The sequence below is a fragment of the Malus domestica genome, chromosome 10 (genome assembly GCF_042453785.1).
Source record: "Malus domestica chromosome 10, GDT2T_hap1".
Classification (NCBI taxonomy): Eukaryota; Viridiplantae; Streptophyta; class Magnoliopsida; order Rosales; family Rosaceae; genus Malus; species Malus domestica.
The window spans coordinates 38,637,721-38,896,437 of NC_091670.1; the positions used below are offsets into that span (position 1 = coordinate 38,637,721).

The following is a 258,717-nucleotide window of genomic DNA, read 5'->3' on the forward strand; positions in this document are numbered from 1 at the left end:
AAAGTATTTGATGTAATATCTGCTAGACATATCTCAACAGGTTGCGTGGACAACATTCGACAAATTCTTCAATATTACTTATCAAATCTTCGACGAAATGTCCCAATGAATAAACTAAAATCATTTGTGCACACTTCACATTCTATTTCTACCTAAAAAAACCTAGGCCTTTAACACTGGCGTCATCCAAAATTCATCTAGTAGCCTAGTCATTAGCCACAGTGTAAAAATGGTGGTGTGCCTAATCATTTTGTCTGAAGACTGCCCTTGGTCTAATGTCTTTCTATTAAAAGCACTGTTTGTTTTGACCATTATTACATGCGAAAATAATTTTCTACTACTCGATGCATAATTTCTTTTTGGAAAGCTATTAATTTTTTATGTTGATTTTCATCATAAATTACTGAAATTATCATGAGAATTACCTAAAACCTGCAAACTTTGCATATACACGTCAAATTAATTAGTTAGAGTAATTTAGCACTCAAACATGTTCTTCGTTTTTGCATATTAACGGATACCTGATTTTTACTTTACAAAATTTCTCAAATTTTTTCCGAGTCATTATTGTAAATGAAAATTTGCTATAGATGGTTATGCAACATTAAGACCTGCTCATAATCAGGCTTAAGTTTTAGAAATTATTTCCATTCTTTTATTCGTAAATTTTATTTTGATATGTATTGTTTTAAGATTTGACGTGAATCGTATTTGTAATGTTTTATTTTCCAACTTTTCTTTGGTTCAATTGTGTTGATGAGAAACTACTGAAATTTATGCATGCTTGTATTGTTATTTTTACAGGGCATGGTGAATCAAGGGTTGAACCAGCCACACGAGAACAAGAATTGTACAAGGAAAGTGTGAACAAACTCCCAAGCTTCTCATGTATTAGGGGTTATGCTGCAAAAGTCTAATGACCCCAAAAGGCCGCCTTTAGGGCTTCATGATTTGGGCATTTAGAAAACGTTTATAGACTAAGTTTTAGTGGTCAGTTGGTCCACATATTTTCGTGAATTGAGCTATTTAATTGGTTGTGAGGTTACCCGCTTCACCAAAAAGTACTGCTGATTGATCACCGAGCTTGGTATATATTACTATTACTAGGACGAAAATTACAACTATAAATTTGTAGCGTCGATGGTCATTAGACTCAAAGACAGCACCACGTCTTGCGAAAGGGAGATGGCTGGATGTTGGGCTTTGGTAATACTCAAAGAAATGTGAGAAGCACTTATCCCCTTAAGGGTGACAGCATGTTTTGGGCTCTATGTAAAAATGATGGGTTGGAAGGCTTGTCGAGGATAAAACATTGATTGGCCCAACCTGGGCTTTTGTATCTGAGGTTGTTAACTTGTAGGAAGAAGTGGTGTTGATTTGGCCATAAAACTTGTAGGAAGAAGTTTTCAATTCTTTTTTAATTTTTTTTTCTCTTTAACAATTCAGTCAAACTATTGAATAATAAGAAGTAATTAAGAATGCTAAGGCCATAAAACTAACTTGGGTGGTATATTAATTATGGCAGGTACGGTACCAGATGAGATTGGTGATCTTCAAAATTTACAGATGTTAGGACTCGATATTAATAATCTCAATGGTCCCATCCCACGCAAAATCTTCAATATGTCCATGTTGAGACAAATTGCACTTGTTGATAATCAACTCTCAGGAAGTCTTCCAACAGACATAGGCATTGGAGTTCCAAACCTAGAATTCATGTTTGTTGGAATGAATAATCTCAGTGGACTAATCCCCAGCTTTATCTCCAATGGCTCTAAGCTCACGAAGCTAGATATGTCTTCAAACTCATTTTCTGGGTTTATTCCTAACAATTTATGTGCCTTAACAAACCTTGAGTACCTTAGCTTACTCAAAAACAATTTAACGATTGATACTTCTGTTGTGCTAGGATAGCACCAAACCCGTTGGAACCAACTCAATCTTACCCACAGGAAATTTATCAAATGAAAATGCAAGAACAAAATATAAAAGAACACCAAGATTTTAACGAGGTTCCTCAACAGTCAGTGTAACTGGAGTACGTCCTCGGAGCAGTAGGAGCTCACCCAATAATCCACTATCAACCAAATGGGAGTTTACAAAATGTTGGCAATCTCACAACCCAAAAGCCCAATACACCCAATAGCTCTCACACACCAAAGAAACAAATAGAGGAAGAAATATAATGAATATTTTCTTCTCTATACATATAGCTCAAAGCTATTACAACAACACCTATTTTGGTGGATGATTACTAACCAAATGAAGCAGCAGCTTCTTCTTCCTTTTGGGCTCTCTGCAGAAAAAAACTCTAACTTCTCTCTGCAGCTCTCTCCACTCTTCAGCTCTCTTTCCTTTCTTCTCTTAACCACACAAGCAGCAATTGCTGCTAAATAAATTCTTCAAGTCACCCCGTGACTTCCCACATGGCCAAAGAAAAAATAATTCTCAAACATCATCATTTGTAATCATCACAAAGTAAGAAACAACATCATGATGTCTCCCCTTTTTTTCTTTTTATTTGTTTAATACAAAAGGTGATGGCCACTTGGCCAAAATTCAACAATCTCCACCTTGGCCAAGTTCCGAAAACGCTATGATAAGCCAACCAACACAATTGACCCAAAAAATCACTCCCAAATACTAGCAAGAGAACAATTCATGCCGAGCTAAATACTCCAAAACTCCTACTGCTCAACGCCTTCTTTATATAGGCATAATGTGAGCCAAGTTCAAACAGTGAACAAACTTGGCTACACCAACAACCTTAGTCAACATATCAGCAGGGTTGTCTTTAGTTGGAATCTTCTGGAGAATGATTTCCCCTTCACCAACAATTTCACGAACAAAGTGATAACGCACATCTATGTGCTTGGTCCTCGCATGATGAACCTGATACTTAGCCAAATAAATGGCACTCTGACTATCACAATGTACCTCCACCTGTTTCTGATCAACCCCCAAATCTCTAATCAGCCCATGTATCCAAATGGCCTCCTTTATAGCTTCAGCAACTGCCATATATTCAGCCTCTGTAGTAGACAAGGCAACAGACGACTGCAAAATGGACCTCCAACAAACTGGTCCTTTAGCCATAGTAAACACATAGCCTGTAGTAGACTTCCTTCCATCCAGATCACCTGCATAATCTGAATCAACATAACCAACTGCAAAATGACCAATACCAGAGTCATCTCTCTCAAAGCATAAACCAACATCTCGAGTACCATGGAGATACCTCAATATCCACTTAACTGCTTGCCAATGCTCTTTACCTGGATTATGCATATATCGACTCACCATGCCAACTGCATGAGCAATATCCGGTCTAGAGCATACCATTGCATACATCAAACTACCAACCAAATTTGCATATGGTATATTTTTCATTTGCAGCTTCTCTTTATCAGTTTTAGGACATTGTAGAGAACTCAATTTAAAATGAGGAGCCAAAGGGGTACTAACCGGTTTGGTTGAATCATGAACTCCAAACTTCCGAATCAACTTCTCAAGGTATTGTTTTTGATTCAAACTGACGAAACCCTTTGCTCTATCTCTAGTGATCTCCATGCCAAGGATCTTCTTCGCTTCACCAAGATCCTTCATCTCAAACTCATTCTTCATTTGCTTCTTCAATTTCTCAATCTCTTCGACATTCTTTGAGGCAATCAACATATCATCAACATATATCAATAAATAAATGAAAGACCCATCTTGCAACTTCTTGAAGTACACACAATGATCATATTGACTTCTAGAATAATTTTGGCCTCTCATAAATTTATCAAACCTCAAATACCATTGCCTTGGAGATTGCTTCAAGCCATAAAGTGATTTCTTCAATTTGCAAAACAAATTCTCCTTCCCTTTCACTATATACCCATCCGGTTGACACATATAAATCTCTTCATTCAAATCACCATGTAGGAAAGCCGTCTTCACATCAAGTTGCACAAGCTCAAGATCATATTGTGCAACAAGAGCTAACATAATACGAATTGAGGAGTGCTTCACAACCGGAGAAAAGATTTCATTGTAGTCAATGCCCTCCTTTTGTGCATACCCTTTAGCAACTAATCTTGCTTTAAATCTCACATTGCTTTTCTCATCAGCATCTTCCTTCTTGGCATACACCCATTTGCAACCGATAGCTTTCTTGCCCTTAGGCAATTTAGCTAACTCCCACGTCTTGTTCTTCAAGAGAGAATTCATCTCATCACCCATGGCATTGCACCACCTCTTCTTCTCCTCACTCTCAATGGCTTCCTCGAAATTAGATGGAATATCATCAGTGATAATAGGAAGAGCAAAAGAAACATAGTCACTATACCGAGCTGGCTTGGTAATTTGTCTCTTTCCTCTGTTTTTGGCAATAGACTCTTGAGGTGAAACTTGCTCTTCAACTTGAATAGAATCTTCAAGTTCAACTTCTTCAACATCCTCATGGTCTCCCACTTCTTCACTTGTAGTGGCTTCGACATCAGCGGAAATAGGATTTGAAGTACCAGAGGCAACTTTCTCAAGCTCCACCTGTTGGACATCTTTCACATTCTTCTCAGAGACTTTGTACATACTTTCTTCGTCAAATGTCACATCTCTACTAATTACCAGTTTCTTCATCTCTGGACACCACAACCTGTAACCTTTGACACCACTACTAAAACCAAGAAAGATAGCCTTTTTGGCTCTAGGATCAAGTTTATTTTCAGTTACATGAAAATAAGCAGGTGAACCAAAAATACGGATATAGTCATAATCAGAAGAAGGTTTTCCAGTCCATACCTCAATTGGTGTCTTACCCTGAACAGCAGCTGAGGGTAACCGGTTGATGATGTGACATGCATAATTAACTGCCTCTGCCCAAAATGACTTGCTTAAACCCGACTGAGACAACATACATCTAACCTTCTCAAGCAAGGTTCGATTCAATCTTTCTGCAACTCCATTTTGTTGTGGAGTTCCCCGAACACTGAAATGTCTCACAATTCCTTCCTCTTTGCAAACTTTAAAGAAAGGATCGGATGTGTATTCACCACCATTATCCGATCTCAAAATCTTAATCTTTCTCCCAGTCTGGTTCTCAACCATTTTCTTCCATCCCAAGAAAATGCTTAACACCTCACTCTTGTGCTTCATAGTGTAAACCCAAGACCTTCTTGAATAATCATCAACAAAGGTCACGAACCAATGTCTACCACTCAAAGAGGGAGTCTTTGTAGGACCCCAAACATCCGAATGCACATAATCAAGAATGCCCTTCGTCTGATGTACAGCAGTACCAAACTTCACTCTAGTTTGCTTCCCCAAGACACAATGCTCGCAGAAATCAAGCTTACAAGTCGTGGCACCTTTTAGAAGACCTTTTTTCACAAGCCCTTGTAGAGCTTTCTCACCGGCATGGCCTAATCTCATATGCCACAGTCTAGTAGTATCTGAATCAGATGTGCCCATATTTTCAGAAACTACAGATGCTTCACCTGTCACAGTGCTTCCCTGCAATAAATACAAATGGCCACATCTAGGAGCTTTCATCACAACAAGTGCACCATAAGTAACTTTTAATGTCTGCCCATCTGAATGAAACCTGAAACCCTTGGATTCCAAAGTACCCAAAGAAATAAGATTTTTCTTCAAATTCGGTACATACCGAACACCTGTCAACTCTTTAACCATGCCATCATGCAACTTCAAACGAACTGTACCAATCCCTTTTGTTGTGCAAGGATTGTCATCTCCCATGAACACAACGCCACCATCAAACTCTTTCAAGCTTGAAAACCAATCCTTGTGAGGAGTCATATGATGAGTACAACCCGTATCCAACACCCACTTAGTAGCACAATCAAATGATGAGGAAGTGGTTAAAGCAAAATCAGAAAAATCTGTTTCAACCTCAGCAACATTAGCTTCAGAACTTTCTTTGCCTTTGGTCTTCAATTTAGGACAATCTTTCTTCCAATGGCCCTTATTACGACAAAAGGCACATTCATCCCTTTCCAAAGGTTTTCTACCTTTAGAGTTTCCTCTAGGTCGAGACTGTGATTTTTTCCTACTAGAAGATGATCTTCTCTCCGATGATCTACCTCTAACAAATAAAGCTTCAGAGGCACTATCATGATTTTTATCTCTATGCCTCATTTCATAATTCATCAAGGCATTTGACACATCTTCAAATTTCACAGTTTCTTTACCATGCATAATAGTGGTAACAAAATGCTCATAAGAGTCCGGCAAGGAATTCAACAATATTAAGGCCTTATCTTCATCCTTAATATCCTCATCTAAATTTAACAAGTCGGCAATCAATTTATTAAAAGCATCAAGGTGTCTAATCATTTTTGTACCTTCTTTGTATTGGAAGCGGTAGAGCTTTTTCTTCAAGTGTAGCCGGTTCTCTGCACTCTTTGTCATATACTTGTCTTCCAATTTTTGCCACAACACACTTGCTACCGTCTCCCGCATCACAAAATACTTCTGAGTTTTTGCAAGGCACAACCGAATTGAAGAGCAAGCCCACAAATTTAATTTCTCCCATTCCGGCTTCGACATAGCTTCCGGCTTCTCTCCCAAAGCGGCAAGTAGATCTTGTTGAGCCAACACATCTTTGACCTCACATTGCCACATCCCGAAGTTGTTTGTGCCATCAAACTTTTCCACTTCGAACTTTGCATTTTGCACCGTAGTTCTTGCAAACCCGGAGCTGCTTCCAAAAGGATTTTCATCTTGCCCGTCTGACATCTTTGGCAACTAGACAGTACCCAAGAGCAACTAGTGCTCTGATACCAATTGTTGTGCTAGGATAGCACCAAACCCGTTGGAACCAACTCAATCTTACCCACAGGAAATTTATCAAATGAAAATGCAAGAACAAAATATAAAAGAACACCAAGATTTTAACGAGGTTCCTCAACAGTCAGTGTAACTGGAGTACGTCCTCGGAGCAGTAGGAGCTCACCCAATAATCCACTATCAACCAAATGGGAGTTTACAAAATGTTGGCAATCTCACAACCCAAAAGCCCAATACACCCAATAGCTCTCACACACCAAAGAAACAAATAGAGGAAGAAATATAATGAATATTTTATTCTCTATACATATAGCTCAAAGCTATTACAACAACACCTATTTTGGTGGATGATTACTAACCAAATGAAGCAGCAGCTTCTTCTTCCTTTTGGGCTCTCTGCAGAAAAAAACTCTAACTTCTCTCTGCAGCTCTCTCCACTCTTCAGCTCTCTTTCCTTTCTTCTCTTAACCACACAAGCAGCAATTGCTGCTAAATAAATTCTTCAAGTCACCCCGTGACTTCCCACATGGCCAAAGAAAAAATAATTCTCAAACATCATCATTTGTCATCATCACAAAGTAAGAAACAACATCATGATGTCTCCCCTTTTTTTTCTTTTTATTTGTTTAATACAAAAGGTGATGGCCACTTGGCCAAAATTCAACAACTTCAACCCTAGAAGTAAACATCCTTTCTTGTTTGGGTAATCTTCGAAATCTTTGGGGACTCTACTTGTCTGACAATCCATTAAATGCCACTTTTCCTGCTTCCTTTGGAAATTTGTCTACGTCGCTTGAATATCTTCAATTAGGCTTTTGCAGTTTGAGGGGTAGCATAACTTCAGTAGCTTGATATCCTTAAGGATGGGATCCAATCTATTGAGTGGGTCAATTCCAACTTCTGTGGGAAGACTAAGTGACGCAACACGAAGCAATGAAAGGGTTACCAGCGTAATCCCTTGTAGAACAAAGTTACTGGAGTCCACCAGTTGATAGAAATCCCAAGGATAATTTGATTAATTGATTGAAAGATGTCTAAATTAGGGCTGGGCACGGGCCGGGCCGGACCTAATTTTCAAGGAACCGGAGGTTAAAAGAAACGGGCCGGGCCGAGCCGGGTACATCATATTTCATTACAGGAATCGGACCGAACCCGGCCCGTTTGAAACGGGCCGGTCCGGGCCGGGTCCACCGGTCCTTGGTTTTTTTTTTTTTTTTTTTGCGAAACCGCTACGGAAAAGACTCCAGAACCACCGCCATGCTGCCTTCGTCGTCGCACCACAGCTTCTCCACCGAGCCCCGCGCCGGCACCGCCACGTTTCTCACCATGGCCAACATCCTCACAAGCAACACCTCCATGCTTTCCGACTCTGGTGGCACCTGCTCCGTCTCGGACTGCATCCCTCTCTGCTCTCGGACTACCTAATGGAAGAGAACAAAACAAAACACACCATTTTAATATTCAATACCCAATTTTTCAAATGGCAAACAGATCTAAAGCAACTAAATTCCCCAATCAAATTATAAAAACCCCATTTTTCTCTACCTTCACCACAATCAGATTCCAATCTCATCATCTCCAAATTTGCCACCTTTCCCAGATTTCACTATCCCTTTTCCACAAATATTAACACACACAGGAAATAACTCACAAAAAAACAGCCAAATTCCCAAAAACCAATCTCTCTAACTTCGGGTGATTAACAAAAAAAACTGAAAAATTAAATCCCATCAAGCAAACTCAATCAATCTCTCAGGAGCTCTCTCAATTGATCCTCGATGAAAGCCTTACCTCCTCGGTGTTGAGAAGATGACGCTCTCACATGTCCAGTCCTCGGAGCGAAAATGCAGAGAAAATTAGCAAAACCCAGCTGGGATTAAGAACATAAAGAAGAAAAAGAAGCAAAAGAAGAAGAAAGTTCGGGGAGAGAGAGATTGTGGGAGATAGAGCGGCTGAGACAAAGTGAATTCTGGAAAGTTGGACTTGGTAGAAACTAGGGCAGAAACCAACGGTTGAGATTGGATGATAGGTTATCATTCAATCTCGGCCGTTCATTATAATTAGAAACGGGCCGGTCCGGGTACCCGTTTTTCTAAGCATCTAGACTCGGCCCGCCCCGTAAATGAAAAGGGCCCGGCCAGGCCCGCCCCGTTTGTTCTCTAAAATATTAGGAACCAGCCCGTACCCGCCCCGAACCGTGATTACCCGCCCCGACCCGCGGTTCCTATACCCGTTTGCCCACCCCTAGTCTAAATGATTACAAAGCCATGGCTTAAATAAGCCTTTTACAACCTCTTGGAAAACTCAAAAGACTTAGGAAATTAAAATGAAAATAACTGACATATAATAAAGCCCTTGAAACCCCAAAAGACTCCATTTATTAGTAGGCTGCTGTCTTCATGACTTTCTGCAAAAGATGGCTCAAGCCACTTTTGTGGGAGAATTAAACACATCTTCTACGACCGCACCAGAAATGAAAGTAGCGTTCATTCAACAAGAAAGGTTCAAAACATCAACTTTCGAGATATGACCGTAGCAAATAATCTATTAACACGTGAATTACCAATTCTCCAATCACTTTTCTTTATTGCTCGCCGCTTCCTTCTTTTAGTTTTGTTGCACGTGAAATAATCGGATTTCTGTCCTACATCACTAAGGAATCTCCAGGGTCTCAATTTGTATGATAACAAGTTGCAAGGATACATCCCAGATGAACTTTGTCAACTGGACAACCTAGTTGAATTGAATATCAGTGGTAATCAACTCTCTGGTTCCGTACCTTCCTGCCTAGGTAATCTAACTGCAAGACGTAGAAAGATATCATTAGAGTCCAATTTGTTAACTTCCACAATACCACCTACCTTATGGAAGCTTTCATATATATTGATCCTAGACTTGTCATCCAATTCACTCGTTGGTCCTCTCTCAGAAGATGTTGGAAAACTGAAAGTTGTGACAGAAGTGAATTTATCAAATAACCATTTATATGGTGCTATACCAAGCAGTATGAGTGGACTCCAGGATTTGGTTAGTCTCTCCTTGGAAAATAATAATTTAGAACGTCATATCCCCAGTTCATTTGGAAACTTGCTAAGCCTGGAACTCTTGGATCTATCCAAAAACAATCTTTCCGGAGTAGTTCCAAAGTCTCTTGAAGCACTCATTCATCTCAAGTATCTGAATTTGCCTTTCAACACACTCCAAGGTGAAATTCGTACAGGTGGACCTTTTCAAAACCTCTCAATCATTTGTCCCGAATGGTGCACTCTGTGGTGAATCCTGACTCCGTGTTCCACCATGCAAAAATAGTACAGCGTCTCAACCACATTCAAGGAAAGCTAGAATATCCACCCTGAAATATATAATTCCAGGGATCACATCAGCAATACTCCTATTGGCCTTTATATCGTTGATACTACGGAGGAAAAGGGGGAATGCTCTGGTTGCAACAAATACTGCGTTGGTACCTTTACTTCTCTGCAGAAGAGTTTCATACCTAGAACTTCTAAGGGCGACAAATGGATTTAGTGCAAACAACTTACTTGGTACAGGGGGTTTTAGCACAGTATATAGAGGGACACTTTCAGATGGGATAGATGTTGCAGTAAAGGTCTTCAATTTACAAGTAGAAGGGGGTTTCAAGAGTTTTGACAAGGAATGTGAAATGCTAAGCAATACACGTCAACGAAATCTTCTCAAAATCATTAGTTTTTGCTCCCAAATTGATTTCAAAGCCGTGGTACTGGAACACATGCCTAACGGGAGCTTAGAGAAGTGGTTGTACTCTTCAACATGTTCTTCGAATGTCCTTGAGAGGTTGAATATAATGATACATGTTGCATCGGCATTGGAATACCTTCACCATGGCTATCAATTACCTATTGTTCATTGTGATTTGAAGCCAAGCAACATACTCCTAGATGATGACATGGTTGCACGTGTTACTGATTTTGGAATCACAAAACTTTTGGGAGGAGGAGATTCTGTGACTCAGACGTTGACCCTGGCCACAATTGGGTATATGGCTCCGGGTGATCTGGCTAACCACATAATTCATCCTTCAATTTTATATTTGTTGCATGTATGTGTATGATGAAGTTTAACTTGTAATTTTTCTTCCAGAGTACGGAGTGGAAGGAATTGTTTCGACAAGAGGGGATGTGTACAGTTTTGGTATTGTAATGATGGAAACATTCACGAAAAGGAAGCCGACGGATGAAATGTTTGCTGGGGAAATTAATTTAAAGGAATGGATTGCAAATTCATTACTAGAAGATGGAATAATAGAAGTTCTGGATGCCACTTTACTTGGTATAGAGGATGATGATGATAAATTTGTGGTCAAGAGAGATTGTTTGTCATCCCTTATGAGATTGGCCTTAGCGTGTTCTGCGGAGTCACCGCAAGAGAGGATAAACATGCAAGATGTTGTTGTCACCCTCAAAAAAAATCAAGATAAAGCTTTTGAAGGCTGTTGCATGAGGTAGTTTGCAGTGTTGCATACTGTTGGATGTGTCTATTATTATGTATTAGGATTAACTTGTTTTACATTACTATCATCATTAAATTACTGACCGTTACTAATTTTGTTGCGTAGGAGGACAGGGAAGCCAGACTTTTCAACAGATTGAAGTAAATAGCAGCTGTGTCTATGTATCTATCTTTTTTTTTTCTTTTTTTTTTATTGAGGCTGCTAGTATGGTTTTGATGGACTCATGTATCTCAGGTTTGAAACTCGCAATCTCTAAATTATTATAATAGTTTTGAACGTTCAAAACTATTATAATAGTTCTTAATTAAATTTAAAAAAAAAAGTGTGAATTTACTCTTAATTATACTTTATTTTTTCCTAAATTTTTTTGTAAGAGTGGTTCATTATTCACCCTTTTTTTTTTTGGACAGTCACACAATTTTTTTTTTAAAATTTTAGTGACCATTGTATCCCATTGTTAAAGTTACTAAACCACCCAACTAAATTTTAGGGATAATTCAAATGGTTAGGTTTTGGTTATTATAATAGTTCTTAATTATAATAGGTCTTCTCTTAATAATAATAAATTTAAAAAAAAAGTGTGAATTTACTTCTTAATTATACTTTATTTTTTCCTAAATTTTTTTGTAAGAGTGGTTCATTATTCACCCATTTTTTTTTTGGACAGTCACACAATTTTTTTTTTTTAAATTTTAGTGACCATTGTATCCCATTGTTAAAGTTACTAAACCACCAACTAAATTTTAGGGATAATTCAAATGGTTAGGTTTTGGATTAGGGTGCTGCAGCCTTCACCCAACTCTCTCTAGTGGGTGCACAACCACCCATATCCTGTATCCACTCTCTCTTCTCACCTTTTTAAAACCTCATCGAACTAATGGTGCACTATTACATTTAACTATTAGCACGACGAAAACAAGTTGGTCGCGCAATGTGTATTTTCGTCGCACAAACGTTTGCGCGATGGAAACTTCGTCACGTAGAATCCGTCATGCAAAGATCGTGGAGAAAGATTTTGCGCAACGAATAATAGCATTGGTTGCAAAGAGGATGATGCGACGGTTTGGCCTTCGTCGCACAAAATGTTAGGATACATACATGGGATGACTAATATTCGTCTCTAAAAATTTTACGTGACGATAAGTTATTCTTGCGCGATGAAATCTGGTTAGTTGCTAGAATTATGTGAGACGAAGATATTCGTCGCGCAAAAAGAAAAAAAAATTTAATTTATTTTTTTGTTCTGTTTTTAATTTTGTAATAAAATTAAACTGCAATTAAAAAATGTAATGAAGAGAAAAATAATTTATTTAAAATAAATATAAAATGTATGTACAAGGAAATTGTTTAAAAAGTAAGGGAATAAAAAACTAGGAATTGGTTTTTTTTTTTTTTTTTTTTTTTTTTTGGTAAACAACTAAGAATTGGTTTTTGTTCATAGGGAAAGTTAGGGGTTTGGTTCTCAAGAGCTTCGAGTTCTCTGCTTACAGTTTACTCCAATTTATCTCAAAGGCCTCACACGCGTCGCCTATGCTAGTTTTGGCAGTGGTCATTTTTTCACCAATTTTTAGAACAATTATTTTGTCACTATTAGATAATAATTACTGTTCTACTTTTGGATGCAAATTCTCCAAGCAGAACCATCGGGCATTGCCATGGGATGGGCAGCAAAGAAGAACCGTCGTACAGGTGAAGAATTATTTAAAATCTCAGTTATATTTATCATATAATCCTGCAATTCATGTGGCCGACTCTGTTGTTACATTATTATGATCTGTCTTGTATTGCTAATGGATTGATTACATATGTGTGTGTGGCTGGGACTAAAGGTAGAACACATATTAAGCACGAAAGAAACTTTATACGAAATTTTACAGAGACGAGATTAGACCTGGCAAACGGGTTGTGTTTGTCGTGTTCGTGTCATTTTTGTGTAACACCTATTATCTTAACGGGTCGTGTCGTGTCACACCCGTTATCTTAACGGATCCTGAACAGGTCGGGTCACTTTATCCAACAGGTAAAATGACCTGACTCGTTATGACCCGTTAAGAAAAATATTTTTTTTCTTCTTAAATTTGCACATACCACACATTGCCACATAAATATTACTTCAAAATATTAAAACACATTTATCGTTTAAGTATTACATCTACACTCGAAAATAAGAGCTTAATAAACAAACATCCATACACTACTAGTCTATTACAAAATATTGAATGTGCAAGGATATGCAAAATGAAAGAGTTTTTGTTTTCAAGATTGTGAAGCCTTTCTCAAAAGTTTAAACCTTGCCAATGGAACTCAAAGCTTGCATGTTATTCATTTTACAAAATCCTCAATTTTCATCGATCATCATGACTAGTGTAAATATTTTAAATTGAAGTTCGAATTCATTCATTGTATTCATATAGGATCAAGGAGTGTAGCTGTAAAAAATCATCAAAATCGGAGTTCAAATAACCGTTAAATCGTGATTTTTCGTTGATAACCGTCGAAAAGTTTTGTCCCGTTACTTGATCTCTGAATGTTTGTTTTTTGCAATTTTTGGCGTATGCGATCTTGAAGCATATACAAACATGTTTGACGGTTGGATCGTTGAAATTAGTTTTGTAGAATGCGTATCCCATAAAAACGATGGATTTACTAGCACTTAGAGTTTATTTATAATTTTATTAAGTATAACATAAGATTTTGTGGTATCCACTAGTGTAAACATTTTAAATTGAAAATCGAATTCATTCATTGTATTCATATAGGGTCAAGGAGTGTAGCTGTAAAAAATCATCAAAATCAGAATTAAAATAACCGTTAAATCGTGATTTTTTCGTTTATAACCGTCGAAAAGTTTTGACCCGTTACTTGATCTCTGAATGTTTTTTTTTCAATTTTTGGCGTATGCGATCTCGAAGTATATACAAACATATTTGACGGTTGGATCATTGAAACTAGTTTCGTAGAATGCGTATCCCATCAAAACAATAGATTCACTAACACTTGAGAGTTTATTCATACTTTCATTAAGTATAATATAAGATTTTGTGGTATCCACTTGTGTAAATATTTTAAATTGAAGATCGAATTCATTTATTGTATTCATATAGGGTCAATTAGTGTAGCTGTAAAAAATCATCAAAATCGGAGTTAAAATAACCGTTAAATTATGATTTTTCGTTGATAACCGTCGAAAAGTTTTGTCCCATTATTTGATCTATGAATGTTTGTTTTTTGCTGATGCGATCTCGAAGCATATACAAATAAGTTTGACAGTTGGATCGTTGAAATTAGTTTCGTAGAATTCGTATCCCATCAAGTTCAATGGTATATATATTTATTAAGTAGATTTAAATTTATTTATTTTGTACGTATAACACTTAAGAAATTGAATGATATGTATATTTAGGCCGATCCAATGGCCACCAATTTTTAATATTTAATTTAATATATATATATATATATATATATATATATAATTATTATAGTTATAGGGGTATAAAATTGTTAAATTAATATATATAATTATTATAGTATTTTTTTAGGGTTATAAAATTATAAAATTAATATTTTGCTTATTGTGTATCGTGTTATCCACGTGTATACCCGAACCAACCCGTTATCTTAACATGTGCTTATCGGGTTACCCGATAACGACCTGATTCGTTATCGTGTCGACCCGAACACCTGTTAATTTCGTATCGTGTCTGTGAACACGGAAAATTCCTGAAACGAAAGAGACAAGAACAACGTGCACAAACAAATATTTGTATTTGATGATTTTGGGTTACAATCTCTCTCTATTTTGATCCTCTGATTCGATCTCCGTAAGGTGTGTATTTGTGGATGTGTGATTGATCCAAAGGGCCGTTGGGCTTGATCTAAGGATGAACGTTCTTCAAGGGCCGTGGACTTGATCTTGAAGGTGGATTTGAGCAGATCTTCAAAGGGGCTTTTGGGCTTGATCTTTGAAGAATAGTGACGAACGGATCTCCAAGGGCTTTTGGGCTTGATCTTGAAGAACAGTGATGAACGGATCTTCAAAGGTTTTTGGGCTTGATCTTGAAGAACGGTTGGATGTGTGGATTTGTCGACGTTGTTGATCCAAAGGGCCGTTGGGGCTTGATCTTGGATGAACGGATGATGAACGATGGTGCTTTCTTCAAGGGCCGTCGGGGCTTGATCTTGAATTGGTGGATGGTTGATCCAAGGGCCGTCGGGGCTTGATCTTGGAAGAACGATGAACGAAGAACACTTTCTTCAAGGGCCGTCGGGGCTTGATCTTGGAAGAACGATGAACGAAGAACGAAGAAGGCTTTCTTGATTCTTCGGGAACCTGGATGCTTGAGAGCTTCGGAGTTTCAGAGCTTCAGAGCTTCAAGGTGTAATATGAATTGGTCCCCAAATGAATGAAATGGGCTTGTATTTATAGAATTTTCCAAGACCTAATTTTGAATATAATATCCCAGATGAAATAAGTCGTTTCTGCCAGGTGTTGACACGTGTCCTATTTGATGACTTTTCCAACTTATTTCAATTTTCGTTGAGCCACACGCTTCGTGTAAAATTTATGTAATACATGAGCGTTGACACTTTGATTTATCGGTCAACATTTATTTACCGAAATTTTGATGTCTACAAATGCCCTCACTTCAAGGCGCGTCATATACATGTGATTGTCACGTGTAGGAGATGCGTTTTGGAGTCCCTTACTGTAGATGTCGATCCAAGGGCTTGAGATTTCTTCAAGGGCCGTTGAGGCTTGTTCTTGAACTTTTGTTTGAAATTTCTTCAAGGGCCGTCGAGACTTGATCTTGAAGGTTGAAATTGGGCCACAAGGAGCTTCATGTGGTAGATGATTTTTGGTTTTGGTAGTGGATGAATCGGCACGTATTTTGTTGCGCTTGTTGACTTTCCACAGCTTTGATCTTGAACTGGGTTGGAGGATTTTCTGGATTCCTCCAATTGTTGATTTTCCACAGCTTATTCTTGAACTAGGTTTTGATTCAAGGGTGGTAGACACTTGATCTTGAATCAGACTTGTGATTTCTTCCAGGGCCGTCGAGGCTTGATTTCGAATTTGGCTGAAAGCTTCTTCAAGGGCCGTTGAGGCTTGATTCTTGAAGGTTGACTCGAACACATGACAAGCAGGCACGAGGTGAAGGTGACGACTTGTTGCTCTGTTCAATCTTTCTAATTCACACCTGAGCAGTTTGGTCAACGGTATGATCTTCAAGATTGATGGGCTCTTCTTCCAGTTGGTGACTTGATCTTTAAGGATTTGATTCAAGGGTGGTGAATCGGCACGTGCAGCCCACAACGCCTAGTAAGTCGACCCAAGAATTTGAGGGTCAAAACAAGTTCACCGTCCTCAGGCAGATGCGACATCTTCTCGAGTTCTTCATCTCAGACTCTTTCTGCTGAGTTGACTGTGCATGCTGCATTCTTCTCTGCTTGTTTCTTCAGGCAGATGTGGCAGCTTCTCGAGTTCCTCAGTTCGGACTCCTTCTGCTGAGTTGACCGTGCCGACAGCATTCTTCTCTGCTTGTTCCTTCTGCACCTTGTCTCCACATGCTGCAAGGTATCATTTTCACTTGCCTTATCTGTTCTTCAGGCAGATGTGGCAGCTTCTTTGAAAGTACAGCAGCAGTGGAAGACGAGTACTCGAGAGCAGTGCTAGGTAGGCAATCAGGGAAGGGTTCCAAGCAGTCGGTTCTTTACCCGAGTTTGAGTGGAAGTTCCGGCATATTGTTTTCTTTATCCTTGTCTTTGTAGGTAAGAACAAGGACAAAGGAAAGGACAGGGAGAACGCATGATATGAGATACTCTTGCTTTCTACCCTGGTGATATGAGATACTTTTGCTTTGGAGCTATTGGCTTGCAGAGGTACCCTAAGGAATAAGGAACACTGAATGACTCGAGAGGTTTCGTTGGGAAAGCATTTTTTTTTTTAAGATGAAGAAATGCTCTGTATGTCTGCCTTGCTATGGAAGGTGAAGGTGGACAGTTATAGGAGGTCCCTTAATACCTGTAGAGGTACTATTCTTTCACTCGTGTCGGCAACTAACGCGTGATTGAACAGTAAACTTTACGTGCTTTCTCCTTCACCGAAAATCTTCGACAAATTGCCCGTGATTTGCGCAAAGTTGAGTGTGCATATGACAGGTGATGACGCGGCTGAAAAAGACTGGCGCCTCTTCGATATCTGGGATTGGCGCTTCGACAAATTACCCGTGATTTCTGCAAAGCTGAGTTTGCGTGTGACGGATGCCGACGCGTCTGGAAAAGCAAGATGCTTCTCCGATTTCTGAGCTTGCCTCTTCGATTTTTGAATGGCCTCTTCGAATTCTGAGCTCGCCTCTTCGATCTCTGAAATCCCGTCGAGTGCTGATTTTTTATAGAGGCATGCAGTTCGTTTCAAAGCACACTTGAATTTTCGCTTGTGAAAACTCCCCCTCTTGTACTTCTAAGATCTTGATTTGTCCGATCTCTTCTTCCTTCAACACTTTGAAAATGTCTGGACCCTCCGACCGTCGTTTTGATTTGAACCTTGGTGAAGAGGTAGTCCCGTCTTCTCCAGATAACATATGGCGCCCATCCTTCATATCCCCTACTGGTCCTCTTACTGTTGGGGATTCGGTGATGAAGAATGATATGACCGCTGCGGTGGTGGCCCGGAGCCTTGTCACTCCCAAAGATAACAGACTACTTTCCAGGCGGTCTGATGAGTTGGCTGTTAAGGAGTCCCTGGCTCTTAGTGTGCAGTGTGCGGGTTCTGTGTCCAACATGGCCCAACGCCTATTTGCTCGAACCCGTCAAGTTGAATCGTTGGCGGCTGAAGTGATGAGTCTCAAACAGGAGATCAGAGGGCTCAAGCATGAGAATAAACAGTTGCACAAGCTCGCACACAACTATGCCACAAACATGAAGAGGAAAATTGACCAGATGCAGGAATCTGATGGTCAGATTTTACTTGATCATCGGAGGTTTGTGGGTTTGTTCCAACAACATTTGCCTTCGTCTTCTGGGGCTGTACCGCGTAGTGAAGCTCCGAATGATCAACCTTTGGCTCCTCTTCTTCCTGGAGTTCCGCCGAGTACTGAGACACCACCTGAGCAATAAAGACTTCCTCCCGTTTGTTTGCACATTTGTAAATTTTTTTTTTTTTTTTTTGGTATGTAGAATGCAATTTTATGTAAAAATTCCCAGAAAAATAAATAAAATGGACTTTATTTCTCTCAATGCAATTTTTTTTTTTGCTATATATATATTATGTACATATACTCTTTTGTTTTTTTTTTCTCTTTTTCTTTTGGCCAGACGCACCAAAGATCCCTTTTTTTTTATTTTTTATTTTTATATATTTTGCCTTTAATTATCTTTTTCTTTTGGTGCTGGATGCACCAAGTTCCATCATCATTTTTTTTCTTTTTTTTTTCTTTTTGCACATGGTGCCCATGCATTACCAGAAACTTTTGATCTGCCATGGGGCTGTTCCCCATCTTTGATCCACTATCCCATTTTCTATTATTATTTTTTTTGTATAAATTTCGATGATGGGCTGGGGAATTTGCAGGGAGCGGAGCAAGGACGAAGGCGGACGGAGAAGATGGTGCTTCGAGCTTTACGACCGGCTAGTCGTTTGACGGCGGTCGTTTTGAAGTTCGAGGGAGGCCAGGCGCTGCGGTGGAAGGAGTCGATGCCGAGAGCGCAGCCCAACTTGCTCCGGGTGTGCGCACCATGTGCAGCAGGTGGGGTTTGGTGGAGATTCAGACGACGCGGCGACAGAGTTGGCACCACCTTCCAGCATCTCGAATGTGGAGCTCTAATGGTGAAGAGGGGTTGGGCTGGATGTCGCAGAGACAGCGGAGATTGATCCTTGGAGAGCCTGAGCTTCTTCCTGCACGTCTTGCCATCCTCTTCGTCGCTGATGCCACGAGAGCCGTCTCTCTCGAGGTCGAGATCCTTGCCGTTGGCGTCTCTCTCGCTCCGCCTGCTGCTACTCTCGACACGGTGCTGTTGGGGGAGGATGATCAGCTAGGGAGAAGAAGCTGGGTTGCTGCTTCCATTGCTGGGCAGCTGAGGAAGAGAAGTGGAGATTCAGACAGTGTGATGTGTTCCCCAAATTAAAGATCCGGTACGGCGCCGCTCCCTGCTTCTTCCAGAACAACTTGAGTGCATGCTCTCCTTGAGCTTTCCTAGCATGCCCAGCAATCAAAGCATTCCAGGACACCTCATTCTTGATGTCCAAGGCGTCAAAGACCAACTGGGATTCATCCATATGACCACACCTAGCATACATGTCCACAAGAGCAGTGCCCACATAGACATTTGGAATCAAGACCGTACTTAAAGCAATAAGTGTGAAGCTGCCTGCCATGGTTGTTATCAGAGACAGCGCCAGAAGCTTTCAACAACCTAGACAAGGTGAACTGGTTGGGTTCCAGCCCCTGGCGGAGCATCTCAGGAAACAAAACAAGGGCATCCTGAGGTCGATCGTGTTGAGAATAGCCAGAAATCAAGGCAGTCCAAGTGACCAAATCCTTGTGAGGCATTTGATTGAACAGGTTGCGAGCATTGGTCTCGGATCTGAGATGAGGAGGATAAGGATGAGGGCAGGTTCTCGAGCATCTCGACATGGGTCGTCGGTGCAATTGCAGAGGCGGAAGAAGGTTACCGCAGGGCGTTGAGCTGCTGCGGCTGTTGTTCTCACGGCGGAGAAGAAGAAGGTGGGCAGGAGTTTGGCGAAGCGCTGCTACGGGAGTGGAATCGATGATGGCATTGGGCCGTCCCGTGGCGTGTGGTGAGCTGCAAGTCGAAGGCACGGCTGTCCGACTGAGGAGGAAGGAGGAAAGTAGTGGAGCCCCGATGGAGTGACTCGAGTGGGAGTGATCGGGAACCCAGAAGAGGATTCCAGATCCTTGGGAAAATGGAAATCGACCCGGAAAATGCTCCACGAACCGTTGTCAATGTCAAAGAGCGTGAAATACCAAGCAGTAAACAGAAAGCCTGCACTGGAGCTGTGAGGAAAATAGTGAATAGGCTTCCGCTTGACTGACGAGAGGAACAGGATGACAGTCTAGAACAATACTGTATCTCAAAGGCCTGATATTCATAAAAGCTGTGTCAGCTTTCAAAAATCTAACTATTTCCTGAATCACCAGCTTCCATTCTTTAAAATGAGTTTCCTGGAAGGTCCTCTTGCACTTCATCAACCAAGACTCTGAGCTGATTGAGCAGCTGCTGCACCATCTCTCGCCGATTCAAGAGCAAGCACACCATTAAAAACCTCGAAACAAACCGGAGCTGCTTGTTGACCAAGCTCAGGTCCTGAAACATGCCCTCCTTGAAGTACTCTCTGCTGAGAATCGCCTCGTAGAATATGTACGCCTCGGAGAGGTAGCTTGCCTCGCTGGTCCTCATGTACTGCCCCAAGTAGAGCTGCGCAATTCGCGAAGCGATCTCGCCAATCTCCGATCGCCGGAGACCGGACTCCACAAGTTTCTGGCGATTTTCTTGCTGAAATTTCCATAGCTGCGTGTACACCTTGAAGACCTTGTAGAAATACGCGTCGTACTCGTGCCTGTTGCAGTGGTAATAGGGGAGCTCTCTGATTTTGGAGAATTTCTTGTCGGCTTTGTGGAGGAGAGAACAATAGATTTCGCTAACTGTGATGTTAGGGTTTTGCTGTGCTTGCATTGTCGTTTTGAGGCTACGGGCTCTGCGTTTGGGCTGTGTGCCAGTTTGGGCTTAGTGTTGCTTTGGAGAGATCTGGGTTTGGTTGAAGAGGTACGGTGAAGCCATGGGCAAGGGAGATGACGGATTGGGCTTGGAGGCTGACACTTGGGCCTGGATGGCCTACTTTTGAGAGGCTTGCTGCTGATGGATATACATATATATATATATATATATATATATTTGTATGTATATGTATGTAAAAGAAATCTTTTTTTTTTCTAAATACGTAATAACATATGTATTCAATTTTTTTTTTTTTTTTTTTTGAAGAAACTGTAGTTTAATTTTGTACAAAGAAAATTGCAAATTTTCTTAACAAAATAAATTTGTAATGAAATTGACCTTCTTTAATAAAACATTTATTCTTTTGATTTTGATGTGACTGAACTCGAAATTTTGAATATTCAAGCTGCCTACGTACCCCTCCAAAGAAGAGATCAAGTCGTAACGTAGTTCAAATACATACATATTTTTTGGTATTTTCTTTTTTGTGCCGTTTGCAGTTTTAACTCATGCAGGCAAGGAGTGTTGGTGTCGTTTGCAGTTTCAGCTCGTGCAGACAAGGAGCATTTGGTGCCGTGTTGCAGTTTCAGCTCGTGCAGACAAGGAGCGTTGGTGTTGCCTTTTATGCTCGTGCAGACTAGGAGCGTTGTGCCATGCAGTTTAGGCTCGTGTAGGCAAGGAGCCTCGTGTCCTACAGTTTAGGCTCGTGCGGACAAGGAGCTTTGTGTCTTGCAGTTTAGGCTCTTACAGACAAGGAGCGTTGTGTCATGCAGTTTAGGCTCGTGCAGGCGAGGAGCTTTGGTTCGTGCAGTTTAGGCTCGTGCAAACAAGGAGCATGAATTTGTTGCCTTTCACGGGTAGTAGCGCTTCAAGAATCTGCCGTTGATAGGGCCGATCTTCAAGCCGTCTTCCGCCATGATTAAGTAGGCACCATTGGTGTAGACTTCTTGTACTACGTATGGTCCATCCCATTTTGACGTGAACTTGCTCTTTGTCTTGTGAGTTGTGATGATAGGCCTACGCAATGAAATGACGAGATCTCCCATTTGAAAAGATCGAGGGAGAACTTTCTTGTTGAAGGCTTTAGAAAGTCGAGCTTGATAACACTCCAGGTGTTGCTGGGCTTCGAGTCTTTTCTCATCCAGTGCCTCCAGTTCTTGAAGACGCAACTTTGCATTCTCTTCGTCAGTCAAGCCTTCTTGTATAGCCATCCTTAGCGAGGAGATTTGACTTTCGAGTGGTAGGACAGCTTCTACGCCATATACAAGAGAATAAGGTGTGGCTTGGGTAGGCGTTCTATATGTTGTCCTGTATGCCCATAGGGCTTCGCTTATTCTTTCATGCCAGTCTTTCTTTGTTCTACCGATTACCTTCTTCAGGAGGTTGCACAATGTCTTGTTGAACGCTTCTGCAAGACCGTTGGCCGGAGCATGATACATGGAGGATTTGCGCTGCTTGAACTTGTATTTCTCGCAGAGCTCGTCCATGAGTCGGTTTGAGAACTGCTTTCCGTTGTCGGTGACGATGTAGCGAGGCACCCCATATCGATGGATGATATGTCCCTTGATGAAACAGACGACAGTTTCCTTCTTGACTTCCTTCAGGGGTATGGCCTCAGCCCACTTAGAGAAGTAATCTGTTGCAGCCAGGATGTAAGCCTCTCCCGTAGATGACTTTGGCGCAATTGGTCCTACGACATCCAATCCCCATGCATCGAACGGCCATGAAGTAGCTGTGGGGTGTAATGGTTCAGGCGGTTGATGTATGAAGTTGGCGTGAAATTGGCAGGCTTGGCACCTTTTGGCGTATTCTAGGCAGTCTTTTACCATGCTTGGCCAGTAATAACCCATTCTTTTGAGCTGGAAATGAAGCTTTGGTCCAGACTGGTGCGCTCCACATATTCCTGAGTGTGCTTCTTCCATGGCTTGATTGGCTTCTTCCTCGCCTAGGCATCTCAGAAGTACCCCTTCAAACGATCGCCGGTAGAGTGTTCCTTTGTAATAGAGGAAGCGGTGTGCTCATCGACGTATTTCAGAGCGGTGTTTCGGATCATCTGGAAGCATTCCGTGCTCCAAGTAGTTGATCAGAGGCTGTCTCCATTCTTCAACGTTGACCGGAAGTATTGAAATAACGTTTGTATCACTTAATACCATTTCGGTGACAAGCGGGATTACCCATCTTTGGCAGACTGGCACGTTTGTAGCTTCGTCTTCTCCTAATGTCATGCTCGAGGCTAGGTTGGCGAGAGCGTCTGCCATTTGATTCTCTTTTCTTGGCACGTGTTCTAATGTTACGGCCTCAAACCTTTGTAGCAACTGCGTTGCCAGCCGGAAGTATGGGACAAGGTCATCTTTCCTCACCTCATATTCAGTCAGGAGTTGATTGATTATGAGCTTGGAGTCGCCGTATATCTCGAGGGCTGCGATTTCCATGTTGATTGCCATTTGGAGCCCGAGGATCAGTGCTTGGTACTCAGCGACATTGTTGGAGCATAATTCGCTTAGCTGGAATGAATAAGGTAGTACTTGCCTTTGTGGCGACATGAATACTACTCCTGCCCCTGCTCCGTCTGCTCGTGCAGATCTGTCGAAGAACATCGTCCATGTCGGGAATATGTCGATGCAGAACACCTATTCGTCGGGCAGGTCGTCTGAGATTTTCCAATCGGCCGGGATTGGATGGTCGGCAAGGAAGTCTGCTAGCGCTTGTCCTTTCACGACTTTAGCTGGGACGTAGATGATCTCGTATTGATTGAGAAGTAATGCCCATTTAGCTAGTCGCCCTGTCAAAACTGGCTTAGACATGACGTATTTGACCGGGTCAGCTTTAGCAACCAAGTGGATGGTGTAAGCATGCATGTAATGTCTGAGCTTCTGGATGGCAAACATCAAAGCCAGGCACATTTTTTCTATTGGGGAGTAGTTCAATTCAGCGCCGGTAAGCGTTCGACTGAGGTAGTAGAGCGCTCCTTCTTTCTGGGCCTCGTTTTCCTGTGCCAAGAGTGCTCCAACTGAACTTTCCTGAGCAGCAATGTACAATATGAGCGGTTTCCCTGGTACAGGTGCCCCCAGGACAGGTGGACTTGATAAATACTTCTTTATGCTTTCAAAAGCATTGTTGCATGCTTTGTCCCATACGAACGGAACATCTTTCTTCATGAGTCGACTGAACGGTTGACAACGCCCTGCAAGGTTGGAGATGAAGCGTCTGATGAAGGCTAGCCGACCTTGTAGACTTTTCAACTCGTGCAGGTTTCTTGGCTCGGGCATGCTTTGAATGGCCTTGATCTTTGATTGGTCTACTTCAATGCCCCGATGCTTGACAATGAAGCCAAGGAACTTTCCAGATGTGACGCCAAATGCACATTTTAACGGGTTCATCTTGAGGTTGTATTTTCGCAACCTTTCGAACACTACTCGCAAATCCTTCAAGTGATTTGATCTTTTCTTTGTCTTGACCACCACATCGTCCACATAACATTCTACGTTCTTGTGTAGCATGTCATTGAAGATCTTCTGCATCGCGCATTGATATGTAGCTCCAGCATTCTTTAGACCAAAGGGCATCACCTTGTAGCAGTAGATACCTTTTGGAGTGCGGAAGGCTGTTAGTTCCTCATCTTCAAGAGCCATACGAATTTGATTGTATCCAGAAGAGCCGTCCATGAATGATAGTGCCTCATGGCCAGTGGTTGCGTCCACCATGATTTCAATGATTGGCAAGGGGAAGTCATCCTTTGGGCAAGCATTATTGAGGTCTCGGAAGTCCACGCAAACACGTATTTGTCCGGATTTCTTAAGGACTATGACGATGTTGGAGATCCACTTGGGGTATTGCACCTCTCGAATGAAGCCTGCTTCGATCAACTTGTCAATCTCGGCCTCGATTTGTGGGATGAGCTCGGATCGATAGCGTCTTTGAGTTTGCTTTACTGGTCGCGTTCCAGGCTTGACTGCAAGATGATGCACAGCAATGATAGGGTCGAGGCCGGGTATTTCCTTGTAGGTCCAAGCAAAGACGTCCTTGAACTCTAATAGCAGCTGGTAATACTTCTCTATCTCGCCTGCACTTAGTAATGCACTCACGAAGATAGGCTTCGGTTCCTCACTTGTGCCTAAGTTGAGTTCTTTGAGATCGTCAACCGTGGCTTGCCCCCAATCTTCGAGTTGTGATGGTGCTGCAATGACATCTTCTTCGAGGCTTTCATCTTCTTCACCTTCTTGGATTGTGATGTGGAAGACGTCTTGGGCTTCTTCTTCGGTGTTAACCTCTCGAGCTAGTTGGCGTGAAGATTGTCCAGTGTGAATGATGGTGCGCCTTTTCACTTTCAGCGATCCAACTGTGTTAACCTCTAAAATTGCGTGGCGCTTCATTCTTGAAGGAATGGAACTTCGAACGTCATCCTTTTCTGCTAGGCGATCGATCTCTTCTACTTCTGGTGTCGTCTTTCTCATTTTGGAAGGCTCTTTGGCTTCTCCAAGTCTTTCCATAACTGACTGTCGTGGAGGAAAGCTAGTCGTATTGCTTTGCTTTTTAGGTTTTGATAACCTTTTGAAAACAGAGCCTCGAGATACTGACGTGTTAAGCCATTTGAAGACGGAAGTTTTGTTTTGACCGCCAATGAGTTTAGGTGCCGAAACTCTGGGCTTTGAACGATTCATTCTATCGAATACTGATGTCCGGGGGGCAGGTTGAGGCTCCTCTTTATTTTGTATAATGCTTACGCTGATGTGTTGAGCGCTAGCATTTTTTGCCTTGCTGGAGATCTTCACCGGTGCATTTGGTGTGAAGCCAAGCCCAGCTTTGTTGTTGCTAACCCCGTAACCATGCTTCTCCAATTTCTTCTGAGTTTTAGTGAGATCACGTTCGTTGTCTTTGACGGTGTTCAAATCATTCTTTCCCAAATTTGCAGAGGAAGTGAAGTTATACCCAGCTTTCGACATAAGTTTGTAGGCGTTTGGATCAAAACCTTCTTCGGTCATTTTGGTTGGGAGAAAGCTTGGTTCTACCCCCTTTGGCAGGCCTTTTATGAAGCCCTGTGATGGTTTTGCAACCTTAGTGTCGCCTAGCTAGGTCAGAGGCAAAACTGCATTCGTTTGGAGCAACTTTACATTATCTATGTGCCGCTGTGCATCGGCTTTGCTCGCTGCAGTTTCGAACGGGGATTGACCATTCTTTCTTCTCGACGTCGGGATGTACCGGAAGACGGGTACGCTTGGTCCATTTGAGGTCGTCCTGCTTCCTCTGGTTGTTGCAGGTTTAGAAAGCTCATCGTCGTTTTTGCTTGAAGATGGCATAGCTTCTTCTTCTTGCTTCTTGGGCATAGCTTGCCACTCCTGTTTTTTAGGCGCTGCTTTGCTCATGGATTTAATCTCTTTTGGAAGAGTTTCGGGCACCGTGTCTTCATTCATGTAGAACTTGGCGTCTGCGAAATGTGATTCAGCTTCGGTGAATGGCTTGGTGTCGCCATAGATCACCTTCACTCGTTCTTGGTAAAATTTTAAACATTGGTGAAGGGTGGACGGTACCACTCCGTTCGCATGGATCCAAGGCCTTCCTAAGAGCAGACCGTAGGAAGTTCTCGCATCAATCATGTGGAACATCACGCTTGACTTGAGTTCACCAATGGTCATCTCCACTCGGATCATGCCCATCGCTCTTTGTCCTCCCTGGTTAAAACCTTGGATTAGTAGACGGCTCAGGGATAGTTCATCCACCTTGATGCCGATTGCGGTCATTGTTGACTTTGGCATGATATTTATGGCTGACCCGCCGTCCACAAGCATGCGGCTGACTTTATGCTCCCTTACGTACCCAGAGACGAAGAGAGGTCGGTTGTGAGGCTTGGATCCTAGCAACAAGTCTTCGTCGGCGAAGTGGATTGTGTCCTCGGTGGCACAGCATGTGGCACACTCGTGTGGCCGAGGCCTCAAGCCTTCGTTCTTGCTTTCTTGCACTTCGTGGTCGTTTGGACTCGCTAAAACCGTTGCCAATGCCCTTCGTATCTTCTTTGGCAGTTGTAGCGCTTCCTCGATGCTAAAGTGTATTGGCAGACCTTCTTCAGGTGTCGGAGTATTTTCTCCCTCAGCGGCGACAATTTTTTCCTTTGAGGGTTCTTCCATTTTTACTTCGACCACGTGACATGCGGTGATAGTGCAATGTTGGAAAAAGTCCTCCGGGAAGTACTCGTGCAATGAGACGGGAATGCGTGGCTTTTGCTCCGCAGGTTCCCCAGCATATATTGGCTTAGCAGCTCTTATGTTTCTCTTAGGCTTCCTATTGCCGCGACGGCGGTGCTTTCTCCCTTGTTCCCCCTTTTGCTTTATAGCTTGCGGTTTTGGTTTCCTCGTCCTCTTATAGGTCACCAATGTCCATCCTTTGTCATCGTCAGTAGGTGCGTCCTGGTTGCTTGCCCCCAGTGACGGTGGTGCAGAATGTGCAGTGTGGTTTGAGTATTGCCGAGCATGGTCAGGCATTTCTTGAAGAAACACGGGATCAAAGGATCCGAACACGACCGTAGTGGTGTGCGTCGCAGCTGTGTCTTCTAGGTCGAGCTCAATCCGTCCTTGTTGTGCCAACTTCATGATGAGTTCTTTTAGGATGAAACACTTGCCCACATGATGACCCACGATACGATGGTACTTGCAGTACTTGGGATCATTGATGCGATTCATTTCTTCAGGGCGTTTGCATTCGGGTAACTCAATCACCTTCTTCTCCAGTAGGTCGTCCAGCATTGCGTCCATGTCGGAGTCCGGAAAAGGGTATACCTTCTGCTCCAATTCCCTCAAGGTGTTTTTGTACCTATCTTGGGTGTGGGAAGGCTCACCTTTTTTTATCTCCCTTGCTTTATTGAAAGAGATTTTGACGGGCGCGGACGAGGTCTTGATAGGGGTGGTATTGGTGGTAAAAGCTTCCTTGGCGGGCTTTTTCCCATGATTGTCTGCTCTTGAAGTGAACACCTTATCCCTTTTGAAATCGGTGATTGGCTCCTTCTTTCCATGGTGGGCGAGGCTCAACTCCATGTCGTGGGCACGGGTGGCTAATTCTTCAAAAGTTCGTGGTTTGATACCTTGAAGGATGTATTGTAAACCCCATTGCATGCCCTGGATGCACATCTCGATTGAAGAAATCTCGGAGAGTCTGTCCTTACAGTCGAGGCTTAGATTACGCCATCGGTTGATGTAGTCCATGACTGGCTCGTCCTTCCACTGCTTTGTGCTTGTTAGCTCTAGCATGCTCACAGTGCGGCGGGTGCTGTAGAAGCGATTGAGGAATTCCCGATCCAGTTGCTCCCAACTGTTGATGGACTCAGGCTCCAGATCCGTGTACCACTCAAAGGCGTTTCCTTTCAGCGAGCGCATAAACTGTTTGGCAAGGTAATCCCCTTCGGTTCCTGCGTTGTTGCAAGTTTCAACGAAGTGGGCGACGTGCTGTTTCGGGTTTCCCTTTCCATCAAATTGCATGAACTTTGGTGGTTGATAACCCCTCGGCATCCTTAAGGCGTCGATCTTCTTTGAATACGGCTTTGAATACAACCCGGATGTATATGAGCTCCCTTCGTACTGTGCCTTGATGGTGTTGGTGATCATCTCTTGCAGCTGCTGGATAGAAAGGGATCCCATGAGTGCCGCTGCTTGGTCTGGTTTCGGCTTCCCATCGATTTTCTTTACCGGGGGTTCCTCGTCTCCGCCAGCTCCTTCCTTTAGCGGATCATCCTCTGGGTCGGGTTTCTCACTGTCCTGCGCCTCTAGTCGGTTGACTAATGCTGCGATTTGCAAGTCTTTTTCTTCCGCAGTTCGAGTTAGTCTTGCGATTGCTTCATTCATTTGAGCAAGCTGTTCCTCGACTGAAGTTGCTCCAGCGGTCATGACTTGCATGGCTGAACTGCCGCTTGAATCGTCATCGGAGAGCATGGATTCAGAGTATTCCCTCGGTCTTTCCCCCCTTGGTGCCCTTAGTGAGGCTAAAGTGATCACAGGCTCATGCCTAGGGTACTCTCGTTCCCCTGGCAGAGTTGATGCAGAGGTGAAAGAGGTGGCAGAAGTAGCTTTTGCTTTGCTTCGAGTTGTGACACCCAACGTGACACCACTTGCGACGAGGGCGCCTTTGTTCTTTGCGCCGGTTATGGGAACAGCTTGAGCCTTCCTTGACGTCATTGATTTTGGAAGTGTGCTTATATTCCTTGAACGGAGGAAGAGATGAGAGGTAGAGATGTCCCACCGGGCGTGCCAATTTGTGAACACGGAAAATTCCTGAAACGAAAGAGACAAGAACAACGTGCACAAACAAATATTTGTATTTGATGATTTTGGGTTACAATCTCTCTCTATTTTGATCCTCTAATTCGATCTCCATAAGGTGTGTATTTGTGGATGTGTGATTGATCCAAAGGGTCGTTGGGCTTGATCTAAGGATGAACGTTCTTCAAGGGCCGTGGACTTGATCTTGAAGGTGGATTTGAGCGGATCTTCAAAGGGGCTTTTGGGCTTGATCTTTGAAGAACAGTGACGAACGGATCTCCAAGGGCTTTTGGGCTTGATCTTGAAGAACAGTGATGAACGGATCTTCAAAGGTTTTTGGGCTTGATCTTGAAGAACGGTTGGATGTGTGGATTTGTCGACGTTGTTGATCCAAAGGGCCGTTGGGGCTTGATCTTTGATGAACGGAAGATGAACGATGGTGCTTTCTTCAAGGGCCGTCGGGGCTTGATCTTGAATTGGTGGATGGTTGATCCAAGGGCCGTCGGGGCTTGATCTTGGAAGAACGATGAACGAAGAACACTTTCTTCAAGGGCCGTCGGGGCTTGATCTTGGAAGAACGATGAACGAAGAACGAAGAAGGCTTTCTTGATTCTTCGGGAACCTGGATGCTTGAGAGCTTCGGAGTTTCAGAGCTTCAGAGCTTCAAGGTGTAATATGAATTGGTCCCCAAATGAATGAAATGGGCTTGTATTTATAGAATTTTCCAAGACCTAATTTTGAATATAATATCCCAGATGAAATAAGTCGTTTCTGCCAGGTGTTGACACGTGTCCTATTTGATGACTTTTCCAACTCATTTCAATTTTCGTTGAGCCACACGCTACGTGTAAAATTTATGTAATACATGAGCGTTGACACTTTGATTTATCGGTCAACATTTATTTACCGAAATTTCGATGTCTACAGTGTCGTGTCGAGTTATCGGGTTATCAGGTCTTGTTAGAAATTACCAGGCCTAGATGAGATTACTCGAGTTGTCTTTTTCAAGCAGAAGAATTCATGAAGGAAGAAGTTAGTTTTCCTTTTCTTAAGCTAAATAGGAGCTTAATGTTCATATGAAAGGATGCCACACAAGGTTCTCAAGTTAACTAATTAATATGGGTGTGTGTTGCAAGAGATTAGACAAATTAAGGGCATACAGATATGACTCATAACTCCCTAAATTTGTATTATAACATCAATCATGATTCATAACCACAGATTAGTACTCAACTAACAAAAGAGCCCACGCGTTGCTGCGGGTCTATAATTTTGTTTAGACATATTAACAACAATGTTTACATCTCTATTTACATATATATGTACATCCATATTTACAATCCTATTTACACAAATATACTATTTAGAACTTCCGATTCTCTTCATTGAACCTTCAGAGTTTTTTTCCCCTTACTTAGAAATTGGAATAAAACTGTAATTATTGAGGTGATTTTTAGTAATTGCTAAAAAATTGGATACTTTCTTCAGTTAGTTTTCAAATACATTTAATAATAAATGTCAAAAACAAATATATGATGATCTACAAATTAAGTATGCCATGAAGAGAAAAATAATAATTACAACTTACACATGTTAAAGCAAACATACGAGGAGAAAGTAGACTTTTCAAATTGCTAATCTCACATTTTCCTCTAAGCTAACCACAATAAACTCTTCTACCACAATTCTTACCCTGCACGTATGAATGAAGGTTAGAATTCACATTGATAGGGATTTTTACCACCTGCAAAAGTAGGGATAAAAACATTTAAAAATACTTGCAAGAGAACAAGGTAGTTGTAGTATAAACGGCTCAAGCAAGATCGTTTTCCGCAAGTATTGAATGAATAATTTGTATTTAAACTAATTCTTAATTAACTATTTGAAAACAAAGTATGGAAAAATGTGATTTTATGACTTAAAATATTAAAAACGAATTTTAAATTAAAACAATTAAATAAATTGACAAAGTAAAGAAAACACAAGAAACGTTTTGAAAATAAATTTGAGCACTAGGGTTCCGCCGTCACCTGAACAATCCTACGTAGTTCTTCCAATTACTTATGAATTACCCATGCATATTTGAAGGTTAGGTTTTCCTAAAGTATGCCCTACTTGGAACCTCCAATATAGAACATATATCTCACATGCATATTTGAAGGTTAGGTTTTCCTATTTGAACTAGAATTCGGAGTTCTCAGAAAATCAGACTTTTGACCGACCAAATCAACTCCAATTTGGTCCCAAAGGTCTCTTTTGAAAGCTAAAGACGTCCTCTACAAATCCTCCGAAGGAATCTTCTCAAAATATCTTGACCTCCAAAATGCCCAAAACGTCCAGAAACGTCAATTTGGGAAAACTGCATGCTGAGCCTTTATTTCATTACCACGGTCAAACGGCTAAGTAGAAAAATCTAAAACTTTGATACAATCATCTTGAAAGACTCACAAACATCCTCCAATAAGGTGTTGTTGGGTGATTCGCACTCAACTGATGTTGTTGGTACTGGAGAGGTGGAGCTGGGGTTCACCTCTGGAAAAACCATGATACTGAAAGATGTGATGCACGCTCCAGTGATAAGGAAGAATTTGGTCTCGGGCTTTCTTCTCAATAAGGCTGGATTTACTCAAACCATTGGAGTAGATACGTATACTCTTACTAAAAATGGGATTTTTGTGGGAAAGGGATATGCTAGTGATGGAATGTTTAAATTGAATGTTGATAAAATGTCATAATTTAGTCACTTGATGATAATTTTTATGAGAATAAATTTCCTTTTAATTTTTGAAATAGTGGGGGTTCTAATTCTTCTACAAATTATGAACCTACAATCAGATACCCCTTTATGGAAGAAACCGATTCCACAGTTTTGATTCATTGTGATAGCACATCGGCAATAGCTAAAGTGCTTATGGGAAAATGTGACAAATACGTCGTAAGCACAGCACTATAAGAGATTACCTCTCTAATTGAGCTGTAAGAATGAATCATATACGGTCTGAAGAAAACTTGATTGATCCTCTGATGAAAGGACTAGCGTGAGAAAAGGTTTGGAAAACCTTGAAAGGGATGAGACTAAAGCCCTTAGAAAATTGAGTCATTTGTGATAGCAACCCAACCTATAGACTGGAGAACCCAAGAAATAGGTTCAAAGGTTAATAACAAGTCACAAGTGATATGAGTGAATTCTTGCTAATTTTAATTTGGAATATTATTCCATGTCCATCCCTAAGAAGCATGACATCCTGAAGCGGTTTTAGGTTGAGATTTTTTTTCTCTTAGTAAGGTCTATACTCTATGTTAAGTGGGATATCTAGCTACAGGAATATCTTTGATAGTCTTACCTATGTGAATGTGGAAGTGAGACCGCTTTCCATGAAATCTTGGGCAAGTTTCTAGAGCGTTCACTATACTGGGATACAAGCACATGTCCATAGTGTGCTGGCTTTTTGAACTTCACCTTCATAAAGTTATGTGTGTGGTGTTGTCAGAGATAGAGTTCAAAACTATGAGTTACTCTAGTATAATCTGGATCACTAACACTATGTACAGGTTCAAGTTGAGAGACACTTTTACATAGCTTTATGATATGTTGCTTGATATATAGTTTTAAACAAAAACAAGTGGGGGATTGTTGAAGTAAATATGTTTTTATTTAAATATTTAAATATATTTATGTTTTGTTTTATTACCAATATTATATATATAACGTTTTGTTTATTATCATTATTTCTATGCATAATAACCAATTGATTTTCGCATTTCAATGAGATAAGGAGTTTACAACTTTTTAAGTTGAAACATGACATTGACATTTCAATTAGATAAGAAGTTATCTCTTTTTAAGTTTGAAAGGCGCCATTACTTCTCTGAATAGAGAAGAAAATTCTGACATGATACACAACAAAACCGTTTTATTTGACTTACGTTTTGATTTTGTCCTGCTTTCATTTCTCTCAAACCTTCAAAGTCTCTTTATTCTAAATGTATATATAGCAGTCCCTGGAATCATTGGAAGATACGAAAAATATATATATTTTCTGTTACATAGTTTTGGTAAGCAACATTTTGAGAGGGTGTGAGTTCGAAGGTTCTTCCACTGTGCAAAGAAGAACTTTATCAGAAGAAGAATGTTCTGAACTGTTTTATCCTGGGAACGATGTGGTGTTTGTGAACTGCTTGCACATTTAGGCAGAGTCGCGAAACGTCTTAAAGAGAGCGACTTAGTCCGTGACTCATCCCAAGAATTATTCACCACTCAAGGCTTCTATATCTTTCGGGTAACTTCGTTCCTTTTTATTTCAGTTTACAACAAATGTTTACATCTCTATTTACATATATATGTACATCCATATTTACAATCCTATTTACACAAATATACTATTTAGAACTTCCGACTCTCTTCGTTGAAACTTCAGAGTTTTTTTTCCCCTTACTTAGAAATTGGAATAAAACTGTAATTATTGAGGTGATTTTTAGTAATTGCTAAAAAATTGGATATTTTCTTCAGTTAGTTTTCAAATACATTTAATAAGAAATGTCAAAAACAAATATATGCTGATCTACAAATTTAAGTATGCTATGAAGAGAAAAATAATAATTACAACTTACACATGTTAAAGCAAACATACGAGGAGAAAGTAGACTTTTCAAATTGCTAATCTCACATTTTCCTCTAAGCTAATCATAATAAACTCTTCTACCACAATTCTTACCCTGCACGTATGAATGAAGGTTAGAATTCACATTGATAGGGATTTTTATCACCTGCAAAAGTAGGGATAAAAACATTTAAAAATACTTGCAAGAGAACAAGGTAGTTGTAGTATAAACGGCTCAAGCAAGATCGTTTTTCACAGGGATTGAATGAATAATTTGTATTTAAACTAATTCTTAATTAACTATTTGAAAACAAAGTTTGGAAAAAGTTGATTTTATGACTTAAAATATTAAAAACGAATTTTAAATTAAAACGATTATATAAATTGACAAAGTAAAGAAAACACAAGAAAACGTTTTGAAAATAAATTTGAGCACTAGGGTTCCGCCGTCACCTTAATAATCTTACGTAGTTCTTCTAATTACTTATGAATTACCCATGCATATTTGAAGGTTAGGTTTTCCTAAAGTATGCCCTACTACATATATCTCACATGCATATTTGAAGGTTAGGTTTTCCTATTTGAACTAGAATTCGGAGTTCTCAGAAAATCAAACTTTTGACAGACCAAATCAACTCCGATTTGGTCCCAAAAGGTCTCTTTTGAAAGCTGAAGATATCCCCTACAAATACTCAGAAGGAATCTTCTCAAAATATGCCATCTTGACCTCTAAAATACCTAAAACGTCCAGAAACATCAATTTGGGAAAGCTGCTCGCTGGGCCTTTATTTCATCGCCACGGTCAAACGGCTAAGTAGAAAAATCTGAAACTTTGATACAATCATCTTGAAAGACTCACGAACATCCTCCAATTGGAATCACTCCAAAATTCATCCGTTTGATCACTTTTTGCTCTATAAGAAGTCGAATGTCCTACATTGAAATATATAATAAAGTATTAAAATTCTACCAAAATAATCAATAAATTGATTCTAAGATTAATGTAAAATATATGGTATAATATGAACTCATCACACATCTTATAGTAAACAGAAATATACTTTTATTCTGCTAAATTGTGAACTGAGAGAAACAAATGCATAGATGTAGGAAAAAATTTGTAAGATCTTAAAAAATGTTAAAAAAATAGGTAATTAACCTTTTATATATGCTTTATTATACTTTGTACCTCATATTTTCAATACAAATTTAACTTTTGGCCGCAAATCTTTCATTGGCAACCATTTTTTTTTCCAAAAAGTTGTACTGCGGTAAGGTATTTCAAAATATCTTGCAATTTGACAATTAGCTTTGTAAGATTTCTTTAGAATGTTAAAAAAAATGTTGGTAAACACATTGTCAATAAATGAGTCTTTGGCAGGGATATGTAAATTATTACATGTGAGAATGTTTTTCTTTATTTTCTTCTTGTTTCCGTATGGTGCCAGAATCATTCTTTTTTTTTATTCTTTTCTTTTTTCCACACCAGAAACCTTTCCTCCAATTTTTTTTCTTTTCTTTTTCCATCAACAGATTTCAATTCTTTTTTTCTTTTCTTTTTCCACATTTCAACAACTTCATCTTTTTTCCTTCTTTTCTTCTTGTTTCCGTCTCTTGCCTTCAACAAAAGGCAACCTCTTCTGCTTTTCTCTTGCTCCGAAGTCAAATGAATGGAATCCCATCATTGAATTTTCTGCCACCGAAAGCAATAAATTATTTTCTTTTTGGCAGTCTTAACTCTTAATCAACTCATTCAAGTTTTAAGAAAGGAAAACAAAAAACTAAATAACTTCGAAATTTTCGTCACTTCTGTCTTCTTGGTTTTCAGAAATTGTTTTCTGCAGACTGCAATATCACATTTTTTACATCGCCGGCGGCCTGCACAAAATGGCGAGAACTCGTTTCCTCTTGTCCTTAACATTGTTGCTGGTCCAGAACTGCTGTGTGTATATGCCTAAGTTAACAATAGGCGCAGTAGCAGCTCAAACCAACATCAGCACAGATGAATCAGCTCTTCGTGCTCTCAAAGCCCATATCACTAGTGACCCTGAAAACATCTTGACGACCAACTGGTCTACCTCCGATTCCAATATTTGCAACTGGGTTGGCGTTACTTGTGGTGTACGCAACCTTAGAGTCACAGCCTTGAATCTTTCTTACATGGGTCTCACAGGCACCATTCCTCCTCACCTGGGCAATCTCTCATTTCTTGTTCAGCTGGAATTCAGAAACAACAGTTTTGGTGGTACGTTGCCCTCGGAATTGTCTCATCTTCGCAGGTTGAAGTTGATTAGTTTCAGCTTCAGCAACTTTGCAGGAACCATTCCATCATGGTTCGGGTCCTTATCTGAACTTCAAACCTTCGATTTGTATGGTAATCAATTTTCAGGTTCCATACCAAATGATATATTCAACTTATCTGCACTGCAAGTACTTGATCTAAGAAACAACCAGCTATCCGGTACGTACAAACTTGCCAATTACCAAACTGGTGATCATTACTTAACTTTTAACACCATGTTATTAAAGAAACTTAGATTCTCTGTAAAGGATTGTTTTTCATTGATTGATTAATTATGACAGTACAAAGATATATATATATATATATATATATATATATATAGCCACAGTCTCATTACACTAGCGCCATTAACTTCTACAACTAATTACACAATTACCACAACTAATTGTTTATTGTTATAACAAACTAGTGATTGATTTAGATGATTTAGCATCTGTCTTAATACACCCCCTCAAGCTGAGCTTGGGATCAACTGATGAACCAAGAGGAAGCTTGGATTTGAGATAGCTTTTAGAAAAAGATTTGGTGTGAATATCAACCGACTGATCTTGATTGCAAACAAATTGAACTTTGATGAGATAAGCCAGGACCAACTCTCGGATATAATAATAGTTGATTTCAACTTGTTTGGTTCTGGCATGAAACACCGGATTTGAAGCAAGTGAGATGGCTGAAATGTTGTCACACCATAGGTTAGGAACCTGAGAGAGTGGGAAACCAATGTCACGAAAGATTTTGCATATCCAAGTTAGTTCAGCAGCTGTGTGTGCTAGAGAACGGTATTCAGCTTTAGTAGATGACCTTGCAATAGTGGATTGTTTCTTGGTACTCCAACTGATAAGGTTGGATCCCAGAAAGACACAATAACCACTAGTGGAGCGACGGTTAAAGGTACATCCAGCTCAGTCAGCGTCCGAGAAGGCTGTGAGAGTAGTAGCACCCTTTTTGAACTAAAATCCTTCAGATACAATGCCTTTGAGATATCGAAGAACCCTTTTTGCAGCTTGCATGTGTTGTTCTCGAGGAGCATGCATAAACTGACAGATTTGATTAACTGCAAAGGAAAGATTTGGGCGTGTCCATGTCAAATACTGTAAACCACCAACAATGGACCTATACTCAGTTAGATTGGACAAAAGAGGGCATGTGTGGTCAGGTTTCTTAGAGCCAAGTGGAGTATAACAAGGCTTAGCACCATCCATATTGGTTTTCCTAATAAGATCCAGTAAATACTTAGTTTGATGTAGGAAGATGCCTGCAGAAGATCGTTAAACCTCTAATCCCAAAAAGTAGTGCAATGGACCCAAATCTTTGACCGGAAAAATATCACTAAGCTTTTGGATGAACATAATGCATAAAGAAGAATTAGGGTCAGTGACTAATATGTCATTAACATAGACTAGTACCATGATTAGAGAAGGACCTTTGAAAACAAACAATGAGGCATTTGAGGAAGATTGCACAAATCCAAATTGAAGGAGAGCTTGAAAAAGTTTTTCAAACCAAGCTTAAGGTGCATGTTTGAAGCCATAGAGGGATTTCCTTAATTTGCAAACATGATTTAGCATACTGGGATCAGTGAAACCTGAGGGTTGTTGCATATACACATCTTCTTTTAAATCCCCATGAAGAAACACATTACTTATGCCTAATTGATTAAAAAACCAATTAAACTGCACTGCAAGTGATAAAAGAACTCTAATTATGACTGGTTTAGCAACATGACTGAAAGTCTCTTGAAAATTAATGCCTTATTGCTGGTGATATCCCTTTGCAACTAATTCAACAGTACCAATAGGTTTTTTCTTTATTCTAAAAACCCACTTGCAGCCAACAACATTGTGGGAGGAAGATGGAGGAACTAAGGTCCAAGTACCTGTTGATTGCAAGGCATTGAATCCATCTTGCATGACAGATCTCCAGTGAGCATGTTTAGATGCTTACATGTATGTAGTTGGGACAAAATCAATATCTAATAGAAGTGGATGCTTGGTAGCTACATATACTTTAGGCTTATGGATACCAGCTTTGGAACGAGTGATCATGGGATGAGTATTACCAGGAGGCAGTGTTATAGATGTGTCACTTGAAGGAAGTGGTGCATAAGTTGTAGAACCTGAGTGTGGTACAGAACCTGAATGTGGTGCAGAATTTGTAGAATCATGATCTTGAGTATTCCCAATGAGAGAACTTGAAGAGGTAGAATCAGAATTTAATCTTAAAATTGGAACAGAGAACTGAAGATCCATAGGGGTTGGAACTTATTCTGGAAGTGAAACAGTGCCATTAGGAAGAGATTAAAAATGAATGTATTTCATCAAATTGTACTAGTTTGGAAATATAGATTCTGCTAATTATTGGGTCAAGACATCTATAACCCTTGTGTTGTAAACTAAACCCCAAAAACACACAGCTTTTGCTTTTTGCATCCAACTTGGAATGAACATAGGATTTGAGCCATGGGAAACAACTGCATCCAAAGGCTTTTAGTCTAAAATAATTTGGTGGCTTGTGAAAAAGCAATTCCCAGGGAGACTGAGATATTCCAGAGATTGGCATCATATTAATAAGATACATAGCAGTGGAGAAAGCCTCCACCAATAGAGATGTGGAGCATTAGAGGTAACAAGTAAGGTTATGGCAGTCTCCACAAGGTGTCTGTGCTTTCTTTCAGTACAACCATTCTGTTTAGGAGTGTGGGGACAACTTAATTGATGAAGAATGCCATGATTATGAATAAAATGATTGAACATAGTACCAATGAATTCACCCGTACCAATGAATTCACCCCCTGAATATGAACGCACAATCTTGATTTTATTGCCAAGTAAATTTTCTACATAATGTTTGAATAGACATCAGACTTTCCCTTTAATGGAAATAGCCAACTATATCTACTATAATCATCAACTAGCAACAAGTAGTATTTGAAACCACTAGGTGAAGTAATGGAGGCAGGACCTCAAAGATCACAGTGAAGCAATTGTAAGCTGTGAATGGTTGTAGAGTTAGTAGATCCAAAGGGTAGCTTGTGATTTTTAGTTAGAGCACAGTCTGAACAGAAAAAATCAACAGTAGTCTTGCCTTGCATTGCAAGTTTATTGCTGGAAATAACCTTTCGAAAGAGAGAAGAAGATGGATGACCCAATCTTCACAGGAGCTTTGACACTTATTAGAGCTGATGGTGATGAAGTAATGTGATGACTGGATCTTTGAAGTGGATACAACCCATCTTTAACTTGTCCCGACAAAAGCATCTTCCACGAAACACGATCCTTTACAGTGGATCCATCAGGGTCAAGTGTCAAAACACAATTATTGTCTTTGAGAAATTGGTAAGCAGACAGTAAATTGTGTTTCATATCAGGGACATGCAATACATTGCTCAAATTAAAGGAAGTATGAGATGTATTTAAAGAAGAGGAACCAAAATTATGAATAGATAGACCTTTACCATCTCCTACTTAAACTTTGTCTTCACCAGAGTAGGGAGAGGAAACGGAGAGATTGGCAATGTCATTTGTGATATATGATGTAGCTCCAGAGTTCAATAGCCAAGATGGAGAGGGTTTGGATGAGGAATGAGCACACAAAGCAGCGGGTTTGGCTAGTGGTACCCTTCCAAAGATCTCAGGATTCATCATGTCAAAAGTCAATGGCTTCGTGGCTAGTAGAACCACATATTTGACATGTGTTCTTGCTATCAGATGAAGAGCCTTGATAAGTAAAATGATTCTGACCTCCACGATTATGTCCAGTGAAATTGTCACGATTGGTATTGTAATTGTGATTCCCTATGTTAGAATTGCGATTATGTCTTCCTCGATTAGAATGATAATGAAAGAAAGACTGAAGAGGCTGATTGTATGCAGCAAAGAACAGTGGAGAAGGCGTCGGCAGCAACGGTGCTTGAGACTGGAAAAAAAAAGGCCTGAAATGGCTCAGTGGCAAAGGAAGAAACTGTTTGCTTGCAATGAGCTATGGAAATTTCTTTGTTGAGCAACAGACCATGCAATTTATCAAGAGAAGTTAAGGACAACCAAAGCATGATGGAGTCAATGAATGACTCGAATTCATCAGGGAGACCATGAAGTGTTGCTGCAATTAGGTCACGATTGGACATAGCTGCACCAACAATGGTGAGAGAATCCAAAATTTCCTTGATTCGTTGGAGATATTTTGAGGTCGATTGAGAGCCTTTAAGAATTGACTGAAGACGAGAACGAAGCTGGTGGATATGAGTATCAGAAACTCCATCAAAATGTTGTTCAAGTTTCTGCCATAGCTATCAAGATGTTGATACACCGACCATGAAGGGAATTAAGTATTCAGAGAGCGTCGAATTCAGCCAGATCAAAAGATTTTGATCTTTTTCAAACCACTACTCAAAAGCTAGATTCAGAGATTGATCAGGGAGAAGTGGAGCCGAACATGGCTCGGTGCCATCAATAAGGCCAAGAAGTTTGTATTGGTGCAGGATCGGGGCAAATAACGCATGCCATGGTAGATAATTGGTGCGCTTGAGTTTGATTGGCACCATGCTACCGATTTTGGATCGTAAGAGACATATACGAAATATGAGGTTGAGAATTTCCAGAGGAATTAGGGTATGGTAATGGTGGTGAGTTAATCGAAGATGATGATTCAGAGGGGAGGCCATGACATACAGAGGCAAGATTTGAGATAAAGGAGAAGCAATCACGAATCGAAGACAAAAAGCGATGGAGAAAAGGAAAAATCGATCAAGAAATCAAGTCGGTGAGCAGAAGAGGATCAACGCCGTGAGCCAGATGGCAAGATACCATAAAGAAACTTAGATTCTCTGTAAAGGATTGTTTTTCATTGATTGAATAATTATGACAATTCAAAGAGATATATATATATATATATATATATATATATATATATATATATATATATATATATATATTACACTAGTGCCCTTAATTTCTACAACTAATTACACAATTACCACAACCAACTGTTTACTGTTATAACAAACTAGTGACTGGTTTAGATGATTTAGCATCTGTCTTAATAGTTATCTTTCTGGTCTTTTAATTTTATACAATTCCAAAATTTTGATAGGTAGCATACCAAAAGAAGTCGAGAAGTTAACAATGCTGAAGGAGATAGTACTTGGACAAAACAATTTCAAAGGTATGATTCAAGCCGCTGAACTTGTTGCACTGAATATTTATCTTAATTACTCTATTGGTTCCTAACTACGGGGATGCACATATTTTATTTAATTAACAGGTATCATACCAAGAGAAATCGGGAACCTAACTATGCTCAAGACGGTATACCTTGACAATAACATGTTCGAAGGTAGGACAAACTCGGGTTTATCCTTCCTCTACGTTAACAAAATCCCTATCAGAATGGCCAGATGATGATTTTAACACATATTTTGTTGATTTTTCAGAAATCCCAAACTTGATTGGCAGTAAAGATCAAGTGGAGAAGTTGTATGTGCAAGTTAATGCCCTAAAGGGGCCTCTTCCGTTGTCTGTCTTCAACATGTCGTCTTTGAAAATTTTGGCTCTATCAGTTAACAAAATGACTGGTGGTATTCCAGACAATTTATGTCAACATCTTCCAAGTATTCAGATCTTGAGTTTGGCTGGCAACAATTTTGATGGTCCACTTCCATCCAAATTATGGCAATGCAAAGAGCTTCTTACGCTCTTATTAAGCAACAATCACTTGACAGGTACCGCCAACTCATCCCAACTCTACTTATATATTACCTTGTATTTGAGAAGAGGTTCAGAACTCTCTTCAATTTCTTTTGGTTCTAGTTTGGCTTCAGCCTTAGCCTCGGTTGTTGCCAATAACATGAGTAGAGAGCGATCCTTGTTTTTTGACTCACTTTTATCATAAATCGATCCCTTCTTATTGGCTCGAGAATTGCTTTTGACACTCCAAATATTTCATTTTGCACTCAAAACTTCCTATAATTACAACAACAACAACAACAAAGCCTTTTCCCACTAAGTGGGGTCGGCTATATGAATCCTAGAACGCCATTGCGCTCGGTTTTGTGTCATGCCCTCCGTTAGATCCAAGTACTCTAAGTCTTTTCTTAGAGTCTCTTCCAAAGTTTTCCTAGGTCTTCCTCTACCCCTTCGGCCCTGAACCTCTGTCCCGTAGTCACATCTTCGAACCGGATCGTCAGTCGGCCTTCTTTACACATGTCCAAATCACCAGAGCCGATTTTCTTTCATCTTTCCTACAATTTCGGCTACTCCTACTTTACCTCGGATATCCTCATTCCCAATCTTATCCTTTCTCGTGTGCCCACACATCCCACGAAGCATCCTCATCTCCGCTACACCCATTTTGTGTACGTGTTGATGCTTCACCACCCAACATTCTCTGCCATACAACATCGCTGGCCTTATTGCCGTCCTATAAAATTTTCCCTTGAGCTTCAGTGGCCTACGACGGTCACACAACACGCCGGATGCACTCTTTCCATCCAGCTCGTATTCTATGGTTGAGATCTCCATCTAATTCTCCGTTCTCTTGCAATATAGATCCTAGGTAACGAAAACGGTCGCTTTTTGTGATCTTCGCTAGATTGCTCCGGTCATTAGTATGGATAAGTATATAAATGGATAGAGATAGGAAAGCAAACACAAGATGTACGTGGTTCACCCAGATTGGCTACGTCCACGGAATAGAAGAGTTCTCATTAATTGTGAAGGGTTTACACAAGTACATAGGTTCAAGCTCTCCTTTAGTGAGTACGAGTGAATGATTTAGTACAAATGACATTAGGAAATATTGTGGGAGAATGATCTCGTAATCACGAAACTTCTAAGTATCGGAGTGTGGTGTCGTCTTGACTTGCCTTATCTGTCTCATAGGTAGATGTGGCATCTTCTCTGGAAGTACTCTTCCTCCATCCAGGGGTGGTATCTTTAACTGGTGGAGATGCACAAGGTAATGTATCAATTTCACTTGAAGCTTACTTGTAGTTTCAGGCTTGGTCAAGCGCGATACAAACCATGTAGTAGGAGTCCCCCAAGTCGCCGAGCTAGGGGGTCTGCTGAAAGAGGTGACAGACAAGGTAAGCAATCAGAGCTCCGACTGATTGTTCACCTTCTCCCCATCTTGCAGCAGCATGAAGGATAAAGAGAAGAAAAATGAGAAGAGATGATATGAGATACTTTTGCTTTTGAAGAAGTAACTTTCCACAGGCTTATTCTTGAACTGAGCTGGAGGGTTTTCTGGTTTCCTCCAGAGTATAAGGCCGACTGAAGAATTTGAGGGTCAAAACAAGTCCATCAAATCTAGAGTACGTTCCACCCTGCTGATATGGGATACTTTTGCTTTTGACAGAGTAATGGATGTATCGGCACGTGTGCTGTTACGCTTGTCTCCACATGCTTCCTTGTATCCTTCGCACTTGCCCTATCTGTTCCTCAAGCAGATGCGGAATCTTCCCTGGAAACATAAGATGATGAAGATGAGTACTCGAGAGCAATGCCAGGTAAGTAATCAGGTAAGGGGTTCCAGGCAGTCAGTTCCTGGCTGGAAGCTTGATTCCAAGTGCTGACTGATTGCTCTCTTTCTCCTTGTCTTGCAGGTAAAAACAAGGCCAAAAGAAAAAACAGGGAAAAAGCATGATATGGGATACTCTTGCTTTTAACCCTGATGATATGAGATATTCTTGCTCTAGTATAGCTTGTTTGCAGAGGTATTATCGGGGGGAAAGAAAGCTGAATATTTCGAAAGGCTTTGTTGGGAGTGCCCTCTCAGATATGATGAAGGGTTGAGCATTTTTACAGGTCTGCCTGTCCGTTGGGGATGGAGGTCGACATATATAGGAGTCTCCCTAACAACAAGTAGTAATGCTATTCATTTACCCTGCTTGGTCATAGCACGGTAGTGGGAGCTGCCAGTTTCACATGTTTTAACTCTGTCAGAGCACTTTGAAAAAGTGGTCTGTGGTATCTGGCTCTCGAGATTCGGAGAACGATGCCTCTTCGATTTTTGAGAAAGCAATCATGCTGGGGGTCTGACTCTCGAGATTCGGAGAGCAGTGTCTCTTCGATTTTTGAGGAAGTAATCATGTTGGGAGTCTGGCTCTCGAGATTCGGAAGGCGGTGCCTCTTCGATTTTGGAGCAAGCAATCTTGTTGGGAGTGTTGTCTCAAATGTGAGTAAAGGTTGGACATGTTTGCTTGTCTACCTTGCCACGAAGCACAAAGGTTGACACACAGGGACTTTCCAATTATCCAGCAATGGTACTGTTCCTTTACCCTCTCTTCGATTTTGAGAAAGTAGTCATGTTGGGAGTCTGGCTCTCGAGATTCGGAGGACGGTGCCTCTTCGATTTTGGAGCAAGCAATCTTGTTGGGACTGTTTTCTCGAATGTGAGTAAAGGTTTGGCATGTTTGCTAGTCTACCTTGCCACGAAGCACAGAGGTTGACACACAGGGACTTTCCAATTATCCAGCAGTGGTACTGTTCCTTTACCCTTGTGGGTAATAATATGGTAGCTAGACCTTCAAAATTTATGTGTCTAAACTTTGTTAGTGCTGTTTCTTTGCTATTCTTTTACCTTTCTTGGTCAGAGCGATGTAGTGGGAGCTGCAAGCTTCACGTGCTCAACTTTGGCAGAGAACTTTGGCAAAGTGATATGTGGTACCCATGAGTTATTGTTGCGTGTGGGAAGTGGGTGATTGAACAGTAAGATTCATGTGCTTTCTACTTCACCAGAAGTCTTCGACAAAATGCCTATAATTTCTGCAAAGCTGAGTGTGCGTGTGACAGGTGCTGACAAGGCTAGAAAAGTAGGTGCCTCTTCGATTTCTGAGATCGGCCCTCGTGGTCTCTGAGCAGCCCAGCTTTTGAGAAAGCGAGCGCCTCTTCGATTGATTCGGAGAACGGTGCTTCACCGATTTTTGAGAAAGCAATCATGCTGGGGGTCTGGCTCTCGAGATTCGGGGAGCAGTGTCTCTTCGATTTTTGAGAAAGTAATCATGTTGGGATAGTGGCTCTCGAGATTCGGAGGGCGGTGCCTCTTCGATTTTGGAGCAAGCAATCTTGTTGGGAGTGTTTTCTCGAATGTGAGTAAAGGTTGGGCATGTTTGCTAGTCTACCTTGCCACGAAGCACAGAGGTTGACACACAGGGACTTTCCAATTATCCAGCAATGGTACTGTTCCTTTACCCTCTCTTCGATTTTTAAGAAAGTAGTCATGTTGGGACTCTGGCTCTTTAGATTCGGAGGACGGTGCCTCTTCGATTTTGGAGCAAGCAATCTTATTGGGAGTGTTTTCTCGAATGTGAGTAAAGGTTGGGCATGTTTGCTAGTCTACCTTGCCACGAAGCACAGAGGTTGACATACATGGACTTTCCAATTATCCAGCAGTGGTACTGTTCCTTTACCCTTGTGGGTAATAATATGGTAGCTAGACTTCAAAATTTATGGGTCTAAACTTTGTTAGTGCTGTTTCTTTGCTATTCTTTTACCCTTCTTGGTCAGAGCGATGTAGTGGGAGCTGCAAGCTTCACGTGCTCAACTTTGGCAGAGAACTTTGGCAAAGTTATCTGTGGTACCCATGAGCTATTGTTGCGTGTGGGAAGTGGGTGATTGAACAGTAAGATTCATGTGTTTTCTACTTCCCCAGAAGTCTTTGACAGAATGCCCATAATTTCTGCAAAGCTGAGTGTGTGTGTGACAGGTGCTGACAAGGCTGGAAAAGTAGGTGCCTCTTCGATTTCTGAGATCGGCCCTCGTGGTCTCTAGGGAGCCCAGCTTTTGAGAAAGCGAGCGCCTCTTCGATTTCTGAGATCGGCCTTCGTGGTCTTTGAGCAGCCCAACTTTTGAGAAAGCAAACGGCTCTTCGATTTCTGAGATCAACCATCGTGATCTCTAAGCAGCCCAACTTTTGAGAAAGCAAACGCCTCTTCGATTTCTGAGCAGGCGCCTCTTTGATTTCTGAAGCTCCGTCGAGTGCAGATTTTTATAGAGGCTGGCATTAAGTTCCAAAGCACACTTGAATCTCCACCAGTAGAAGCTTCATTCTTGCACTTCTAAGATCTTGATTTGTCCGACCTCTTCTCTCTTCAACACCTTTGAAAATGTCTGGCCCCTCCGACCGTCGTTTTGACTTGAACCTTGTTGAAGAGGCAGCCCCGCCTTCTCCAGACAACATATGGCGCCCATCCTTCGTCTCCCCAACTGGTCCTCTTACCGTTGGGGATTCCGTGATGAAGAATGATATGACCGCTGCGGTGGTGGCCAGGAACCTTCTCACTCCCAAAGATAACAGACTACTTTCCAAACGGTCTGATGAGTTAGCTGTTAAGGATTCGCTGGCTCTCAGTGTTCAGTGTGCAGGTTCTGTGTCTAATATGGCCCAACGCCTATTTGCTCGAACCCGCCAAGTTGAATCATTGGCGGCTGAAGTGATGAGTCTCAAACAGGAGATTAGAGGGCTCAAGCATGAGAATAAACAGTTGCACCGGCTCGCACATGACTATGCTACAAACATGAAGAGGAAGCTTGACCAGATGAAGGAAACTGATGGTCAGGTTTTACTTGATCATCAGAGATTTGTGGGTTTGTTCCAAAGGCATTTATTGCCTTCGTCTTCTGGGGCTGTACCGCGTAATGAAGCTCCAAATGATCAACCTCTGATGCCTCCTCCTTCTAGGGTTCTGTCCAGTACTGAGGCTCCAAATGATCCCCCTCCGGTGCCTTCTCTTTCTGGGGCTCTACCGACTGCTGAGACTTCTCCTAAGCAACCTTTGTGAAGGCTCCCTCTTGTGTGTTTATTTTGACTCATGTATATGTACATATTTGTAGCTTATCGGGGATATCAATAAATAAGCTTTCCTTCATTTCAACGTATTGTGTTAAATACACCAAAGCCTTCTTCGCTAAGTTCTTTGAATTTTCTTTTGTTGAAGCTTGTATGTTGAAGCTTTCTGAGTGGAGCATGTAGGTTGGGGTAGTGTTCCCTTAATTTCCCGAGTGAGGAAAACTTCTTGGTTGGAGACTTGGAAAATCCAAGTCACTGAGTGGGATCGGCTATATGAATCTTAGAACGCCATTGTGCTCGATCCTGTGTCATGTCCTTCGTTAGATCCAAGTACTCTAAGTCTTTTCTTAGAGTATCTTCCAAAGTTTTCCTAGGTCTTCCTCTACCCCTTCGGCCCTGAACCTCTGTCCCATAGTCGCATCTTCTAATCGGAGCGTCAGTAGGCCTTCTTTGCACATGTCCAAACCACCGTAACCGATTTTCTCTCATCTTTCCTTCAATTTCGGCTACTCCTACTTTACCCCGGATATCCTCATTCCTAATCTTATCCTTTCTCGTGTGCCCACACATCCAACGAAGCATCCTCATCTCCGCTACACCCATTTTGTGTACGTGTTGATGTTTCACCGCCCAACATTCTGCGCCATACAGCATCGCCGGCCTTATTGCCGTCCTATAAAATTTTCCCTTGAGCTTCAGTGGCATACGGCGGTCACACAACACGCCGGATGCACTCTTCCACTTCATCCATCCAGCTTGTATTCTATGGTTGAGATCTCCATCTAATTCTCCGTTCTTTTGCAAGATAGATCCTAGGTAACGAAAACGGTCGCTATTTGGTATTTCTTGATCTCCGATCCTCACCCCTAACTCGTTTTGGCCTCCATTTGCACTGAACTTGCACTCCATATATTCTGTCTTTGATCGGCTTAGGCGAAGACCTTTAGATTCCAACACTTCTCTCCAAAGGTTAAGCTTTGCATTTACCCCTTTTGATCATGATTATTTCTTAATTTAAATATGGGGTGATAGATAAATGAATCGTTCAAAATATTAACATGGTATAATTAACAGATAAAACTAACTACATAATTTTGAAGTCTCACCAATCTTTTGTTAAAAAAAGAAATTGCTGACATAACTTGAGGAGAATATTGTAAAGCATTCTATATATTGAAGTCAATATGTTCAACAATAAGGAACCGTTTTATAATCGTTCGCTTTTTGTTTTTGTTTTTGTTTTTTTATTTGTTGATAGAGAAAAATATGAGGGAGATGACAAATGAAGGGTGGTGGGAGAGTGGAGATATAATAAAAAACGGATAAATGAAAAGAAAATCTTGAATAGTCTTGTGCACCTCTAATACCATCTACTCTTCTTTATCTCTCATTTCTCACATGTATATATATATATTTCCCTATTTCTAGACTCAACACAAATAAAAATAAAACAAAAAACAAAATGATTATCAAATGGACCATAATCTAAAGAATAAATTGATGTCTAAGTTAGAAAATTAAAAGATATTCTCACAGCAACTAAATAATACAAACCAAATGTTTTGCTTAGCTTACTGGCGTATCCCTCCATCTTCTTTGCAACCCATTTCCTCAAAAAGTTTTCCTTTTTGAATATTTATTTTCTCTTTAAAGATTCTGTGAAACTATTGAATAATATGATGTATTTAAGAATGCTAAGGCTATTAAACTAACTTGGACGGTAATATTAATTATGGCAGGTACGATACCAGATGAGATTGGTGATCTTCAAAATTTACAAATTTTACAACTCGATTTTAATAATCTTAATGGTCCTATCCCACGCAAAATCTTCAATATGTCCATGTTGAGACGAATTTCACTTGTTGATAATCAACTCTCAGGAAGTCTTCCAACAGACATAGCCATTGGAGTTCCAAACCTAGAATTCATGTTTGTTGGAATGAATAATCTCAGTGGACTAATCCCCAACTTTATCTCCAATGGCTCTAAGCTCACGAGGCTAGACATGTCTTCAAACTCATTTTCTGGGTTTATTCCTAACAATTTATGTGCCTTAACAAACCTTGAGTACCTTAGCTTACACACAAACAATTTAACGATTGATACTTCAACCCTAGAAGTAAACATCCTTTCTTGTTTGGGTAATCTTCGAAATCTTTGGGGACTCTACTTGTCTAACAATCCATTAAATGCCACTCTTCCTGCTTCCCTTGGAAATTTCTCTACGTCGCTTGACTATCTTCATTTAGGATTTTGCAATTTGAGGGGTAGCTTTCCCAATGATATTGGAAACTTCAGTGGCTTGATATCCTTAAGGATGGGATCCAATCAATTGAGTTGGTCAATTCCAACTTCTGTGGGAAGACTAAGGAATCTCCAGGGTCTCAGTTTGCATGATAACAAGTTGCAAGGATACATCCCAGATGAACTTTGCCAACTGGACAACCTAGTTGAATTGAATATCAGTGGTAATCAACTCTCTGGTTCCGTACCTTCCTGCCTAGGTAATCTAACTGCAAAACTTAGAAAGATATCATTAGAGTCCAATTTGTTAACTTCCACAATACCATCTACCTTATGGAAGCTTACATATATATTGATCCTAGACTTGTCATCCAATTCACTCGTTGGTCCTCTCTCAGAAGATGTTGGAAAACTGAAAGTTGTGACAGAAGTGAATTTATCAAATAACCATTTATATGGTGCTATACCAAGCAGTATGAGTGGACTCCAGGATTTGGTTAGTCTCTCCTTGGAATATAATAATTTAGAAGGTCAAATCCCCAGTTCATTTGGAAACTTGCTAAGCCTGGAACTCTTGGATCTATCCAAAAACAATCTTTCCGGAGTAATTCCAAAGTCTCTTGAAGCACTCATTCATCTCAAGTATCTGAATTTGTCTTTCAACACACTCCAAGGTGAAATTCCTGCAGGTGGACCTTTTCAAAACCTCTCAGCTCAATCATTTGTCCCGAATGGTGCACTCTGTGGTGAATCCCGACTCCGTGTTCCACCCTGCAAAAATAGTACAGCCTCTCAACCACATTCAAGGAAAGCTAGTATATCCACCCTGAAATATATAATTCCAGGGATCATATCAGCAATACTCCTATTGGCCTTTATATCGATGTTGATACTACGGAGGAAAAGGGGGAATGCTATAGTTGCAACAAATACTGCGTTGGTACCTCTACTTCTCTGCAGAAGAGTTTCATACCTAGAACTTCTAAGGGGGACAAATGGATTTAGTGCAAACAACTTACTTGGTACAGGGGGTTTTAGCACAGTATATAGAGGGACACTTTCAGATGGGATAGATGTTGCAGTAAAGGTCTTCAATTTACAAGTAGAAGGAGTTTTGACAAGGAATGTGAAATGCTAAGCAATACACGTCATCGAAATCTTCTCAAAATCATTAGTTGCTGCTCCCAAATTGATTTCAAAGCCGTGGTACTGGAATACATGCCTAACGGGAGCTTAGAGAAGTGGTTGTACTCTTCAACATGTTCTTTGAATGTCCTTGAGAGGTTGAATAAAATGATACATGTTGCATCGGCATTGGAATACCTTCACCATGGCTATCAATTACCTATTGTTCATTGTGATTTGAAGCCAAGCAACATACTCCTAAATGATGACATGGTTGCACGTGTAGCTGATTTTGGGATCGCAAAACTTTTGGGAGGAGGAGATTCTGTGACTCAGACGTTGACCCTAGCCACAATTGGGTATATGGCTCCAGGTGATCTTGCTAAATACATAATTTATCTTTCAATTTTATATTTGTATGTGTATGATGAAGTTTAGAGGTCGCACTTGGTGCGATGGCAAGTGCCTTCGCCCATGAGCGGTAGGTCTCGGGTTCGAGACTTGGGAGCAGCCTCTCCATAAATGGGGGTAAGGCTAGCCGACATTCACCTCTCCCAGACCCTGCGTAAAGCGGGAGCCTTGTGCATTGGGTACGATCTTTTTTTTTTTTATGTGTATGATGAAGTTTAATTTGTAATTTTGCTTCCAGAGTACGGAGTGGAAGGAATTGTTTCGACAAGAGGGGATGTGTACAGTTTTGGTATTGTAATGATGGAAACATTCACGAAAAGGAAGCCAACGGATGAAATGTTTGCTGGGGAAATTAATTTAAAGGAATGGATTGCAAATTCATTACCAGAAGATGGAATAACAGAAGTTCTGGATGTCACTTTACTTGGTATAGAGGATGATGGTGATATATTTGTGGTCAAGAGAGATTGTTTGTCATCCCTTATGAGATTGGCCTTGGCGTGTTCTGCGGAGTCACCGCAAGAGAGGATAAACATACAAGATGTTGTTGTCACCCTCAATAAAATCAAGATAAAGCTTTTGAAGGCTGTTGCATGAGGTAGTCTGCAGTGTTGTATACTGTTGGAGGTGTCTATTCTTATGTATTAAGATTCACTTGTTTTACATTACTATCATCATTAAATTACTGAGTGTTACTTATGTTGTTGTGTAGGAGGACAGGGAAGCCAAACTTTTCAACAGATTGAAGTAAATGCAGCTGTGTCTATGTATGATCTATCTTTCTTTTTCTTTTTTTTTATTGAGGCTGCTAGTATGGTTTTGATGGACCCATGTGTCTCAAGTTCGAAACTCGTCATCTCTAAATTATTATAATAGTTTCTAACATTCCTCTCTTTCCTTAATAATAATTTTTTTTTAAAGTGTGCAAAAAGAGTTCACTTCTTAAGTATACTTTACTTTTTCTTAAATTTTATCTTTTTTTTATTAAGGCTGCTAGTATTGTTTTGATGGACCGATGCGTCTCAGGTTCGAAACTCGCCATCTTTAAATTAGTATAATAGTTTCGAATATTTGTCTCTTCCCTTAATAATAATAAATTTAAAAAAAAGTATGCAAAAAGAATTTACTTCTTAATTATACTTTATTTTTTCCAATTTTTTTTTGTAAGAGTGGTTCATTATTCACCCTTTTTTTTTTTTATCTTTGGACAGTCACACAATATATATATATATATATATATATATATATATATATATATATATATATATATTTAGTGACCATTGTATCCCATTGTTAAAGTTACTAAACCACCCAACTAAATTTTAGGGATAATTCAAATGGTTAGGTTTCGGATTAGGGTGCTGCAGCCTCCACCCAACTCTCTCTCTAGTGGGTGCACAACCACCCATACCCTGTATCCGCTCTCTCTTCTCACTTTTTAAAATCCTCACCGAACTAATGGTGACTGATCCTCCTCCCACCTTCAAATTAGTGGATATTCGAACAACCATTTTCTAGCCACCTTGAGTGGTGCTGGAGCTTACAATAAAAGAAGAAAAGCCATTGTTTCTCTAATTTCTCTGTGCAACGGGTCTCCATAGCTTTCGCCATATCAATTTTGACAGTACAGATGAGAGTGATGGGCTCTGGAATGGATGGGGACTAAGATTTGTTGTTTTTGGAGAAGAATGAGGAATGGTGGGGAAGAAGAAGAAGAAGAAGAAGAAAGGGTTTGCAGGGGGGTGAGTTGGATTCACGATTGAGATGGTTGTGCCAATTATTTTTCTCTATTTTTGAGCAGAGATAGTTTAGGAATATTATAAATAAAGGTGTCTAGTGAACCATGCAAATTTAATTGTGGATGTTAAAAAAAAGTAATACTAGAGAGACTAAATTTTTAAACCAAATTTGAAAATCAAATAATGTGTCACCAATAGAAAATAAGCACGTTAATCAACTTAAGTTATAATCCAATCATCAACAACCACATTATTTGGTTTGCAAATTTTGATTTAAAAATTTGTTTTACCTAGCATAAAACGTGCTCATTCTTATTGGACACATCATTTAGTTTGTAAATTTGTCTATAAGTTTAGTTAGTCCCCTTAGCATTACCCAAAAAAAATAATGTGTGCAAAGGACCACTCTAATCATAATCAGTAGCTTAATTTTGTATAAGTAACTGATTTGAGGCTGTATACAGTATTCATCCAATCATAAATAAGCCCAAATCAGCAAATTACATTCTAGTAGAGGATCATATTCCTAACTGTATTTTGAGCTTTGTTGGTTGAAATGAAAGGACCCCGCCAACATCCTACATAATATTTATAATTCACATGTATGCAAAATATGTATATAACTACAAAATTCTTGGCCTTCAAGTTTGGTTTGTTAAATATGGTGTTGCTGAGTTTTCATTTTTCGCTTGCATTTCACTCTTGCTTATGTGTTCCACTTTCAACTACTTCTTAGCTTCACTTGGAATTCATAACTTCAACGGTGCTCCGACCATATATTTTTCTCACCCCTTGATGTCAGAATGTGCCACCAAACCTGTATTTTCGTTACATGGTCTAATTGGTTGGTGGATCGATTTTGGAGAACAAAAATATCATAGATTTAGAGGGTGGCGGTGCTAATGCAAGTTTATACAGTTGTTTCCTGTGTGGGTTGCTACAAGTGTTTTTCCCTCTTGGTTTTATTTGCCAAAACTTCTTGTCCGTTTCGGAAACTAGAGATGGTGAAGAAAATTATGTACTTCTTATGTTGAAGCATTGCTGAAAGATCAGTCCAATGGGTAAACAAGGGTCTCCAAGAAGTCCACGCCCCGAGCCGCAGGTTGACGATGACTTATCGTCGGGGACTAAGGACTATGATCCTTCTAATGTTGGGAGGAGAATGCCAGGAGGAGATAACCATTTGAATTCCAAAATGTTGTTCCTTCATGGTCTGAAAAATGACCATCTTCATGTTGTGAAAAGTGATTCTGTAAAATATGGTACTTGTAAAGGGAGCTTCGCGGGGAAAAAGCATTTGTGGCTTCGAAAAGATGTGCGATCAATCGTCATTGTGTTTGCGTTGATGGGTTTCCTTCTTCTGCTTGATTCTTTTCTAGTGTCCATTTTCGATTCAATGGTTCTTCAGAATAGTTCAACTTATGTAAGCAATCCACCGGGGTTTAAGGTAAAGATCTTACATAATTCTTGCCATAATTTTTTAAGTCATCCCTTATTATTGTTCATAACGTCTGTAATATATACTCAATTATTTTCCAAAGGAGAACAGGGTCCCCTACGTTATGAAAGACAAATCACCAGTACACATGTATGACCGGCTTCTAAAGTTGGCGAAAGGTGCCATTGAAGAGGTTTTCTTCATAACTTGCGATATTTTGACTCGGATAAGCTTGTTAAATTTTCTTACTGAACATTTCTTTTTACTCACGTAAATCTTTTGCTTTAGAAAGAGTTAAAGCCAGAGTCGTCGACTTTATGGGAAGAACCATATAAGCAGGCTGCTGCATGGAAACCTTGTGCAGACAGGAAAGTTTTGACGAGCCTAGGTATTTTTTATTTATTTATTGCAAGTTCGTTTTCTATGATAAAAACCCTTTTCCTGTTAGTCATTTAGTTTGTGATCTACCCTCTCAGGGAAATACAAGAAAAGTAATGGCTACATAATAGTCAGTGCAAATGGCGGTCTCAATCAACAACGAGTTGCTGTAAGTCTTCCATGCGTGTATAAAATTAACAAGATGGTTGTTCATTAATTAGATGAGTGCTTCAGTTGAACTTATCGGTACGTATTCTTCTTATGATGATTACAGATTTGCAATGCTGTTGCTGTGGCATCTCTTCTTAATGCTACTCTTGTTCTTCCAAGATTTCTTTACAGCAATGTATGGAACGATCCGAGGTTTGAGATAATTATCTGATCATCTTTAAATATGATTAAAAACTTATATTGGATGGTGCAATTTAAAATGATTATTGATGCATAGATTTGTTGATTTGTTTGGAGTACTGAGTTCGGTTTGTTCCTTGTCACTGCAGTCAATTCGGTGATATTTACCAAGAAAATTATTTTATAGATGTACTGAAGGATGAAGTTAACATTATCAAAGAACTTCCTCCTCGTTTGAAATCACTAGACCTTGAAGCAATTGGTAGCCTTGTACGTCGTTCTCCTATATGATTACATTCATTTCCAAAACGATCTGGTAACCAATTTCCTATTTCTCTTTGCAGATTACTGATGCAGATCTTGTGAAGGAGGCAAAACCAGTTGATTATATCAGAACTGTACTTCCTCTTCTCTTGAGAAATCAAGTTGTTCACTTCCTCGGATATGGAAATCGACTAGGCTTTGATCCGTTGCCTTCTGAACTTCAGGTTATACTTGACTACTTGTAAATAGACATTTTATAGGAGGACATCGTTGGCTAATGATAATATATTTTCCAATCTGTTGCAGAGATTAAGATGCAAATGTAACTTTCATGCTTTGAAATTTTTGCCTGAAATCCAACAAGTCGGTTCTCTGTTGGTTAGAAGGATAAGAAAATATGATGCTGCTTTGAGTGCGTTGGACAAACAATTGCTTGGAAATTTCATGCAAAAAGCTCCCTCTAGAGTACATGGTTCTGCAAGAGGCCCATCTAAATATCTCGCTCTACACTTGAGATTTGAGATTGACATGGTGGCCTACTCCCTGTGTGAATTCGGAGGTGGAGAAAGTGAGCGAAAGGAACTCCAAGCCTACAGGGAAATCCATTTTCCGCTGCTCATTAAGCGCGTGAAGAACTCAAAGTATTTCTCTTCTATTGCCTTTTTGATCAACTTTTCTAATTTTGTTTGACGGACAATTTTTTGTTTAACCAATGTTTTTTCTGTGTGCTGCCGAAACTTGCAGCGCAGTTTCTCCAAGAAAGTTGAGAAAGTTGGGGAGGTGCCCATTGACACCAGAAGAAGCAGGACTAGTTCTTGCTGGTTTAGGTTTCAAGCATGGAACCTACATTTATCTAGCTGGTTCTCAAATATACGGTGGAAGCTCCCGGATGAATTCCTTCACCAGCCTCTACCCTAACTTGGTCACCAAGGAAACTCTCCTCACGCCGAGCGAACTTGCACCTTTTCAAAATTTCTCTTCTAAGGTAAATGAGTTACTTTCACTAGTAAATTGTAATAAACCCTTCATATTATAACAATGTGATCTCGGGTGCAGTTAGCAGCATTAGACTTCATTGCCTGTGCAACCGCCGATGTGTTTGCTATGACTGACTCTGGGAGCCAACTATCCTCCCTAGTGTCTGGATTTCGGACCTACTACGGTGCTGGCCGTGCTCCTACTTTGCGGCCAAACAAGAAGAGGCTAGCAGCAATTTTGTCTGAGAATAGTATAGGGTGGAACAGCTTTGAAGACAGAGTAAAAAAGATGATTGACGAAGGTCAAAAGGTGCATGTGAGGAGGTCCGGTCGAAGCATCTATCGGCAGCCAAGATGCCCGGAGTGCATGTGCAAATCTCGCTAACTGCGATCGATCTAACAACCCCTTTCGATGTTTATCAGTCATTGATAACTGTATTTTTTTGTTGTCATATATAACATTTTATATTTAATCTTCTTCCCGGCGATGGTATATGAAGTGTGGCAGCTGCATGCATTAGTTCTAAGGGTTCTCCTTCAAATAAATAACATGCTTCTGCAAACATTAACCATATGTTGTCATAGCTGCAAGTTAAACTAACGACTTTCAAAAATTACACCGAGAAAGGATGAAAAAAACTGGACTAATTAAACTTACTGGATTAAACCCATATAATCCGAGTCAAAATATAATACGAAAATATACAAAACTGGACTAATTATACTTACTGGATTAAACCCGTATAATCCGAGTCAAAATATAATACGAAAACATAGGGCAGAGAAGCACTGTCATCATTTCCCTGCATTTCAGAGAACATGTATGTTCTGATCCCTATCTGGAAATGATGTTTTTCCTCTAAACATCTTTTTGGGCCATGGACTGATCACTGTGCTACTTTAAGATGGAGGGAAGAACCGGTTAAGGTTGAAAGGGAGAGTGTAAAACTCCTCGTTGCGGCTGTCCCCTTTGAATTGCCGAAATTTGACCCACCACGGCATTCCTCTGTCTCTTGCACTGTCCTTGTACTCAAGTGTGTTATCCAGGAAAACGGCAACAATCAATGCCACAGTTGGAGATGAGGAGAAGATGGTATTCAGAAAATCGTTGAACTGCACATCAAAGAAATAGAATGTTAGCTAGCCACCCTTAAATATGGCTCAAAACTGAATAACGATTTTGAATTATTCTTCTCTTTTTTACATGGTATATCATAATTTTTCATCGTATAAGAAAGACTCTTGAGGTTAAAGAAGGGTAACTCACCCATCCGGCATTGGTATGAGCAGGACCATGGAAAGCCTTCAAAGTGTAACCCCTGAAGTACTCGGGAACAGACAAACCCAAGAAGAAAGCTACACCAACAATAAAGAGGTTCCTCGTCGAGTTCATGTTTGTGAATTGCAAAAAGGATAACCCCACCGAAGCTGAGAGCACATAATAGATTGGCAATTAGATGCAGATAAACGGTTGAGATGAGTTGCTCAATAAAATCTATAAAATAATGTGAAAGTAAAATTGGATCCTTACCAACAAGACCAAACAATACACAATATGCAGCAGCAAATAAGGTGAAGGGTATTGAAGCGAACAGAGCACCAAATTTACCTGCAAGACTATGATTTGAGTTAAAAAGTGGAAGACGGATTGGAAGTGTGGGATTAGGCAACAAAAAAATCATATGTTTGTCCAGAACTAACCTAACATGGAGAAGAATATCATAAAACCGGCTGAGATTTGAATGACCCTACGGCTTCCAACACGAGTGCTCCCAAGAAGCCCCACATTTTCTCTGTATTGTTTCTGAAAAAATTAGTCCTGTTCCACGAAGTATTCAAGAGCAAGCCTCGTAAATACTTACATAGAGACTGTTGAGCCTGACAACGTCCCAAAGAGTCCATTTAGTAGGATTCCTATTCCCTGCCAGCCAATTCCACGGCTGAGAACATGAGCTGGAGGTATTGTGGCACTTGCTAGACGCGATGCAGCCTTGTATGCTCCAGTTGACTGTCAAAGTAAGTATTAGTTTACGTTCACTTATCTCATCTATTCTTGAGTGGTATAGTCCGTATGGGTTATACCTCGATCAATGAAACAAGAACGGCAGCCATCATTCCAAAAGCATGACCAACATCAAAGGTTGGGGCACCCCATTGAAGAGGATAAGGTATTTTTATCCTGTTTAGAAGGAGTTGTAAATATCCGCAAATTGAATGTGCCCTTATGACAATGTCATATTTCAATGCACAAGAAATTTGAACAATGAAGGTAAAACAAGGACGCTTTTAAAAGTTGAGCTACGCTGGTGCCGTTATTTTTAGTTTTTCAAGTGCACTTTACAGAATCATTTGGGTGGGGGTGAATATATCTTAACCATTTCTTTTCAAGTTAACGCAGACTGCAACCAATTAAAAGCTAGTTTTGGTACCAACCATGGAGCAGAAGAAATGAGGTTGGCCCTATCAGTTCGGCAATTGACTTGGGTTATGTCTGGCCGGTGTTTGTATGCACCACTGGCGGTCAAGAGGTGTGCATATGCCCATATCACTGTGATTGATATAAGAAGAGCAAATCGTTCTAGTACTGGTAGCTGTCTTGCATGGAAGTTCTTTAGGTACTGTTTACACGACAGGAACACAAATAAGAAGATTGCATGAATTTCAACCGGCATACTATAATTATTTTACACAAAGATACTTTCCTAACATCTGCCCTTCCTTTCTCCGTAAACACTAAACATAGCATATCATATGTTATTACATAAGGAAAGGAACATTAGTAATACCTGAGAGAAAGCTACAAAAAGGATAAGCATGGGAATGCCAATTTCCACACACTTTCCAACCTGAAAGGCATTAAGTGAAGTCAGGGTACTGGAATAAGTGAAACGGAAAGAGAATTGCTTTCATCTTTCAAAACTTGAGAAAATTAATAATTGAGAATAATGGCAATGGTAGTTTTTACTATACCAGGGGGAAGCCTCTATCAAACAGACCAAAACCCACCAAGGAAATAACTGGAACCATTCCGAGCGGGCTGAAGAACCTATATGGAGAAATGTAGATTCCCTCATTAAATATGAAATAAAGAAGATTATCCAAACTTGCTTGTTGATTCAGTGATAAAATTTGTACCTGGAACAAATGGCCCAAATTTGACTATATCCCAGAATAATTTGTATGCTTGAAGCTACTATCAGAGCCCCTTGGACTGCTCTCATGGTGTCAAGGAATCTCTAGAGATGCATGAAATGCCATTAGTTTTTTTTTTTTTTCCAAAGGTTTCATAGACCACCAGATTAGTAGTAAGGTAGATTGTTAAAGTGGTTTTGAGAAATTTTCTTCTATAATATCATGAAGGAATTCAAACTAAGTAATTAGCATCTAAATGAAATTTGGGCAAGGATTTACATAGTAACTATAAGAAATTCATAAGTAATCATCTATGCAGAAGCTCTCTCGCAGTCACGATGATTCAAATCTAAAACATTTTATTCTGCATTCGTGCAGGTGAAAGAATAGATTCAGCTTGGTTTCTGTCAAGTGCCAACAAAAGAACACATTTCAAGTTGCAAAAAAACAAATTAAATGCATAAAATGAGATAAAAATTGAACTTACCGCATGATTGTCCTCAACCTTCATCAAGCGTGAATCATGAATTATGGATATTATCGGGACCATGAATGCGTAAGACCCTCCAATCACGGTTGGCAATCGGGTTCCAAACAATGTTTGTAGAAGTGTGTTGATTCCTTGAATAAAAAGGAGAGTTTGCACTACTCTCACTTTGTCACCCTGGTCAATTAAGTCAAATAAGGAGCACATTCATCACCCATATCAGTCCATATAAAGTACACAAACATTAAAAAAAAAAATCAATCTTGACCATTTTTGCTATGTGAAATTGACAATTAATTATTTCTTAAGAAATTAGCAAGATTTAAAAATACACAAAATCTACTTGAATTTAATCTCCAATTAAAACAAAGGCCACAAAGATATAAGAACTGAATGAAGTGGTGTAGAAATCAACTCACATCATCACCACCCATGAAAGGAACAAGGAATGTGGGGATCATCACAGCAGTTCCCAAGGCCAAAATGTAGTGCTGGAACCCCAAAGCAATTGCTTCCGCTGTTTTCAAAACAAAAAATGAGAACCAAAGTTGGGAAAATTTTAAAACCCAACAAAAAAGTCGAGACTTGGGTTTGAGAAACGATGAAAAATAAACATACCCCAAGAGGGATTTGAGTCAATGCAGTACTCTAAGCCTTGGAGTTGGTCCATTGCTGGATGGCTTATCTCTTCTGGTTTTGGAGCTTCCATGGCTTCTGCCCAATTCAAGACCCTTAATTTGCCTCTAAACCCAAAAGGGTTTTCACCAAATGAATCAAAGAACACTGATTTGAGAGAGAAATCCTCTCTGGGTTTTGTTCAATGAATGCAGAAATGGATTTCACTTGTACCAATTTAGAGAGAGAGAGATATTAGAGTAAATACAATGAAAAAAGCACAGAGCTAGTGGATTCAATGAATGCAGAAATGGATTTCACTTGTACCAATTTAGAGAGAGAGAGAGATTAGAGTCAATACAATGAAAAAAGCACAGAGCTAGTGGATGATGGAGGCTAGAGAGAGAGAGAGAGAGAGGAGAGAGAGCGTTCACTGCTGAGGTGTGAGATTTGGAAAGCAGTGAAGAGGAGAAATTGTGCACTTGGCGCCCACTAGCGAGTTTGCTTTGGCCTTTTGAGTTCATATTTCTCCTCTCTGAGTTTGGTAGGTTTTTAACAAGTTTCCGTTAAAGTTTTCATATTCCGAGATTGCCCTTTAAGGAACTTCCAAAACTGGATGTTACCGTTGCCTGCCACACTGCTCCAACTTCCCACTACAATTCACAACCTAATTTATTAATTGCTCTGAATTCTAAATTACCTAAAAAGAGTCCGAATCCTTGTCGGATTCTCTTTGCGAAGATTTCCAGGATCTGTAAATTGTATTCGTTGATCGTACATCGTGCGGTCAGAAATTATTTTAAATATTTTTATTTAAAAATATACATAAACAGTATTTGACAAAAATTGACTGTAAAATATACGATGGACGAACACGATTCACGAATCTCAAGGATCCTCACCAAAAAGATCATAAGAGAATCCTGTTGGACATAAAAAGGTGAAGAATTAAATTATTTTAATAAATGAAATTTCTTAATCCTATCCTTGCAAATCTAATTTTTATCCTTAAAAGGAGAAAAAGTGTAGATAAGCTCAGAAGTTATGAACTCAATCTTAAGGGGAATGGTGTCATAAATTAATCTACTAGTGCGAAACTGATAACTTTTTCTTTTGAGTGCATACTATGGACTATATAAGTTACAGTATGACTTTTTGAGTTCGGTCAATCGTCTATATATAATGTTTAACTCAATTATTAAGAGTTGTCAATTCGTACATGTATTTCTCAATTTGTACATGAGTACATGTACAAGTACCCTTAGTGTTTCTCTAGTTAATTCCTTATCAATGTTGTCAATTTTATTTTTTAGGTAAGTTATAACATATTTTCCTCACACTCATTTTGTGTATATATATGGTGTATAATGTGTGATGCTTAATAGTAAGTGTAAGGCACATGACTCATCGGATTATCACGCATATGGTTATAGAAAATTTTCTATATGTATAGGATTGCATGTTCTTAGAATATTTAACCAAGCATGTAACCAAAATTGTTTTTTAATTATATCTACATCTCTCATTACGTATGTTATAAGTCTGTGATGAGATATACAAACACAACAATTATATTTAAGTCTCGTGTAGTGAAGGCCTTGGAAATATTTAAAGAAGTAAAGTTTTCAATAGATTGTAGAATCTAATTAAATAAGAAATCGTTGTTGACATATTATTATTCCAAACAATAGGGGAAATAAGTGCCACATATCTAGGGAAATAAGTGCTACACATATCTATGTAATAATAAAAGTTCACATGAATATTCTTGTTAACTGTAAACAAATCCTTTAAAAGCATTTTTGTTTTGTTTATTCCTTTTGGGGTGCGTTTAGAAAAAGTCGGATACAAAACTTTTGTACGTGAAGATGCGGTTGGCAGCAGATAACGCTTTACCTTAATAGCAAAAAATAATTATATTTAAGGAAAACTAATGAAAATAACTTGAAAATTTTGAGTTTTAATGATAAGGACAAAATAAAGGATGAAGTGAATAATACCAGGATTGACTTTTTAGTGTAAAAATGTGATTTTTCGTTAAAGTGAACAGTACCGGATGCTTTTCGTTAAAATTCTCTTATATTTATACACTTTGATATGAATTTAATCGCCACCAATTCATCTCTTCTTAATAACTAACAACTAAAAAGAAAGATGCAGTTGGCCAGTTTTTAGTGTTAAAAAAGAAGAAGTAATCTGACTAGACCTCAACGTGCGAAGAGCAGTACTCATCCTACTATTCGAATCTCCAACGTCTATATTTCACCACGCCAAGTAACAAGAAAGACAAGCAGCTTGGAAATAGGAGCCCCCATTTGATTAATCTGCCATCTCTCTCTCTCGATCTCGTGTTGATAATACAGTGTGTGCATGATGCACGTACGACATATCCTGTACGATTTGCTCGAGTTTTCCCTTTTATCCTGCTGTAGCGCACTGCAAGGTTTCATTGTTTTTACCAATCTCTACCCACCTCTCCAGACAAAAACCCTACCAACCATTAATGAACTTTCAGAAGGAAAGGGAAAGGACCCTATAAAATACATGAAAATATAATACATACTTTCACGGTATCACCTCCTCACGTGTGAAGTTGAGCAAAATTAGTCACCAAAAAATATTTGATAAACAAGAGAAAAGTTCAACTCTTTATAAGATTTCTGATGTGGGACATTCTTCACTTTTCACAATGTTATAAGAATAATCACTTGAATCCTATAACGTATAAATTAATGACAATTATCTACATACGTGAACGATTGTCATAAGCAATAGCATGCATCTCTAAAAAATTAGCATGGACTGTACAACAAAACACTGAGTTTTCTCATAAGTTTTACACTTTATGGTACTTATGTACGTCATGGATAACTGCAAGCACAAGCACCGTTTTTCCGTTTCTGGTCAATAATATAAAAACCTTATGGTTTAGGACAAGGATTGCGTGCCCTCTCATGCCCTCCTGTTTGTGTGGTCATGGTTAAGTCACGTCAACATTTTATATTACTATTCATTTTTGTTTTATTATCTCTACAAAAAAAACAATATAAAATGTTGACGTAGCTTAACCGTGACCACACAAAACAAGAGGACACGGGAACAAGGACGGCAGACAATCCTTGTCCTATGGTTTAAGGTGAAGATTGTAGAACATATTTTCTTGGGAAACTAGCAGCAATTAAAAAACTTATTTTGAAATTTTGTTGTAGAAATGATCAGTCGTCATTATATCGTATCGTGGATATGAAATCAACATATGGCGGTTACTAGCAAATAGTGATTTTTACAAAAGAAAACTAAAGAAAAGTCTAAAAAAAAATTTAGTTTTAATGAAGAATGACAAATAAAGGTGTAGTAAATAGTACAAAGAAAAGATAAAAATATGGTTTCTCGTTAAAGGTGAACAATACCATAAGTGTTTCATTAAAATTCTCTTTTTACAATCCAAATGTCAAAATAATTGCTCTAAAATTTGCATACACCACGTGTTCTAGTAACCTAGCAATAAGATGAGGAATTTTTTATTATAACCAGAATACAAATAGTACACCACGTATTTTATATAAATGATAAAAAATTATATTTTTTAAATTATTAACTTTTTGGCACGCATATTCTATAATTTACACAATGTAGTGTATTACCTCATGTTAAAGCCATTTGCCCCGAAAGCAAAACGGAGAGCAAAAGCTTTATGTTTAATCATCACTTTCGAGGAATTATCTAAAGGGTATATAATTATATTACCTTCGTCATGGATGTACTAACTCTTTTATATATATATATATATAGAGGAAATATGAATCCAGAATATGACATAAATCATGTAAATATATATAAAAAGTGAAAACTAGAACCTACCCCAAGCCCATCCCACTACTACTGCTGCAGGATAAAGTCCAGGCGGTGACCGAAAAGAAAAACAGAATTTCCATTAAGATATTCTTCCTCTCCATGCGATTGGCCTCATAGCTGGACGCCTGGACATATATATCCATTCAAGTTGTATATCACCAGAAAGCTAACTTTAATCTACTTTAATTTTCTTTTGGGGATCATAAGGTTCAATCCATCAACTTATTAGTCTTATTGCATGCACTGCGCTTCATGTTAGATGTTACATTTATTTATAAAGATAGATACTCTTCACTCTTCAGATTAAACATGCATGCTTCTACATAACGTCCATGCATATGATTCCAATGCATTAACTACGTACATGCGTCTTTCACTTTAATGCACGAGGACAAACGCATTGACAAATTCAGGATTCTACTATTGAGTGATCCCAATATAAAGCTCTTATGAAAATAATACTAAAAATTTAAACGGTAAACTATGAGCGTTTCATTCATAATTTTTGTACAAACAACATTATAAGTTTCAAAGACTAAAACTATCTACGACGAGGTTTCATACACTGAAAACATATCATGATAGTTTCGTTGTTAATACAAGAAAAACAATGCAAAACCTACAGCTTCCGGTCTGCTGCTAAACTATTCTCCTCCACCAAATGCACAAACTTGGGTGGTCCTCGGAAGTCTCACACAACCACCAGGCTTTCAGATGGCCTGAAGTCCCTTAATGCATCAGCCACTGCGTGCACAGTTCTTTTTTTTTTTTTTTGAACACTTTTATGCATGAATAGTTTAGATTCGTAGTTTGGTGGTATAATTGGTACGTGTTAAGTGTTGCTAAATTGTTTAAAAGCATGCAGAGGAACCCTACATAATGATCATTTATCTCAAAAAAAGAATAGTTATCCTGGTCAAAGCAAACAAAAGCATCCTTTGCACAAGGAGAGTTAAGGCCGTGCAATCATGGATGATTATGTGGGATGTAGAACAAATTAAAAACGAGTGGAAGAATGGATGATTTTGTCGAAGGGTCCACGTACAGGTTACTTTTGACGATGACCAACTTTCTTAGTGGTGGAGGAAACTAACGAATGGAACTACAACTTATATACAAGGAAAAGAAAACGACTGTAGAATAATAAGAGTGAGATGCCAATTACAAGAAATTAAATGATGTCAATTATTAGAAACCACAAAGTGATGAGTTTAAGCATAAGGAGAGATACTTTTTTGCAACTAATACATAATTTTAATAAATGATTGTCACGTATTTAAAAAGTATATCATTCATTCAATAAATACTTACCGAATGATGTTTTTTTTTATTACAGGAGAGTTTATATCGAGTGTGAAAGAGATGAGGTGAGGTAGGGTCGTCAATCCTCATCCCCGACTTCTTTACATTCTCTTGCAGATCAGGGACTCCTTTCGGCCGGAACATGGAATGTACATGTAATGGTGACATTAACCTTATTATATATATAGATAAAAAGGTGATTTATGCATTCAAGAAAAGACAATCCAAATGGATCGCTTTACTAATAGCCAGTCTTTTCTTGATCTTTATAAAATGACCTAATATTGGTTACTTTATTTGGGAAGAGGAACCTTTCCGGATTCATTTTGTGAGATTATAGAGATTCTTACATTCTAGCCATTCATTGTATATCGCGCAGTAAGTTTTCGTCAGGTATTATTTGTGTTTAATTTCAAATAAAAAAAATGTCAAATGATTTATGATCTCACGGTACACGATAAATGACTAAAATATGAGAATCCCTAGCATCCCCACAATTTGATCCGGATGGGATCCAAATCCCTTTATTTGTTCACTTCTTGATCCACTTCTTAATCTGTCAACTGATAACTCTACTAAAGAACTCTTCGAATCTGTTTCAAAAGAATTTAGAGACAATGCATGAGAATACAGACTTGCAACCCAAGTAATCAAGATCATTTACCTTGCATGCAACCAAAACTCCAAATTCTTTTAAACAAATATTGAGAACTAAATAACTTAATTTGTTAGAAAAGTGATTAAGAATGTATGTTAACCAAACAGTGCCGAATTGATTATTATTTTATAAAATTATTTCGGTTAATAGTCTAGGTATAAGAGTGGGGTCAAAAAGGGTAGGGACAGATAAAAGGGAGTGAAGGCTGGACAACAATAACTTTTTGTATGCTAATATTATAGGATGCTAGGAGCTACAAGGTCCAAGGGACATCCTTAATCAGTGGTACTAACAACTACAATTTTATTACCATTGCATGTCGATTCTTTAGTTTAATTATAGTTTAAAGTATCGGTATCGGAAAAATTATTGATATGCAAATTTGTGAAAATATTGATAGATGTATCGAATCGATATCAATTGCTTTCAATGAAAATAATAAAAATTCAAAAAAAAAAATTTTAAATTGTGTAGACACTGGTTTAGACAAAATTTAAAATTTTCTTCGATATGCCTCCCTTTCATATCTTTCATGATTTTTCTAATATTTCTTAGAGAAATATCGACCACATCGAAGAAATTCAAATACTAAAATTTAACTAACATGAATGTGGGAGGCTTGGCCCAAACTAAAGTACTTGTTGGGTTCCAATTCCATTGAAGGAAAACTAGAGCTTCAATTCCGTCGAATTGTAACAGCTATCAAGTGAAATTTCATTCTGAAACATGTACATGTGTATAATTTGATAGCAATAAATTACAAGCCCGCTGCAGTTCATCCAAAGGTGAAAAAATGGTATTGGCCGGGGGCATTTTATCCACTTGAAAATTTGAAATCTGGGAATATGATGCCTGCAACTCGCTCCGCGACTTGGTCTCTGCTAGGAAGATAAGAAAGGGCTCAAGATCTTCTGTCTAACTTCCTTTCACTAGATCGTTTCTCCTCCACCTCTCTCCGTCTCTGCTGCCTGCCAAATTGGAGCAAAGTGATCATCTTGTGAGAAGTCGAGAAAGGATTGCCGGCATGAGAATACAAGTTCAAGTTCACAATCAACTGATTTATAAATGAGCGAAGAAAAAACTGTCATGACATGGTCTGTCTGCTTCAGTTGACAGTGGATACCAAGAACAGGAAAGGAATTCACGATAGACGAGCAAAATAAGACAGAAAGATGTTAACAATACTTACGCAAAAGCCATGTATCCAGCACCAGCACTAGCAGAAGATAGGAGTGATGCATGAGTCCCCACAGTAGACATAGAATCCTGCAATCCTGAGGGAAGAGGATTTTTTCGATCACCATCTACCTGAATGAAGAACATAATTCGAAACAGTTGGTCAATTGATCTCTCTCACAATTTGTAGGGAAATAAACATGCACATCCCTAGATTGAAACCTTATCCCATTTTGACTTCTTATTCTGTCTACCCTCCCGAGGGATGGCATCAGCTGCAGGAGGTAAGGAGTTCAACCCAGTAGCAGCCATGGTTGAAACACCTGCAGAATGACATAGTATAAGAGAACTTACGAGAATAAAACAAAAGAGAAAGCACTTGAAAGGCTAGGATCACCCATTAAATTAACTACTAAGGCGATCGGCAAAGGCCTTGGGTCAGGTAATAAAGTTGTTTGGAATTAGCATATGCCTAATCACTCTTTCCTACCAACAACAACAACAACAACAAAGCCTTATCCCAGTAAGTTTAAAATTAAATTTGTTCAAACCTGTAAAAGGTACGTTAATTTTAGGTGCGGCACCAACTATTCCAGGCTGTGTTCCTCCTGAAACATATTCAACCTTTTGACTCTTCTTCCTGTCTTGCTCTTTCCTTTCCATTTCGCGCCTCATATCAGCCTCTGGTTACCAAAACATAAAAAACATAAGCAGAACGCATTCCAGATTTCACACATCTCCGATTGGCTGAAGGAAAGCACAATTAGACTAACAGAGTTGTAAAACTTAATTCAGTATGGAAAAAAAAAAAGATATCATCCTTTTCATTATAGTCTATGATTTTGGTAATTATAATAGCAGAAGATTATCCGTTTATTTATAGAATACAGAAGTTCTTTACTATAATTTTTTGAATACCACCCTCCACATACAAAACAGTCTATCAGAGTAAATTTCAAATAAATAAATAAATAAATTTATCACTAACCATAATAACTAAGTTGACAGAGGGTGTACATGAAAAGCTAGTATTATATAATAAGTTCTAAGTTAAACAGAGCACTGAACCATGACAGGAAACACACAGAAAGAGAGAGTTGAAAAATAGTGAGTAACCTATTTCATCACAGTAGTCACTTTTGTCATATCCATGAGGGTCAAATACATCTTTACTGAAGCAAGACCCTATCTGATCAATATCTTGATACCTCACTGCATGCACTAGAAAGTTTGGATTCCGATAGTCCTTCTTATTACGCACTTCTGCATTGAAGCTTTTCCCGGCTCTCTTGTATTCAAGAAACTTATTTATCTTCCTCTGCAGTAAGAAGAAACTCAAAAGTTCAACATATACACAACTTTTTTTTTTGAGAAGAACAAATACACAACATGAAATGACTTATCAAAGGAAGAAAAGCAACATAGGCATTTATAAGAACCTATGACCCATATTCTGTAAGGCGTAGCTATTATGTTTCGACAAATCCTTGAGGGACTTGTAATGATTCACTCCCTCACAGATTCTGACAAATTTCATCAAGAATTTCGATTGTGAGTGTTTCTTCTGAAAAAGTTATCTGTTAGCTATAATTAACAATGCTGATCAAATCAAGAAATAGATGATCCGAAACTCTGATCTAGAATATACTCATTTTACATCCCTACACGTTTCTCTTACCCAGCCCTTCTTAGACCATCCAAAATCCCTTTCTATATATAAACCCATATGGGTTCCATGTCTCTAGATTCAAACAGAAAAGATACATGTGCTAAAGTGTCAACAAAGAGAATCATCTGTCATGCTATAGGTTTCAAATAGTATTCATAGCAGCAGTTTAGCAACAAATCAAAAAGCTTGACAGATTTCAAATAGAGGTTCACAAATATAAGGTTACATGTCAAATGTTTGTTTCTATTTAGCTTCAATTGGGGGTGGGGGGAACGCCTCATCTTTACAAAGTGAAACCACGAATTATCAGATGCATGCCATGGACAAAGCCTCAAAAGAGTTCCGATATTCAAATACAAAGAGCTCATAACAGTAGAACACTAAGCTAAACAGATATGACTTAAGAAATATAAGATCAGGCTTTATCAATTGATACTGAAAACATCAATGACAAGAATCTATCTCCAAGCTGAACAGTTCTATGCTTTATATAACCCGTATAGGAACCTAAATTTTGATAATCAGAATCTAAAAGGAACTTACTTGCAGCTCCTCCGAACACTTCGCTTTTAAAGGTGGTGGGAGAAACTTATCTAATGGATCAATATCCTTTTGCTCTTCTGCAACAGCTTCTGCGGCATCTCTACCCGCTGATTCAAGTACAGTTTCGTTCACTGTGTCAGAGTTTGACGGTTCAGATAACTGAGGAGTGCGAACTGTTCCTGGAGGTGTCTTATCATGGAAATCACCAGGAACACGACGACTTCCTTCTATTTCACCCTCCTGCAATCAAGAATCACCCAACAAACATACTAATAAGGTCAGCTAGATAACAAAGTTTCCTCACCCCGTAATTAATGTATGAATCTAAACGGGACATCATTCAATATCCAATATAAAGATTAAATTCTACATTTGGCAGGGAAAAATCCAGCATGACGATCGATTTTCGAATACTCAAACTCAAAGTGTCATCCTTTGCAATCAAAAACTGGAACAAGAATCCGACTTTAACACCAAAAAATCAATCAAATTAAGAACGCCCAAATCATTTTTCATTCAGTTTCTTCAAGTTTCACAGAAAGCAAAAACTTCCAACAAAAAAAGAAAGAGAAAAAAGAAAAGAGAATACCTCAGTCTCAGGAGACATAGCAACTTCATCACGGCCATAGTCCACAATCGTAAACGTCCCTCTTCTTCTTCTCCCATTCAAACCATCCGAAGGCGCCACATTATCCCCGGCATTCGGCGGTGCGCCATCGTCGTTCCCAGACTCACCAGCCACCGTTCCATCCACATCCACCATTGCAGCATCTCCCGAGCCTTTTCTCAGCTCACCGTAATCGTCGTATTCTCTCCGTTCTCGTCGCTCTTCATCCCCTTCGAGTTCTTCTTCTATGTCGTTTTGTTGCTCAACGTCCTCCATATCTTCATCCTCTTCCTCGTCGTTGTAGTTGGACAGCAGGAGAGCTATGGCGTCGGATTGCTTCTTCCTCGAGGCCATGGGGTTAGGAAGTGGAGAGAAATTGGGGATTTAGTGTTTCTGAATTCGCGCTAATTGATTAACTAACTATCTGAAATTGGTGTAGCAATTGATTTGGGGGTTTTGACGATCGATCGGAGGTGGCTGCGGATCGGAGGAAGGAAACGAAAACCCAAATTGCATATCGGGTCGAGACCTGAGAGATTGAGAAGGACGGGTTGGATTTTTGTTGATTGAATTTTACTTGGGCCTAGAGGACACCGTTGGGCCTTTTCTCATTATCAAGGCCGACGAGAAGTAGGGCTAGGAAAAATTGTTTCATGATGTAAATTCAAATCTCAACGAAGGAAGTCGTGGATTCAGAAAGAGAGAAGATACGACACACCTTGATCCTGATATATATATATATATATATATATATGCGCACACCTAGGCATGATGGCTGATACTCTGAGGGTGACGAAGTCAAGTAATTTTGTATAATGTACGAATAAATTAAAGTATGAAAATAAATCTAACTAAGAATGTGTAGGATGGGCTGAACTCTTATTACAATGCATGTAGTGTTAGTGAATAAATAAAGTACAGTGAAAGTAAGGAATGTATCCATCAAGTCGAGAATTTGAATAATTCTAGTAAATCATATTTTAATGCGCATGGACGTCAAGAAAACTAGTGGTTGTGCAAATTAGTTAAGTCAAACTTATGTACAAATGATACTAAAATTCGAGCGATAAATATTGTCTATAATATTTAAACTCAAGACCGTCTCTCATCAAAGAATAAACCAAATACCACAAGACAATGTGGTCATTAGTTGAAAACAGGTTTCGGCTCACAAATTGTGCATGGTTTGAGTGGTGCAAGCATGAGGAGGAGAAGAGTTCACATCCAAAGGTAAGAATAGGACTCAAACTTCACAAACACCCTTCAAATTTGTCTCATAAAAAATAATCCATGCGAGATTGTGATGTCTAAATGCAGTAGACTTGGTCTATGGTTACATGTCAGAATGTTGTGGCCTTATCGTTGAGGCAACATGATGTGATGTGCGACAACGAAATTAACGGCTTTCAAGCTTTTGGCTCCTTGGACTCTACCAAGTATATAGGAAGTGTTTTGTCGACCGACAGTCATCAAACTGAGGGCTGCTTGACCATTTAAAACTTAAAAGAAATAGACATATAAAGGCTATGATGAGTCGGAGCAAAGAGATCAACTTGTATTAAAGTATCATGTTACAGTAGCGTTCTGTATTAATGATACAGGGATACTTAGAGAAAATCTAAAACCTATCATTGTGTTTTAAACATGAAATGCCGATATAGCAATGTATTTGTGTCATATAAGTTCTCAATTGACTAGACACCAAAAGAACACAGAATTCTTGATGAGCTTTCTATTTCTCTCCATCGTTGTCTTGCTTTTGAAAATACTGTTTCTCTTTTGCTTTTGTGTCTTTCGTTCTAATTTCTACAGATAGCTATGGCAATGCGTTGCATGCACCCACAAAGATTTTCCAGTTTTCCAAGTTGCAACCGACTTTAGGGATGACAGTCAGACATGCTTGAGTTTTAAATCATTAGTCATAAGTACTGGACAAGCATCTCAGCTTTTTACTTTTTACTTTTTACCAAGATGGCTGTGACCGAGAGAGATCCACCCCGGTATTGGAGTCTTAAGGACATGACTTCAAACTAATAAAGCTGGACGATGACGTCTTGTTATCCTATACACCATTTCTGGCTCAGAAAACGCTCTCCACTTTTGCTTTAACGATGACATGCAATATTAATAAGCTAATTAGCACTCATATTAGAATTTCAACTAAGTTGTGTTATCGACAATCCCCGCTGTTAACTGTTGATAAGTTATTAGATTAGCTTTCATCAACACATGACAGGTTGTTAGCTATTGATGAGTTACGAGGATCATTTTTAAAAACGCATATAATAATTCACAGTTCCCCCCACCCCCTCCTCTTTCTCTTGCAGCCATGCTGACAGTAGTTTATAATTTACTAGATTAACTTTCATCGACGCATGATAGATTGTTAGTTGTTGATGAGTTACGAGACTTACTTTCATCAACGCATGATAATATCTCACGCATGGAGAATTTCAACTAGGGTTTCCATATGGGAATGGGAGAAGGAACCCACACAGTTGATTCTGCAGACAAAAATAACCAAAAACAGTGACGACAAGAACAACATCGTCGTGTCAAAATCATTGAATAATACCAAACATGTACAAATTAAACATACGGCCAATTGGCATTGGCTAAACATCCCCCGCCCACTAGAAAATTCTCCCACGAAACCAGACACGTAATTGTCATTTTTCATGCTTAGGAAGAGGTATCTGATCTCTCCATCCAACTATAAAGTATACCTAATTAATCTCCTTTAATTTCTCTTTATTTTTTTTGAAAAATTAAAATAATAAATCACCAAAAAGATGAACGAATAAAGCAGAGTCACACTAGAAACAAAAAGAAAGGGGAAAAAGAAAATATGAAGAAGCTTAAAATATTAAAGATAAAGGTGGTGATGATGAGAATCCTTTCACAAGAGACAAGCAATAAGTGGGATTCTCTACTCACCTAAACTTCAACATCCCTTCCCCCCACCATCATCCCATTTTCCGAAGTAATTTTTACTTTAATTTTTTTTCCTAAGATTTTTGCGTTTAGATCACTAATTTGTAAAAGAAATACTATACATTTCTTAAATTTAAGACAACAAAACGTGATCTCTTTCGAGAGATTTTTCAGCATGCTAAAAACACGATCCACTATACTAAAGCTAATAATATTGATGTATCAAGCATGTTCCCAACAACACACTGTAAAATTTCTTGTCCCCTTTATTCACCTTTTGATTTTGGAGCACGCAAAAATTTTACCTTGTTTTCTTTATTTATAAGAGAAAAGTATTTCCAACACTCCTTTTTCTCCTGCACATTATATTTATGCGTAGGCTTGACATTGTATAAATCAACGAATTCAAATAAACAGTGGTATGCAGAATGAAAAAAAAATATGTGCGGGAGTCATTTTTTCTTATAAATGCGTAATAAAAAAAAGTACATTTGGAAAAATGCAAAGTGACAAAGAAAATGATATCCGCATACTTGTTTTCTTTTTTCACACCTTTGTTTGTTTTCGTCTATTAAATTCTTCAATCGACTACAAAGACTAAAAATAAACAAGAAAACATTTCAATTTCATTTCTAATTTTCCAATTGCACGCAATTCACGGGGCGTGAAACAAGAAATTTTTCGTAGTGATATGAACATAAGTGGTACACCACGTGTTTTAATAAAAGTGGTGGAAAATTTTATTTTTTAAGTTATTAACTTTTTAGCACACATATCTCACCATTTGTATAGTGACACGTGATGGTGTATCGATTACACTGAAAAATCCCTCGTGAAATGAAATGACGTCAGCCCAAGCCCACAGTAATCGTACTGGGATGTATGTCTTTGAGCAAACCCAGAACTTGTTGCATGCTGGGCCTTTTCCCAGGCGACTCCGCCGTACACAGGTACCCAACTCGCAGGCTCTCCACCATCTCCTTCTCCAACTCCCCACTCTCTCTCAACTTCTCGTCCAGTGCGTCCACCGCACGCCCCTCCCTCACCATCCTCCTCACCCACACCACCGTCTCCGCCGTCCCTGTCCTCCCCGTCAACAGCTCCATCAACACCACCCCAAAACAATACACATCCGTCTCCGCCCCGCTGCCACCACCTCCGCCACCAATTTCCCGCCTACTCCCAATACTTTTCAACCCGAAATCGGCTATTCTCGGCTCAAAATCCCCGCCCAACAATATGTTCGAAGTTACAAGGTGGGCGTGGACAACGGGCCTTGACCCCGCCTGGTGGAGGTACGCCAACCCACGCGCTATTCCAACCGCAATGCGGTGGCGCGTGAGCCATCCTTTCTTTTCGGGCGAGTGGGCTCCATAACCAAAACTTTGCTCCCACATGTCACCAGTCCAGTCCTCCACGTTGGGCTCCCCGGTGGGCAGCTCGTGCAACCATCTGTGCAAGTCCCCGTTCGCCATGAACTCGTACAATACCAACTTCTCTCTCCCTGTCCACAAAATAAATACGATTCGATGAGTTAGTTTTGAATATGATTTAGTGAAATGTGTACTTACTTATGATCTAATAACCGAATTAGGAAAGTGAGGAAGAAAAAGAATGAGATCAACTAGCCCCAAACCATTAAACTAGCTCTCAAATATTAGGTTACAACAGGACGGATGTACATTTGAAGTCTGTAAAATATACATGTGAATATCTTCCAATAACCCTTTGAATGTCACCTTCAAATATTTAGTGTTTGATGTACGCCCTCAATGGATGAACTAAAACTTTTTATGCACACATCTCGCTCTGTTTCTATATGTATCTCGTATTTTATGGTTTTTCTACAAAACTCCAATATATGAGATGCATTATTGTTTGAACCGTTAAATTGAGAGAACAAGGCTACTAAAAGTCAGCAGTTTAGCCGTTTAATACTTTAGTACGTTCATACACTGGTGCATTGTAAATTTCGTCGTAAAACACACTAATTTTTAGTAAGCATGTGAGACATATTTATGAATCAAATCATACAAATAGCAAGCAACCGTAGCCTATGCTGTGCTAAATTAGATTTTGCGTGACGATGGTGCCAAACAGTGTCGTACGTACGGACTGTTGTCATTTACGACATTGCAATTAAAACCCGTGTGTTGCATTTATGTAGTTTGGTGATATTATCAACGACCGACCGGCCGGTGAGTGAGAGAGAGAGAGAGAGAGAGTGTGTGTGTGTGAAGTGTACCGTACCTGCAATGCAGTAACCGGAGAGAGGCAGCAGGTTGGGATGTTTCAATCTCGAAAGATTTTCAAACACTTCCACAGCATCATCGTACTCAACGTCCCTGGCGTTCTCCAACACCTTGATCGCCACGTGGAGGTCGCCGGGCAGCACGGCGGTGTAGACGGGCCCACACCTCCCCTCTGCAAGCTGGGAGTCCTTACCGAAGTGCGACGTGGCAGCAATCAAGTCCTTAAACGTCAAGTTCATCAACGGCTTCTCGAACATCACGACCGGAGCCGATGTCGGCTCCTTGATGTCGGCGACCCACGACGTCCCCGACTCGGTCTCGAAAGAGAACGGCCCCGACTTCTCGATCTTGAACGGGACTAACTGAACGGGTTTGGAAATCGCCCATTTGTGCTTTTTGGCAAAGTGCTTTTTCCTGCATATGCAAGCTACGCAAGTGCTTATGGACAAGAGGATTACAACTGCGGATGCGCAGGATATGCTCAGAACAAGAAGTTTATGCGATTTTTGCGATTTAGGTTTTTGTTTTTCGAGGGTTTTGTGAGGTGGGTTTGCATTGGAATTGTGAAGGCTTTGGGCTTTGGTTTTGGAACTGCCGAAAGAAGTGAGGTTTTTTCCGGCGTGGATAAAAGCGCTTTTCCCAAACTTCAGGTAATTTTCCGGTACGACCCGGCCGGTGAAATTATTGAGCGATATGTTCAAGAATTTCAGGCCGGTAAGCGGAGGAAAATCCGAAGGGAAAGAACCGTTGATTTTGTTGTCCGAAACGTCTAAATACTCCAATCCTCGCAAAACAGAGATGGGTTTTAAATTCCCAGAAATTCTGCAGCTCGAGATGTCGAGGTGCTGCAAATTAGTGAGGTTGGAGAAAGCAGAGGGTTGCAGAGTGCCCAAATCGTTGTGGGAAAGGTCGAGAAATGTAAGATTTGGGAAGCCAGAGAGCTGGGCCGAGTTCGTGAACCGGTTGGATGAGAGATTGAGCTCCTGGACCGAAGAGGTTGAACTGTTTCCTGACGAAGGCTCGAGTCCAAAGTTGCCTCCGAGCCAGTTCTTAGAGAGATTGACCCGGACCAGGCTCGGAAGAGTCCAAAACCATCCAGGGACGGAGCCCTTGAGATTGTTGGATGAGAGATCGAGGGATTGAAGATTTGACAAGTTTCTGAGGTACTTCCATGAGATTATTCCGGTTAGGTTTCTGGAAGGGAAGTTGACTTGAGTGATGGGTGGGTTGGAGCAGTTGGGTCGGTTTGAATTTTGGAGCCAGGAGAGGTTGAAACCGGAGACTGACTTGAAAGCCTTGGAGACTTGGGCTTGGTCTGTGCTGTTGCAAGTGGATTCTGCTTCTGCTGCTGCAATCAGCACCAGAAGAAGTGAAAATCTCAACAGGGTTCCCATGTTTCCTGCAACTGGGTTTTAATTTTCAAATTCCATGAGAGATGGAGAGAGTGAGAGAGAGATGGAGAGGCAGTGAGAGAATATAATGAATAAATGAAAGGGTGTGTTGGAGGAAAATGTGTCGAGGGGAGTTAGTGAAGTGGGGTGATTGACCAAAAACTAAAAAGTGAAGTAGGGTGAGGGTATGTTTGGAAATATACATTTAGCAGATAAAATTTTTTAATGTACTGGAAACACGATTTTATACACTAAATATAGGAATCCGGCACACTGAAGGGATCTTACATTACACTGGTTTCATTTGCATGGTTTGGTTCCAAAGTTACACGGGTTTACATGCGAACCAAAGCTCTTGCTTTTTTCATGATTCATTGCTAATATTTCAGTCACTTCTTGTTTGGTTGGATTGGTTTTGCCTCCAGGCGGTCAGGCCCCCAGCAAAATATTAGGTTATAGTCATTGGTGCCTTTAGAAAAGTGGTGGATATTTTTAGAGGTACCAGGAATTTTTGGAACTTTATAAAAGAATTTCTCTTCATAAGGGGTTATTTCTTTCAGACTATATTTGGGGTTATATATATTTATTTATGAGTAATTTGATTATGCTATAAAAAAAATTGTGTTAAACTTTTCTTAAATTGATTTTTGGACGTCCTATCTTAAACTTTTTTATGAACCTTTCAACCTAAAAATGTTCAAATTGTGACAAAGTTAGACTTCATCACTTATGTACCGTTCGTTGGATTAAATTCTTTTATCTCAATCTCATCCGTTGAAAGATACAAACCATCTCTGAAATAATTTGATTTTCACGTATACAACACAACAATTTACCTAACACCAATTGTAAATTAGTATCTTACAATTTTGAAAAAAATTATTTGAAAATTTCAATGCCCATGAACGTTAAATCACTTTGAAATTGTAATTCCTATAGAATTTAAAACAATAATTAATTAGCCAAATTGCAAGAAAAATATGTAAGAAAAAAAAATTAAAAAAAAGAGAGAGTATAAGTGTATTCACAAATGGAGTGAGAGTGATAGAAATTTGCTTACATGAGTTGCTACTTTTTTTGTGAGATCCACTGTTTTTTTGGGCTACGAATACTTATACATAATCTGAGAGTACAACGAACGCTAAAGGGCTTCTATTGTGTCAAATATATTATTTAATATGTAAGGACAAGAATACTTTCAGGTGTTCGTACTATAATTAGACGCTTGTTATGAATCTATATGTTAACAAAAATATATCCTACGCATACCTAATATTCCAAGAATGAATGAACCACTCTATATATACTTGGACCAAGATTATTGTGGTTTAGTCTTGGTTTTGTATATATATATATATAATTTCAGGTGGAGAACAGATGATTGGTGGGAGCTAGCTAATTCCAGGTTTACAAGTGACGGTGAGAGGGACAGAGGGGTTCATTGTTTCGTTGAGAAGGATACAATTTCAACAAGGGGTGTGATATCCAAACACCCATTTTTACTTCTCCCACAATTTTTCGGTTTTCGGCCGTCGGATCAGATGAATTGAAGAAGATCAACGGACATAAATTAACAAGAGGTGTGTGAGAAGTAAAAAGTGATGTATGGATAACACATTCCTTTCAACAAAAGTGGTAAAATCTCAAACTGTGGAAGTTGGAACATAAATGTCACGCATCCCCAATATTTGGCTTCTTGAAGGTTTTGGTTTAGAGAGCTTCTTGTCAAAGCTGGGCTATTCTGCTGATATATTGTGGTTTTGTTTTACTAGTGTTCGGGAAGTTTTGATTTGTTATATATGTAACGTATTCCTTATCCAGATGGTTTTGGTTGCCCATATTTATTAGTACAGAATTGATATGGGGAATATAAAAAGTTAACTATTTGGTGTTTACGTACATACATTCTTGAATCCTAACGCATTTGAATCCAAAAGAATTACCTGCAAATTTGTATTGTATAACCAAGTGAAGAGCTAGTGCCTGAGTGGAATATCGTATGTAGTGTAAAATTGAATCTAAAGCTCTTTATTACGAGTAAAACAAGCAACAAACGAGTGACCACTAGCTCCGCTTAATTAAGCGCTCGACATGTAGTTAGTTCAAAACATGTCCACCATTACAGACCTTCGAATACTAGCTACGTAGTTGATTATTGGTTAGGAAAATGGCTCATTGATTATTGGTTGGAAAAATGGTTTTTGCAGTCGTTGCTGAATAAATTTAAAAATAAAAGAGAACCAAATGACAAAAATAATGAGCATTGGAGAATGGAGAAAATTAACGAGAATAAGGGGTGGTTTGATATTGCTGTGCTTTGAAAAAAAACTGCTGTGAGAATAAGCGGCTGTGCTGTGAGAATAAGCGGCTGTGAAATAAAGCAGCAGAGTGTTTGGTAAATTTTTTTGTAAAAGTGCTTTTGGAAAAGAAAAAAAAGCAGTCTGATAGTGGGTCTTTTCATTAAAGAAGCACTGTATAGCTCTGTGTGCTTTGAAAAAAAACCAGTTTTCCAAAGTTGCAAATAGCAGCTTCAGCTTTTTCCTTTAATTTCAGCTTATTCTCACAGCAGCTTCCAAAATAAGCCTTTTTTTTTTAGTTTACCAAATACCTAAAACCCTCACAGTTTTTTTTCATAGGTGTTTTTTTTTTTTAAACACCTCACTCCCAAACCACCCCTAAAAGTCGTCATCCAACAAGAAGCTTCAAAGGTTAAAGTGACCATGTAGGTACGTGCGAACAAGCATCAAAGGCTATGATAAGCCCATATATGCCATGCGAATTACCCTACTATCCTTCTTGACTATATATAATGCATGGTTTGTCAAACAGGGCTGCCAATCCACAAGAAATAACACCACATTGCATTCGTTTTGATAAGCACTTGCTTTGCCAAGAAAAGCATGACTATATTAATAGCGCCACCTTGACACTGATGATGTGAGGTGTGAAGCTAGGAATGAGATCATCTCCAAATCTCTGTCTTCGGAGTAAACGGATCTAAAAACTTGGATCATTCAACTTAAATCATGCGGCTCTTATTAATTCATTCTACTAGCTCACCAAACAAACAAACTCACACCCTCATCTCTCTCGAATGACCTGGATTTTTAAGTCCATCTACTCCGTGGTAGAGGTCTGGTGATGATCTCATTCCTATATAGAATCATTTTGTAGACTGAAGACATTTTGCATGCAAATGTTGTGTGGATAGTAAATTCACATTGACTTCATGATCATATATGAATCCACTCACAATTCACAATTATGCCATTCATCGACCTCGACCAAAATCCCTAGTGAAATCCACCTCTGACCGCCGTCAACGAGTCCTCTGTAGTAATTCCTAACTACTGCAAATGTGAACTTATTCCACTAGCTCTTCAATCCACACCGGCTAATACCTGTCCCCATTTGAAACCCAAAATTTAATAACTTAATCAAAGGAATAAATAAAAATATGTTTCAAAGTAGGGTTGCAGGTGGGATCTTTGGAATAATTAGAAATTAAGAGGTGGAGTGCAATTAATCAAACTTATATAGTTATTCCAGTCTGCAAAATTTCGCATCAAACAGAAGTACGAATTCCACTATAAATTAATTAGTAATATGAAAAGTAACACAACTACTTATAAGCACATGTAAGGTCATTCATTTTTCCAATGTGAGATTGGTACTCTCAACACGCTCTGACAAATTTTCAAACATAATACGTAGACAACAAAAACCAATTAGTGACATATGGATTTGGAAGGGAGCAAAGCAAACTTGATCCACTCACTAATTCTATTGGCATGTGATCTTTGGTTCATTGATCTGCTGGGAATTTCTTCTTTTGGTGAATAAAATAGATTACATTTGAATCATTTGGAGGGTAAAGTTTATTATATGCATACAAGGCATCACCTAATCCACACAATTCCAAACCAAACTTCTATCGGATGACAGCTAACCCAATATTTGGAATTATCAAAAACCAACCAAGATCTAGAGAAATTTTTTAGTATGCCAGGAATACGATCATGTATACCAAATGTCATAATACAATTGGTTGGAAACTTAAAAAAATTCCAAATCAATTATATTATGACATTTTATGTATCCAGCCGTGTTACTGGCATGCTGAAAAATTTGTCCAAGATTTGAGAATATTTTAAACATAATTAAGGTAAACCGATACTCCTACATCAAACTATTTACACATTTTTACTTTATTCATAATTCTAATCAAGTTGGACAATATGGTATGACCCATGGCTCATACAAAGACGTTGACATTACAACTTACATGAACATGGATGAACACTTGTAGTAGAGAGGGAGTGATTCAAATATGTGAATTCGAGTACATGGATAAACGCTTTTAGTCATATTTGAACTACACCTTTGCAAATCATTGATCATTCTATTGTCTAAGACAATAAGCCCAGTACAATTTTGATCTCTTTTCATTTTCATTGGAAAGAACTGAACTAGTTTTGACCTATACATCCTCACAAGCCTTCATGAACCGACACTTTTGGTCTGTCCATATTGAGTTTAGTTTATTGTTTGTTGGAAACTGAGACGGGAATGAAAACTTCAGATCTTTGATAGATATAGAAAAAATTCATGATTCGGTTATAATTTTGATTGTCGTGGGTTATAAGTACCTTCCATTTATTTCTATTTTTTATTTGTATTTTTATTTGAGTATATGGTTCAATGCAATTGATGAATAACTTGTTTAGAAGTGGTATTATAATAACAAAATATTTTTTGGACCAATTCTTAATAAAAAAACACAAATAAATCTTGAAAAAACAGCTCTAAACGAACCCAAAAATGAGTGAGATATTTTGGATGACTAGTGAATACTAATTAGTTTTAGAGAATTTTTTTTTTCATGAATCGCTATTGAATTTTTTTAAGCACAATCTTCAATTAGTTACGAAAACTTTCCAACAAAAAAAATTAATTTTGAACAAGTACATTTTTCTAGTGAAACTGTTTTCTGATGGGGAAAATGAATCTATAACGAATTTGAATATAAGGAAATTCGATGAGGAATTGCACGGGTACGAGGGTTGACACATTTATCTTAGACCCGCCTTGTTCATCAACACAATTTTATGTGGAAAGTGGGCCTTCTTCATGAATTATCCGCCCGACCCGCCCATCCAAGACACTTGTTCCTCAAATACGATTTCTTCGTCCACTACGACCGAACCCTAATCGCAGACACAAACCGACCGTGACAAAATATAGGGTAAATCTCAATTTACAACCCTCAAGTTTTGTGGTTTTCAACATTTAGTACATGAAGTTTTTTTGGTTCCAAAGTCATACCTAAAGTGTTAATTTTGAGACAGTCTCATACATCCGTTAGTCTAATTGTTAAGTCTCCCGTTAACTGATGACGTGGCGCCCATGTAGACAATGATTGGACGTCACGTGTCATTAAGAGGTCTATGTGGAAATTAAAAATTCAAAAAAAAATTTCTCGCCCAAATTTAAAATGTTAAAATAAATAATTAAATAAAAGTATTTATAAAAATAAAAATTAAAAAAAAAAACGCAGAACCACTTCTTCTTTCCCACCCGACGCCCCCCGTCCCCTCCACCCCCTCCACGGCTCCACTCCTCACCCACCGACACCCTTCCCTAATAACCACCTCTACCACCAAGCATTTTCTCCTTCCCCAAAAACCTACCACCAAGCACACATCCAGATGGGTCAAATACCCCAAAGCAAGCAGTCTTTGGATTTTGTTTTTTCACATTGAATTCACCAAACCCTTTTTTTGGCTTTCCCAAAATTTTATAACATTATAGTCTCTGATTTGTGCAATAATTCCTCAAGATCTGCAATTCAAGGCACAAGCTTTTCTCTATTGGCTCTCTTTCTCTTACTCTGCCTGTGTGGAGAGGAACAAAAGTAAAGACATGGAGGTAGGGTAGATGCAGAGACAGTGGGTTGACTACACAAAATCCTTGTTCCTGGAGGTAAAAGCAACAGAAAAAATGTGAAATTATACATAAATCACAGATGGGGTTGTTTTGATTTTGTTGTTTTTGCTTGTTTTGTTCCTGATGTTTTTGTTTTTTGGGATTTTTTTATTGGTTGGGTGAGAGAATGGGTTTCTGGATGGTTAGTTTTTGCAGCTCCAACAGTTGCAGGATGAAAGCAACCCAAATTTTGTTGTTCAGGTGTGGTGTCTCTTTTCTTTGAAGATTCTTTGAAGATTCTAAGAAGCTTCTTAATGATCTCACCAGAGCTCTGTAAGAATCCAGGATCTTTCTTTCCACTATCTTTTTGTCTTTGGGATTAGATTGGACTGGCTGGATTGATTTATGTGGTGCTCATGGTTTGCTACAGATACTTTTAAGGAGTGCATAATTTCCCTTTTTTTGTTTGCACAAAGAACAACCAACTGTAGACTTCAAAAGGGTTGATGCCCATGTTCACCAATTCAAGGGTAGTAGCTCCTCCAGGTACACTTAAATGTTGCTTCTTTTTGGGGTTTTGGGGGAAAGGAAGGGGCTGGGTTTTTGGGGAAGGAGAAAAAGCTTGGTGGTAGGGGTGGGTATCAGGGAAGGGGAAGGGTGTCGGTGGGTGAGGGGTGGAGAGGATGGAGGGGTGGAGGGTGGGGAAGACGAAGGGGGTTCTGGGTTTTTATTTTATTTTTTATAATACTTTTATTTAATTAATTATTTTAATATTTTAAGTTTGGGCGAGATTTTTTTTTTTTTAAATTTCCACGTAGACCCTTAATGACATGTGGCGTCTAATCATTGTTCACATGGGCGCCACGTCATCAGTTAACGGGAGACTTAATAGCCAGACTAACGGATGTATGAGACTGTCTCAAAATTAACACTTTAGGCATGACTCTGGAATGAAAAAACATTTCATGTACTAAATGTTGAAAACCACAAAACTTGAAATAGTAAACTGAGATTTATCCAAATACACACACACACACAAACACACATATAACCCCTAATCAGAATCCATCCGATGTATAAACCTTCCACCTTGACTTGTAGCATCAAAGAGAGAGGAAATATGGCAGAGGAGTTGGCGCTGGATTTGGAAGAGCTCGGCCACCTCCAGAGCATCGTGAAACGCCACCGTATATATCATCAACCACCTCAACCGTCTTTCCCAACACCTTCTCTCTTCGGAAAAGGAGCCGTCATCGCTGCCACCGCCACCACAATCTTCTCAATTAACCAAGGGCCACCAGTGCAAAGAGTTGAAGTCCACCGTCAGGCCTCAAAATGTGGCGAGGAGAGAAGGCGCCAAGCTAGAGAAGACGAATGATAAATCAAACCCTAATAAGCACCGCAATGAATTCTCTGCTTCGATGACGATCGTTCAGTACGTATACAGGAGTCTGGAGCCCGCCTCAACAAGGGGGAGCATAGAGAGGACATCACAGTATCGTTGTATGGTATTCAAGATTAAACATGGTAAAAAAGAACCGACACACAACTGACCTAACCCAATATGTGACGTCGATTGATAATTTCAATATGTTTTTGTTGAATTAAGTAATAATTTAGTATCCCCCCTCAATTAGGGCAAATACTGAACAAAATGCCGTCCTCCGATTCCAAGCATTTCTTTTATGATTTACGGGGTCGTAGCTCTAAAGTCCAAATTGTGGCTGATCCTAGGTATGATCTCTTAAAATTTGTTTGCTTCTCTTTCTGTGAAAATCAGCAACATACAATGTTGAATATTTGCATCTTGCCTTCATTTTTGGTCTGGTAGAAGTTAAATAATTTGTATTACTATGTGATTGAGTTATAAATCTTTTCCTTTATTTCATGCAGAAATTTAGAGATGGATGAATATGAATTTTCTAAATTTTATTCCTGTATAAGGCCTGGCGATTTTATAATTTATTGGCGTGACTGGATTTCCAGGTAATGTCGATTTTGTTCCTTTACACGTCTATTTATAGCAAATTGTTTCCAAAAATTATGAATTAATCTTGAATTTAAATGTTGAGTTCAGAATAATGAAATCACAAAGTTCTTGTGTTTTTTTACCTCCCTTTAAAGTCAATTGAGGCTTGTACACTAATGCAACTGTGCAATACATGGTTTGAAAATCTGAACTTTTGATTGTTCGGACTTATAAAGTTTTGTAGTCTTGTTTCTGTTTCTTACTTCTTTTTTTACGAAAAACTAATAAAGGAGACCTCAGCATTTTCCTAAGATCGTTTTATCACCTTAAGAAATAGTCATCCGGTTTCTCCAAGCCAGAAGGATGCAGGTTTGTGCCTAAATCTCTCACCCTCTTTGTCCCTTGCCCCAGCTTGTTTGCGTTATTCATGTCTGAGATGTTACATTTCAAATACTCGATCAGCTCCTTATCACATGAAGAAGTATCACAATTTTGACATGCGCTTGCATAAAATTTTCTTTTATTCTTTTAGCAAGCTGTTTCTTCACGTATCAAACTGTCATTTGATGTCAAACAGGAAACCCCTTACACATAAGGAGCCAAACAATGTTTTTTCTAGTTGATCAGTTTGTGACCGTCTGTTCTTATTGTTTGACAGGAAAAAACTTTTCTCAGTCAGCAGACCAAAAGACGAGCCATCTTGTTTTGGAACAGTTTTCCTGACAAATTCTTCTTCTCCTCTTGGTCGCGGAACTTTTTATTCAGTCATTTGAAGATTGGAGCTCTGACTTTTGCTCATTTAAAATTGTTCAGCAACTGCAAGTGTTTAATATATTAAGTCAATGCAGCAATCAAGTTCACGCTTATTAGGGTTTGTGGGTATATAAAGATATACAGATAGATGAATACCATGCACAGATACGGATACGGCGACACGATAAATCTCAAATATATGGACATAGACATGGGTAAGACACGACTATTAAAATACAGTAAATTTATGGAAAAAAAAATTACACATATTAAAAACAATATTTCGAATTGATAACGTAACAAAGTATTGTATTCATCAAATTCATATATAATAATTAAAACACAAACATTTACATTATGTTTGGCTGAAGAAATTTAAGATTACTAAGAAATTTTAAAATGATAGAAATTGAAATGATAAGATTTTATTTTCTAGAATTTGTAATTTTTCTTGTTTGGTTAACCTAAAAGAAGAATGGAATTGAAAACGAAATTTGTTATTTTTAAACTCTCAATCATAGAAATTGGGAAAGACTTTTTATATTAGCACCCCACAAAATGTTGAATGCACCCCACATTAAAATTTAATATTAATGACTTATTTACTCTACTATGTAATGACAATTTTGACCTTATTAGGTTTAAAAAATAATAAATTTTTTATAAATACACTACAAATCTTTTTTAACGTATTATTTATTTATTTCAACTATCAAAATCCCTCTCATTCTCCATTGTTGAATAAAACCCTAAGCAATGAAACTATAAACATGTTGATTGAGAAAAATTATTTTTGACGAATGGAACACGAAATCGGTGTTTCGAAAGCTTTGAAATCATTATTATTGTTATTGAAAAATGTTCAAATGAGTCTAAACATTTTTTTTTTAAATCATTCAATTTGAAATCATTCAGCAAACAAAAGTTCATATAGTTTGAAATCATTCGGCAAAATAAAAAATGAGTGTTATAAGATTTGAGAAATGTGGGATTTATAAAAAATGTGGGGTGTGTGTAGAAAATGTAAGATGCATATTAAGAATGTGGGGTGTGAGGGTATTATGGGGAAGGAAGTAGGGTGTATTAAGATAATTTTTAATTGAAAAAGTAAATGTGGGGTGTATTAAGTACGTAGTGTTTATTCAACAATTTGTGGGGTGCTAATATAATAAGTCATTGGGAAATGACACCTATTTACATGGTGGGAATTGGAGGACAAAAATTCCAATTTTTTCTTCCACGCGGAAATTCTAAATTTCTATGTTTATGAATCCAAATAAGGAAATTGGTACATGTGAATTTATAAATTCTAATTTTTATCTAAATTTCAAGTTTATTTTCTTTATTCAAACATAATGTTAGGTTTTAGGAGGATGATTGCATCCCAGGCCCAGGGCTTACAATGCCCTCCTCAAAGGCTATGTGAAGGCAGGTGAACTGAAAGATGCCAAATCCATCGTGTCCAAGATGGAAAAGCGGCATTTCACCGGATGAGCACACTTCCGGTCTGCTCATTGATGCCTATGCGAATGCAGGTAGGTAGGAAAGTGCAAAAATTGTGTTGAAAGAGATGGAAGCTAGCTATGTGCAGCCTAATTCCTATGTATTCGGCTGGATTTTAGCCAGCTACAGCGGCAGAGGGGAGTGGCAAGAGTCATTCCAAGTTTTGAGGAGGTGAAGAGTAGTGGAGTAAGACCCAATAGGCAAACTTTATAGGTTTTAAAAGTTTTACATTTACAAAAATGCCCCAAAATATCTTTTATATTTATATTAAAAAAAAAGGGCAAAAGACTGTTTATTACCTTCATGTTTCGTGGTTTTCAACATTTAGTACATCAAGTTTTTTTCGTCCTAGAGTCATACCTAAAGTGTAAATTTTGGGACAGTCTCATACATCCGTTAGTCAAACTGTTAAGTCTCCCGTTAACTATGACGTGGCGCTCATGTGGACAATGACTGGGCGTCACGTGTCATCCATGTGAAAATTAAAAAAATAAATAAAATTAAAAATATATTTATTTATTAAAAAAAAATAACAAACAAAACCTTCATCTTCAATCCCACCCGTGCCCACCCTCCCATCACCATCTTTGACTCCACGCTCAGGAAGAAGAAGAAGAAGAAGAAGGAGAAGAAGAAGGAGAAGAAAAAACAAAAAAAAAAAACCCAGAAGAAGAAGAAGAAGAAGAAAAAAAAAACGAATATGCCCAGAAGAAGAAGAAGAAGAAGAAGGAAGAAGAAGGAGGAGGAGGAGGAGAAGGAAGAAGAAAAAGAAGAAAAAAAAACCGAATCTGCCCAGAAGAAGGAAGAAGAAGGAGGAGGAGGAGGAGGAGAAGGAGAGGAAGAAGAAGGAAAAAAAAAAGAATCTGCCCAAAAGAAGAAGAAGGAGGAGGAAGAAGAAGAAGGAGGAGGAAGAGGAAGAAGAAAAAAAAAACGAATTTGCCCAGAGGAGGAAGAAGGAAGAAGAAGGAGGAGGAAGAAAAAGCAAAATAAACAAAATAAACAAAAAAACACGAATCTGCCCAGAAGAAGAAGGAAGAAGAAAAAAAAACACGAATCTGCCCCAGAAGAAGAGTAAGAAGAAGGAAGAAAAAGAAAAAAAAAACACGAATCTGCCCAGGAGGAGGAAGAAGAAGGAGGAAGAGAAGGAGGAAGAAGGAAGAGAAGGAGGAGGAGGAGGAAGAAGAAAGAAAGAAAAAAAAAAAAAAAAAAATTTGCCTAGAAGAAGAAGAAGAAAAAGAAGAAAAAAAAATTCAAATTTTTTGGCAGGAAATTTTTTTTGAACCCCTAAAAAAAAAGTGAAAACCCCTTCTTTAAAAAACAAAAAAAAAATCCACGTGGCGCCCAGTCGTTGTCCACATGGGCACCACATCACAGTCAACGGAATACTTAACTGTTTGACTAACGGATGTATAAGACTGTCCCAAAATTTACACTTTAGGTATGACTCTGGGACGAAAAAAAATTGATGTACTAAATGTTGAAAACCACAAAACATGAGGGTAATAAACAGTATTTTTCCCAAAAAAAACCTTGCCGTGTCTGTCCAAATTGTTGATCGTGTATTAGACTCCGCACTTTGGAGTTTCAGAATGTCTGTGTAACATATGTACAAGATGATGATTAGAATAATATTGATAATATGTATTTTAGTATATTTTATACTTAATATAATATTTATTTTCTAATTTAAACTAATCTAAACAGTAAATATAAAAATTGAACTCGAGCACATAAAGTGAGCGCATTTATTCTAGCTAATGTAGCTACGCCCAACTTTTTTAGCTTAAGGAAACTTGTTCCTATGCAAGTAAATTGTTACCATTCAAGAAAAACTAGAGCTTGAAACCTGGCCCTTTTGATTTCAAAGGATCTCTTTGGGCCTTCACATTTAAGAGTACTTGATCTGCTATGTAGCTGGGCTCATCAGAGGGCCCACATAGTTGGTTTTTATTTAAGCAAAAAATAACCAAAGTTTTATTATGTTACAATAACTCTTTTTTCTGGTAACATAATACAAATTTTAATTTCTTACGGGTAGTGTTTTAATATTGATAATTTGATATAAGCGGAAATATCAATGGATAAATCGATATCAATAAGTTGCTTTTGACGAAAATTAGAGAAATTTGCAATGAGGTGGGTATAGCAACTTATTCAGATTTTGTCGAAATTTAGAGATTTTTTTTTAAAATTCTAAAGTTCAAAGCAATGGGTTACGACAAAATTTATTCAGTGAATTGGTAAATTTTATTGATATTCATTGATTTTCCTATATTTTGCCGATATATGGTGAAGTTAGCATTTCAACCCTCTTTCCATATTGACCCTTGATTTTTCAAATATTTAGACAGAAATATAGGCAATTTTGTAGATATTTTAAACATTACTTACGGATACGAAGTGTCAAGTTTGGCATTGTATTCGTTTATTATATTAAATATATATATATATATATATATTCAACCAACAAGAAACATAATTTGTATTTCTTTTAGTTGACTGTAGCCATAGAAAAAGAAGAAATGCATGGTAGACATTAGGTTGTCTTGGAAGAATTATACAAATTAGATATGTTGTTATTTAATTTTCAAATATTTATTTATTTCCCCAAGAGTTTGATAACCGTAATTATTCAAATTACTAATCTTTTTGTCATGGATTGGTGGTAGGCACCATTTTTCATTTAGCCACTCGAATATGCATCATGGACAACAAACACCCTCCCCACCTCCACGCCCTCCCCTCACGTGGACTACAATCATAAAATTATGGAGGCCCAAAACTTCTATCTCGAGCACACACAATAGAGCCGTAGACAGTCAAGTGAAATTCAAGGCATGCAATAATTTGATCTATGTACAACATCGTTGTGGTAAAGATCATAATGTTAGAGAAAACTTTAGCGCATGGCATAGAAGGAGATGTCATAAGCGTCTATACCGTAAAATTGATTTTCGACGGAATAGAAACGACATGTCTGGTGGACTCGTAATTAAAGAATAAGACCCCAATCAAAATGCATGTCCTTATTGTAAAATAGTAAAAAAGATAGCAATGCTCAGGATTATGCAACAGTTGCGTGCCGTAGATGTGTAAAATCAACACCGACCATCAAGTTGATTTTCTCATAATCAGTTGTCAACTTAGCCTAGTTCAAAATTCATGGATCGAGCCTTGTGTGTCGTGCCGTGCCAGATAAATCCCCTTGTATAAGGACAATGATTGTCTACCCTCTCACAAGTACTGTTTTGTGTGATCACGGTTAAGTCACGTTAATATTTTATATTATTTTTTTTTATAGGGATAATAAGACCAAAATGAATAGTAATATAAAATGTTGACGTGACTTAATTGTGACCACACAAACAGGAGGGCAGGGGAAGTGGGAGGGTAGACAATCCTTGTCCCTTGTATAATTCCCCATAATGGGATGGTACATCACGTGTCATTATACAAATGGTGAGATATGTGTGCTAAAAAGTTAATAACTTAAAAAATAAAATTTCCCACAACTTCTATTAAAACACGTGGTGTACCACTTGTATTTTCGTCACAATTAAAAATTTCTCCAGAATACGGGCGGCAAATGTTACCATGCAGTATAGCACATAAAAGCACGTGACAAATTCAATGTTACATGCGATGACGATGTGATAGTAATTGGGAAATTAATTTCCCCAATTTTTTTAGAGAAATGCTAAAGGTCTCTCAAAAGTGGCACTCTTCTTCATACATTATTTGATATCTCATATTTTTAGCACAATATTTTATAATGTTGGCACATGAATTGGTATTCATTATTGATATAGCATAGAGTCTTCCCATTTTTTGTGAAAATCTCCTTTCCATTTCTCAGTTTTTTAACCTTTTAGTAATAAATGGAAGGGTACGAGAATTACATTTTCAAATAATAACGAAAATTATTTCGTAATGAGCTTGTAGTTGAAGTTGTTTAAACTTTAAAGCTTACACTTAGGCATCAATGTTGCTTGTATCAAAGAAAGATAACTTGTCGAAGACATTAAGTGGAGATAAGCTTACTGGGTGGACACAAGGTCATGTTTACATGGATACATATATACTCGTGCCATGTTTATGTCCAACCAAAAATGGGCAATACACAAAATAATATTGCAAGAATAACTCACATTATTCTTTAGAATGAAAATAGTTAACATTCAAAAAGTAAATGAGAAAAAATTAACATTTAATTATTATACATAGAGCAGTGTTAATTATGAATTGCATTTGTGTCATGATTAGGATGACATTGTGTCATGGTATTGTGACATATATTATCACATGTAACAACATCAATGTAGGTATTTATAGTAATATTATAAACCAATCACGCATTGTCATGCGTTTTGAAGTTCTCATTTTATAAATTGGTACCAGCTAGCTAACAAACACGTCTACTTCAAACTTCAGAGTTTTCAAGTACCCTGAACACTAATCCAACTAATGCATTTGACGATTGAGCTTTGTGATTTAGATATACATGAAAAGTTACAATGTTTGGCATTTTACACACTTAACAATGTGAATAAATTTAAGGATATGTTATAATGATATTTTTGTTGCGTGAAAGTTTCTTCTGCCTTTTGAGATAAGTAGGGTTTGAAGAAATGGTTTCATGGATTACGTAGGATATATAGATTGCCTAGGTGTGGTGTAGTCCGCATCATTGTGTAAGACACACGTGTTGGCTTGATATTACTTGGTTGGAAATAAGCTAGCCAGGTCTCAAGTCTCCCTCGTCCTATGAGGCAAGAAAAGGCCCATCCACTCTCCAGATTGCCATCTCCAAAAGACTACAACTTGCATATATCTCTCATGACTTTTCAACACAGAAAGAGCCGTTAGAATTTGTATGTATTTTTGAAAGTAACATTAAGAAGATTAAATTTGTAAAAATAAGGTAAAGAAACTAAATTGTAGATAAAATTTTGTAAATTAAATAACATGAAAATTGATGATACTTAAATGTAGATAAACGTGTTCATTTCTATTAGTGACATATCCTTTAGTTTACAAATTTAGATATCTAGTATTACCATCTTAATTTACATTTACCTTATTAAACAAAAGAGGTTAGTTTACGTTCGGCTGTCCACCAGGAAGTTGCAATTCTCATGTGTTTTTTGAGGTAGGATTTTCTTTCCTGTAAATATTTTTTTTCTTTAATCCCCTCTTCCATATTTTTCTCTTTTTCTTTCTCTTTCAATAAATACGTTAATACAAAATATTGATATTGAATTGTGACTGTTCAAATAAAACAGGATAAGGAAGAAAAGAATTTGAAGATAAGAGAATCATACTTTGCTTTTAGGTCAAACATGTTTGCAATGTTTGCATGTGTTGCTTTGATATTTGAAAAAGAAATTGAGAGTAATGCGACCAACTTTTTATACAAATTTACAAATTATATGATATGTTACAAATAAGAAATAAATATATTAATTAACACTTAAGTTATAATTCAATCATCAACAATCACGTTATACAATTTACATAATATAATTTAAATAATTTTTCTAGCATTACCCAAAAATTAACCTCTCGTTTAGTAAATTGCTTTCCTTTGGCGCGAAAGTTTATAGTCATAACAATAATCGTTATCAATTTGACTTTTAACCTTCCGCGTGCAGTAGAGATATTGACTTATAAAGACTTCTTTTTTTGTCGAAACTTTTAAAGACTCATTTGTTAATATTGCAATGTGACAGCTTTGACAATAAGCTAGTGGTTATTTCAAAGAGGCCTGCTTCTATATATATATATTATTAAATTCTAACTAATTAGACTAATATTTTGTTCAAGTATTTTTCACCAACTAATTGATAAAATAGTGTCCAATTATTTTATTAACACTATATTTGTCGCATGCAGGCACATTTGACATAAAAGTTGTCGCAAAATATTTTTGTTTAAACCAATTGGTCACCATTAGCATAATATGGTTGATTGGTGACCAATAAACTAAACAATGTTCTTAACCAAAACAATTAACAAATATAGCAACTAACTTTATATTATACGTCTTTTTTTTTTTTTTTTTTGGAATTTAGGTAAGTTGCTAGCAAAAACTTGGCCATTTTCTGTGACAAAAAACTTAAACCTTTTTGACAAAATAAAAAAGGGAACTTTAACAAAATTTTTTTAGTACTGTTCACTTTAACGAAAAACCATATTTTTACACTAAAAAGTAAATCCTGGTATTATTCACTTTAACCCTTTATTTTAAGGAAAACAAAGTTTTCAAGTCATTTCTATTAGTTTTCCTAATAAAAAAGACACCGACGAACACAATTTTGAAACATATTTTCTCTAAACTTTTCTTAAGCGTCTTATTCTTATACGTGGCAAATGAATAAATTTAAAACCCAATAATAAAAAATTAAATACAAAATAACTTTTACAAAAATGTATTAGTCGATTTTTTCTGTGAACTTGTAAGGAGCTGCTAATTTTTCTCTTGAATTTTAGATTTTGCTAATTATCCCCCTTAACTTTTTGCAATTATAAATTGTTCAGGGAAGAAATTTGCCAATTGTAAAAGTTCAGGGGGTAATCGGATAAATTAAAATTCAACATGTAATAAGCTAAAATTAAATTTAGAGAATTTTTTTTAAAGTTATCGGGTAAAATTAACAGATTCTTACAAGTTTGAAGAAAAAAATAATAAATAACTCCTCCATAAAAAATAAAAAAAAACACAACATGCCTCTTTAAATTAAAATTTAAACTTTACCAAAAAAAGAAAGAAAAAGGAAAGGAGGATAGTAGTTGAGGGTGTGGAGGGTATATACTCCTACCCTATGAGAACATCCATGTCTCCAACTCCATATAAAATATCTTTTTACACTTACCGCTCAAAAATACGATAAATTAAAATTCAACACGTAATCAACTAAAATTAAATTTAGAGACTTTTTTTTTTTTTTAAAGTTATTGGGTAAAATTAACCGATCTTTACAAGTTCGAAGAAAAAAATTAATAAATAACTCCTCTATAAAAATAAAAATAAAAATACAACATGCCTATTTAAATCAAAATTTAAACTTTAACCAAAAAAAACAAAGAAAAAGGAAAGGAGGATAGTAGTGGAGGGTGTGGAGGGTATATACTCCTACCCTATGAGAACATCCATGTCTCCAACTCCATATAAAATATATTTTTACACCCACCGCTCAAAAATACGATAAATTAAAATTCAACACGTAATCAACTAAAATTAAATTTAGAGACTTTTTTTTTTTTTAAAGTTATTGGGTAAAATTAACCGATCTTTACAAGTTCGAAGAAAAAAATTAATAAATAACTCCTCTATAAAAATAAAAATAAAAATACAACATGCCTATTTAAATCAAAATTTAAACTTTAACCAAAAAAAACAAAGAAAAAGGAAAGGAGGATAGTAGTGGAGGGTGTGGAGGGTATATACTCCTACCCTATGAGAACATCCATGTCTCCAACTCCATATAAAATATATTTTTACACCCACCGCTCAAAAATACGAACTTCCAACAAACCAAAAAACCACGTCCCAACCCAACAATTCCCAAACTCAACAAAAAGCTTAAAACTTCAATCATTCGAATCACAAATAAACAAAAGTACAAAAGATCCTTACTTAAAGAAATCGAGAGAGAAAGGACCGGCCGTCCATTCCCCCAAGGAATGGCAGACTTCGACCCCAAAACCACCGACAACGGCGGCGCTAGCACGCCCTCAACCCCAACCACGACCACAACTCCCGTCCGCACAACCAGCAAAACCAAAAACTGCCCTGCTCTGCTTCTGGGTCGCTTCGAAATCGGCAAACTCCTCGGCCATGGCACCTTCGCCAAAGTATACCACGCCAAGAACATCAAAACCAACGAGAGCGTCGCCATCAAAGTCATCGACAAGGAGAAGATCCTGAAAGGTGGTTTGATCGCCCATATAAAGCGCGAGATCTCGATCCTCCGCCGTGTCCGCCACCCGAACATCGTCCAGCTCTTCGAGGTCATGGCCACGAAAGCGAAGATCTACTTCGTCATGGAGTACGTCCGCGGTGGCGAGCTCTTTAACAAGGTCGCCAAGGGCCGGCTGAAGGAGGAAGTTGCGAGAAAATACTTCCAGCAGCTAATCTCCGCCGTCGGATTCTGCCACGCCCGCGGCGTCTACCACCGCGATTTGAAGCCGGAGAACCTATTGCTCGACGAGAACGGAGATCTCAAGGTTTCGGATTTTGGGTTGAGTGCGGTTTCCGATGAAATTCGACAAGATGGTCTCTTTCACACGTTTTGCGGAACGCCGGCTTACGTGGCGCCGGAGGTTTTGGGCCGGAAAGGGTACGACGCCGCGAAGGTGGATATTTGGTCTTGTGGTGTTGTTTTGTTCGTGCTCATGGCTGGATATTTACCCTTCCATGACCAAAATGTTATGGCGATGTACAAGAAGATATACAAAGGCGAATTTCGATGCCCCAGATGGTTCAGTGCCGAGCTTGTTCGGCTTTTAACCCGCCTTCTCGATTCAAATCCGGGTTCGAGGATTACAATCCCGGAGGTTATGGAGAATCGCTGGTTTAAAAAGGGTTTTAAGCACATCAAGTTCTACATTGATCACGATGATCGGCTTTGCAATGTTCTTGATGATGATGAGGAGGACAGGTTTAGTGATGTGAGCTCTGTCTCGGATTGTATGTCGGAATCTGAGGCGGAGTTTGAGACCAGAAGAAAGATTACATCTTTACCTAGACCGGCCAGCTTGAATGCATTTGATATAATCTCGTTTTCTCCGGGGTTTGATTTGTCTGGGTTGTTTGAGGAGCGGGGAGAGGAGGCCAGGTTTGTGTCGGGAGCCCCTGTTTCGACCATCATATCGAAATTGGAGGAGATTGCGAAAGTTGTGAGCTTTTCCGTGAGGAAGAAGGATTGCAGGGTGAGCTTGGAGGGGTCTAGGGAAGGTGTGAAGGGGCCATTGACAATTGCAGCGGAGGTATTCGAACTTACGTCTTCGTTGGTGGTGTTGGAGGTTAAGAAGAAAGCAGGGGACAAAGCTGAGTACGAGCAGTTTTGTAATACAGAATTAAGACCCGGGTTGCAGAACTTGATGGTTGAGGAGAGTGCCGCCGGTGCTGCTGCCGTTGCTTCCCCTCCGCATCTGCCTTCGGATACCGAGTAGGGAAGAAGAACGGGAAATCGGTACGATTTAATCCCTTGTTTTCTGATTTTCTGAGGCTAATGTGAAGGTTCCTCTTTCATTGATTTTTTTTCAGTTTCTTTTGGTGGTTGTTTTTGTTTTTGTTTTGGGAAATAGATGGAGCTTTTGGATACTTGTTATGTAATGCATGCTATGTTCTCGTATCGAGAAAGCTATAGATTTTACTACAGAGAATGGAATACAAAATTTCTACTTATATCTGCGATTTGTTGGTGGTGGCTGAATGTATGAGTGTATATGCTTTACATTACTTATGCATTACTTATGCTATAAAAACTCATTTTGCGAATGATTTTGCACTCGTTGATGTTTTCTGCAATCTTGAGTTAACGAACGACTTTTAAGTGGTAGTTTTGAGTTCACTTGAGTCTCTTCAGTAAAGACGAGAAAGACTTGCCTACACTGGATATGCCATTGTGGTGGATGTTATGTTCATACCTTCCATACATAGGTGTCTGGATTCGACCTAGTTAAGTCGCATTTCGTTAGATAGCCCAGTTCCCTTCCTCTCTTCCATATGGCGGCACTTTTAGGTCAAATATATTTTTTATTTTTTTTTATTTTTTTTCTGCAAGGAAAAGGAGAGGTCAGTTATATCACCATAGTTAGGTGAAATGGTGGGGATAGAAAGCATGTTGCTTAAATACTGGTAGTTTGTCTGGTTCTCTGGATATAAAGCCATGGACCACTTCGCTGCATTTTCATGGACCATCAAAGGGTGGTTATTTGTTTGATGGGTAGAGATACTTAAGGGACGTTGAATGGATAAAATTTTCATTGTGATCGGAACACCGATGATACACCACGTGTTTTTATATTAGTGGTGGAAAATTAATTTTTTAACACTCATATCTCATCATTTATGTAGTGACACAGTGATGCGCCATCTCATGTTCTGATTAGATTAAAAAATCTCTCCATTGAATGAATGAAGGTAGGAAAAAGGCAGATGAAGTTCATGATCAATGTTATGGATTTTATACTTGGAGGAAGATGAGGAGGTAATCTATCACCATTTTGTACCATTTGTACCATTTGTATATAATCAGTGACGTCAAAAAAACTCTCTACATGGCAAATAAGAAGTGGATGTTATTTTATTGACTAAAATGGTTCTGTCTTGTTAATGCACCTTGCCTTTTTCTACTGGAAGGAACGAAAATATGTCATATTATCAAATGTATACGATCATGTCTCATCACGTGATCTCTTTTAAAAATGATAACGCCGAAGAATCCATATAGGCAAACATGTAGTGAGATTTCATAGTTTTTGGTTTGTCTATATATTTACATACCTTAAATTATTTCTCACACATTTATTTTTATTTTTTTAATATTTATAATATTTTTTGACACACGAAGACTTGATAAAAAAATATTAAAAAGTTAAAAGAGTGTAAGAGAAGTAATTTAATGTGTGTGACTATAATATTTCTTTTCTTTGTGCACTTCTCTTATTTTTGTTCTTTGTTTTTTATTTATTCAATTCTGAGTTTAAAATTTAAAAAATACTGAAAAAAGAAAAAATAAGAATGCGAAAATACTTCTGACAAACGGGGAAATGGTGTGGTATTGTCTTGATACGTCTGCCAATGGATGCCCTGCCTTTTTCTACTAATTTTCTAAATTTTGACACTTATATTTCATCTTTTTGCGATGGCAACCACCATGGATGCTGATGGACAACTTCTTGTCGGTATCGTAGTTCTACAGAGTTCTGGGGCCTTGTATAGGAGGTTGATTGTCTGCCCTTTCATTTTTATACTCTTCTCATCTCTTCTTGTTTTATGTGATCACGGTTAAGCCACGTTAACATTTTATATTCCTATTACTTTTTGTTTATTATTTTATATAAAAATCAACATAAAATGTTAACGTGACTTAATCGTGATCACACAATCAGAAAAATTAAAAAATATATAAAAATAGAAGGATAGACAATCCACCTCCCTTGATTTCACGGTACCGAATGAAGGTCCCATTTCTGTCACGCAGTCTTATTAGAAAAATATATATCACAAATAGTACACAAGAAATTTCCAAATCTTTTGTCTGTCGTTTACAAAATATGTATAGGGATAATCATCTTGTTTGCATGGACGAAATTTAACCTTGTTAAAAAAACATGCAATAGGGTCCGGCTGATTTTTTGGGTTTTACCAAAACTCGTGGAGAGTGATAAGCTGACTAGCTCAAATCTTGTGTTTTATGGTGGCAGAGCTTTCAACCAAAAGCCTTATTGGTCATTGAACACCAACTCACCACGACTTTAGTTTTTACTCAAGAAAGTCAAAACGATAAAAGGTTATATTGGTCTGGTATATTTGGTTGATTACGGAAGTGTGTGCTCCGTTCTGCTTGGAGTTTAAATCCCCTTGATAGTTTGAATTAGGTTAGGAACAAGTTTACCATTTTATAAGCCAAGTTCTTCAATACTTGTTTCAGTGGTTATTTTTACTAGGTTGAAGGAAGTTTCAGATGTTATATATATATAAATAATAAGTTCGATACCTAGGTGTTGTTTCTTTTTTGGGTTGGAGGAGATTTCATAATAGTTATATATTTGTACAATTTTAATCATAACTTGTGTGGTTCGATGCCATGTGTCTGTTTTTTTAAGTGGAGGAGGTTTTCCTAATGATTATGTATAAATATTTGTACATTTTTAAATCAGAACCTGTGGTAAACCAAAACCTGGATGTATTGACTTGTAAAATATTTTTGTAAATATTTTGGATTGAAATAACAACAAAACGTTACTTAATATAGTTAAGATTTTTTTTTTGGGGGGGCGGGGGGGGGGGGGGGGGCGGCGGTGGACAAACAAAATAGAGAAGTTGGAAATGTAGAATCAAATGGCAAAAATATTAGTTAAATATTTGACTAGTGACCGACCGCTACAGATTTCCACTTCCATGACAAAACAAGAACCAAAACTCCACATGCAAGACGTGTACAAAAAACCAGAGAGAGTCGTCGATGAAAAAAACAAATCATTATTAGGATGATGATGATTAGATATCAATTTAGGTGGATTGTAGAAATTAAAAGTCGTCATCCATGACTTTATAATCTGTTGATCTCTGAGGTTGGCTTTACAGATGTTCTTCTTCTATAATCTCTGTGCCACCTCATGGATGTGTCTCTCCAACAATAATTTAGGGTTAGGGTATGACTGGTAGTTGCCTTACTGCCTTGGTCTTAGATTCTTAGGTCATCTTCAACTGAGGGCTGGTCAGAGGATTCGTTTTAACCATTTGGTCATTCAAGATATTAATATTGTAATGAACAGTACATGGTCATATTTGTCTCCATCTTCACCCGAGGGCCAAAGAGCCATAGAGTTCGTTTTAGCCCTGTCACAAAAAACCGTCTCCAACCGAGGGCCAAACATAATTTATTATTTAAATTTAAAAACCACAACTTAAACTTAAAAATTACAACTTATATTTAAAAACTACAACTTAAATTTAAAAACGACAAATTAAAATGGTGTAGGAATGGTGAAAATTTTGTGAGGAATGGTGAATGAATGGTTTAGGTATTTATAGGGAAAAAACTTAGAATTTTTAAGAATTAAAAAAAAAGGACCAAAAAACCACAAAAAACAAAAAAAATTGAATCCAATGGTAACTGGCGTCAGATAGCTGTTGGATTCAAAATTTTGTTTCAGCATTCTTGTCAGATATAACCGACAGGAATATATTTAATATAAATTTATTCCTATCGGTTATATCCAACAGGATTGCTGGAATTTCTGGCCAGCCCTGGGCTGGCTACATGCGGCCAGCCCTTTGGCCATTTCAGATTTTGTGGGGCACACGAGCCCTCTGGCCTAGCCCTCTGGACCCTTTGATTGGAGATGGCCTTAGCTGTTCTCTTTCTATCTTCTTCCATGGAGTTTGCAATTTATAATTCGATTTTCTTTTAGGGTTTGTTCAGATGGACTTTGGTTTTCGGTGGAAAAAGAGAGTATTAAAATCTCTCTAGTGAATCTATGTTTAACAACTGATAATATTAGTGAGAAAACATTTAAGAGATTATTTGATAATCATTTCGTTTGTTAGTTTTTAGTTTTCATTTTGTGTATAGAAATCAAGGGAAAGTATGTGAGAGAAATAATAAATGGAGCAGTGAAAGTTCTAAGATCGGTACTAATTTAACCTAGAGTAACATTGGGACTGCTAACAAACGTTTGCTCTCAAATAATATTTTGTGTAGTAAAAGCAAACTAAAACCACACTTTGATTCATGCGGCAACAAGATGAAAAATATAAACTGACTTAACCTAGGGCATGCAGCACATGAACTTTCTCTCTGTTTAATGCGTTGCTGCTAGACGGAAACAACCTAAATTCATATTAGCAGCAGCTTTTGGTTTTTTTTTTTTAAACAAAAATGGCAGCGGCATTTTTTCTTTTTAAAGTATCCATCATCTATACTATAAAGAAGTGTGTAAAAATATGTTCTAAATAGTATATCCTCATCCATCAGATACCCTACAAGAACATGGGTTCAATAGAAAATATGGATTCCAAAATATTCTAAGTAAGCATGATAATCATATAATAAGGTAAATCCAATTTACTCACCAAACATTTCATAAAACGTGCTCATTAAATCATGCTTTTCATGTATGCATTTATACTATTAAAACATGCATTTTAGAAGGGGTCCACTCACATATATTCTGTCGTCATAGAGCCATACAATATAGGAATGACAGAATTGTCGCTAATATTCACACCTAAGCACATAAAGGATACAATCAACAAAACTATACTCAAATGATTGAATTTGGGAAAATAGATGTTATAAACGGGTCCAGGACGTCGAAATTAGCCTAGAAGGGTCCCAGATGAAAACTCAAAAAAGTCAAAAAGTCAACGGGTTGGGCATAGGGTCCAAGGGTTTTGAGCTTGGGTTTTAAGGCTCAAGGGTTTTTTTTTTTTTTTTTTTTTTTTCTGGGGTCAAAGGGCCCATGTCCAAGGGTCTAGTGGGTTAGGTTCCAATGGGTTGGATGCAAAGGGCCGAAGGCCTAAGCCTACATAGTCCTAAGGCTTGGGTCCGAAAGGGTTTAGGGTTTCCAATTGGGCTGGGCATTGAAGCTTGGTCCGATTGTTTTTGGGTTAATAAAATAAAAATAACAATAATTAAAATTAAAAAAGGGTTTGGGTGTAAACGGGCCTAAGGTCCAAGTTCTATACACTGCCCAAAGGGCCCTGGTTCGATGGGGGAAACGACACCGGAGCTTCCCCAGCTTCGGTCGACGGCAAACTACTAGCCTATGGTGAAAGAGATAGGGTGAAGGTTAGGAGGCTGCCACGTGCCAGCGTGAGGGAGGAGGGAAATCTAGATGGAGGGTCCGGATTAAATTAGGATAGGGGACCAAATTGTAAAAATTACATAACTTTGGAGAAAATGTAACATTACATAATAATTTTGGGGAGGGGTTTTACAAGCGTTTTGTTTAGGAATTGCCAATATTACTTTAACAAGTAGGAAGCAGTGAGCTGCTTAGGTTTAGGGTTTAAGGTGCCATGGCCGATCCACAAAATGGACTTTTTACGTGTTTAGATTTAAGAACCATATTTTTCAACAAGGGGATGCTTGGGATACATAAAACATCCTTTTCCAAGTTTTGTGTGTGGAAATATGGAGGGAAATATAGGAATAAGGGACATGTGGATAAGAATACGTGGTAGGATCGAACACCAACTTGATAATCAGCGGTGGACTTTCAGTCTTTTAGATACTGTGAAGATAATGTTTTCTGATAGCAGTTAAAGCTTATATTCTTTACACAATTAAGGAAAAGAAGCACATATAATCACATGGATTAATTGGACGTTGAATGGGTTAATCTCTTCTCTAATGCAGCCAAATCTTTTGCTAATCCTTTCCCACGTTAAATGGCAGCCGATCACAAACCATTTGGTGTCCTTGTGATGACAACAATGATGTAATTACGTGTGATTAAGGGCAAAGGGAAATTAGGCTAATTAAGCACTGTTTACATGCCGTGAACAGTAGATTTTTATGTTGGATAATGACTAAATTTGACAAGGTGTATTTCATGAGCGAGAGGTCTCGATTTGCTAGTTAAAGTAACAGACGGTGATGGTTCTGTGTATCCTACCCTCATACCTAATTACAAACCACTTATAAATCACTGGTCTAGCATTTCGGTTGATTTGGTCATAAATTAACTTATCAACTTGTTTACTGTTTTTTTAGGAGAGATTCTTGACTACAGCAGCCCTCTTACAGAGGAATTACTGTGTGCGACCAGCCGTATGTGAGATTCCTCATACGGGTTGTCCTGAGTGATATAAAATTGCAGAAGATTCTGATTTTGTATTATGGCCGCACAAACATACGTGATCCTTTGGTTAGAGACAATACCTCTCTTGTTGTAGGGTTCTTTTCTTTTTGGTTAAAGACATCGAAAATTCTAGAGTACAACCGAGATATATCAAAAAATTAATCTCTTTCACACACATGACTAAAATTCTAACATGATAGTAGTTTAAACGTGGTTGCACATTTGCCTTTCTGTACTTTCTGCGGGAGCTGTTTTGCTTAATTTTTTCAGGATGAGTTGTGGAAAAACAGCAAAGATGGATATCTATTATCCTCATTCCCTAAATCATGTCACTCCAAAAGTTTAAATTGAAAGAAAAACAAGAACATATATAATTAGTCCATAGCTTGCTCTTTAAATATGCAATTGAATACCCAAAATTTTTCCCTTTTGGTGCTACAAGTTTAAACTAGTGATTCTATATAGAGTAAATTGTAGCAATGGTCCCTGAATTTTACTCAAATTGGAGCAATAGTCCCTCAACTAAAAATACATTACCATTGGTCCCTCAACTTATCAAAATATGTAGCTATAGTCCTTTTCATTAATTTCTTCAAAATTTTGTCAAAATATGTTATGTTGGAATAACCATTTATTTAATTAGGGTCCCTCAACTCATCAAAGTGTGTAATTATGGTCATTTTCGTCAACTACTTAAAAAAATTTGTCAAAACGAGTTATGTTTGAAGGACCATAGCTACAATTGGGATAAAGTTAAGGGACCATTTCTCTAGTTGAATTAAAATTAAGGGACCAAAGGTAATGTATTTTTAGTTGAGGGACCATAGCTGCACGTTTTAATGAGTTGAAGGACCAATGGTAATGGATTTTTAGTTGAAGGACCATTGCTCCAATTTGAGTAAAGTTCAGGGACCATAGCTAGAATTTACTCTTCTATATATCATCGATCAATCTGCTACATGATTGCACATTTTTCAGAACATGCATCCTGCACCGCGCTCAGTCTTCAGTTGTGCACCAGATGACCAGACTAGTAATACCTCCGTCTCTCCCTTTACAAATTGATCTCGAATTCGAAACAAGTACAACATATAAAGCGGATTAAAGAAGAAAAAGACTGAAAAGATTAAGAAATAAAGATGAAAACGCATTGAAGACACAAATTAAGAACAAGTTTTAGATAAAAATAAGCACTTCCTTTGTATCTAAGAAACGAGTTCAGGCGCTACTACTGGCGGTGGTGGCTGTTGCTGCTCTGTTCCTTGCCAAGTCCATACTATATCCTTAAGAGAGGGTTTCAAGTCATGGTCACAGAACTCCATGTATTCCAATGTGTCCCCAGCCGTTTTCTTCATCTCCACGACATGAAATGAAGGCGTGACCTCGAAAATCTCAGCATCGATGCCTAGCTGCCCTTTCCTGCCTTCCTTGCTACCCTGCAGTTTAAGGGTTCCATCTTTTTTCATGCATTTGAACCTCTCCGTCTGTGCTATGGCTTCGAATTTTGAAACAATTGTCGCGGCTGGTTTTGTGCTCGTGAATCGCGCCTGTGGTCTGTGATTCATATCCTTCTCAAACAAACCGGATAGGTCAAAACCTGGTGAGAGAGATATGATGTCGAACGCATTGAAACATGTTGGCCTCATGGAGCTTGTTCCTGCTCCGCTAGCATTACCTTCTCCAGCTGAATGACTTGTTGATGCAAATGCCTCATGGACGTCGCGGATTGAGGTGCTGGGATCACACGGAAGGGCTAAAGGCGCTTCGATTTGTTTAAACCCCTTCTTGAACCAACTATTCTCCATGATCTTGTCAACACTTATTCTTGAGCTTGGATTTGGATCAAGAATCCTCGAAAGAAGCTTACTTACTTCTGGGGGAAACCACTGAGGGCTCTTGAAGTCTCCTCTGCTGATTTTCCTATACATTTCCATGAGATTGGTGTCGTGGAATGGCAGGAAACCGGCCAGTAGAACAAAGAGGACAACCCCACAAGACCATGTATCTGCCTTTGCGCCATCATAACCTTTCTTGTTTATTACCTCCGGTGCCACATACGCTGGCGTTCCACACGTGGTGTGGAGGAGGCCATCTTGTCCCCTAGACTCCCACAATGCGCTCAATCCAAAATCCGAAACTTTGAGGTTTCCATTCTCATCCACCAAGAGATTCTCTGGCTTGATGTCCCGGTGATAGACCCCTCGACTGTGGCAGTAATCAACAGCCCCAATCAGTTGCTGAAAGTATTTCCGCGCCACGTCTTCCTTGAGCTTCCCTTTGGCAACCTTGTCGAAAAGTTCCCCACCTTTCACGTACTCCATGGCAAAGTAAATCTTGGTCTTGCTGGCCATGACCTCAAAGAGCTGAACCACATTCGGGTGCCTAACAAGGCGCATCACGGAGATTTCCCTCTTAATCTGATCAATCAATCCGACATGCTGCACCTTCTCCTTGTCGATTATCTTAATCGCAACGCTCTGGCTGGAGCTCAGGTTTCGGGCATGGTAAACCTTGGCAAATGTCCCCTTTCCAAGCAACCGTCCCAGCTCGTACTTGTGCATCAATATGTTTCCTTTTTTCATCTCCATACTTTTTTCTTCGGATTTTTTGAAAACCATGCCTCAAAATTCACCACACAAACAGCTGATGGTGAAAAATGAAACAAGATTAGTAATATATGTACATGCAATCAAGATTCACTCCTTGAATGCAGTAGGGTATATACATACATGCTCATATTCAAACAATTTCTCGTGCGGCCGGCCTAATGATCGATGAAAATTTTTTCCGAAAATCGGAGGAAAGTAAGGACCGGATCAAGGGACACAAGGAATTTCAACTCATGCATGCCAAAAGGCAGGATGAGGAAAATCCCTTGTGGAATGCAATCAGAGCACAAGGAGTTCAACCCATGCCAAAAGGCTGCATCCTGAAGACAACCTTTGTGCAAGGACAGACCGCACTGCGAACATCCTTGTAATTATGCTTCCAAAAACGTCTCTTAATAGAGAGACACCCTCCGATTGCAATATTATTCTGTTTTTGCAAAAATAGTAAACAAGTTTGGTTGCTCTTTATGCCCCGTGCTCAAGGACTGGAGTCATTTGGGCCTCTATGTATAGAAATAGATCCTTGGAGAAATTACTATCATAAGAAAACGATAATTCAACAACAAATTACTATAAATAGCCAATACACCAGAATTTTACTCTCTTTACATTTGTAATTTTGGACACTTAACCTTCTATAATACGATAAATCCAAACTGACATGTTGTATGATCCGCGATAGTCTGGACTAATAGTTGAGCTTAAAACTCCACCAAATATCATTCTTATTTTTGCCAACTAATATCCTCAAAATAAAAAAGACAATGTTGGTAGGATATCCCTAATTTGTTCACAAACTGATTAACGGAAGCATGTTCAATCAGGGTGGTGCAGAACAATGGACCACAATTCAACTCATGCCAAGCAGGATGTCCACGTGGGTGCCATGTGGGAATCTTGTGTGTGGCCCACATAGCTTACTATTGGCCACAAAATTGATGCTGTGGAGGAAGAATTAAGAGAGCCCTATGGAGATAGGGTGGTTGTAAGAGATGGTACAAGTTGGTCCACAAATACATGGTGCCAGATGAAGTGAGTTCAATCAATGGTCTGACCAAGGAACAAAGGGTTGCACTAAATTTCAACCACAAAGTCCACTCTATCCACAATGGGTTGTTTTCTTGCATCCCTGTGTCTTATATATCTTCTTTGCCTAGAAAAAAACTCAAGGAATATTTTGCCTGATCGTGATATCACTAATTCATATATTATGGTATAAATGAATGATATAGTTAATTTTGTTCACTCCATTTGGGAATGACAAGTGGTTCACATTTTTTTTTATCATTTTATAGTACCCATCCAATTAAGCATGTTTTAGTTTACAATCAAACACTATATCTAATGATATTTTTTCTCAAATTGTAAGTGTGAGATTATGTTGACTCACATAAACGACAATGACTATTTGGTATTTGTGTTGAGTATGAGACTAGTTATAAGCATGGACGGAGCCAATGAAGGCATACTAGGGGCATATACCCCTACTCAAGTGATTGGTTTGTTAAGTTACAGACTATAATTATATAATATAGTAATATACACGCGTTATATTTGAAAAAAAATATAAGTATCTAACATCCAACATATCTTCATATTGTATATACTTCATATCAATTACTATATGAGCAAAAGCACTCTTTTTCTATAATTCAAACTGAAAAACCTCTCTCACACGTAATCATGTATTAATATTTTTCTTATCACTCTACCACTTTCCAATACTACACTGAAATTTTTGTAACATTGGAAATATGATACATCATCATTTGAAAATCATTCCTATTATCTATTGGGTAGCTATACTATAATAAGGTTTTTTTAGTTAATTTTCGGGTTGCCCCCACTAGAAGAAATTTCTAGCTCCGTTCCTAGTTATAAGATCAGATGCTTAAATGTTTATCAAGAGATTTTTGACCCAATGTTTATTGAGAGATTAGGGTGTCATTGAGGGCCAAGGATTTGTTGTCCCTAATTTCATGTCTCATTTGTATCTCCTTATTAGTTTTTTGACATGTGTCTCTCCACTTGGCTCTAAAATTAACACCACTAACAATTTATATATAACTATATTAAAAAAAAACACTAAAGAATTGCAGAAATCACCATTCACGCCCAAATCCCCTGCGGGGCCTCCGCTTATCACATCCTACCGAGCCTCTTCTCCTCCATCAGGCCGTTCACGCCCAAATCGCAGTTCGATCAGCTCTTCGTATTAATAGGTAAATGGCAGCAAATCGATTTTTAATCCTTCTATGGATGCAAATGGATGTTTAATCCTTCTATGGGCAGCAAATCATTGTTTAATGGGGGAGTCCTAATTAGTTCACGCCCAAGTGTAATCCTATATGGCAGCAAATTGACCTCCAATCGCAGCCGCTCATCTCGCCCCTCAGCGATTTGAAGTGGTTTGAGAAGAATCTCGGACAAGATTAAGACATTGAGGGTGCGTTTACTAATTCGTAATCAGATTGAGGGGAATTGAATTGAGGAGGAATTGAATTGAGGGGAAATTGGAATGAGCTGGAATCAGAATTAGATTCTTGTTGAAGTTGTTTACCAAAATTGTCTGGAATCGGAGTAGAAATGATATTGATCTATATAAACTGTTTACTAATTCATATGAATCGGAATAAAATCTAATATAATTACTAAAGTACCCTTGCTTAACTAATGTATTTTATTTGCTAATTATTTTTAGTAAAACTTTTACTCTTTCATTTTTTTATCTTTAGAGAGATTTGTTTAGTACAAATTTAATATGAAATAATATTTTTTTAGTACAAATCACCCTAATTTATATCCTCTTCTCTCTCTCCCCCCTCTCCCCAGTCTTTATCAGCAGCCGCATGATACCCACCACCATCCTCTCCAATACCCACCACTACCACCGTCTCTCCTCCCTCCCTCCTCCCCCATCCTCTTCTCTCTCACCCTCCACCGCCTCAACTCACTCCCCCTCACCCACAAGACTCTCCTCATCGCCAACCACGTTCTGCTCCTCTTACTATGCGAAGAAGATCAGCACAACCCGCAAGGGTTGCAAACAATATCCCTTGGTTCGTTCTCCCCCCTCCCCCCATCCCAATATTACTTTGAAGCTTGAGGGTATTACTGGTACAAAACTTGGATTCCTGATGAACACAATTTCCAGGAATCCAAATCCCTCCTTTCACCCAAGAATCCCACTTCGGCCTTTGCAGGAATTGAATTCTTGATTTTATGCGGGTCCCACTAGTTTTTTGATTCCTGAAGTTTTGGTAAACACTTGAATGAATGGGGATGTGTGCAATTCCGTTTCCTATCATTTCATTCCCCTTTGGTAAACATGCCATGAAGGTGGTCGTGCAAGGGAAGGAAAAGGTTCTGGAAATCAGGGGCTTTGGCGATGACGGTGAGGACGAGCAGGCATACTTTATTTGACTGTTCGTTTTTGGGTGTGGTTGCCGGTGTTTATTTGACTGTTCATGTTTATTTTTTTGTAATTCTGTGGTTTTTTTTTTCAATTAGTTATATATAATAATTAACGGTGTTAATTTCAGAGTTAAGTGGGACACATGTCAAAAAACTAACAAAGAGACATAAAGGAGACATGAAATTGCGGACAGAAGATCCTCGGCCGTCACGGAGAGATCTCATCAGTCAATGATTGTAACATCCCACATTGCCCATGAGAGTGATCCTTAAATGTATATTCTCATCCCTACCTAGCACGAGACCTTTTGGGAGCTTATTGGCTTCGGGTTTTGTAGGAACTCCGAAGTTAAGTGAGAAGGAGGTCAGAGCACTCTCAGGATGGGTGACCCACTGGGAAGTTGCTCGTGAGTTCTCAAAAATAAAACCATGAGGGAATGGTAAGCCCAAAGCAGACAATATCGTGCTACGGTGGTGAAACGGACCCGGGATGTGGTGGACCTGGGTTGGGATGTGACAATGATATTACTTAAGTAAATATATATAGTTGAGACCATAACCCACTTATGATATAGCACAGGCAAAGCTAGGGTTTTGATAGTGCAGTGCGGATAGAGTATTCAAGCACTTTGTGTATTTTGTTCGATCATTGTCTTTCTTTATTGTTCCCCACTTCTTCGTTCTTGATCAGTTTAAGAAATCCTTTCATGATGTTTAAGAAAAAAGAGCCCTTAGAAGCAAAGCAGACAAATAAAATTCTCAAGAAAGCAAGAAGAAAGGCAAGAAGATCAAAATTGAAACGCCATGGCCTCCCTAATCGACAACACATCCGAATTACCAGACCTTGCCATTCGCCGAATCCTCCAACTCCTTTCCAATAGACTTACCGTTCGGGCCACTATTCTTTCCTAGCAATGGAAGTGTATCATCTTTGGTCCCCATGTTAAATTTCGACGAGGAAGAGCCTGAAGAGCTACATAATGTTGACAAGCTTCAACACGGTAAATTGTTCCTTGACTTCGTGAAAAATGTGTTTGAAGCACCGTGAGACAGATACGTTCTAGATAAGTTTATACTTCGAATCAGAAATTGCCGGTGTCTTCCCAAAAATATGAAGAATTCTCAATGCCCACGTGTTAAGGTCATCGATAAGTGTTTGAGTTTTGTTACTGAAAGAAAATGTTAAAAGAGTTTGAGATCAGCCGAACGAGTTTTTTCAATGTGCATGAACTCCGCACACACAGGTGGCTACTACTTATCCCATACTGTTCTCAATGCAAAATCTTTAACTGTTTTAAACTTGAAGAGCGTGGGCATAAAGGATAAATGTACTATAAGTCTTCCATCTTTGAAATCTATGTCCCTTGAAGACATGCGCGGACTGGGATTCTCCCACTTGGTTTCCGGGTGCCCTGGCATTTGATATTTAAAGTTAAAGCTATGAATCTTGAATTTTTAGATTTGGTAGGATGAAAGTCGTAAACACTTTCTGTTCAGAGTCGATCTTGCCTCTTTTACGTAGCACTAAGGAATTTAGAGTTCTTAAACACTGATCTTCGAGATAGCAGATGGTTAAAGGCTTCAATTCAAGATTTCCCTTCCTCGAGAGCTTGCTATTATAGGATTGTTGCGGCTTCCTCAAACGTATGAGTATCAACTTGTTCTGTCAGCATCTAAAACGTTTTGTATTCATTTGTGGAGGCAGTTCCACCATGGGTGTCACAATTGATACGCCAAATCTCCTTTTAATTGGATTCAATGGTTATTTGACTTATTTGAAGAACAACTTTAGTTGTATGAATTTTCCAAAGTTATGTGAGACTACAATCATACTTGAGGAGACGGCCTCTCTCTCTTCAGCGTTCCATACAAATGGCATCATTTTCTGAGCAATTTTCTTGCAAAATTTGATTGCCACAGAAAAATAACCGTATATGCTGATAATCCTAAGGTATACACACGTAAGTAAATGTGGTACAAATAACATTAGTTATTCTTTTGTTATTGATTTGCATTCTTTGTTGTGTACACTTTCATCTTTCCAGAAATATTGAGACAGAAATAATCTCAACCATTTCCTAGCTAGTCTCCAAGATCTTAAGGTAATTTCAGTCAACTCCCCAACGGTGGTTGAAGAATCTGTCTTAACGGACACCTTGCGTTGGATGGCTCCTTGTCTAGAGTTTCTATCAGCAAAAAACACTTACTCCAGAGGGATGCTAACTGAAAAATCCAGAGAATTGGGGAATCGGGTGGTCGAAACTTGAAGATACGGTTCGTGTGACCAGTGGAAAAACTAGTGTTGGTGAGGCCGAGATATAAACTAGAAGGTGAGAGTATGTACTATGCTCGTACAGCAAAGGAGGTTTCTTGATTTCATGCGAAACACATTGTCATATTGGAGAGATTTTTCACTGTGACGGAAACACGGGATAGTACACCATGTATTACTATACAAATTGTGAGATATATGTGTTAAAATGTCAATAACTTAAAAAATAAAATTTTCCACCATTTATATAAAAACACAATGTACTACTTGTGTTTCGGTCACAATGAAAATTTTCTCGTGATATAGTGGTTAACATTATTACTCACACGAGGATTAACATATCAAGTTTTTTTCTTCTTAATTTTTTTATACAAACTGTTTGTACCATACTTAGGGCCTCCGTATTTAGACCTCGTATAAATACTCGGGGGACTCAAATGTGATTATGTAATAAATAAAGGGGCAAATATGTAATAAGTGAGGAGCCCTTATTCTATAAAAGGACTCCTCACTCTCCTCATTAAGAGAGACCAATTCTTAGGCCTGAAGCCCCATCACCCTCTCAAAGCCTTACTCTTACATTACAGAGGCTCTCCCCCTCATAATCCTCTCAGAGAAACACAATATCAGTGTGGACGTAGCCCAAACATTAGGGTGAACCACGTACATCTTGTGTTCTTTACTTTCTTGCAGATTCATGGTCGGATTTACATTGTTCCAAGACCCCTCTGGTTTTGTGCATCAACATTTGGCGCCTTCTGTGGGAATCGATACAAAAAGTTGTGTCCGTTCTCTTTCATTTTTTCACCTCTACCGTGAATCTGCAGAAACCAAGAACCCAAATCTTTTCCAGAAAACCCCCACAAACAGCAAGCCACCATGTCATCTCCTCTCTCTTTCTCTCTATTCGTTTCTGTATCTTCAGAGAAAAGAACTCTCCCTCTCTCTAAAAAAAAAAAACTCTCCGGGACTCTCACCCTCTTCATCACCTTCCTCAAAATTCCCTTTTTCTTCCACATTCGACTCTAACTTCATGGTTTCATCGAGATCACTTTTGTCTCTGTAGAGTGGGTGTGCAGAGAGATTTTGTAGAGTTATGTACGTGAGCCGCCTGTTGGTCCATCCGGAGGAGGCCCCGCCTACGACTGACGTGGCGGCCCAGAACGCCCTCAGAGTGAGGATGAAGGACGTCCAAGGCATGCCTGGCACCCCCGATGGGCTCGCCATGCGTCTCTGCCAGCTCTGCTTTGCCGCGCCTGGCACCCCCGGTGGCTCGCCCTGGGTCTCTGCCAGCTCTACTTCACCGCGCCTGGCACCCCTGGTGGGCTCGTCCTACGTCTCTGCCAGCTCTACTTCGTCGCAATCTCTCTCTCTGTCATGGCCACCACCTCCGATTTTCCCACCGTCGCCACCTTCTGCTACCTTGTTGCTGCTATTAGCTTGCAATGTGTGTGGAGTTTGTCAATGGCGATTGTTGATTTGTATGCTCTTTTGGTGGGGTGGAGTTTGCATAATTGCAAGGCTGTGTGTTTCTTCACCATTGGAGATGGGGTCAAGCATCTAGGTCTGCAGGATCTTGGCGGTCGGGCTCTCGTCGAGGAAGAACCTATGTTAATTCGACAGTGTTGGCGACAATCCGAAGGTGAAGGAAGTGATCGAAGCCTTGATCCAACCGCACGGCCAAGGACCTGCGCACCCGGAGCTAAAGAAAGAAGAGAAAAGAGACGCTAAGAAAATCTCCCTCATCAGAACCATCCCTTATTCTGATCACCAGCAGTGGTGGTCAACAGACACTATTGCGGTGGTGACTGGGGGGTAATAGGGGGATTGGGTTTGAGATTTCGAAACAGCTTGCGGCACATGGAGTTATTGTTATACTCACATCCAGAGACCGCAGTGTGGGGCTTGAAGCAGCTAAGGTCTTCCAAGAAGGTGGCCTCAATACATTTCGCCATCAGCTCGATGTGCTAGACACGGCATCCATCACTGAGTTTTGTGACTGGTTGAAAGAAAACTACGGTGGGTTGGATATTCTGGTGAGTGATCAGATTTTGGATATTATTTGTTTCATTCAATTCCCGCAACCTCATCGAACCGTTTCTGTCGATGATGCCATCAGAAATGATGAGTCTGGATGGCTTTAGTCGACCACCCGTATGGATGGCTTTTGTCGACCACCCACATGCAAAAGCAAGGAGAAGAAAAGAGAGGCTTCCCTCTCCAATAGCACATGCTATCCCACTACAAGGTCCCAACAATAACCAGGCCGAAAGCAGAAAGTGAAAAGAAAAAAGAAAAAGAAAGGCTGCATGTGAGTATGTCTGTAGATGAAAAGAAAAAGCATGCATTTGTCCCTCAGTCATCTCAACCACTCCCATAAAAGCAAAAACAAAAGAAGATAAAAAGAAGCAGACATAATTGCGGTGGTGATGACATTATGGGCGTGACCCATTAAGCAAAGGGTCATATTTATTTGTGAATGATGTAATTTATTTTTCTTATCTTTCGGAGACATCTGTATAACCCTATCAGAGGGTAATAATAAAAAAAACGGCAAGCCCAAAATAATGGGCTGGAATGTTATGTGGAGAGCGAAGGCCCATATGCCCAAAAGAACCAGGCCCTATGGCTCCAAACTTATTCGGCACCCTGCCACTATTATCACCAACCAGGTGATCAAAAGTATGCCCAGTACTCCAAAATTATTCGGCACCCTGCCGCTATTATCACAAACCAGGTGATCAAAAGTACGCCTAGTACTCCAAAATTATTCGGCACCCTGCCGCAATTATCACCAACCAGGTGATCAAAAGTAAGCCCAGGACTTCAAAATTATTCGGCAACCTGCCGCTATTATCACCTACTAGGTGATCAAAAGTACGTCCAGTACTCCAAAATTATTCGGAAGCCTACCGCTATTATCACCCACTAGGTGATCAAAAGTACGTCTAGTACTCCAAAATTATACATGAGCATCACTCATGTCAATCATACATAAACATTCATGAACATCACTCATGTCAATCATACATAAACATTCATGACCATCATTCATGTTAACATTCATGAGCATTACTCATGTCAACATTCATGAGCATCACTCATGTCAATCAGCTTTGAAAACTTCACTTACAGAGCTCCAGCTTCGAGAGCTTCAGCTTCAAAAGCTTCATTTACAAAGCTCCAGCTTCAAAAGCTTCACTTGCAAAGCTTCACCTATAAAGCTTCAGTGCAGGGTATACAAACACCGTATCCGAACAACCGCCACTTCGGCCCATACATGGATTCAATTTAAAGTCTCCAGCCAACAGACCCTATTGACTGAAGACTTGGGGGACTACATTATGTACCATATATTGGGCCTCAACTGAGCCTCATGAAAAATATTTGGGGGACTTAGCCCATTATTCATGTACTGAGGAGCGAGCCCTTATTTTATAAAAGGGACTCTCTTACTTTCATTAGAAAGCACCCATTATTCATGTATTGAGGAACGAGCCCTTATTTTATAAAAGGGACTCCCTCACCTTCATTAGAGAGCATCATCACCAGCTGAGCAATCGCCTCGCCGCGAGCATCACTCCTAATTCATGTACTGAGGAGCTAGCCTTTATTTTATAAAAGGGATTCCCTTACCATCATTAGAGAGCATCGCCGCCTGCTGAGCAACCGCCTCGCCACGAGCATCAACTCTAGCCCATCATTTTTTGTATTGAGAAGCGAGCCCTTATTATATAAAAGGGACTCCCTTACCTTCAACGCCACAAGCCGAGCCAACCAAGGCAACATAAGCCACAAGCAGAGCAGCCTTGCAACATGTGCTACTTCTAGTTGAGCATCATTTCAGATTGAGTACCGCCTCATATCGTGTATCAGTCTTAGATGACATCTAGTTACTTCGGCCCACACATGGATTGAATTTCAAGTCTCCAGCCAAAAGACTCTCTTGACTGAAGATTTGGGGGACTACTGTTTGTACCATACTTAGGGCCTCCGTATTTAGACCTCGTATAAATACTTGGGGGACTCAAATGTGATTATGTAATAAATGAAAGGGCAAATATGTAATAAGTGAAGAGCCCTTATTCTATAAAAGGACCCCTCACTCTCCTCATTAAGAGAGGCCAATTCTTAAGCTTGAAGCCCCCTCACCCTTCAAAGCCTCACTCTCACATTACAGAGGCTCTCTCCCTCATAATCCTCTAAGAGAAATACAATATCAGTGTGAACGTAACCCAAACATTGGGGTGAACCACGTACATATTGTGTTCTTTACTTTCTTGCAGATTCACGATCGGATTTTCGTTGTTCCAAGACCCCTCCGGTTTTGTGCATCAACACAAACGATATTATACACTAATTAAGTTTATCTAAATTTCGAGAAATGAGGTTCGAAACTTTGGTGCATAGGAATGAGCACACTACTCTAGCCAATTTGGCTAAGCCCAAATCTTCAAATTATTAAAAAAAATTCTTTCACAGCTATATGCAAATTAGTTATTTGGTTTTTGAACAAGTTGTACTCCTTATTGAACATGTTATGGTATTATGACGTTTAACTAACAAATAGGAACTAGAGTGATATGAACGTAAATTACTATATTAGATCATGAACCTCCTTACACATATTGATACAGTCCTATTTGTTAGAAAATATTAGTATTTGGGTTTTGCTTGTTAGTTTAGGATTTGGGCCTAGTCCATCCGAGTTAGGGTTTTTTAGGTTTAGTTCTCTATAAATATTGCTTGTAATTTAGTTTGAGAAATAATTAAGTTAGTCACAATATAGTCTCTTAGGGTTTTGTAGCCGTTTCGGAATTCTTGTTTGTTTAATAATATTCCAATTATTTTGTTAATCTTGTTCATCGAGCACTCATGATATTCAACTCTATTAAAATTCAACTTTATATTAAAGAGATTAGCATGACTCCTCAGCATCATGTAATTCTTAATTCACATCTCATAAGGATTCTAGATGTCGATGAAATATATAGGGCTCAATATCCAAACTTATTCATGATTAAGCCATAACGTGCAACAAAAAAATTTAGCCCTACAAAATATTTCAATCTACTTTATTCGGAGTCTTGATCTTGAAGAAGATGAGCAAAGAAACAGCAAGAAGATCAAAGGCAGAACGCAAGGAAGACAAAACAGGTAGCAACAACGCAAACATGGATAACAATCTCAACATGGAAGACAAAACGCAAGAATATCAAGAACAATATGCCGCCATGGTCAAAAGTACACCCGAGTTACCTGATCTTGTTATCTACCAGATTCTCCAACTCCTTTCCACCAGATATGCCATACGGGCCAGCATACTCTCCAAGCAGTGGGAAAGGGTATGGTCTTTAATTCCCTTATTAGATTTCGACGAGGAAGAGCAACATGGTGATCATGTATTTCAACATGATAAGTTCGAATATTTCGTGACAAATTGTTTGAGGCGCCATGAGAAAGATCATAAGCAAGAATACTTAGATAAATTCAGGCTTCGTACGAGATACTATGGATACGAAAATCTCATCAACCAGTGCTTGAGTTTTGCTATATGGAAAAAAGTTAAACAGTTAGATTTGAGCCTATATACAACCCATAACTTGTCCTATCCTCTATACAACTTACCCCATACGGTTCTCAACGCAAAATCCTTAACTAGTTTGAACCTGGAGTCTGTGGCAATAAGTTGGGGTTGGGGCTTTCAACATGTAAGACTTCCTTCTTTGAAATCTATGTCCCTCAAAGAAGTGCTCGTGGACGAGTTTGCATTCGTCAAATTGATTTTGGGGTGCCCTTCAATTGAGAGTTTGTCAATTGACTCATGTGGCGGCCTATCGAGGGTTGATGTTTCAAGTTCCAGCCTAAAGTCTTTGGAAGTAATAAGGGGTTTCACAGAATACGAGCTTACAGTAAAAGCTGCGAATCTTGAATCTTTTAGATTGGGTGATAGTGTTCATCATGTGACCGGAAACGATGATTTCAATGAGAGACGTGGTACAATTATTGAAACTCCAAAGCTACGTTCTTGTGAGTTCATTGGTTATTGGCAGACTGGATTTTCTTTGAATGCTCCAAAATTATCTGAGGCTACCATCATACTTGGGGACAGAGCGGATTCTTATTTCAACACATTCCCGCACAATCCTAAAATGAGAAATTTTCTTGGTCAGTTTGACTGCTCCGGAAAAATGAGCTTACATGTTATGGATGCTGAGGTATTTATATGGCTTAACTATTAAAATGCCCCTTAAATTATCACAAAAATATCACATCTATCCGATGGCATTTCAACTGTATCACAATCCCCCATGAACTTCATTCCGTATCTCACATTACCCTGTTCGTCAACTCCATCCATTGACCGTTAACTATTGATCTATTATATCGACCTGATAACAATAATATGACAAATCGATGACATATTGACTGTCCTGTAATCAAAATTTAACGAGTCAATGGATGAAGTTCACGAACTGAGAGAGTGATTCAGTTGTAAAAGCAGGAGTAAAGTGATATATTTAGGGTATTGTTCACGGGGTATTTTATAAGTAAGCCTATTTATATATCAATTCTTTAGTTCAAACACTCCTCTCTTATTATTGTCTATGTGTTGTTCCAAGTTGTAAAATCGTTACTGATGTTGTGAATGGAATGGTAGACGATCATTGTTCCAAAAGAACTCAGAAGGAGCAGTACTACCTTGTTTCCACCCCTACCTAGTCTGAAGAATCTTCAGGTAATCATAACTTCTCCAACGTTGGTGAGCGACTCCACCTTGAGGAACTCCTTGCGTCGGATGGCACCTGCTTTGGATCGGGAGGGTTTATCAATTCAAAAGAAATCTTGGTAAACACAATTAGTTTTGAGGAAACTATCAATTAAAGGTAAACACCTGCACTTTTTAATTACAACCAAATAAAAAACCTTGTTTGTTACTGTTTTGACTAGAACTATTTGAATTTGCAGTTGGAGGTTGCATGTGAAAGAACTTATAGACTTGTGCGACGGCAATTTTGTTGATTAATTAATCGGGGACAAACTCCGAGACTTTTAATCATTTAGATATTTTACGTGGATTCCAAATGTGTGTTTGTTTGTTTGCTACCCACTTATTATGGATGGAACACCCTACTAATCTAAGTAGTTTAGAGCGGGCATAAGTGACCTCACAACACCATATAGTGGTGAATATAATTCAAACATCATCTAGGTATTTTTACTAGTATGTGTAAAATTATCAAAAGCTAATTATTTTGGAAGTATTGTGTACTCTTTTTTTTTTTTTTTTTCAGAGATATTACGTACTCTTCTTAGTATATATAGGATGACTTAGTGAGAGCTTTTATTCTGCGAGAAAAGGTTGATCTTCGACCTCCATTTGTTGTGTACATATTTTTAAGCTCCATTGTCAGCTGCAAATTCAACAATGATTTCTCTACTGTGAGGTGGCTTTGGACGTTGGTCGTGATCAAAACTTCTTCCCAATTACGGACCTTGCTATCCACCAAATCCTCAACGGCTCAAACTGGCTAGCTAGCAACAAGATCAAAAACAAAAAGCTTGTATTCATGTTGATGTTATTTGGAACTAATAACATTAATCATACCATATTCATGTAAAACAACAAATAACTGGATCAAAATATTGTCAGAATGATATGAATATAACCAAGGCTTTTACATCTGAAAGAGGATCCGATCGAAAGAACAATTTCAAATGTAAAACTTGAATAAAGGCTCTTACTTAGTAGTATCTTATACTAATTTATCAAACTAAGGACATGTGTAGGTCTGTCATAAAAGGAAACTTAGGCGCGTGATCGCTTGGGGGGAATTCGTTTAAGTCTGGTAAAAATTTAAAAGGCTTCACTTGGAGTTTTGCATCTTCATCCGAAGCAGCAGCAGATAGATCGTCTCCTCCGCTGAAAGTATACCCTCTAATTACTTCCTCATCATTATGAGGTGATCCAAGATATTGATTGGAATCGCAATCACAATGATCCCAATCAATACCTGTGGTTCCGAGCCCCCCATGTTCATGTTGATCAAGATGGTTAGTACTTGTTTCATCGGGTACTACTACTACAGCTGCTAATTCTTCAACATGATCATCACCATGTTTAGGAGGATCATCTTGGTTCACCTCTTGTTCCCAATCGGGTCCTTTATCATGTTCATCATAGTATTCTGTATAATTTCCAGACGATGAACATGGGCTCATTAAAGCAGCGGCTTCTTCGACATGATCTTGCTTTTCATAATCTTCATCTTGATCAGAGTCATAAACTTTATTCAAATCAAGACAAACCCTCCTACGCTTACTACGGCTCTCACCACCATCACCAACAACTGCCAATTCCAAACCCAATTGGTCATCACGGTAGTCATCTGCGAGTCCGACGTGGTTTATGAAGTCAGAACATCTCTTTCGCTTACGACGACTCTCACCACCACCACCACAACCAACTTCCAATTCCAAACCTAAGCTGCCATCATCGTCATTCACTGCGAGTGCAACGTTGTTTACGAATTCTGAACCTCTTTTCCACTTAGGACGACTCTCACCACCACCACCACCAACACCAATTTCCAATTCCAAATCCAATAAGCTTCCATCATCATCATCATCTACAAGCGCAACATGGTTTACGAAGTCATCGGAACATCTTTTTCCCTTGCAACGTTTCTCACCACCACCACAAACACCAATTTCCAATTCCAAACCCAAGTTGCCATCATCGTTGTCTTCTGCGAGTGCTACATCGTTTACGAAGTCATCGGAACATCTCTTTCGCTTGATCACGTTGGACCGTGCCTCTTTGTGACCTTCCTCGGGCATCTCACGATGATAATTGTGATCTTCTTCTCTATCTGGCGGTATGGCCATGTCTGTGTTTGAAGACTGTCGCTGCTGCTTCTGCTTGGTATTGTAAGTTTCCAGGGTTTGTGATGATCGATTTGCAAAGTTCCCTTTTCCCTGCGTATTTTCTGTAGGTGGAGAATTGCGAAAACAAATTTAGGAAAGACTATGGACTAGGTTTCGAGCCCAAGATATTATAAATTATTTATTTCGTGTGAAACAAGCGACCCAAAACGGGACGCCCAATAAAATTGTGTGAGTTCGGATTTCCTCATGCAAATAAAAGGAAAGTTGGCCCATAAACACTGACTTCAAATAAAAGGAAATATTGATTTTTTTTTGGTACTCTTTGGTTTGCTTCTAAAAGTGCTTTTTGATCGATGTGCTTTTAAAATTACTAAAAGCATTTTTAGAGAAAATATTTTTTGGTTCCAAAAGCACTTAAAGTGCTTTATGTAAGAAGCACCAGTTATGTGCTTCTTCCAGGAAGCACTTTAAGTGCTTTTCAAGAATTTACTTGCATTTTTACTAAGGATTGGTTCCAAAAACATTTTCACCAAAAACGCTTTCATTCATTTTAAAAGCACATCCAAACGAGCAAATTTTTTCTCTCATATAAATGCATTTTGGAGAAGTATTTGCTAGATGTTATTTTAGGAAGTACTTTCAAGTGTTTTGGTTTTTAACAAAAAATTTAGGACTCGTTTGGAAATTCTTTAAATAACTGATTTTTAGAGAAATTGTTTTTGGGTTCGACAAACATTTTAAGCACTTATAACTGGTGCTTCTTGCAGGAAGCACATCCAGTGCTTTTCTAAGATCCACTTGCATTTTACTTAAGAATTAGTTGTAAAAACATTTCCACCAATTAACAAACACAACCATTAACCCTTTTGAGTTTGAAGTAGGGGGCACGATCTGTATTGGACTGGTTTAATCCCAAAACGACGATCAACCTAATTACAGAAAATCAACCAAACCAAAACACTTATGTCTTTTCTTTATCAAGACCAAACCAAAATCAGCCGGCCTGAGCGGTTGGTCAGTCGGTTTGATCGGTTCGGCCGCATTGGTGATGGTGGATCAATAGAAGACAAATCTGCAGAAGAAAGGTCCACCCTAAAACCCTGAATAATTGAAAATGGTAGAAAGGTTTCAACCTATGTAGAACAGAAGATTCACAAACTTATGATTTATAGGGTTTGCATCCCCACACTTCGATCACAAAAATACATATAACACATATAATATCTTTGTATATAAAATGAAGAAGTTAGGGCAACAACAACAGCACACCAGTAAAAGAATACCACCTTTTCTGTTATATAACACAGAGAACAAGATTGGAATGAATCATAAGGACACATGAACAACCAAGAAAACAAAAAGGGCAAAATGAGGATTTTCTTAATACAAGGGCTTTAGCTATGGGGAAGGAACCTATTCTTCTTCTTCTTCAGCAATTTTTTATTTTATTTTTATACAATGAGAGAGACTTTAAGACTTTTGGCTTACAACACAAGACACGGAGAAGAGAGTGTTGCGAGTTATATATTAGTTAAAGTGTAAATAGTAGTTTATTGTCCCACATTGGTGAAGTACATATATAATGCCAATTGTAACTTCTATATATACTCTACTTTGTAGATTAATGAATATATAAGAAAATCTCAAATATTGTCATATATATTTTTGGTATTTACCATGTTTAGTTTAATATGGCATCAGAGCAGTTCGCTCTTGGTGACCTGTGTGCTTTAATTTTGTGTCCACATTTTTCGTGATTTCCTTCATGAAAAAAAAAAAAAAAGTGAATAGTGTCGCGCTACAGTACAACACTTGCTACAGTCGTGATCTGCTTGTGAATAGTGATCCTCTACAGTACCGTAAACAGTGATTGCTACAGTGCTGTGAATAGTCTCTGCTGCAGTGCCGTGAACAGTGATTGCTACAGTGTCTGGTAAATTGTTTTCATTCTGCTGTGTATCTTTTGTGCCTTTATTGTTCGTGATTTTGTTCAATGGCTCAATATAATCATATTATTGTTATGCATCTTGGTGGAACAAATAAATGGATAATTGATACTGGGGCCACTGATCAAGTGACTAGTGACCCTAGAGTGTTTGATGAGTTATGTGATTATGTTCGTGATCCGTATATTACTAGTGCAAATGGAGCACTTTCCCCTGTGAAGGGTGAAGGCACTATCTCTCTGACTCCAACCTTATCATTGGTTCGTGCTTTACTTGTTCCTGATGTTAAGTGCAATCTTTTGTCGGTTGGAAAACTTCTTGATACCTTATATTGTTCTACTCACTTCTACCCTACGTATTGTTATTTTCAAGACATTCAAACTCAGAAGATAATTGGTCGTGGTAAAATAATATGGGGTTTTTACATCTTGACTATGAAGGATACTGTTGTTTCCGGTTCAAATAATCATCAAGTTTTAAGTGCTAAAGTGGATGACAGACATCAAATTTGGTTGTGGCATCGACGATTGGGACATCCATCATTCAGTTATATGAAACATCTATTTCTTTCTTTGTTTCGCACTTGTAGTGATTCAGAGTTCAAGTGTGAAACATGTTTCATGGCTAAGAGTCATCGTGCTTCCTTTTCCGTAAGTGATTCTAAAGCCATTTTGCCATTTGATTTGATACATTCTGATGTGTAAGGTCATGCTGTTTTAGCTGTTGTGTATTTGTCAATCGTGTTCCAAGTAGGGTTCTTGATTTTCAGACACCGTTTGATGTGTTACAAAAACATGTTTCTCTTGTTTCTGTATCAAAGCTTCATCCGAAAGTGTTTGGGTGTATTGCGTATGTATATGTCTACTCTCATCAGCGGAGTAAACTTGATGCATGTGCTCTCCGGTGTGTCTTTATTGGGTATGCTAACAATAAAAAAGGCTATAAGTGTTATCATCCTTCGACTCAAAAAACTTATATTACCATGGATGTCACCTTCCATGAGGAAGTTTCATATTTTGTGAAGCCCTCTTCCGACTCTCCACTTCAGGGGGAGATGATGAGTGAAGTGCAGATTCGAAGAGATGGTATGGATGATGTGTTACAGGCAGAGTTGGGAACATAACCTATTATGTTGCGTGATATTGATTAGTTGGCTACAGATAGTGATCGGTCACCTGTTGACACGCCCCGACCCTGATATTCCCCAAATACCAAGATAGACACGTGCTGGCTGACACCCGAGGGTGATGAAAGCCATTAATTGATACAAAAGCTAAGAATAAGAAATAAATAAGGGTTATGAATTTAAAATACAATGAATTAAAAATTTAGGAATGTGTTCAGAGCATACAACTAACTAGAGTTCTAACAGAATTAATATAAAATTTAATAAATAACGGATGCGGGTCCTACACCGAGAGGACTCGAATATGCCAATGCGAAAGCATTGACGTTGGGATCGTATGTCTCGATTCTAAATCCTGAAAGGGGGTGCAAAACAAGGGTGAATGGACCAAGTTCATATATATACATAATACAAAAACAATTATGAACATACTAACCCTCAAGTTTATATATAATGAAAACTACTAACATAATAAGTGATAGGTTTTCTGAAACTCTAGCATGCAATAAAACATCTCAACAGGTATAACGCGGAAAACATCATATAAATCATCGCATGTATCATTTCATAGATTGTCTCGTAAGCGCGATGTGTTGCTAGTAAGATCACTGAAATAAATATAACTCCCGGCCCTATGCCAGCACCGTGGTCTCTGCGCCCGTAGCCAGAGATTACCAACTCCCGGCCTAATGCCTGCTTCGTGTCCCTCAGCCCGTAGCTAGGGATTATTTCTCCCGGCCTATCTGCCAACACCAGATCCTCGCCCCAGGCAGCATAGTGTCAACTAGGTACGCACAAATAGTTACGCCTCTAAAAAAATAACCACTTCATAGTATAAAGTCATCAATCATCTATACTATAAATAGGGGTTTCTAAAACATGTTCTAGCATCCTATCGTCATCCATCAGATAGTCTACCAGTTCATGGTTTTTATAGAAAATACAATATATTAAAATATAGCTCAATATAGGCCAACAATTAATTCCTCACCAAAAACACGAGACGAAAATTAACATATTCAATAAACATGCTTAACATAAAATAAAATCATAAACTCGCAAGGCATGCTATTCATTTATGCAATTGAACTATAAAATCATGTAATTTTAGAAGGGGTCCACTCACAGTACTTCGTCATTGAAAAGTCACGTAGCTAGCGAAGACAGAAACGCCACTATAATTACCCCTAAGCACATAAAGAGTCTAATAAATAAAACTATATAATAGCAATTGAATTTGGGAAAAAGGACATTGGAAACGGATTCAGAATGTCAAATTACCTTAAGAAGGGTCCTGGATAAATTTCGTAAAATGTCAACAGAATATCTTTAGAATATTCCAAAGAATATTTCCTGGCGGAATATTCCACATAAAGTGTTTGGGTTTAGCTAATTAGGTGGGCTAGGTTTAGAGGAGAGGGCTTAGGGCCCTAGTAAAAAAGGCCTGAAGGCTGTAAGCCTAAGGGTTTTGGGTTTCTAGATAAAAAGGCTTAGGGCCTTAGCTAATTTGGCCCAAAGGCCTTTAACTTAAAACAATTAATAAAATAAATAATAAAACTGAAATGGGTTTTGGGTTGGGCTCGGCAGGAAAGGCCTAAAGGGCTTGGGTTTGGTGGGTCGCCGGACGCAAGGATGAAGAAGGCCGAAATTCGGCCAGAAATCCACACCAACTTTAAATGGCCATAACTTTGCCAAAACTCCACAAAATCGAGTGATTCAAAAACGAAAGTTGTAGTTCTCGAAAAGACAAAGAGAATGTCACATGATGTCTAACTTGCCGTGGTTTGGCCTGAAAATGCCTCGAAAGCCTCGGAGGTCACCGAAAACTGGGTAAGATTTAAATGAGTATAACTTTTTCAGTACTTAATGAAATTGAGTGAAACAAAAAGGAAAGTTGTAGTTCTTAGCAAGACGAAGAGATTGATACCTTGCACGCCGGCCAACTCGTCTTGGTTTGGCGGGAAATTTCCTCGAAAGTGGCGGTCTGCGTCGGAGCTGATGTACGGGGCTTCATGGTTCGACTTCCAAGATGCCAAGACTATGGTTGGGTTCGTAGCGGCGAGATAAAGATGATGGTGATGTTTGTTGGTAAGAAAAACCCTCGGAGGGGTTGAGATAGAGAGAGCCGAGAGAGTGTAAGGGAGAGTGAGGGAGAAGAGAGAAAGAGGAAGACTTTTAAAAAAAATAAAAGAAAATAGAAAGGGAACCGGGGGACAAAACAGGGCGGTGGGACCCTTGGGCACACCATTTAAGACCCAAAAATCATTTTAAAAGCAAGATAATATCAAACGTAGTGAAAATACAATTTAAATTAGGGGTGGGTGTAACAATCTACCCCCCTTAAAAGAATATCGTCCCCGAAATTTAAAATAACATACTACACTGAAAATACTCGAAAATAGGAAGAAGAATAATATACATATATGTAAAGAATAGAGGTAAGAGCAGTTGCACAAAAGGGAAAATGCCACACCGTCGCGATCGGTTGCAATGATTCCATCTTTCGTGCCTCCAGACTCATACTTTCTTTCCCCATTAGTGTAATAGTAGAAATCATACTTTATAAAGACATAAAGTTGAAAACATATATTGACGTAAGGTCCAAAATGAGTACGCAAAATACTATAACATCAAAAATAGATATGTACTAACATATTCAAGGGCGGAGCTACCATGGGCCTAGAGGGGGCGGATGCCCCCAATGAGATTTTTCTGATGCTGGCATGCTCATCTGTTTCTGCAGCAGCAAAGCCCCCACTGCGATTTTGAGCAGCAGCAAAGCCCCCACTGCAATTTTCTGGTTCCTCCGATCTGGGTCTTTCTAAACCAGGCCAAAGGCAAAACGAACCTCTGCAGAAGCCTGATCTGATTTTTTTTTTTTAAATGTAAACGAAACGGCGTCGTTTCGTATATGTTTAAAAAAAAAAAAAAGTTATGTTATAGTATTAGTGGGGGACCAGACTCCCATTTCTTTTTTTTTTGTCTCCTAAAAAAGTTATGTTATAGTATTAGTGGGGGACCAGACTCCCATTTCTTTTTTTTTTACTCCCTTTGTTTTCGTTGCCCTTTGTCAGAGAGCAGCTTGGTGCTGCTCTGTTTGTCTTCTCCAAAGTCCAAACCAATACCTTGAAAGTTGCTCTCCTGTCCAGGTGCTCTCTGGAGCAAAGTTGCTCTTCCCAGCCATGCCAGCAGCCAGCCATTCTCTAGTATCTAGCCGATAACATATATATATATATTTAGGTAAATTTTTTAATTCCTAAATCTATAATTCCTAACCCTAATTAATTATTTAAGACGAATTTTTGTTTAATTGGTATAGAAATATAGAATCATATGGATATGGTATGCACTAATATGGATGGTTATTGACTTATTGATTATTTATATGATGAATTCTATGATTATTGATGAATGAAATTATGAAATTACGAATTCTATAAATATGGGTATACATTTATTCAAATGATTAGTTGAATTAAATGTTTATTTGTTGAATAATTTGTATGCTTATTGGTATGAGTTTACAAGTGGGAAAGGCAAAAATCAAGAAACTACTTTGAAACGTGCTGGAGAAACACGTTGGGGTTCACACTTGGGTACTTTAGTAAGTATAATGACTATGTTTTCATCCATACTTGATGTACTTGAAGTAATAGCAGATGATGGAGTAAGCTCTCAACAAAGATGTGAAGCGAATAATTTATTGGATTCCATGCAATCATTTGATTTTGTGTTTAATCTACACTTGATGAAAGATATACTTGGAATAACCAATGAATTGTCACAAGCATTGCAAAGGAAGGATCAAGATATTGTAAATGCTATGAAGTTGGTTGGAGTTTGTAAGCAAAGGTTGGAGATAATGAGGAAAAATGGTTGGGATTCTTTACTCAATGAAGTCTCAGAATTTTGTCTTAAACATGATATTGATGTGCCTAATATGGATGATATGTTTCTTTCTCGAAGGCGAGGGCAACGAAAAGCAAAAGCAGTCACAAATATGCATCACTATTGTGTTGGGATATTTTATGTTGTTTTGGATTGGCAGCTTCAAGAACTAAATAATCGTTTCAATGAGACCAACACTGAGTTACTTCTTTGTTTGGCATGTTTATGTCCAGCCGACTCCTTCTCTGCTTTTGATAGCCAAAAGCTATTGCGTCTTGCCCAATTTTATCCTAAAGACTTCTCTATGAATGAGCTGGTGATACTTAAGATTCAACTTGAGACTTACATTGTGGATATGCGGTCTAGCATTGAGTTTTCAGGTTTAAAAGAGATTGGAGATCTTGCAAAAAAAATGGTTCAATGCAAGAAACACAAGGTGTATTCGCTGGTTTACTTGCTTGTGACATTAGCACTAACTCTTCCAGTTGCTACTGCAACCGTTGAAAGAGCATTTTCGGCCATGAAAATTCTGAAGAATCGATTGAGAAATCGGATGGGAGATCAATGGATGAATGATAACATGGTTATTTTTATAGAGAGAGAGATATTTGATGGTATTGGTAATGATGTTGTCATGCAACGCTTTCAGAACATGAAAACGCGTCGAGGGATATTGTAAAGGACTGTTGTATGAAAAACTTTATGGATTAATATATAAGTATTGTGTTTAGTAAATTCTTAAGCTTTTTAATTATGACTTTGTTGTTTGAGGATGCCCCCATTCACACAAATCTCTGGCTTCGTCCCTGAACATATTGTTCAAAAACTCGAATCAACTTAAAAAATGAAAACAGAAATACTTTTCCAAAAACATTTGTAACGTCAAAACAATTAACTAGAGTAAATGAAGTTAAAATACTTATACTGAAAACCAAAACTGAAAAATGAGAGTGGGTCTCGCCTAAGCATATGAAACGTCGTGCACTTCGAGACATGAGTTTTTGGTTAGAGTCCCAAGAATAACAATTCCACACAACTGCTGAAGATGGATCTTCCTGCCCACTTGCTTAACGAACCCAACGAATAAGTTATCGATACAACGGTTTGCAGCCCGCACTACCGACAACACATTGTTGTCTCGCTAAGCAAGCAATAATTTCCTGAGGGTGCACAATTTCACACATCGAAATTTTGATCCTCCAAATACAAGCTCGCACAACTCCTCTATCAACCAATGTTGCATATAGCAACTTTCATACCATGTCGCAAAAAGTGCCATACCCCATACTGAACAAAACAGAGACTGTTGTCGTAAAACTCTATCCAGCACCAAACATCCTATCCTCCTCAGTTCTTCCAAATGTGACCAACTACTCTAGAATTTTTCCAATAAATAACCCATTTGAAAACTGTACCTTGGGATTTAAGAGAAGTGGCTACCATGTTAGTAGTAGACCCAAAAGCTCAAACCAAGCAAGCAAAAAACAAGAAGTCATCTTCCTCAACACGTAATATATCTTGGGAACTGTTGTAGTGCTCAATCAACCTCTCCATTTTTGCTTAGTTGCATAATTCTAGTCAACCAAGGTCAAAGTTGGTGGAAAGAAGAACAACTCGCAATGGTCAACCTAAAAACAAAAGAGAGTACACACCTTTCAAGAGAAGTGTAAAGATTATCCAACTCTCGCTTCGATCGTCTTGTAGTGCCATCCCAGAATGCACTAAACAGATCTGCTAGAAGTGTTTTAACAACCACGTAGTCATAACAATAAGGTTCAGAAGTGAAGCAGTGGAAATATGCATTGAGACGAACACATATCGTTGGAAAATAATCGATGTGATGCCTATGAATTCTAGTAAGATGGTGATACAATATGCTGACCTTCAGTACTAAAACCTTTAACCAACTCTTACTAAAAGACCGCTCGAACCTCATGCTCACGTGCTCTCGAACTAAAGGATCCTGGTGAGAGGTAGTGGAAAGCTACGTTGAGGCGAACACATCACATCATCAAAAAGGTCTACCAGAGTAAGATGTGATGGTTATGAATTGTAGCAAGATAATGAGTGGTGACCATTCAATTCAACATGAAGATAGTGATGCAATATGCTAATCACCTGCACTACAATCTTCACCAGTTTCTTACCAAAATACAGCTTAAACCTCATACCCATATGGAACTCTTTCTGGTAAGTCTAGTAAGCTTGTGTAAAGATTATGCTCCCAACATTCCTGTCTAAATCGATAAGAATTGGGCGCACACTTCTGCCGAATCCATCGATCATGAATTCCTCACTAATTGAGCGAGAAATCATGTTGGAAAGGCTGAGAGAATACTCCAGAATTTGAAGGTCAAAACAAGTCCATTACAATTCAGAGTACAAGATATCGAGAATTGAACTAGAAACCATGCCAACGGAATGATCCAGTTTCACAATGAGAGACGAATAAGCAAAGGAAGGTGAAAATGCAGAAATAGAAGTCACTGTTTCTGATTATTGGGTAAATCATCATAGTAAGGTCAATTGATTTCTTAGCCAAAAGGAAATAGGTCTAAACTCAAGAATAGTTAAGAACTGTTGATAAGATTTGATGACGCTAAAGAAATTTCGAAATTCATAATACTTTGTGAGAGCTGTTTCAAAGTTTAAAAAATAAACATAGAACCTCTGAATCAACAGAATGACGAAGAAGAAAGATATGAAGCAGCCTGCGTATGCATGTAGTGACATGATTAGCTATCTGAAAGTAATGCTCTTGAGCAAACCAAGGCTCAATGAGTCCAGAGAAGTTTAGAGCAAAGCTCGATCTTCATACAATGATGAATATGGTAGAGTCTCAAGCCATTACACTGAAAATTACAAGGCTGAACATTTAGTGGACAAAAGTACTGATCAGTTGGGCTACAAGCAAGAAGCTAAGTTCATCTCTATCGAAAAGTACACGGACAAGGAGCTAGGGTTTTCCACCGAGTACCAAACCTAGGTGAAGTTCAAGGAATCTGTTTATCCAAACAAGTTTGGATCTTCATCATCTAATTCTAACTATGACAACAATAAGAATTGCAACTCCTTTTGGAAATTGATGAGAACGTCTGTTATCGAGGAGTTTCCCAAGAAAAGCAATTAATGTAAACAAAGTCAACACTCGAAGAATTTAGTGTAAAGCTGACGGTCAAAGGTTAAGGAACTTGACTTCATCGCTAGAGAAATCAAGAAGGTTATCGATAGAATAATCGCCGATGACTTGTTCTAAAGATTTACATGAACTTCTTCAATGGTAATGAATCTGAGAAAATTGCTTCGATCCCACCAATCACCACTTATTAGACTTCGTAACAATTAGCGTTTGCCGCTTTCTCTAACACGTACTCCGAATATTTTGAGCAATTTCCAAGAGATATGACTCTGCCCGTCATTCCCAGGGAACGCATGTCGCAGAGTATCGTCCTATGTTGAAAGTCGTCCAACAATCCTCTTCATCACTGTTGAGGCACAATCCCGACACGAATTCTTGAATTTTAACAAGAATGTGACAATTCAAATAGAGAAAGGTTCACACAACTGCACCGAATGACACCAAATCTAGAAGTCCTGACATCCAATTGCTGTCAAAACCGACACTTTATGAGAATAAAAGAGAATCCTAAGTATGCTCTAAACAAACCACACTCTGATACCAATCTGATATGCCCTGACCCTGATATTCCTCGAATACCAGGATAGACACATGATGGCCGACACCCGAGAGTGACGAAAGCCATTAATTGATACAAAAGCTAAGAATAAGAAATAAATAAGGGTTATGAATTTAAAACACAATGAATTAAAAATTTAGGAACGTGTTCAGAGCATACAACTAACTAGAGTTCTAAAAGAATTAATATAAAATTTAATAAATAACTGATGTGGGTCCTACACCGAGAGGACTCAATATGCCAATGCGAAAGCGTTGACGTCGGGATCGTATGTCTCAATTCTAAATCCTAAAAGGGGGCACAAAACAAGGGTGAGTGGACCAAGTTCATATATATGCATAATATAAAAATAGTTATGAACATACTAACCCTCAGGTTTATATATAATGAAAACTACTAACATAATAAGTGATAGGTTTTCTGAAACTTTAGCATGCCATAAAACATCTCAACAGGTATAACGCAAAAAACATCATATAAATCATCGCGTGTATCGTCTCGTAAGCGCGGTGTGCTGCTAGTAAGATCACTGAAATAAATATAACTCTCAGCCATATGCCAGCATCGTGGTCTCTACACCCGTAGCCAGAGATTACCAACTCCCGGCCCAATGCATGCTCCGTGTCCCTCAGCCTGTAGCTAGGGATTATTTCTCCCGACCTATCTGCCAACACCAGATCCTCGCCCCAGGCGGCATAGTGTCCACTAGGTACGCACAAATAGTTACGCCTCTAAAAAAAAAATACTATAAAGAGGGGTTTCTAAAACATGTTCTAGCATCCTATCGTCATCCATCAGATAGTCTACCAGTTCATGGTTTTTATAGAAAATACGATATATTAAATATAACTTAATATAGGCCAACAATTAATTCCTCACCAATAACACGAGACAAAAATCAACATATTCAATAAACATGCTTAACATAAAATCAAATCATAAACTCGCAAGCCATGCTATTCATTTATGCAATTGAACTATAAAATCATGTACTTTTAGAAGGGGTCCACTCACAGTACATCGCCGTCGAAAAGTCACGCAGCTAGCGAAGACAAAAACGCCACTATAATTGCCCCTAAGCACATAAAGAGTCCAATAAATAAAACTATATAATAGCAATTGAATTTGGGAAAAGGGACATTGGAAACGGATTCAGAACGTCAAATTCTCCTAAGAAGGGTCCTGGATAAATTTCGTAAAATGTCAACAGAATATCCTTAGAATATTCCAAAGAATATTCCCTGGCAGAATATTCCACATAAAGTGTTTGAGTTTAGCTAATTAGGTGGGCTAGGTTTAGAGAAGAGGGCTTAGGGCCCTGGTTAAAAAGGCCCGAAGGCCTTAAGCCTAAAGGTTTTGGGTTTCTAGATAAAAAGGCTTAGGGCCTTAGCTAATTTGGCCCAAAGGCCTTTAACTTAAAACAATTAATAAAATAAATAATAAAACTGAAATGGGTTTTGGGTTGGGCTCGGCAGGAAAGGCCCAAAGGGCTTGGGTTTGGTGGGTCGCCGGATGCAAGGATGAAGAAGGCCGAAATTCGGCCAGAAATCCACACCAACTTTAAACGGCCATAACTTTGTCAAAAAGCCACAAAATAGAGTGATTCAAAAATAAAAGTTGTATTTCTCGAAAAGACGAAGAGAATGGTACCTCACACAACATCTAACTCAGCGTGGTTTGGCCGCAAAATGCCTCGAAAGCCTCGGAGGTTGCCGAAAACTGGGTAAGATTCAAATGAGTATAACGTATTCAATACGTAATGAAATTGAGTGAAACAAAAAGGAAAGTTGTAGTTCTCAGCGAGCCGAAGAGATTGATACCTTGCACGTTGGCCAACTCATCGTGGTTTGGCCGGAAATTGCCTCGAAAGTGGTGGTCTGCGTCGGAGCTCGTGTACGAGGCTTCATGGTTTGACTTCCAAGATGTCAAGACTATGGTTGAGTTCGTAGCGACGAGTAAAGATGATGGTGATGTTTGTTGGTAAGAAAAGCCTTTGGAGGGGTTGAGATAGAGAGAGCCGAGAGAGTGTAAGGGAGAGTGAGGGAGAATAGAGAAAGATGAAGACTTTTCAGAAAAATAAAAGAAAATGGAAAGGGAATCGGGCGACAAAACAGGGGGATGGGCCCTTTGGGCACACCATTTAAGACCCAAAAATCATTTTAAAAGCAAGATAATATCAAACTTAGTGAAAATACAATTTAAATTAGGGGTGGGTGTAACACCTGTCATTCTTGGAACTATTTCTGTTGACGACAGATCAGATGTGCCTAGCGAGTTGCCTGTTAGTATGTTTGATGAATTACCTTCTAATAATTGGTTGCCTGCTGCTAATATATCTAACAAGTTGCCTGATGATGGTTCGTCCAATGATGATTCTTCTAACAGTTTGGTACAAGATGGTGGCATACATGAGGTAAATTCTGACGATTCTTCTACTTATCAGTTACCTCCATGAGCTAATCATGGAAAACCTAAAGTACAATATGAGCCTGATATGCATGCCAAAGCCAAATATCCTATAAACAATTATGTGTCTACTCATTGTTTGTCCAAACCCTATGTATCTTACATATGTCAGCTATCTAGTGTATCAATTCCAACAAAATTGCAAGATGCTTTGTTTAACCCTAAGTAGGTTATTGCCATGAAAGTTGAGAGGGAAGCTTTGGAAAAGAATACTACTTGGGATTTGGTTCCTTTACCAAACGGTAAGAAAGCTGTTGGATGTAGATAGGTTTTACTATTAAGCACAAAGCAGATGGTTCTATTGACCGGTATAAAGCCAAATTAGTTGCTAAGGGTTATACTCAAACCTATAGGGTGGACTATCAGAAGACTTTTGCTCCTGTTGCCAAACTTAATATTGTGCATGTTCTTCTGTCCTTAGCAGCAAACCAGGATTGGCCTCTGTTGTAGTTTGATGTTAAGAATGCTTTCCTTCATGGTGATCTTAAGGAGTTATTTTATATGGATCTCCCACCTGATATTGGAACATCTCTTGGAAAAGGTGTTGTATGCAAGTTACGAAAGGCCTTGTATGGTTTGAAACAATCTCCTAGAGCGTGGTTTGGGAGGTTTACAAGTTCAATGAAGAAGTTTTGGTATATCCAGAGTCATTCAGATCATACTTTGTTTCTAAAGCGGCAAAATGGTAAGCTAACTGCATTGATTATTTATGTTGATAACATAATAGTCACTGGTGATGATCAGAAGGAGATACAACGCCTTTAAAAGTACCTAGCTACTGAATTTGAAATGAAAGAATTTGGTGAATTGAAGTATTTTCTTGGAATTGAGGTTGCACGATCCAAGCATGGTATTTTTCTGTCTCAACGGAAGTATGTTCTTGATTTGTTAGCTGAAACATGTATGTTAGATTGCAAACCTGTTGATACTTCGATTGAGCAAAATCATCGTCTGGGCTTATTTCCAGATCAAGTTCCTACTAATAAGGAATGGTATCAGAGGCTTGTGGGGAGATTAATTTATTTGTCTCACACTCGTCCTGACATTGCTTATGCAGTTAGTGTGGTAAGTCAGTTTATGCACTCACCTAGTGAAGCTCATATGGATTTAATAACCCATATTTTGAGGTACTTGAAGATGGCTCATGGCAGAGTCCTGGTTTTCTCCAATAATGGTCATTTGAATGTCAAAGGGTATACAGATGCAGATTGGGTAGGTTCTATCACTGATCGGCGATCTACATCTGGATACTTTACGTTTGTGGGTGGTAGTTTAGTTACTTGGAGAAGCAAGAAACTAAAAGTGGTGGCTAGGTCAAGTGCAGAAGCTGAGTTTCGTGGTATGTCACATGGTGTATGTGAGTTGTTGTGGTTGAAAAAATTGTTGAGAGATCTTGGGTTTAAACCCAAGGGTGCTATGAAACTTCAGTGTGATAACAAGGCTGCTATTGAGATTGCTCATAATCCAGTGTAACATGATCGAACAAAACATGTGGAGATTGATCGACATTTCATTAAGGAAAAATTGGATATTGGAATTATTATGTTTCTGTTTGTGCGATCTGAAGATCAACTTGATGATGTTCTTACTAAAGCTGTGTCTAATAGTGGGGTTTCCAACTCGCTTGACAAGTTAAGCATGCGTGACATCTTTGCACCAACTTGAGGGGGAGTGTTGCGAGTTATATATTAGTTAAATTGTAAATAGTAGTTTATTGTCCCACATTGGTGAAGTACATATGTAATGCAAATTGTAACTCCTATATATACTCCACTTTGGAGATTAATGAAAATATAAGAAATTCCCAAATATTGTCATATATATTTTTGGTATTTACCATGTTTAGTTTAATAGAAAGTCTGAAGGAGAGTTTTTTGTGTTGTTCCAAGTTGTAAAATCGTTACTGATGTTGTGAATGGAATGGTAGACGATCATTGTTCCAAAAGAACTCAGAATGAGCAGTACTACCTTGTTTCCACCCCTACCTAGTCTGAAGAATCTTCAGGTAATCATAACTTCTCCAACATTGGTGAGCGACTCCACCTTGAGGAACTCCTTGCGTCGGATGGTGACACGTCACGACCCTGATATTCCCCGAATACCAGGATAGACACGTGCTGGCCGACACCCGAGGGTGACGAAAGCCATTAATTGATACAAAAGCTAAGAATAAGAGGTAAATAAGAGTTAGAAATTTAAAAATACAAGGAATTAATAATTTAGGAACGTGTTTAGAGCATACAACTAAACCTAATCACTAAAAAGAATTAAGATAAAATTTAATGAATAGAAGAGTGAGTCCTACATCGAGAGGATTCGAAAATGCTGCTGCGGAAGTGCCTTGACGCCGGGATTAGGTGCCTTGATTCTAAGTCCTGAATGGGGGCGCAAAACAAAGGTGAGTGGACCAAGTTTATATATATAATAATAATAAAACAGTTATCAACATACTAACCCCCAAAGTTTATATAATGAAAACTACTAGCATAATAAATGATGGATTTAATAAAAAGCCTAGCATGCAAAAAATATCTCAAAAGCCATATTGCGGAATAACATCGCGGAAATCAAAACAGTAAACGTCTCATAAATCGTCTCGTAAGCGCGGTGTGCTGCTAGTAAGATCACCGAATAAATATAACTTCCAGCCCAATGCCTGCTCCGTGGTCTCTGCGCTTGTAGCCAGAGATTACCAACTCCCGGCCCAATACCTGCTCCATGTCCCTCAGCCCGTAGCTAGGGATTATTTCTCCCGGCCTAAATGCCAACACCAGTTCCTCGCCCCAGGCGGCATAGTGTTTACTAGGTACGCACAAATATTTACGCATCTCATAAATAACCACTTCATAACATAGATTACCGATCATCGTCTACACTATAAAGAGGGGTTCAAAAACATGTTCTAGCATCCTATCGTCATCTATCAGATAGTCTACTAGTTCATGGTTTTTATAGAAAATACTATATATTAAAATATAGCTCAATATAGGCTAACAATTAATTCCTCACCAAAACACGAGACGATAATCAATATATTAAATGATCAGGCTTCACATAAATCAAATCATAAATTCGTAGGCATGCTAATCATTTATGCAATTAAATTATCAAATCATGTAATTTTAGAAGGGTTCCACTCACAGTACTTAGTTGCCAAAAGCTACGCCACTAGCGAAGACGGAAACATCACAATAATTGTCCCTAAGCACATAAAGAGTCCAATAAATAAAACTATATAATAGCAATTGAATTTGGGAAAACGGACATTGGAAACGGATTCAGAACGTCGAATTACCCTAAGAAAGGTTCCGGACGAAAACCCGAAAAGTCAACCCTAAAGTCAACATTGACCAGGGGTCAACGGTCAAATTAGGTCTAACGGGTTTTAGGCTTGAATTCCGGATTAGGTTAAATAGGATTAGGATAAGGGGTAAAAGTGAAAAGTAAGCAAAATTTTGGGAAGAAGAAAAATTTACCTCAAACTTCCGGGTTGGGGTGTTTCAATCTACCACCCTTATAAAAAAATTTCGTCCTCGAAATTTAAAATAACATACTACGCTGAAAATACTCGAAAATAGGAAGAAGAATAATATACATATATGTAACGAAGAGGTTAGTTAAGAGCGGTTGCACAAAAGGGAATATGCCACGCCGTCGCGATCAGCTGCAATGATTCCATCTTTCGTGCCCCCAGGCTCATACTTTCTTTCCCCATCCGTGTAAAAATAGAAAACATACTTTAATAAAATATACAGTTGAAAACACAAAATAATTTAAGGCCAGAAAACGTCAAAATAGATAAGTAATAACATATAGGTCAAAAACTCAAATCAACTTAAAAATGAAAACATAAATACTTTTCCAAAAACATTTGTAACGCCAAAACAATTAACAAGAGTAAAGGGAGTTCAAAATACTTTTACTGAAAACCAAAACTGGAAAATGAGAATGGGTCTCGCCCAAGAATTCGAAACGTCAAGTACTCCGAGAACAGATGTGTCTTTGGGTCGAGTCCTAAGAATAACAATTCTGAATCTGCATTAGCTGCTGTAGACGAATCTTCTTACCCACTTGCTTGACGAATCCAACAAATAAGCTATCGATATATCGATCGGCCGCCCGTGATATCGATCACACATTTGTTGTCTCGATAAGCAAGCAGTAATTTCCTGAGGATGAATAATTTTGCACTTCGTAAATTCGATCCTCCGAAGTTAAGCGAGTAGCGCGCGAGAGCACTCCCATGATGGGTGACCCACTAGGAAGTTCTCGTGTGAGTTCCCATAAACAAAACTGTGAAGGCGTAGTCGGGGCCCAAAGCGGACAATATCGTGCTACGATGGTGGAGCGGGCCCGGGAAGTGATCCGCCCCGGGCGAAACACCCCAACCTGGAAGTTTGAGGTAAATTTTTCTTCTTCCCAAAATTTTGCTTACTTTTCACTTTTACCCCTTATCCTAATCCTATTTAACCTAATCCGGAATTCAAGCCTAACACCCGTTAGACCTAATTTGACCGTTGACCCCCGGTCAATGTTGACTTTAGGGTTGACTTTTCGGGTTTTCGTCCGGGACCTTTCTTAGGGTAATTCGACGTTCTGAATCCGTTTCCAATGTCCGTTTTCCCAAATTCAATTGCTATTATATAGTTTTCTTTATTGGACTCTTTATGTGCTTAGGGATAATTATTGTGACGTTTCCGTCTTCGCTAGTGGCGCAACTTTTGGCAACTAAGTACTGTGAATGGACCCCTTCTAAAATTACATGATTTGATAATTTAATTGCATAATTGATTAGCATGCCTACGAATTTATGATTTGATTTATGTGAAGCCTGATGATTTAATATATTGATTATCGTCTCGTGTTTTGGTGAGGAATTAATTGTTAGCCTATATTGAGTTATATTTTAATATATAGTATTTTCTATAAAAACCATGAACTGGTAGACTATCTGATAGATGACGATAGGATGCTAGAACATGTTTTTGAACCCCTCTTTATAGTGTAGACGATGATCGGTAATCTATGCTATGAAGTGGTTATTTATGAGATGCGTAAATATTTGTGCGTACCTAGTAGACACTATGCCGCATGGGGCGAGGAACTGGTGTTGGCATTTAGGCCGGGAGAAATAATCCCTAGCTACGGGCTGAGGGACATGGAGCAGGTATTGGGCCGGGAGTTGGTAATCTCTGGCTACGAGCGCAGAGACCACAAAGCAGGCATTGGGCCGGGAGTTATATTTATTCGGTGATCTTACTAGCAGCACACCGCGCTTACGAGACGATTTATGAGACGTTTACTGTTTTGATTTCTGCGATGTTATTCCGCGATATGGCTTTTGAGATATTTTTGGCATGCTAGGCTTTTTATTAAATCCATCATTTATTATGCTAGTAGTTTTCATTATATAAACTTTGGGGGTTAGTATGTTGATAACTGTTTTATTATTATTATATATATAAACTTGGTCCACTCACCTTTGTTTTGCGCCCCCATTCAGGACTTAGAATCAAGGCACCTAATCCCAGCGTCAAGGCACTTCCGCAGCAGCATCTTCGGATCCTCTCGATGTAGGACTCACTCCTCTATTCATTAAATTTTATCTTAATTCTTTTTAGTGATTAGGTTTAGTTGTATGCTCTGAACACGTTCCTAAATTATTAATTCCTTGTATTTTTAAATTTCTACCTCTTATTTACTTCTTATTCTTAGCTTTTGTATCAATTAATGGCTTTCGTCACCCTCGGGTGTCGGCCAGCACGTGTCTATCCTGGTATTCAGGGAATATCATGGTCGGGACGTGTCAGATGGCACCTGCTTTGGATCGGGAGGGTTTATCAATTCAAAAGAAATCTTGGTAAACACAATTAGTTTTGAGGAAGCTATCAACTAAAGGTAAACACCTGCTCTTTTTAATTACAACCAAACAAAAAACCTTGTTTGTTACTGTTTTGACTAGTACTATTTGAATTTGCAGTTGGAGGTTGCATGTGAAAGAACTTATAGACTTGTGCGAAGGCAATTTTGTTGATTAATTAATCGGGGACAAACTCCGAGACTTTTAATCATTTAGATATTTTACGTGGATTCCAAATGTGTGTTTGTTTGTTTGCTACCCACTTATTATGGGTGGAACGCCTTACTAATCTAAGTAGTTTAGAGCGTGCATAAGTGACCTCACAACACCATATAGTGGTGAATATAATTCAAACATCATCTGGGTATTTTTACTAGTATGTGTAAAATTATCAAAAGCTAATTATTTTGGAAGTATTGTGTACTCTTCTTCTTCTTTTTTCAGAGATATTGCGTACTCTTCTTAGTATATATAGGATGATTTAGTGAGAGCTTTTATTCTGCGAGAAAAGGTTGATCTTCGACCTCCATTTGTTGTGTACATATTTTTAAGCTCCATTGTCAGCTGCAAATTCAACAATGATTTCTCTACTGTGAGGTGGCTTTGGACGTTGGTCGTGATCAAAACTTCTTCCCAATTACGGACCTTGCTATCCACCAAATCCTCAACGGCTCAAACTGGCTAGCTAGCAACAAGATCAAAAACAAAAAGCTTGTATTCATGTTGATGTTATTTGGAACTAATAACATTAATCATACCATATTCATGTAAAACAACAAATAACTGGATCAAAATATTGTCAGAATGATATGAATATAACCAAGGCTTTTACATCTGAAAAAATCCGATCGAAAGAACAATTTCAAATGTAAAACTTGAATAAAGGCTCTTACTTAGTAGTCTTATACTAATTTATCAAACTAAGGACTCGTGTAGGTCTGTCATAAAAGGAAACTTAGGCGTGTGGTCGCTTGGGGGGAATTCGTTTAAGTCTGGTAAAAAATTAGAAGGCTTCACTTGGAGTTTTGCCTCAGGATCTTCATCCGAAGCAGCAGCAGATAGATCGTCTCCTCCGCTGAAAGTATACCCTCTAATTACTTCCTCATCCTTTTCCTCAACCGTCAACACCAGCCTTTCAACGTCTTGGTTCACTTGATCATTATGAGGTGATCCAAGATATTGATTGGAATCGCAATCGCAATGATCCCAATCAATACCTGTGATTCCGAGGCCCCCATGTTCGTGTTGATCAAGATGGTTAGTACTTGTTTCATTGGGTACTACTACTGCAGCTGCTAATTCTTCAACATGATCATCACCATGTTTAGGAGGATCATCTTGGTTCACCTCTTGTTCCCAATCGGGCCCTTTATCATGTTCATCATAGTATTCTGTATAATTTCCAGACGATGAACATGGGCTCATTAAAGCAGCGGCTTCTTCGACATGATCTTGCTTTTCATAATCTTCATCTTGATCAGAGTCATAAACTTTATTCAAATCAAGACAAACCCTCCTACGCTTACTACGGCTCTCACCACCATCACCAGTAACTGCCAATTCCAAACCCAATTGGTCATCACGGTAGTCATCTGCGAGTCCGACGTGGTTTATGAAGTCAGAACATCTCTTTCGCTTACGACGACTCGCACCACCACCACCACAACCAACTTCCAATTCCAAACCTAAGCTGCCATCATCGTCATTGACTGCGAGTGCAACGTTGTTTACGAATTCTGAACCTCTTTTCCACTTAGGACGACTCTCACCACCACCACCACCAACACCAATTTCCAATTCCAAATCCAATAAGCTTCCATCATCATCATCATCTACAAGCGCAACATGGTTTACGAAGTCATCGGAACATCTCTTTCCCTTGCGACGTTTCTCACCACCACCACAAACACCAATTTCCAATTCCAAACCCAAGTTGCCATCATCGTTGTCTTCTGCGAGTGCTACATCGTTTACGAAGTCATCGGAACATCTCTTTCGCTTGATCACGTTGGACCGTGCCTCTTTGTGACCTTCCTCGGGCATCTCACGATGATAATTGTGATCTTCTTCTCTATCTGGCGGTATGGCCATGTCTGTGTTTGAAGACTGTCGCTGCTGCTTCTGCTTGGTATTGTAAGTTTCCAGGGTTTGTGATGATCGATTTGCAAAGTTCCCTTTTCCCTGCGTATTTTCTGTAGGTGGAGAATTGCGAAAACAAATTTAGGAAAGACTATGGACTAGGGTTCGAGCCCAAGATATTATAAATTATTTATTTCGTGTGAAACAAGCGACCCAAAACGGGACGCCCAATAAAATTTCTTGTTCTGAAATCTGTCCCTAGAAATTGTGTGAGTTCGGATTTCCTCATGCAAATAAAAGGAAAGTTGGCCCATAAACACTGACTTCAAATAAAAGGAAATATTGATATTGATATTGATATTGATTTTTTTTTTTGTACTCTTTGGTTTGCTTCTAAAAGTGCTTTTTGATTGCTAAATTTTTTTCTGTCATATAAGTGCATTTTGGAGAAGTATTTGCTAGATGTTATTGTGAACACGAAAATTTCCTGAAACGAAAGCGACAAGAACAACGTGCACAAAATAATATTTGTATTTGATGATTTTGGGTTACAATCTCTCTTAAATTTGATCATCTGATTCAATCTCCGTAAGGTGTTGATTTGTGGATGTGCGATTGATCCAAAGGGCCGTTGGGCTTGATCTAAGGATGAACGTTCTTCAAGGACCGTGGACTTGATCTTGAAGGTGGATTTGAGCGGATCTTCAAGGGGCTTGTGGGCTTGATCTTTGAAGAACAGTGATGAACGGATCTCCAAGGGCTTTTGGGCTTGATCTTGAAGAACGGTTGGACGTGTGGATTTGTTGATGTTGTTGATCCAAGGGGCCGTCGGGGCTTGATCTTGAATTTGGTGGAAGTTCTTCAAGGGGCCGTCAGGGCTTGATCTTGAAGGTGGATGATTGTTGATCCAAGGGGCCGTCGGGGCTTGATCTTGGAAGAATGATGAACGAAGAACGAAGAACGAAGAACACTTTCTTCAAGGGCCGTTGAGGCTTGATCTTGAATCGGTGGATTGTTGATCCAAGGGGCCGTCGGGGCTTGATCTTGAATTACGATGAACGAAGAACGAAGAAGGCTTTCTTGATTCTTCGGGAATCTGGATGCTCGAGAGCTTCGGAGTTTCAGAGCTTCAGAGCTTCAAGGTGTAATATGAATTCCTCCTCCCAAATGAAATGAAATTGGCTTCTATTTATAGAATTTTTCAAGGCCTAATTTTGAATATAATATTCCAGATGAAATAAGTCGTTTCTGCCATGTGTTGACACGTGTCCTGTTTGATGACTTTTCCGACTCATTTCAATTTTTCGTCGAGTCATATGCTACGTGTAAAATTTATGTAATATATGAGCGTTGAAACTTTGATTTATCGGTCAACATTTATTTACCAAAATTTCGATGTCTACAAATGCCCCCACTTCAAGGCGCGTCGTATACATGTGCTTGTCACGTGTAGGAGATGCGTTTTGAAGTTCCTTAATGTAGATGTCGATCCAAGGGCCATCGAGGCTTGATCTTGAATTGGGCTGGAGATTTCTTCAAGGGCCGTTGAGGCTTGTTCTTGGACTTTGTTTGAAATTTCTTTAAGGGCCGTCGAGGCTTGATCTTGAAGGTTGAAATTGGACCATAAGGAGCTTCATGTGGTAGATGATCTTTGGCTTTGGTAATGGATGAATCAGCACGTATTTGTTTTTGCGCTTTGTTGACTTTCCACAGCTTTGATCTTGAACTGGGTTGGAGGATTTTCTGGATTCCTCCAATTGTTGATTTTCCACAGCTTATTCTTGAACTAGGTTGGAGGATTTTCTGGTTTCCTTCAATTGTTGACTTTCCACAGCTTATTCTTGAACTGGATTTGATTCAATAGTGGTAGACACTTGATCTTGAATCGGACTTGTGATTTCTTCAAAAGCCGTCAAAGCTTGATCTTGGATTTGGCTGGAAGCTTCTTCAAGGGCCGTTAAGGCTTGATTCTTGAAGGTTGACTCGAACACATGGCAAGCAGGCACGAGGTGAAGGTGACAACTTGTTGCCTTGTTCAATCTTTCTAATTCACACCTGAGCAGTTTGGTCAACGGTATGATCTTCAAGATTGATGGGCTCTTCTTCCAGTTGGTGACTTGATCTTTAAGGATTTGATTTAAGGGTGGTGAATCGGCACGTGCAGCCCACAACGCCTAGCGAGTCGACCCAAGAATTTGAAGGTCAAAACGAGTCTACTACCCAGAGTGATTGCAACCTTGATGATATGAGATACTTTTGATTTTGAAGAAATAGCGGATGAATCAGCACGTGCTTTGTTGCACTTGTCTCCACATGCTTCAAGGTATCATTTTCATTTCCTTTATCTGTTCCTCAGGCAGATGTGGCATCTTCTCGAGTTCCTCATCTCAGACTCCTTCTGCTGAGTTGACTGTGCAGGCTGCATTCTTCTCTGCTTGTTTCTTTTGCACGTTGTCTCCACGTGCTGCAAGGTATCATTTTCACTTGCCTTATCTGTTCTTCAGGCATATGTGGCAGCTTCTTTGGAAGTACAGCAGCAGTGGGAGACGAGTACTCGAGAGCAGTGTTAGGTAGGCAATTAGGGAAGGGTTCCAAGCAGTCGGTTCCTTACTCGAGTTTGAGTGAAGGTTCCGGCATATTGTTTTCTTTATCCTTGTCTGTGTAGGTAAGAACAAGGACAAAGGAAAGGACAGGGAAAAAGCATGATATGAGATACTCTTGCTTTCTACCCTGGTGATATGAGATACTTTTGCTTTGGAGTCATTTGCTTGCAGAGGTACCCCAAGGAATAAGGAACACTGAGTGACTCGAGAGGCTTCGTTGGGAAATCATTTTTTGAGATGAAGAAAGGTTCTGTATGTCTGCCTTGCTATGGAGGGTGAAGGTGGACAGTTATAGGAAGTCTTTTAATCCTTGTAGAGGTACTATTCTTTCACTCGTGTCGGCAACCGTTGAGTGATTGATCAATATGGCTTCACGTGCTTTCTTCTTTATCAGAAATCTTCGACAAATTGTCCGTAATTTTTGCCAAGCTGAGTGTGCATGTGACAGGTGTTGACGAGGCTAAAAAAAACTGGCGCCTCTTCGATATCTGGGATCGGCGCTTCGAAAAATTGCCCGTGATTTCCGCAAAGCTGAGTTTGCGTGTGACGGGTGCTGACGCGTCTGGAAAAGCAAGATGCCTCTCCGATTTCTGAGCTTGCCTCTTCGATTTTTGAATTGGCCTCTTCGAATTCTGAGCTCGCCTCTTCGATCTCTGAAATCCTGTCGAGTGCTGATTTTTTTTATAGAGGCATGCAGTTCGTTTCAAAGCACATTTGAATTTTTTGCTTGTAGAGACTCCCTTCTTGCACTTCTTCAACACTTTGAAAATGTCTGGACCATCCGACCGTCGTTTTGACTTGAATCTTGGTGAAGAGGCAGTCTCGCCTTCTCCAGACAACATATGGCGCCCATCATTCATATCCTCTACTGGTCTTCTTACCGTTGGGGATTCGGTGATGAAGAATGATATGACCGCTGCGGTGGTGGCCCGGAACCTTGTCACTCCCAAAGATAACAGACTACTTTCCAAACGGTCTGATGAGTTGGCTGTTAAGGATTCTCTGGCTCTCAGTGTGCAGTGTGAAAGTTCTGTGTCTAATATGGCCCAACATCTATTTGCTCGAACCCGTCAAGTTGAATCATTGGCGGCTGAAGTGATGAGTCTCAAACAGGAGATTAGAGGGCTCAAGCATGAGAATAAACAGTTGCACAGGCTCGCACATAACTATGCTACAAACATGAAGAGGAAGATTGACCAGATGCAGGAATCTGATGGTCAGATTTTACTTGATCATCAGAGGTTTGTGGGTTTGTTCCAACAGCATTTGCCTTCGTCTTCTGAGGCTGTACCGCGTAATGAAGCTCCACATGATCAACCTCCGGCTCCTCTTCTTCCTGGAGTTCCGCCGAGTGGTATGGCTTCAAACAGTCAACCTCCGGCGCCTCTTCTTCCTGGAGCTCTGCCGAGTGGTGAGGCGCCACCTGATCGTCCTTGAAGATCCCCTCTTGTAAATTTGATTTGATTTTTTTTTTAAGTTTTTTTAGGTATGTATAATGCAAATTTATGTAAAATTTCCAGAAAAATAAATAAAATGGACTTTATTTCTCTCAATGCATTTGTGTTTTTTTTTTTTGCTATATACATATATATATATATATATATTTTTTTTTATATCGTCGGACGATACCTGATGCACCATCCCTCCCTCTTATATATATATATAAATATTAATTCTTATGGTGCGTGGAGCACCTAAAAAAAACTTTTATTATTTATTATTATTTTTTAAGATGGTGCCTGGTGCACCATTCCAATTGGCCTTATATATATATATATATATATATATATATATATATATATATTTGTATGGTGCCTGATGCACCATTCTAATTGCCCTTATATATATATATATATTTTTTTTTTATCCTTATGGTGCGTGAAGCACCAAAAGACCTTTCACTTTTTTTTTTATTATTATTTTTTAAGATGGTGCTATGCACCAAAGACCTCATATATATATATATATATATTTTTCTATGGTGCCGTGCACCATTATACTTTTATAATTTTTTTATTCCTTTTTTATTATTATTTTTATTCCTATGAATTCAGGAGCATGAATGCTTGCCTTTTGTGGCTTTATAAAAGGATTACTGCCTTCTCCTATTTCATCGCATTGTAGCAGAGCCATAACTTTCAACCAGACCGACAGTAGAGAGGAAGAAGAAGGTGCATCGAACCAGGTTGCTCCGGTTCTGCTGTTCTTGTTGCGAATCTTTCTGAGGTAAGGTGCTCCATCCGTGCTTACTTTCACATAAATCCCAACAACAGTTTCGTCCTCAGTGTTTAAGTATATGTGTGTGTGTGTGCTGTGTTACATATATGCACGTGGGTGTGTGCCGTGTACATATATGTATATGTTATATATATTATATATGTGGGTGTGTGCTGTGTACATATATGTATATGTTATATATATATATTATATATATATGGGTGTGTGCCGTGTAAATGCTAGTGTACATATATAATGCTATATATATATATTTGTACGACATACGTGTACCTCTTTGATGGATTTTTTTTTTGTAGTGCTAGATGATTGCAACGGGGTTTCGCTGTGTAGTGCCTTTTGATCACAATTTTTCTTCAGTGGTGCGCTGCCGTGTGGTGCTGTGCAAGAGACTGCAGTGGGGCTTCGCTGTGTAATGCCTTTTGGTCATAATTTTCCCTTGGTGGTGACGTTGCCGTGTGGTGCTGAGCAAGAGACTGCAATGGGGATTTGCTGTGTAGTGCCTTTGATCATAGTTTTCCCTCGGTGGTGCCTTTGCCGTGTGGTGCTGTGATAGAGACTGCAGTGGGGATTCGCTGCAGAGATGGCGAAGTCATTGGAGCTTGAGGCAGAATGTAAGGCGTCGAGCTTCATGATCGGCTAGTCGTTTAACGGCGGTTATTGAAGTTCTTCGTTGATTTTGATCATGGTGGCCAGAATGCACTGCTGTTTGCTGCTTGAAGCTCGTTCCAGTACGTCACTTTTACCTTGTGGGGTTGTGTAAAAGACTGCAGCGGGGATTTGCTGTGTAGTGCCTTTTGTTACAACTTTCCTCGGAGGTGACGTCGCCGTGTGGTGCTGTGCAAGAGACTGCAGTGGGGATTTGCTGTGTAGTGCCTTTGATCACAGTTTTCCCTCGGTGGTACCTTTGTCGTGTGGTGCTGTGATAGAGACTGCAACGGGGATTTGTTGTGTAGTGTCTTTGATCACAGTTTTCCCTCGGTTGTGCCTTTGCCGTGTCGTGCTATGATAGAGACTGCAGTGGGGATTTGCTGTGTAGTGCCTTTGATCATAGTTTTCCCTCGGTGGTGCCTTTGCCGTGTGGTGCTGTGATAGAGACAGCAGTGGGGATTCGCTGCAGAGATGGCGAAGTCATTGGAGCTTGAGGCAGAATGTAAGGTGTCGAGCTTCATGATCGGCTAGTCGTTTGACGGCGGTTATTGAAGTTCTTCGTCGATTTTGATCATGGTGGCCAGAATGCACTGCTGTTTGCTGCTTGGAACTCGTTCCAGTACGTCACTTTTACCTTGTGGGGTTGTGCAAAAGACTGCAGCGGGGATTTGCTGTGTAGTGCCTTTTGTTACAACTTTCCTCGGAGGTGATGTCGCCGTGCACACCGACCATGTCGCCTGCCAACTCATTCCTTTAAAAAAATAAAGTATTCGTATTTTGAATTTGCTCTTTATTCTTCAAAGCGTTTTTGATATGACTGTACTTAAAGTTTTAAAGTTTCAAGTTGCCTACGTACCATTCCAAAGAAGAGATCAAGTCATAACGTAGTTCAAATGGGTGATGGATTGCTTTTGGCGGTTTTGATGGTGCTTTTGATGGTGGTTTTGATGATGATTTTGATGATGATTTTGCCGTACACAGTTTATGCTCTTGCGGGCCAGGAGCTTTGGTTCGTGCAGTTTAGGCTCGTGCGAACAAGGAGCAGGAGTTTTCGCTTTTTTAGGGGTAGTAACGCTTCAAGAATCTGCCATTGATAGGGCCAATCTTCAAGCCGTCTTCCGCCATGATTAAGTAGGCGCCATTGGTGTAGACTTCTTGTATTATGTATGGTCCATCCCATTTTGACGTGAACTTGCTCTTTGTCTTGTGAGTTGTGATGATAGGCCTAGGCAATGAAAGGACGAGATCTCCCATTTGAAAAGAACGAGGGAAAACTTTCTTGTTGAAGGCCTTGGAGAGTCGTGCTTGATAACACTCCAAGTGTTGCTAGGCTTCGAGTCTTTTCTCATCCAGCGCTTCCAGCTCTTGAAGGCGCAACTTTGCATTCTTTTCGTCAGTCAAGCCTTCTTGTATAGCCATCCTTAGCGAGGGGATTTGACTTTCGAGCGGTAGAACAACTTCCACGCCATATACGAGAGAATAAGGTGTAGCTTGGGTAGGCGTTCTATATGTCGTCCTGTATGCCCAAAGTGCTTCGCCTATTCTTTCATGCCAGTCTTTCTTTGTTCTGCCGATTACCTTCTTCAGGAGGTTGCACAATGTCTTGTTAAATGCTTCTGCAAGACCGTTGGCCGGAGCATGATACATGGAGGATTTGTGCTGCTTGAACTTGTATTTCTCGCAGAGCTCGTCCACGAGTCGGTTGGAGAACTGTTTTCCATTGTCAGTGACAATGTACCGAGGCACACCATATCAGTGGATGATATGTTCCTTGATGAAACGGACGACAGTTTCCTTCTTGACTTCCTTCAGGGGTATGGCTTTAGCCCACTTGGAGAAGTAATTTGTTGCAGCCAGGATGTAGGCTTCTCCTGCAGATGACTTTGGCGCAATTGGTCCTACTACGTCCAATCCCCATGCATCGAATGGCCATGAAGTAGCTATAGGGTGTAATGGTTCAGGCGATTGATGTATGAAGTTGGTGTGAAATTGGCAGGCTTGGCACCTTTTGGCGTGTTCTAGGCAGTCCTTTACCATGCTTGGCCAGTAGTAACCCATTCTTTTGAGCTGGAAATGAAGCTTCGGTCTGGACTGATGCGCTCCACATATTCCTGAGTGTGCTTCTTCCATGGCTTGATTGGCTTCTTCCTCGCCTAAGCATCTTAGAAGTACTCATTCAAAAGATCGCCGGTAGAGTGTCCCTTTGTAATAGAGGAAGCGATGCGCTCGTCGACGTACTTCAGAGCAGTGTTTTGGATCATCTGGGAGTATTCCATGCTCCAAGTAGTTGATCAGCGGCTGTCTCCATTCTTCAACGTTGACCGGAAGTATGGAAATAACGTTTGTATCACTTAGTACCATTTCAGTGACAGGCGGGATTACCCATCTTTGGCAGACTGGCACGTTTGTAGCTTTATCTTCTCCTAACGTTATGCTCGAGGCTAGGTTGGCGAGAGCATCTGCCATTTGATTCTCTTTTCTTGGCACGTGTTCTAGTGTTACGGCCTCAAATCTTTGTATCAATTGCGTTGCCAGCCGGAAGTATGGGACGAGATCATCTTTCCTAACCTCATATTCAGTCAAGAGTTGATTGATTATGAGCTTGGAGTCGCCATATATCTCAAGGGCTGTGATTTCCATGTTGATTGCCATTTGGAGCCCGATGATCAATGCTTGGTACTCAGCGACGTTGTTGGAGCATAATTCGCTTAGTTGGAATGAATAAGGTAGTATTTGCCTTTGTGGCGACATGAATACTACTCCTGCCCCCGCTCCGTCTGCTCTTGCAGATCCGTCGAAGAACATCGTCCATGTCGGGAATATGTCGATGTAGAACACCTCTTCGTCAGGCAAGTCGTCTGAGATTTTCCAATCGGCTGGGATTGGATGGTTGGCAAGGAAGTCTGCTATCGCTTGTCCCTTGACGGCTTTAGCTGGGACGTAGATGATCTCATATTGATTGAGAAGCAATGCCTATTTAGCTAGTCGTCCTATCAAAACTGGCTTAGACATGACATATTTGACCGGGTCAGCTTTAGCAACCAAGTGGATGGTGTAAGCATGCATGTAATGTCTGAGTTTCTGGATGGCAAACATCAAGGCAAGGCATATTTTTTCTATTGGGGAGTAGTTCAACTCAGCGCCGGTGAGCGTTCGACTGAGGTAGTAGAATGCTCATTCTTTCTGAGATTCGTTTTCCTGTGCCAAGAGTGCTCAAACTGAACTTTCCTGAGCAGCAATGTACAATATGAGCGGTTTCCCTGGTACAGGTGCCCCCAGGATAGGTGGACTTGATAAATACTTCTTTATGCTTTCAAAAGCATTGTTGCATGCTTTGTCCCATACGAATGGAACATCTTTCTTCATGAGTCGACTGAACGGTTGACAACGCCCTGCAAGGTTGGAGATGAAGCGTCTGATGAAGGCTAGTCATCCTTGTAGACTTTTTAACTCGTGCAGGTTTCTTGGCTCGGGCATGCTTTGAATGGCCTTGATCTTTGATTGGTCCACTTCAATGCCATGATGCTTGACAATGAAGCCGAGGAACTTTCCAGATGTGACGCCAAATGCACATTTTAACGGGTTCATCTTGAGGTTGTATTTTTGCAACCTTTTGAACACTACTCGCAAATCCTTCAAGTGATCTGGTATTTTCTTTGTCTTGACCACCACATCGTCTACATAGCATTCTACATTCTTGTGTAGCATGTCATTGAAGATCCTTTGCATTGCGCGTTGATATGTAGCTCCAGCATTCTTCAGACCAAAGGGCATCACCTTGTAGCAGTAGATACCTTTTGGAGTGCGGAAGGCTGTTAGTTCCTCATCTTCAAGAGCCATACGAATTTGATTGTATCCAGAAAAGCCGTCCATGAATGATAGTGCCTCATGGCCAGTGGTCGTGTCCACCATGATTTCAATGATTGGCAAGGGGAAGTCATCCTTTAGGCAAACATCATTGAGGTCTCGGAAGTCTACGCAAACACGTATTTGTCCAGATTTCTTAAGAACTATGACGATGTTGGAGATCCACTTAGGGTATTGCACCTCTCGAATGAAGCCTGCTTCGATCAACTTGTCAATCTCAGCCTCGATTTATGGGATGAGCTCGGATCGATAGCGTCTTTGAGTTTGCTTTATTGGTCGCGTTCCAGGCTTGACTGCAAGATGATGCACATCAATGATAGGGTCGAGGCCGGGCATTTCCTTGTAGGTCCAAGCAAAGACGTCCTTGTACTCTAATAGCAGCTGGTAACACTTCTCTATCTCGTCTGCACTTAGTAATGCACTTACGAAGATAGGCTTTGGTTCCTCACTTGTGCCTAAGTTGAGTTCTTTGAGATCGTCAACTGTGGCTTGCCCTCCATCTTCGAGTTGTGACGGTGCTGCAATAACATCTTCCTCGAGGATTTCATCTTCTTCACCTTCTTGGATTGTGATGTGGAAGACGTCTTGGGCTTCTTCTTCGGTGTTGACCTCTGGAGCTTGTTGGCATGAAGATTGTCCAGTGTGGATGATGGTGCGCCTTTTCACTTTCAGTGATCCAACTATGTTAACCTCCAAAATTGCTTGGCGCTTCATTCTTGAAGGAATGGACCTTCGAACGTCATCCTTTTCTGCCAGGCGATCGATCTTTTCTACTTCTGGTGTCGTCTTTCTCCTTTTGGAAGGCTCTTTGGCTTCTCCAAGTCTTTCCATAACTGACTGTCATGGAGGAAAGCTAGTCGTATTGCTTTGCTTCTTAGGTTTCGATAACCTTTTGAAAACAGAGCTTCGAGATACTGACGTGTTAAGCCTTTTGAAGACGGAAGTTCTGTTTTGACCGCCAATGAGTTTAGGTGCCGAAACTCTGGTCCTTGAACAATTCATTTTATCGAATACTGACGTCTGGGGGGCAGGTCGAGGCTCATCTTTATCTTGTATAATGCTCACGCTGATGTGTTAAGCGATATCATTTTTCGCCTTGCTGGAGATCTTCACCGGTGCATTTGGTGTGAAGCCAAGTCCAACTTTGTTGTTGTTGACCCCGTAACCATGCTCCTCCAACTTCTTCTGAGTTTTAGTAAGATCACGTTCGTTGTCTTTGATGGTGTTCAAATCCTTCTTTCTCAAATTTACAGAGGAGGTGAAGTTGTACCCAGCTTTCGACATGAGTTTGTACGCGTTTGGATCAAAACCTTCTTCGGTTCTCTTGGTTGGGAGAAAGCTTGGTTCTACCCCATTTGGCAGGCCTTTTATGAAGCCTTGTGATGGCCTTGCAACCTTAATGTCGCTTAGCTGTGTCAGAGGCAAAACTGCATTTGTTTTGAGCAACTTTACATTATCCATGTGCCGCTGTGCATCGACTTTGCTTTCTGCAGTTTCAAACGGGGATTGACCATTCTTTCTTCTCGACGTTGGGATGTATCGGAAAACGAGTATGTTTGGTCCATTTGAGGGCGTCCTATTCCCTCTGGTTGTTGCAGGTTTAGCAAGCTCATCGTCGTTTTTGCTTGAAGATGGCATATCTTCTTCTTCTTGCTTCTTGGGCACGGCTTGCCACTCCTGTTTTTTTAGATGTTGCTTTGCCCATGGATTTGATCTCTTTTGGAAGAGTTTCGGGCACCATGTCTTCATCCATGTAGAACTTGGCGTCCGCGAAATGTGATTCGGCTTCGGTGAATGGCTTGGTGTCGCCATAGATCACCTTTACTCCTTCTCGGTAAAATTTTAAGCATTGGTGAAGGGTGGACGGTACTACTCCATTCGCATGGATCCAAGGCATTCCTAAGAGCAAACTGTAGGAAGTTCTTGCATCAATCACGTGGAATATTGTGCTTGACTTGAGTTCACCAATGGTCATCTCTACTCGGATCATGCCCATCGCTCTTTGTCCTCCTTGGTTAAAACCTTGGATTAGTAGACGACTTAGGGATATTTCATCCACCTTGATGCCGATTGTGGCCATTGTTGACTTTGGCATGATATTTATGGCTGATCCGCTATCCACAAGCATGCGGCTAACTTTGTGCTCCTTTACGTAACCAGAGATGAAGAGAGGTCGGTTGTGAGGCTTGGATCCTAGCAGCAAGTCTTCGTCAGTGAAGTGGATTGCGTCCTCGGTAGCATAGCATGTGGCACATTCATGTGGTCGAAGCTTCAAGCTATCGTTTTTACTTTCTTGCACTTCATGGTCGTCGGAACTTGCCAAGACCGCTGCCAGTGCTTTTCGCATCTTTTTTGGCAACCGGAGCGCTCCCTCGATGCTAAAATGTGTTGGCAGACCTTCTTCAGTTGTAAGAGTCTTTTCCCCCTCAGTGGTGACAGCTTTTCCTTTTGAGGGTTCTTCCATTTCTACTTCGACTATGTGACATGCAGTGATAGTGCACTGTTGGAAGAAGTCATCCGGGAAGTATTCGTGCAAGGAGACGAGAATACGTGGCTTTTGCTCTATAGGTTCCCCAGCATATGTTGGCTTAGCAGCTCTTATGCTTCTTTTAGGCTTCCTATTGTTGCGGCGGCGGTGTTTTCTCGCTTGCTCCCCCTTTGGCTTTATAGCTTGTGGTCTTGGCTTCCTCGTCTTCTTATAGGTCACCAATGTCCACCCTTCTTCATCATCGATAGGTGCATCCTGGTCGTTTGCCCCCAATGATGGTTGTGCAGAAGGTGCCGTGTAGCTTGTGCATTGATAGGAATGGTCGGGTATTTCTTGAAGAGGCACGGGATCAAAGGATCCGAACACGATCGTAGTGGTATGCGTTGTGGCTGTGTCTTCTAGGTCGAGCTCAATCCGCCCTTGCTGTGCCAACTTCATGATGAGTTCTTTTAGGATGAAACATTTGCCCACATGATGACCCACGATACGATGGTACTTGCAGTACTTGGGATCGTTGGTACGATTCATCTCTTCAGGGCGTTTGCATTCAGGCAACTCAATCACCTTCTTCTCCAGCAAGTCATCCAGCATTGCGTCCATGTCGGAGTCCGGAAAAGGGTATACCTTCTGCTCCAGTTCCCTCAAAGCGTTTTTGTACCTATCTTGGGTGTGGGAATGCTCACTTCTTTTTATCTCCTTTGCTTTGTTATTGAATGAGATTTTGACGGGTACGGACGAGGTCTTGATAGGGGTGGTATTGGTGGTAAAAGCTTCCTTGGCGGGCTTTTTCCCATGATTGTCTGCTCTTGAAGTAAACACCTTATCCCTTTTGAAATCGGTGATTGGCTCCTTCTTTCCATGGTGGGCGATGCTCAGTTCCATGTCGTGGGCACGGGTGGCTAATTCTTCAAAAGTTCGTGGTTTGATACCTTGAAGGATGTATTGTAAACCCCATTACATGCCCTGGATGCACATCTCAATTGAAGAAATCTCGGAGAGCCTGTCCTTAAAATCGAGGCTTAGATTACACCATCGGTTGATGTAGTCCATGACTGGTTCCTCAATCCATTGCTTCGTGCTCGTCAGCTCTAGCATGCTCACAGTGCGGCGGGTACTGTAAAAGTGATTGAGGAATTCCTTTTCCAACTGTTCCCAGCTGTTGATGGACTCGGGCTCCAGGTCCGTGTACCACTCAAAGGCGTTTCCTTTTAACGAGCGCATAAACTGCTTGGCGAGGTAATCTCCCTCCGTCCCTGCATTGTTGCAGGTTTCGAGGAAATGTGTGACATGTTGCTTCGGGTTTCCCTTTCCGTCAAATTGCATAAACTTCGGCGGTTGATAGCCCCTCGGCATCCTTAAGGCGTCATCTTCCTGGAGTAAGGCTTCGAGTACAACATGGAGGCATGTGAGCTCCCTTCGTACTGCGCCTTGACGGTGGTGGCGATCATCTCCTGCAACTGCTTGATGGAGAGAGATCCCATGAGCGTTGTTGTTGGGTCGAGCTTCAGCTTTTCTTCAGCTTTCTCCACTATAGGTTCATCTTCTTCATCGTCTTCCTTCTTTAGAGGATCAATCTTCGGGTTGGGTTTCTCGCCGTCCTACGCCTCTAGTCGGTTGACGAGTGTTGCAATTTGCAAGTCTTTTTCTTCCACAGTTCGGGTTAGCCTTGCGATTGCTTCATTCATCTGAGCCAGCTGCTCATCGATTAAAGTTGCTCCAGTGGTCATAACTTGCATGGTTGAACTACCGCTTGAGTCAGCATCAGAGAGCATGAATTCAAAGTACTTCCTTGGGCTCTCCTCCCCTGGTGCCCTTAGTGAGGTTAAGGTGATTACAGGCTCGTACCTTGGGTGCTCTTGTTCCCTTGGCAGAGTAGATGCAAAGGTGAAGGAGGCGGCAGAAGTAGCTCTTGTCTTGCTTCGAGTCATGATGCCCAAAGTGACACCACTTGTGATGAGGACGCTCTTGTTCTTTGCGCCGGTTGCGGGAACAGTTTGAGCCTTCCTTGATGCCATTACTTTTGGAAGTGTGCTTAAATTTTTTGAACTGGGAAAAAGATGAGAGGTAAAGATGGTCCCACCGGGCGTGCCAATTTATGAACACGAAAATTTCCTGAAATGAAAACGACAAGAACAACGTGCACAAAATAATATTTGTATTTGATGATTTTGGGTTACAATCTTTCTTAAATTTGATCATCTGATTCAATCTCCGTAAGGTGTTGATTTGTGGATGTGCGATTGATCCAAAGGGTCGTTGAGCTTGATCTAAGGATGAACGTTCTTCAAGGGTCGTGGACTTGATCTTGAAGGTGGATTTGAGCGAATCTTCAAGGGGCTTTTGGGCTTGATCTTTGAAGAACAGTGATGAACGGATCTCTAAGGGCTTTTAGGCTTGATCTTGAAGAACAGTTGGACGTGTGGATTTGTTGATGTTGTTGATCCAAGGGGCCGTCGGGGCTTGATCTTGGAAGAACGATGAACGAAGAACGAAGAACACTTTCTTCAAGGGTCGTCGGGGCTTGATCTTGAATTTGGTGGAAGTTCTTCAAGGGGCCGTCGGGGCTTGATCTTGAAGGTGGATGATTGTTGATCCAAGGGGCCGTCGGGGCTTGATCTTGGAAGAACGATGAACGAAGAACGAAGAACGAAGAACACTTTCTTCAAGGGCTGTCGGGGCTTGATCTTGAATCGGTGGATTGTTGATCCAAGGGGCCGTCGGGGCTTGATCTTGAATTACGATGAACGAAGAACAAAGAAGGCTTTCTTGATTCTTCGGGAATCTGGATGCTTGAGAGCTTCGGAGTTTCAGAGTTTCAGAGCTTCAAGGTGTAATATGAATTCCTCCTCCCAAATGAAATGAAATTGGCTTCTATTTATAGAATTTTCCAAGGCCTAATTTTGAATATAATAATCCAGATGAAATAAGTCGTTTCTGCCATGTGTTGACACGTGTCCTGTTTGATGACTTTTCCGACTCATTTCAATTTTTTGTCGAGTCATATGCTACGTGTAAAATTTATGTAATATATGAGCGTTAAAACATTGATTTATCGGTCAATATTTATTTACCAAAATTTTGATGTCTACAGTTATTTTAGGAAGTCCTTTCAAGTGTTTTGGTTTTTAACAAAAAATTTAGGACTCGTTTGGAAGTTCTTTAAATAACTGATTTTTAGAAAAATTGTTTTTGGGTTCGACAAACACTTTAAGTGCTTATAACTAGCGCTTCTTGCAGAAAGCACATTAAATGTTTTTTTTTTCTAAGATCCACTTGCATTTTACCTAAGAATTAGTTGCAAAAACATTTCCACCAATAAACAAACACAACCATTAACCCTTTTGAGTTTGAAGTAGGGGGCACGGTCTGAATTGGAATGGTTTAATCCCAAAACGACGATCAACCTAATTACAGAAAATCAACCAAACCAAAACAATTTGGATTCGCTTATGTCTTTTCTTTATCAAAACCAAACCAAAATCAGCCGGCCTGAGCGGTTGGTCAGTCCGTTTGATCGGTTTGCCCGCATTGGTGATGGTGGATCAATAGAAGACAAATCTGCAGAAGAAAGGTCCAACCTAAAACCCTGAATAATTGAAAATGGTAGAAAGGTTTCAACCTATGTAGAACAGAAGATTCACAAACTTATAATTTATAGGGTTTGCATCCCCACACTTTGATCACAAAAATACATATAACACATATAATATCTTTGTATATAAAATGAAGAAGTTAGGGCAACGGCAACAGCACACCGGTAAAAGAATACCACCTTTTCTGTTATATAACACAGAGAACAAGATTGGAATGAATCATAAGGACACATGAACAACCAAGAAAACCAAAAGGGCAAAATGGGGATTTTCTTAATACAAGGGCTTTAGCTATGGGGAAGGAACCTATTCTTCTTCTTCTGCAGCAATTTTTTTATTTTTTTATTTTTTGTATTTTTTTTTATACAAAGAGAGACTTTAAGACTTTTGGCTTACAACACAAGACACAGAGAAGAGTCTGAAGGAGAGTTTTTTGTGTTTATGTCGCCTCGACCGATAAGATCTCGAGTTCCGCCCACCAGAGGGGAGAGAGTCTGGGGACTGCTTGGTTGGGAGTGATGGGGATCACTTCCCTCAGTTTGTTAGTGACATCCTTCATTGTTGGTCTCTGCCTTGGATCTTCTTGGATGCAATCTTTGATGACCTCGCACAGGACATCCAGCTCTTCGTTTTTGAACGACTTGAGGGTTGGATCGACCATGTTGCTTCGATTCTCGTTCAGATATGCAGAGGCCTGGCAAGTTGACAACAATGCCGAATTAGTATTAGGATTTGGATTCATCAAACCCAATCGGATTAGTTAGGAACCTACCCAGTATAGAAGGGACCCATGTTCTTCTGAGTTTTGGAGCTTCCCGGAAATGATTTCAAGTAGCATTACTCCGAAACTGTAGACGTTTGTTTCTGGATCAGCAAGGGGTGGCAATACCGAATGCTCCTTATCATCATCGCTGGAATTCTTAGGCTTTCGTATTGCTTCTGCCCAGAAACAGATCTCCGCAATCTGTGAGATATAAACAGAGAGTTATATGAGTAAAGGACGTAAAATTCTTATTGCACAAAGGCAATCAAAATTGATTTAGAAGGGGGTACCTTAGCAGCGTAATCATCCGTCAAAAAGATAGAAGCCGAGGTCAGGTTAGGATGTGACACAGGTGGGTTTAGCTCATGGTGCATGTATTGAAGACAATAAGCAGTTCCCATAACGATCCTAATCCTCGAATTCCAATCAAGGTGTTCCATTTCTTCAACTGTAAAACAGATTAGACTAATAAGTGTTAAGCATCAGACATCTCACACAGCAAGTGATCGAATAAGGAAGCTTACTATGCAGATGCTCAAAGAGATTTCCATTCGGAGCATACTCAAACACCATCATCCTAGTAAAAGGTTCATCCTCCTCACAGTAGCCAATAAGATTGACAAAGTTCTTATGATTCACGCGTGACAGTACGTCAATCTACAGTAGGTGCAAAATGACATAAATTGATTAAAGTCATACCACTGCATCGGATGCTGTCTTTTGTAACAGAAATAGCATACCTTTTTCCGGTAAGCATTCTCTGCATGCTTGGACCAATCTTTCAAAGACGACATTGTAGTTGATGCCACAGCAATTTCAACTCCACTGGACAGTGTTCCCTTGTACACAATGCAACCTTCAATTGTGCTAATAATGTTACTGAAATCTTCACATGCGGTTTCCAGTTCTGGTCGGTTCAACTTGGGAACTCCTGCAACTCATAAGAAGACGTGATTCAGTTTTCATTTTTACATATCGACCATCTTAATACATGACGATTTTAATGTCTATATCGAAATTAGAATGCATGTCAATACATCACACCACAAAATCACCTGTTATAAATGCTTTCTGCAACTGCCCACTCAATCCAGTCTTCCAGGGACCTACAGTTTTAGCAACTTGGGTTCGACACATGAAGACCATGGCAATAAGAACAAGGAGCAAGATAAACACACTGAAAGCAATAGTGAGATACTTCCACATATTGCTATTTGATTTTTGGGAAGATTGTCCATCATGTTTTGAAGCCTCGTGAGATTCCGGTGAAGGCTGCGATGCAGGTGCAGGTGGAGGAGGATTTTTCCTTTTATCTTTTGGCACAGCTGGGAAGGCGCCACTACTTCGGGTAGTTGGAAGAGCAATGACCTGTCCAGTTGGTTCTGTGCCAGTAACAGGTGCAGCTGGTAGGTTACTGGCTTGTGCAAGTAGTCTACGGCGAGCAAAGGCCATGTGCGACTCAAACAAACCTGCTTAATGCAAGACAAAACGTCAATGTATTTCTCAGGAGAATAAATTTCAATACTCGCGTAAACGCCTTCTTACTAGATAAATTATCACAGCAATTATCTCCATCGATCCGTAGAGACTCCTTTTTGTAACGGAACCTTGAAATAAAAGCAAACATTTTTCAACAAATTGAACATGATGGAAACAAACCAAACATAACTAAGGATGACATACAACGAAAGTTGGTTCCCTACCGTGGCAGTGACAAGTAGTTGACATAGTTCCTAAAAGCTCCTTTAAGAAACAATACCATATTCACACGTTCTAAATTGCTCTGCCAGATGCTGCCCAAGAAATGCTTGAAAATTAGGAACACGGTAGATATGAGAATAAGATATGCTTCTATACCAACAATACTCCAATACGAACACAATAATTACATTATCTGTTAGATAAAATATGAGAAGGCAATGCTAGTTCATTCCGAAAGTAGTTGGAGCATAACAAAAATAATGTGAGACACTAAAATCAGATCAATTCTGCCAGCTGATAAATCGCGGTGTGAACATATGCACTTCCTACTACCTCATGTTATAAAGTCTAACATGTATTAGTTCAGATAGCATGTAATAGTTCAGATAGCTTGATTTAAAAACAACCGAAAGACTGAATAAAAAACCACTGAAATGTAAGATTTTTTTGTCATTAACTAGCTGTCTGGAACAAGATTTGCTCTACGCATTCTTGAGTACACATGATGCTACAGTTAATGCGATTAGATATTCGCAACATAGGCATCAACTGTAAAATTATAAAGTTGAAAATAAAATTAAAACGAAAGAAAGAAGTCATCAACAATGAAATAAATCTCTGTTGTGAACTAAATCATCCTACTGCGTATGTTGTGAGACTCACGGGAGTGATGTGAATGTGTAAGCAGTATTATACCAGTGGCCAAACTTTCTGTTCACACAGCCAAACCCAGTGGTTTCATTTGGTGTAAGGTAATCATCAAATTGCAATTCAGAGAGCGAGCTGAGACGAGTGAGCTCAAGAGGAATGGTGCCTTCGAATCTATTGTCACAAAGCAACCTGCGGTGGAAAATGAGTTAAGTCCAGGTACTTGAAAGTTTTAGAATGAAATAGAGATCGAACATGCAACAGCTAACTCACAAGCGTTTCAGTGACAGCATACTGCTTAACTCAACTGGAATCATCCCACTCAAGTTATTGTTCCTCAAATCCAGCAGTTCCAATCTTGTGAGCCCCCCAATCTCTTTAGGAATTACACCAGATAAACGGTTCTTGTAGAACACGCTGTTATTCAGAGGACGCAAAAAACTCCATAAGGTAACAGAATAACTGAATTTCCGCAAGACCATGGATTCATTGTCTAGCGTTTCTTTAAATCCATAAAATAAGAAGAATTCACATTTAAACTCTTATATGTTTAGAGATTCGATCGAGGTCAATAATATCAGTAAAGACCTACCATCACAAAACTAATTAGGCCAAGCCAAAGAAAGCTTGAGAAGTCCCTAAGAAGGGTACAGTACCATGCATCTTAACATGCTAAATTGATTTATGATTGACAAATTTGGGGTAAAAAAATGAAATCACACGGATATGAAGATGAGGTATGAAAACAATAATGTGCATATCTTTCTCAATGGAGATGCTTTAAACCCTGGTTATGCTTATATGTAATTTCATTGTACTCGACCAAGTTCTATATGTTTAAGAAACGACATTTGGGTGCCACAACAGTTCATTAAATATCAAAATCTCAACACCTAAAACACCAAACTTTAGCCACAAGGACTCGGTGACGATGAGAGTCCTTACAGAGATCTTAAGTGACTAAGTTTCCCAAGTTCAGGTACCAATGTCCCTTCCAGAGAAAAATCCGTCAGATTCCTACAGTGAACCCATTAAAAGGCATAAAAAACAATACCTGTTAACTGCAGTAAACGATAAACAATAGATTGGCGTCTTCAAAAACGAGACTTATCCCCAAAAACAAAAAACAATGTTTTGTAATTATCTAACTGGGGAATATTGAAGAAATGCAGGAGGGACTTACAGCATCTGCACATTACCGTCCACACAATGAACACCATTCCACAGGCAAGGATCGGTATCGTTAGGACTCCAATTCTCCAAAGCACCAAAAGGATCGAACTTGATATTTTCGCAGAATGACAACAGAATCAATCCTGCACTTCCACACCAATTGCAATAAAATTCAATCCAATTTTCAAAAATTACAAATGCCATTCATTCCATAACATCAAAAACCAATGGAAAACAAGAATGTACCTTCATCATTGAGACACCAACAACCATGAAACCTCGAAACAAAAATCAAAACCAGGAGAGATAGCAACCGGAACCCAGGAGGGTTCCATCTACCCCCCATTGCCTGATGAACCAAATGCTGCAGCAGTGGTGGTGGTGGTGGTAGCAACTATATCCGCTGAGAGCCACGAAGCTAAGAAAATTACTAAACAAAATCGCCAGGTTTTTTTATACCAGCAACCCCCTTCCACTATGTTCAAAACCCCAAAAAACCAAATTTCAATCCTTCTTCTTTTTTCCTTTTTTTTCCCCACACTCACAACAAACAAACAAAACACACAAAAATAACCAAAATTCTAACTATTAGCAAAACCAAAAACAAAAAAAACTAGGCTACAAAACAACGCAAACCCACCACCGTATCAGGGTCCCTCATGATAATTAGACTTTCTAATTGGAGGTTACGACAACCTTTTGATCAATGAACTCAAAACCCTTCTGCAGATTACAATCTTCTTCTCATAAACTTATATGGGCTGAGCTGAAAAATCCAACAAAATCCACAGAAATCAACAAAAATAAATATATAAATCCCCTGAAATATACGTTGCAGGGGAATGCCGTTGTGGGCAAGCAATGCATCGGAAAAGCAAAACCCAGAAAGAATAAAGCAAGAAAGAGAGAGAAAGTGAGAGACTTTACCATAAGAAGGGGGCAAAAGGGGTATTGGAGAGTTGGGTTCTTTTGTTACTCCTTGGAAAACCAGAAAGTAGTGAATTTTGAGGAAGGTTTCGATGCTTTTTGCAAAGGGAGGTGGATAGGTGGAGGGAGATTTGAGACTCAAAACTTGAAAAGGCAGCACAGAAAAAAACACACCAGAGAAGCAAATTAATTAATTAAGTAAATTAATTATTTTACTGCACAGAAAAGTCTTGAAAGATTTGAACTTTTTTTTTTCTATTACTGCCCTTTTCAGGATGATCTCAGAGGACCCTCCCTTGGACCATCTTTTGGGTCTCTCTTCTCAGACTCACAGGAGCTTTTCTTCTCCCTTTCCAATTTTCTCTTTCTTTCCCTCCCAGTTTTCCCCTTTCTCTCTCTAGATCCTCTCTCTCTAACCCCCCACCAGCCACAGCCACCCCTTCAAAGCTGTTTTTTCTGTTTTTCCTTTTTTTTTTTTTTTTCTTCAAAGCTTCTTTGGGTGGGGGCGGCCGGTGGGTCCCAATGAATGTTCTCTCTTCCATTTTTTTCCATTTTTGTTCTGTATTTTGGGTGGTGATTGTGAAAATTAGTGTTAGTTAAGACAGTGGGGCCCGCATTCGGATGACGGTTGGTAGTTATTTTCTTTGTTTTCCATAAAAGAAAGTATTGTTTTGTTCGGTTGAGTGTTTGGCGGGAACTCGAAACTGTGGTGAACCGGCGGCACAGAACCGGGAAACAGAGAGAGGGCGCGAAGGGGGGCCGGGAGGGGTATTTTGGGGATTTTATGGATTGACTGGTGGTGAGGGCACCCACTTCCTGTTTACTCGGACGCTGTTCGATCTTTTCTTTAAACAGTTGACCGGGCCCACTTTTTATAGCGTGCTTGCCTCTCTGCCTTTGTTCCTAATTTAGTATTCCAAAGGAGAGATCGGATTTTATTTTTCGAAAAGTAACGATAGGAAAATTATCGATTTAAATTATATTTTGTAAATTAAATAATGTGATTGTTAATAATTAAATTATTATTTCGATGTTAATTTATTGGTTTATTTTTTATTTGTGACACATCGTATGATTTGCAAATATAATTTAAAATTTTGATTATTACTCTTTAAAAAAAATTAAATAACAAAATCTTCTCTATTAGCGAATCAAGTTAAGCAGCATGTAGGGTGATAAATAATGGACTACCACCACCATTTTCTTGATGGAAACTTAATTGAACTTGGCTTTGCAATATCTGTTTTTCAAAGTTGCTATTAAAAAATTCACCAAACAAATTTAATCGATTTAAGAAGTGTCACATACTTTGATAGAGTGATTTGACAAAGAAGTTTGATTGTTTATTTAAAATTTTGGAATACACGTATAGTTCAGATCTCTTTGAACCAAGTTTCTTATTGTGTGTATTTAGAAAATGTTTCATACCTCGGCCAAATTACTCTAGTTTACATTAGATAATCGAGCCAGACGTATAAGTGCAAAGGCTAAGTTAACAATACATTCGGTGTTTTACGTTTTAAAATTAAAATGATAATAAAAAAATACAAACAAATTTGAACCTATAACCTCTAACTAATGTTTGTATCCAAGGACCTTGCCAAATTGTTAAATTGGTGCCATTATGATTACTCACAATAATTTGTGGAAGAAACTTCCATAAAATAATGAGAAAGAAAAATATTTTAGTCCCCAAAAAATAAAAATAAATCTCTATTTAAAGTCATCTTATAATTAATTAATCTCTTGTAGGTTGGATTTTTTGAACGAATAACACCTAGGTACTCATTTTAGATTTGATGCAATGATATCTTAAATGTTTTATTATTTTAAAATATAGTGTATATGTTATTTAATTTTTCTTAAACTTTTAAAAATTAAAGAAATACGCATCATCTTTTAATTAGGCTAATGTTATCTTTCTAAACGGGCTATATGGTAGGTAGTTTGTGATATTTGTATTTACGTTGTAATCATTGTTAATAATAAAAGTAGTTGGAAATTAGGTCATCTTGGGTCATTATTTGATCGTTTGTTGGCCACCAAAACAAGAAAATGAAATCAACAACACTTGTTGATCATCGTACATGCCTCAGTTAAGCTGATGTTGTCCATCCTTTTATTTGGTGCAGAAGGCCGGCCTTCGGGGAGCCAGAGTAGGCGGACCGTCTAAGCCCCCTACTTTAAGGGAGCTCTCAATTTTTTTATTTTATATATATATATATATATATATATTTATAGTCTTCTATTATACAAAAAAAAAATGATGGCCAAAAATATAATTTCACATGTCCAAATTTTACTGTTTTTTATTGAAGCCTCACCCACAAGTGATGTTAAAATACCTCCAATATTATAAAAAAATATAAAAATAAAAAAGCAAAAACAAAAACCTCTCACTCCCCCCATGAGATCTCTCTCTCCCTCTCTCCTTCTCATTTTCTAAAAAAATGTGTTCATACACACAAAGTGTGTAGGCAAATAATAGTATAAATTAATATTACAAATTTTGTGTATGTTCAAGTAAGAAGTTTATAGACTTTGAGTGTTTGAGTCTTTGTTTATAGAATTTTGTTAACCAAATCAGTTGCATATGCAAAAAATATGTTGTAAAATTACAATACCAATAATATGCTAGGTGAAATGTAACACCCCAACCCCCAATTATATATATATTTTCATTATTCCCCAAAACTTTTATAATTTATCAATTTAGTCCCGTTGTTTTCACTCAATTCTGATCTAAAATGGGATTTTCTATCCCTAAGCTGCCACGTGGTAGCACCCCAGCTCTCTTCCATTCTCTCTTTCTGTCCCCACAACCCCGAGACCTCTCTCATTCATCTCTCTCTCTGCACTCACTCTCATCTATCTCCCTCTCATCCTCCCATGAGCCCACACCCATTACCAACCCCGTACCTGCAACACTTTCACCATTATTACCCTATCGTCTCTCCCTCTCTTTCGTCGTTGTGGGACACGGAGGAACCCAGAAAAAAAACTCTCCGGCAAGATTTTCTTATTCCTCTGGTTAGGTAATGTTGGATCCCTTTTTAAATTGCCATTGATGATGTTGGACGTTGTGTGATGAGATTTACATTGTTTTTCCAATGTTTTGAAGACGGGAACAGCGCGGGGGAAGCTCACCCATTTTTCTGGCGAACCTGTGAGTTTCGAGGGAATTTCCGGTCACCTCCGGCCGCGTCACGACTATTTGAGGGTAGCAATCTCTTCTCCTAATCTTGCTCTTCATTTTGGTAGTTAGATCGAGATCTAAAACCCCTGTTTGCCGTCGGCCGGAGCTGTAGCAGCTCCGGTGTTCTTCCCCAATCTACACCCAAAGCCACCAGGCCATCCGGCCTTCTCAATCAACCTCGGGCCTTAGCCCTTACTGGAACTAGCTCATGTCCCTTTTTGATTAATTAGCCTTCGTGCCGTGCTTGTGTGAAGTGTGTGTGTGTGTGTGTGTGTGTGTGTGTGTGTGATTGGGCCGTGCCCTGCATGGCCCATATGTATGTGTTTTGGGTTGTATTGTGTGGGTGTGTGGGTGTGTACCCGTGTGTGTGTATGTATATTTAGTGTGTGTGTGTGTGTGTGTACGTGTGTGTATATGCATGTCGTGCATGCATGTGCATGCCGTGCATGTGTGTGTGTGTTTGTGTAGTGTATGTGTGTGTTGGTTGTGTGGCTCAAACCACATTTCTTCACCCTAAACCCTTTTAACCCAAAAACCTTAGGATTCTAAAACCCATTTAACCCAAATCCTTTATTTTATTTAGTTCAAGCCCAAATCCTTTAGAAAATCCTTTTATTTATTTATTACATTTTTATGCTTAGGTGAAGTTGCTAGTGAGGAAATTCTTAATCCTTATCCGCACAACTCTACTACTAAGGAGTATCTTTGAGTGGACCCCTTCTAAAATTTACATGATTTCATAGTTTAATTTCATAAATGAATAGCATGCCTTACGAGTTTATGATTTGATTTTATGTTAAGCATGCTTATTGAATATGTTGATTTTCGTCTCGTGTTTTTTGTGAGGAATTAATTGTTGGCCTATATTGAGCTATATTTTAATATCTCGTATTTTCTATAAAAACCATGAACTGGTAGACTATCTGATGGATGACGATAGGATGCTAGAACATGTTTTCGAAACCCCTCTTTATAGTATAGACGATGGATGACTTTATACTATGAAGTGGTTATTTATGAGAGGCATAACTATTTGTGCGTACCTAGTGAACAATATGCCGCCTGAGGCGAGGATCTGGTGTTGGCAGTTAGGCTGGGAGAAATAATCCCTAGCGAAAGGCTGAGGGACACGGAGATAGGCATTGGGCCGGGAGGGAGTTATCTCTGGCTACGGGCACAGAGACTTAGGTGCAGGCATTGGGCCGGGAGTATTATTATTCAGTGATCTTACTAGCAGCACACCATGCTTACGAGAAGATCTACTAGACGATACACGTGTTGAATTATATGATGTTTTTCCGCGTTATACGTATACCTGTTGAGATGTTTTATGGCATGCGAGAGTTTCAGAAAACCTATCACTTATTATGCTAGTAGTTTTCATTATATATAAACTGTGGGGGTTAGTACATTGATAACTGTTTTATTATTACTGTATTTATGAACTTGATCCACTCACCTTTGTTTTGCGCCCCTATTCAGGTCTTAGAAACAAAGACTACGACACGACGTACGAGGCATTCCCCTACCAGTAGCAATCTACCACTCACTTATGTGATATCTGGTAATGATCTTTCCTTTTTGTGAATCTTGAATTAGATTGTGTTATGTGCACTCTAGACACTTTCTTAAACTTTGTTTATTACTTCTAGATTCTAATGTTTATTCATGAATATTTTCTCCTAATCATTACTCTTGTAATCAATAAATGACTTTTGTCACCCTCAGGTGTCGGCCAACACGTGCCTATCTAGGTATTCAGAGAATATCAGGATCAGGATGTGTCAGATTGGTATCAAGCATGGTTAGGGTTTCTTTCCACCAATTTGGTAAATTTCGGTTTTTCTAAATCTTGTTATTTTTGTCAGAATCATGGCTAATCTTAGTGGGAATGTGCCTCGACGACCTCGTTCTTCTATAATGGGGGGAATCCAGCAGTTTATCACTGCTTTAATGAATGTTCTTCCGGGTCATAGGCCGAATCGAACGTATTTAGAAATCGTTATAAGTCATGGAGTTACTGAATTTAAATCTGTGGGAAATTGTAAGGAGGCTGAGCAGTGGTTAGAGAAAATGGAGGATACTTTAGAGGTTATGAAGTGTCTGTTAAATGAGTGGGCAAACACTGCAGGTTTCTTTATTCAGGGTGATGCTAGGAGTTGGTGGAAATCAACTAAGGAATCTCGTCCACCTGGTTTTTGGATACTGGGGCTGCCTTCAGGAAACGTTTTATTACTTACTTTCTAAGCCCCAGCTACAGATTGAGGAAGAGGCAAGAGTATTTAGAGTTCCGACAGAGTGACCTCAACATCACAGAATTTGACGGTACCTTCAGGCACTTGACTAGGCATCATGATAGGACTTATAATAATCCACAAGCACAGATGGATAAGGAGATAATTGCACTGAACCAGGAGTACCGTACACTGGTAGCTGCTCAGAGACCCAGAACTTATGAAGAAGTAATCGAGATAAGTCTGAGTATAAAACAATCTAAGTGGGATACGGATATACGAGATCAACCTCAGACTTGGATCCAGCCCCAGAGACAGAATAGACAGCGAAATCAAAATCAGAAGAGTCGGAATTTTCGGTCGTCGAGTACCAAAGAATCAGTAGGCCCCTTCAGTTCTGTAGGTCCCAGACATTCTTTTCCTTTAAACGACCAGGTCGAGGCTCAGGGTCTTCTAGTAAAAGCTCAGGCAACGAGTCGGTGAGATGATTTTTTAGTCATTTCACTCCGAGTTATCCGATATGTAATCAGTGTCGGTTACGTCATCGAGGGAGTTGTGGGATAACTGTTGTAGTTTGTCACAGGTGCGGTGGTACCGGGCATTTTGTTCGTGATTGTCCTTCAGCACCACCTGGTAATTTTACCTCTGGCTTAAACTATAGTGGATATCGGCCAGTTCAGAATTTTGGCGCCCGACAGAGCTATGATGGCAGTGGCAGTAATAGTCAGAGTTATGGTAACAATACTAATTAGAACTACGAGGGTAATAGAGGTCTGCAGTTTGGTGGCAGAAGTAGCCAAAGTTTTAGAGGAAGTGACAGCCGGAGTACTCAATTTTCAACTCAACAGCAGGCTGGAACATTTCTGGTAACAATAATCAGGAGAACAAGCAAGACGTAGTTCCAGAGGTCGTGTCGGTCGGAACAATAATGCAGGGTATTAGGTTCATGGACGTATGAACGCCATGACTCAACAAGAGGCTGATCAGGATCCTCGAGTTATCACCGGTACGTTACCTGTCTGTAATACTTGGGCTAGATTTTTAATTGATCCGGGTGCTACGCATTCTTTTGTTTCTTCATCTTTTGCTCGGGTTATACCTTTTAAACCTCAGCCACTAGGTTTTGATATGCTGATTCAAATGCCAAGTGGTGAATTATTTTGTGCTCAATGGCAATATCGGAATTGTCTAGTTATTGTTGAAGGGGAAAACTTAAAGGTTGATTTAATTCATTTCAAACTGGCGGAGTTTGATGTCATTTTGGGAATGGATTGGCTATCTAAGCACCGAGCGAATGTCGCATGTTGGGAGAAAATTGTGACATTCAATCGGCCAGGACTTCCAGCAGTTTCATTTATGGGTGAGCGACGTGTCCTCCCCAATAGTATTATTTCTGCCATTCGAGCAACAAGGTTGTTGAATAAGGGTTGTGTGGGGTTTTTAGCCCACGTAGTCGTGAATGATGAATCTTCTTTGCGTCCAGAAGATGTGCCAGTTGTAATGAATTTCATCAATGTGTTTCCTGATGATTAACCGGGGTTGCCAACTGCGAGGGAAATTGAGTTCACTATCGATTTACTCCTAGGTACCAATCTTATTTCCTTGGCGTCTTATTGAATGGCACCAGCGGAGTTGAGAGAATTGAAGATCCAACTCCAGGAATTGGTAGACAAAGGTTACATCCAGCCGAGTACATCCCCGTAAGGAGCTCCTGTTCTTTTTGTTAGAAAGAATGATGGATCGATGAGACTCTGTATCGATTATAGGCAACTGAATCATGTGACTGTGAAGAATCGTTACCCTCTACCTCGGATCGATGATTTGTTTGATCAATTGAAATATGCTCAGGTATTTTCCAAAATTGATCTTCGATCGGGTTACCATCAATTGAGGATTCGCGAGGATGATGTCCCGAAAACTGATTTCCATACAAGGTATGGGCATTATGAATTTCATGTTATGCCTTTCGGATTGACAAATGCACCTGCAGCATTCATGGATTTGATGAACAAAGTTTTTAGACCGTATCTGGATTGGTTTGTGATTGTGTTCATTGATGACATTCTAATTTATTTTAGAAGTGTTAATGCGCACAAGAAGCATTTAAGACTAGTGCTAGAACGACTGAGGGACGACCAGCTTTATGCCAAGTTCAGTAAGTGCCAGTTTTGGTTAACACAGGTTGGTTTTCTTGGCCACATAGTTTCTGCTGAAGGAATTAGCGTGGATCCCCAAAAGGTGTCAGCAATGTCTAACTGGGAACAACCGAAGAGTGTCACTAAAGTAAGAAGTTTTCTGGGTTTGGCAGGGTATTATCGAAGATTTATTTAGAATTTTTCTGCAATTACTCTACCTCTTACTAAATTGACTCGTAAAGGTATCCAATTCGTGTGGGATGAAAATTATGTACAAAGTTTTCAAGAGCTTAAGCGACGCCTCACTCAGGCCCCTATTCTTGCTCTTCCAGATGACAATGGTGAATTTGAGGTGTATACTGATGTTTCTCTATTAGGTTTTGGGTGTGTGCTGATGCAGCATGGAAAAGTTATTGCCTACTCTTCCAGACAACTCAAAACCCATGAAAGAAATTATCCCACTCATGATTTGGAGTTAGGAGCAGTGATTTTCGCTTTGAAGATTTAAAGGCACTACTTATATGGAGAGAAATGTCGTATTTTTACGGATCATAAGAGTCTTAAGTATGTGTTCACTAAGAATGAGTTGAATTTGAGACAGAGAAGATGGATGGAGCTTATTAGTGATTATGATTGTTCGATCGAGTACCATCCTAGACATGCTAATGCCATGGCTGATGCTCTTAGTCGGAAACATCACGAGCAACTTGCATCACTTCAAACTGTACATGTTCTGTTACTATTTTCTCTTCGAGAAATTGGTATTAATTTGAAACCAGGTGAACACGGAGCTTGGCTAGCACATTTTCAGATTAGACCTATCTTTGTAGACATGGTCATAGAAGCTCAGGAACTTGATCCAGAATGTGACGAATTAAAGGCACAAGTGTTGAAGGGGGATAATGAAAAATTCATCATCTGTAAAGATTGAGCGTTATTGAAAGGGAACCGTTTGTTTGGGCCTAAAGATAATGAAGCTGTGAAGAAGGAAATTCTTGATGAGGCTCATACTTCAGCTTATGCTATGCATCCAGGAAGTACTAAATTGTATCGCACCATTTATCCTTTCTATTACTAGGAAGGGATGAAACGGGACGTAGCAGAGTATGTGAGTAGATGTTTAATCTGTCAACAGGTTAAAGCAGACATACAAAGACTTGGGGGACTAATGCAGAATCTTCCAATACCAGTTTGGAAGTGGGAGAATATCACTATGGACTTTGTATACGGACTGCCTAGAACACCGTTAAGGGACGATGGTATTTGGGTAATTATCGATCGGCTTACCAAGACCGCTCATTTCTTACCCGTTCAACAGACGTATTCGTTGGAGAAATTGGTGAAATTATTCGTCAATAATGTTGTTCGTCTTCATGGTGTACCCATTTCCATTGTATCAGACAGAGATCCCAGATTTACTTCCAGGTTTTGGAAAACCTTTAATGCCGCTATGGGTACTCAGTTACTGTTCAGCACTGCTTATCATCCACAAACTGATGTCAGTCCGAGCGGACGATTCAGACTTTAGAGGATATGTTGAGAGTGTCAGTATTACAGTGGAAAGGTAGTTGGGATAATTATTTGTCGTTGGTAAAGTTTGCTTACAATAATAGTTATCACTCGAGTATTGGTATGGCGCCTTTTGAAGCACTTTACGGGAAGGCGTGTAGGACGCCATTATGTTGGACAGAGGTAGGAGAAAGGCCGTTAGTGGGACCAGAGATTATGGATACCACCAACACTAATATCCAACTAATTAAGGCGAATTTGAAAGCAGCACAAGACCGACAGAAAAGCATCGCGAACAAACATTTTAGGGATCGTGAGTATAAGATTGGTGACTATGTATTCTTGAAGTTGTCTCCCTGGAATGGTGTTATTCGTTTTGGTAAGCAAGGAAAGCTGAGTCCTCGATTCATAGGTCCCTATCAGATTATTGAGAGAATTGGTGCAGTTGCTTATAGGTTTGAGCTACCACCGGAGTTGTCACAGATCCATAACGTTTTCCATGTTTCCATGCTTTGGAAATATGTACCAAATCCCTCTCATATCATCCAAATAAAGCCATTGCAAGTAAATCCGAATGCTAGCTATGTAGAAGAACCAGTGGCTATCCTTGACAGACAGAATAAAGTGTTGCGAAACAAAGTTATTCCTTTGGTAAAGATACTGTGGAGGAACCATGCAGTCGAAGAAACTACTTGGGAAACAGATGAATCAATGCGGAACCAATATCCCTTTCTTTTCGTGTAACTTCGCAATTTTGAAGACGAAATTTTTATAAGGGGGTAGATTGTAACACCCTAACCCCCAATTATATATATAATTTCGTTGTTCCCCAAAAATTTTATAATTTATCAATTTAGTCCCATTGTTTTCACTCAATTCGGATCTAAAGTGGGATTTTCTATCCCCAAGCTGCCACGTGGCAGCACCCCAGCTCTCTTCCCTTCTCTCTTTTTGTCCCCCCAACCCCGAGACCTCTCTCATTTATCTCTCTCTTTGCACTCACCCTCATCTATCTCCCTCTCATCCTCCCGTGAGCCCACACCCATTACCAACCCCGTACCTGCAACACCTTCACCATCATTACCTTATCGTCTCTCTCTCTTTCATAGCTGCGGGACACGGAGGAACTTAGAAAAAAACTCTCCGGCGAGATTTTCCTATTCCTCTGGTTAGGTAATGTTGGATCCCTTTTTAAATCACCATTGATGATGTTGGACGTTGTGTGATGAGATTTACATTGTTTTTCTAAGGTTTTGAAGACGAGAACGGCGCGAGGGAAGCTCACCCATTTTTCTAGCGAACCTATGAGTTTCGAGGGAATTTCTAGTCACCTCCGCCCGTGTCACGACTATTCAAATGTAGCAATCTCTTCCCCTAATCTTGCTCTTCATTTTGGTAGTTAGATCGGGGTCTAAAACCCCTGTTTACCGTCGGCCGGAGCTGTAGCAGCTCCGGTGTTCTTCCCCGATCTGCACCCAAAGTCACCAGGCCATCCAGCCTTCTCAATCAACCTCGGGCCTTAGCCCTTACTGGAACTAGCCCATGTCCCTTTTTGATTAATTGGCCTAAGGGCCGTGCTTGTGTGAAGTGTGTGTGTGATTGGGCCGTGCCCTGCATGGCCCATGTGTACATGTGTTTTGGGTTGTATTGTGTGGGTGTGTGGGTGTGTACCCATGTGTGTGTATGTATATTTAGTGTGTGTGTACGTGTGTGTATATGCATGTCATGCATGCATGTGCATGTCGTGCATGTGTGTGTGTTTGTGTAATGTATGTGTGTGTTGGTTGTGTGGCCCAAACCACCTTCTTCACCCTAAACCCTTTTAACCCAAAAATCTTAGGATTCTAAAACCCATTAGACCTTAACCCATTCAACCCAAATCCTTTATTTTATTTAGTTCAAGCCCAAATCCTTTATAAAATCCTTTTATTTATTTATTACATTTTTGTGCTTAGGTGAAGTTGCTAGTGAGGAAATTCTTAATCCTTATCCGCACAACTCTACTACTAAAGAGTATCTGTGAGTGGACCCCTTCTAAAATTTACATGATTTCATAGTTTAATTTCATAAATGAATAGCATGCCTTACGAGTTTATGATTTGATTTTATGTTAAGAATGTTTATTGAATATGTTGATTTTCATCTCGTGTTTTTTGTGAGGAATTAATTGTTGGTCTATATTGAGCTATATTTTAATATATCGTATTTTCTATAAAAACCATGAACTGGTAGACTATCTGATGGATGACGATAGAATGCTAGAACATGTTTTTGAAACCCCTCTTTATAGTATAGACGATGGATGACTTTATACTATGAAGTGGTTATTTATGAGAGGCGTAACTATTTGTGCGCACCTAGTGAACAATATGCCGCCTGAGGCGAGGATCTGGTGTTGGCAGTTAGGCCGAGAGAAATAATCCTTAGTGAAAGGCTGAGGGACACGGAGACAGGCATTGGGCCGGGAGGGAGTTATCTCTGGCTACGGGCACAGAGACTTAGGTGCAGGCATTGGGCCGGGAGTATTATTATTCAGTGATCTTACTAGTAGCACACCATGCTTACGAGACGATCTACTAGACGATACACGCGATGAATTATATGATGTTTTTCCGCGTTATACCTGTTGAGATGTTTTATGGCATGCGAGAGTTTCAGAAAACCTATCACTTATTATGCTAGTAGTTTTCATTATATATAAATTGTGGGGTTAGTACATTGATAACTATTTTATTATTATTGTATATATGAACTTGGTCCACTCACCTTTGTTTTGCGCCCCCATTCAGGTCTTAGAAACGAGGACTACGACACGACGTACGAGGCATTCCTCTACCAGTAGCAATCTACCACTCACTTGTGTGATATCTTGTAATGATCTTTCCTTTTTGTGAATCTTGAATTAGATTGTGTTCTGTGCACTCTAGACACTTCCTTAAACTTTGTTTATTACTTCTAGATTCTAATGTTTATTCATGAATATTTTCTCCTAATCATTACTCTTGTAATCAATAAATGGCTTTCGTCACCCTCAGGTGTCGGCCAGCACGTGCCTATTCGGGTATTCAGAGAATATCAGGATTGGGACGTGTCATGAAATAAGTTTTGTCCCTCAGAGAAAAATCCTAAAGTCACCTTGTGCTGCCTAACCTTAGTGTTCCAAGTGAGTGATCTTGCTAGCACAATCGAATCCCTCACTCCATCATATGTCGTTAGTGTATTAGTGTGGATACTCCTAGAGACTAAACTCTTGGGGAGCTTTCTTGTGAATCATCTGAAGAGGAAGAACGCAGGCACATGGATGATTCTACAAAGTGGCACACACGTGACTATGGATTTACGTAAGTAAATCTCTTCGCCTTTTTTATTTGTCACATTATTAGTTACAACCAATCAGATATATAATTGAAATAACATATTGTATGTTATTTATTACTTTCCAGCTGCAAATTTAATTTAAATATTTAAATTTGTCTTAACAATATGCCTGAAAACCCAATAATACCATCATGTGTTATTTAAACTAATGACATGCTAAGCATAAATAATTCTTCAATTACACTCTCTCATCTAAGAATCAGCACTGGGTTTGCTTTGTAGGGTCGATTGGAAAGTCCAAATTCTCAATGCGGTATGAGTGGGCTCACTGCCTATTACGCAGTGAGCTGGATCATTATGACGGCCCCAATAGTCCATAAACAGACCCAATGATCAATCCATTTATGCTTGTTACATTAAGACCCTAACATAATGATGAAAATGATAGGTTAAACTGATTTTCTTATTTCTGCATTCTAGACCAAAACATTCAGTCCTTTTGTAGGATAGCGTTTATAAATCTTAGAACGTCGCTGCATTTGGTTTTGCGCTAAGTGTAGTGATCGAAACTTATATCTAGAAAAAAAATGTACATGCTTGCTTTATCCAGAATTTCTTTTTCTTTCTAGTTTCTAATAGGTGGTGGCTTCCTCAAAGGACATAGCCGATATGAAACTGAACTAACTAGGACAGTTGCGGTTGAAGTATGCATCTTGACAGGAAGCCTTTATAAACTAATATTATAGGATGTTTATACATCTGAAACTTAATGCCTGACTGCCAATAAGAAGATTGACTCACTATCATTACTAATAGTTTAGCCCTGCAGCTCGGAATAGTCGTTTTGTGATAGATAGCTTCGTCGCTATGTTTGTTTTAGCATATACATGGATGATAGAATATCTGAAGGTGTGAAGCATTTCGTTTGGAGATTAAGGCTTGCTTCATGCGAATATTTTTTTCATGAATGTGCAATTGAACTTTGACTTCTTTTTTAATGTTAGGGTGGTGTTATCCACACACCTTTTTTTACCTTCCCACACCTCTTAATTTTCAGCAGTTGAATCGAATGAATTGAAGATGATCAAATGAGAGAAATGTGTTTGGGAAGTAAAAACGAGGTGTAGATAGCACCACCCTTACGTTTTTTAAGACATTATTTTTCTCTCTTCAGTTTAAATTTCCTTATTGTGCAGGACATCACCCTGTTTCCATTTGTCAACAAACTTTTTTAATTAAGTAGCTTTAGCTTTAATTACTGTTCGAAGTTAGCGAAGGCTAATAGAGGAATATAGCTGTGAATTATTATGGGATAATCAATCAACTACTGATCTATAGTTTAATGTATGAAACTGTTGAAAGTGTTGAAATTGGATACTCTAGTTACCTTCAGTATCTTTATACTTAACAAGTATAAATGGCCTACCTCTTTAGTGCTGGCTGAAATATATCTCATCAGTCATCTCTTTATGTCAGTCTAATACGATTGAAATCAGTCGTATTAATCTTGTAAACATTTTCCAAATTTATAGCAAGACATGGAAAGATTGCACGAGATTGTGAAATGATGAGCGCACCTTGTGGCACAACAGTTCTTTATCCAGATAGCGGTTGCTACATTCATTGTTTCAAAGCCTTAAGCCCTGCGCTCTCCCTGACATTCTTTCACCTACTTACCCTTCAGAAGATGGGCGACACTGCTCTTATTTCCGGAGGTCCCCTCGGAGAGATCTTCCAAATATCTTCTGTTCTTGCACTCATACATTGTTTTTACACGAAAACGCGTTTGATTTCTGGACTATTTCTTCTCTTTTCGTCTTTTCGCGTCAAAAGGTGTTGAAGAATTGTGTGGCACTGAACCTTTTGAAGTAGCTTGGTTGGAGGAGTTTCGACCTCCTGAGAAATTTGTAGTCAACAGAGGGCGGTACAAGGGCAGCTATTAGACATTGAAATAGTTTTATTTTACAGGATGTAAGTTTCTTGGCTCATAAGAAAGAAAGGAGCTTGGAGGAGATAGGTGGAACATTGGCAGTCAAATGCCGTGACAAGATTTCAGTTTGTAACTAAAGCAAGGCATTCAGTTGTACATATAATTACATTGGCTAGGTGGTGAAAGCTGAGAGAAAAACTGTGAATCCTATGAATCCTTTCAGTAATTGATCTTTTATCGATAATAATAATCAGTGTTACATATTATTATTTTTTTCAATAACAATCTTGGCGGGTTTGTAATAATTTTGTTGGTTCTTGTTTACAAAATGTACTATTATAATTTCTTCTGTTTCTCTTTTCTCTTCCTAAATTAATTGTTCCCTCATCATACCAACTCTGTTGGGACGACTTCTGAGTGTCCAGATGCTGAACCAGATAATCTAAGTCCCAAAGGCTCTGTCGAGCAGTCGCAAGGCCATGCTCACCTTCTTTCGTCGAACAGTGCTCAAACGTCCTCGAGTGGTTAACATTCTAAAAAAATAAAAAGAAGAAACCGGTTTAGAAGTCTTTGACTCTTTACTATGTTCATAATTTGGCTACTTTACAAAAATTGGTTTCAAGTAGCATAAGAAAATTGTAGGAAAAAGGAAGGGAAAAAAACAAAGGGGTTTCCAACTTTCCCACTTGTTTGTCAGAATGTCACCTCTCACTCTCTGATCATGAACTCCCCATGTTGGCGGCGGATTTTGTGCCAACATTTCATAGATCTACACAGTTAGATTCTTCATAAAATACTTATATCACTATATCTAGTACATTGAAATTTGATCTTAATACAGAGGTCAAGAAAAGGCACCGCTAGCTACTTAGCAAAATTTTTAATCCGATTTTTGAAGTTGATGAAGCTGTCAGGTGGTCTTATGTCGTTACTCTTGGCTTCAACAAAACCATGCACCTTAAACCTTTCCAAATGTTTGTCCAAAAATAACCCTTTATTTTAAAAGGGTACCCCCTACAATAAATATATTTTGACTTTTGACTGCACAAATGATTATTGTTTAGTATGTTGTTATTATATTATTCGTTGCGTTGTCGTTATATCGTCGATATATGAACAATATATCATCGTTACTCAAACCTAATCATTTCTAAATGTCAAATATTTTATTGTATATTTTCCTATTCTGAATGCCCCCATCGTTCTTAAGCATCATATATTAGAATCAGATATTATTGTTAATTACCAACCTTTCCTGACGCCCTTCCAACAGTTCAAGGAGACATGTACAGAGATCGGACTTGTTTTCACATTGCAAATATGATGCTCCCTCTATTAGCTTGTAATATATGGCACTTTCATGAATTATTGATATGTTTGTATCACATTCATGTGTTGTTATTAATTCACGTACTGCAATATAAGTGACAAAAAATTTATATTAGAGTATATCTGGAACTCATAAATAAAATAGAGAAGTGATATGCACACTTTATTTTATTAGCTATTAAATTGAACAAATCAAATCAAAATTAAGAAAAATAAATAAATAAAGATGTGCAGAAGGATAAAATGACACAAAAATCATATAAAATTTATGTTATAACACAAGTGAATTGATATACCATGTGGCTGCGAAGACCAAAATTTATCTTAGACTATACAATGATTATATTCCCATTTTCCGCCATACAGAATTGCATAATTTTTGTTTGAATACCTAATCAATCAATGTTCCGACCAAAAAGACAAAAAAAAAAGCTAATCAACATATCAACAGATGGGTCCAACTACATGTTGTATAAGAAAAATGTTACATGTGCCCATCGTTGAACAATGTTACATCGAAATTCCTCTTATATTATATGAAAACGGTGAGAAAAAGGCATTTGCATGAAAACAACATTATTTTGGTCAGCTAGTTTTCACTTATTCTCCAGAGTCAATGATCGATTCCTAAATCCAAAAACAAAATTATGAAATGTGAAATCTCCAAACAATCATAAGAAACAAACAGAGTAATACCCGAACTGCATGAAATCATATTAAACCCCCATTAAATTAGTATAACCAGACATGATTCTCCTTTCTGGTTAAATTAAATTAAGATCCAATATCCATTTTTAGTTGCAGAGTGATGTGAGCTTAGTTAGGTTGGACGTCTCGATTGTGTTGGAATATAATAGAGAAATTACATTTAATTAAACTAAATGAAAGATTCTTTTCTAAGATTAAAAAGAAATTGAAATTGTCAACTCCCCATGCCATGCATACGTGAAGACAAAAGAGCCAATGCTTTTATTTTCATAATATTGAAAGTCGGAAAGGACGACCGTCCCATTAGGTTAATTTAGAAGCTGATGACTGAGTGGTTTGTTTTATTCAATTGTAATCGATCGATTAGCTAATTAACTTGACCCAAATTTTGTTCGGATAAACAGTCAAATTAACCAATGGATAATGCTCGTCTCTTTCATAGAATTTAATTGTCACTCCACTTATGATTAATGAATATTTACCATCCGAACATTATAATTAGAACCATTTATTTTCTTTATCATTATCTAAAGATCATATATACATACAAAAACTTATTCAATCTAGAGACCTATTTAGCCATTTATATGCACAAAATAAATGGATGGTTCATCATAAGGATGTTACTTAATAAAATCGTTAATTGGTTTAATATGTATAAATGATTAAACGCTTTCCAAATTAAAATATATTTTGCAGGTATGAACTTCAGATGGTAATAAAAAAAATAGTTCAAATTATAATGTTCGACGAGCAAAAATTCATGAATGATAATAGGGACCCCACACGGGGACAAAAGCATCATACTTAACCAATTCCTTGAGATGATTCCTCTTCTTTTTCAAAGACTATAAGGAGGACCTCTTTGTCACACAACAGTCCGACTTTCTCTCTGGGCGTCTTGGAAAGTAAACCACTTTAGATTGTAGAGAAAATGATAATAGAGATTAGTAAAGGCTTATTATATTATCACCCCAAATATTGTTGAATATACCCCATATTTATTTTTTCAATTAAAAGTTATCTTAATACATCCTACATACTTTCTTTTAATACCCTTACACCCCACACTCTCAACATCCACCCCACATTTTTTTTACCTACACTCCACTCCACATTTTTTTTAAATTTTTTTTACTCAATGAAACCGGGTTGAAGAAGAATGTGGGGTTGATAGAATGCCTCCATGAATCATTGGATTGAAGAATTTCATTGTATGTACAAAACAACCAATCATATGTGCATCTGCAAGAGCTTTTGGTATCACAGCCAAAGAAGCGAGTAGCTTGACTTGGACGCTCCTCTCCTTCCCTTCTTGTTTGGGTGTAATTTGAAGCATCATAACGAGAATCCTCAAGTTCTGAGTCCCCTTTGTGAAAATCGTCATAACAAGGCAAATTTGTTGATTTCATACGGAGATGAAGTTGTAGTGGTACGGTGAATGAAAATCAGGAGGCTATTGATCAATATCCTTGGGCTTTAAAGTTGTGATCAACATGTTTGTAGTTTCATTACTTTAGGTTTTGTACTACAATAGAGGATGAGATTGGTTTTGAGAATTGAAGAAAAATAATTGTAGGATATACATGTTAAAGTTGTGATTTGGGGTGTATTTAGATTTTTTATTTAACTTTATGAGGTTAAAATTGTCATTGCATATTAGATATATAAGTGATTTAATATTAAATTTTATGTGTGGTGTATTCAACATTATGTGGAATGCTAATAAAAAAATCCTTAGTAAAAGTTCACCATATTTGTTTAAATTGCTCTCATATCATGTAGAAATTATAATCTTGATCATTATATTCATAGCACAAATGCCTATATATAATTGTGTATACTTGGTGTACAAGTAAGGATACAATTAAAAATACAATTAGAATTAGATTATAATATTGATTTCTATACTTTAGGAGATACGATTCCCTTTGACAAGGATCCTTCTCTAACAGCAATGAGTTGAACTACACATTCATATAATGATTAATCTTATTATTTATTTATATATTCATAATCTACCAACATCAAAAATATTTAAAAACATATGCGTTTGACAATTAGAGTTTTTGCGAAGACGTAACTTATGCGCCAGTTGGTCTGTTTTAAGATGTGGAACTAATTTGGTAGCATGCACTCTAACTTTGCTCCAATTGGAATGTCATCATCATCATCATCTTCATCATCATCATCTGCTTCTGATTTTCGTTCTTGCAGCCATCTGCATGTAAATGATAATCTTGATTAAATACGATTGCCACGGCACTCATTTTGCAAGGCGAACAAGTAGATTTGTTGTCAATTGGGACGGCTAAGTATTATTTTGTAAGCATATATACTATTTGTTGCAGATATTTGTCATGAAATAGTGACAAATGTGAGTTTTAACCTCTCCTAGAAGACATAATCGAAATGACTTTTAGCTATACGGTAAGTAGTCAATAGAGTTAGTAGCGAGACTAGCTTCTTCCACTAACAGGTATTTCCTATAAGGGTAAGTGCACCTAGTCAAAAAGGTAGGTGATGACCCCCTCTCCCTTGATATCAGCACCTTTTCTCAGCAACGTTAAAGGATCAAGTTTGACAAGTTTCCACAAAATCATCATGAACTTATGCATGCTTCACTATCTTCTGTTCAAGTAATGCCAACAATTTTGACTAGATGATGCCCTAAGGCGATTCATATATGCCATTGGACTAATGCAAAAACATACATCATATCTGTAATATATTCTTTTTTTTCTTAATTTTATAGTAATATATACGTAGAATTTGAAGTCATTTTTTCAACTTCTAGAATAGTCATTCATTTTGGTTAAAGTATATTTAATTTGTCTGCAGATGTGAATGCATGCATGTATGATTAGTAATAGCAAATTGAATTGCAACTTGAGGAATTAACGGATTTTATTGTGTTTTAAGTTACTCTTCATATTGTTAATTAGTTTTATGATGAAATTTTTAAGTTTCTTCATGGTATTAGAGCATATTGATTCACATGTTGAATTGACAGTTCACTTGCTCTCATGTCACCCAATACATATTACTCTTGTATTAGGCTTAAACACACTCACACGAGAGGGGACAGACCTATTGAGAGTGTAAACTCCATATTAAAAACTTAAAAGCTTTGCACATGCTTATTAATTAAGAGTTTAGTTACTCTTCATATTTTCTCTCAACTTTCTTCGATTAACCCGTGTGAAATCAATCTGCACAATTGGAAATTAGGTTGCAGGAAGTTTGATCGATGTATGCCTGCCATTTGTGTTAGCTTTGATTAGGCGCATGAAGTCCCACCAAAATTGACCACTATTCAATCTCAAGAATTCTCAATCACCATGCATGTGGCCCCCTACAAAATTCCAGTGTTTGTATGAAACAACCTTACCAATAATGTAAGGAAATTGAAAAACCTAAGCACGACACACGAAAACAGCTGCTTGTTGATATTGGGGAAAAGTCCAATTTTAGGTGGGAAAGAAAATGGAGAGTGATGAGTGATGACATATAGAGGCCCCACCTCACTCTTTCTCAAACAATCAATAATTAGTTGATTACATTAACCTAGATGAAACTTGCTCAACAGAACAAAATGTTGATTATCATTAATAAACCAATAGATTAGAGAGGAGTCTCCTCAGAGGTCAAGTGCAAGACAATTAAGATAGCAACGAGCATATTACTTATTCTAAAGTAGGGGGGAGGGCAGGCGCTGTTCATGTTTCTTTTGATTTTGCTTTATTTACAACAAAGCCATGCAACAATACCAGCCGAATGGGAGGGTAATTCTCAAAATTTCAGAGGGTAATTTTGTCCATATGGCTTATCAGGAAGCCACTCGATTTCATGCTATTTACAACAAAGCCGTCAGGTTTGTGATGATATTGGGGCTGGGTTGGAAGGGCAATTTTGTCCTTTGCGTTTGAGACGGATTGGGGTGGGTTTAGGTTTGCTGTCATTCAGTGAGGGTTTCAGGGATGGGAGCCATGCCTTCGATAGAGAGAGAGAGGGCAGAAAGCATGGTTTCGACTGAGTGGGAGAGAGATTTAGGGATTTTGTCCACTTTTTGAGAAAACGGGATTGGTAAGGAGAGAATGGCTGAGGGAGGTATGGGAGAGAGTGGGTTTCACGTTATTCACAAAATTCATTTCCGTTCAGATTGTAATTTTGGTTTTACGACAGAGAGCTTCGACTTGCAGAGAGGGAGAGAGAGCCTGCGGCTTGCAGAATCTCGATGATGGAAGAAGAAGAAGCTCAGAAGTCTGATACGCCAAGTCGGAGGAACCCTAAAAGCCAGAGAAGAAGAAGAAGCTCAGAAATCGAAGCATTCGGAAGATGAGGCGGATGCGATCGCCGTTGTGCAGCTCAGACCATCACGATTCACCATTGTCACCCCATCACCGCCGTCGAAAACACTACCATACCATCATTCTGCAAAAGATTTGGTAATTTCTGAATTAGGGTTTTTTTTTTTTTTATGTGAATTTCTGGTTTAGGGATTTAGGGTTTTTTTTTTATTATTATTTTTATGTGAATTTCTGGTTTAGGGATTTAGGGTTTTTTTTTAGAATCTGATACCTCATTGACCATGGGATTCCATTTCAGTCTATGTTTTTTTTTATTGGTTTGTTATGTTTTAACTTTGATTGGCCAAAACAATGTTGAACGATATTTCAGTCTTCTTTGATGGAGTTCTCGATTCAAGAGCATATATATTTTTTTTTCAATTTCTACTATTTGGTTTATGTTGAGTTTACGTATGAGTTGTGGTGGTGTTTATGTGTTTCTAAATTTCTTCCAATAGCTTACTTTTAGTTGGTTTTGATTGTATATTTCTCTTCAGAACAATTCTTCGAGTTGCATTCTTACCGGCTATACAAAAGGGAAGTTATTGAGAAAATTTGGATTAGAGTTGCATTCTTACCAGCTATACAAAAACGAAAGTTATTGAGAAAATTTGGAGACAAGAGCCTCCTAAATTATTAGTACAATATCTACTATTGCAAAGCAAGCTGACATATTTGAGCTTTCTGTTTTTTCCTACCATAGGTTGCATAATGAAAGGGACTGACTGCCTTTGAATATTGCTAATATTTATGGTTTCAATGTTGTGGTGTAAACAGAAAAATTATTTTATTTTCCTCTACCAAATACTATGATGAATTATATGTAAAAATTGTCTTAATTGTACCAATATATGCTATTTTAAAATGGAAAATATTCTATGTAAAGGTTGTTTTAAACATTTGGAGTGTTGACAACCTATGCATATGATTAGCGTCACTTTGACCATATTCGTGAGGCAGTTTCTCAACTAGACCTGTATCTTGAAGTAAATTTGGCTTCTTTATCCCATATCTCCTTCTTTGCTTTTTCAACGCTTGATTCGATTGCACATGATTTTAATTCTAACACTGGAAGGCCGAGGTGCTGCATTCACTGTAACAGTAATTCTAACATAGGGGAAATGGGACTGATTTCCGTTTTTCTTTACTTCTTGCCGCAAGGGAGAAATGGGATTTACATGAGGCTGGGTTTTCAAAGTTGTCTGCTTTGGCTGGTCCCATTCTCCCTTCCCTAGATGTTCTTCTGTCAGCTTTGCTGGGTTTATATTATCTCCCACTTTTACCATTTTAATTAGTGGTAGAATGTCACAGTCAAATGGGTACGCATATTCATTAGCTAAATTATGAGTGAATGACAGTTGATATACATTAATTAGATATGTATTATTTATATGAAATATAAACATAATATCACATGGTGGTGCGACAATCATACTGAAATTTTTTTGTATTTTACATGCTAAAAACAACGAACTCTAATTTTGGAGAGATTTTTTTTTCAATGTGTCTGTGTTCTAGGAAAAGGTATTTTTCCATCTTATATGTGAAGAATCAGCTTAAGTTCGAAGTAAGCATCTTTAATGGTTCTGTTTGACAGTCTGAGTTTGCCTACTAACTGTTTGTAGGCATTGACTTTTTTGTCTAGCAGATGCAGACATCCTTAGCTTGAGCCTGCATTGCTTTATGACTTACGATTAAAGAATAATTTTAACTATTTTCATATGATGTAATTTCTGTTCTTTTAGTTTGTTAGGAGCAAGGTCGGTCGTCGAAACATCATTTGTGAGAGTTTGTGCGTCACCTAACATGAAACAAAGAAAGTCTTCACACCAAATGGATGAGGATCAGTAAACCATTCAGAACCTAAAACTTATTTCCTTGGTAATCTCCATTACTTTTTAAATTAGTATTGTTATTATTATTATAATTTTTGCCCACAAAGAGAGCTTGCTACTAAGAAAATGAGAAGTTTATGAAATCACAACAGGGTATAAAAGTGATAATGGTGGTTGGGGTGTTAAAAATTGCATATACCTTTCTGTTTTGATTGAAATGGTTCTTCAACCATTTCAAGAAATTGTGCTATACATGCATAGGTACTCATTTCTCTACACTTTTCGAAGATCTTATATATCTTTTCCTATATTTATGCTTATCTCTAATATAAATATAGGTTACAATTCCTTATCTCACTGTTGGATTTGCCATTCAATTCCTTATTTGACCGTTGTATTTTCCATAGAGTTTGGGTGTGCAATTACAGGGGGAGAGAGAGAGAGAGGGTGGGTGCAGTCATTTTCTCTTTCTATATCCTTCATTTCCCAATTTGCGTCTCTGGTTGTTGGCATTCATCTTCCTCCTCAAGGTAAGGACTTTTCAATCAATTTTTGAATATTTAATTTGGGTTTTATTGTTTGAGTTCGAACATTCACGGATCTATGAGCAATAGTTTCAGATCCAATAGTTTTGTTTTCAAATTTTCCTAGCTATGTAGTTCTCCATTTTTTTTGCTTCTGAATCTAAAAAAGCGATTTAAAACTTTCTTTTAATTGCTGTAGACATAACCCAGAATTTATTTTTTCATTTGGTGAATTGGGTTTGGTTGTTGTACATTTTTCTCTCAGCATCTACACAATGTTGTTCTACCATGCCTGGGTTTCGAAGTTCCAAATCCAATTTAACGCGTCATCAACTCCACCTAAAGGTTCCTGCATCTCTTTCTCTCCCCAAATTCTTGGCCACATAATTTTATAAGCTTCAGGGAAATGATGCTAGAAGTGCTTAAGCTTATCTATCTGTTTATTTATTTTAACTTTTGTTTTAGTTGTTTTTAGAATGAGTACAACTCAATTGCTTGCCTGATTATTTGGTAAAAGTGCTTTTCTGTGAATAATCATTAGTTAAATATGCTTTTGCGTTTGAAGATTGACATTCATGTTGCAAGAATTAAGTTCTGCTAGATTATTCTGTAGTCCAACTGCAAATGTGTTGATGAAGAGCTGGACCATGTATATACCTGCTTTTAACAACACTGATTGTTAGGGTTTTCTGGTTTGTTAATTTGGTATTTCCTAAATCTTCACTGTTAGGTTGAGGAGAAAATTGCAAGTTTTTTAGGTGTCAATTGTATAGATTTTTTGTAAATTTTAATCTTCATTCTGAAATTTGTGTAATTGTTTGGTTCAAATCTTTATATGGATTGCTATGTGTAATTGGTTGGCTCAAAATTTTCATATTCCTTTGTATGGATTAATTTGTAATTGGTTGGCTCAAATCTTTGTTTGATCTAACTATTCCAATTTGGCTAATTTGGTTTTGTTTAGGTTTGATTATATTGGGGTTGAATTCTAAAGTGAGGGTGCAGGACGTGTGCGTAGGGTGTAGGGGTTTCAGGGGCGGTAGGGGGTGGGGTGCGCCCATGAATTGCAGAGCTGCTCAGCTCTTCGTCTGTAAGATGAGTTTCATCGCTGCCTCATGTCTTTTTTTGTTCTGATTCTGAGAGCATGTTTCGGATGGATTGTGGTTTAAATTTTTGCTTTGTTCTGCCTCTAGACAGCCGCCACCACCACCACTTTGTCCAAATCTGACGGCTCGCGCTGTAGCATCTGCGTGAATCTCCCCGAAAAACTGGACTCCACAATGTTTTCCAAATAAACTCCAAACTTCGAAGGGTGCGGCTGAAAAGTTAGAATCTGAGGCAATCAAATCCAATCCAGGGAAGAGATTGGATAGCTTCTGAGGTGTGGCTATGATCTGCGCCAACAATTCCGAATGGAGATGATACTGAAGAAGATTGTAAATCAAGCCTAATCACTAAATACATTAGCGAGTTTAGTGCCTGGTCTGAGCTCACCCTATATATAAGAAAACATATTCAAATAATGATAAGAATATGGTTATTCACAAATGATTAGGATTGTGTGAATGTTAATTTAAAATGAAGGTTCTGTGTTAGAATTAAAAGAGCTATGCACGGTCGATTTTCATAGGTGTTAATGAAATTTTTATACCAGTTTTATTTTATGGGAATTAAGTATGGGTGGTTTTTGTGTTTTTGAAATTTGAAAGGGGAAATAAATTACAAGAAGAACAGGAAGACTGAGCGCCAATCATGCGCTTCTCTTCCTGCCTCATCCAAATCCAGACATGGTAATTACTCGATTTCTCATTTCTCCTTTATCTCCTTTTGTTTTGTTTTTTTTGTTTTTTTTTTTTTTTTGGCTTTTGAGAAAGTGTTTGAGAAAATTAGGACATTTCAGATTATGGTATTCATTTTAAATTTTCTTAAAATTTATCGATTATCAGATGGCATAGTTTGTGATATACCGTAATATGATTTGAGTGCTCAAAATTAGTATTGCAAATTTTATGTGGTGGAACAGACCCTTTTGGGATTAGCATCTAATATCTTTGTTAACACAATTTCTTATAGAAAATTATATTATCAAAATCTGTAATATCTCCATTTTATCGTTGTTCTTAACTGTCCCATAGTTCGGTAGATATTGGAGTTTGTAATATTATTTGAGATTTGGTGTTCTAATTTTGTACTGATTGGTTTTCTTCGTTTTTGTGATGTTTTAACAGCCTGTCAGACTGGAAATCAAGGTAATTTGGATTATATTTGCTTTTTCTGTATTGTATTTGGTTTCTTAAACTGAGCGTTATTATAATCTAAATAGAGCTGACTTGAATGGATTCCTTTTTGTTGATAAATGTAATTTGCTTTTGTAGGTCAAGGTTTTTCAGCAAGAAAATTAAGCTGTAAATTCATTTGCGGTACAAATGCTTCCACTTATTTAGAGTGCTGAATTCACCCTTGGTTTTAAGTACTCTTTTGCTTATTCTCAATGTAGTCAAATTTTTCAAGACGATTTGAGTGGGGAAAAAGAATGTCAAAACATGTCGTATATATAAACGTTTCTTTTGGGTTCTGAAGATACACTATGAAGTGTGTGCATATTTAAATTTTCAGTTTCCTCGAGTGTATTCAATCTCCCATTTCATTATAGAGACCTCACGTAGTACTTAATTTAAGATGCATGCTTCAGTACAATCAAATGGAAAAAAAAAACCATTGCAATGTTGGTATTTCATATATCTTATTTATAACTACGTTTTCTATTGCAAATTATCTCTACAACAATTTATATGCGCGATGTCCATGTGGCTATTATGCATGAATCACTCTGGATCGTCCGTTCCCTTATGCATGTCGGATGAATGGCTGGATTTGGAAAGCTAAGTTCCATTTTTTATTCCATTCTTTACTATTAGCATAGATTGTTATCATTTCAGCCTTTTTGCTGTGAATTATTTTCGGATTTTGTTGCACTGTTAGGTCAGGTTTTGGGGATGCATCTCTCTGTTCTGTGTATTGTTCTTTGTTTCAAAGTCAGTTTTTTTTTTTTTTAGGGGGGGGGGGGGTTTCAGTTCGTTGCTCTATGACTCTGTATTTAGATTTTTCATTCGTGTATGATTAAATGGGTATTGGTGGTTCAAAATATTGCTTATTTTCCTGGAATTTTTTGTTTTCAGTTGTAAGGGTAAAGAGAACACTGAAATCTCAGGTTAAATGGGTATTTTTCTACTTAAGCTTCTTGCTCATTTTTTTTGGGATTTTTGGTTTTCAGTTGCAAGGGTAAAGAGAATACTAAAATCTTAGAAATCGGTATTGGCATTTGTATTAATGCATTTGCATTTTTGTTGGTTTGCAGGATAGGTGCATTGAGACCTAAAAATATGTGCGTGAACTTCATAAATTTTTCTGAGGCTCCAAACCTTGAAGGGTAAGTGTTTTTTAGCTAAGTTCAATTTTTAATTCAATTCTCTACTGTTAGCGTAGATTGTCATCATTTCTTCCCTTTTGCTGTGAATTATTTCCAGAATTTGTTGTGCTGCTAGGTCGGGTTTTAGGGGTTCCTTTTTGTTGTCTACATGAAAAATGATTGATTTACATTCAGCATCATGATTTTCCTTGATGTTAAGAGAAACCCATGCATACATAGCCAACTGCACTGAAGCATGAATTGAAAAAAAATAATGTACATGATTGTTATTCCACTGCTTAATTTGTTCCAAGTCACCACAAATTTCTCTACATTTGGAAATTTTTATACTTTTGTTGAATTGTTATTTTAGTTGTGAATTAAGAGAAAAAAGTTGAATTTGTTTTGGATGTGGAATTGTTGTATTTACTATTTTGCTGAGAAAATTTGGAGGAGGAGGAAAAAGAAGCAACATTTGTAAATTGGGTTTCGGATTTCGATTAATTAGGATAACAAAGATAAGATTTTTGTGATGAATGATAGTGCTTTACAATGTTGTTTACTTCTATGATTTGAATGCAAATTTATGTGTGACTTAAGTGCAACGGGTTCCTGTAATCTGAGATGTGGACTGACACTGTTGCAGGTTTCATGCGCTTGATAAACAAGGCTTGCTTAAGGCAAAAGCACAAAAGGTATTGAATGTGTTGTGAATATATTACATCTGTGAGTTACAGTAAAATATAGCATTCAGTTGAAATATATTACATTTGTGTAGTTAGTTTGGGCGGTTTTTAGATTCTTAAATAGTCCTGCTTAATATTGTTTGTGAGGTTATTTTTACGGCTGGGGGAGCAGAGATACTGTAGCAAATGAGCTTAGAGTTGTGGAAAAAAAAAAACTTTCAAAAAAACTCTCTCAAATGACTAACCACAATCTATTTATAGCACAATAAATACATGCCTTTGTCTCTGTTAAACATTTTTATCGGTTTCAGGTAATTAAATCCATGTAGAAAGCAAATTTATAGGAAGCATCTCCATTGACTAGATTGAAATAAAATCATTTGCACCTCCCTCAATCAAATGATGCTTATAAAAGACCATGTTTAGGAAAGAAATGAGCCAAATTTATATCCATATACAATGGGAGACCAAAACTTAGAAGCAACTGGTTTTTATTTTATCTAATTATAGAAGGCAGATAGTAATTCTTCATTTTTTAAAATAATATTAAGATAGTAGGACTTACAAGATCGCATCCTATGTTTATGTGTTCTATGATGAAATTTTACTTTTGTCCACGACTACATCATTTTAGGATCATCTTAGATTATTATATGGTTAACTGGTAAGTTTCTAATACTATTACATACTTTGTCTCATGGAACCACAGTGCATTTTAGGTTCAGGGTGGAGTTATGACAAAATAAAGCACTACTACAAACATCTAAGGGGAAATATAAAATATCATAGGAAAAATTGTTAGCAGTTTTTTAAAACAAACTTGAACCTGCAGTGCTGTACTACACTGAAACCAAAACAAATCTGCAGAAGTGTCTCACATTCTGCATTGGTAATGGGGTTTAGTTTGAATATCTCTTTCTTGAGTTGCTTTGCACAAGCCTCACAGTGCATGTTAACCTCGAGTTCTGCAGTTAACACTCTATTAACCTGAAGCAAAAATAAACCACCTTTATAAGTCCACTGTTTTAACAAATGTAATTTTCTTTTCCGGTGCTTTCCGTTTCAAACAATGCGACTTTATGAGTTTTTTATTTATTGCTCAGTTTGATCGCCTTATATTATTCATTTGGTTTCTGCTTTGTTTCTTTTTTTTTTCTTCTCTTTGTGATCCTCTGATTATCCAGATGTTGGATGGTTTTTTTTTCTTTCTTTCAATTATGTCTTTGTGATTCTGTTTTTTAAACAGGTTTTAAAATATCCTGGTCATTCCATTTAATTAAAGTTTTAAGATATCCTCATTCCTTTAACACATAAAAATTAAGCATTTTCATACCTAAAGTTTTAAATTATCATCGTTCTGTTCAAATGCACCATTTCCTTTTTGTTTCCCTTCTCTCATCTTGCAAGCACTCATGGTGTTCATTTCCTTTGAATTTTGGTTAATGCAGGTTTTCAAATTTGTGATGATCGTTTTCATATTTCTATAAATTTTGACAGAAAAAACCATGTGAAAAAACACATTAGTCTCTAAGTATAAATCACATTAGTCTAATTATGGCTACAATAAAAAACCGTGCGATCAACTATGGCTTGCTTACACTGCAATTTCAATTTGGGAATTGAATTTATTTACAAAATTACGATCCTTTTTAAAATTTAGAAAAGAATGTTAAAAGACCAATTTTCTTTACAAGAACTTTAATAAAAAGTAGACCATGAGTGAAAACCAACCAACAACGATTATGGTGATTCGGTAATTTAAACATAAACCAGCTTTGAGAGTCATACTCACCCATTGTTGGTTTTCCTTGCGAGCATATTTCCTACCCAAGGTTTCCCAAGCTGTGTTCTCAAACCACTACATCGACATATCTTTTTAAATCTTTGATTGATTGATCAATTTTACCGTATAGATGATGTAAGAATTGGTCGCCAAGGGTTTGAGAGAAGGGTGGTTTCACCGGAATTGAAGCTCTGGCTCTCGGTTGTGAGTTCCATAAATATTTGATTGTGCAAATATATAATGATTTGTATTTTATGTCTATGATCAAAATGTGATCATAATCAATATTTATATATAGATAAATAACTAAAAGTTTTAGTTCTAGAGATGGAATAGGTATGAGTGGTTATTGAAATCTGTTCTGTTGTGTTTTTTCTGCAGGAGAAGCAAGAAATTATAATTGAAAAGGCCATGCGTAATAAGCGGAAATGTATCACTGCTGGGAAAGGACTGCAGCTTTTTGGTGAGCTATCTGTTGTATTATATCCTTTGTCTTTCTATTTGGAAACTCTTATTTAAATCCTACCATAATAGGTAACTACAATTTACTTTTGGATTTGATTCTTCACTGATGGGATGTTGTGAGGGTGTGATTTGGGGGAGATAGGGGAGGGGGTTGGGTGCAGAGAGGGTGAGGGCAGATGCACGATTAGGGGGACAGAAGGAGAGTTGCTTGGGTCCACCATGAAGTTTGGAAGCCCGATCCGAGATGCAATTTCCATAATCTGGTTCGCCTGAAATCCGACAACGTCCTCATCTCCTTTCGCGACCTGTAAGTGTTACTCCACTTTGGTTCTTATTTAAGGTCCTGTAAGGCTTCGCCTCACGCCTCACTCTTAGGTTGGGCTATCCCTCGAACGCCTCACCCACGCCTCACGCTTTTAATACATTGGTGTGCAGCAAGCAAAATCCTTTCATTCATATCAGCTTCTTGGGCCTCTTTTACCTTCACAGCAGCTTACCTACCTAGGTCAGTAATCTTAAATTGATTTCTTGATTTCTGTTGTTGAATGTTTATCTTAAATTGATTCTTTCTAGCTTATTTCCGTCTGCAGCTTTTCTTTTGGCTCCAGAATACCATATGGAGATATCATCTCTCTCTTCTCTTCTCTCTCTCTCTCTCTCTCTCTCTCTCTCTCTCTCTCTCTTTATGAGTGCTATCTTTCTTTCTATAGTTGCGCAGCACTAGGGAGGTAATTTTTGCTCTAAGTTGGAATAGTTTCTAAGATTTGTATTGTGCAATTGTCCAGTGTTAACTACTAAATCGATTAAAAAACATTCTGTAGGGGCTGCACTACCATTCAATTACCTATGGAATTTATAACATGCAATTAGTTTCTGTTTAGTTGAGTTCAAATAATGTTGATTGCATTGTTATAAAGCTCTTTTTTATAGTTAGGTTGAAAATCTTATCGATATATTCTTTATTTAGTTGGTCCAATTTGTAACAGATGAGATTGTTTTGTTTAATGTTTCAATCAAAATTTGATCCTTTTTTTTTGTGTGAAATTATAATGGAATTGCAAGTCAAGTATATCTTAAGATTCTTGGTTGCATACCCACCTTCCGACAACTATTAGTCTCTTGATTGGATGAATTTTTATAATTTCTTGATTCTACGGTTACAATGCTTTTATAATTTCCTAGATCTATCATTTTTGGTCGTTCACGATTATGTTGAATGTTTTTCAGGTTAAATGTGTCTTATTCATGTAGTTAAGGCTGGTGAATTCAAGTCCCGCGGCATCGCGCGGGCTTATTACTAGTTGTGTCTATGAGAGAGCTAGAGAGAGAAACACACACACACAAACACACAACTCAGAGAGAGAGATTTTAAAAGGACACAAGTGTAAGAACTGAAAAAAAAAAAAAAAAAAAAAAAAAGAGATCGAGAGGCAAAAAGGGTGGGAGAGGACTCACATGATTTCCAACAATATTCCAAGGAAGTTGCAGCACTGGCATGATCTGTATCCATAATGTGAGTATTAAGTATTAACTTTCTTATGCCACGAAAGTCTTGGAATATCTACATTTGAATGACCTTAATTCCATGGTTTGGATTCTTTGGAACCAAACAAAAGCTTCGCAGAACCGAGAAACACTTACGCATCTCTGTCAATCGCCTCCCTCACTGCATCTAGGCATCGGTTATAGAAAAAATGTTTGATTACTCGGAAGAAGGATTGAGGCAAGTGCTACTCTCACCACCACCAATGGTGTTTATATTTTGGGGGAAAGAAAGTGAATTGCAAAGTACTCTTTACTTTAGCTAGTATACTTGATTGATTTTTCTCCCTTGATTTCTCTTTGTTTTCCAAAATTTTTCAAAGTAATGATATATTGATATGTATAGTTTTTCAAGAAGACAATGATTGCGATTCATGATTAGTGTCTATTAATTATTCTCTTATCTTTCTTCATTTTTCGATCGTTGTCTCTCATCCCTAGTTTACACGGATCATAAACAGAATGTTTTCTTTGAGAACTAATTAACCTTAATTAATCAGACAAAGTTGAATTTTTTATTTTTTTTTGGGTAAACAAGTTGATTGTTATCAGCTTGTTTTTACTGGATAGATAGGATCATTATTTGCAACCTAAAAACTCAGTTTCGGTAAACAATGATTTTCGATCTACTGCTAATTAAAAATTAAGATCTCTCGATCTATATCTCTCTCTCTCAACAATTAATCATAACAAAACCCCATTTTTTGTATGAATATATTTATGAAATGGGGGAATCATTAAACATTGGAACATGAGAGGTAAAGCTTTAATTTCTTTCTTGTTTGTTAATTGATTCCAGACGGGCAATAATAGCTGAACTCTTGTCAACATGTTGATGATTATATGAAACTCTTGTTGTCAGCACACTAATAACTTCGATCTTTATTTTCTTAATCATGTCCACCAATCAGGGTTTCTGTTTAAGTTATTCTTAAAAAAAAATGTTATTTTCTCTATCCCCATCTTACCAAATATGTTTGCAGGATGACTAAGAACATATAGTATTAGCTATAACCAGGAGAGTTGGAAATATATCAGTAGTTGTATCTCACTCATGTGGCATTAAAAAATACTGCTAGACTACCAATTAACAATTTAATTCCCTTTTCTTTTCTAGTGAAATCCACTATTTTAACTTCTGGTTGGTGTTAATTTTCAGCAACGCACGGACCTAGCTGATAAAGAGGAAACTAATCATTCTGGGGAACTAAGCAGCTAGCTAGACATAATGGATGAGCTAGAATTTGGTTATCAGGAAGCTGAGAAGAGTAACGAGATCAGCGAGGAACAAGTAGAAAACGGATCAGTGGGATCGTCCCAGAAATTCTCATCCTTCGATTTGAATGAAGAAGCAAGTAGTGAGAATGAAGAAAGAGGCCAAGGGAATAAAGCTTCAGATAATGATATCTCTAGTGAAGGAAATGAAGGGCGGAGAGTTAAAGTAAGGCAATATGTGAGATCGAAAATGCCTCGTCTTCGGTGGACACCTCAACTCCATCTTTCTTTTGTGCACGCTGTTGAAAGACTGGGTGGCCAAGATAGTAAGTTTCTAGCTAGATACGTATCATATATATGTATATGCACTTTTACATCAAGATGAACAGTACTTTCTTGCCCTAAATGCGCGTCTCTCCAATAATAAGGTTTAGAAGTAGATAGATTTTTTATCGAGAGTATGGATTCGAACTTGAAATCGCTTTTAACACTTAAAGAAAAAAAAAAACCATGTACTATATAGGAACATTAAGATCAAGTTACATTATTATTGTTATTACTTTACTTAATTACGTCCTCTTTACGTTAATAATGTTTCTGTTCTTTTCGTATCGATGCAGGAGCAACTCCTAAATTAGTTCTTAAGCTAATGAATGTGAGAGGACTTAGTATTTCTCATGTAAAGAGTCACTTGCAGGTTCGGAAATAATTATTTTGTCAAAATAATCATATCCTTCTAATTAATCAGATCCTGATAGACTTAATTCTTTTCTTTTCCAAATTACTAATTCCTCCCAATCATGCATTTTCCAATTGTCAGATGTATAGAAGTAAGAAGCTTGATGGGAATGGCCAAGGTAAAGGTTGATCTGATATCATCGTTGAGTTTAGTATAAAATTAGCAAGATTAAGTTATTTAACAACTTTTTCTGTTTAAAATAATTCTTCTAAAACTGTAGTAGTCTAAATTACAAACAAAAACTTCCGGAATTTGTCATTTATACCAAGTCCTTATGTCCTTATGTGATAAATATTGTTCATGGAAAAGAAAGTGAAACAATTTATCCATGAATGCAAATCCTATTTTTGGTGCATGCAGTATTATCTGAAAACCACGAATCCAAGCATGGAAGGGATTACATATCTTGCATGGTGCACCAAACAACCAACCAGCCTCGTCGACATGTATACTTTAGAATGGACAACGGTGGCATCGTTGTAGCAACAAATCCACACGACTGTCATAGCCAATCACAGCCAGATTTTAAAGCTAGCTCAAGGTATATATACATTACACACTAACACTAAAAGAAATCAACATAAATTGTCACTAACATCGTTGGCACATGATGAGGTGGCTAAAGCCGTTAGTTACCTATAATAAACATGCTTGGTAATAATCATTAGGCACTGATAGTGACTTTAGCCACCTCATCTCGTGTCATGACTAGTGTTAGTAACCAATGATGTACGTATTTTTTTGGTATTGTAACTATTCTCTTTTATCTAGCTATAGGCACTACAATCATGCTTCTATTGTTGTTATAATTAGGTCAAGTTCTCTACTAAACAAAGAACTCGCAAAAGGCAACAACTCGAACAAATCTATAGATACAATCTTGCAAACTTTACCGATAAACCCTAGCAAGTTTCTTGAGGAAAGGCCTCCATTTGAAACGATTAACAAACAACAATGGAGGGCTAAAAGAAGACCAGCTGCCAAAATCAATTGGTCAGATAATCGTCATGGCTCCCAATCTGACCATCTAATGCATCATATGCACACCACACCAAGGTTGATAGGGGAATCTCACAATTTAAGACCACCAAACTGGCACCTTGGAGAGAGCAGAAACGTAAGGCAATTTCAATCAAACACACACAATTCTATCACCAATTCCAGTTGCTACAAAACCGAATTCAAGTCGCCATTTAGGTTTGAGGTATGCTTTACAGTCTGCAGATTAGTCTATTGATATATATATATATATATATATATATATATATATATATATATATATTATACATTTCATTACTTTTTAATTTTGATTCCGTACATGTTAATTCTTATTCATTTTAATTACTACCGGAATTCCGTTACAGCTGAATGAAGAAAATTTTTCGAAGTACAAAGAATGGATGCCACAACTGGAATTGGGTCTGGGCCAAAGAGTTGAGAATTATGAGGAAAAGAAGATTATTTCCAGACATCGTATGGTTAGTGAAGATCATTATGGAACTGGGCAAAGAGTTAAACAGGAAATTAGCACTAAGCTTTCTCTTTCTCTTTAATTCTTGTTGTCGACCTAATCTGGTCTGAGGTGCAAATAGTGAATATAAAAGTATATCCAAACAAATTTCCAGTCTATACTAATTAATGTCATGGAGTCAGCCAGGCATTGAGGAGGAGGCTGGTTAGTGATTCCCAGGTATATATCTCCATCGTCTTCCCGAGACCCCCTTGGCTCGGCCTGTGTCAAAAGTTCTCAACGTACTGTGAAATACTTGTTCTAAAAGCATTTATATAAGCTTAGGGTTTTTCTTTCTCTTCTTTTTTGGTGAGTCTTTCGGTTTTCACTCCTTAAACCCTCAATGGTATTATGATAACAAGGTTTTGCATGCATGAACGAAAGGGTCACAAATTTACAAGCCCCAAGAATTTTACTTCTTTTCATTCTGAAGAGTACTAAGCATGTTCACTAAGTCTTCGGGTTAGTAGCTAGGTGCACCTACTTCCAATTGGTGGGTAGCAAATGACATTATGACACACAATTCTCGAGTTTAAGAAAGATTGTGCATTTTGGCTAGAGACTAGAGAGGATATATATGCTTTATTACACACCCGAGTTCGAGTCCTTCTCATAGTTTAAATCAGATAAAACTTTAATGTAAATATCATTTATATCAAAATATGGAAGTACCATAATGTTTTGGTTGCTTGACTAACTTTTTTTTTTTTTTTTGGAAATTGGGCTGCAAGTTTTATTACCAACAACACACAGTTACAAGAAAGAGACCCACATACAATACAAACACAACAACAAAAGTATGGACCAAAGTACAACAAACCCAAGCCCAACAAAAAACAGAAGAAAAAAAACCCAATAGCTTGCATCCTTTGGCGTAGCTTCCTCCGCCTCTGCCGCAACATCCTCCACCGCTGCTGCCGTTTGAAGGACCTCCAGACTCGAACTAGTTGCCAGAAAGCAAGCCAAATCAAGCCCTCAAAGTGGCTAAAAAGAAGGCTTCAATAACCGCCAAAGAGCACATCGAAGATCGACACCACAAATCAAAGGAAGCTCACAGGAAACAACCCACAAGCAACAGAGGCAACAAGGCCAAGTTAAGGCAAGAAGGTGGAAAGAACACTCGAGCATCGAAAAAATCCGAAGCTCTACATATCTCCCTCCTAAAAGGGAATCGCGAAGATTCGCGTTCACGGTGTGGATTAGTGGAAGCCGATCTAGAGGATGAGAGCATTGGAGGAGTGAGCCAAGTGGAAAGGATAGGATGTGGAGTGATGAAAACAAAGTAGGTGGAGGGAAAAGGAAAGGAAGAAAGGGGAGTTGAGGAAGGGAAACCAAAGGCAGCAGTAGAGGAAAAAACCAGCATGGACAAAAGGAAAGACAAGGAAAACAAGAGGAGCAAAGGGCTACCACCAACCCTAGCCATAGCTAGGATCGGTGGCAGCGAGGAGGAGAACAAAAGTGGGAGATGCACTCACATGCATGCGGTGAGAAGAACTTTCACGAAGGAAATGAGAACTCTCACGAAGGAGAGAAAATTCCGCTTGACTAACTTTGATATTAAAATAAAAATTTTATGAAGGGAGTTAAAAGTTGACGTACAAAAGAAAACATAAAACTAATTGATTTGTTCCCTTTTGAAAGAAAAAAGAAGAAAATACTTGCATAGACATGTCCTTGTTTCTCATGTCAATTAAACAATGAAATGAGAAATTATTGTGTGATTCTAAATTAAGCACTGTTTGGTAGTATAACCAGTTCACTCTAACACATAAATCAATTAATAATATCCAGGTGTCAACTGCATAAATGAAACTTATCCGTATTAAATAAGCAGGTGACTAGTTAGTACATAAGCGCACTAAACAAAGGTTATCATATTATTAGACTTATTCGCTGCTTGAGAAATGCTAAGAAGACTCTTTTAAATTGGAACTTTTCATGGACTCTCCGTCACCTCGTTTTTTTAGCACATTATTTTATTACATTCGCACAGAAATTGTGCCACAAAGATGAGGTGTCGAAAAGTCTACAGAGAGAGTCACTTTTAAAAAAGTCTCGTTAGCAATTCTCTTCGGTGCTTTATACAACGTGCCAAAGCATAAACTCCTCGTTGACTCGTACTATAACATAGATTGGCACGCGATTTTGTTCGAATGTACTTTCAATGAAACCCAACATTTGAGGCACTCAAGAATGGGCTCTCAAAGTTACCAAAGGATTCATAATTTATATTGTCTAGTAGTAAAACAGTCCAGAAAATTACACGGGCCTTCTGTAGCTTAAGAGCGGGGGGATGTCTTTGAATTCATTTTTCTAGGGACAAATGAAATGCTGATGGAATCTCAGCTTTCTAGCTCCAGGAACAATCCAACACAGAAATATACATATACTTTTACTGAAGCAAAGAAACTACAAACCTGAAATATACAAATATTTTAATGATCAGTAGCAAAATGTAAATGAATGATCATCTTTAGGGTGATTGACTTCCTAAATATATCAAAGCCAACACATTACAAGCTACTGATATGGGAATTGCTTCAACTACAAGGAATTTGTAAGAGGAACTCAACTGTAGACAGGGAAAAAAAAAAAAAAAGCAGAAAGCAGAATCTGAAAACCCAAGTTGCTTATCTGGTATACAGTAGCAAAAACAATTGGAGGAAGAGAACCTCCAAAAATAAATTGGCCAGCTCGAGTTAGCTACCTCAGATCACCTTCAAACCAACTCTTCCGATGAAGCCAGCAAAACAAAAAGAAAATTTTGGAAGACCCGGGCAAATCTTACTCTAGGATTGCTGAGAAAAACGAGTAATTAATTCCTGTCAAGGCATAAAAATGTTAGAGCTGCCTTTGTCACAGAAAACTTTTACTGTATACAAAATTATGTGAGAATGAAAGATGGTGAGATTATTACCTCAGAGTAGCGCACATGATCATTACGCGAATTGGAAGTTTTGACAATGGTTTCCCACTTGGTACTCATGGAGGATGTCTCCGATTCCAGCCTTTTAGTATGCGCATGTGAAAATGACTTTCGCGAAGAAATTGACGAAAGGGTAGACCAAAGCCAAGACTCGGAAGGTGATCTTGGTAGAGGTGGGGGAAGAGGAGACTGTACAGTTATAATCTGACCACTTTTTGTATCCAGCTTTCCATTAGTATCAGAGTTTGAATAGTTAGAGGCCTCAATTTCCTGACCAATTCCCAGCAGAGAGTCCTTCATAGCAACTATTTGGCCTTTGAAGTGTGATATGTCACATAATGAAGATGTGTTGTCATCAGCAGACTCGAATACTTCAGTTTCCAATTTGCCACCAGCCTCGAAATTATTCAGGCATTTGATGTCTTGAAACGGAGATTCTGCAGAAGAAGTTTCTTCCATGTCTCTTCTCTTTAATAAGGTCTCAAAAATTTCATCAGCACAGTCGACTTGTTCTTTGGTATCGAAAGAACTGGAATTCGAATCTGATAGTTTGCCAATATTTACAGTATCTACATACAGCGTCTTCTCAACGATAGGGCTCTCAGAGCGTGGCCCTTGTATATTTCGTTGATGGCTTGTTACTTCCTGAAAGCTGTGACCACCTTTTATATGCAAATTGGACTTACTATTGGCTTTGGTGCTCTCTTCTCTGGGAACGCCAAGAAATCCTACTCCCGGAAATGGAGACTTAGGTGCTTCATTTCGATAGGGGGATATGCAACCACTTCGTGAATGCCTGAAGGGAGATGACCTACCTTTGTTTAGATCACCGGAATGTGTATGGCGACTAGATTCACTTACCTGCTTGTACTCTAACTTCTGCAGTTCAGCTGAATGGACTCCAAGAGGTGCTTCATTTCGGTAAGGGGATATACAAGTGCTACGTGAATGCCTGAAGGGAGATGACCTACCCTTATTTAGATCACCAGAATGTGCAAAGCGACTGGATTCACAAGCCTGCTTATACTCAAACTTCTGCATTTCAGCTGAATGGAACCCACGAGGTGCTTCATTCGGATAGGGGGTTATGCAAGTGCTTCGTGAATGTCTCAAGGGAGATAACCTACCTTTGTTTAGATCACCGGAATGTGTAAGAAGACTGGATTCACAAGCCTGCTTATACTCAATTTTCTGCAGTTCAGCTGAATGGACTCCATGAGGGGCATCATTTTGATAGGGGGATATGCAAGCACTTCGTGAATGCCTCAAGGGAGACAGTGCACCTTTCTTGAGATCACCAGAGTGTGTAAAGTGCCTGGATTCACCGGCCTGCTTATACTCAAACTTCTGCAGTTCAGCTGATTTGACTCCACAATGTGCTCCATTTCGGTAGGGGGATATGCAAGCACTTCGTGAATGCCTCATGGGAGACAGTGTACCTTTCTTGAGATCACCAGAGTATGTAAAGCGACTGGATTCACCGGCCTGCTTATACTCAAACTTCTGCAGTTCAGCTGATTTGACTCCACAATGTGCTCCATTTCGGTAGGGGGATATGCAAGCACTTCGTGAATGCCTCAAGGGAGACAGTGTACCTTTCTTGAGATCACCAGAGTGTGTAAAGCGACTGGATTCACCGGCCTGCTTATACTCAAACTTCTGCAGTTCAGCTGATTTGACTCCACAATGTGCTCCATTTCGGTAGGGGGATATGCAAGCACTTTGTGAATGCCTCAAGGGAGATAACCTACCTTTTGTTAGATCACCGGCGAGTGTAAAGCGACTGGATTCACCAGCCTGATTATAGTCAAACTTCTGAAATTCTGCTGATTTGACTCCACAAGGTGCTCTATTCCGGTAGGGGGATATACAAGCACTTCGTGAATTCCCGAAGGGAGATGACCTGCCTTTCTTCAGATCACCAGAATGAGTAAAGCGATTGGACTCACCAGCCTTCTTATTCTCCAACTTCAGCAATTCACCTGATTGGACTCCACAGTTTGATTTGCGCTTATAAGCAGCATCCCAAGCATGCTAATTAAAATCATACAAAAATGTCAGAATTTATATGATTTTGTTATCGGAAAATAAATAAACGAAACTAGAGATGTGATAGTTTCTAAAACAACCTTGTTGAGTTGTTGGCTGTGAGACCGACCATAAGTAGATTTTTCTGGTCTTGCAACCTTGGAGGACGAAGACATGAGATCCCTGGTCTTAACTTTCATCCCTGGAATTGGACCTAAGAGGCATAAAGAGTTTCGCAAGCACAACCGGGGAAACAACCCACAACCCTTTGCTGAAACAGAGCCAGAGGGATCGTAATCGTCATCTTCTCCTTCACTTTCCTTTTCCTCTTCGTATTGTCTGTGTTGCAGTTCCATTTGAGATCCTTGTTCCTTAGGTAAGGGCCTCGTATCCTCATGGCGGATTACCCTCGTGATTCTTCTTGGCGGTTCAGGTGCAGCTGTATGCTGCTTCTTTGCAGCGTGAGGTGTCTCCAAAGACATTGCCTTGGCTGCAGGTAAGAATCGATTCATCATGAAATCCCGGGTTTGTGGATCAATAGCGGAGGGTCTAGATGGCTTTATATCTGCACTTTCAGATTGACTCAGACAACTTGCACTACAGTTCAATGAGAAAGACTTTGTAGGGGAAATCGTCTCAAGTGCATCCGAATAAACATCATCCTCATTCTGTAATTCCAAGGCCATTCTCTCGTTTGTTACATCTTTCGAGCACTTCAATTCCTTCACATTTTCTTTCAAAGAATACGATTTAAAGTGCGGTGATCTAGCCGCATTTTGATCTCCATAGTCCCTTTCTGAATTATGTTTTTTAACATCTATAAGCTTTCCAGGGGAAAGCCTAGGAGTGACTGAAGCCTCCTCTGTAGGCTGAAGCTCTGCCTCATTGTCTTCCTTGGCTTTTCCGGGGATGTGCTCCCAATGAAAAGGAACTGCAACCGGTTCTGTCACCTGGTCCAAACGAAAGTCTGATTTGTAAGAAGGAAGAGTATGCCGCCCATTTGGCCTCTGCATTATCTTCTCTTTCTCTCCATCTGCGATCACTGGTGTTGCAGTAATTCGTCTCACGGACAGAAAAGGCGCATTCAAATTCAGTTTCCTTTCCTCCATATATCCTGATTTCGATCAAGCCAATGTTCTTTAATCCCTCTATAGTTCAAAGTTCAACAACAGGGGTGGCAGAAGAGATCATCGTAAATCCGTTCGCATCCGAATTTAAATCAACTCTGAAAAGAAAAGGATTAAAATTACTGTAACAATCCATAGTTTTATCAACTAACACACACACAAAAACTACAGAAAAAATTCAACACCTACACAGATAAGCCAGATCAAATATCTCTAACTAAATAACAGAAAAGCATTTAGTAGATGAACTAAATTTTACCTACTCTAACAAACTCCCATAACCAAAAGAATTACTACTGCTCTTCTGGTGAATAAAATTAACCTTTTCAACGACCTCAAACCCTCCCAACTATCCAATCAATAAAATCTGATAAGCAGAATGAAACCTTGAAATGTGTGCCAAAGGAAGAAACTTTATTATGAATCCTAATCCAAATTCGTCTAATTCCAACATCATCCTAATTCAACAACACAACAAATACAAATCTTTATCTGGATTCACTATATGAATTCTAGAACGCCACTACGCTCGGTTTTACGCCAATGGTTTTTCTCTAAGTCTTCCGTTAACTCTAAGTACTCAACAATACAATAATGTTCCAAACAAAAAACCCAGAATTTAAATTAATGTTGACACCATCGGTCACTTCAAGTTGTACATCAGAAAGTTCATATTTTTTTGGTCTGATACCAACATCATCCCAACTCAAAACAAAGGGAAACAGCGATACCAGAATGTTTCGAAGAAAACCCAGAATTTAAATTCATGCCTAATTTACACCAGTTGTCACTACATTGAAGTTGTATATCAAAAAGTTGAGAAATTTATCAAAAACTCTCCATTGAAGAAGATAAGAGAGGAGGCCTACCTGTGAGAGTTGAGACTCTCTCTCTCTGAGAGAGATTGTTTCGAGCCTGTGTGCCCTGATGATACTTGGGCTCCGAGAATGATGCCGTGTAGTGTGGGGAATGAGTGCAAACAAAGAAAATAAAGAGCCAAGAAAGGAAGGAGTTAGAGAGAGAAAATGAGGAGATAGAGAGAGAGAGAGAGAGAGAGAGAGAGAGAGAGAGGTGGAAGAAGGTGAGAGTGTGCCTTTTTTTTTAACTTTTCAAAAAGTGTATGGAGTGTCGGACATGGACGAAGACTAAACACATGCAGGGGATAAAAGTAAATACAACATTGTACAGTACTTTCGTTGGATCGATCATTTTGCTCCTTCTTCTTCTTCCCATACGTGGACCCATTTTTTAGTATGTTATGAACACGACTACACAGCGATACAATTTTATTTAATTAAACAAAAGTGTTATTCATATTTTAAAAATCTCTTTATACGTTTTTCTGTATTTTTCTTTTTTAATATAGAAAGTTTAGAATGTAAAATGTGATTTTTAAAATGCTACACGATATTTGTATACTTATCTCATAGTACATGATATATCATTTTTGTTACCCACTCTTACTAAAACATTTGACATTGATGCACCACTTGTTTCTTGATATGGGATGGATGGAGATTGGGGAGGCCATGCGATTGCGATGGAGGAGGAGAGGGAGATGTGATCACGGACGTTACGGTTGGGAAACAGTGACAGTTGCGACTTGCTCATCCAAGCTCCTTTGACTCTGCCAAAATTGGTGGACTCACCCACTTGTTTATTAAGCATTCAGCCATGACTCTTTGTCCACGTAGCATTTATATATCTTTGGAAATTATTGCATGTGTATCATAGTAATCACCTTTTATTATATTTATATACTTATTTATTTAGAACGAAAAAAAGTTATGAATTAAAAATTAAATATTTAGAAGAATATAAATGGCATCGAGATCAATTACTCTTCCATAATTAATCGAATTCTTAGTTTTTCAGTTATTGTATATAGGATGGTGTGTGAAAAACAGTAGTTTTTTTTTTTAATTATGTATGATTAGAGATACGGAGAAGTTTAAAACCCTGAATAGGTGAAATATCCATATGTTAATAAACACTGAAAATATCAAAATCATAATATTGAATTCTCATTTCAAATAACAAAACATGCATGATGAGATTTTAGGCTAAAATCTCGCTTCGGAACGTTCATTAAAATACAAGTATGCACGTAATGAATTTGTTTTAGTTGAAGCCATTTTGTTAGAGCCATACCATCATTTTTATAAATAAAAATTTCAATAAAAAAAAAACTTGAAAGTATTTCTTAAAAGCGCTTTCAAGTTTTTCTATCACAAAACCGAAATAGTATTTTTTGGATCGAATAATTTGGATCTATTTATAATGGACTCAATGACTCATGGTGAAAGTGTGGCAATTGGAGGACCCATTGGCATGTGATGATGCGACTCTCCAACACTTGTTCCACCTTTAATTATATTTAAATATTCAATCCAATTTTCTCCGGATGCAAGAGTTTTGTCAACAAATTCAAAGAAGTTCGGTTTTGAAATTGGTCACCAACAAAGTAGAATCTTTTGTTCGATTCGTCTCTAAAAAGTAAAAGATGCATAACATAACATGGTAGGTTCAGTTATGAACATTGTCAATCTGCTTTTCTCTTGATTTAAGGGATTGCCCTCAAATTGCGGATACCTACTTTTGACTGCACCCTAAAAGCCATTGGGTATAAACCATTCTTACTTGGGTTTTTCTACTTTCTTCAAACGAATAACATAAACTTTATAAAGAAAAAAGAATATATGACTCTTTTTTTGTTAACTAAAATACTACTCTTCAGGAATCCGTTTTTGTTCACCCCTAACCCAAGAAATCTTTTCTAATAATTAAAAAAATTGGTCTTAACCAGAGTTATTGTGATTTCTATGTGACAGTCTTTGAAGAGAATAATGAGCATATCCTAAAGTTAATGATGCTGAGTAAAAATGCTTCTAAATATTTTATGAAAACAAAAAGCAATTGAACGAATTAAAATAAAACGTACCATTTATTTATCCTATCAATTAAACAATTGCTGAATTTTCCTATTTCTCTTTACCACTGCTATGACAGCCATGTTTTAACATTTATATTGTTTCCAAAAACAAGGGGCTCGAATTCTTTGCGTGCCAAGGAGTTTATGACTACTCTTGCTTTGTTACAATATGTCCCACAGGTTATTCGTATCTATGTATGTAACATCTCACATCGCTCAGGAAAGAGGATCATGTAAGTCTTATATGTATATTTATATCCCTACCTAACATGAGGCATTTTGGAAGCTCACTGGCTTCGGGTTCCATCGGAACTCCGAAGTTCAGCGAGCTCGGGTGAGAGCATTCCCAAGATGAGTGACCCACTGGAAAGTTCTTGTATGAGTTCCCAAAAACAAAAGCATGAGGGCGTGGTCGAGGCCCAAAGCGGACAATATCGTGCTATGATGGAGTCGAGCCCTGGATGTGGTGGGAGCCCGGGCCGGGATGTGACAATTTGGTATCAAAGCCAATCCCTGGCCGGAAATGTGCTGACGAGGATGTCAGGCCCCTAAGGGGGGTGGATTGTAACATCTCACATCGCCCAGGGAAAAGGATCATGTAAGCCTTATATGTATATTTTCATCCCTACCTAGCACAAGGCCTTTTGGGAGCTCACTGGCTTCGGATTCCATCGGAACTCACGAGGCCTTTTGGGAGCTCACTGGCTTCGGGTTCCATCAGAACTCCGAAGTTAAGCGAGTAGCGCGCGAGAGCAATCTCATGATGGGTGACCCATTGGGAAGTTCTCATGTGAGTTCACATAAACAAAACCGTGAGGGCGTAGGCGGGGCCCAAAACGGACAATATCGTGCTACGATCGTGGAGTGGGCTCAGGATGTGGTAGACATCCGGCCGGGATGTGTCAGATTGGTATTAGAGCCAATCCCTGGCCGGAAGTATGCCGATGAGGACGTCGAGCCCCTAAGGGGGTGGATTGTAACATCTCAAATCGCCCAGGGAAGAGGATTATGTAAGCCTTATATGTATATTCTCATCCCTACCTAGCACGAGGCCTTTTGAGAGCTACTTCGGGTTTCATCGGAACTCCGAAGTTAAGCGAGTAGCGCACGAGAGCAATCCTATGATGGGTGATCCACTGAGAAGTTCTCGTGAGTTCCCAGAAACAAAACCGTAAGGGCGTAGTCGGGGCCCAAAGCGGACAATATCGTGCTACGGTCGTGGAGTGGGCTCGGGATGTGGTGGACTCCGGACCGGGATGTGTCAATGTATCATGTAAAGAACTCAATACTCTCCTACAACCTAGATTGGAATAGGAATTGATAAATATCTCTTGTTGACATGGATTTTTAAGGTGGATTCAATCTCTTTCTTTACATCATTGCTAGTCATGTAAGTCTTGTTCATATATATATGAATTAATCATATCACAACAAAAGATAGCTCAAATCATGTGCGATTATTAACTCACTACTCATTGGTCTTTTAGGTAATCGGAGGTTTTTGGTACTTTTTAGCTATGCAAAGAGAGAGTCAACTTGCTGGCAACTTGCTTGACAAAGTCATCAAAATGGACGTAAACCTAGTACTTTTTACTGCAACGATTGTTTGTTCCAATTAAAATCACAGCCCTAAATGATTTGTGCCCTATTAATCCGTCAGATACAAAGGTTTCCGATTTTGGGATATTTCTTGATGCTTTTCAGTCTGATACGGTGGAGTCAACAGACTTTCCGTGAAAGCTTTTGCATTGTTTCTGGTAGGGACTTAAAAATCTAAGGTTTGTAATGGATAGGGCAACATCAACAAAGAATTTTCGTTGTCGGTTATTGAAGATCTTCTTACTTATAGGATCTGCGCGCATTGAAATTAATTTTACTTCAGATATTACTTCGTATCTGATCGATGTGATTTTTGCATGCAGTTCTCTCGGATCTAACCTCGAGACCAATAGCTACGCATTGGAAAATCTGTTTGCCGTTTTTTATTTCTTTATTTGGCTTGCTACTATTTCTATTTTACCTCAGTGGAAATTTGCAGCAGGTTGGTGACCAATAACATCTTGGAATCCTAACCTTCATTCCTGGTTTTGATATTTCAGGATTTAATGAACTGCTGACCTTACTGCATGTGCACTAGATATGGACGCACAGGGTAACTAAACCATCAGCGAAGAGGAAAGTTCTACGCCAAAATGGAATCGAAAGAGTGAGAGAGCCAATGCTGGTTATCTGAAAATGGCATTCCCTAAGCATATGAAGAAGGTGATGATGCAAAAACTACAAATACATGTTGAAAAAGAAAAAAAACATCGATGTTAATTACCATGAAGAGTATTATCTCTATTGTTTCTGTGGGAGATGTTATTCGTCAGCAAGGCATTGTATGGAGCTTACGGATCTAGTAATAATAATAACAATAATAATACTGGAAGCACTCAAGAAAGGTGATTCTACGGAGAAGAACTTGTAAATTGGGTCAGAATTGGGCTTCTTCACTGGCTTACCAATCTCGACCATGTTTGTCAAGTCCCGCACAAAAGTTGATGTCTTTGTTCTAATGGTTTACAACTTGAAAACTATAGTCTCCCAAAACTGGTCGCATTTTTGTCAAGGTCACTCCGCCCTCTGAGGAGCAGCAACTAGCTAGCAGCTTCTTCCGTTCAAAAAAGTTGGCGCTGCCATCATGAAGGAAGGTACGGACTGTGCATCTTGCCCAGCTGAGAGAAATGGGGAGTAAAATGATAACTAATGAAGTACCTCTTCTAGGTCACTTCAAGTAGTGCGGATGATATGTCATTTCATATGAACACTACAAACGTTCTTTTCCAAAGTTGAGGAAGAGGAAAAGTATTATCTATTATCATTTCCCTTAGAAACATGTTTATTCAGTAAAACAGCAGAAGCCAGTGAAAGGTAATCACTAAAGATGGCCTTTTTTAGAAACCTTTTTCATCAATTCATGAGCTTTAAGTGTGAAGCCTATTTAGAGTAAAAGATGTATGTCAACAAGCTTACAACTAATTAACTATGCATATGTAGTGCATCTATCCTAAAGAGATATTTAACCCTTTTTTTTTCACAACAAATTTACAGGAAGGAGATTTGAACATGAGTGTAAGGGAATGATATTGTCCTGACCAACTCACCTAACCCAAATATCGCACTGCTGCCCAAACAACATTTGCGATATCTGACCTTTAAAAGTCCAAGCTTTCACCACAATAATACTCAGAACTATTCAAATAAACTTGTAAATAATTGAAATGCACTTACTAGCTAGCTAATGAAATAAATGATTTTGAAACACACCGCGACTGCCTTGGTCCTTGACACCAGTCACAACTCCATTCTTCCACCAATACAAAGCAGAAGGAGCATCACATGACTTCACTACCCACCCCCCGGGCGGGGCATTTGCATCTTCTTAGACTAGGAAGTCTTCCTGAACTCCACATTGCTCATATCAGCAAACCCATTCAACCCAACCTGGATAGTTCCGGAGCTTGCTCTGCTTTAAAGTTTTTCCGTTTATTTTGTGGATTAAACCACGAAATTTGCAGCCTTAAGATTATTGGGTAGTTCTGTTTTGTAAAATAACTAATGGGTTGCCTTGGATTCTATCTGGGTTGGCCTGATTTTTTCAGATAAAGTGTTGGGTCTGCTAAAGTTGGTATTGTAGATCGTTACTGGTGCATAGGTGGCACTGAGAAGCTTTTGATTGGTGATTAAAGGTTGGAGCTTTACTCCAATCTGGTAAGTCTCCTCTGAAATGCAATTCCTAGCATATTCATATCTAGTGAGAAATTCATTGACAGACTCCGTCTACAACCCAACAAGAAATTCTCTTCGTTTGAAATTGCAATTTCTACACAAAGGGTTCTCTCTGCTAAGTCTCTGACGTTCCCCGTGTCAGTGATCTTTCCCCTTCCTGATATCATTTGGAAAAAAAAAAATTAAAAAATCAGCAATGTCCTTATGCGAGCTTTTCTCTCCTCTTATGAGTCTTTCTCACCATCGTGTGAGTGGTCTTTGGTAGATGCAATGGTAGCCAACTTCCATCTATCGTGGAGGGTTGGTTGTTCACCCTCGTTGCACACCCAATCCAACTGTGTATGGAGTAGTTGTGATTAGTGCCTATTTTCAAATGCACGTTGGAAGTGTATTCCTCAATTATGGATGTAGCTTTACATGTATTCAAACTCTATTTGATTTGTATTACCAACTTATTACTTCTCCTTTATCCTAAGTAGTTGAGTCGACATAGGATTCTTACATTTGGCTCATCATCCAAATGCATAATGCATTTAGGAAAGTGGCCACTGAAGAACTAGGAAAATCAGCAATATTAGTGGAGGATGAATTACACCATAATATCGTACGTTTTACAAATTTTGTTTCGTCAGCATTCCAACTAGGGAGTGGACATCCCCCGCAGGCCTCATTGAAAAAAATTAGTGGTTTTCTAATTGCTCTGCAACTTCTGAGTGGACGATGCTGACTTTTTATTAATGGCCTAATTTTGTTGTGTATATATACATAATCGATCTGGTTTTGAGTTGTATAGAGTAAAACATACGTAAGTCCATCTGGTTTTGAAAACATGCAGATGCAGGAATCATCAATGTGAGCTATACTACTGGTGTTACTCCTCTTTGGTCTTCATCTTCAATCAGGGGTTCACTCACTAGGCCCTCCTCATGCTCACCGTAAATTACTCCGGCAATGTTAGAAAACCAAGAGTGAATAGATTTTAGTTTACTTCATGTATTTATACTTACGAAAATCTTCATCTCTTCACATTATGCAGATTTTGGTTACTTGAAATTTGTGTACAATGCTACTGATCTTCCGTTAGGAGAAAAATACGACTACATCGTAGTTGGAGGGGGCACATCAGGGTGTCCATTGGCAGCAACTTTATCTGCAAAATACTCAGTGCTCGTTCTAGAAAGGGGCAGCCTTCCTACAGCATATCCGAACCTATTGAATCAAGATGGGTTTCTATACATTCTCTACCAAGAAGATGATGGAAATACACCGGTTCAAAGGATCATGTCTGAAGATGTCATTCCTACCGTAAGAGGCAGGATCCTCGGGGGCACGAGCATGATCAACGCCGGTGTCTATGCTCGAGCTAACATATCATTCTATAATGAGTCAGGAATTGAATGGGACATGGATTTGGTTAATAAGACATATAAGTGGGTTGAAAACACTATTGTGGGTAGGCCAAATAATTCGGTCGGTGGTTGGCAATCTGTTGCGCAAAAAGCATTTTTGGAGGCTGGTGGATATGATCCAAACAATGGATTCGTTTTAGATCACATAGAAGGAACTAGATTTACAGGTTCAAACTTTTGACAATAATGGAACGAGACATGCAGGTGATGAACTGCTTAATAAAGGAGACCCAAACAACTTGCGAGTCGCAGTTCATGCCACAGTAGAGAAGATCATCTTCTCAACGTTGTCTAAGAAATCAACAAGTATGTTACATTTGTATTATTTTAAAAGGGACACCAAAATTAATATTTATTATCTTAAAACATTAACAAAGGGAGTGTAGGGTTAGACACTCCAAGTGCAAATACAATTTCTCTATATTCGTTCGAGTATTGATTATAAGCTTTTCTTTGATGCAGCTTTGTCAGCTACAGGAGTTATATATAGGGATTCTAATGGAAGGTCTCATCGGGCACTTGTACACGATAAAGGAGAAATCATATTAAGTTCTGGGACAATTGCGTCTCCTTAACTTCTTTTACTTAGTGGGATTGGCCCAAAGTCTTAACTATCATCTCAAAAAATCCCAGTTGTTCTTGATCTTCCCGATGTTGGGCAGTTTATGTATGACAACCATCGCAATTTCATTAACATTTTGACCCCAAATGATCCATTGGAGCCCTCTATTGTGACAAGTCTAGCCATTACAAACAATTTCTACCAATGTTCTATCTCGCTCCCGCCATATACGACTCCGGCTTACAGCCTTTTTCCTAGTTCTTCTTATCCCCTTCCAAATTCGACTTTTGCTCACTTTCTTAGCAAAGTTCCAGGACCTTTGTCTCATGGTTCTCTCATGCTGAATTCATCTTTTGATGTCACAATCCCTCCAAATGTCAAATTCAACTACTTTTCAGATTCGACGGACCTTGCTAATTGTGTAGCCGGTATGAAAAGTATAGGCAATGTTTTAAGGACAGAAACTTCAAAACCATATAAAGTATGGCAAACGGAGGGTAGAGAAGGTTTCGAGTATTTGGGACAACCCTTGCCAAACAACCGTACAGATGATGCATCCTTCGAGAAATTCTGTAAAGATACAGTGGCATCGTATTGGCATTGCCACGGCGGATGCCTTGTTGGGAAGGTGGTTGATGGCGGTTTGCGTGTTAAGGGAATCAACGCATTACGTGTTGTTGATTCGTCCACATTCCCTCCGCACCGGGGAGACACCCTCAGGGCTTCTATTTGATGTTGGGCAGGTATATGTGTTTTTGTGCGTGTGTGATATACTTACTAGCAACCACTATAATTCTTAGTAACTATGTTGTTGAATGGCAGGTATATGTGTTTGGGTTAAAACTTACACTTTGGGCTCAAAAGGGAGTTGGCCCAAAAAGAAAAGAGAGGCCCGAAGTCTAGCCCAAGCCCAGAAGGCAGAAAAGGGCTTTCTCGACTAGGTGCAGATCATTTGCACCACTTGCTTACCTACCCAAAGACCAAGTGGTATAGACCAGCTAGCGAATCAGCCCAAAATTACTTTACAGTGGCAGTACAAGTAAATAGTTGATGAGTCACTATCTTTCAAACTGCATTCGAGCAAGATTACTGCTACAGGAAGCCAAGCCAAAGTGTCTATAAAAGAAGAAAGAGAAATCAACAGCTCCAACTTCAAGCAACAAACAAACTCTAAGCTGATAGTGTCAACAATGTACTTGCATACCAAATCGGAAATATCAGATCATAAAAAGCATGGAGGACGGCAAGGCTCTGACCTGCAATCCGCTACGAGTACCAATCGCAATGTCTATCACTTGCATCTTGCACAACAAACCACAAAATCATATCACAAACACTAAACCACAACAGGTGATTATCCGATAATAGCGAAAACCGCAATCAAGAATGCAATGCAGGTAAAGATTGGTGGGTCTGCATTTTATCAAGCAAACATAAAGCTTCTTGCTTTATTAAATCTTCTATACAAGTTCAAGGATGATTCAGTAACAGCATTGCAGCAATCACAAAATTCACAATTTCGAAAACTATCATAGCCAAAATCGACCATCAGAAATCGAAAACTACCCTTTTACGGCGCTCTAGGATCGGTCCCGTGCTGCCAAACATACACAAGCTCATCCCAACCAGTACTGGCCAGAAGCCCCTCCACCAACACGCTCATATCCACGCCCACCGCGAACTCCGTGTGGTGGTCGTACCGCGCCACCAGCGCATCCTCCACCATGTAATCCCATAAGCAAACCGACATGTCGTACGAGCACGACATGATCAAGCTCTGCCTGTGCGGCGAGAATTTCACCTTCCTCACGGCGTAGCCGTGGCCGTTGAGCACTGAGATCGGAACCCTTATGCTCCTCACGTCCCAGACTTTGATCGACTTGTCGACGGACGCCGTGGCGATACAGCAGTCGTCGTACTTGTTCCAATCGCACGCGAGGATCTCGAGCTCATGCGCGGGGATGATCATGGTGGATCCAGGCTCTCGCACGTCCCACACGCGCAGAGTGCAGTCGCCGGAGGCGGAGGCGAATACATCGGCGTGGCGGGGGTTCCATACGGCGGAGTAGACGCAGTATGCGTGTTCCTTGAAGGTTCGAACCGAGGCAGGGCGGTCAACGGTCCAGAGCTTGACGGTGTCGTCCCAGGAGGAGGTGAGGAAGGAGTCACGGCGCGTGGGGTTGTAATCGGCGGAGCTGACCTCGCGCGTGTGCTCGTGGAGGGAGCGAAGGGGATTGGAGGCCGGGGGCAGAGCGGTATCGTAAATCTTGACGGATCCGTCGGCGATGGCGGCGACTAGGAGGGAATCGTGGGACTCAGACCATGCGACGTCGTATACGCCGTCGGCGGTGTCGTAGGAGACGAGCTCGGTGATTGGTTGGCGGGGTACGCCGGGGCCCAGAGGGGCGGGAGAGAGGTCGATGACGTGGAGGCGGCCGTTGCCGAGGATGCCGAAGTTTTGAGAGGTGGCGACGGCGAGCCGGGACTCGTAGAAGGGGCTGAACTTGACGGAGTAACCGTTGAACGGAGTTTTGAACACCGGCATTGTTTAGTCCGCGTTTGGCTTTCGATTTTGGGGGTTTCGGAGGCTGACGAGTCCTTCGGATTATTTGGCGTTATTTTTTTTTTTTTTTTTTTTTTGGCGTTTACTTTTTATGTAGTCATCTTCTTGGAATATGGAAAGTTTGTGAAAAATAAGAAAGAAATAAGGTCTCGTTTAGCAGTTCGGACTGTACTGACTATTTCTGTCGGATAGGATAAATAGTCATCGGATAGTACTGACTAAATTAATCGGGTGTTTGGTGCAGTATCAGATTAATGACCGTATTATTTATACTGTGTTTGGTATTATACCGGATAAGAGAAATCAAACTTAAAAAAAAATTAAAAAAAAATTGAAATCATCTTTTTTTTTTCGCAAATCTCTCTGCACCCCCAAACTCCCTCCCTCTCTCGCAGTCGCAGATCTCTCTGCACCCCCCCCCCCCCCAAACCCAGTTTGATGATTACTGGAAAAGAAAAAGAATAGAAAAAAACAAAGTTGTCAAATGCAGGAAGAACCCAGCAGCCACAAAGTTGTCCCAAATCTCTCCGTCCCACCCCCAAATCGCCCAAATCCATCAACAAAATCAGGGAACAATTAAGCTAAAAACTCATAAAACATCTCCAGTCCTATAATTCTCTACAATTCCTAGAGAAACCCAATTCGAAAAGTTAGCGTTTTGCAGCTCGAGTTCTGAGAATTCTGCATAACGAAAGAGTTGGGTTGCTGGGAGCGGCGGAGGAGATGTGGAGGTTCGGGGGTCGGTGTTATTGGGGAAGGAATGAGCGGCGGAGCAATGGGGGGACGAAGGAGGGGGACGAAGTGAGCCAGGAGAGTGCTGCGAGAGAGAGGGGGACGAAGTGAGCGAGAGAGAGGGAGGACGAAGTGAGCGAGAGAGATGACCCGACTAAATTATACCGAGGTTTTGGTTGGGATAAATAAGCGGGTGGGAGGAGTATAAAATGAGTGGGCCCGGATTAAATAATCCGGTGCTTATTTAATACGAAGTTCACCAAACATCTGTTTCGTACTATTAATACTATCTGGTGGTCTTATACGGCGTGCCAAACGAGGCCTAAAAGTTCACGCATCTTTTTTTGTAAGTATAAATTACATATTGCCCATTAAATTTCGTCTAATTTTACATTCATAAGCTTTTTAATTTTGGGAATTTTAACAAAAAAATTTCCGGTACTATTTACTTTAATAAAAAATCATATTTGTACACTAAAAAGTCAATCTTAGTATTATTATATCGTTAAAACATAAAATTTTCAAGTCATTTTCATCAATATTCCCCCTTAGTGTAAACTCCAGAACGCAGCATATAAACAAGAAGCCCCAAGACTCGTTATTAGTGGAGGCCTCCTGACGAGTCCTTCCGATTATTTGGCATTATTTTTTTTTTCTTTTGGCGTTTACTTTTTTATGTAGCCATCTTCTTGGAATGTGGAAAGTTCGTGAAAAATAAGAAAGTGTTGTAGTCCTATTGAAATAGGAATATGATTGTGTAAATTCTAGTAGATATGAGAATGTATCTTATATTCTTATTAGGAGTAGATTATCTATTAAATGTTGTAATCCTAAAAGGAAATGTTTTTACCTATCCTACTACTATAAATAAAGGCACAATGGAGTGGAATAACACACACCCACAATTACACGTCTCTCTCTTCTTCTCTCTATGCCGCACCTTCTCTCTCTATATGGCCTCCATAATTGTTCAATAAATTATACCTACAACACGTTATCAGCATGCTCTTCACGCTGCGCTAAAGAGAGTTTATTCTTTAATCAGGGGAGTATTACATTTTAATAATTCTTTTTGTGATTAATTTATTGTTTTGAATTGATCTACATGCTATTGATTCAATTTAAATTTTTTTTGTGTCGAACGTGATACAACGCATTGGAGATGCAATTCCAGCTTTCTGCGAATGATCTTCTACAAATTCAAAGGCTTTTATTCTTTTCTGCCAATCAGGTACGTTTAAAATAAAGTAAAATATTTGAAACGACCTTGAAGCATGAAAACATTCCCCATGATGCATGAACCCCCTATGTTTATATTTTCCTTCTGATATATATATATTGTATATGTTCATATATTTGTCAATATAAATATTTGTTTCATACATCGCACAATTAAATTTTGTGAGTCAAATTATATAAAATAAATTAGAAGCAAATTTGGGTTTCCTAAACCCTAAGGGATTTGAAAAAAAAAATGAAAAAAAAAAGGATTTGGGCATGGTGCGGCACACCCACCACACCATCACTGTGCATACTGATAACAGGTCTCGGCCTGGGATCCCAATGGATAGGCATGCAACCCTTTGTCCTTGCACCGTGGCTCGTAACCACGCAACCAGCCCAGGCTCACAACCTTCATTCAAGCCCAACTAGTTAGGTGTTTCCCATGGCATGCACCACCCTAAAAGGCTGGGCCTTTTTCCCGTAACCCAAACCCGCATGCCAGCTTTCGCTGGACCTGCCCGTGCCACCCCGTAAGACTTTGAGCTTGTTCCATCTCTAGACCCATGGCCTACAGCCACCCCACGGGCTGCTCTAGTAGCCACTCGAGCTTTTTGCTCACTGCACCAAGCCCAATTATTTTTAGGGCTCTATTTTCGATCTAATAATATTATTTTAATATTAGTTAGCTTCTACAATCGACCTCGTATGACCCGATTTATTGAATTAATTAAAAGTGACTTGCAGTCCATTAATCTGATAATGAATCTAAAATTATTAACCTGAAGATCACTTTTGGACATTAATGATTCAATAATTTATTTTTATACTTTGAACCGTTGACATACTTTCATAGTCCCGAAGCACTCACACTTGAGTTTCTGAAGCAACCCAAATCCACTACACTTAGTTGTATATTGCATTATGTGTTCTTGCAGGAACCTCTCTTTTATGAACTAAACGTTCATAAACTAAATTGAACTTGTAGTTTCAAATTTAGTGCCTTTGAAACCCAAAGATTTCATAAAACAATACACCCATGAAAACCCGACGTTTTTCATGAAAACCATGTCTTGGAACTTTAATCTTCTAACTTTAATGCTTATGGATGATTCATTCCTATAATACCAATCACAATCTTGTTCCCTCCATTCAATGGATTGTCGTACTGTAACAAGTTCGATTTTCCTGATTTAAACGTTTCTAATAGAAACCATTCAATGTGGGGTACAAGAAGTGAATCTCCACTTGACTATCAAGAAGCTGAGAACCATTGAAGTCAACAATGGCATAGAAAAGCTGAATAAGCCTCAACCATGATCTTCATTTAAAGACTTATGCTCAAATCATTACAAATGGAAATACTTCTCGATCGAGGATTCCATGGCTCTTTGGCTCGCTCTTACAGACTATCTAATCATGAAAGACATTGCTTGAAGCACACCATGATTATGTCCATGAATGAGTACAATTATGAAGTTTATAAATCCAATCGAATATTGACTAGAGAATATTTTTCTTGTTCTTCCATGTTTCTAGCTCGCCCCTGAAGCAGTAGTGTTGAAAGCGGAAGTTACCAAATTCTCGAATCTGATTACTACCACAAACGTGAGAGAAAGGTATGGACCCAGTTCGGCTGGAGTCTACCGAATAGCTCGACCTAGTTCGGTTAAAGCCTATCGAATGGTGATGAACTGCTTCAGCAGGGATACACCGAATGGCATATTCTCTCACAATCCAATTTCAAGTTTGTTTTTACAACATATGGTAGAATCAGGGCCAGCTAAGGTGTGGCATCATGCCCGAAGCATCATCATTGGTACCTAAGACCTAAAACTTCAAGAATAAGGGAAAATATTCCCGAACCTTAACCCTGCAGAATCTATTTTCGTCTCGATGGAATATACTATTGGTTATGCACCTATTCGTGCCCCTACCAATGTTGTTAAAGAGTACCATTCTAGTAGTCAATATGTGAGACTAATTTTGCTTCACCGAACATCGTTGGAAGAGCATAATTTTGACATGGATGACCTTATTGGCTGAATCCCCTTAGTAAACCATTTACTTTGTGAACATTTTTCCATGTTCTTTGATATTTTGGTGTTTGTTTTACTTATAGATAATTTTATTGATATTGTCCTCGAATATGAGTTAATTGAATCATGTTTCTTAATACATGTGACCGATTAAATTCAACACGTGAGTTAGTTGTCTGGATGAATGTGTACTACGCACATTAACTTTACTCATAAATCACATCTCTAACAACGAATTCAGGTCTATCCAACCTGATTAAGAGCATTGGCACACTCCTCGTTGTATGAATGGTACTGAATCACCATTTAAGGGACCTTAAATTCTCCCTAACGTTGAGTTTTTAAGAATATTCGAGATGACAATGATCATAAATGAACCACTGAAGAAAATAGAGTGAAATATCTTTGCACCACCTCTAAAAATGAGCCTGAAGCTTTGATTTATGGTCAATGGGTTGTCTCCCAACTGAGAACACACCACATGTGGCAGGTCTGAAGCTGGGTGATTGAGCAGTTTACTTATTTTGGCACGACCTTTTGGGACACTTACCTGAAGTAAGGATCTTGTGCATACAAGCACATTTTGCCAAAGCCCGCTCATTTGGGAAATTGATTTCTATATCCTTCCTTGCAAAGATACGACACGACTCTCTTTTCACAATGGATTCAAAGGAATATATGTGGACTAATCCAACAAAAAATGCGGACCATATAAATACTTATGGTTTTGGTTGATGAATCGACAAACTGGTCACATGTTTGTCCACACACATTACTGCTAAACCCCTTGGCCGATTAAGGGTTCACCACCCTACTTATCCCTTAAAGTCCGGGAGACTGGATAATACCGGAAAGTTTATATCGACAGTTTTTTATAAAGTATTGCATGTATTTTGGGTTTATAATTGAACATTGAATTCTCATGTTCACCCCAAATATCCTTGCCTAATGATCATAAAACGCAATTTAAATGATCGCCCGAATTTCGGTAAACGTACCAAGTTTTCGGTTTCTGCCTAGGTCTATGCAATCCTTGTACGCAGTTATGTTGGTCTACCTTGAGGCCCATTGCCACCCAACCTATATGACATTACAGTTGGTTAGTGGGTACGAACTTGACGATTTTTGTATTTACGCATTTGGGTGAGCATTCTATGTGCCAAGTTGTGCTGCCGCAACGTACCACCATGGGTCCTCAAAGAAAGATGTGAATCTTTTTCGATTATGATTCTCTTTCAAACTAGCTCTCTTCGAGCCCTTGCATGCGATCTCTTTACTGCTCATTTGCGGGTTGTCACTTTAATGAGACAATCTTCCTGCGGGGAGATAATAACGTCAACGTTCCTGTAGAATGGCATGAATTTGCATGGACGTTGGCCATTATGTCTCATCTCGATCCCCATACCGCACAAGTGTAATAAGTAAGTGCGATGAATTCTAGCTTTCAGAATGTTGCTCCAGAAGCATTCCTCTGATCTAGCTAAAGAGACGAGATCATATACCAGCTGCAAACATGTCTGCAAGGATAGACGTACTTAACGGACGTCGAGTCAACATCCTTGGAGAGTGTGCTGCCCTTGTTGGACGGTTTGGATGCTCCTGTTGGACAATCCAGTACACCAGCAGATAACCAATCAATTTTTCTTGGTCTTGAGCACAACAGATCATTCGGTTCGTAGGATTCACTTCTCTAGAAGAGGAAGGCACGACACAAAATAAATCTATACTTGATCGCTATCTCAAATCATTTCCATTGCATGAGATTAATCCGGATTTCTCCCGAGACTTAAAGTTCTTGGTCCAGTATACTAGTTTGGATCAAAAAATGGAATTAAAATGAGATTATCATCGATGATGTTTTCACTTATATGGTAGCTACCGACATAAATGAAAGGCGACGATATCGAACCGTGTTCCGTTGATTAAGTGACAACGTTGAACTGATTGGACAACTAAAGTTACAATCCAGGTCAAATTCATTACCAAAGTGTGTTTAGACCTGTCGTTCCTACACTGCCCAAGGTAACCCTATTGTGTTACAAATGGGAAAGGAAGCATTATGAGATGAATGAAATAATGCGATATGATGCACACCTTACAGCTCAAGGTTTCTCTCAAAACGTCATGTGATTGATAGCAGTATTATGAAATATGGTTAGTGTTTTCTCCATAGGGATATAGATATGGAGATTTACATGTAAGTTCCCGAAGAATTACATGAACTGGTTCAAATAGTTCCAAGCCACGGAACACCCTCTTAACTCATTTTGAGGCGTTCACTTATGGATTGAAAAATCCGACAGATGTGGTATGCATGTCTAAGTGATTATTTGATCAGTCATGGATATGAATTATGCCTTTGCGTGTTAAACTATGAAGTCTTATTCCAAATTGCTAAAGTTACAGTTTATGTCGTTAACACGAATCTTACTAAGACTCCGGAAGAGCTTGAGAAAACTGCCTCACACCTGAAGATGGAATTTGATATGAATGATCTTAGGAAAATTCATTTATGTCGTGACCTGAAGCATTGTTCTAACAGTATTTTGGTTTACCAGTCGAACTATACCCTAAAGGTGTCACTTTTGAGTATACCTTTGATCGTCCATACGTTATATGCAAATGAGACCCTTGAAGAGGTTGGAATCCGAAATTCCATATCTAAAGTTCAACTTTGCGTTTTGTTGTACTTAGTTCATTGTATTTAGACAAGACGTCTCATTTGCTGTTGATCTTGGTAAAGATGCAGTACCGCGCCGACACGCAACCACTAAATTGGTATTAAAGACGTACCCTGAAGGTACTACGAATTTGGGCAAATCAAATCCCAACGCATCTTAAATGGATCCAACCCTCTGATCCTTGGAATGATGTTTGCCTTGTTTGTTATGCTGACGCAGGTTACTTATCAAACCCGCATAAGGCAACATCCCCAAATAGTTATGTCTTTACCATTAGGGATATCACAATATCTTGGAGATCCATGATATGACCTTAGTTGCGAAATCTTCGAATCGTTCCAAGACTCACCTGACTTCACTATGCCACAAGTGAGACATCGTTAGGATTTCTTGTTGAGCATATTTGAAGTACTTGCGGTTTTCATCCATCATTGAGTCCCAACGACGATCCATGAAGATTATGCCGCATGTATCAACCCGACCAAGCCATGATACATCAACGAAGTCAACACCAAGACATATTGCGTCCACATCTACATCAGCAAAGCATCAGTAGATTGAAGTCATGCAAGCCGATCCCAGATAACCTTGCCGACCTCTACACGACATTACTGCCGAAGTCAACCTTCCAAAAGTTTGTCCAAGAAATTGGTATGCCTAACTATTCATATACAATGCTTATATTTCTTATTTGGAAGTTATGTCAAACTCAGGGGGAGTATCCCGAAGTATACTCACTTGAACTTGATGTACTCTTTTTCCCTATGATTAAGAGCATTTTTCCCACTGAGTTTTTGCTACCTAACTAGGTTTTAACGAGGCACCCATCATGGGCTGATCATACCCTTGTGAGCTCTTCTACTTGCGTCCAAAAAACGTATAGTTTTGACTTAATGCAACTTTTCACTTTTCTCCTTATACTATGGGTTTTTCTCCCACCTTGGGTTTTACCATAGCGAGGTTTTGTGAGTTTTACCTTTTTAAGCATTCTTCCATTGATTTGAGACTCGCATTCGCTCATTGTGCCAACGACTTCATCAACTATACTTGCTTTATCACTGAAGACCTGATGCGCCATTTACTTGAGTATTTACATACTCAAGGGGGAATGTTGTAGTCCTATTGGAATAGGAATGTGATTGTGTAAATCCTAATATATATGGGAATGTATCTTATATTCCTATTAGGAGTAGATTACCTATTAAATGTTGTAATCCTAAAGGGAAACATTTTTACCTATCCTACTACTATAAATAAATGCACAATGGAGTGGAATAACACACACCCACAATTACACATCTCTCTATGCCGCACCTTCTATCTCTATATGGCCTCCATAATTGTTCAGTAAATTATACCTACAACAAAAAGAAATAAAAGTACACACATCTCCTTTTTTTATGTGTAAATTACATATTGCCCATTAAATTTCGTCTAATTTTACATTCATAAGTTTTTTTTTATTTTGGGAACTTTAACGAAAAGCTCCATGTATTGTTTACTTTAACGAAAAACCATATTTTTACACTAAAAAATCAATCATGATATTATTTTATCGTTAAAACTCAAAGCCTTCAAGCTTTTTTCATTAATTTTCCTTTTAATTTTTCTAATTTTATATAACCCTCACGATTTTGATAATTTCCCCGTTATCTATTTAAATAATCATCACGGACTCATGTCCAACTCAACTTTCACATGAATTGAAAAATGATGTGAACCACTCATTAAATAACACATGAATGGCCGCAAATTAAAAATAAAAATACAACTTTTACAGATTATCAAAAAAATTATATATTCTAAAGGATATTGTGAGAGTTATAACAAAATTCAACCATAAGGCCTTCTATATTTCTTTTAATAAATAAGATGCTTTTTTAAAGGATGTAAGATAGTAATAACAAAAATCTATCCAAACTCAAACGTGAACATCAATAACTAAAATTACGTCTTAAGTAAAAAAAAAACACGTTGTCTAATTAACATGACACATATAACATAAAAAGCATAAAAAAAACACGTTGTCTAATTAACATGAAAAAAGAGCGCTGCACATACAGCAACCCCAATAACGACACCCCCCTTAGTGTAAACTCCAGAACCCAGCATATAAACAAGAAGCCCCAAGACTCGTTATCAGTGGAAGCCTCCTGATACATTCCGTGAATACAAAACACAAATGACCAACTGTGACATGTCTCCCATGTTTTTAATTTCTAGCCCAGCCCTTGGACTGGACCATCGCCATAGGCCTAGGCTACTTCTGTGTGCCTTCCATTTGTACCAGAATGTCCCTATTTGAATCACCACTTCTATTGTGGGCTCACTTTGATATTGGCCCACTTTGTTTCCTCCATTACTCTTGAACTAGGACCACAACTTGTCACCATTAAATTTCCTCCTCATTTCTTATAAATTTGGAGGCTTTTTCACATTTAAGTTACACATCGGAATAAAAATTGTTAGATTGTTTAACCTAACGAGGTCTAACGGCTCTTATTCAGACATGTGAAATGTGCACTTTTGATGTGTGGTAGAGAAAACTCACACAAATTTGTTGGAGACAATCAAGGCACGTATATTGTTCCAGGCCCTAAATGGCTAAATCTTTAAGGCCAAGCCCTCTTGGTTAATTATGGTTGGCCTAATGATGGAAACTCACCATAAATGTGCTAAAGCCGTACTCTACTCTAGCATATTGATCATGAGTGTGTGGGCAATTGTTAACTATATATGCATAGCTGAAACACATACTTTGTGCATAAATCACCTAGATTTTTACGAGTGTCTATGTAGAAAGAAAGTTTAACCAAGTTTCAAAAATTAGTTTAAATGCATGATTAAAAAAATAAACTTATATAAGAGAAACATGTCAAACGTGTTTACTCGGTGTCCATTTAGACCTTTAAAATAATACAGGCCTAGAAACATTAGGCTCAAAAACCAACCTAATAGAACTAAAGGAAGCAGCTTCAAGAGCCATAAATGACCGCTCAACAATCTGGTTGGACGATCAACAAAGAGGCCAAGCACCTTCTCATAAAGTACTTCTCGACCATTTGAGGCAAGTAGGCAAACTAACTACTTTATAGCACAAGGCTCCATAAACAGACCCATTATAGATGTCAACTTCAAACCACATGTTAGCTATCAGCGAAAACAAAAACCTATGAAAAGACATAAAGGTTGTCAACTCAAGCGCTCATGTCGACATTTCCTCAGCTACTCAAGACTAAGCGGAGCGCACAATACGTGTTAGCCTAGAAAACCTTGGAACTAGTTGTGAGCAACCGTCACTTCATCTATACGTGTCGACTAAATAGAGGAGTCATCAACAAGTTAAGCTTATGTGTTAAGATCATTTGATACTAGAGCGGTGAAGTATTTGAGAACCCAAGATCTTTGGGGCTCATTGGAAGCCTATCTAAGGGAGACGAGTACCTCTTATAATCGGTCAAATACACAAGAAAAAAGAAAAGATTACACTATAACCAAACGCATCTTGTAACCTATATCCAATACATATACAAAGCGCTACAGTGGACACAACCTAGTTTTTAAGGGTGAACCACTTAAACCTTGTTTTCGATTTCTTATAGTCTTTATCCCGAGCCTACCAAGGGCCAACCATACTTGTCTTTTGTTGACCAGATATTTTGAGCATTAACAAAACATAATCGTTAGAGCGAACCAAAAGCCACATATGTTAAAAGAAACACCATAACTCCATAATTCACCAGCCATGGAGAAACCAAATCCAAGAACTACCGTAAAGCACTACCAGAAAAAAAAAATCACACCTCCCTATGATGTTATTGCAATTGTTGACGAATAAGTATGCTATGAGTCGTTTCCAACAAATATTAAAATTTTCTCCTTATAATTATTTATCAAGTGCACAAACCATAACCGTTACAAAAGCTCTCCCGAAAAGAAAAGGAAGGTAGCTTGACCTTGACACAATGAATGAATTCTCCAATAGCTTGATTTCTTGTCGTGGGGCAATCAAACAGGTTCCCGTAATTTTAGAATGGAGTTGAATTTTCAGCCGGCCGGATTTGGACTCTTCCCGAACGACTCAATTAATTATGTTTCCATTTGTTTGGTCTCCATTTACTATAATATATCCTCATATATAATCTCACGATAATTTATGAGAATTGTTAGTATTTCAAAAATCTCGTTTGACACTCCAAACTTTTTATAATTAGAAAGAAAAATACAATTATAAGGAGTGTAAAATGAAATTTTTGAAGTGCTAATAACAATTCTCTAATGCACAGATTATTTATTTATTTTTGCAAATTTCCGGTGGACTTTGTGGGCTCCAGATTTGAATTATACCAAATCCACTATTTGAACACCTGCTGCACCTTCGATATAGTGGATATGTAATTTTTGGGTTCTCAACGCTAATTTACAAATATTCATGAAACAATCCAACCCACAAAAGTAATTATCACTGTTCTAAAAATTCCCGTCTAGCGCCACCTAAGCCTCGTTTAATGCCGCTCAGGCCTCACCTAGGCGCTAGGCGGTTGGCTATCACTCCAATTAATACCTAAGCGTTTGAAAATTAAGAAATGACGCCTAAACCTACTGAGGCGCTCGCCTAGACCGCCTAGGCACCCGCCTAGGTTGTGACTTACTTAGACAGAAAATAGATAACTTTCATTTTGCATTTTAGTTTTTTTTCAATAAATTGTAAGAAACTTGTTTAATACTTAAAGGAACACACATTATATATTTGTTCTCCATGTTTTCATTATGTTCCAATAGCTCATACTATATATGTCATTCCATTTTGTAGTTTATGATGAAATTATATATATTTTAAGTATAAACGGACACTTATTTACCCGAAATATAATAGATTTAATTAAATCCGCCTAGTCCGCCTAAGTGCCCGCCTAGACCCCGCTTAGCCGCTAAGGCGCTAGGCCCCAACCCGCCTCCCGACTAGCGCCTAGCGTCTTTTAGAACCTTGGTAATTATTGTTCGGGCCGTTCAGCAAAGGGATGTTTTAGTGGACAGTAATTGCTCGAGTGTATTTCTACTTTTAAAATAAATTGTCTGAGCAATTGACATTAATTTTTTTAAATAATTAATGAACATATAAATTTATGTTTAATTTGAAATAAGATTTTTAACCGACCTCGTCACATGTCATGATTTTTTAATTTCTAATTTTTGTATAATTTTTAATACTTATTTCTTACCTAATTACTATGAACCATTGTATTAAAATTTTTTTTGTAATCCAACACCCCATATTGTGCCACGTGGGCCACAATAGCTAATAAGTTTTTTTTTTTATATTTTTCCTTTATTTCTTAAAAAAAATTGTTGAAAAAATCAGGACCGTAGGATAGAAATCATGTGCAAATCGAATGGGTGAGGGATGAGTACGCCTACAGCGCGGGCCTAGCACTGCAGGGTTGGTCGGCCACTTGCACTCATGCGCACGTAAAGCCCACGCGCCTAACACAAAAAAAAAAAAAAAAAATTAATGTGGGTGACGTCACACGTCTTAAGGCGCTAGGTTGGGCGATTAAGGCACGACGAGTGAACACTCAGGCCTCCTTCTTTTGATTGTAGACCGACTTGTTTGGGCTGGGGCGGAGCTCCTTTTGTTGGTTTTGGTGGATTGAATCACCCAATCCCCCTTGCAATTGGGAGGGATGAAATTACTCTAAAACGTATAATAATGTTTTAAATTGAACAAATAATATTGCATAAAAAGCTTAAAACATATAACATCATACTATTACCCTGAACTACATCGGTGGTATTCGAAAGAGTGTAAATGAGTCATTGTCGTAGTTTAATTTTCCAATACAAAAATCAAGAACTCTTGTATATGGCCCCCTCCACTCCATAGCTCACATGTTGCCCGCTTTAATGGACGGGGCTTGTTGTGGATGGGACATAATTAACTGGCAATTATCAATCATTTTCGACAGTTTTAACTATAGCTTGCATTATTTTCTCATCAAATCTAAGGGTCGGTTCCAAGGAGATGTTCTAATTCTAAAGGACAATCCATGATAAATTTATACAATCAAATCAATCTTGAAAAAATCTTTCTCGAATAGATTAGATTGAATAATTTCTTATGGTGTCACATCTTCTCTTTACATTTTTTTATTTACTTCCAATAGTATCTCTAAAGTCGTCTTAAGCTAAGATAAGGGAGAAAGAACTCTCACATCTCTCATGAAATCTACCTAATTTTAGAATGAAAAATTAACTCAATTCATAGTGATTTTGAATCTTAAGCTTACTTTCATTTGCTTTAAAAAGTTAATATAAAAGTAGGAACCATTCGCTTTCCACATCAAGCATATGTGAGATTAGATCAAAAACCAATTTTATTAATCAGAAGTTCGTGATCAATTGGTACACATTAAGAATATAGAAACGAAGTTACAAACAACTAGTACATAGTATGAACAACACGAACAATTGTAAACTGTTGATTGAAGTGAATTCACTAACGGTAGACCTACGATGTCAAGATGAGGCAAGCAAAATCCTTTTGCAAAATAGGCAAATACATTCACACTGAGTCAAATCACTTTGCAATCCAAAAACCACAAAGAGATAAAAGTTTAAAAGAAGTGATGTATCACACCTCACTTTCCAATGAAAACCACAACCCACATGATGTTGCTTGGGATATTGAAACTTTGAGAGATCACAAATCCCCTCTTTCAAAAGAAGATTTTCACTATGCCGCATTTTCCACGCGATCAAATATTCTGCATTCAAAATAAGTGTGGTTTTTATGTGGTTTCAATAATTGACTGACATATATTAAGTTTTCGACAACAAAATTAAGAAAATTAAATTTTTAAAAAATGTATCAATCAATAATTTGAGTAACAAAGATGCCACACCCATTTTAAACACAAAAGATTTGATCTCATTTCCCACCCCTTCTATTCCCAATTCACTCCCGAGTCCCAACAAAGCCGATCGATTTCACTCCCTCTCAATCAACCCCACATATACATACAAGTAGCCTCCACACACTAAATTAGAAAATAGTAAAGTAGTTAATCAATCTTGTTACGACACGTGTCAGTCCTCAACTGAAACACTTGAGCTAGGGCACCCCTTTGCTGGCAGTCCCAGTCGTGCACGAACATGTGCCCTCCATAAGGACCCCCAATCCTTTAAAACCAACCCCAAATTATTGAACTTGGTGAAGGAGAAGGAAAGAAAGAGAGGGATGGGGTGGGGTGGGCCCTAAATGATGGATACCAAAAGGGCAAAGTACAGAGGGAGGTGCAATTATTCATGCCATGAATTTCATCCTAAGCGAGTCATAAGCAGAAAATTTCCTCATCATCTAGCTAGCTCATCCCACAATCAAAAGGTCTAAAAAAAATGAAATTATTTCAACACGTAAATTTAACACATTTTATAATAGAAATATGAAAATTTCACTTAATTATATTAAAAATGTTAGAACAAATGTATTAATTTTGTGTGTCTAATTATATTAAATAAATCGCCTAAAAGAAAACACTGATAATATATAATAGAGATATGCATTTTCTCCTTATATTAAAATTGTCATAATAAATATATTAATTTTGTATGTCTAAATAAATTGTCAAAAAAATTGGTACTATTTTATAAAACCATCATTTGTTACAATCACAAAAAACAGAAAAGGGTTTTTAATTAAAGAGACTTCTGTATTCTCTCTTTCATTCACTACTTCCCTCACTTCCTCTCTCTCTCTCCTCTCTCAAAGAGAGACCATTGGAGGGAGAGAAAAAACATAGCTAGCTAGAAAGCAGGAGCAGCAGCAGGCAGCAGCTAGCCATGAAAAACACCATCAGGTGCTGCATCTCTTGCATTCTTCCATGTGGAGCTTTGGACGTGATTCGAGTCGTACACTCTAACGGCAGAGTCGAGGAAATCAGCGGCACAATCCGGGCCAGCGAGATCATGAAGGCGTACCCTAAGCACGTCCTCAAGAAGCCCTCCTCGTCGGCGTCCGATCACGACGGGGTCGTTCCCAAGATCGTGATCGTTCCGCCCGACGCGGAACTCCAACGAGGAAAGATTTACTTCCTCATGCCGATGCCTGCCGCTTCGAAGACGTCCGAAAAGAAGGGGAGGACAAGATCGTCGTCGGCGAAGAAGAAGCGAATCAAAGACGCCGAAAACAACAACGTCACCAACAACAACAACGTTGTTTTGAACAGCATCACCATGACCAACCTGTTGATAAATGATCGGTACTTGAGCGAAATACTGTCGGAAAAGCATTCGTCGCAGCGGGATCGGCGGCGAGGACGTGTTGGGGTTTGGAGGCCGCACTTAGAGAGCATTTGTGAGTCACCAAGTGATGTGTAATATTGGCGGATTTTCATTCTTTCGATCTTCTTCTTCTTAGTTTTATCATTTGTCTTAAAGGTTCATATATTTTAGTAGGGTTTGCAAAAAAAAAAAAAAAGTACTACTGCCAATTCTTTTTTTTTTTCTACCTCTTTTAATTTCCTTAATTTTCTGCCTTTTTCTTTGTTTTTTGTTTCTTGTTTTGTATATATAGAAAAAAAATAGGGAAAGAAGAAATAATAGGCAAACAAGTTCTATGAGAGGGTCTCAATCATTGGCTCATGGTAATTAATCCGTATGTCTGTCTGTGGTTTTTGTTTAATTATTTCATGCAATGGATATTATGAAATCTAATTAATCTTGTAATTTTTGGAGAGGGGTGAAGATCAAGAAACTAAATTGTTCTGGTTTTGCCTAACTCTCTGTTTTCTTTCGTGTGGAAGGAGGAGTTTTTTCTTCTTCTTTTTTCCTTTTATCAATGTGGAAGGAGGAGTTTATCTGAGGAAAGAGACTACTGTGCTGCATATCATACATATGGAAATGAATTAAAGTCGCAAGGTGTGATTGTGATATAATTATAGAAGTGGCATTGGAATATTTGATTTGCTTTATATCTTTATCTAAAATTATCTCTAAAATTGGCATAACCTCTCATTTTAATCTTTGAGATTGTCCCGCGTTCAACTATTTTGGTCATTCTGTAAGAAATCTCCGTTAAATTGAGGTTATATTTGTCAAATCAATCATTCTCCTTAAACTGGTAGTTTCTTCAATTTAACAGATATTTTTCACAGAATGAATCAGAATGATTGATGATGGACAATCTCAATGATCATTTATATCCATTTGAGACTATTTTGACTAAAAAACCAAATGGAAATGATCATCCAGCACCCAAGGTTGTCATCTGTGTCGGTAATCCTTTTATGTTGGATATTGATGTAATGATTACTACATATGTACATCAGTAGCTAGCTAGTTCTCATATTTTGTGCGAACACAACCACAAATATATTGTAATCGATCCATGCATTATCATATGCGTGGACAACAAATTGATATTGTAGGTCATATCTACGTCGTTATAATGAACATGAGTACGTTTTATTACATTACATCATGTTTGGTGTTCTAATTACACAAATAATTCCCATACGTATGTCAAATATGAAGATATGGATGGAAAATTAGTATGACAGTAAATGAGATAAATAAAAATTTATGCATCGTTTATTTTTATGAATTATATTACCGATTACATCTCCGTATTAATAGTAAAGCTGGATTATGGCATCAATTGTTATGATGATGATGATGATGATGATGATGATGATGATCAAGGTCATCTTGAGGATGGAAATGATAGTCCCCACATAGCTTTTTCCACCACATATAGGATAATGCAAATGTAAGCTTTGCACTAGCTTTCAAGTTTCAAGTGGGTATATGGCATGTCTTTAAGCATGTTGTTCTCTTTGAGAATGATTAATTAGATATAGAGATGGTGCGAATGGCATCCTGTAAAGGTAATCACAGTAGGGTTTGACCTTTTTTCTTGACATTGGCCGGTGGCAGAGGCAGATGGTTGAGACTTTGAAGAGCAACCCCATGTTCCGATCCCCATATATGAATTTTTTCCTGCGCCTGGCAGTCCCACCATCTGGGGCCAACCAAAAAAGGCATCGCAGAGTTCAGATATATGATTGAAATTGTATTATCTCATTCACTTGATCCTTTTGGCACATGTCAGACATCTTTGGGTTAATCTTCTTGCACCTATATGCAATAGCGGATGCAGAATTTATACTTTGAAGGTCCCAGTAGTAAATACAAATTTTTTTAGTCAGGAATTGAGCGCGAAGCGCATAAAAAAAATCAATTTATTTATTTGGTGGCTTGTCATGCATATATCAACATATATCAGCATATGCCAAAACAATCTAATGAGTGATATAAAAGAACTTGTTGAGTGATGTCAACGCAATATGTCGAGATATTCTAGGATGCATTACATCAAACATTTAGTAGGCCCAAAAGGAACTTGTACCAAACATTCGTAGAGTCCTCGAAAAATCTTCGCATATATATTTTCTGGACTCGGATTCCTACTTCCATTGGCCCTTGCCTATATATACACGACATATAAACGATGCTTACAAATTTACAATGCATCATATATAGGGTTAGGGTTAGGATAGAGCGACACTCATTTGTTTGACACAATTTGGTAAAAGTCTACTACATAATGTATGTCAACAAACAAACTATTTATATTTAAATTTGTCATTTATAGAATCATAGATCATTGTTGCAAAAAGTTTAAACAAATCCAAAACCATTAAAATATTTATGTAGTATAGAAGATGGACATATACAATTTTGCAAAGAAACACTAAAGTAATAATAATTCAATCCAAATTTCATATGGTTTCGAATTTGCATGTTTTTTAGTAGACATGATCTTTAAAAGAAGAACTAAAAGATAGACAGTTGGATCGTTGTAATACATGATAACGTAAACTCTACAAAATATGTGTCAAAATGTGTATCGATGCCCCATTCCTAACCTATACATATGTATTTTTGATAATTTAAAGCAGAATTATTGAAGGAAAGGTACGTGACTTAAATGTGAAGATATGTATAACTAAAAAAATCTTCTGATACTGTGGTTGAAACAGTAGAATAATAGATTAGACAAATATCAGCTCCCACTGAAAACAATATTCAACCCATCATTCGTAGTTGAACATAACAAATTTATTTACAATTCACAAAAGTAAATAAATAATGAAAATGCTTTGCTACCAACTTTCTAAAACTAAACTCTTCAATTAAAGTGGACCATGCAGCAATTGACCCATACCCATAACCAGAAGATCGTAATGATTAAAAAGGGAAACCTCAAAATAATAAGATTCTTTGTTTTGTGATGGTTACGAAGGAACGTTTATGCAGTTTTATTCTTATTTTGTAAACAGATTATTTTTACAATTCGAACTCGTAACTTTTCGGTCATAAAAACTATTTCAAAAAAATTGAAAATAAGCAAGATCACAAGAGAGTAGAGAGGATGATATATTTTAGGGCCAACTATATATAAATCTCCTAAACTATTGTATTGCCCACGTTTCAATAGTTGTAATACATTTACAAACTAATATAAAAATGACAAACTCTACATAAACCATTGACACCGTCCACATAAATTTGTCCTCGTCAACACAAAACATGCACTTGTTAGGCTGAAAATTAACATTTGTACTCACAGAAGGATTGACGAAATAGTTTAATTGTTCGTTTGAAAGTGCTTCTAAAAATAATTGAAAATGTTTTTGGTGTAATTAATTTTGGGTTTTAAAAGCATTTAAGTGTTTTTTTAAAGAAGCATCAAATATGTACTTTTTGCAGGAAGCACTTAAATGTTTTTCCAAAATACGTACACTTGAATTTTTAATAAAGATTGATTTAAAAATTATTTTCAATTATTTTAAAATTACTTCTAAATGAGTTGTAAATCTAGGGTTTACAGTGGATGAGTTTGTAAACTGTATTACTATAGGCAATAGTTTAGGGGTTTTATATGTTATTTGATCCCATATTTCACTTTTGCATAAATAAACATAAACAAATGGGAAAGGGACAAATTGCAGTTCTTCCTCTTCCTCTTTTATATTCGAAACGGCGCCTCACACTTTTCATCGATTACAAGAACCACAGAAGGGCTGGTCGCTTTCTCCACCTTTTGCTTTCATTTCTTTGTGACATATAATTTTAGTTTCCTTGCATTTTAATTGTTGTTTATTTATTTATTTATTTTATGTGCTAACTGTGCCCTCTATTAGATATGAGAAGCGGGTCATTGTGTTTGTATTATTTTCCTGTTATATTTATTATCTTAACGGATTGTATTATGTTAAATTTTTATCCTAATGACTTCTTACAAATGATCTAATGACAACCCAACTCGTTAACGGATTATGTCAGATTAATGAGTTTTGCAAAAAATTGTCATGCCTAATGTTTAAATTTTGAAAATTGTTTACGTATCATAACCATTATCTTAACGAATTCTTGACATGTGACCAGGTAACGATCTGAATCGTTAATCGGTAATATGAACGATCTGACTCGTTAACAGTTGACCCAAAACTAATAATTTTCATATCATTTATTATCAGTTCACGGATCGTATAAAAAAATTTCGGAATTACCCACTATATACAAACAAAGTAGCAAGACCCACCCCCATGTTTGTCCATGAAAGTGTGTTTTATTTTCGTTTCTAGTAATTTTATTTCATTAATGCCATGCGGACGCACACAGTTCGTTCACTCTCATTGTCTGCAAACTCGGACTTTACATGTGGCAGATTCTACCAATTCTCAGCTCTCAGCCTAAGGACATTAATATGGCGTCCTTCAATGGAGCTCTGATAAATGCATGGGTTTATTTATTACGTTGAAAAATTACGTTGTCATTTTTTAATACGATTGATATTCCTATTCTAAATTAAATTAAATGAATAAAAGGTTTAAATTCGAAACGTAGTGTAAGTTTTCATCTAGGGTGAATAACATTTCTCCCACAAGTACGATAATTTGCTAATTAAGAACAATTTTCATGTGTGTTTGGTATATTATAACAGACTATTATAATGCGGGATAAATTTCTCTACTCTTGTGTCACTGCCCTTCTCTTTCGATCTCCCTCGTTGTCATTGAGGCTAGAAAAATTATTGGAGAAAGACAAATTGATCGACATACAATAACATGTGATGAATATGCGCCACACTAGTTCAAGATATACACGATATTCATGGCTGTTTTTGGGTCAAGCTTATCTCAACAACTCGAAAGTTGGTAGAAAGTTGGCATAACTTGTCCCGTACGAACAAAGACTTGCAAGTTGTAGCAAATTTTCCTACTACAATCGTGCAGCAATTAGCTAGTGTTTGAACTTGTTAGCTGAAGTTGGGCACGCAATCAGCCAAGTTTGATAGTTTAAGACACCAAGTTTGTTTCTAGAAAAGTTAAATAGAGATCTCAAAAGAGAAGCTCTTATCGAGAAGATATTCTCATTTTTTTTTTATTAAAACAGGAATTAGTTATGGGCTCACGTCACATTGAATTTCAACGATCTGAACCGTCTATTTTTTAAATTGCACCTCTTAGATCATCTTTGCATTAGCCAAATCGGAAATACAAATAAAAAGAGAAAATTATAGTTTGCAGTAAAAAGAGTAAAGAGAGAGATGGGGTTAAGTGGGTGGGACGGTAAAAAAAAAAATCCGATAAGGCGGAGAGTAATGCGATGGGGAACGGACCGAGCCGAGCCGGTAAATCCATCGAAGCCACTAAAGCCTTAATGACATCGACAACAAACCCTCACGCGCTCATCCCGGCGACCTCCCTCCTACACTCGCGCCTCATGCGGCCGGCGCTCTGCTCCCACCGACGCGACCCCTTTACTGCCTAACAACACCCACCCTCTCTCTATTCCCACCCACTCCCCAATTTTCCCACACCCAAAATCCACCCTTCCCGATGGGCGACCTAACCGACCTCCAAATAACGCCGTTCAATGCCGGCACCACCGCCTCCACCCCGCCCTCCTCCAAACCTCGGCCCATGCCCGTCCGCGAAGACTGCTGGAGCGAGGACGCCACGTCCACTCTCGTCGACGCCTGGGGCCGCCGCTACATCGAGCTTAACCGCGGGAACCTCCGTCAGAAGGACTGGCAGGAGGTCGCTGACGCCGTCAACGCCCTCCACGGCCACACCAAGAAGACCCACCGGACGGACGTCCAGTGCAAGAACCGAATCGATACTATCAAGAAGAAGTACAAGGTGGAGAAGGTTAGGGTTTCGTCCTCCAACGGAACCCTAACCTCGTCGTGGCCTTTCTTCGAGAGGCTCGACGCTCTCATCGGATCTAATGTCAAGAAGGTGTCTCCTTCGTCTCCTTCGCCTCAATCGCCTTCGCTGCCGGTCGCCGTTCCGTTGCCTTTGGGGTACCGGAAGACGCCGTCCTCGGCTCCGGTGGTGACGGCTGTGGCGCTTCCGCAGAAGCGGTCGGCATCGACTGCGGCGCTCGACGAGGGTTTCTTCAGGATGAATTACTCGGCCGTGGCTGCGGCTGCGGCTGCAGCCGCTGGGGCTGAGGATGAGGACGATGAGGATGAGGATGAGGACGATGAGGATAACGATGAGGCCGATGAGGAGGTTGAGATGGCGAGGGAGAGCGGAGGAGAGGTTGGAGGCGGTGGAGGAGGAGGAGAAGGGTTGAAGAGATTGGCGAGAGCGATTGAGAGCTTCGGGGAGGTGTATCAGAGAGTGGAGGCCGAGAAGTTGAGGCAGATGGTGGAGTTGGAGAAGCAGAGGATCCAATTCGCCAATGAATTGGAGGTAGAGAGGATGAGGATGATCATGGACACGCAGGTCCAGCTCGAACGGATTAAGCACGGCAAGCGGTCCGGCTCTAATGGTGAGGCAAATCTCTCATATTTCTTGTGTGTAAATTGTAGGATTGTTTTTGGTTTGTGTTTTTATTGTTAAATTGATTGGATTGTTTGATGTTTTATGTCTTTGTGTAAACATGGTAGAGCTTAATTTTATTTAACTTGTCATGGTAGTGGCCTGAAAGGGCCTTCCTTGAGTTTGAAGCATCTGTCAATTTTGAAGATCCAAACTTTACCCTGATTGGAAATTTTAGTTAGGGTTCTTGCTCGGAAGTTTGAACTGCGCCTTGGCAATGTAGTAAAACAATGATCGATTGTTGCGTTGCATATGTAATTGGAAATTGTTTTGCTTGTGTGCTGCCCCCAAAGTCTCAGTTCCTCCTCTGTATTGTAACATGAATGTTGTTGTGGTTGTTTGATTCCTAGACTTCTATGCACTTTACCTATCTGGCTAGTATTCTTAATGTGATTAGGAGGGGATACATTTTGTTGTGTGGGTTTCACAGCCTTCATGTATGAGAGTGATGTTTCAGAGATATGGAGAAGTTTGAATTATATGGAGGAATTTCGATGCTTTGTCGTAGGCTTAACTTAACTTGAACTAAGTTGTTTTGATATTGTTTTTAATTTTAGGAACAATGGGAGTTAGATAGCAACAATAAGTATTCTATGGACGCAAAATTCGTTTGTCTAGGGGTGGTAGTAGGTTGAGCTTTTTCATGGTTGTTGGGTGGAGCATCTGCCTGTTGGTTACCCCTAATTTCTTGACCCATGGTATGATAACCGGGTCTCCCTGGGATTCTCATGCATTAAGCACTCTGATCATCATCGTTCTCTGCGTAAAATTTCATTAGTTCTAGGAACTTGTTGGTTAATGTTGTATCAAATATCTTGATAATAATATGAAATGTGTGAAATGTCTAGTAATTTACAAGATTTGTTTCATAAGGAAAAATCTTCTAAATTATACGAGTGAAGAAACATGCTTGGTTACCTTAATGCCACCTTACATTGCATTCTTCTCTTACTTCCTCTTATTTTTACATTATAATTCCACTAAGTCGATTTCACGAACACAACTTATCTTGGCCTTGATGTTGTCTATAACGTTTCTTCGTGGATGTAAAAGTTTGTAAAGTTGAGCTCTGAGATTTTATTTTTAGATTTCTATCAATTTGTATTATGAAAGAACATAAAATATGTAACTTGAGTCTTTTAATTCATTAATGTCTCAGCCCTCTTGCTCACTCTTCCATCAGTGTGCCGTCTAAGATTTATATCTCATTTCTGTGTTAATAACTTTATGACTGCTCTCAATGTTTAGATTTAGAGAATGTTAAAAGCATCAGTTTCCGATTGCATAGAATGGCACCTTTCCAGGAGGGCAACATACGGAATGTTTTTAGCATGCCATTTATGCATAGCCTCATTAAGGTTCTGAATCACATGCTGTCTGATCTTTCTTGGATAACTTGATTGGCTAACATTGATGTAGTTAGTGCATGTTTCTGCCCCATACTTCCCTACGATATACAAGAATACGTTGCCTTGTTTGAAAATTTGTGCTTTATATTTCTTGTAACATCTGAGTGATCTCGATGGGAAATTTGATAAATTGATACAGAAAAGTAGAACTCCCCGAACCCCCAGATCATACAGCATTTTTCCTACTTGTTCTGGTCAACACAAGTTTGACGTTTAAACTATTTTACTGCACAGTTTTATTGTGTGATGTTTAGAGGGTCATTGATATTCAAGTTGAAATACATGATCTCTCGGTTAGCGCTTCTGCTCTTGGTACTCTTGAATTATGATATAATCATGTGTAACCTGGGTTAGCTCTTGTGCTCTTGATTTCGGTTTTGTTGCAAATTTGATTTCTAACAACGGTTTTATGGTTCTCTCTTTTACAGATGTTTACAGCTAGCTAGCCTAGTGCCGGAGAAGCTTTAACGGTAAACTTACGTGGGGGAAGCGTTATGTAGCATCTTCTTGATTATCCTAGGAAGTACATATTGTTGCAGCTGATGATACTGGACCTGAGAGAAACTACTGGCACCAACAGTCCCGGGTTTTATTTTCGGCTCTTTTCATCTCCTTTTTTTTTTTTTTCCAAAATTTACTATTATTCTCAACCATTCGGGAACAATATAATTGTCTTGTTAGTTGTACTCAGCCTTAATCTGGTCCAGTGAATTTGCTTAATATTAGTTAGCATTTTTTTTTTGGTTTGAACTCCAGAAATCTAGTTGTCTTGCGATATATAAAATTAGTAGTTAACTTGTCTTTGAATGTGTTTTCTTTTGCTTCTCCTGGCTTACCGTCCCTTCATCCCTTGTTTGTTTACTCTGTTTTGGTTCTTGGGCTTCTTTATATATCCGTTCAGGACCCCAAGATTCACTCACAAATACTACCAATGTAAATAAAATCAAACCATCAATTTTATATATTCGAGTTTTTAGTGTATGGGATGATGATGATATTCAATCTCGAAAGAAAGCTGTTATTGGCAATCCAAAAAGGTCGTTAAGCACTCATATATAGTGAAAAAAAAAAACTGGGAAATGAGAACTTGAGTGAGTCCCATCCAACGGATTAATTTAAGGGAACTTTAACGAAAAGCATCTGGTACTGTTCACTTTAACGAAAAACCACATTTTTACACTAAAAAGTCAATCCTGATACTATTCACTTTACCCTTTATTTTGTCCTTATCATTAAAACTCAAAGTTTTCAAGCCTTTTTCATTAGTTTTCCTTTAATTTAATTGTCAGTTCAAACGACAATACTTGCATTCAGCCAGAGAGCGAACTTTTATCTTATGTAAACATGCTTTTTTTTGTACATAATCAATAATAGATAGTGTTAAGTTTCTTAAACATCACTTAAAGATCATATTTGTGAAAAAGTCAATCAAATTAGAGAATGTTTAGTCATCTTTAACTATCAAACAAATTAACGTTTTTGTTAAATATTAATTAAGATCATGAGGATGAATCGTTCATTTATTTGATACATATGACTGGCTAAATGACCTTTAAATGTAATTGTTTAACAATGATTTTTAAGTAATAAACCGTCCCCCGTAAAGGTAAAAATTCATTAATCACAATTAGACGAAGAATGCATTACACCCTTGACAACCCTTGAGATAGACCAAGTGTTTGGATTAAAACTTGACTTTTGGGCTCAAGAAAGGAGTTGGCCCAAAAGGGGGCCCGGAAGGAAAGTCAGCCGAGGCCCGGCCAAAACCCAGAAAAGCAGAAAGGGCCTTTTCTGACTTAGTGCAGCTCATGAAGACCACTTGCTTACCTACCCAAGGGCCAAGTGGTATAGACTGACCAGCTACACAGCCCATAAAGTACTTTATGGTGGCATTACATGTAAAATAGCTGATGAGTCATCACCCTCAAACCGCATTCGGGCAAGGCTGCTGCTACAGAAGGCCAAGCCGAGTTGTCTATATAAGAAGAAAGAGAAACCAGGAATAAGGACACTCAATCAAACAAACAAATGCAAGCACAAACTCTGCTCAAAGCCAGATTTGCCTTCAAAACAAAGCTGTAGTCAGCCTTCATCCCTCTCGGGACAAGCCTTCATCCCTCGCGGGATAACCCTCCATTCAAACCTTTGTAATAGCTCTGCTACCCTGTTCAACCTTGTTGTAGTATCGATTCATCTTTTGTAATCTCTCTCTCTATCCCTCTAAGCTTTCAGATCCTTGACAAAACTACAAAGATAGGAACCTACAAGACGAGCAGCCTTACCTGATAAGGTTTAACCTTGCCCGACCTTCTTTGCTTTGTTTTTGTCTTTTCATTCATTAAGCCTAACAATATGTTGTATACTTCCAGTTATATGCAAGTTATTTCTAGCAATATGACTATTAAAAGGCTTTCTCAGTACTTGAATCCGATTTGAATATATCTTCAATGTTCAAACCAGATCCAAGTCCTAAGCCCTCGGGCATGTAAATCTGATCAGTTAAAAGTCTTTGGCCTCAAGGCATAAAAAAGAACCTTATGTGGACTTAACCCATCCACGACAGTCCTTGATAAACGAGAAGTCTGAAGTTACTTGGGGCGCAAGTAATCGACCTACCCTCTAATTTTATTTCTATTATATTATGATTACCATAAAACGCTTGAGCATGGAATGGATTCTGATGGAAAGTCTCAAGGCCTACACCTAAGGCCCCACAAAGGCATCCATTTGGATTCATTCCGTTCTGCGATCTAGAGAGTTTGAGTATAAGAACGAACTCTAATGGGAAGCCTCAAGGCCTACACCTAAGGCCCCACAAAGGCACCTATTTGGGTTCATTCTACTTCTTGGACTCGGGTAATCAGAAGTATAATAGTTAGAAAACTCCTGCAATCACGAGAACAAATATGATGTGTTCGAGCACTGGTTTAGTTATTGATGGGAAGCCTCAAGACCTACACCTAAGGCCCCACAAAGGCACCTGTTATAACTAACACGGTTTCTCGGATATATACATATATACAACTAAAACTCGACATCTATTTTACATCTGCCATGCTGAAGATGGCAATGGCACGCTTGAGCACCTAAAAGTTAACCTTGATTGTGAGCCTCAAGGCCTACACCTAAGGCCCCACAAATGCACCTCTCAAAGTTAACTCTGTCCTTTTCTTTCAGCCTTGCCCGACGAGCCTTGCCCGAAGAGTCTTGCCCGACAAGACTTGCCCGACGAGACTTGCCCGACAAAGCCCGACAGTGAAGCAGAAGCCCGACAGCAGCCCTCAACCGGCGCCAACCTCCAGGGGAGATGTGTGCTCGTCGGCCAGGAATCATCCTCGACGGAAATTCCTGACGCGAACATAGTTTTGGCACGCCCGGTGGAATCTCTACATTTGATCAGAAGATATATGTCAAAATGCCAGAAGATTTGCAAACCACGTTACTACAAATGTTGCAAAGATTGGAGAAAGCCTCCACAAGCTCTAGAAATGATACAGGCTTGGTTCATCCCGAAGGAAAAAGACGTAGAGCCAGCCAACCAGAAGAGTTGGTGATGGCCAAACCTGCAGTTCCCTTCACCGAAGCCCCTGTAAATATGATCAATATGACATGGGCTGAGAAGGGAAAAGAAAGAATTACAAGGGAACCAGAAGATGAGAGATTGGCTGAAAAACCTACAAGAGGGGTGATTAAATCACCCGAATATCCAAAAGCAGCCATAATCAAGGGGATGGTTATGTGTAGTAAGTGCCAATGTGAGTGTGAGCTCGAAATTCCCTCGGCTGGAATCCTCATTGATCATGAACTGATCAGGAGAAAGGAAGAAGACGTCAGAAGAGAAGCCCGCGAAAAGATTAAGCAGGCAACAAAAAAGGACACTTCCCGAAGCGTTTTTCAACGACTATGAGGTGATTCCCAACCCAAAGCTTTGTCAGAAGTATTTCGAAATCATGAAGTTTCTGAAGAAGCAGAAGATATGGAGGCCAAAATACGAAGGGGTGCAGATCATCCTCAATGTGGCCAGATAGGGAGGGAAATCAAGAGGATTGATGGCATGACCAATCCTGTTAGAAAAGGACATCCTGCCCACCTTGGGCAAAAATGGTACGTAGTCGGGAAGAACAGATAGCCTACCAAACCAATGGGAGCCTCCATGGTCAGAAGGGTTCAAAGGCAGCACAAAGCCTATATGAATTCCCTGAAGACCCCAACAACATCCGAAGCCTCTAAAAATCAAAAGTTGGAGAAAACAGCATCTGGGGGAAGTAGTCAGCTCCGTTGGAGAAGTAAGAAAGATGTGGAAAAGGCCAACAGCAAGACAGAAGGCGAGGGGGATCACGTGCCGCAGAGCCAACACCCTGGGAAGTATAGGATCTTGAGGAGAGCTCAAGAAGATCTAATCATGGTGCCAACCCCTGGGTGGAAGCCAGAGCCTATTTGCGTTGGAACTATTTCATCTGAAAGGAGACCACATTCTCTGCCATTGGTGGATCCTTTTGGTGAAGTTCCAAAACAAACACTGTATGCGGACATGAATCAACAACAACAGGAGGGGGCACTAGAACCATTACTTCCAGCTGATGCGATGGCCTGGTTGAATGAATTTATGGACCAGATTGGGGGTAATAAAGAAGATCTGCCCGAGCCTAGTAATTTCCATATCAACATGACATATGTGTTGTCCGCCACGTTTGGTGCCAGACCTGATCAACCCGCTACTATGGAGGGTGATTACTTGACAACTGAGCCAATGATGGCACATGTCAATGTAGAAGTAGTTGAAGAAGAAAACTCAGGCAAGGCTGAATCTTCAGAAGCATCCAAAAGTGGTCCTCTAAGGATTTACATAGACGAAATGGTGTTTAGCCGCCCGAACAGCTCGTTTGCCAATCATCTGAAACCTATATATGTTACAGCTCACTTAGAAGGTGTGCTCTTCAAAAGAATTCTAATTGATGGAGGAGCAGCTGTTAATGTGTTACCAGCCAAGCAGATGAAGAAAATGGGAAGAGGCACGGAGGATCTTATTCTCACAAACCTCACGGTCTCTAGCTTCTCAGGCGCTATCACCAAGACTCATGGGATATTGCCTCTAGAAGTGGATTTGGGATCTAAACAGATAATGCTGGCATTCTTTGTGGTGGACTGCACTTCCACTTATGGGGCCTTACTCGGAAGAGATTGGATCCACCAAAGTTTGGCCATACCCTCTACTCTTCATCAACAAGTGGCTGTTTATCATGAAGCGGGCATAAAAGGACCAGGCTTTTGGGAGATGGTAGAGGCCGAATCACGGCCATTTCTCCCCACAGCCAATGTTGCGGAAGCAAGTTTCTACAACCCCAATGTAGGAATCTTGAAGTGTTCAGGAGCTGACGAGAACGGTCGCCCTACCAAGGTGACAGCCCAAAAGCTTTTGGAACAAGGAATGCTCCTTACTAGAGAGGAGTGGGATAGACCTTGTATCCTCCCAAATCCCCTACACCATCAATGACTGAACAAAAGAAGAGAGATCAGGTAATGGCAGTCAGATCCCTGATTAAAAGACTGTTGGTGTATGGGAAGGGAAGAATGCAAGAAAGGGAGCTCTTGGACAGGGAAGAGCAGGAATGGCATGTGGGAACTTCAACCAGCCAGCATGAAAGCAAGGAGGAATCTTGCAGAGAAGAACTGGATAGGGCCATTCAAATGGCCGAATGCATATATGATCTAGACGGGCCAGACGACTTGCCCGAGAGCCCGGAGCTGGTCGAATTTTTGTGTACAGAACCGGATAAGCCACCACCAGAAGTCCAGGATCCTCTGGAAGTTATTAATTTAGGAACAGAGGAGGATCCGAGACCAATACAGATCAGTGGTTTATTGGGGGTTGATGATCGGGCAAGGATTATTTGTCTTTTGCAAGAATTCAAAGACTGTTTTGCTTGGCATTATACCGAGATGCCAGGGTTAGATCCAACCTTGGTGGAACATAGAATGCCCATCAAGGAGGGATATAAACCTGTCAAGCAAGCACCACGGAGGATGTCAAAGGAGATAGAAGAAAAGGTCAAAGAAGAGATTGAAAGGCTAGTGAAAGCTGGCTTTATCAGACCAACCAAATATGTGGAGTGGTTGGCCAACATTGTACCCGTTTTAAAAGCTGTAACAAAAGCGGTACGATGTTATGTGGATTACAAAAATATTAATGGCGCTACATCAAAGGATGAGTATCCCATGCCCATGGCCGATTTATCTATAGATGCAGTAGCAAAACATAAAGTCCTATCTTTTATGGATGAGAATGCCGGGTATAATTAGATAAAGATGGCTCCAGAAGATATACATAAAACAGCTTTTAGGTGTCCCGGTCATGTGGGGGCATATGAATATCTGGTCATGCCATTAGGGCTCAAGAACGCTGGTGCAACTTACCAGAGGGCAATGAATGCCATCTTTCATGATCTAATTGGCCAGAGCATGGAGGTATACATCGATGACATAGTGGTGAAGTCCAAGACAGAAGAACAACATCTGGAAGATCTCAGACAAACATTAGCAAGGATAAGGATCCACAAATTAAAAATGAATCCAAAGAAGTGCGCGTTTGGAGTAAGAGCGGGCAACTTCTTGGGATTCCTGGTGCATCAAAGAGGTGTAGAAGTGGACAAGAACAAATCTCGGGCAATAATGGAATCACCTTCACCCACCAACAAGGTGCAACTCCAGAGGCTACTGGGCAAAATCAACTTCTTAAGAAGATTCATTGCTAATCTAGCAGGCAAGATCCAGCCGCTGACTCCTTTACTAAGATTTAAAGATAAAGAGAATTTCGAATGGGGACCACCGCACCAACAGGCCTTTGACAGCATCAAGGCCTATTTGACTTATCCACCAGTGTTGGTGCCATCTCAAAGGGGACAACCCTTGAAGCTATATATTTCTGCCTCAGAAAAGTCAATTGGGAGTTTGCTAGCCCAAAATAATGAAGGCGGGAAGGAGCAGGCCGTATACTACCTCAGTAGAATTCTGACCGAGGTAGAGACAAGATATTCTCCAGTGGAGAGATTATGCTTGGCTCTATATTTTACTGCCAGCAAGCTAAGGCATTACATGTTGCCCTGTCACGTACACATCATCGCCAGAACAGATGTGATAAAGTACATGTTGTCAAAACCAATGCTAGCAGGAATGATTGGGAAATGGATTCTAGCATTATCAGAATTCAGTTTTCAGTACATACCCCAAATGGCAGTCAAAGGTCAAGCAATTGCCGACTTTCTGACCGAGCATCAAGAATCTCCAAGTGAGGTGATCAATATCCCGGGAAGCTTAGAGGTTACTAGCATTTGGATCCCGCCAAGAGAAGATATTTTGGGCAAAGAAGACTGGGTCCAGCAAGAGATAAGAAGAGTAGCTGGTCTCTGGATCACTCATTGGAAGTTGTATTTCGATGGATCTCACACTCAGAAGGCTTCAGGAGCTGGGATAGTAATTGTAAGCCCTCATGGGGTTTATCATTATTACTCATTTCTCCTAGACTACGAAGGAAATACTAATAATCGGGCAGAGTATGAGGCCCTAATAATTGGTCTAGAAATCCTGATGGATTTGAGGGCAGCAGAGGTAGAGGTCTTTGGTGATTCAGAGTTAGTAATAAACCAGCTCAATGGTGAGTTCAAGTGCAGACATAACACTATGGCGGGGTATTACTTGGCAGCTACGCAATTATTGAGTTTCTGGGATTCTGAGATATTAGTCAATCATGTTCCCAGGGGATCCAACTTAGCGGCCAACGAGATGGCACAACTAGCCTCAGGAGTGCCAATACAGGAGAGGAAATATGGGGTAGATGTCGAGATCCAAAGAAGAAACCTTCCTTCTATCTTAGAAAGGGGATTCAGTCTGGATATAATGGTTCTAGAAACCGAGATAGAAGATTTGAGGTCACCTATCGTTCATCATTTGAAGAATCCCTCTTCGCCTACAAGCAATAAGAATAGACAGCAAGCCATTAAGTATGTCTTATGGGCGAAGAACCTGCTAAGAAAAACTCCAGATGAGTTACTATTGAAATGCTTAGGCCAAGAAGAATCCATGAGAGTAATGGCCGAAGTACATGAAGGAATATGTGGAGCACATCAGGCTGGGACAAAGATGAGATGGTTGCTTAGAAGGTACGGTTATTTCTGGCCCGACATGGAGAAAGATTGCAAGTCTTATGCCCGAGGTTGTGAAGAATGTCAGAGGCACGAACCTCTCCAACATGTGCCTTCAGTACCTTTAAATCCAGTAGTCAGGCCTTGGCCTTTCAGAGGATGGGCGATGGACTTCATCGGGCAAATCTATCCAGCTTCTAGTAAAGGGCATACCTTCATAATTGTAGCAACGGATTACTTCACCAAGTGGGTGGAAGCATCAGCAGTAAAATCCATAAACTCAGCCACAGTCAAGAATTTTTTCGAGACCAAGATTCTGCACAGATATGGGGTGCCCGAAACCATAGTAACAGATCGATCTTTTATCTCAAAAGAAGTTGAGGAATTTGCAAGCAAGTACAAAATAAAGATGATCCAGTCCAGTCCGTACTATCCTCAATCAAATGGCCAGGCAGAAGCCAGCAACAAGATCCTGGTCAACATTATCAAGATGATGGTGATTGATAGTCCAGAAAAGTGGCATGAGAGGCTGGGGAATACGTTGTGGGCATACAGAACTTCCAAGAGGGCAGGAACTGGGACAACTCCTTATGCTTTAACTTTCGGGCAAGATGCAGTGCTCCCCATGGAGATCAATGTTAGTTATGTTATGATTCAAAACCAATTTGGGTTACATAGTGAAGAATACATCGAAGCCATGTGTCAAGGAATTGAAGACTTAGATGAAGCCCGAATTGAGGCTTTGAACCAGATTCAAGAAGGAAAGCGAGCCGTCGCCCGAGCTTATAACAAAAAGGTGAAGATGAAGTATTTCAAGGAGGGAGACTTAGTATGGAAGACAGTCATCCCGCTAGGAGCTCAGCTTCGGGGCTTTGGAAAGTGGAGCCCGACATGGGAATGTCCTTTCATTATTCGTCAGGTATTGGATAAAGGAGGATACTACTTGGCGGACCTCGAAGGAAATGGGCAGAAACATCCCATTAATGTTAAATTCTTGAAAAAATATTGTCCTACATTATGGGATGTTAGAGATCGTTACATTGAGGAGGGGGCAAAGTAAAGCAGGCTCCGGGAGTTTCATATGCAGTGTTTGTTCATCAACCATTCAAAGAAGACAGAAAGACAAAAGCTGAAATAATATTTATTTCATGTCGACAAATTGGTGAAATTAACAAAAGATTCAATTCCTACATATTACATTTGACTCTCTCTGGATATAGTGATGTTTTCAGCTGGTTTCCGATGCCTTCATGAAAAGAGTCCAATCAGGTGATCGGGTTGTGCGGCCAACATGAGCCTGGTAGAGGATCCTCCGACAGGACCGTCACCATATGTGATGGTGAAGCCCGACTTATCACCGTAAAAAGCAAGAAGACAAGCCTTCGAGAGGAAACCGTCTGACCAAGGGTGTTGGAGATAGCATGGTGTTCGACCAAGGGTGTTGGAGATAGCAGTCCTTTGATGAAAGCCCTCTTTCTCACGAAAAGGGAGTTTTAGGAAACCCCACTCAAAGCCTGAGGAACTCATCTCTCAGTTTCTAAACGCTCGAGGAAGATGGAAGAAAAGAGTGAAGAGGATTTGATGGCTTGACAGAAGAAATTCCGAGCCAGAATTTATAGAGTCCCCAGAGGATAGTTCAAAGGTCGTGAGGAGAGCAAGGGGCACAGGAGTGCCTTCATCCTGTCTAGAAAATACAAAGTTCCAAAAGATTGAGATACACGCATGCGGATATTCAATCAATGTTGGCGCTTGGGATTCTAACCTTAACATTAATTGAAGGGGGCACTGTTTGGATTAAAACTTGACTTTTGGGCTCAAGAAAGGAGTTGGCCTAAAAGGGGGCCCGGAAGGAAAGTTAGCCGAGGCCCGGCCGAAACCCAGAAAAGCAGAAAGGGCATTTTCTGACTTAGTGCAGCTCATGAAGACCACTTGCTTACCTACCCAAGGGCCAAGTGGTATAGACTGACCAGCTACACAGCCCATAAAGTACTTTATGATGGCATTACATGTAAAATAGCTGATGAGTCATCACCCTCAAACCGCATTCAGGCAAGGCTGCTGCTACAGAAGGCCAAGCCGAGTTGTCTATATAAGAAGAAAGAGAAACCAGGAATAAGGACACTCAATCAAACAAACAAATGCAAGCACAAACTCTGCTCAAAGCCAGATTTGCCTTCAAAACAAAGCTGTAGTCAGCCTTCATCCCTCGCGGGATAACCCTCCCTTCAAACCTTTGTAATAGCTCTGCTACCCTGTTCAACCTTGCTGTAGTATCGATTCATCTTTTATAATCTCTCTCTCTATCCCTCTAAGCTTTCAGACCCTTGACAAAACTACAAAGATAGGAACCTACAAGACGAACAGCCTTACCTAATAAGGTTTAACCTTGCCCGACCTTCTTTGCTTTGTTTTTGTCTTTTCATTCATTAAGCCTAACAATATGTTGTATACTTCCAATTATATGCAAGTTATTTCTAGCAATATGACTATTAAAAGGCTTTCTTAGTACTTGAATCCGATTTGAATATATCTTCAGTGTTCAAACCAGATCCAAGTCCTAAGCCCTCGGGCATGTAAATTTGATCAGTTAAAAGTCCTTGGCCTCAAGGCATAAAAAAGAACCTTATGTGGACTTAACCCATCCACGACAGTCCTTGATAAACGAGAAGTCCGAAGTTACTTGGGGCGCAAGTAATCGACCTACCCTCTAGTTTTATTTCTATTATATTATGATTACCATAGAACGCTTGAGCATGGAATGGATTCTGATGGAAAGCCTCAAGGCCTACACCTAAGGCCCCACAAAGGCATCCATTTGGATTCATTCCGTTCTGCGATCTAGAGAGTTTGAGTATAAGAACGAACTCTGATGGGAAGCCTCAAGGCCTACACCTAAGGCCCCACAAAGGCACCTATTTGGGTTCATTCTACTTCTTGGACTCGGGTAATAAGAAGTATAATAGTTAGAAAACTCCTGCAATCACGAGAACAAATATGATGTGTTCGAGCACTGGTTTAGTTATTGATGGGAAGCCTCAAGGCCTACACCTAAGGCCCTACAAAGGCACCTGTTATAACTAACACGGTTTCTCGGATATATACATATATACAACTAAAACTCGACATCCATTTTACATCTGCCATGCTGAAGATGGCAGTGGCACGCCTGAGCACCTAAAAGTTAACCTTGATTGTGAGCCTCAAGGCCTACACCTAAGGCCCCACAAAGGCACCTCTCAAAGTTAACTCTGTCCTTCTCTTTCAGCCTTGCCCAACGAGCCTTGCCCGAAGAGTCTTGCCCGACAAGACTTGCCCGACGAGACTTGCCCGACAAAGCCCGACAGTGAAGCAGAAGCCCGACAGCAGCCCTCAACCGGTGCCAACCTCCAGGGGAGCTGTGTGCTCGTCGGCTAGGAAACATCCCCGACGGAAATTCCTGACGCGAACACCAAGTAATTATGTTTGTGTGGCTCATTGTAATCTTTTTCCTTCCGTAATTTTGGAGGGATTTTTCAATGTGACTGGAATACGGAATGGTACATTACATGTCGCTATATTAATGGTGGAATATATGTGCAAAAAAGTTAATAACTTAAAAAATATAATTTCTCACAACTTATATAAAAATACATGGTGTACCACCCATGTTCCCGTCACAATGAAAAATTTCTCGTAATTTTGGATCCAAGTCTGAAAATCAGTGCAGGCAGGTAAGAAGGCAGGTCACCATCTAGCTAATAAAATGGCCAATATATTCCTCTGCTTAGCCTTTCTTTTAACTTTGGCCATTTGCTCCTCCAAGCATTTTCCCGCCAACTTCATGAAGACCAAACCATGCTGAAAAGGCACGAAACTGGATAGCTCGAATAAACGTGTCACAAGGATGCAGAAGAGAAGCAGAAACGATATATGATATATTCACAGATGACGTCGAATTCATTGAGGATTTTAAATTAACAAACGCTTGCACCAGCACTACACACTAAGCATAAATGAATTTGCAGGCCTGACCAATGAGGAATTTCGAGAACATTCGTGTATTACTGGTTACAAGAAACAATCCTCCAAAGCGTTTGTGTCCAAAGGTGCTGCAGCTGGTTTTAAACATGGAAGTGTGACTGATGTGCCACCTTCTGTGGAATGGGGAGAAGAAGGCATCGTGACACCTATCAAGGACCAAGAAAATGTGGTGAAAATAACATGGTATTGATGACTTATGTTGTTTCAATGGTACATGAATTCAGCAGCGGCAGAAGAGGCTAATCAGCACAAACCGGAAACTTAATCTGTGGATTGTGACACAACAGGTGAAGATCATGGCTGTGAAGGTGGTCCAATTGGACATTGTTTTCCAATTCATCCAACAAAATGGGGAGTAGATCTGTAGATGGAAATAGATGCAACACTTGGAAGCCTGCATCCCAAAGAGACTCCGCGAACATATACTACGACTGACCGAGTATGTGCCTAAACAAACGAAATGCTTTGTTGCAGGCTGTCGCCAGTTTTTGTTGCCAGTGATGCAAGTCGATCTGCTTTCCACCTTTATTCGAGCCGTGTTCTCACTGGCACTGGAACATGCAACTTAGACCATTTTTTTACCGCGGTTGGATACGAGACTAGTGGTGATGGGACTATGGATTCTATGGCGTTCATGCCAAAGGAAGGACTCAGTGGCATTGGTATATATATGTTCTTGGCTATTTTCAGCAATTGATTTGTACCAAATATCAATATGTAGAAGAATTTGATTTGTCCTCTTCTTCTTCAAATTTCAGATTCATAGACAGCAACTTTATTTTTTTATTTTTTTATTTTAACAAACGATACTATTTACATTGAGAGGGTGACGGAGTGTGATAAGCTTTGTAATGGGTTTACCACAATAATGTGGTTTAACTTCATTTTTGGTGAGAATCAAATCGATGACCTTACTCTTCAAATTTCAGATTCATAGACAATAACTTTTTTTTTTTAACAAATGATACTATTTATACTAAAGAGGTGAGGGAGTGGGATAAGATTTATAATGAGTTTGCCATAATAATATGGTTTAACTTTACTTTTGGTGAGAATCAAACTGAATACCTTACTTACAAATGAAGAGGAATATTACAAGACCGTAATATTAAGTGGCCATAAACAACAACTTTGGTACCTCACCAACCATATTCATGACACCAACTCTAGGACCAACTCTATTCACATATCAACGATATTGCCACGAAAGACCCCTATTTTCTTAAAACTGCAATTAGGTCCCCTCCATTGGGACCCTCATAGGGTGGCCGCCTGGCCGGTTTTGGGGTGGGTGTGCGTGGGTGTGGTGGTGTCACTTGGATAGAGAAAAAAAGTCCTCTCCACCTCTCTGCATGTAATGAGGTTTTAACACTTCACTAACAAATTCAACACCGTAACCAGTGGCGAAGCCAGAAATTGTCAGGCAGAGGGGCGAAAACGCTATCTCCACTGAATCAGTTGTAACTGGTAACACTAAATCCAATGTAAGAAGCTTATACACTAATTTATAGTCTTAGCACCTCTCAGTTTTCATATTATTTTTCTCTAATATATGGGAAATAATATTCACAGTGTCATTTTTTACCTTTCAATCCTTCGTTTTTTTTGGAACTTTAACAAAAATCTCTCGGTATTTGTTCATTTTAACGAAAAACCACATTTTTATACTAAAAGGTCAATCCTGGTACTATTCACCTTACCCTTTATTTTATCTTTATCGTTAAAACTCAAAGTTTTCAAACTCTTTTTATTAGTTTTCTTTTATTTTTTTCTAGCATTTGCATTCAATGAAGTAATAAAAATTAAGTAATATAAACAAGAGAATGAAGACAAAAAGAAAAAACAAAGGTTGTAAAAATTGTTGATGATGTTATCTTTTATGTGTGACTATACTACTAGTTAATATATCAAATCTTTGATCGGGATCATTTTTCATGATTGAGCATTAGGGTGTAGTACCTACTGGGCCGGGTATCAGGTCCAGCGGCAGTTTTGATATATCACAACAAATACAGTACCAATTTTGGCTAAAAAGTCAAAAGCAAAAGACGATCGTGTTTCCCTTGCAATATTAACACCCTCATCTTCTGGTTTTCCTCCTAATCGGAGAAGATAGGCAACCAAATCTCCTCTGTAAGTCGTCATTTTCAGGGCTTTAAATTCCTACTCCTCAGAATTTGTGGTTTTCTGATTATTTCCTGGTGCTCTTCAAGCACAAAAGCAGCGATTGCAAAGGGGCGGATTCTTGTTCTCAGTGTTGAATTCCGACGACCGGAGGGGCGGCCGCCCCTCCTTGCTCTGCCGTAGCTTCGCCAGTGACCGTAACCTTAAACCTTTTGCATGCATCCTTGTTCACGCAGTTGTGAATAACAAACTTTTACTGTTACAAATTTTATAATTGAAATGTTTATTATTTTAATTATTTAAAGATCATATCAATAAAAAAAAAAAAAAATCAAATTGAAGATCGTTTAGTCATTTATGTTTATAATCAACAAGTAAAAATTACAGTTCATAATGAAAATCTATTTATTTGATATATATAGATGACTAAACAATCTCTAATGATCTTTAAAATAAATAGTAAATGATCCCAACTATGAAAGTGCAAGATACAAATTTGTTAATCACAATTGAATAAACAATGCGTTACACCTTTGAGATAGACCAAGTATTATGGATACATGGTGTGGCTCATTGTCATTTTTCTCCTTCCGCGATTCTGGGTTTAAGTCAGAAAATCATTGTAGGCACGTAGAAAGGCAGGTCTTCATCAAGCACTATCATGAAAAGGACAAGCTTAAAACAAGCATTTTGTCTATAAAATCCCAGATGCACATTGAAGTTTTGCACCCAAATATCAAAAGATAAACATACCTTTAATTATTCGTTCCCATTATTCGTGCTTAATTATATTCCATGGCTCTCACAAATCTACAAGGCCAACACCTCTTCTCAGCCTTTCTTTTAACTTCGCCATGCCATGCCATTTGCTCCACCCAAGCATTTTGCCCCCAGCTTGAAGACCAAACCATGCTGAAGAGGCACCAGAACTGGACGGCCCGATTCCAGCAGGTACGTTTATTAGGATGCAGAAAAGAAGGAGAGGCGATACATGATATTCAAAGATAAAGTGGACTTCAATGAGGTGAAAATCCTGGCCGTCAAGGTGGTCTAATTGGGCAGTGCTTTCCAATTCATCCAACGCAATGGGTCAACACTCAGAAGTCTGCATTCCAAACACTTTCCTAAACGGGTACGTATGTGCCATCGCGGACCAACCAGTTTCTGTAGTCAATACTAGTATAGTGTGTTCATCATTATTGCCTTAGACCATGGTGTTACCTCAGCTGGATACAAGACTAGTAGTGATGGACTAAGCATTGGCTTGTGAAGAATTCTCGGCCCCTTGGGGCACAAAATGGAGAGAGTGGATTATGGGGCATTCATGCCAGAGGAAGGACTCTATATAGAGGGCTTCTTGTCTAATGGAGTGATGAAAGATGGAAACGATAAAGCCACGTGGACTAGCCCCGGTGCCAAGGGTGGGTAAAGTGATGGATAGGAGTATGCTCGGTACAAAAATCCTCTAATGTAACAAAAAAAGGGAAGAAAAGAAAATGATAATGTATAGAGTGGGTAAATTAAGACTAGATAGTTAACTTAAGGTTAATTAATAAAGCAATCACTACTGTGATATTTGCCACCAGAAGATGAGCAACGTTGCTCTTGTACCTGTTTAATTTATGGGAGCTGTAACAGATCAGAACCAGCCATGCATACTTGATATATGAAAATGTCTAAGGATATATATATGGAACTAGAACTTAGAAAGTACGGTGTTCGTTGCTACAACTTCAAATACAAACCGTATAGCTAGCTTTCTGTACGTACGTACACAGTATACATTATTTAGAACAAACTAGCTAGCTAGAACTATATTTTTCAGAGAGGGAGAATAAATACATTATATATGATGAAGAGATGAATCTTTTCCATTGATAATGCTCCATTTCTACATCCATCGCCCACATATGCATCCCAGTTGAGCTCTTGTAGTGGTCCTGCAATGGACATGCATAGAAAACTAATGAAACAATGTCGTTAAATTTCATAACGAATTAGTTACTGGTTAAACATGATCAATGCCATCAAATTTAGTTACAGAATTTCACTACATCATAACCAAAAATAATTCACGATATCATATATTAGATATGTAGTCTCTTCTCTCTATCACTCTTCTCAAGTGATTTTTGTAGAATTACTTCTTTGTCACGGTGAGCATCTCCGGCCCTCCTCTATCCCTTTTCTTGCGTGACTAACACTGTGATACGAAAGTTATTTGTCCCCGACTGTTTTTGGTCTACTGCATTTTTTCTTGTTGACAAGAAATTGTGTTTAACATGTTCAACAAGAAAGTGTAATAAACCTCTCCAACTTCCAGCCCTAATATACCGCGTGGCTTGAGCCAAAGTTGTTTGTGTAACTTATATTGGGTGATGTGAAAGTACGTATTATGTGATTTTGTTGAGCCTAATATATGTGGAATGCTTGCTCTACTACTACGAATTACAACATCCAACCGAAAACCAATTACCAATCGGTGGAGAATTAGGCTTAACATTATATAATACTGTGCAAGACTTTAAAGGTCCTGATATGATACTCTCTCAACATCAACTGGATCTAAGAAAAGAGTTCATGGCTAGCTAACAGAAGGAACTTTCTTATTAGTGAACACCAAGTGATCAATGTTTAACTTTTCAAAGGTAGAAACTTATAAATTTCGATGTGTAAAGATGAAGACCATGGTTTTGGTCTCTCGATGGATCCTTGGGATTTCGTGCACAAAAGAGTTGGTATTTGTGGGGCAAATACAACTGCCTCACGAGAAATTTTTAATTGTGACGGAAATACAAGTGGTATACCACTTGTTTTAATAGAAGTTGTGAGAAATTTTATTTTTTAAGTTATTAACTTTTTAGCATACATATCCCACTATTTGTATAGTAACACATGGTGTATCATCCTGTATACCGATCACACTGAAAAATCTCTCATTGCCTCAAGGGAAATAAGTTATTATCTAGCCTTGAGAATATATATTAATTAACTGACTACCTAGCATATTGGCCTAATAACGATTACTTCCCCATGTCTCCTCCAAATAAAAACGTTAACAATTTGGATGTAAACAATACCAATCTTAACTTTGAATCTCAGTGCATTGTTACTAATCACTCGTACATAAACTTATTGGGCATGTTTGAGACTGTTTATCAAAGAGTTAAAAGTCTTTTTTAACAAAAATACTTCTGACCACATTTGGAAGAAAAGGTAAAAGCGTTTTTGAGATGTAGTAGTACTTTGTGAATTAAAGCACATGTTTTTCCATGAAGCATAAAAAAAAGGGAATTTTAACGAAAAACACCCGGTACTGTTCACTTTAACGAAAAACCACATTTTTACACTAAAAAGTCAATCCTGGTACTATTCACTTTACCCTTTATTTTGTCCTTATCATTAAAACTCAAAGTTTTCAAGCCCTTTTCATTAGTTTTCCTTAAAAAAAATCTACAAGTACTTAATACAGAAGTAGTCTAATTGAACACTTTTTGCCACTTAATGAATGTGTAATTTTAGCTACTAGCAAGCTATAGCTTGACCTTGCCGATTGATGTCAATTAGCTTTTCATATCAACTTCAAATGGCCATACAACAAGCTTGGAAAATTGAATCCGGTCATTTTTTGTGGACTCCAAATTCCAATATTTTCCAGTGCTCATTGTCTCAAGATGGACACACACACACATATATATTAAAACAAATTAGGAAGTACTGAAGCCATGTATAGAGTCAATCATAGGAAGAAAAAAAAATTGCTTGGAACATTGTTTGGATATGATGCATAAGCAACAAAGCTAATTAATCACTTGAGTTTATAATTAATGGAACTTATAATCCTAATTGTGTGGAATACAATAAGATTAAGATAACTAATACAAAAAACGCGAAGATCTCATATATGCATGCGATTGAATCATTGATGCATACCTCAACCAAGATTTTAGGACGCAGTAGTGATTATATTTAAGCAATCTAGCTAAGAAAGGCAACGAATTCTTTAATTAATTAAGGTGTGTGAATATCACATCCCTTAATTAACAACTAAACAAATCATATGTCAACCAACACACACACACATAAATATATGGTTTTGGATCCATCACGAGAATGATATATTGTTGCATGCATCCATACAATACATATAAATACAAAAAAGGGATTTGATTGGGGAGAATCATACTATTTTGCATAATGAGAATATACACACACATCAGTTTCAGCAATATACGTACGGTAATCCTTACGTCCAGAGTATAAGACTCATGAAAGGATGTACGTTTGTATCACAATGTATGGTGCACCCATGGGGAGCACTAAATCGCACAGAATCACAAAAGACCACAAAACTAATGAAAAAAAAAATAAGAAGAAAGAAAGTATATATAAACACAAACACACTAGCAAGATAGACATTTAATATTAAGGACAAAACAGAAACAGAGTTTTGTCTGATTGATTGTGAGAAAGAGAGAGAAAGTAGTCTTGCCATCAAATATAGAGAGTGGTCATAGATGTGATCAAGTAAAAGGTACCCACCTCTACCAAATTAAATAAGTTCTTCATCGATATCACCCAGTGCACTATTAAGCTATAGGCTGTAGCCTGCAGTAACTAAAGTTCGATCTTGCAAATTAGGGTTGTTTGGGATTAGGGTTTTATGATGAAATAGAGATCTCAGTCTCAAATTTTAGTCAGAATTTTGAATCGTATAAATTTCAAATTAATTAACCTATCTCCTCCATCTATCCTTTCAGTTTGAATTCCCTTTTTCAAGAATTGTTTAAAACTAATTGAACATGAAGCTGATCATGAATTACCATGACCAGTTATATATCTACAGCAGCAGATCGAGAGTAGCTACCATATGTATATAGTACTTGACGATCGGGTAACAAATTAAAAAGAAAAAGAAAATTTACCATTTAATAATCTTCAGAAGGCCAAAGTAACTATTTAAGAAGTGATCTGCTTCAGAGTACCCTCGTCGTTAATTGCCTTAAGCTGACCGTTCCTCTTCTTCTTCTTCTTCTTCTTGTACGGAATCCCTCTTGCTTTAGCCTGACACTCCTTCACTTCACGTAAGTAAACCCGAATAGCTCCATTCCCAAAAGGGTTTGTCTCCGGAGACCCTCCATGCTCCTCGTAGGCAGCACGGAGGCGTCCGATCAGGGCGTCCAGACTGCCCCATGCCTGCCTGAGGGGGCAGGTGCACGGGGCAGGCGGGTCAGGCTGCCCAAAGAAGACGCAACCGTGTAAGTGAACCTTAGTCTTTCCGAACTGATCCAAGTAGCGGAGGAAATCGAGGACGTGGTTGCAGTTGCAATGAGAGAGTGAGACTGGAGGTGATTGGTTCTTCAAGTACTGGCCGAAAGTGTTCCAGTCGCGGCGTTTCTGAGACTCGTATCGGCTGAGGGGTTGAGGTGCTTTCTGTTGCTGAGAAGTGGATCGTGATGAGGAGGAGGAGGAGCCCTCGATGGGAGTGGAATCTTTTCTTCGATGACTGTGATCATGATGGGGTGCAGACATGATATTATTGTGGTGGTGGTTGTGGAGGAATTCCTGTGTATTTTTGGCAAGAAATAGAGAAATGACAAGGGGTAAAAAAAGGAAGCAAATGGAGAAAAAGAAGGAAGCAAATGGAAGAAAGAATGAATAGCGTATAGGTTATAGTGCAATGAAAGAAAGACGAAAATCACATCTTGATGAAGTCTATTGAGAGGACTTGTCATGGGCCCTATGAAGGTGCTTTATGTTCCTCTTTTTCTCTCCCCTTCCCCACGACTCTCTCTCTCTCTCTCTCTCTCTCAGGTTATTTTGACACTATTAGCACTAACTATATTTTATTTATGCTAATGTAGTATATAGTGATATAGGGTACTACTCATCGCAAAAGAATTAAATAAAACAAAATATTAGCCACAGATCACTATATAGTAATGCTAATATGATATGCCATCATCCATGCAATGATTACCATTTTCATATTGAATTCACATTGTAATCACTAATCACATATCATATTTATGGACCCAGGTTAATTACACACGAATATATCTACATACATATGTGAACAAAAATGAGAATTTACTCTTTTTATTTTATTTTATATAATCTAGCACAAGGGAAAAAAATAAAAATTAGTTACCGTTCCTCGGATGCCTTACTATATATCAACTGTAGTTAGTACTAATTAGCATTGACTAATATTCGATACAAACACGACATAACATGATTCAGACACGATATGACATGACTAGATTTACCATCTTTAATGAGCAGTAAATGCACTTAGCAAACACAAATAAAAGGTTAGAGAATTATTAAAGAGCTAGAGATAGTTTAGTATTGTGAAAAATTATTACCAGCATAATCCATGATTTATATATTCACCCCACTAATAAAGTTATATCCTGTAGTGACCAATAATGTACATACGTATCCTTATTTTATTTTGGATACTGTTTTTTTACCCAGAAATTTGTGTTTTCACATTCGTTGCTTGGCAATGTTGGCTTCAGGTGTCTTTATCTTGCTTCTTTTTTCAAGATTTTACTCGAATGAAAATACAATGGCCATGGGAATATTAGAGATATGATCAAATCCTGCGTTGCAAAATTAGAGACATATATGCTCTAATGTCAGCTGGTGTTTGCGTAATGACAAATTTTCCTGATGATCATGCATGTACGCTAGGAAAGTAAATTAAGGTAACTTTTTTTTAACTGGTTCTATTTGAAAAATGGTTGTCTGAAAGACTGAATCCTCTCATCAAGACTCGAGGTAAATTCAAGAGAACATTACGACTTTCTGCTTTTGCTGCTGCAGTTAAGAACATTACGACTTTCTAAAGTTTTACTCACAAACTTCTAAACCTAGTACTAAATAGGGGTACTTTTTATATTACAAATCATGAGACTTGTACCCATAATTTTGAAATTAACCCAGAAAGAATAGGGTGTATAAAGAGTGAGCTATCAGTTAACTGTTTAGCTAAGTACTTGCTTCCTGATAATTGGGCATTCAAAAAGTTGTGCATTAGCTCCAGTGACTAACTACTAAATAAGTAAGCCTTCAAAAAATCGTGCATTGGCTCTTGTAACGAACTATTGAATATCATCAAGCTCTCGAAAAGTCGTCCGTTAGTTTTCGATGTGGAAATTGATTTCCCTTGTGACCCTATGTGGGGCCACTTGTTGGGGGCGTGTTGGAGATGGAATCTCACATGTATCATATGACAAACAATTAATATGTAGGAGTTTTCACTTCTAAATCACTGAGATCATTTATGATAAAATCAAACACCTAGTAATAAGCGGTTAAGTTAGGACAGTATTGGTAATGTGGTGGTGGATCATGTTAGGCATGAAAGGTTTAAGTTAAAATATGATTGGCTGGAACTTGCCCTGTGCTATAGGCCACAGGAGCTTATACATAGCTCAACTCTTGCGTCTAATTATCTAAAAGTGAATTATGTATGTATGTTATCTATATATCAGAGTTGAGATAAGTGTTTTTTACTATGGAGAAGATGATTAATAAATCACAGTTCTGGATTACATCATATGAAGAATACACAAATTGAGTGTGGACTTAGTATACTTATATCTAGGGTTTGAAACTCTAGATTTTGGAGACATCTTTGAGAGATGAGTAAGGGTCTATGATCAATATACTTTTATAGATCTTTGAGAGATGAGTGAGGTAAGGGATTCGAATAAATTAGAGGATGGAGATTCGACCTTCCATTAAACTACTCTAATTTAAAGAGGGCAAACAAGTTCAAGAGTTAAGAACAAACATAGTGTTCTGACTAACTAATCTAAACTCAAGAACCGGCATGAACCAAAACGGAAAATTAAAAAAAAAAGGTATACTTAAGTCTAATTAACTCTTTCAGGAAAATTATGGGAAAGAAAAAAGAATTCTTTTACAATGATTATATGCATATCAAGAGTAAAGATTACGAGACACTAAAAAGAGGGGATGACGCAAATTTTGGTGACATCTTTGAGAGATGGGTCCAACCCTAAGTTTATGTTCCAAATGCATAATGCTGCTTGGAGGTGGACACAGGCTTTATGGGAACAACTTGTATGGCATTCTAGATTTTTTACAGCGGAGCTGCTATTGACATTTTAAAAATACTATTTTGCAACCCTAAATAACTAAAAAAAAAATGTAAAATGATTTTTGTTGCGGAGTTCTAATAACAATTATATATATATATATATGATGGCTCTTAATTTTGCTTATTCATATTGTACTTACTATGAACATTACTTTGCATGATTTAGGTAGTAATTGAGGTGTGTGTACACACACACACACATATATATACACACACACACAAACCTTTAAAGGAAAGGGATCTCCATTTAAAATAAAAAATGGGAACAACCTGTTGATTATTAGATTTAGCTTTAATGAAATTTTGTGGTTGAGATTAAATTACAGGCCACATAATCCCAATCACATAATTTCATTAAAATCAAATCTAACGGTTAAGAGGGTGTTCTTTTTTTTTTTTTTTGAAAAATGAGTATTCATTCTCTTAAAGGCTTCCTCTATATATATATATATATATATATATATATATATATATATATATATATATATATTTTTTTTTTTTTTTATTTAT

General features: G+C 38.8%; 19 protein-coding genes, 1 long non-coding RNA gene and 1 pseudogene across 48 annotated transcripts; 11 read left to right on the forward strand and 10 right to left on the reverse strand.

The window, feature by feature from the left end:
- Nucleotides 1-20,449: 20,449 nt before the first annotated feature.
- LOC103431409 (uncharacterized) lies at nucleotides 20,450-20,974 on the reverse strand. The gene has a single exon (XM_070806402.1). It carries the CDS (start codon nucleotides 20,972-20,974, stop codon nucleotides 20,450-20,452), a length of 525 nt encoding a protein of 174 aa, XP_070662503.1.
- Nucleotides 20,975-23,034: 2,060 nt separating this feature from the next.
- On the reverse strand, nucleotides 23,035-23,460 carry LOC139188717 (uncharacterized). Its single transcript, XM_070806403.1, has one exon. It carries the CDS (start codon nucleotides 23,458-23,460, stop codon nucleotides 23,035-23,037), a length of 426 nt encoding a protein of 141 aa, XP_070662504.1.
- Nucleotides 23,461-34,988: 11,528 nt separating this feature from the next.
- On the forward strand, nucleotides 34,989-51,658 carry LOC103417011 (LRR receptor-like serine/threonine-protein kinase GSO1). 4 transcript variants are annotated; one of them, XR_011572067.1, is made up of 7 exons: nucleotides 34,989-36,105; nucleotides 36,250-36,321; nucleotides 41,251-41,322; nucleotides 41,422-41,493; nucleotides 41,591-41,878; nucleotides 48,684-50,689; nucleotides 50,966-51,028. XR_011572067.1 is itself a non-coding variant. In XM_070806581.1 (7 exons), the coding sequence occupies exons 1-6, from the start codon at nucleotides 35,748-35,750 to the stop codon at nucleotides 51,322-51,324; spliced, it is 1,452 nt and encodes a 483-aa protein (XP_070662682.1). In that variant the 5' UTR covers nucleotides 34,999-35,747; the 3' UTR covers nucleotide 51,325; nucleotides 51,440-51,658. The 4 variants fall into 4 exon arrangements, 1 of the variants encoding a protein (XP_070662682.1); XM_070806581.1 differs by adding an exon at nucleotides 51,440-51,658 and having other exon boundaries at nucleotides 34,999-36,321; nucleotides 50,603-50,689; nucleotides 50,966-51,325; XR_011572065.1 differs by having other exon boundaries at nucleotides 34,993-36,321.
- Nucleotides 51,659-53,083: 1,425 nt separating this feature from the next.
- LOC103412418 (O-fucosyltransferase 8-like) lies at nucleotides 53,084-56,448 on the forward strand. 2 transcript variants are annotated; one of them, XM_008350983.4, is made up of 10 exons: nucleotides 53,084-53,913; nucleotides 54,008-54,097; nucleotides 54,193-54,292; nucleotides 54,381-54,451; nucleotides 54,557-54,645; nucleotides 54,783-54,903; nucleotides 54,978-55,121; nucleotides 55,204-55,538; nucleotides 55,642-55,882; nucleotides 55,954-56,448. In XM_008350983.4, exons 1-10 carry the CDS (start codon nucleotides 53,524-53,526, stop codon nucleotides 56,257-56,259), a joined length of 1,887 nt encoding a protein of 628 aa, XP_008349205.3. In that variant the 5' UTR covers nucleotides 53,084-53,523; the 3' UTR covers nucleotides 56,260-56,448. The 2 variants fall into 2 exon arrangements, with proteins under 2 accessions (XP_008349205.3, XP_008349206.3); XM_008350984.4 differs by having other exon boundaries at nucleotides 53,229-53,913; nucleotides 54,011-54,097.
- Nucleotides 56,449-56,774: 326 nt separating this feature from the next.
- On the reverse strand, nucleotides 56,775-60,202 carry LOC103412417 (nucleobase-ascorbate transporter 2-like). The gene is given in 13 exon segments (NM_001328788.1): nucleotides 56,775-56,987; nucleotides 57,142-57,302; nucleotides 57,406-57,483; nucleotides 57,576-57,667; nucleotides 57,737-57,882; nucleotides 57,957-58,053; nucleotides 58,308-58,492; nucleotides 58,661-58,720; nucleotides 58,845-58,920; nucleotides 59,010-59,110; nucleotides 59,494-59,670; nucleotides 59,913-60,010; nucleotides 60,112-60,202. Coding segments are annotated over 13 exon segments (1,575 nt in total).
- Nucleotides 60,203-66,580: 6,378 nt separating this feature from the next.
- LOC103422371 (uncharacterized) lies at nucleotides 66,581-70,497 on the reverse strand. Of its 2 annotated transcripts, none has more exons than XM_008360419.4 (7): nucleotides 69,901-70,497; nucleotides 69,312-69,551; nucleotides 68,216-68,417; nucleotides 67,651-67,782; nucleotides 67,322-67,422; nucleotides 67,113-67,231; nucleotides 66,581-66,891 (listed from the first exon to the last, which is right to left on the reverse strand). In XM_008360419.4, exons 1-7 carry the CDS (start codon nucleotides 70,270-70,272, stop codon nucleotides 66,825-66,827), a joined length of 1,233 nt encoding a protein of 410 aa, XP_008358641.3. In that variant the 5' UTR covers nucleotides 70,273-70,497; the 3' UTR covers nucleotides 66,581-66,824. The 2 variants fall into 2 exon arrangements, with proteins under 2 accessions (XP_008358641.3, XP_008358642.3); XM_008360420.4 differs by having other exon boundaries at nucleotides 66,581-66,977.
- A 3,071-nt stretch (nucleotides 70,498-73,568) lies between these two features.
- LOC103422369 (calmodulin-binding receptor kinase CaMRLK-like) lies at nucleotides 73,569-76,742 on the reverse strand. Its single transcript, XM_008360418.4, has 2 exons — nucleotides 75,103-76,742; nucleotides 73,569-74,356 (listed from the first exon to the last, which is right to left on the reverse strand). The coding sequence occupies exons 1-2, from the start codon at nucleotides 76,496-76,498 to the stop codon at nucleotides 73,701-73,703; spliced, it is 2,052 nt and encodes a 683-aa protein (XP_008358640.3). The 5' UTR covers nucleotides 76,499-76,742; the 3' UTR covers nucleotides 73,569-73,700.
- Nucleotides 76,743-82,341: 5,599 nt separating this feature from the next.
- LOC139188781 (uncharacterized) lies at nucleotides 82,342-83,663 on the forward strand. Of its 2 annotated transcripts, XR_011572069.1 has the most exons (4): nucleotides 82,342-82,477; nucleotides 82,628-82,753; nucleotides 82,851-82,966; nucleotides 83,522-83,663. It is a non-coding gene; the product is annotated as an uncharacterized lncRNA (long non-coding RNA). The 2 variants fall into 2 exon arrangements; XR_011572068.1 differs by lacking the exon at nucleotides 82,342-82,477 and having other exon boundaries at nucleotides 82,566-82,753.
- A 1-nt stretch (nucleotide 83,664) lies between these two features.
- On the forward strand, nucleotides 83,665-85,255 carry LOC103412458 (uncharacterized). The gene is made up of 4 exons (XM_070806582.1): nucleotides 83,665-83,947; nucleotides 84,058-84,154; nucleotides 84,314-84,406; nucleotides 85,048-85,255. The coding sequence occupies exons 1-4, from the start codon at nucleotides 83,842-83,844 to the stop codon at nucleotides 85,160-85,162; spliced, it is 411 nt and encodes a 136-aa protein (XP_070662683.1). The 5' UTR covers nucleotides 83,665-83,841; the 3' UTR covers nucleotides 85,163-85,255.
- Nucleotides 85,256-94,057: 8,802 nt separating this feature from the next.
- Nucleotides 94,058-96,968, forward strand: LOC103422372 (CBL-interacting serine/threonine-protein kinase 12). Of its 2 annotated transcripts, none has more exons than XM_008360422.4 (2): nucleotides 94,058-95,839; nucleotides 96,727-96,968. In XM_008360422.4, exon 1 carries the CDS (start codon nucleotides 94,329-94,331, stop codon nucleotides 95,817-95,819), a length of 1,491 nt encoding a protein of 496 aa, XP_008358644.3. In that variant the 5' UTR covers nucleotides 94,058-94,328; the 3' UTR covers nucleotides 95,820-95,839; nucleotides 96,727-96,968. The 2 variants fall into 2 exon arrangements, with proteins under 2 accessions (XP_008358644.3, XP_008358643.3); XM_008360421.4 differs by having other exon boundaries at nucleotides 96,793-96,968.
- A 6,132-nt stretch (nucleotides 96,969-103,100) lies between these two features.
- LOC103446313 (CBL-interacting serine/threonine-protein kinase 20-like) lies at nucleotides 103,101-105,274 on the reverse strand. 2 transcript variants are annotated; one of them, XM_070805591.1, is made up of 2 exons: nucleotides 104,950-105,274; nucleotides 103,101-104,767 (listed from the first exon to the last, which is right to left on the reverse strand). In XM_070805591.1, the coding sequence occupies exon 2, from the start codon at nucleotides 104,765-104,767 to the stop codon at nucleotides 103,391-103,393; it is 1,377 nt and encodes a 458-aa protein (XP_070661692.1). In that variant the 5' UTR covers nucleotides 104,950-105,274; the 3' UTR covers nucleotides 103,101-103,390.
- A 20,780-nt stretch (nucleotides 105,275-126,054) lies between these two features.
- LOC139188718 (uncharacterized) lies at nucleotides 126,055-127,008 on the forward strand. The gene has a single exon (XM_070806404.1). It carries the CDS (start codon nucleotides 126,055-126,057, stop codon nucleotides 127,006-127,008), a length of 954 nt encoding a protein of 317 aa, XP_070662505.1.
- A 29,026-nt stretch (nucleotides 127,009-156,034) lies between these two features.
- On the reverse strand, nucleotides 156,035-161,521 carry LOC103446315 (protein MALE DISCOVERER 2-like). Of its 3 annotated transcripts, none has more exons than XM_070806727.1 (15): nucleotides 161,082-161,489; nucleotides 160,795-160,920; nucleotides 160,401-160,557; nucleotides 160,165-160,297; nucleotides 159,927-159,998; nucleotides 159,255-159,398; nucleotides 159,030-159,173; nucleotides 158,336-158,425; nucleotides 158,178-158,239; nucleotides 157,688-158,101; nucleotides 157,373-157,563; nucleotides 157,157-157,289; nucleotides 156,923-157,080; nucleotides 156,642-156,833; nucleotides 156,035-156,563 (listed from the first exon to the last, which is right to left on the reverse strand). In XM_070806727.1, the coding sequence occupies exons 3-15, from the start codon at nucleotides 160,498-160,500 to the stop codon at nucleotides 156,309-156,311; spliced, it is 2,088 nt and encodes a 695-aa protein (XP_070662828.1). In that variant the 5' UTR covers nucleotides 160,501-160,557; nucleotides 160,795-160,920; nucleotides 161,082-161,489; the 3' UTR covers nucleotides 156,035-156,308. The 3 variants fall into 3 exon arrangements, with proteins under 3 accessions (XP_070662828.1, XP_008383621.3, XP_028966147.2); XM_008385399.4 differs by having other exon boundaries at nucleotides 158,997-159,173; nucleotides 161,082-161,238; XM_029110314.2 differs by having other exon boundaries at nucleotides 160,401-160,920; nucleotides 161,082-161,521.
- Nucleotides 161,522-167,474: 5,953 nt separating this feature from the next.
- On the forward strand, nucleotides 167,475-168,044 carry LOC139188719 (uncharacterized). The gene has a single exon (XM_070806405.1). The coding sequence runs from the start codon at nucleotides 167,475-167,477 to the stop codon at nucleotides 168,042-168,044; it is 570 nt and encodes a 189-aa protein (XP_070662506.1).
- A 13,373-nt stretch (nucleotides 168,045-181,417) lies between these two features.
- On the forward strand, nucleotides 181,418-195,799 carry LOC103404135 (uncharacterized). Of its 19 annotated transcripts, XM_070805793.1 has the most exons (22): nucleotides 181,418-181,888; nucleotides 183,535-183,670; nucleotides 183,777-183,885; nucleotides 184,032-184,154; nucleotides 184,414-184,493; nucleotides 185,113-185,238; nucleotides 185,342-185,618; nucleotides 185,858-185,938; nucleotides 186,377-186,397; nucleotides 186,524-186,568; nucleotides 187,507-187,578; nucleotides 188,204-188,252; nucleotides 190,157-190,230; nucleotides 190,408-190,489; nucleotides 190,634-190,798; nucleotides 190,927-190,996; nucleotides 193,193-193,574; nucleotides 193,869-193,945; nucleotides 194,069-194,105; nucleotides 194,348-194,528; nucleotides 194,801-195,191; nucleotides 195,352-195,799. In XM_070805793.1, exons 17-22 carry the CDS (start codon nucleotides 193,262-193,264, stop codon nucleotides 195,538-195,540), a joined length of 1,188 nt encoding a protein of 395 aa, XP_070661894.1. In that variant the 5' UTR covers nucleotides 181,418-181,888; nucleotides 183,535-183,670; nucleotides 183,777-183,885; nucleotides 184,032-184,154; nucleotides 184,414-184,493; nucleotides 185,113-185,238; nucleotides 185,342-185,618; nucleotides 185,858-185,938; nucleotides 186,377-186,397; nucleotides 186,524-186,568; nucleotides 187,507-187,578; nucleotides 188,204-188,252; nucleotides 190,157-190,230; nucleotides 190,408-190,489; nucleotides 190,634-190,798; nucleotides 190,927-190,996; nucleotides 193,193-193,261; the 3' UTR covers nucleotides 195,541-195,799. The 19 variants fall into 19 exon arrangements, with proteins under 19 accessions (XP_070661894.1, XP_070661893.1, XP_070661889.1 ...); XM_070805792.1 differs by lacking the exon at nucleotides 183,777-183,885; XM_070805788.1 differs by lacking the exon at nucleotides 183,777-183,885 and having other exon boundaries at nucleotides 185,342-185,584; nucleotides 186,524-187,368.
- A 2,073-nt stretch (nucleotides 195,800-197,872) lies between these two features.
- LOC103417007 (uncharacterized) lies at nucleotides 197,873-202,670 on the reverse strand. Its single transcript, XM_029110315.2, has 4 exons — nucleotides 202,448-202,670; nucleotides 200,553-201,676; nucleotides 198,415-200,457; nucleotides 197,873-198,319 (listed from the first exon to the last, which is right to left on the reverse strand). The coding sequence occupies exons 2-4, from the start codon at nucleotides 201,558-201,560 to the stop codon at nucleotides 198,287-198,289; spliced, it is 3,084 nt and encodes a 1,027-aa protein (XP_028966148.2). The 5' UTR covers nucleotides 201,561-201,676; nucleotides 202,448-202,670; the 3' UTR covers nucleotides 197,873-198,286.
- Nucleotides 202,671-209,116: 6,446 nt separating this feature from the next.
- LOC103404510 ((R)-mandelonitrile lyase 2-like) lies at nucleotides 209,117-211,193 on the forward strand (annotated as a pseudogene).
- A 210-nt stretch (nucleotides 211,194-211,403) lies between these two features.
- LOC103404134 (peroxisome biogenesis protein 7) lies at nucleotides 211,404-213,133 on the reverse strand. The gene is made up of 2 exons (XM_008342995.4): nucleotides 211,819-213,133; nucleotides 211,404-211,553 (listed from the first exon to the last, which is right to left on the reverse strand). Exon 1 carries the CDS (start codon nucleotides 212,795-212,797, stop codon nucleotides 211,823-211,825), a length of 975 nt encoding a protein of 324 aa, XP_008341217.3. The 5' UTR covers nucleotides 212,798-213,133; the 3' UTR covers nucleotides 211,404-211,553; nucleotides 211,819-211,822.
- Nucleotides 213,134-227,165: 14,032 nt separating this feature from the next.
- Nucleotides 227,166-228,200, forward strand: LOC103446318 (uncharacterized). The gene has a single exon (XM_008385403.4). The coding sequence runs from the start codon at nucleotides 227,328-227,330 to the stop codon at nucleotides 227,862-227,864; it is 537 nt and encodes a 178-aa protein (XP_008383625.1). The 5' UTR covers nucleotides 227,166-227,327; the 3' UTR covers nucleotides 227,865-228,200.
- Nucleotides 228,201-233,125: 4,925 nt separating this feature from the next.
- On the forward strand, nucleotides 233,126-236,592 carry LOC103446317 (trihelix transcription factor ENAP1-like). Its single transcript, XM_008385402.4, has 2 exons — nucleotides 233,126-234,332; nucleotides 236,220-236,592. The coding sequence occupies exons 1-2, from the start codon at nucleotides 233,393-233,395 to the stop codon at nucleotides 236,231-236,233; spliced, it is 954 nt and encodes a 317-aa protein (XP_008383624.3). The 5' UTR covers nucleotides 233,126-233,392; the 3' UTR covers nucleotides 236,234-236,592.
- A 15,146-nt stretch (nucleotides 236,593-251,738) lies between these two features.
- LOC103422375 (protein LIGHT-DEPENDENT SHORT HYPOCOTYLS 10-like) lies at nucleotides 251,739-255,874 on the reverse strand. Its single transcript, XM_029110321.2, has 2 exons — nucleotides 254,999-255,874; nucleotides 251,739-252,013 (listed from the first exon to the last, which is right to left on the reverse strand). The coding sequence occupies exon 1, from the start codon at nucleotides 255,603-255,605 to the stop codon at nucleotides 255,033-255,035; it is 573 nt and encodes a 190-aa protein (XP_028966154.2). The 5' UTR covers nucleotides 255,606-255,874; the 3' UTR covers nucleotides 251,739-252,013; nucleotides 254,999-255,032.
- Nucleotides 255,875-258,717: the final 2,843 nt, after the last annotated feature.

Bases quoted from the DNA above. Each gene is read 5' to 3' on its own strand.
- LOC103431409 (XM_070806402.1), bottom strand. From the start codon at position 20,974: ATGCAAGCACAGCAAAACCCTAACATCACAGTTAGCGAAATCTATTGT.
- LOC139188717 (XM_070806403.1), bottom strand. From the start codon at position 23,460: ATGGCAATCAACATGGAAATCGCAGCCCTCGAGATATACGGCGACTCC.
- LOC103417011 (XM_070806581.1), top strand. From the start codon at position 35,748: ATGGCGAGAACTCGTTTCCTCTTGTCCTTAACATTGTTGCTGGTCCAG. The intron at 36,322-41,250 runs GTACGTACAAAC...AAATTTTGATAG, and splicing joins AAGAAACAACCAGCTATCCG to GTAGCATACCAAAAGAAGTC. The intron at 50,690-50,965 runs GTGATCTTGCTA...TTTTGCTTCCAG, and splicing joins AATTGGGTATATGGCTCCAG to AGTACGGAGTGGAAGGAATT.
- LOC103412418 (XM_008350983.4), top strand. From the start codon at position 53,524: ATGGGTAAACAAGGGTCTCCAAGAAGTCCACGCCCCGAGCCGCAGGTT. The intron at 54,452-54,556 runs GTAAGTCTTCCA...TGATGATTACAG, and splicing joins TCAATCAACAACGAGTTGCT to ATTTGCAATGCTGTTGCTGT. The intron at 55,122-55,203 runs GTTATACTTGAC...AATCTGTTGCAG, and splicing joins CGTTGCCTTCTGAACTTCAG to AGATTAAGATGCAAATGTAA.
- LOC103422371 (XM_008360419.4), bottom strand. From the start codon at position 70,272: ATGGCCTCGAGGAAGAAGCAATCCGACGCCATAGCTCTCCTGCTGTCC. The intron at 67,232-67,321 runs GTTTCAATCTAG...TTCTTCATTCAG, and splicing joins AGAAGTCAAAATGGGATAAG to GTAGATGGTGATCGAAAAAA. The intron at 66,892-67,112 runs GTAAGTATTGTT...CCAATTTGGCAG, and splicing joins GCTGGATACATGGCTTTTGC to GCAGCAGAGACGGAGAGAGG.
- LOC103422369 (XM_008360418.4), bottom strand. From the start codon at position 76,498: ATGGGAACCCTGTTGAGATTTTCACTTCTTCTGGTGCTGATTGCAGCA. The intron at 74,357-75,102 runs GTACGGTACACT...TTTTGTGGACAG, and splicing joins CTCCGGTTACTGCATTGCAG to GGAGAGAGAAGTTGGTATTG.
- LOC103412458 (XM_070806582.1), top strand. From the start codon at position 83,842: ATGACGATCGTTCAGTACGTATACAGGAGTCTGGAGCCCGCCTCAACA. The intron at 83,948-84,057 runs GTAAAAAAGAAC...CCCCTCAATTAG, and splicing joins GGTATTCAAGATTAAACATG to GGCAAATACTGAACAAAATG. The intron at 84,155-84,313 runs GTATGATCTCTT...TATTTCATGCAG, and splicing joins CAAATTGTGGCTGATCCTAG to AAATTTAGAGATGGATGAAT.
- LOC103422372 (XM_008360422.4), top strand. From the start codon at position 94,329: ATGGCAGACTTCGACCCCAAAACCACCGACAACGGCGGCGCTAGCACG.
- LOC103446313 (XM_070805591.1), bottom strand. From the start codon at position 104,767: ATGAAAAAAGGAAACATATTGATGCACAAGTACGAGCTGGGACGGTTG.
- LOC139188718 (XM_070806404.1), top strand. From the start codon at position 126,055: ATGACTATGTTTTCATCCATACTTGATGTACTTGAAGTAATAGCAGAT.
- LOC103446315 (XM_008385399.4), bottom strand. From the start codon at position 160,500: ATGGGGGGTAGATGGAACCCTCCTGGGTTCCGGTTGCTATCTCTCCTG. The intron at 157,290-157,372 runs GTATGCTATTTC...CACCTACTGTAG, and splicing joins AGAATGCTTACCGGAAAAAG to ATTGACGTACTGTCACGCGT. The intron at 156,834-156,922 runs GTACCCCCTTCT...TATATCTCACAG, and splicing joins CGGATGATTACGCTGCTAAG to ATTGCGGAGATCTGTTTCTG.
- LOC139188719 (XM_070806405.1), top strand. From the start codon at position 167,475: ATGACTCAACAAGAGGCTGATCAGGATCCTCGAGTTATCACCGGTACG.
- LOC103404135 (XM_070805793.1), top strand. From the start codon at position 193,262: ATGGATGAGCTAGAATTTGGTTATCAGGAAGCTGAGAAGAGTAACGAG. The intron at 194,529-194,800 runs GTATATATACAT...TGTTATAATTAG, and splicing joins GATTTTAAAGCTAGCTCAAG to GTCAAGTTCTCTACTAAACA. The intron at 195,192-195,351 runs GTATGCTTTACA...ATTCCGTTACAG, and splicing joins AGTCGCCATTTAGGTTTGAG to CTGAATGAAGAAAATTTTTC.
- LOC103417007 (XM_029110315.2), bottom strand. From the start codon at position 201,560: ATGGAGGAAAGGAAACTGAATTTGAATGCGCCTTTTCTGTCCGTGAGA. The intron at 200,458-200,552 runs GTTGTTTTAGAA...GATTTTAATTAG, and splicing joins ACAGCCAACAACTCAACAAG to CATGCTTGGGATGCTGCTTA. The intron at 198,320-198,414 runs GTAATAATCTCA...ATGCCTTGACAG, and splicing joins ATCATGTGCGCTACTCTGAG to GAATTAATTACTCGTTTTTC.
- LOC103404134 (XM_008342995.4), bottom strand. From the start codon at position 212,797: ATGCCGGTGTTCAAAACTCCGTTCAACGGTTACTCCGTCAAGTTCAGC.
- LOC103446318 (XM_008385403.4), top strand. From the start codon at position 227,328: ATGAAAAACACCATCAGGTGCTGCATCTCTTGCATTCTTCCATGTGGA.
- LOC103446317 (XM_008385402.4), top strand. From the start codon at position 233,393: ATGGGCGACCTAACCGACCTCCAAATAACGCCGTTCAATGCCGGCACC.
- LOC103422375 (XM_029110321.2), bottom strand. From the start codon at position 255,605: ATGTCTGCACCCCATCATGATCACAGTCATCGAAGAAAAGATTCCACT.